This window comes from Corvus moneduloides, chromosome Z (assembly GCF_009650955.1).
Source record: "Corvus moneduloides isolate bCorMon1 chromosome Z, bCorMon1.pri, whole genome shotgun sequence".
In the NCBI taxonomy this organism is placed as follows: Eukaryota; Metazoa; Chordata; class Aves; order Passeriformes; family Corvidae; genus Corvus; species Corvus moneduloides.
In genome coordinates this window covers 75,525,279-75,750,592 of record NC_045511.1, presented here as the reverse complement: position 1 = coordinate 75,750,592, position 225,314 = coordinate 75,525,279, and the positions used below count along the sequence as shown (strand labels likewise).

The following is a 225,314-nucleotide window of genomic DNA, read 5'->3' as shown; positions in this document are numbered from 1 at the left end:
GCATGGCTAAGCAGTCCAAGGTAGTGTGTGCAGAATGCACTACAACACGATAGATGTAAAATCCTTGTTTTACCTATTTAGCTATAAACTGCTGTTTTACATAGTTTTAGGATTGTTGTGTTTATAGTAAACCAGAGCCAAAACCAAACCCTACCAGTCTGGAGACCACACTACTCGGGGAGAGCTTCCGTATGCAAATGGTGTGTTGTGATGTGACATTTTCCCAACTGTGCACTTCCTAATTTCCTTGTAATTTGCTGGGTGTGGAGAGCTCAGGAGGGCCAAAGCTTTTTTTTTTTATTTTTTTCTTCTGAAATATTCCTGAGGTACAGCGTTTCTCTTTGTTCTTAAAATCCCTGTTAGCAGCCAAGTCTTTCAAATAAATAGCAGAATTCTTATGTAAAGATGATTTTCACCAGTTGTGATCAGTGAAATGTTCCATCTAAGTTTGCCATTTTCAACGTTAGGTGTATATATATAAGCAGTTATTCTGCAGAATTATTAATTGCATTATGTACTTTGAACAGATATGCATTCATAGGTCAGTATTTTGACTGCATACATAATTTAAAAAATGAGCTGCATAGTTTGGGTGATGCCGTTATACCTACAGGCTGTGATGCTATAGCCGTTATTTAACCATCAGAACTAATTATTTATGTCATTCTGTACTCTTTCTTTTAAACATTGTTTTTTTGAAATTTGGTGAGTGAAACACCATGTTGTCACCCCTGAGTTTTGGGGGAAGATTTTTGCATTGTGGAGTGTTCTCTCTAAGCCATTTTTGCTAACAGTAAATGCATGTGGTAATGAAAAAACGTCACGTAATGTGCATTTCCTTGGAAGCTACAGCTCCTGATTTCTAATTTTAGCTTTGTTACTGTCTCTCTGGATTTTCTTAGGGAAGAATCGTTGGGTTTGAGACATGGCTCATATAAAAAGTGGCTGATAGGGCCCTGATTTTGCATGGAAGTTGGCAAAGGAGTCGCCATGGCTGAAAAAACAAGGCTGATCAGAGTCAAATTCTGTTCTTGCAGCACCTGGTATCAGCTTGGTCATCTCCAGTCCTGTTGCCAGGGCACTGCAGTAGATTGCAGTGCGTGCCTCTTTATCAAGGGAAATGCATCTGCTGCAGCTCTAAAATTACTGGACAAGACGTCCCAAAATGGGGGGGGTTCTCTCTCCTCTCTTCTTCTTTTGCCTGAAAAAATGCCTCAGATTTCCATCTCATCTCTGCCACACAAGAGCATTAATATCCCTGTTCCTCATGACACTGCTTAGATGTTTATGTACTTAAATGTATCAAAAGGTCATTAGACCATTTCATTTTTTTCTAAATATATTAATATGCATTTAGAATATATATATTTTTTAATATATCATCATTGAATTATGATGATTTTGATGATGAATGACCAAAATCATTGATACAAATAGCAAATTTTTATCAAATATCAAAACCAAAAAATTTTTAGAGTAAATTACAGTTGTTGTAGGAACTTTGTGGATTGGGAATTTTGGAACTAAACTAAATAAAGATCATGGAGAATAATCCTTTATCAGCCAGACTGAATGATCTCTGAAAGGTCTTTTTCATCTCTTTATCCTGTTCTTTTGTCCCAGGAAATGCAGCTCCAGCCCAAACCCCTTGATCAGCCGAGCAGTTCGTGCAGCACTCCACTCTCCAAAGGAGAAAAGGTGACATTACAGCTCTCAGAGTGACAGAATTAACACCATGTACATTTAATTCCATGAATCTTCCTCAGTGTTCTTCATCTCCCGACAAAGTAATTCTTCACAGTAATTCTAATGCTACTTCTTACACTTTGTTCTTTGATTACTCCTAATTTCTGACACTGAGTGATGTTGCTAGGACAAAAAGAGATAATATTGTTATTGCCAGTGCCTGGCAGTACCCATCTTGCAAAGTTTTATAAAAAACGGAATATTGTCAGGTGGGCCAAATCAGAAATAATGGTGTAGCCAAAGCAAAATGCTTCTGAGAATGTCTTGTGAGGCTGCTGGACAGCATGCTCAAACCATTTCACTTGTGCTATAGCACAAAGTTTCTTCGTTTTCTGTACTAATATGTAATAATAAAAATAAGATACAAACAGTCGAGGGCTCACAATACGAGTCGACAAAAATGATCTCCATTCACCAGCCCAGCAGTTACCACAGTCTTCAACAGGTCACTTAATTCCTCCTTTTCTGCCAGCAAAAGGAAAAATAACACTACTTGTGTGCTTCACAAACATCTTTCTGCTTTGTTTGTTTAGAAGATTTTGTAGTCAAAATTCTGTCCCATGATAGAATTTGTTAAGTGGACAGTTACTCTTCCAAAATTGTTAGCAAACCCTTTTTTCCAGTGATCACTGTAATGCCGCTGTTCTCTTGTGAAGCACACAAGTAGTGTTATTTTTCCTTTTGCTGGCAGAAAAGGAGGAATTAAGTGACCTGTTGAAGACTGCGGTAACTGCTGGGCCGGTGAATGGAGATCATTTTTGTCGACTCGTATTCTGAGCCCTCGACTGTTTGAGCTCTTGGGCCCTGTGACTGTGCTGAGAGAAAGTTCAAAAGGAAATAAACTGAGAGGTACACAAACAGCATTCATTTTTCATGAAGGTTTTTATTCCACTCCAGTGGCAAACGTTTCCAGCCAACACTGAAAGAAATACTGTCACCATGCAGAAGTTGTTGCCACCTTCTGTTTTTAGCAATTTTCCCTACCTTTTTCATTTTACATAAAAGTTTAGTAATTCTTTCAGGGTTTGGATTAATTTTTTTCATTTGTTCTGTATTCTCCTCCAGTTACTGTTATTCATGTTCCTTTCTTGTTTTCTTTAATTTTTTTGTCTCCTATTACCCCAATACATATCAAACTCAGCTGGAGACAGGCTGTCTAGGAAATACTGAGGCCATTCATATAAAAGTAACAACAGTTGAAGGTCTCAAAAGTGTTGCTCCTGAGCAGGGAAATTGAATCTGGGGGGTGTTGAGACTAACGAGGAGGACTGCTTGATGCAGAAAGATCTTTATTTTTAGTTAGCTCACAAGTTCATGGTCCAACCAGCATTAAAGTATCTGTGGGCAGTGGAGCAAAGGTCATTATTACATGAAATTAGAATAAGAGAATACACTTAGAACTATAGTAAATATCTATAATTCTAATAAATAAGCAAGTTACTGCTTTTCTCTCTTGCCTTATTAAACCAGCAAACCTACAATACCAGTGTCAAGTTTGCTAAAAAGTCAGAAGCAAGTTCAAAGTACAGTGTATGAAATATTTTTGTAGGTAGATCAGAACTAGGATTAATCTTATGCAGATAACATAAATAAAGCTTATTGCTAAGCTCCAGAGTAAATTACTCTTCTGGTACAGGTCTAAAGAATTCTTCTACCTAAGGAGACTGATCCAGTTGAAGAATGAGAGGGAAATTCCTCACAGGTGATCTTTTTTTTTTTTTTCTTGTAAAATAAAGTAGTTCAACAACAGAAACTATCCAGAAGCCAGGCAAGAAGTAACACAAGTTAAAAAGTATTTATTTATAGTTTTTTTATAGTATTTATGTACAGTTGGAATTAACACCTGTTCTTGATGTCACAACGCTGCAGGCACACAACACCCTGCACACAGAGATGTATAGGATCTATATGTTTGACCCCCAGGATTTCTGAGGATCACCACAGGCATCGTTCCAAAAGTTAGACTTAGTTTCATTTTTCTTTCTTCCTTATTTTTGCCCTTGCCTGTGACACCAAAGTGACAAGCCGTTGAGCTTAAGCTCATAGACCAAGTGAGGACCTTCCCAAGTAAGGTTGTTACCCATGGAGTGTTGCCACTCCCTGTTATTTTAGAAACAGCTAATTTCTCTTACTAAAGACCATGGAATCCTTCTCTGACTGCTCAGATCCCAGGAGGAAATGCCAGTTACATACCTAGCAGTGGAGCAGCACAACTGCAGTGTGCTTTTGGTGCACTGGAGACACACCAGAGCTGTGAAAATACCTCCTGATGGCATCTGGGTGAAAGTTGTGAGGGGGGATATCGTGGGTTTGGGGGCTCTGGGGAGGGATACAAGGGGGTTGTTGGGATTGGGGGGGCTACAGAGGAATTATCATGCGTTTGCAGGAGGTGTGGTGGTTACAGAGCATTTGGGGTAGCTGTAGGGGGTTTTCATGGGTTTGAGAGAGTTCTGTGGGGTTATGGAGTGTTTGGGGGAGCTATAGGGTGGTTTTCATGGGTTCCTGGGGGTCTGAGGAGGGTTGGAGGGGCAGAAGGAGATTGGGGGTGCTCTGAGGTGTTATAGATTTGGAGCACTGCAGGGGGTCTGGTAGGGGCTATAGAGGGATTATGGGGGTCTTTGGGGAGGTCTAGGGAGGCTATAGGGGGTAATGGGGTTTATTATGGCTTTGTGGTGGTCTGGGAGGCTCTGGGGGAGCTATCAGAGAGTTATGGGGGCTTGGGGGCTCTGGTAGGTTTATAGGGGTTTTTTTGGGGTTTTGGGAGTGCAGGGGAGTTGGGGGCTCTGGGGTGTTATACATTCGAAGGGGCTCTAGAGAGGTCTGGGGGTGCTATAGGGGTTTATGGGTTCTTGGGGGGCTCTAGAGGGACAAGAGTGTTAATGGGGAGGTATAATGGATTGGGGGGCCCTGGGGGAGTTTGGAGGGGTTCGGGGGAGGGGGGTTATCAAGGATTTGGGGGGCTTGGGAGGGATCTGTGGGGCTATAGGAGCTTATCATGAATTTGGGGGTGCTCTGGGGGTCTCAGGGGGCTATAGGGCAGTGGATTTGGGGAGATTGGGGGAGCTACAGGAGGGGTTATAACGGGCTGAGGTGGTCTTTGGGAGTTGGGGGGGGTTATGATGTGACTTTGGGCTTCTCTACCCTGAAAAGCATCCACTGGGCTATGTACGTGGACCTACAATAATGGAATTAAACTGCTCTGTGCTGTCAGAGGGCATGCCTGTAACACTAGTGCGAGTTTATGAATAGCAAATTGGAGCTGCTGTCAGAAATTTACAAGTTTACTTGGAAAAAAACTATTAAATATCTCTTAAGTACAAGTGCATAGCTTGGAGACGGTCTCTCTGTGAACAGTTCAAAGGCAGTTTTTAAAATGTGAGTTAAACGGGTGCAGAAACAAAGTAACCTCAAACAAGGGATTATGCAGTTCTCCTTCAGGCCTCACCTCCCAGAGGAATTCTTAACGTTCTACTACTCTCTAGCTTTCCTAATACAGCAGTTGTGGCAGTGGAAAATCCCTGTGTTTTATTGTCCTCACCAACATAAGATACCAGCATCTAGCTATACATTTTGAATATACCTCTTTCTCTCATTTGTTAATGATAAGAGATATCTTTACACCACAGAAAAGACCTGCTGCCTAAAATGAACAGGTTAGCATGTGCTAAAATACCACCTCTATGTTAGACTTCACCAAATGCTCTGTTAAATAACATAAGTATATTTATAACATGCATGCTTTCACTTATCATTATGTGGACAAGGCCAAGAACATTTTTTTCATTCTTTTGAATTATAGCGTCCGTGAATTTACCAGAACCTCCAAAAGTCATACCAGCAGTTAAATCAGAGGTATTATCAGATCCAGTTTTGTTTGGGTTTGGTGTTTTCTTCCCCATAACAGCTGTATGTTTATTCAGATAAAGTTCGAAACTTGCAGCATGCTGCATAATCAGTGCATCCATCAGGCAAGATGATCCTTTGAATGATGCTGGAATATTTTTCTGACCCTGCAACTGCTGACAAGTTCCACTGTAGAAATGTATGCAAAGAAAGGGTTTTTAGGTCCAACCCTCCAAACCGTGTCAGCAGAATTTCAACACCAGGTTATTGCAGTCTCAGTACTCTTGTCCCCCCAAAACACTTACTTTGGAATTCTTTACTGTTAGTCCACGATTCCTGGATGCACTGTCCTGCTTGATCAAATTTACCCCAGTGCAAGGGGTTCGCTGCAGTATTTACCTACAGCACAGTTATACCACCCGGGAAGATTTCAGGCAGGGCAGGGGTAGAGGTTATCAAAACCACTTCCAATCCCCAGCCCCAGACATCGTGCAGCACTTTCACCAGGTAAATAATACAGCACGAGTCAAAGGAAGTCAGGAAGAGTCTGAGAGTGATCTGTCTCCAAAATCTGAATGATTTATTTAATAACACTGTGAAATAGCACACTTTAGCTTCAGCAGCTCATCAGCGTTAGCTCCCCTAATCTGTGCACGGCACTGACAGCTCCTTAACATAACAATGGGATCCACGGGCCAAACTCACCGCCGGTGCACCTCTGCTGAACCCAGGGAGGCTATGTCAGAATTCATTCAGTCCAGCAATTACTCTGCATTATCCGGGTTAGTGCTGGGGCTGCAACACCTGAGGAATGACAAACCCGGGTGAGTCCTGTACAGGACTCAGACTAAATCATGTTTAAGAGGCAGATTTCTCTTCCTAGGAATTTTCATAGAAGCAGCTACATTCGAGAAACAAAGCCAAAATAAGACGTAAAATTAAACTGTGGTTCCCTGGTGTACAGTGTATACATTCATACGTGATTCGCAGAGGCCAGAGAGGTGGTTATTCTGCGTGTAACAATAGTGGAATGTGCCCCCGAGCACCAATTCAAAGGAGACCCACCCAGCAGCAGCGATCCCGAGCACTGTGTTTTCCCAGCCATGTTTCTTTTGTCTGCCGTCCCGACGGTTTACCCAAATCCAGGTCACTTTCTGCTTAATCCCCTTTGTCCCAACACTTGGTAACTTTTTCTGTCCCTTCACCTCTCACTGTTAGACAACATGGCTTTATGGATAGGCGTATTTCATTCAAATAAACAAAACATATCTGTGTATGTTTGCAACAACACCTACAAGTGCTGTCCTTCTCGCCTTTTTTTAGGAAAATATTTACATGCTGAGGTGGCTAAAAGCAGTGGACAGCACCTCGGGAGACGACAGCTCACTGTGGGCTTCCAGAAGCTAAGGAACAGCTGCTCCTATCCTGTTTTATCATCTGCAGAATTACTGGAGGTTAATGGTAAAGGTGGTGTCACCCGTTTTCAGCTGGCATCTTCTTCCATCTCTGCTCTCTCTCTTGCCTTTGGCAGGTCACTGGCTCCTTGCTGCTATTTTCACTACCTGCAGAATGAGGATGAGGAGAATAATGGAAGAGGTGTTTTGAAGATCAGTTCAATAGTACTTAAGGACCTTTCAGACGCTCAAGTGAGAGCATGGGTGTATAGAAAATCAAAGTATAATTATTATGAAAATGTACAGTATTGTTCAGAGTAAAAGGGAAGGGAAGGCAGGATGATGAGATAATCAGACCACTGGAACTGAAGGATTTTGAGACATGATATTAAATAAGTAAAAAGAAGCATTTTTAATTGAACTTAGGGAGGGTATTCCTAGCAAGAAATGTTAATTTCCTTTTTTTTTTTCATGTTAGCCTTTGAGGTTGGACAAGCCTCTAAGACGATCAAGGACAACCTACAACCCAGTATCATATGTGCACCACTAAACTGTGTTCCCGGGTGCCACAATGTTGGTGTCTGAAAGAGATGTGGCAGTATGGTTGGGAATGGGAAGCTGTAAAATGGTATTTTAAGGGCCCAAGCCTGTAACCATATTCACCATATCAGTGAACACAACATTAACAAGTCCCAATTTAGGTCCCTACTGTTTTTTTATTACTGGTTATATTATCAGATAAAGGCTTACTGGAGACAATATTAGTTTGTTATAATTGTGAGTCTTCTCTTAAGAACTATGGCATTGAAAAGCACCTGAAGATTTACCAGGTTTGAATTTATTAGAGATTAAATGTCCAAATTAACCCCGCATTGCCCTCAATTCCCCTGGTTGCGACTAAGGAGCCAATGTTACTTCTGCAACCAGTATTCCTTTTTAGAGAACATGCAATGGTGTACCTCCACCTCAATCCAGAAAAGGCTAAAGAGGTGGCATTTATAAATCTCAAGTTGCCACAGATCACATCAACTGCAACTGTTCTGTACATGGTGTAAAGTCAGACATAAATGAGATATAACACTCAGCGTGTGGAACTCGCGTTTCCCTACATTTCACTTCTTGAACTTTGTCTTCTTGTTTGGATTCCACAGTATCATGAACATTCCAATAGCAGCCCTCTCGCTGGGGTTTCTATTTATAGCATTCTCTCTCTTCATTGGATGCCCCTCCACATTACTTCCAAAGAGGCAGTAATTAGGCTGTTAAAGCCGAATTCATATATCTTTAATAATTTAATTTAGATACAAAATATACCCAATATTCTTGCAAAAGACAATCATTTTTTTATAACTCTTTGGTATACCGTGAAAGAGGATGCATTTCAAAACGTTCTTCTTTCACATTTTCTCCTGTTTTTCTCTTATGTATTTGGGGGCTAACAGCCACCATCTCCACAAATTCCAGATTTCACACATGCACATATTTAGCCATAAGGCAATTCTGAACTTTCAAAATTAAGCATACAGCTATTCCCTGTAGGATACAAGATTTCTTTTGCATTCTAAATAATTTCTGTCTTCATAGCAGAACTACTTAGCTCTGCGTAGACTCAGACTTTGGCACTGAATTGGAGAGACAGGTTTGAAGGAGGGACTGTTAGATGGATAAGGACCTGGCTGGATGGCTGCATCCAGAAAGTTACAGGAAATCGCTCAGCATCCACGGGGGAACCAGAAACCAGTGGCATAATAAGTTAATATCAGCACCTACAAGGGAGCTGGAGAGGGACTTTGGACAAGGGCTGGAGGGGCAGGACAAGGGGAATGGGTCCCCATTGCCAGAGGGCAGGGCTGGATGGGAGATTGGGAAGGAATTGTTCCCTGGGAGGGTGGGCAGGCCCTGGCACAGGGTGCCCAGAGCAGCTGGGGCTGCCCCTGGATCCCTGGCAGTGCCCAAGGCCAGGCTGGACATTGGGGCTGGGAGCAGCCTGGGACAGTGGGAGGTGTCCCTGCCCATGGCAGGGGTGGCACTGGATGGGCTTTAAGATCCTTCCAACCCAAATCCAGTCTGTGATTGCATGATTCTACAACTTAAAAGGAAAAAATCGAAGCCAAGAAATATTCAGCAACCTTAATCCTGAGCATGCTGCCAGTGCAGCCCTTAGTGCAGCTCTCAGCATTGTGGCCGATGCTGTTGGAAACACCAGCAGTGGCACTACAGAGAAATATTTCTTCCTTCCCATGCCTTGTCTGGCATTAACTCAGGCACCAGTTAATAAACTTGGTGGTGTAGTTCTCTCTCAGCAACACCCTACACCGACTGTGTTCCTCACCAACCCCTGTCTGCCTGTCCTGGGGTGCTGCTGCTCACGAGAGGTTTGGTAAGCTTAGAAAGGAAAACTGCAAGTGAGATGGGGCTTGAATAACAGAGCTGAGTATTTCTTTCCTCTGACTATTTGAGTTATTTTTTCATTGTGGAAACTTTACTCCAAAATTACCTTTTCGGTGTGGGAATCAGACAGATAGCAATTTTGAGAATGTCTTGAGGGAGCAAGGTGATTTGAGTGATGAGACTCATAAGCCTTGTAATTACAGTAATTATGAGACCATACCTCTACAGGTAAGAACTCATAAGTAAAAACATTAGCATGGCCATTTAAGAAGCTCAGTAATTCATTCCAGGGCATGTGGTTACAGTGCAATGCTTAACATAAACTTCATTACTCTGCTGGCACTTGGCCTTTCCTCTGGAGCATGTATCCATTCTGCAAGTGTGGGTCCCTTTGTCCCATGCTATTTTAATGCAGTTTTTTTAAAGACAAATCTACACAATCAGCAGTTACAGCTGGTCAGACCTTACCCAGTGTTTTAGACACTGTTTGACCTGCAGCTTTATAAAGAAATAATGGAAACACTGGAGTGTTCTGGCTCAGACAGATTTCACTCTGAGAAATCCATGTTCAAAGGGAACCCCAGAAACAGGACTTTTCTGTCCTACATGTGCTTTATGCCAATTCTGACCTGCTGCCTAATGGGATGGATGAGCAAGAACAGCTTGGCAGTGTGAAGAAATGCCTCATTCTTTGCCATTCTATGCTCTTTTTGTTTGTTTGTTTATTCAGCACTTCAGTGCCAGGTAATATCTCCGTCAGTGTGAACAACGTCACAAACCCTCTCAATGAGAGAAGTTTGGTAGGGAAAAGAAAGTCTCTCCCTGAGCAGACATGCCGAGGCAGGGAGTACAAAAAACACAGGGTCATGAGATGGGATATTGTTAATATTCTTCAAAGTTTGTATCCATGAGCTATAGCATGAACTGCCAGCCACAAAGTGATGGTATCATATGGAAACTGCAGATGATCCTTTTGATCACAGCGTATACAATATTTCTTGAAGGTGTGTGCAGGACAAGTTTGTACAAATCAGAGCTTGTTTGGGTTTTTATTTATACTCATTTCCCTGAATTTTATTTCATTGGGGAATACCTGAATTAGCTCATCACTTACATTTTTGATGCTAACAGACATATTTTATCACCCAGTGTTTTTTCCATTTCAGTGTCACAATTTTGTTTGGACTTCGAGCCCTTCTAGTCACACAAAGTTACTACTCCATGCTAAAATCACTTTTAGTATCAATCAGTTTCAGTTACAGCTGAAATTCATTATTTATTTAAAACTTTATCGATGGGGAGTCAGTATAATATCTGCAATCCAATTAAAACATGTTTGAAAAGTTAAAACAAGCTGCAGTTTTCAATAAAATAAAAAAAAAATCACTATATCTGTCCTCCCACAATCCACCATACAAAGCAAAACCAGCCTCATAACCTTTGCATTATCTCTGTCTTTGTATTTGTGCTGATCTGGCAATAAAAGGGTGCAATAGCTACTTTCCAGATAAGGTAAGAATTTGGGTTTTGAGATAAACATGCTTTTAAGCATTTTCTCTCTTCTGTGGTTTTTTCTTGTTGTTGTTTTTTTTTTTTTTTAATGTGTAACAAAATGACTGCCCCAAAATTTTGCATTCCTTCTCACTCCCGGATATGTTTTCAACGACATTAGGAAAAAAAAAAAAATCCTGAAATGCACTGTTTTGAGAACAGGCTGAAAATTCTTTTTGGTTTTATTTTGACTGAACTTTTCTCTGGAATCTTCACTCTGATTTTGGTTCTCCTGTTAAGGAGAAGTACCCTTTAGAATTTTAGGGAAGATGTTAAGGAATTAAAATTATGTTTATTATTTCTTTGTTTCCATAAAATGGAAATTTTCCAGGATTTTAAATGACCTTCCCTCTAGATAAGGGGTCCTCTGAAGAGCACCATTCGTATTAGCAAAACTGTCAGTGCTTTATACATGCTGTACATAAAATAATGTGTTCAATACTGTTACACTTGCAAAGTCTAGTACTTAAAAGTCTCAGATCACAGAGTTTCACTTTAATTTGTTCATCTTATACATCAGCATTCTGGTGTGGTAATTAGTGATTCATCTGTATTGTGTTTGCCCACCTTTTTGAGGGCACAGATTAGATTAAACTCTTTTAATGAGCAGCCATGTATTTTTTTACGCTCTTTTACTCAGTCTCTAATATGTTGCTGCTGCTCTTATTTAAACCCTGGCTGGAAAATAGAATTCCTAAATTGCTTTTGAGGGTATCAAAGAAAGCTTCCCACTCAGCCAGAGGAACCTTCACTGTGGGGGTGTGGCAGAGCACCCTACACTGTTTTACAGGAGAGAACTGTGCTGCACTGAGGAAACAGGGAGATATCAAATTTGGTGTGCCTGGGACTCCAGCTCTCCTCGGGAATGCCAAGGACAGCCCGCTCCAGTTTTGTTTACAGCCGGGAGCACTCACAACTTCCACAAATTGGGTCGCAGAGACTCCAGTGGGGAGCCGGGAAAAGAGGAGGGCACAGACAGCGACCACCTGTGACAAAAGGCGTTCAGTGGCTTTCTGTGTGGCACACAGGAGCCCCGGGGTGGGGACAGAGTCCTGCCACAGCGAGCAGAGGCCGGAGGAGAGGGACAGAGCACGGCCGGGCTGTGAAGCCAGGGGGGCACGGCGGGCACCGCTCCCGGGCGAGGGGTTGGTACCCCCAGGGACAGGCTGGCCCCAAACACCCCCTCCGTGGCAGCAGAGATGGAGATCGGGTAAATCAGGACCTTCCTGGGAAGGAGCTGCAGCAGCTCCTCTGCCGTTCCACCCGCAGCGCTTTGGGATGAGCCCGGGCGAGCGTGGTGCCCGGACCTGGGCTCTCACAGGGATGGAGGGAGCATTTCCAGCGTCACTTTGGGGGTGGCTTTGTCCTCCCCAACCTCTGAACTGCTCACAGGCCATCCCCTCCTGATTCCTGTAAACCGAACAGTTTAGCTGCAGGATCCACCAGCATCAGGGACTTGCTTTTTATGCGGTGCTGGGACCAAATGAAATGGTCTTGTTGCTGCGGTGGAGCCTGGGTCCCTCAGAAGTCCCTGTCTTATTGCTGTCTCCTCCTCCACGTGCAAGAGAAAACTGCCTAACATATGAAGAGGATTTTTCCTTCTAGGAAAAGGACCAGAATGTGTAACTATTCCCTTAAAAAATAACCCCAAAAAATCTTAAAAGAACTGATTTACTCTTTTTTTCTTTTTCCTCCTCTTTGTTTCTTACTTCAGACAAAAGGAAAAGGTTGCCCAAACCTTTTCTTTCTCCAAATTCCTCTCACACCCTGTTTTAAAAAACAGCAGCACGAGCTCTGCTCCGGTTTCACTCCTTCCCCTTCAACTCCCAGAAACCAGCCAGTGCTCATTATACCCCGCTCAGTTAATTTCGTGAGAGGGAATACAACTGCACAGCCGAGTAACCTGCTGCTCTAACACTGGCTCCCATGCTCACATTATTCCCGTTTACAAAGGTACATTTTTAGAATATTTTCAAAAATTAATGCAAGACCGGTGATGTTACAGCCAGAAGTACTGGTATCAAGACTTAAAAGTGTAACACTCGCAGCAACCATTTCCCCCCAAAACAGGAAACAAAGGACGCGCAAAACAGTATGTGGACATTGGAAACTGTTGGACCATTTTTGTAAGAAACTCACAATATTAAACCTGTTTGTTAGCCAAGACCCCTATTCTTCTCTCCTCAAACTCATCTCTGTGACTGCAGATTTAATCTTTCTCATCAGCAGGCAAAAATCTCATAATTTTGGGGCACTTTCTATTAAAAAGGTTAACCTCACATAAGGACTGTCAGCTCCAGGACTGTGAGGTCACTACTGGCCTCCTCTGCTTTGCAGCTCAGGTCTGCACCATTAGTGGGATATAAATACAGACTCCAGTTTACCACCAAGTTCATCTGCTGGCCATATTCACATTTTGGAGAGCCACTGATATGTTAAATCCACATTTCACGTGCCTATGCATTCTTATGGCACCTAGTAAAGAACTAAGCCACGTGCTGAATGGGTGTTTGGCCTATTATTTAAGTAATTTCCTAATATTGTAAATTTTGCCACAAGAAGGAAATATTTAAGATTCTGTCCACAGGGGTAACTGAAATTCTGTGTCATGACTCATGACAAGAAGATTGGTAGCCAATGTACCAATAAATAAACTGCTGCCCAAATCCAGAACAATTCAAAAGAAAATAACCATAAATTATGGGAAAGGGGGGGCGGAAATTCAGCAATTGTTCCTTCTAGCCTTAGAAATTTCTCTAATAATTGGACAACACAATGTGACTTTTCACAGAAAAAGAAGTACACATTGAGTATTTATTGCAGTTTAATCCATTAGGCACTGTTTAGCTGCTTATCCAGACCTCATTAATCTAGTTTTTAGCACCTTCATTTTCAAACCTGAATCTATGTTTTAGCTAACCATAAAACCATCTCTGCACCATGCCTTCATTAGCACTTTGCTGCTAAGCATGTAAAAACATGACAGAGACATCACAGACCAGATTCCAACTTCAGGCAAGGTATTCTTGGGTTAAAACTGGCATCAGCACCAACGTGAAATTGCTCCTGCACAGAACATCACAGAGATGGTTATCAACTGCACTGGGGAAGAACAAAAACTTACCATGAAAACTTCAGAAAAACATGAATTCCTGGTCTGCATTGGCCATGAGACACTTTGCTTTCCCAACTGCTTACTCTTCTCCCCTTTTATTACTATTATTCTTTCTGTTTATTTGCACTACCATAATATTTTTAGAAAATTAATCCTGTACCCGTGAGACCTCTGGGACTTCATCACCAGCTTCAGTGGAAGCAGCTGAAGGGCCCTGCAAGGAAGCCTCATGCTTATGGACTTCGATTATTACAATTTTGCCCAGATACCACCCTCTTCATGAGTGGTAAATGCTGCATCTGGATTAAGAGTATGCACAAGATCCACTTAGAATGCAGTTAAAATAAAAGTAATCTTCGTGTAAGATATGGAACAGATTATAGTTCTGACTAGATTTAGGAAAACACTTCTGCTGCACCAGATTTGTCTTCAGTCTCAGTGCAACACCGCCTCTACACCTCCCTTGTAAATAACTTGCATGAAACAGCCCTGCAGGACATACATATAGATGTAATATTTGATATGATAGCCATATGTAATATGTTTTACATGCACTATATATTTATATACAATACGTATTACTTGGTGGTGCATCTGGAATCTTGTCCTCCAACATGGTTGCTGATGTCCCACCTGCATTCACAGCTGGCAAAGAAGCAAATGTTCAGCAAATCATCACAGGAATTCGAACTAACTTTCCCCAAAACAGAATTGTATTAACTATAAAGACAACAAAAAGTAAAAAAAAAACAAAAAACAAAACAAACAAAAAAAAAAAACCAACAAAAAAACCCCCCAAAAAACCACCCCACAACTTAGGCAGTATCACAATATTTTCCAGAAAATTTATAAGATTTTTCTTGAAAGGGCAGTGAGAGACCCCTGCTTTTCGTTCAGGCAACTCGACATTCCAGGACACGTCAGTGATCTTTCATTAGTATAGTCAGCATTTTTATTTTAAAGAAACCCAAAACACAAGTTATTCACCAGCTGCAATCAAATTAAGTTTAGAGGAACTCAAAATATGTCTGAACACCTCAAAATAAGGAGGTTTGTATGGATCTGAGGAGTTGCAGACAAGTACTCCCACTCTACCGAAAGGGAAGAATGTTCTCTGCTAGTTTAAGAAAAATATCCTTCAATCAGTCTATAACATATGTGCTCAAGATTTTTACTTCTCTTATGGTTAGTATAGAATATATAACTACTATTTCATTCACAAAGTTGGTCAGGATGAGTCTCCTGTTGACCACAGCCAGTGAGGCTGATCATGCCGCTCAGTCCCTGGACCACTGGCCACCCTGGCTACCCAGCCCTTAGAGCACTCCTCCTCCTCACGCCCTGTCCCCCATCGCACAGACACCCATGGGCATGTTCACTCCAGCATCCATCTCCTCAAGAGTTCCTGTTCCCTGCGCAGGGACGCTGGAGAGGACGGAGCCGCTGCCGCAGGCGCGCCAGGCAGCGGGAGATCGCCGCGCAGGGATGCGGGGCTCGGGCTGCGAGCGGGCAGCTCCCCTGCGTGCCTGCAGCCCGGCGCTCGGCGGACTCAGCGAGGGACGGGAGCCATCGCCCGTGGCTCCCAGCGCTGCGGCTCCGCTGCCTCTCCGTCCCTCTGCCGGGACCGCGGGGCGCGTCCGGCCGTAGCTGGAGGGTCCCGCCGTTCGCCAAGTGGCCAGGGCTGCGCGTGTGGAATGCGCGCGTTGAGCCCTGCAAAGAGTTAATCCTCCTTCCACAAAGCCTTCCGAGGGCTCGGAGGGCACAGAGCCAACAGAAAACCACTTAAACCACTACCCCCCCGAAACCTCCCAAACCCTGCAGATTGTGTGGGAGCAACTTCAGGTACGAGCGGGGAGCACGGAGCGCGGCTCTGGCCTGCCCAGCGCTGCAGGTGTGGGCACACCTGCCCGCTCCCCATGTGCCTCCCTGTTCCTGCCGTCCCCTGCCCTGCCCGGCTCCCAGGGGACAAGGACGGGCATTCTTGGCACCCCTCTTTGTTCCAAGGTTGGCCCCAGTGAAAGCCCACCCGCGACTCTGCCCTCACCCCGAGTGACACAGCCCGGGGACCACTCGTCCCTTTCCACACGCGTACTAAAACCAAAAAAAAAAAAAAAAAAACCAAGCGAGGGAACCAACCCCCCCACAGCAACTCATGGGCAAAGCGGCGCCGGCAGCCAGCCCCTCAGCGGGTACCGCACATCCCCAGCCCGGCACGGCCGGCGGGGACCCCGGGGAGCCCCGGGGCGGGCGGGGGGCAGCGGCGGCGGAGTGGCGGCGGCGGCAGCGCCTGTGTCAGCACAACTCGAGCGGGAGGAGAGCCGCGCCAGGCGCCGGGCGGCGGCGGGAGGCGGCGCGGGGACGGAACAGCAAATGCTATTCAGCCCCAGCAGTTTCAAGCCGCCCATGCTGGGGAATTGCTGGGGAATTGCCGGGGCTGCGGGCGCCCAGCGCCGGCTCCGCGCGGCAGCGCCGGTGCGGGACCGCGGGGGCGCGCGCGGCGGCGGTGCGGGAGCGCGGGGGCGCGCGCGGGCCCGCGGAAAGGAGGGGGTGAGGGGAAGGGGGGGGGGGGGACATGTCCCACCGAACCCCCAAAACTTCCCCCGTCCTTCCTTGCGTGCCTGTGTGTGAGCGGGTGCGTGTGCGCCCACGGCTGGGCTCTCCGAATCTGAAAATACTGTTTGGGTTTTTTTTTGTTTGTTTGTTTTTTGTTTTTTTTTTAAATAATAAGAATTAAAAATAAACAAGAGCAGAAACGAAGCGCGCCCCGTTCTGGGGCAGGGCTGACAGCCGGGGTCAAGAAACAGCTGCTGGAGTTAATGTTTCTTCCTCCCACTCCGGCTGATGGCGGTGCCCGGCCAAGGCGAAGTGGGAGCGGGAGCGATGCTCGGGCTCGGCCCAGGGGATGCAGGACGGGCCGGGGGCAGCGATGTCCCGACAGCGGGGCCCGTGTCCCCCTCGCCCCTCCCGCGGCCGGGCGGGCGCGGGGCCGACGCTGCGGCGGCTCCGGGGGTGGTTCCCGCTGTGTGTCCTGCCCGGGCTCAGAGCGGGATCTCCGCACAGCAGTGACCCGGCCCCAGCCCTGCCGCCGCCCCAGAGCCGCGGGCCCTGCCCAGCTCCTTCCCGGTGAGCTGGGTCCCGTCCCGGTGGGCCGGCAGAGGACGGGCGGCTGTGCTGGCCCTCCTCGAACAGACGGCACTCTTTGGATTCCAAAAAATGCTTCCCTGGGTACATGCTCAGAGGCTTGTTTCTGTCTTAAAGAATGCCTGATTCCCAGAATTCCCACTGACACAGCTGCTTGGCTCCTTCCCGGGATGGAAGGACCTCCCTGGGAGCGCCCGTTTTTAAGGGAGCTGGGCAGTATTTCATTTTGGGGAGGGGAGCAGTAACATGAGTCACTTTTGTTTTTCCCACTACAAACAAGACTGCCCCTCAACTCATGTTCGGTGCACATGGGATCATCCCTGCCACCAGCAGAGCCGCCTTTGTCAGGAACTGCAATATCCCAATATCCATTGCCACCTCAGGACTGTCATGACATGTTCCACCATGTCGTGACACGGGTCCATCGTGTGAGGGTGCTGCATGGACAGTTTGGTGCCTTTGGGATATTTCTGCCTTTGCCATTGCCACAGAGAATTGGTCTATTCATAAATAAAATAAATGCAGTATGAGCACTATTGACATCCTGCAAGTGTGGCTTGCGAGAGGCTCATTAAAAGCAGAGCTGTCCAGTAAGCCCTGCTGCCTCCTGGCAAGCTGGCCGATTTCATTCCTTGCTTAATTCCCTGTTCAGGATGGTTCACTATTCCAGTCCGTTGGTTTATATTGCTCAGCAGACTCTGCCCTGTTTCCTCCTTTTTCCAGGTTGGTCCACTTCGCTCCTTCAGCTGTATTCTTCACACGGCGCTCTGCCCAACTCCACTACTTCCTGCTAATTAATGCCTGATTTTTTGCTGTCTAAAAAAGATAGCACTTTGATTAGACACACACGCACACACATGAGCATTAACTCTTCTCTTTCTGAAGAGTAAGTGACTTGAAATCCAGATGCTGAAGGACCAACTCAGAATTCCCAAGGAGTGCAGTGAGACAGGGGTTTCGCATGTGGCACCCAGAGTTAATACCTCTCACACAGGGTCACCAAACAGATCACCCTAACTCAGACTTCCTATTTCAGATCCACCATTACCCTAACTCAGATTCCCTGTCAAATTCTGTAGTTCTGATGAAACACCTATATGCATATTTTGTTTAGGGTTTTTCTGAGCCAAACCCTTGCTACTGCAACCTATAAAAGACTGAATTATGTTTATCTTTTCCAGGTCTTTCTACAACCTCAGGAGAATTAACATGCTTGGTCTTGCTGTTCAGAGACTTGCTTCAAGTTGCCGCTCATGAGAATCAGCTCTTTGTCTTTTTCAGCCATCTTCTCCTTTTTTCACTCAAGTAGCTTCAAGCATTTGCCACTCCGTGTCCAAAGTTTTGCACATGCACAATTAACACAGAACTTGGAACAATTGTGTGGAGCTCAGATATGGAAGAGTTTGGTTCAGAAACTCTAAGAATCTCTCCAAAATTTCCAAAGGTCATGGAAGTCATGACAAGAAATCATCCACTTCTAAGCATAGGACCCTTTTCAGGTCTTTATCCTAAAGGGTGGGTTTTTTTCCCTGAGCCTCTGAAAGTTAATCCTAACTAAAAATCAATACTTTGAAGAGATTGTTTCCAAAAAATACATGATCTTGTTGATGCACTGGCAGGGCATTTTGGTCAGAGTGTCTGCATAAGGATCACTCTGCCCTGACTTGCCATGCCAATGCTGATTTCATGGTTTGTTGCAGAATAAAAAAATATTGACACCTTCTGCTCCCACTGTTTCATACAAAAGGAGAGGGGAACATCAGTATTTACAAACTCACCATCAATGAAAGAAAACATTTTATCAAACCACATGACTTCAGATCAGAGAACACATTGCCACGACAGATAACTGAGGTGAAGCAGTTTCCAAGCTACAAAAGAAATCAGAGTTTTTTTAAGAGCGGCAAGAACATTCAAAATCGGAGCAGATAAACTAAAGCAAACATGTACAGAAGGAGATATAAAACCTTAGGTTCCAAATCTTCCCTCCATCTCAGAACAAACAAGTCAGATACGGACAGATACTGGGCAGATCACTGCACATCTTTCCTGATGGCTCCTTGAACTTTTATTAGAAACATCTGATTCCAGCAACTGCCGAAACAGATTAAACACCAGAGAGAACAGGAGATCTGATCCCTGAATGATAACCTATGTTTGTTTTGTACTGAGGAGAATTTGCAAATTAATGAGTTGTTTCGAACTGTGGGGTCACTTTCTTCGGCTGGGGAATGCCCGCAGAGGAGACACACTCTTCCAGTTACATTTGTGGGTGCATTTGTTGTTGGTCATTTGTTGGTGACTAGGGTTTCTCAGGGTGGGAGATGGGATTTAACCCATGTACATCCACCAAAACATTCACTCATACAGCAGACCCCCATCTTACAGAACTGGCTCTCACTTTGCTGGCTGGGAGGAGTCATTCTGCTATTTTGGGACAGCAACAGCCTGGCTCTCTCTGGGACACCTTGCCAGGCCAGGTTGCCTGTGGATAAGGAGATGTGGACAACTGGCTCTGGGCTGAGCTGAGCTGTGAATTTGCTACAGTTTCTGGGTTTCCACCAACTCAGAACTGACACTGGTGTCTGTGTGTTGTGGTTTCACCCCAGCCAGCAGCCGAGCCCCTCATGAACAGTCATTCACTCCCCATCAGTGGGACTGGGGAGAGAACTGGGTGGGTAAAACATAGACAACTCGTGGGCTGAGATGAAGACAGTTCCATAGGGAAAGCAAGAGCCATGTACACAGGCAAAGCAAGACAAGGAAGTCGTTCCCTGCTTCCCGTTCAGCTCCTCCAGGAGAGCAGGGCCGTCACCTGCAGCAGCCACTCGGGAAGACAAACACCATCGCTCCCAGCATCCCCCTTCCCCCCTGCTGCCTCCCCTTCCCGCACTGAGCACGATGCCAAACGGTCTGGAGCATCCCTTCGGCCCCTTCTGGTCACCTGTCCTGGCTGTGCCCCCTCCAGCCTCCCCAGCGTGGCCACACGAGGGGCAGGAAAGGCCTTGGCTCTGGGTGAGCTCAGCGATGACAAAACAGCTCTGCTTTATCAGCCCCGTGTTCAGCACAGCCCCAAACACAAACCCCAAACACAGCCCCAAACACCGCCCGCAGCAGACACTGGGGAGGAAACTCAGTGAAACTGAGGTGAGGCCAGCGCACCGCGGGAGGTTTGTCTCCCACTGGCCTCATCCAGCGGCTGAAGCCTCGTCAGCCGCTCTTGGACTTCAATTCCTCCTCAGCGTGGGCTGATGGAGGCACAGGAGTCACGGCCGGCCAGCAGCGGCTCTGCTCCCGCACTCCCTTGGGGATGTCCCGGGAAGGGACGGGGACAAGGGGCAGAGGAGCTGCGCTGAGTGAAGGAGCAGGGAGCAGCTCTGCACCCGCCGAGGAACCCCCGCGCTGCTCAGCACCACCCCGAGCGCTCCTCCAGCGCCCGGAGCATCCCTGCTGGTCGGCAGCCCTTGTTCCGTGCCGCCCACTGCACCGCTGGCGCAGCTGTGCGGGGCCGTGGGCGGCCCAGGGTGGGGAGCAGCAGCTGGAGCGCTGCGAGAGCCGCTGTGCATCGAAGGTGCTGCCCAGGAGAGACCCTCCGGCTCCCAGGGCACCCCCGAGGCCCCCACCCGCCTGTGCTGAAGGCTGGGCGGCCGCAGGTAGATATCGGCTCAGTCGTGGCCGCTGCCGGGTATCGGTTTTCACCAAGAACGTGAAATAAGCTGGAAGTGCTGAAAAACAGCAGCGGCAGCAATTAGGCATGTGATTATCCCAGAGAGTTTGAAAACCGTGCTTCAGTGAAGCCTGAGCGGGGAGAAAGCAAATTCCTCCGCAGGAATATGATGTGCTTTTGCTTTTAGTAAGTGGTGGTAATTATCAGTGGCATTAAAATAGGTTATTTTGATATTTTTTTCACGTGATTTCATGACAGGAAGAGTTCTCCATTATAAACAACGTCTTCTGCTGCTCTTGAAAACGCCACCGCTCTCCAGCTAGTAATGTTCTGGAAAAGCTAAAAAAGAACAGAAAAGAGGAACCTGTCTTCCAAATCGTCAGAAAATTTCCTGAGGAAGTTCCAAACCCAATCTCTGTCATCTACTGAAAAAAAATTATATTAATTAATGGAAGTTTCACTTAATATTTGATCCAGAGAAAGTGCTTAAGGGGCTTTCAGAAGACAAAGATTCTCATGCAGCTGATGATTCAATGGAATCAAAATATGCTTTTTTTTCCCTTTCTTGACAAACATCTGGTAGAAAATGTGCTTTCACAAGATGCTGAAAGACTCTCCTAAATCCCGCCAAATTTTCCCTAATAGCTCCTCTAAGTATCTCCGGAGCTTCAGTAACCCAGGGAATTTTAATATTATTAAATAGCAGAAAATTTCACATTTTGCATAACTTCATCAGAACTGGGCTTTATTGTAAAAAGCATTTAGAAAACCACCTTTCAATTTAGCCCCCAGTTCAGTTTCTTCACTAGAGTTCTTGATGACTTCTGCTAACATCACATTATTTTATAGGAGCCTTTGTGATTATTTCCTTTTGCAAATCTCAGAAAAAAAAATTAAAGGAAAAAAGCGACATCCGTCTTCAAAAATGTAGAAAAAAAAGGCAATGCCAGAATTCATGATTTTTCACATGCCTGGCAATAGTTGTGGCAGGTCACAACAGTGGCACTGGGGAAGTTCAGCTCAAAAGGCTACAAGTGGAATATCTGGGGAAATTTATGATATTTATAAATATCAAAAATTATGATATTTATGGTTAGTGGAGGGACAAGCAGGAGGATGAAGCCACCTACTCAATATCTTACAATTTTGTGCAGCAAAAAGTGGGGGAATTAACAGGAACGGCTGAAAGTGTTGGTGCACGATCAAAACTGCGAGTTAATAAGCATAGCAGGCACTTGTTCAAGTGATTTACATGACTGGAATATTAATATGTGAGGGTATAACTTTCCCTGGAAGGGTGGGGAGGGCAGCAGAGAGTGTTTTGTTGAATATCAGGATGGTGCAGGAGTTGTCCCAAGGCCCCGGTGGGGAAGAAGATGGATGGGTTACAAGCCTGAGGGTGAAAGTAACAGGAAAAATCGAGGGCAGTGTCACAGCTTTTGTGCACTGCTGCAGTGAGTGATGCTTTTGTAAACTGATGGAATTGTGTGAAAACACTGGAACCCGGCGAAACGCAGAAATTTAAATGCTCCAGAGGTGAGGTGGGAAAACAGGAGAAAAATCAGCCTGAGGTTTGAAGCAAAACAAAACCAATGGGCATCCAAAAGTCATTGTTCAATAAATGCACAGAAATGGGAAGATTTTCTGGGGAACAGGTCTGAGATATCCAATAGATTTGACAGTTCCTTTAAAAAACTATATTAAAGGCAGAACCATAAACTCTGCCAAGGCAGAAGCATGCTAGAAATGAATGTAGCTAAATCAGGAGTGTTTCAATGGCTTAAAACACAAGAAGAGAGTACAGGAAGTTGGAAACTAGGTCAAAGTACCAAAAAAAAAAAAAAAAAAAAAAAAAAAAGGAAAAAAGAAGAAAAGGGTAGGCCAGGACAAAAAAGATATTAAATACAACTAGGCATTTTAAAGGCATTGTAGTAGGAAGAAGAAAATCGAGGGAGAAAGTTGTGGACCAATTAATAAAAATATTTTTAGGCTTCTAGAAGACAACAAAGAGATAAGCAGCAGCCAAGATAAATTTGTCTAGAGTAGATCATGTCCAAACAAACTAATTTTGTTCCGTGGCAGAGTCACAGGCATCAAGAGCAGGAGGAAGCCGTGGACATGGTACAACCTTGGCTTCAGTGGGTTTGTGTCACTGTGCCACAGAGCCCTTGTGTGCAAGGTAGTGAAACAGGAGATTACTAATCATCTTACTGAAAATGTGTTTGGAGAGCACAGGTGTCACATTATCGAAGTAGAAACAGATTATCCAACGGGATTTCACACTGAGGGTTCTTCTCTAGCCCAGTACTGTACAGCAGCTTTTAGCAATGGCTTAGTTGATAGAATACAAGAAGTTTCTCTCCTCTGAAGATAACAGCAAGCTGAGGTCACGTTCAAGGGCAGGGTGATAATTCAAAATTCTGTTGAAAGTTAGAAAAGATCTGAAAATCCGGTTGAAATTCCATTAGTAACCTCAAAATTACACCCCGAGGATGTACACAGGGTAAGGACAGACTTTGTGCTGGAGCTGTGGAAACCCAGAGTGAAACAAAACTCAGAAACATCAGAGTGCTGCAAGGAGAGGGGGACCCTGTTCAGGGATACTGAGGAGAAGACGTAGAGAAGCACAGCACAGGACTTGCAGTGCCAAAAAGTAGCTGTGAAACTGCTTTCACTGTGTCATTCTGCTTTGGGTTAAACTGATGTAATCACAAAGTGCTGTAGCAACTGGATAAACCCTCCCCAGACCTGCCACAGACCAGCAAGTGCTGCAAGGTAAAAGCTGAGGGGGTGTGCAGTCATTTTTTCCCACACACAGATCTTGAGGTTTTAATAAATTTACCCAAAAAACCACAGGAACTTTATGTAATGTGGTTTTATTAGCCTCAGATGAGTGCTGTGGATCTCTACATCTCATTGACTGTGGTACATGTATTAATGAACAAAAATGGATGAGCTTTAGGCCTCCCTCCCTTCACCCTCTCCCACCAGCAACTCAACTGGTGAGCTACAGAGACTTCACTGGGAGACAGAAACTTTCACATCAGCATCTGCCAGTGTGTGGCAGAGTATAAAACGTGTGGATAGGCTGGAGGGCTGGACGAGGGGCTGAAAAAAACACCCAGGTGCAGGGAACTCACACAAGGGCAAAAGAATGTTTGCTGTTGGGAAAACGTGGTTTTTAATATTTGGTATTTGCGGTACTTCACTGAGGTTCAGCATTAAACTGCGTTTAATCACTGGTGCCTACAAAGCAACATATGACTGAGATTATCTGTGCAGAGGCACTTCCCACCAATATTTAGTCTGCTGCCTTTCTGGAGCCAGGTAGCAGCTAAAGTTCATAATGCTGCAAGTTTTGTCTGTCAGGAGAGAACAGACGCACGCTGCCAGCTCCCACGTGATCCAGTTTGTTCACCAAGGGCATACACAAGATGCATGGGGGGAAAAGAAAAAATACTGTTTCCTCACTTGTTTTGAGTATGTGATGCTGTGCCTGGTGCTTCCTCGCTCACAGCTCCCCTGACTTTCCGCTCGTGGCATCGACAGGCAGGAAAACAGAAAACAGGGATTTCCAATGCCACCTCCACCACCCCTGGGCTACCAGAACATCCAGCGTGGCCCTGCTCCGCACCCCTGCTCTTCCCTTGCTAAAACCACCTGGCTGCTCAGCCACAGCCCGTGATTTTTACAGCTTCCTTATGCTTGCACCATGTGGAAGATGCCTCTCAAGCCTCAGCCGTGCTGCAATGGAGCAGGACACCATGTGCTGCCGCAGCGACGGGAAAAGCCAGGAATTCTGCGAGTGCAGGAGAGCTCTCTGCTCTGCTCGCCCTGGGCCGGGCCCAGAGCCCTCTGAAGTGTGAGGAAATGTCCCCTCCAAGCTCTGTGGGCTTTGGACCGGCACCAGGGCTGCTCCTGAGGCCTTCCCCTGGCAGCGCTCCCGTTGAAGCCGACGAGATTATTCCCCGGCACAATAGAGCTCACTGTCAGGAAGATTTTAATGACATTCAACCTGCGTTTTCCACGTCTTCTGATCACCCCATTATCCCTACTTATGGCTCGTTATCTCCTTTTTCCAGGGACCCAATCCTAACCCCCTTACCCAAGCCAGCCTTGCCTTGGCTTGGATGAAGGAAGCAGGATCTCAGAGTCGCCTTCAGTATTCAGAGGCTGCTGCTACGCCCCCCGTGATGTCATCATTCAGACAGAAAACACGTTTCTGTGTTTTTATTTCTGGCTCCAAAGACCACAGAGCCGAGCCTATGGCCATGCTGAAGGAAAATGAAAGGACCTGCCAGTACAATTCCAAGACATAAAGCAATATGAATTTTTAAGTAACATTTGATCTTCTAAAAACATTTTATCATCTTTCCGCCTGACGTACGTGCTCACAGCTATATAAAAACCTGCAGCAAAATTATTGGAAGTAGTTTTCTTTGATTAAGAACTCAAAATTTGTGGTTTAAAATAGCTTTATAATTTGCTATGGACAAGACAGATAGTGTGATACCTCTTTCTCCGCAATCTATTATGTATAATTTGGCCTTTCTGGATGGTTGGATTGGAACACATCCTTAATTCCCAGAAGTTAAATAATTTTTGATACATGCTAAAAAATTGTATTTCCTATAGAATTGTATTAAAGCTTGTGTTTTATTTAGAATCAAGACATCACATATCTCCCATGGTGTTGGAACAAGAGTCCTGCTTTTGTCTGTGATTTCACAGCACGGGGCACGGAGTGATAAGGATTTTGTGGCAGTACAGTAACACTGTATATTGAATGTATTTAATTTACAGTATTTATGGTAATAAAATAATAGCAAGTAAAAGGAAGAGTGTGTGGACACTACACAGTACATACAGAATAATCCAAAATACGTCCCCATCCCCGACACCACGTGCTTGCCCTCTCTGTTCAGCAGGAATGGCATGAATTCCTCCAGCATGAACACCTGGGCCCCCCTAGTGAGGACATGATTTTTCCAGTTAGGGCTGCCTCTGATGGCAAACCACCCTTTTCCCCTCTACATGCTAGATTTCACCATGCTTTCAGCACATCTCAATGATCAGTCATTGTAGGTTTACCTGTGCATTCCCCTTGCTATCCCTTACGCTCATTCCTCAGTACCTGCCCACAGATTACATACATTAAGATTAAGAATGTAAGGCATTATCGTGCTCCGTGTCCATCCCCTGGTTTGCCCTGCCCACGCTAATGCTGTGCTGGCTTGTGGCAAATGGAGCTCTGGCTCTCCAGTGACTTCAGAGCTACTCCTTTGATGAGAGAGACCAAACACACTCTGTGCAGTTACAGAATTGCTGCTCTGAAATTCAGTGTATTCGTGAGCCTAGGAGCCCATCCAGCCTGTTTCATAACAGCATTCCCTCCATGGGACCACACCTGGGGGTTGAGTGAAGCCCCCCAAAATACAGTGTGAACATCAGCCCTCCTTGTGCTGCTCTCGTGGGGTCATAGCTTCAGTTGTTTCAGAGACCAGCCCTGTATTGCCCCTTTGACTTCATCTTTTCCACCCCAGTCCCTGGTTATTTCACCTGCTCTTTCTTTGGCTGATGGTGCAGCTTTTCCAACAAAACAGACAAATAATCAGCATTTAAGGAGCAGTGCTTGTCCCAGAGTCCTGCACAGAACCAAGAAGGAGAATGGGGGTGAAACTGCCCCCTCAGGCTGGGATGTCCCGTGTGAGGAGGGCAGAGGTGGCTTGTTCAGCTGGGCTGTTGAGTCATCTCTACATTAATTAATGAATTAATTAATCATTAATTACAGCCACTGAAATCAGACTGTCACATTAACCATTGTGTGACTATATACTGTTTATTCCAACCACAGCCTCTTTTGTGACATGTACAAAAAAAATGTCTGGATGAATTCAGGTGTGTTTGACAAACTGCTGGTTTTGCAGCCACTGTGACACGAGCACTGTTTTTATCTGATATTGCATGGTTTCACAGGATAAACGCTGGGCTGCCAGCACCTCCTCTTGCCATTAGCCTTCTTTTCCTCATTAATAACTGACCTGGAGCAGTCAGAGCCACCCCTGAGTTCAAGCAAACAAACCAACCCCCTTCCCCAGGCTCTGAGGCTGAGCAGAGTAGGCAGAGACATGTCTGCTGGAAACTATTTACAACTCCACAAAGAGCAGCTTTTTACTGCGTTTCTTTGGTTTCACCCTCTCAGCCATTCCATCCCTAACACAACAACCTAATCCATGCATACCAAAAAACAGTGTTAATATCCTGGACCTGGAAAATTAGCCAAAAATCCATGGGAAGATAAGCATAATGGAACAAAGATGATTAACGTTTGCGTTTAGCATAACGGATCCCAGCACCAACATCTCCTGCACATTCTTCCCAATTCAGACCAGTTTTGTACCTCATCGTGGGTTGTATCTGATGAAAGAGCAAAGCTACAGCGAAGAAACAATGCACAAAGAATGCTTGTAATGTAATATGAAAATGGTGTTCAGAATTTTAATACACTGTAATTGACCGCAGTGATTTTTTTTTCCTGTGAAAAGATAATTTGGTATGAAAATCGTGCAGTACTTAAATAATGTAATTTTGATAATGACAGTAAAATACAATTTCTGTAAGGCAAGTGAATCAGAAACTTTTTCTCATTCAAATGAAGTCTGTAGTATGTCTGAATGCTGTCACTATTATACATTTTAAAAATAACTCTGCCATGAACTATTATCGAATATTATTATATTTCAAATACATAACAAAAGCTAGTGAAGTCACAATACAAACATGTTGAAATGCCATGTTGCATTTATGGGGGAAGTAATGAATCCTGCGGGAGCGAGTCAAACTTCTTCTTCCAGACAGTTTTATTACAGTTTTTTTTAAGAGCTGAACCTTAGCAACTCCTTCCCCATGTTCAGCTGAAAACTGAAGCTGGGGTAGGTTTTGACCTCCCAAAGATAAGCGTGAATTCCTGCGGATACCCGAGGTTCCCATTGCTCGTTGCGTTGTGCCGGGCGTCGCGGACAGAGAGCTTTGATCTGTTCAGGCTCTGGCCAGAGCGAAAATGCACTGCTGGTAAAAATGCACTTTATTGGTGGTGCTCCTCCTCAGACCTTCCCACTGCAGCTTGTGGAGGAAGCGGCTCTTCTGAGGCATCTCAGAGGAATTTGGACACGCGGAGTGGAACGCAAGAAGCCATTCCAGCAATTTCTGCAGGCACAGTTAGCTCGGTTAGGGCTTTAATATCTAACATTCCTGCTTTCCTTTCCCTTCGGGGCTGCCTCCTCCTCCCCCTGGCCGGAGACCCGCACGGTCCTTCCTGGCGGTGCGAGGTGTGGGGCTGCTGTCCCCGGGGCTGGCGAGGCAGGGAGGGAGGGCAGCAGGTGAGTGAGGCAGCTCCAGGTGAGGCAGCTCCAGGTGAGGCAGCTCCAGGTGAGGCTGCTCCTGCATCACCCGAGGTGATGTTGGGTGGGCGATGGCTTGGTCTTGCCCCCTTTGACCCGCGCCCACCTCCCGCCCCTGCGCAGCACACCCGGCCCTGCCCCAGGCTCCCCATCCTCTGCCCAAGGCTGCTGGAGACCCTGGGCATCCTCTGCTGTTTCCTCGAGTGTCTGCTGGAAGGGGAATACGTAAGAGTGTTCCCTTCTGCTGCTCTATTTCGCTCCCAACGGCATGTTTTATGTACTGTAAATTCTACTCCTCACCAAAAATACATCGTCCTGGAAGCAAACTGAGGCGAGCGCTGTCAGCGTGCCCGCCATGTCTTTGCAATTGTGTGAGGTGTGAAATTCGCTCGACTGCTCTCACTGCAAGATTTGAAGGGTGGGAGATAAAAAAGTGGTTTTACTTCTGCCAAGAGAGCAAGGAGAAGCAGAGATTATGTATCTCGTCTCTGGGACGAGGATGGAGGTAGTCGTGGTTCCAAAAGACATCCTCAGGAGGAAAAGGAAAGGAACTAGGACAAATATTTTCTTTCTTTCTTTTCCCATCCTATATGTGATGCGTGTAAAGAGAGGGTAATGGTTTCTTGCACCAGAAAGTAAAACAAATGGTTGATTGAGCTAAACTAGAGTTTGAAGGAAGGAAAAAACATGCAGAATGTCCCTGGTATAAACTTCTTAAAACAAACTTCTCTAACTCATCACAGAAACCAGAAACAGTGTTTTTTGTGGTGGACGAAACCACATTTTTAGGGTTTTTTGAAGCGGATTTAAGCTAATTTTGCTCTCTATTTGAAAATTATGATCTAGTCATAAAGGCAGGCATGAAATGTCACAGTAAGAGCTTTAGTCGTGACCGAAGCGCGGGATCCACAGCGAAACACCTGCCCTGGTGTCGGTGGTTTCTCTCCTCCCAGCCGTTTCCCCAGCACCAGGAGGTGTCCTGCCTCACACATCAGAGCCGGGCAACCCGGGGCAGCTTGGCACCAAAAGGTGCCTCTCCTGACAAGCTCTTGGCATGCCCTCCCATCCATCACTTCATCGTTTTCCACAAACCCTTATCACGTGGCAGATTGGTGACGAAAAACCTGACACTCCAGTCATGCATTTACCCAACAATTCTGGTTTCTGATGTGCCAAACAGGGGAGTTGAGGGTGAGTGAGGGGATGTTTAGGGCGTGGGGCTGCCGTAGCCAGCCTGCCTGAGTGGACACAGCACGTGTGGCTCTCCAGGTACACCCAGAGCAAACCAGCTCAGAGAACCTGGACACGGAATGTTTGTACACCTCTCTCTACTGAGGGCATCTCTAGGGGAGAAAGCAGCCAAAAAAGGGCTGGGGTTGAGAACCGAGAGTTTGGGCCAGGTACAAAGGGCAAGACTCATGCTTGGCTTTGCTGCCTTGCGTCCTTTTATTTGATAAAAGATCTCCTGTTTTTGTGGGGGAGCACATGCACTTTTACATACTGTTATTAATTCTGTACAGACCAGTATTTGGAAGGTCTGAAAAACCGAGACAGAGCTAGAAATGTGCTTCTAAAAACGCTCCCACAAGTGTTTACTAAGAAAGAAAGTCGAGTTTGACTTGGCTGTGTTTGTGCTCCTTTTGTTTACTTTGTGTGAATATTTCAGCTAATAGGTTTACTGTTAGGGTTGTTTACAGAAACTGCACAATTTAAGCAAATAATTCAAAAATTTCATGTATATTTCAGACTGTCAGACGCAAATGTTCCCGCTGGAACTCTAATTACAAGCCTTGCTGTTTTTTATGTATGTTTTATTATGCAATCGTGATGTCAGGATGGGTGTCTACGCACACGTGGGTTTATGTTTAGTTAGGAGCTACCAGCTCCTGGTTAAACAACAACTGCTCAGAGGGCACCACAAATCTCCCCCGTCACTCTCAGCAATTCCAGATATTAATCTTTCAGCAACCCACAAATGTACGGATCCCCAGATCTTTCCATTCTCTGGGTCGCTGCCCTTTGCATGAGCCACTCCCAAGGTCAGTATTCCAACTGCTGGGAAGTGTTGTAACATGGCTGGGCAGATCAAACGATGCAAGAAAATAGATACTGCACAGTTTTCAAAGAAAACACAGGAATTTGAACTCGGATCGTGACAGAGGAAAAACCTGTAACAATTTCATTGTTAGTCCTCTTAGTGCAATCCTTTATGTGCAAATTCTCTTGCAGCCTTGAAATCTTAGCTAGAATTTTGTCTTTCAGAACCACTCCCTTCACATTTCGGAAAAAAAATAATAATCCTGCTCGTGTTTCTATGACATGAACACAATTAATGTTGGTGGTATATGGAATTAACACTGCCTGTGAGCAAAGAGCCTCACAATTAAATCACAGATTTGCTGCTGTGCAGGTTGAAGACGTGAGCTTGGCTCAGCAGACAGTGGGTTTTTTCCATGGTCCATAGATTGTCATTCCATGACTTGTGTCAGCACTACTGCATTAGGCAACCTCACCACTTGCATCAGCTCACATTAATATTATTTTTAAGACAAAATGGTCCCTGCTGTGATGCTGCCACTCATCATCAGAAACAGTTGTGCTGCAGAATGTTCATATTAAAGTTAGTATATGATAACATTACCATTTGTTTTAATAATTTCCAATGGAAACAACTACTGTTTCAGTGAGTCATTTTATTTTCTTGCATTTCCTGGCAAGCCCTGAAGGACTGTTTAAGGAATAGAAAAACAAGTTGGCTGCAGCTCAGAGCAGAGGCTGCTTCCATGGTCTGTGCTAGGCGGAGAATTCCACTGAAACCAGTGGTCTGCACTGGGTGTACAGGATGGGCTGTCTTTCTCAGCTTCTGAACTGTGCCCTCTTACACTGAAACACTGATTAAACACATTTAATTAAAACTTCAAATTCAATCCAATGCTCTCAGACAATATATGCATTTCCAGATCATTCCACATTATGTAATATTTGAAATATTGAAGCTGACTTTAAAAAGGGAAGTACTGGGAAATGTAATCATGTTGGTGTATCTTGGGAAATACATCGGATTTTGTTAACAGTTTGAAGACAATTGTAAACTGAAGTATACAAAAGTAGTTCTAATTTCTACCCTATCAAGGATATGTCAACAACAACAACAAAATTTCAAACTTTTGTAAATATTTTTTGGCCCAGTTCAATGTATTTTTTATTGGCCACTGTGATTTAGGGCAGTAAACATTTTCACTGTTATCTCCTTCCAGAAGGAAGCAAAACAATCTGACTCAAAATTGATAGTTGTTGTTACTCCCTTCAGACCTTCACATAAGAATGTGAAACCTTTTTTCTTTCAGCTCTGCTTTGGCTCGTCTGGTCTGTATTTCCACCTAAAATGGACAAATTCTGCAGCCATTTAAACCCACCCAACCCTATCGACCTCGACCGTACTCTTACCCTGATTTACAGCCTCATTAGGATTTTAATGATGTAAATGGAAGCAAAGTTTGCTCCTAAATCTTCCCTTTTGAAGTGAACCGAGTGTTCACCTCTGTGTGCAGGATGTGAGAGTTCTGTGGCCTGGACGGGGAGCCCAGAGCTCAGACTGGGCAGCCCAGGGAGGGTTTGTGGTGCTGGGCTCCCTCCTCGCCCCAGATAAGCAGCCGCGCGTTCCAGTGCATCTTGTAAAACCTTTAACAGCCCCACACATGCATGTACAAGTGCAGCACTGTTTTTACAAGATAGACAACAATTCCTACTCACATATCTTTCTGATGAGGGAATCAAGTCATCAGTCTAAATATATTTGGGGTTACTGGAGTTGCAAGGCTACAGGAAGAGCAGGCCCTTTCCAGCTCTTGGTACCTGGCGAACAAAAACAGCTCCAGCCCGGAAAATCTCTAAATGGGTGGCAAATGAGAAAGGAGGGAGAGGCTTTATCTATCTATTTGTTTATTTATTTATAAGTCTTGACTTAAAGCCTCGTCCAGAGCTCACAAAGGAAAAATTCTCATTAACATCAGCAGCCCGAATCAGCTCCTGAAAGAGAAAACACCGCGTGTCACCTTCAGTATCCTCTACAATTTTAAACCAGAAAACCTTTGTGACTTCTAACACCCTGTATATTGAGCACTGCTACAAAGGATTTAATATTTATATTAAACAAATCTCACTCTGCTTAAATGTGTTTAAAGGTGCCGTAAGCAGCACGTTTTCTCACCCTTGATGCTGGTTGTGGCTTGGATATGTTTGTAACTCCTCACAGACCCCCATGTCACCCAAAATCATTCACCTCCCACCGTCAAAACTGCACCAGAAAAAAGTACATCTGCCCCAACTTGCCCCCAGAGGTTCATTTCCATATAGCAGTTTCTTTAAAAAAAATTAGAAAAGTAAGTGACAGGGGAATCAGAACAACCCTGGGCAGTTGGTTTGGCACATTGAGCTTGGAGCTCACTCTGCCGTCATCATTCCAATGCCAATAAAATGTCGAATGTCATGGTTTTAATATAAAATTAACAGAGAATGATACATCACTGTATCTATATAAAAGAATGACCTATAATAAGGCACTGTTGTTGGGGGGGGTGCCAGAGCAGGGACACAGATTCACAAGATCGTAAGTCCAAGATCAGGCTGTGCTCCATATGGACAGGGTTGAATAATCCTGCACAAGAGGAAGGAGTTAATGGCTTCTTGCTTCTATTAAAGTAGGGCTGCTTGGGTTTTGAGTTTATTTTAAAGCACATTGAAGCTTGATGACTTTTAGTCATAGGTGAAGTGCTGCAGAGTCAAGAAGGAGAAGGATTTTTAAAGATGTTACATAACTCCAGCGATATTTTTAAGCATATTAATTGGCAGGTGCTTCACACAAACATGGAGGTGACTTTCTGAAAATACAGATCTGCCCCTTGAGCACAGAAATTTTATCTGGTGGCTTCTGTCAACAACTGAATTCACCACCTGTAAAAATGAAGAAGAAGAAGGTGGCACTCATTTTTAGAAAGAAGTAATCGAGAGGCAGTTTTGCTCCCCAAGACAAAATGAAGCTGTGAATAGACTGGATCAGGAAGGGAACATGACCAAAACCAGGCGGTTTTCTAACACAGAGTTTACAAGTATCCAGCCAGCCCGTGTGTGGTGGCTAGCCCAATCACTGACAGCTGGAAAACGCCGTGGAAAGACGTGAAAAAAATCCAGCTGATTAACAACACTGCTGAGAGTAGCTGGTTTTTATTAATTTTCGCTCTTTTTATGGGCAGAACCACCCTCAACACCCAGCAGAGAAAAACACCCCCACCCTCGGGAGGAGCCGGGTGCTGCCCACCTCACCTTGAGGGTGACAGGCAGGGCTTTGCACTGTCCCTGTTTATGCCTTAAAACGCAGAAACATGCCTCGGCAGAGCTTTTTTTTATTTTTTTCCTCCTTATTTTTTCCTGGATATCCTGATTCTGCTGATGCAAAGCGCGAGTGAAATTACAGGTGCCCGTCTGCGGAGCAGGATGCTGATAAACAACTCGCCACTTCGCAGTGGCTGGTCACATCTGGAGCCTTTTGGGATGCAAAAAGTACTGGAGGATTATTGCAAAACTTAGAGGCACTTACGTTGCCATAACTTTTGTTTCTAACCTAAATTTGTGGATTTCCCCCCCCACCCCCCGTTAGAGGATTTTTTCGGGTTATGTTATACTTCTGCAGCCACCCAGCTCAGTCAGCAGCGAGGCAAAGAGTCAGACCTACAGCTCTTGTCAGGAAACTTTTCCAGTTTGACCTTAGACTGAGACAGGCTGGTATAAAACCATGGAACGGTGGATTCTGTCATTAATTCCAGCATATTTTGAAACTCCACAACCCACAGTCCCCAGCTCTGACTCAGTTAGCACACAGTGTTCAACACCACTGTGCCATCTCGAGAACACAGAAACCCACAAAAAAAAAAAAAAAAAAAAAAAAAAAAAAAAATCTGATTTTTTTCCACCTTTGCATTATCATAACACTTCCATAAGACAGAAAATCAGCAGACCCAGAGAGATTGGTGGATGGATCCACGATGCAGACTGTGAGCACTGTATGGATGGTGGCAGCCAGAGTTCCTCGCTCTGGCATTTTCTTCCTTGTATAGTTATTCCTGCATGGAATGGATGGGTATAGCAGCACCTAGTTTGATGCAGCCTTCTACCATTTCCAAAGCAGTTACCCTCTCCTGAAAACCCCTGCTGCAATTCCAGGGGCTGTAATGAATTAACACCTACCCATAGTCTTATTATTGACCGTTCCCATTCTGCCAGCGTGCGCAGGGAAGCACAAAAGGGCTCGGGGAAGGTTTCGCTCCTCGCGTTCCTCGCACGCACTTGGAACCCCCTGCAAAATTTCCATCGGGTCACTGTAGCAATAATTAATGCATGTATGCAGCTAATGTTCCCCGACTGCTTCTGATCCGCCGTGCCTGTTCCCTCTCCGTGCTCTCCCGTGGAGATCACACGGGCAGGATGGAACACACAGGCCAGTCAGAACTCCACGCCCTGGAAAATCTCTGAGCCCCTGCTCCTGAAGGAAATATTCCAACCAACTCAAAATAAAGGAAAAAAAACCCACCAAAACACCACAATCCTAAATGCTAATCTGCACATTTATTTTTTTTCCCCCCCACTAACGTTTAGTACACGTTGTGTTAGAAATATCTGAGATGGCTTTGATGTATTTTCTGTGATTATCCACAATTTCCTGTTATGTAAGGTATCTCTCAGGAGACTTCAGACTCAAGAATAGGTTGCACTGGGAATTATCACTAAGATCTGGCCCAGTCTGGTTTTCTAGCTCACTGAGCATTGCTGTTGTGCACAGCACTGTATTTTTCCTATACTGTTTAGTCTGTTTATATAAAATATCCACTCTGAAACTGAGAATGCTCCGAATTTATCCTCTTGTGGCACACATGATCTTTCATGAGAATTCAGTAAAATACAGGGGGTTTTGGTTGGGGTTTTCATGCTTGTTTGTTTTTTGGTTTTTTTCTTCAGAGAACATATTGCCAAGTTGGGTCTGGCTTTCTTCCCCCTCCCGTTTGAAGGTCAGTGATCATTTAGGACAGATTTCCATCACGCATTTCAGATGCTAAGGCAGTGTCTGTAGCAGGAGACACGCCATAATTTATCAGTAACTCTCAAGCTGTTCTCCAGCCTGCTCCTGGTGAGGTGCTGCAGGGAAGCTGGTTCCATTCACCTTCCCACTGGATGATGGTGAACATTTATTGCTGTGTGATTTCACTCTCCAGCCTTAGGCTCTCCTCCCGACCCATCAGGGATTATTTTCCTGAGCACTGACAGTTGTGGGAAGAGAAACCTGATCCTTCTTCCCCTTGGCCACGTGCTGGTGTCACCTTTGGGAGCAGTCTTGGGAAGAAGTTGGACACGTGCCTTGGAGCCACCTCCTCCTTCCAAGCATAACGTCAAGCACAAGATCACCCTTCTCCCACTCCCAGGTGTTTATTGGGGCACCTCCTCCTCAGCTCCACACCTGGCAGTGCCCTCGTCTTTGTGTTCTCCTCTTTCTGCCCTCTGACAGCAGCTGCATTCCAAGCCTGTTCTCCCAGCTTCGTCCTACCCTACTCCTCTAGCACAAAACAGCCTTGAACAAAGAGTGCATCTCTCTGTTTGCAAGTATAAGTGCTTTTACAAAGAATTAACAGCATATTCAGGGTTACATTCCCATTATTTTCCATACCTTTTTCCCTTTCTTGACATTTTCTATGCACAGAACATTGTGAGACAACTCCTTCACAGCTCCTTGGCTCAGTGCAGAAATACCTATGGCTTTCAGATTTTGCCAGTAAAATGTTTTAAGACATATTTAAGCTGTTAAATGTGTCAAATACATTAATTTTTTGTTAACCACGCTGGCTAATAACACACAGATTTCCTTTGTGATTTTTGCCCTACCTGTCTGGAGACAGCAGGGATTCACTTAATCCCTGCTTTTAGTGCTTTCCTTGTCTCCATCCCTGCACTCCAAAGGGAGCAGAGAAACTTCCACATTCAGTTAAAACTGACTAAAAAACCTGTACTTCTGGCTGAGACACGCAGAACAAAACCAAGACGTGGATGCCTCGCAGCACGCTCAGGGGAGCTGGGCGCCTGTGCTGCCGCGCTGCTGGCCACTGCCACACACCCTGACCCACCCTGCTCGTGATGTCACATCAGATTTTACCTCACCAAGGAGTTTTTGTTGACCCTGGCTCCTATGGCAGTGATCCAGAGCTCTTCCAGCAGAGCCCTGGCTAAACACGGCCCCAGCACGGTCCCTGCGGAGCGCGGCACCGTCGTGCGCCGTCAGCAGCCAGGGAGCAAGGACCACCAGGATTTACAGCTCTCCAGGTCTCCTGCTGATTCATGGGCAAAGCCAGAATTAAACTGTACCATATCAGAGCTATTCACAGCCCTCCCACCCCTGTCACAGGCTGCAGTATTTCCAGCCTCCTCTCGTGGTGACAGGCGCTGAACTTCACCTGCGCTGCTCGCTGACCACCCCTGAGCAGGAACCACCACCAGTGTCTCAACCACAACTTCACTGTTTGTAGGATTCTGCCATGGAAAAGCCAGTGAGGAGTATGACATGCAGATTTACAGGTGTGTTTGGGAAAAGAATACAAAAATTAAAGGCTGCTGTTCAACCGGGACACATCATGGATTGGTGTGGTGGTGCAGGAGCTGCATCCCAGCAGATGAATTTCCCTCTTACTACTCACTCAGGCAACTCTGGGATGCTGGTATGCTACACTTGAGCCTCAAGTCTTTCCTCACAGTGCCTGTGGTACCTCTGTGGATTGGCAAAGGGTTTAATTAACATGGTTTAAGGAGGGGGTGCAAGGGTTAACGAGCAGCTGACATTTCTCCTCCGCTTTGTGGTCTGCTGAGCGCACAGAACAACCTCATGCCAAATCCAGCATGTTTGGGAGCCCTTATCAGAAAGACATCTAAACTTGGGCATGGAAGACTTATGGCAAAATGGGGATCCCTCTGAAAAGACATGATTGCAGGGAGTTCACTGATGTTGAGACCATTTGTGATGGGGAAACAAACACCTCTGTGGCTTCCCAGCTCCACCCCAGGAGGGGAGCCTGGGGCACCTTGCCAGCAGCTGGAAGGGGACACTTTACAACACAGTATTTTACCTGGCACTTCAGTACCCAACCCCTTTTTCTGGGTACCACCAAGAGTGGAGCCCATCCCGTGTACACAACACTTTGAAGAATTAAAATGCTGTGCAATTGCTGGTGATGCTGGATTGCTCGGGCAGGATCAGGGCTGCGTTGTGCTAAGCCCTTCCAGACGGGTAGATAAAAGTCTCTGATCCATAAAGTAGACAAGGCATTAGTAGAAATAGAAGAGATGAAGCTGAAAAAACAGAAGAAAGCTGGGACGGCAGCTCACAAGTTTTTGCAGGCTGAGGGGCTGGCAGTCATCTCACATGGCACAGAGAAGGGGCCAAGGAGAGGTGGCTCTGCTTGGCCTCACAGAGCACTAACTCTTATTACAACCACAATCAAAGCTGGAGGAAATTGCATCCATTTTACTGTTGAAACATACAGAACGTACAAAGCTTCCCCAGCATCCATAAACAGTTAAATGTATCAGAAAACAGAGGACAAGAGCTTGCTGTTGTTCTTCAGCCTCAACTTGTATTGCTTCCAGTGGCCATTTCACCTCAATAAAGACAGAGGGATCCAGGCACAATGTTTTTAATTACAAGTGGCATTTCTAAGCCTTCTGTGGTCAGTGCCTAATCCAAAAAAGTGACATCACTTTGGGCTCCAGCGTTATGGGTGCTCCATGTAGAAGACAGGCTGCAAACTGGTTTCCATCCTGCTTTAATAATAGGTTCATGATCCAAAAAGGAACTTTAAACACTTTACTTCAATATTCAGATTTGAAGTTTTCTCTCTGTAAAGGGTTTTATAACCCAGCAATAAAAGAGTGCCTCTGAAAGTTGACTTGAAAGGTCTTAGGAAAGCTGGGGATTTTTAGTTTTGAAGCTTCCAGTACTTAACTGTTGAACAAGAGATAAACAAATTGGCAGCTTGCACGAGCAAATCTGCCCTGACCAGGTGAGATGAGTCAAAGAGAGTCAACTTTGCACAGTCAGAGCGTGCAGGATGCTCCCGGGCAGGAACACTTCCAGCTGTGCTTCCTGCACGATGGAGCAGTGGGGAGGGGAGCTCCTGGGACGGGGTTTGGTGGGGCACAGCACCTGTAGGGCAAAGGCCCCAGAACCAGAGGGAAAGGAGAGACAGCACACAAGACATGCAGAGAAGAGGACCAAGATGAACACTGAGGTCTGGTTTCTGTGTGGCAGATGGCCAGGAGAAATATTTCTCTACTGGGTGTATAAGGGCTCGTCTTCTGCCGAGGTGTAACCAAACCCCACTGAGGCTCCCGCGAGCTTTCAAGGAATTGGCAGAGACCAGGGGAATCCATGTGGAAAAAATCCCAGTTTTTATCCAAATGAGATGTAAATGTTCTGATGGATGAGCTATTCACCATTTCCTTTGAGAATATTGTTGGATGCTCACTGCTAGGAGTTCTCCCTTCATTTCAATGACTTATTTATATTATTGATTTCCACACAGTTTGCCTAGTTATGCCATTTTCTCTGCAGTCAGCTATTCTGTATGAGCCCCAAGGATCCATCTTTCGCTCAAGAAGCTCCTCCTGGAGTCAGCTGCAATACCCCTGAATAGACTGGTAAAAGCCATTTGTGTTTGTATTCTCATGGCCTCTGAATGCTGGGACCTTGCCAAACCCTCATGGTTGCCTTTTAACCAAGTTATTTTTACTGTATATATATATATATATATAAAAACACAAATCCTATCACATTGGCATCTGGACATTTTGCTTTGCTCCTCCTCTAAAATTACCTCTGTTTGTCAATACTTTTCCAGGATGATGCCTTCAGAACAAGATGTCAAACCACAGCAGAATATTTTATGTAATGCTTCAGTGTCACTTTTTCTGGGCATGGGGGAACAAAACAGTCTTAGCACAGTTTGGAATTTGAAAAAGGCTTTCTTCAGTGAGAGTCCTTAATGAATGCACTGCTCAGAGAAGGGAATTCTTAGGACTTGCTGGGAACTTGGGCACTAAACTCAAGATCCATAGAAGATTATTTCTATAGGAAGAAAACACCAACGAAGAGAGGAGTGGGGCAGAAACAAAAATGGAACCTGAAAGAGGTTTAAAAAGAGGGAACACAAAGTGTATTATGGAGTGAAGGTGGGAGTTACCTCAAAGATGAGGCAGGTGTGTGGCTGCAGGCAGGGGAGAACATGCCCACAGCCGGCCTTACCTGCTCCTCCCAAAATAGGTCTGGTCAGCCTGGATAGCAGCTGCTCCTTCCCTGCCATGTCCTGGGGAGTGAAGGGAAGGTCTCTGCCTGCAATCAAGTAATTCCTCAGTGCCTTGGAGAGCCATTGTGTCCCTACCCAGCCACGCAGGCAGCCCTTCTGTGGAGGAACAGGAGCGTAATTGCATAATCATTTCTATGGTGACAAGGAGGGAGAACATAACTTTGAGATGTTTAGAATAATAATGTGCCTAAGCAAGTGCATATTTTGAAACCCCCTGCTCATGCATGAAGAGGTCCTGGGCAACTTCTGGCAGTGAGGAGAGACAGTCTGCCATACAGCTCCTCACAGCAGCCTGGAAATTAATTTCCAGAAACGCAATTGACCACAGAGCAACTTTAGCAGTAGTCTTTGCTGAACCCTTTGTGGTAAACAACATTGTTAGCCGAGTACAGAGTGACCAGACTTCCAAATGAAGAGCCAGGTCTTCAGGCAAGTGTGGGAACACCGCAGTGCCTGTGGTGAGCTCCAGCCTCCTTCCTTCCAGGGTGCACTGACCCCTGAATTCCCACTCCAAGTGCAGCTCCTGGAAAAGCAGAACGGGCTGTACTCACTCACATTCACCTGCTTGCCTGAACTCTTTCTGAAGAATAAGCCCTAAAATATTTCCAAAAAGTCAATTTAAAAAGGTCTTCCAGTCCCTATCTGTCAACAGATAATGATTGTCCACAAGCAGTAAACAAATGTTTTTGGTGACTTGGGCTGGAATGTGAGACTTCCTTGGGAAATGCAGTTGATTGGATTCAAATTCAAATTGCGAGACAAGAACCAAGACCACATATGTGTGTATATATATATATATATACATATATGTATTTATATATAGACATGTATATATATCTCTGTGTGCTCCAGGAAAGATACATCAGGTTATTTTTAAAAGGAATAGGAATAGATAGGAAAGAAATAGAAACAAATAGGAAAGAAAGGGGTGAATCTTGCCTTCCCTGGGCTCCTACATGGCCCTGCATGAACTGACTTTCCTCACAAATCTTGAAAAAAAAGAGAATATAATCGCAGAACATTTTAATAGCTTCAGGAGATAGTGAATTGTGTGAAACATGTTGGCCATTGCTATGCCTTTTGCTTTGGCCTTAGCTTTGGTCATTTTAACTCCAGTCTTGACATGGCTGGCTTCCAATGAACACCAAAACAAGGAATGTAGCACATATCTTCGACTCCCGAGTGCTTCTTGTTGTGTAAGACATTCCTCATGTTTCAGATAGCTTGGACAATGTCACCAAGCTTGTCAGATTCCCCTTCTGTTTCTCATAAACTCACACAATACTGCAGAGTTAGGCTTCCATCCTCATGCAGAGAAATATCCAGACCCATCCAAAAGATTTGTTTACATTGACATCAGAGAGGATGGAAAACAAATTATGACATTTGTGTTTATGTTAGGAGCCAGATACTGCTGGAACCATGGAAATCAGGGACAACATTCAGACTGGATGCTAGTATCTCTAAATCTATTTTTAATTTTCAAGCAGACCTAATCTGGGGACCTTGAAACGGTTTTTTAGTTCCCTCCTGTTCTGACATCCGTCTGTCCACATACTTCCCAGATGAGGAAGGCTGTTGAAGATCTATAGATATATATGATGTAGGTTCACTGGCAGCGTTTAAAAGAAAGATTTTCTTCACTGTTTCCCTCATGTCCTTCAAAAAAATTTGAAGTTTGTTGTTTCCTTACTCCTTAGCAGCAATCCCTAGTCCTACACCGTTCCAAACCATCCTGGTTTCAAGAGGAAACTCACTCCTGAGCAGACAGACCTGCTGCAGCTGAATTTAGCACGTGCTGTTTCCCCAGACAGGACAAGCACCTATGGAGGTGAAAGGGGATTCATGAAATTCAGTGAAAGACAAGAAAAGTCCCACTGTAAAAAAAAAAAAAAAAAAAAAAAGTATTTCTTAAAATTAATTTTAACGATTCAGCATGTAGGGAGAAAGAGAAATAAAATATAAAGAGAATCTCCTCAGCACTGTGTATTTCTTTGCCAGATTAATTTGTCATTTCCATCAACATGCAAGTTACCTTTAACACCGGCAGCTTTTTTTAAAAAGGATGGTGTTTGTCAGGATTGAATGTGCTCAACCCCCAGTATCAAACCCAGAACAATTCTCATGAGCAGCCACTGATTGATGATGGAGAAGTGGAGTGCTTGGGAAGCCACATCACTGCCTGCTCCTGATTCCCCTCGAGGCAGCAAGAAATCAGGGCCAAACTCTTTAAGGAATGGTTAAAAAGGAAGACCAGGGAGCAAGCTGGCACCTGGAACATGAGCTGGCAGATGGAAATGAACTGGCTCCCTGATTCCTTGGTATTCCAGGAAACGCAGGCATCTTCTCCCAGTAAAACATTTTTATCCCCACAATCTTAAATAACATTTTTTCCATTCTAAGGTGGGACACTTTGAGCTTAGGAGAAATTTGAACACACTGAACACAGAATGCTTAAAATCCAAAGTATGACCCAGACTCTTGCCAAGAACATATAAAATAATGCAGCTCTTCAGAACCACAAATACACGTGTCAAGATGCTGGAAAAGACTGAATATTGGGGCGGACTAAAAAATGGTATTAGAAGGACCACCTGTGCAGGGAAATCAGGACAGTCTCTTTAAGAGAAGGTTCATGATCAGACAGAGATGCCAGTCTCAGGATTGCTACAAGGGTTTTGTGCTGGGCAAGGAGAGCAATAACAAGCTAAAGAACTTTTGGCATTTCAACTTTATTGAAAAAGGGTACAAAGAACCACCTCTGGATATTGTAAAACTCACAAATAAATTCTTTACAGCTGCACGAGGAAAGATAACAATGAGAGCCTGATATTTCATTCCTCGCACAGTAAAAAATCCCATTATAGCCAATGCAGTTAGGGGTGCACCAGCTGTATTCTGGGAATTCTATATAACTCCTGCCTCCTTCTGAACTGAAACCCCCGAGGCCAAGCAGGGAGATTAAAAAGCCCTTCTCTTCCATATACATGCCCTTCCACATCCCTGTTTGCTGGGCAGTGTCTGGGATTGAGTGAGCTGTCATAATGGGACACGATGCCCTCCCAGGCCACAGAGGAGGCTTCCCAGACCAGCCTCCCTGCCCTGAACTCCTGTCTGTTAGCAACAGCCACATAAAAAATGCACATCTTCCTCCCTCACCAAAATCCATACCTTAGGATGCACTGGTCAGTCATAGCTTGTGCTGCTGGAAGAATATTTTGGGTTTTGTGTTTTTTTAAGTGCAGGAGAAAATGAAGGGGGAAAATAAAACCAGAACATGAAAGGAAACTGAAGGAATTAAAACATCTCTGCTTCTCAAGGCCACTTTTAAATCACCAGGGGGAAAAGGGTACCACAGGTCAGGCAAGCATCATGAAACTGAGCTATAAATTTTGACCATAAAAGAAGGATATTTTAAACAACACAATTCGCCTTAGATTTCAGGCTCCTCCTTACTCAGATATCCTAAGAAAACACCATGCCAGGCAGCAAGAATGTGGAGAAGTCAACAGGAGAGAACAGATGGGAGAAGCCTCTGTTTGTTTCACAGCCCTAAGGCATCCTTGTTCCCTCGCTCAGGACTCAGCTCTGTAACCATCCCCGCTCCGGCCGCTCGGACCAGGGCTGGGCTCTCCTCACAGACCCACATCTCCTGGGACAGAGACACCACCTGGGCAGAAACCCAGTGGCTTCAGCCCCTAGAACAGCTCTGCCTGTGTAAACGGATCTCTCAGGGACAAAACAAGAGGTCAGAGGAGCTTGTTCTGTTCAGCTCCCTAAAAAACACCACCAGGCTTAGGCACGGGAAGGGCAGCTCAAAACCCAGCAGAGCAGTCATTAGCAGAGGATTTTGTTCAAGTATACCATTGTCCAGAAATGGAGAAGCAAGAAACATTTTGGAGCTGTCAGTTCAGTCCCATGACTTCTGTAGGTTCTCAACAGGCTCCCACAACCCTTTGGGTGCCAAGGAGCTCCTTCGTGCCAGAAATCCCAGAGAAGGTCAGACCCAGCAGTCTCTGGAGATGCTGATTTGGGGTTGTCCTCTCTTGTCCATCACACTGAATTCCCAGCACTTGGCTTCAAGGAAAAAGATTTTGAATAAATCCTTTAATGAAAAACAAAAATGACAACGTGCTTAATCTTGGTATTTAACTTCACTTTCTTGCTGAATTTGTCTGGAAGTGAAGCTAGGATGGACCTGAAGTGGATATACACCACAATACAGACTGGAGGTGCTGGTTACTTCTATTCAGTCACTTGTGACAAGTAATTCTCAACAAAATTCAGTATTTTCATTCTCTTAGAAGCCAGAAGTGATTACTTCCATTTTCTCATACCTCCCCCTGGCATGCTGATATCAGGGCACTTAAAAAAGTATTTCAGAAGGGAAGTCTGCATATTCGTGTGACATTCGTTTCTTAAACAAATAATTGCAGATACATCAATGATGTGGATTTTTTCTATCCTGAATGTTCACAAGTTGGTGTCATTTGACACCATTAAATGAAAAATCGAGAAATTGGGCTCCTCCTGGTTTGTAGTTCATCCTGTAGTTCCACAAAGGCAGTTTCAGGATAGGAACCTCAGAAAAGGAGACGATGAAGCAGAAGTGCAAAGAAGAGAGGAGAGAGAAAGGAGAAGAGTTTGTTCTTTCCATTAATATTAAACTGTCCATTTCCCAGCTGCAGGCTCATGAAAAGGAGACTTCTTGGTTATTACCCAGTAATTCAAACCTTACAAACCCACCTCAGAACACACAAAGACAAGGTAAAAAAGGATTTTTTTATTGCAGTTTCATGAAATCTGATCCCCAGCAGAGCTCGGAGAATTCACTAAGCTTTTGAACACATATGCAGACTGGTATCAATTTCTTTTTTTATTTCTTCCTTACCAGATGAACAATATATATGAACAATATCACGTGCGTGTGTGTGTGTGTGTTGAGGGAAACAAAACATACATAAGCATAAATTAATGAATAATGCTGTGATTTCCTTTTTTACTTTTAACACTGCCCTGGCCCAGCTGTTAAATAATCAGTCAGACCCGGTACAACTTTGATTTGACATGTGCCAGTGCTTTTTATCATCACCACCCCCTCCTTGGGCCACAGGTCCAAAACAGAGTGAAATTCTCTCAGTTTTCACTATATTCTTAGCTGAACACAAAAAACTCAGATGGTTCATAAAAAGCAGAAGAAGCTCGAATCTTGTTGTTGAAAACCAGTGGAGGCACACTCGGTTATCAGAGTCCACTGGCACATTTTGTACTTGCTGAAAAGCAGAGCAAGCCCACAGACAATTGTTTTATTTTCTGTGATTCCTGAGATGCAGAGAAGTTAGTTCCTTGGAATATTAAGCCCACAAAACAGGCTGGAAAGATCTCCATCCTCTATGGGTTACACACTTCGACAAAGGTAGAAAAGCTGCACAGAGGCTTGGATGTGCTGATAGAGCGTGGCTGATATGGTACAGCACTGGGATGGCACTTAATTCACTAGTATGTGCTCAGTAAATATGTGGAGAGAGAGAGAGAGAACCATTTTATTCATCTTCTGAGTTAGGTATGAACTTCTAATGCAAAGACCTACCCAGAGAATAGAACATCACACGTGTTTGTTTTATAAAACTGTGCAAAGGTTTGCCAAAGCTGTCACAGTGTGATAGCTTTGGCCATTTATTTTCCCAGACCTTCACTTTGAGTGCCACTGCTTGCTTTGGAATCTCTTTTTTATGAGCAGACTTTAATAAATGTAAAAATCTTGAGTGTTCTGAAGAGGTTATTTGCCCTAATCACGGTTAGCTCCAGGCTAAAGGGGAAGCCTTTCTGCTGTCATACTTGTGCAGCCTGAGTCCTGCCAGGCCCACAGCCCACTACAGGCAGCCTCGTCAGTGCAGCTTCACAAAATTGCATTTTGGCTAATCCTAAACCCAAAAGAAACAAATGTGTTAAATAAGCCTGTTGAAGTCGACAGCAGCCCGCATATGTCAAACCAACTCGGGAATTATCAGCAACTCCATACTGGGATCAACCTTTTCCTGCAACATATTGCTGAGGGTAGTGACCCTGAAAATAAAAGCAATTTTGATGCTGCTAATGTGATTTCTGGCTGGGTTGTTTTTGTTGGGGGTTTTTTTTTGTTTGTTTTTTGTTTTTTTTTTAGCACAGCACTAACTGCTAAAAGTGGCAGCTAAGGCGCTACAGCAGCAAAGTCCTTTGTCACAAATCCCTGCACCCACATCACGCAAAGATAGATCTGCCCGTGTGGAGCTTCATGTGGGATCTGGGTCCCATTTAGCCTCACATCCACGTGTCTCCCCAGTTTTCACGCTGCTCTTCTTCCGGTTACTGCCGCACACAGCACAAGGAGCCACGCTCCTGATGTGACACATCACTGAACCAGCAATGCTGACTTTCAGCTATCCTTCAAATGATTAATAACTAAGGCTATGTACTTTTTTTTCCTCACTTTTCTTCCTTACTTTTTTTCTTCCACAGACTGGGTTGTCTGGTAAAATATAATTTCCATCAGATGGCTTAAAACAACCAGCTAACCAGTGAACTCAGGGAGATGTCACATGCCAAGGGTGTTTATGTATATGTAGACATAATTTTAACCCAACCACCAAATTAATTTCACCAATGAATGTATCGATTCCCATTCTGGAAGTAAAAATGTGTGACTGGGGAGAAGAGGAAGACTGGTTTTGAACTTTTCTTCATGAGAGCCAGCACCAAAGGCACACACGTGAGCATCTATGTGAGAGAGAGGCTGTGACAGCCCCTCCAGTGGAAACTGCACCAGGGAGAGCTGAAACCACATGAAACATCAGAATATGAAGTCATGGAAGAAACCAGCACCCACAAACATGGGGGTTTTTTCCATTGTAAGGTTCAGGCTGTGTGGCACTGGGTGCCCTGTACAGATAATTTCCCCTATTCTGAGCTGCACGTGTGTGCAGTGTGTGAGCAGGCACAGCACAGCCAGTGAGAGCAACAAACCCATGGAAGGTTTGCTCTTAGCAAGTTCTGTTTCCAGGCTGATCATATTCGTGCTGTCTCTGGCCCCTTCATGGATGAACTGTGTAAGAAGAGGCTGCAAAATCATCCTGGCTCCTTCTGCAAGTCCTGGAGGGAATTGTGGCTCCTGCTGGAAGCAGAAAGTGCAAGGGGTTATTGGGTTATTGATAAGCCTTTCTTTGAGACCCAGAATCGTAGAGTATCTCAAGCTGGAAGGGACCCACAAGGATTATCCCTCCCTACCCCTGAGCTATAATTACGTTTTTTTCCTCCTGCGTGGAGAAGAGGGGCAAATAAAGATTTTGTTTTGACCTACGCATTCCTGCTGCCTCCATTCTCCAGTAACGATTTAGGGCTCATCCAATCACCTGAGCAACCCCGGCTCATCTGTACGGCACAAGAATGAAAGTCTGCAGAATGAGTCTCATAGTTAGACACTCCACAGGAAGATTAAACATTCTACAGAAGGACAAGGGATTCCTCAGAACAGGCTTCAAAGCTGCCTCGGTCACGTATCTGTTGAAAAAGACAAAACAAAAGCGTCTCTCTCCTATGATATCTTGCCCAAAAAATCTTCCCAGCTACACAGCAATAAGTATAGATAACTAGAATTAAAATAAGGGAGTACCATTTACTGACTTAATTTCCTGAATGGCCCTTTGTTAAGGACTGTGTGAAAGCTGCCACTTCGATTAATCAAAGAATTTTGAAGATCAACAGAATGGGCAGAAACACAAATTAATTGCACATATTACTGTATCAGTAAAATTATGATCCTGTAATGTGACATTGTCTAAGTCAGTCCTGCACAGCCACACAAGCAATGTTTCACTGCAGATATCCTTAACATTAATCCATAATGTAACTAGCTGCAGCAAGAGGGAGGGGAAAAAAAAAAAAACACCCAGTTTGGAGCTATCTTATATCTCAGACAGGGTGATATAACATAACATATGTTTTAAAATGATAAAGACTTCCAAGAATAAGACGCAGTTTCCAGAATAATATTCATACACGCCCAAACAAAAGCAAAATCCTGTAATAATTGAATAATTGCAGCCTTCTCTATCCAAGAAAAAGTTAAAGGGAAAAAAAAAAAAACCAGCCCAAACCAGCCCTTTTCAGTGGCTTAGCTGGTCAACACTTACACACAAAGCCCAGTGCTCTTCCCTAAAACCGAAGAATTAATCAGCATTATGTAAGAGATTTTTATAACACTCTAAAAATACATTGTGAATTCCTTTCCAGTGTCGGACTGAGAAGCTTTAAAGTACTGCCACCCCTCATCCCCTTTTGTAACAAAGGCTGGATCTTCATTTCTGATATTGGAAACTTGAATTTTGTCTCAGCGCTTGTGCCTCAAATCTCATTAATTACAGCGTTGGCCTCATGAGATACAACTGCTCCTGCTGAGAGCAGTGTTTGTGCTCGGAGTGACGGGAGCAAGGGCAGGGGTACGCGGGTATTGTACGTGCATCACCACTCCCGGGAAGAATTACTGACACACCGAACTTGGGAGGACTGTTTGGGTGGGTTTTTTGTGCGAATTTACCTGCTTACGAAGCAAACTTTTGTCCCCACGCGATGGGGTTTTGTTTGTGTGGTGCTGACAGATAATAATACCCCACGACAGCATTCCTCCCAAGGCAGAGGTAATATTACCCTGGCGAATCCGCAGCGTCCTGCGAGCGCCTTACTGCTCTCTGTGCCCCGTCTTCCACACGCAGCATAAATAAGGGTTAGCACCATTTCTGCATTTTCCACTGAAGGATCTCTAAGCAAAATTACCAAGTCATCACCTGAATGTTAATGGTGGCTTGGGAAGCAGACCTGTGAGGAGAATGAGTTTCAGCGTTTAGCGTTTACCGGGGCCATCCTGCTCGTGTCCCAGGGCCCGTCCCCGCCCTCCCGAGGCTCATCCTGCTCTGCCCCAAATCACAATTTGATGGGCGAACCCACAAGGCATTGGCTGTCCTTCAGCCCAAACGAAACCACAGGGATGCAGACAAATCACACGAAAAACGGGAACAAAGCATTTTCTGCTGCGAAAGTCCCATCGTGGGATGCATGTCCAAAGGGCATTACCGCGATCTCACCATCACATTTTTGGGAAACACCTCAACATTGTCCTTTTCAAGGAGAAAATTCTTCCCTCACAGGGCTGACACAACACGGACACCGCCGTTTTCTCGGAATATCCCCCCACCCTTCAAACCACAAACAAATCAACCAAAACTATTGAGGCAAACCAAAGGGGAGGTTCGGAGGGTTCTCTTGCCCGGGAAGGATTTCGCCACCGTTATCAGTTTCGTGTGAAAGCCCTGCTGATACCACGGCTGATGGGCGGCAGAGGGAAGCCTTGGAGAGGAGTTACTCATCGTGTCTGATGGGTGATAAGGGCCCTTCCCCAAGGGCAGGCGAACACCCAGACGAAAGTTGTGCTCTGGGTGATGCGTATCAAAGTGCCAGCTGCCTCTGGAGCTCCACCGAGGATGTCCACGCTCACTCCTTTCCTTTCCTCAGCAACCTTCTGTTTTTACATCCTACCCACAGCCCGAGTCCTTCTTTGTTCTCTGTCCTGATTCCTTCTCTGTCCGTCTGTCTGTCTCTGTGCCATGTCCTGCTGCCCGTGTTCGCTCCGGGCGCCTCCTCAGCTGCGGGGCACACCCCGAGTGAGCATCACTGCCCCAACGCGGGCAGAACGCCTCCCTCCCTTTGGCTCGCTCCTCAGGAACTCCCCAGGTTCTCTCCCTAGTCTGTACCCCCTTTAGCACCCAAATTCACCTTGAATTGTGCTTTTACTTCGCTTTCTCCTTTTCGCATCCTTCCTTTCCTCATTTCCTCTGTCGACTTCTCCTTCCCTTCCACTCACTCCTTCCTCCCTCTTTTTCGCCTTTCCCACTTTCTCCTCATACCATAACCCGTTTCCTCTGGTTTCCTGGGTGTAGCTCGGGAGCAGGAGCCTCGGTCCCAACCAGGGTGAATGATGTCAGCCTAATTTACTTCCTTCCCTAGATCCACTCCAACCACACTCTCACGCTGTTAATAAAAATAAAAAAAAACACATATAATGGGGTGAAAGCCCGAGACAACCAACTTTGGCACAAAATGTCTTTTGTCGCCGTGTGCTTTAAACTGATGAATTATTGTGGTGGGCTCCACACACATCCCACACAGCCCACGCCGGGCAGGGAACTGCCACAAGCACCTCGGATTCTCCAGCCTCTCTCACTCCTTCCTGTTGTCTCTGCTACTCCCTCGCTAATTTGTTCCAGCCGCTCATTAATACTCTCCTAATCCCTCCTCCCCAGTTTCACCTCACCAACCATTCCCTTCGCTCTGGCAGCTCAGGATCCAGAGGATGTTTTTTTCCCCTTGCAGCTCCAACAATGATAAACAGATGCTGGTGGTCTACGTCTGGCACAACTTCCCTGCTCGAATTTTGGTCGGGTTTTTCGTGGCCCTGGTTGTTCCTGACATTTCCCTGCCAACACAACGGGGAGATATATGTTGGGTGCATTTGCAACCTGGCTTGACCAAAAGAAAGGGCTCGGCATTAAACACTTAAAACATCAAAATACTAAAAGCCCCACTCGCACGGGGCACACATGGGCGTGGGTTTACAAGGTTAGTCGAAGTTTAGACATAAGCAGGCATTAATAGCTGCAAAATTTGGGACTGTGGTTGAGGAGGAAGAGCAAAAAAAATTCCAGAGCGTCGGGTACTTAAAAAAAGAGAAATCAAGTAATAAATGGCCCCAGTGGCTGCTCTGTCTCTCTCCCCTCTCTGCGGAGCACGCAATTATTGCCATGTAACTTTAAAACAAATCAAAGCATTTCCTTGAATTTTCTTCAGACCGTGGGTGTTTCTCTCTCTTTTTTTTTTTTTTTTTATTTTTTTTTTTTAATTTTCTTAAGCTCCTCTAAGACACGCTGCCTTGCTTCAGGAAACGTTTCCTCCCCAGCTCCAGCCGCCGAAGGCCGGTGCCGGCTCTCGCCCTCCTCCGTCGCTGGGGGGTCCCTTCCCCGGGGGGCACCCTCGGGGAGGGGGATGTGCGGGGCGGAGGGACCCTCGGGGGTGCGGGCAGGGGCGGGGGGCTCGGTGAGGCGGCGGGGCCGCCGCGGGGCTCCGGCGGTGCGCGGGGCGGAGGCCGCGGGCCGGGGCGGCCGCGAGTCCGGTCCGCAGTTTGCGTCTCTCCGGCGCGCTCCCCGCTCGGCGGCGCGGCGGCGGGGGGGGCGGCGCGCGCCGGGAACAGCCGGTTGTTTAAAATCCTTCTCGAACCGTTTCTAATTCCCCCTCGCGCGGGGAGCGGCGCGCGGGGGGGGGGGGCGGGGCCGGATGCGCGCCCCGTCCATCACCGCGCGGGGGGCGGGCCCGGCCAATGGCGCGCGCGTGTGGCGCCCGTCACCGTGGCGACGGGGCCGGTCCCGGGGAGGCGGTGATGGGTTGACAGGTGCGTGACAGTCGGGAGCTTCTCCGCAGGCATGTACGGCAAAGGCAAGAGCAACAGCAGCGTCCCGTCCGACAGCCAGGCCCGCGAGAAGTGAGTGCCCCCCCCCCCCCCCCCGCGCCCCCTCACAAACTTTGCGGCGCTCGGGGGCCCGGCCCGCGCTCGGGGGCGCGGGGGCAGCGCCCGCGCTCGGGGGGTCCCCGTGAGGGACGCGGTGCCCGCGCTCGGTGAGGGGGGGGGGGGGGGCACGGCGGTGCTGCCCCGGCCCCGCTCGGGACGCTGCCCCGCGGTACCCGAGCCCCGGGCCGGCCCCGCAAGGTGCCGGGACCCCTCCGCTAACAAAGAGCCTGGGCAAGGGGCCGGGGCCGCGTCCTGCCCGTCCCAACTCGCCGCCTCGCAACTTTTGCCCGGCCCCGCATTGTTCGCTCTCGGGGGGGCTCGGCGCCCGCCCCGCCGCACAAAGGGCTCCCCGCCACCCCCGCGCCCCCCGCCTGGGGCCGGCCGGGTTCCCGCTGCCTGCCCCAACTCCTGCTGGTTTTATTATTTTTGATTTCCCATTGCGCACAAACCGCCGCGCTCCTGGGTTCTGCTGCCCGCGGAGCGGAGCGGGGAGAGCCCGACGGGGAGGGCTGGGGGTGCCCCCAACCCGGGCACCGCCGGGGAATTAGGGAGGAAAACCCGGTTTTTGGGAACGGACGGCGTCTCCCCAAGTTGTCCTGTAGCGGCAGCGACTTGGCGTGACCGAGGCCGGTTCCGCACGGCGGGGGTGGAGGGGGAGGAAAAGCCCGTGCGAGGAGGAGGAAGAGGAGGAGGGGGACGAAGTGTATCGGAGGTGGGAAGGTCGGGGTAAGGCTGCCGAGGGGGTCCGGAGGCGGAGACCTCCGTCCAGAGCCCAGGTTCACACCTCTCTGTTCCAAAAATCGCATCGCTCCGGAGCTGGTTCAGCACCGGGATCCGCGCTCCGGGCACGGCCGAGGAGTTTCCCTTCAGGCAGCTTGTCTTGAACCTTCACCTAAAAGTTTTTGTTTGTTTGTTGGGTGTTTTTCTTTTTCGGGGGGGGGGGGGGGGGGGGTTGGATTTGGTGGTTTTATTTGGGTTTTTGCCTTTTCTTTTTTTTTTCTTTTTTTAATGCTGGGTTAGTTCTTTTTCGTGCGTTTTTATTTCTGGTTTTGTTTGGTGGTTTTTTTTAAGGGACTTCCTAATTCCAGAGGCTGGCATGCACGCTTCCTGCAGCAGTAGCAGGCCAGGCATCTCTGTTTCTAGAGGAGAGGGAGGTGGTAGGGGGAATTTAAGGCGTTTGACGATTTCACACCTAACTTTGCACGGGAAAGTGGAGGGAGACAGAGGCAGCCCTGACGGGAAGCGTTAATTGCTGAGATGGAGCGGGAGACACAACTTGGGCTCTGAAATCTGATCAACTAGTGGCACTCCTTAGTTCCAGTGGAGGGATAATTTTAAAAATAATTGCTTAACCGGCTAGTGGAAGCACTGTTTATTTGTCTTAGCAAAATTAGGGAATTAAACCATTTCCTTGTGCTACATGGTTGCTGGTGTTTGTCAATACACTTGGTAAATCACTGAAGGGCACAGTGGGATCTCGCAGTGGGACTGAAAACAAATCCATAGGGCTGCTGTGTGTCGGATCAGATGAAGATCATGTTGTTTTAATTCTGCTTTGCAAGAGCTACCCGGCATAAGCCACACACACAAGTGCTCTGGTCACGGGGCTGAAACTTTAAACAGTTCTCAGCCGTATTCTTTCATTGTAGGTGATTTTTCTTCGAGGTTCTTGGTGCTGTAAAGCACGAAATATTTCGTTTGGTCTGAAAATGCTTGATAATTTTCAGGGCAAGCTTGCCAAACTGACTTACTGCCAAGTAGCAACTGCCCTCCAAAGTAAAGTTATGAGGACCTGCTAGATGGTGCTGTTCGATTTAAATACACGTTGTCTCCCACTCAGAACTACAGCTGGGAATGTGGGCTCCTCACATGTAGATTATTTTATGCAAAACACCGAAATGGTTTGTTTTTACACGGTGGACCTGACGGGTCGGAAACTTCATGGTCGCATATACTTACAAATGAACTCAGCTGGGAGTTGGAAATATCCTCTTTCTCCCCCCTCCTCCTTCCTTCAGTGAAAAAAAAAAGAGAAAAAAAGCTTTTAGGCTTGCTTTATGATGTGGAATACCATTATGTATAGTCTACATTCCAGATTTTTTGGTATTACATCTGTTAAAGTTTCTTCTTTCTGATCAGATCGCATCCTTGCCATTTGCATATGCTTTCTTTCTGACTTTCAAAAAAACTATGATTGCATTTTTTTTTTCTCTTAGGGCTTTGTTTTACAGCCACACAATGCTTGTCCTGACGTAAAGCATGAGTTTTTGTTCCACTCAAAAAAAAGTGGCTGTCCAATTAAATATCTCTACAAAAATACAGCTCTGACTTCTGCATGAGATCATGTTAATTTGGAAACCACGGAGAAAAACACATATGTTTGACTGATACAATAAGTACTTATTTAATCAAGAAGAGTGGGATTATAATTATGTTTAATTTCAAAGTTTTTAGAACAGAATATTCAACTGAACGCTGGCATGTCTCTTCAAGATTTTAAGTGCCTAAAATTTGTAGCCAGTAGCCAATCTCCAAAACACACTTGTAATAATTGAGGAAATAAAATTTTTTTAAAAATTACGCTCTCTTACTTTTTAATGGCCTGATTATGTGGACCATGTCTCTTCCCCATGAGGATTTGTGTCAGTGAGAGGACCAGGGTGTGAAAAGCTTATTTATCAAGTGTGGAAAAGATGTGTGTTGTTCAGCTGCTGTTTGTGATATTTGTTGTGATACATTTTACAGAACAATCCAGTGCCAAGTGTGTTTTGTAGCACGGTGTCTTGCTGTGTGCTGCCTTCAGTATTTGTGTCCTTTGAGGTTATGTAATTACTATAAAAATGAACAAGTTTTGCCAGCCATTTATAATAGCCCTTGGCAAATCTTCAGTTCCAAGATGGCATTTGTTTTATGGTCCTCCTCTCTTTGTCCCTCCTGCTTGACCTCTGGGGTGAAGTGCCTGTGTTATTTAGCTCCACAACACGTGTGAAGTGTGGGTAGCTGAATTTGGGGGCGACAATACCGAATTTTGTGCCAGAGAGGTGCAGCACAGTACAGCTGGGTAAAACACCGAGAGTGAGGGCACAGGATACCTGTGAGCCCTGAGGAAGGTGGAGAGGAAAATCACGGGAGTCTTTGTGCCCCCTCTTCTCTCTGGAACAGCTGTGCCTTAATTTTGCACTGTGTCCATCCCAGTTGCTCAAGGATGGAAAAGTTGTGTTAAACAGTAGCTCTTCATCACAATGCTGTGCCGGCTCCACCTGAGAGCCGACTACATTGTCAAAGGAAAAAGGACTATAAAGTATCCACACATCCTCTACTGTTATCTCTTCACAGCAACTATGAGCAATCTTTTTTGATTTTTTTTTCCCCCCTTATTCCTTAAAATGGGAGTATTTCAGATTAGGAGCTTGGACCTGCCAACGTTTCACTGAATGGTGAAACTCTGTAAATTTTTAATCTTTGAGAAAAGAGGACCAGACCATTCAAGTTCCAGGTGCAAATGCAACTATCTGTTTATAGAGAAATAATATTTCTAGTTGAAAGTATATATGTAGAAAAACAGTATTAAACAATATACAAGGAAAACTAAATTCTGGTGGGAATATATGTTTTGAAATCAGTTTTCCTCATATTCCAGTGGTCTTCTAAACTAGTCCTCTTCCCAAGAAGCCCTTAACCTTCTTGGGGCTTGGCAGACTGCAATTTCATTTGTTATAAAAGGATGCCTTATCAAAATACTGTTTCTCATCAGGTCTGTTTTGGGCAGTTGGCTGTTTGTACGTACAGTTCCTTTGTATGAGTGGAGTTGTTTGGGGTTTCTTTTTTCATGTTTTTTTTGGTTTTTTCCCTTCAGATTTGAAAATACTGCATTGCACAAGTTTACATAGTTAAGTCACCTTTTTCCACTGCAATGTTTGTAAGCTACGTAAAAAGAGGATTCAGATAAAAGTTAACTGGCTTCAGTGACAAATTTGCTGCTCATCCCTGGGAAATGGCCACCTAGTTTTTTAAGTTCATGGTGGTAAAAGATACATTAATTTTTTTTTTTCCCTCTTTGAAGACAAATCTGGTAGTTTCGTCCTGCCTGTTTTAGGAAGTTTGGGTTTGACATTTATACACTGATTCCGTCTGTCAGGTCTAACTTGTAAAAGTTGCAGTTGTGCTCCTCAGGGAGTCTATGGATATCAGGCATTTTAGGAGAATATACCTTTTTAGCAAAGTGTGCAGAAGGGAAGGCTCCGGAATTAGTAGCTATTTATCACTAGTTATTGTTGGCCATGTGCTTCAGGTGCTCCCTTAATCTGCACAGGTGTCTTGGGAGCGCATGAAAATGTTTCAGGGAATGTATGTGCTGCCATTCAGATTAAACAGGTACACAGTAGAAATTCATTCTGCTTAAATTACAGGCATATGATACTGTCACAAGTATTAAAGCAGCCAAGATTTTACTAACTGACAAACTTCCACTGTTTGGGTGGAAAAGTTATAATGCAATAGTTAAGCCTTGTGCCAATTTATTTAACTTGTTTGTGTGTAAAACTTCAGTTGAAATGAGGCCCGTTTTGAAAATCAGGCAAAAAAAAAAAAAAAAGCGTTTTCCAATGTTTTAAAAGTTTTCACAACTTTTACCGTGGAAGACCGATGATACTTCTCTCCTTCGAAACGCTTGAAATCTGGTTGAAAAAGAAAAGGATGCGGGATTTGATTCCAGGGATATGTCTTTCTCCCATTTGCATGACAAAGCATCTGAATTTAGCCAGGATACAAGCCTTTTCAAAAAGATGCATTTGCATATGCTTAGGGCTTACTGACTGTAATCGCTGAATATTTCATCTTCGCTGGGAGGCAGCAGATCCTGGGATCAGAGGGGAGTAAAACTGGGGCTGGGTGGGAAGGAAAGTGTAGATGTGAGCAGCTGGAGCCTGCAGCTGTGAGTTGCCAGGACACAGAGATAACAGGGAGCATGGAGGACACGGAGTGGAAATGGCCAGTCTGGAGAGGGGAGATAGAGAATTGCTCCCTAGAGAACCGGCCCTGGGATCTGGGATCGGGGATCTGGCTGCAGCATCTGGACCAGGGACACAGACCTGGCAGGAGGGAGCAGAGCCAGCACAGCTAGGAGGCAGGTCAGGAAGCAGGAGGCTTTTGTTGAGTTAGGAGGAACATTCTGTCCCTCCAAGTGCTGGGAAATGACCATCCCCTTGCTGCCAGGAAGGACTCGAGAGAGCGGAGGTGTAAAATTTGTTGTCTTGCAAGGTAAAACCCTACCCACACGTATGAGATGCCAGCTGACCGACCGAGGGGTGTGTGGCAGTCCTGGAGCTGCATCTCAGGGAAGTCAGAACCCTGGGAGGGAAGGGTAGGATTTGCCAATCAGAAGCAGCTGGAACAGTGTGTCTCTGCAGTGTCTGAGTGCTGTACTTGCATTCCCAAAAATGTTCTCTTAACTTGGAAAATGCGGATATATACTGAGCGTATTTCTCACTTTGCCCTCATTTGCATGTTCACTGAATTTTTTTTCCCTCTGGAAAAAAAAGCTCTGGGGTTTTTATTGTGCAGAGAAGAGCATTGTTTTGGTAATGAGCAGCTATTTGATAATTTGCTATTTTGCTGTCTTGCGGTATGTGCCTTATGGCTGCCTTGCTGTTTCATAATACGGCTGTTCCTACAGGAAGATTGTGTTGTTTCTTTGGTGCCCAGCTCCACTGTGTCTGAGCTTCACCTCTAAAAATAGGCATCAAGCCACTCCTGACCGACAGCCAGTTTGGAAGTGGCACTAAGGTGCAGAAAAGCAAAAAGAAAAATGTTTATTGGTTATTGGGTGCCCAATTTGAGGTATGTAGCCCTGAATTTTTTGTTTTTAATTGGTGTATCACATAAACCAGAAATGGATATAGACAGCTTCCACTGTCTCTCTTGCCACAGGATGAGATGCCAAAGGAACTGTAGAAATGTAGTATTTTTTTGAAACCATCTCTCTTTTGGTTCTACTTTAAATTGGGGAACACACTCAGAAGTTATCCAGGCTGGAGAGCTGCACTTACCTGCAGCAGGACCTCTCCAGGCTGCTGTGCTTCGGGAGGGAGACTCACAATTGCATGGTTGTGTGGTTTGGGGTGACTGTGATTGAGTACAGCCGCTTCCTGGGAGGGTCACTGCCCTGCACAGGCTCGTGGGGTACTCTGCAGGCAATGAGCAATGGCTCAAAGCACCTCGTTTTTAAGGGTTTTCTGCTAAAGCTCCTTTGGGCACAACCAGATTACATTTTTTTCTCCACAAATGTTCAGGAGCTATGTCTACAGAGCCTTCCAGCTCCAGTGTTGCTTGGGGTTAGGACCACTTGTTTCCTCCTTTTTTTGGTGCACAAACATTCCAGGAAGGAGTGCTGGTCCAGGCTGAGTCACAGCTGAGGGGTTTTTTCTGCTCAGTTGAGCCACTGACCCGTAAGTCCAGGCTGTTCAGGCAATGGGCAAGGTGCTGTTTCAGGTCCTGATTGAAAATCATCCTCAGATAGTAATAAACGTGTAAAGTCAGAAATCTTAATGACCTCTGTCCATCCTTCTCTAGTCTTTGCTGTATTTCTCACTTCCAGGAAGGGAACAGGTGAGAACATAAAATGTCCCTTTCTAAGAAAATGAAATATGGCAGTAGTCAAGACCATAGAGTCCTAGCTTTTCACTTTCCATCAAATATAAAAATAAACGGAACATTTTTGTGGTGGATCATTTTTTTTCCCTTTCACACCTTCTGTGGTTCTTGCCTCTGGACTGGTTTTGGGTTTTCTCCATATTATTAGTAGCGTGTCCAGAGCAGAATGAAATAATTACCTCTCATTTGAAATAATATATTTATAAAACAATCCTGCTAATACTCCCTGGAACACTTGGCATGTTTATTGTTGTTGGGAGGGCTTGTTTGTTTGTTTGAGGGTTTTTGTTTTATTTTGTTTTTCAAGTAATCCATTTTTGCAGTCACACATGCCCTCCAGGTTCTTTTTGCAACACAGCTGCCTTGCCAATTATTCCCCATTTCATATTTGTGTAGTTGATTTCTTAGTCCTGAGCATGGTACTCCACATTTGCCTGTATTGAATTTTCTGTTATTAACTTTCCCTTTTCCTGTCCCCAGAAGGGCTTGTAATCTTTCCTGATTTGTCATGTACACTTCTGTATTTTCCTACATACCACTCATTAATGGATGTCTTTCACTGGAGTTGGCTTAGGGTAGCAAGAGCTTTCTTGAAACGTTCTCTCTTCTGTAGAAACACGCTGTTAGTGACTCTTCCATCATTTATTTCATGTGATTGTACCCTGATTTTTCATTTCATGAAGATGCTTGCTGATGCAGGTGTCATGTGATAGGCTAAGAGCCGAAACTTAATATTTTAACTTTTCCACATGTTCCTCCTTGCCCACTGCCCACTCTCCCAGGGAACCCAAACTGAGCTGACATTTCTTTTCCTTGACAGATAATGTTGGCCTCTTGCCTTTCTGTTCTGAAGGTGTTTCTATCCCCGAAGCCCTTCCTTTCCTCTCCCTTTGCCCCTCCATTCCCTGTGCCCAGAGCAACCTGAGCCTGTTGTGGAGGAGCCTTTGGCTCCTCCAAGCCCCAGCTGCACACAGCTTTGACATACACATCTTCTCTCTAGGAAAACCAGCCTTGCTGGTGATAAAAGAGCAAAAATTTAAATTAATATCATTTACGTTGCCCATTTTTTTTCTCTAGGCTTTCCAAAGTTCTCTCAATCTTTCTTTGGGCAAGAGTACAGGGGTCTTTTAGGCTTTATTTTTAAGCTGAAGCCACCTGTGAAAGAACACTGTGACACCACACTTTTTTTGCCTCACCTTGTTTCCTGTGCAAATATCAGTTGAAAATTACAATTTGAGAAAATCCAGGTTTCAGAAATTACATTTCTGATGGCAGATACAGTTTGTCAGCTTGTTTAACTCTTCTATGCATTGAATTCATGGGCTGCTTCATCCCATCCTTGCTAGGCTTTAAATCTGCCTTTGAGCTTGTGTCTTGTTGTTTTTTGGAGTTTGTATGGGTCTGGTTGAAGTACAGTCCTTGATGTTAACCCCAAACTCGTGATGGGATTGATCAGGCCTAAATTGCCAATGAATTCCTAACTTGCTACTCAGGCTTGACTGTTTCTTTTCTTCCTTTTTCCTATTCCTTAATAAAATATAGTCTTTGAAAGAAATTTCCATCATGAAGAAGAAATTTAAGAAGTTACTGATTACACCATGTCCTATGCTTTACATTAATTTCCATTTTGTTTCCAATGCCTCTGATTCTTAGGAGAGATTTCACCTTAAAACCAAACCCAACCCCTCTAATTTTCATAGAAAGAATCCAGTGTTTTGAAAATACAGAAGCAATAAGTAATCAGTACTAATGAGTTCCCAGTATATGTAAATTCCAGTGCATGTAATTTCGTTTTTATATTGCTATTGATAATGTCTTGTTACTAGCAGGTGCATTTTTATATTGATATAATGAATTTGGAGAGTTAATAAGAATGCTCCACTGCTGGAATGAAGCATTTTTACAGGTAATCAGAAGAAGGTAAAAGGCTCTCTATGTTTTCTGTGGTAAACACCTTAATGCTTATAAAAAAATGTTGGGTTTTAGTCTTGAAAACCTGTTTTATAGGTTAGAAAAAAATTCCAGCAACATCAGTGGCAACCTGAAGTAGCCTGTGTTCCTTTCCTTGGGAGGGGCTGTGCTTTCTGAGGAAGATACTGGAGTATGGAAGTGGAACTGTAATTCCTTACTAAAATGTTGTTCTGGATGGTGTTGGGACAGACTGGACCATGTGGCTGACAGGGGGTGTGATTGTGTCATAAACACGGGGGGATTTGTGAGGCTGCCACCTGACGCTCCTCAGAAGTTGTGCTTTATCAGATCCCTGTAACAGCAACAGCAGGATTTGAGAAACCAAAGCCCCACTTGATTTCTCCATGATAGATATGTATTTATGTTCTTCTCCCAGCTAACTCTCAAAGGATGGGTGCCAGCTTTGGATGGCTCCTGTTTGGGTCAGCCTTTGAGTTGAGGTGCTGATGGGGAGGTGCTGGTGCTTTTTGCATGGTTGGAGTGTGGGTGAGTTACTGAAATTCCATCAGGTCTATCAGGAATAATGAAGCTCCCTTGCCAAATCTGAAACTGCCCTGGAAATGAAGGTTATGACTCCTGTTGTGTGTCACTTGAACTGTTTGGCCCTTTTAATTGCTTATTGTTTAATATTCATTGAAATGTGAATTTGGAGAGGGTACGTGCACATGAAGGTGATGTTTAAAAAAACGTAAAGGCACATATCCCAGCCTAAGGCATTTGGTTTTCCTGTGTGTTTGTATGCACATTGTAAAAGAATACAAATGAAAGTTCTTTTTCTGGGTTGGAGTAGAAGTACATGATCAACAAATAAACACACAGAGCTTGCACACAGGACAGTTGGTTAACAAAAATACAAAGCTGGAAAAGATGAAGGAGAGCTTCTGATCAGGAGATGAAGAGCAGCGTTGGAAGTTTGGAAATGTGCCTCTGGTGATGGTAATGGGCTTGACAAACTGAGCTGAAAGGTAAAACATGCTGGTGTTCCTGACTTCTGATGCAGCTCCTCAAATCCAGTGTCACTTCTAATTGTGCTAAATGTACATCTAATTCTTTATGAAAGAAAGATGTTTACTTTTACGAGACTATTATGTGTAGACAACCATTATGTTGCATCCACAAACTTATATATACTTCAAAATATTTTTTAAAATAATATGAGGTATTATGATGCAGCAAAACCCAGATAAGCAAACAACTCCCAACCCCAAATAAAACTATCTTACGCTTCAAAGATGCAAGATTTAAGTAATTTGTCCAACTGTAGCTGGGGAACATAGAAAAAGTGAATGAAAAAAATATTTTGAATGGTTATTTAAAATAGATGATTAGAAACAAAAGCAGACTGGAGTCCTGGATGCAGATGTATTCCTATTAAATGCAGTAATTAAAAATAGTTGTTTATAAAATGTTACCTATATTCCTCAAACAGACCTGTAAGTCTGTAGTAAGTAATTCCAAACTAGAAAACAAAAAGAAAGATAGAAGTTGCCCAGTGCCAATCTCCAGTTCTGGGTGGGATTACTCATTTAGGGGAAAAAAAACCCAGAAGGTTTTCTTGTCATAAAACCATATTTTTCCTGTAAAACAATGTCAGTGGATTGAGCAGTTTTTCACTCATATCACTATCTGGTAAAGCTCTTACAAAATACTTCAGAAAGTCAAAAACGGACTCTGTGGTTTCAATACTTAGACTGTGAGCCAGATAAATGCATTTGAAAATGCAGGGTCATGGCTGCAGCAGCTTGTGGGAGTACCTGTTCCATATTTTAGAGAGCAGATCGTGCAGAAGGGGCTCCCTGATAGAGCAGCACAGGGATGATCAGCGGCAGCCACAGGGAAACACACAGAGCTTGTGGAAGTGTTTTGGTATTATTTTCTGTTTAATTTCTCTTTGCACAGTGTACACATTCAGTGGGCAAAGCATAATTAGAGGGGCTCTCTGGTGTAGTGTGTTTTTACAGAGAGCTTTGCCTTCTGCAAATGGTTGTGGGCTGGAGTGAGCACCGGCACTTAATGCTCAGCACAAACATTGGAAATCCTCAGTAATTCAGGGCACAAGTGAAAAACTAATTGAGGAAAGTGTAGGGAAACCTAACCCATGGCAGTGTCAGATGTGCCACGGGCTTCCTGACACCTTATTCTGAGGCATTCCGAGGGTGTTGTGAAAGGAACCAAGAAATGAGATTAAAGGGACCAACAGTGCAACTTGGCAAAGTAGTTGCTGTGTACTCTGCAGCCTCAAAATGGAAGTGTTTTCATGTTCTTCCTGCCTTTGTGATTCAGCTGTGGATTTCAGCTAAACTTCAGTCCAGTTCTGTGACAGGCAGTTTTTAGCAGGCCCACAACTCTCTTGGTGTTTCTCGTTTCCCAGTCCAGGAACATATCTGAAGGATTAAGGTAGCTGAAGAGAGGTGACCATCACATTCTCCCAGCACTCATTTTTCTCACTGTGTTGCCTTTGTTTGTGTGTGTTTATAGGTGGATGTATGAATGTGTATAATCATTATATATCAAGGGTTGATATCTTTGTCTTTAGACCAGGCAAACAGGCATCACTTGCATGTGTTGAATCACAGAAGCAGATTGGTGGAAAAAAAAAGACAAAATAAGCAACAGTTTTGATTCAAATATGGAATAAAATTAGAAGGGGCATTTTCAGAGTTAATAGAGTAATGGCACTCTTGGTCCACTTTTGAGCTGGTTCAGTGTCAGCCTTACACCCTTGTCATGTTGCTTGGTATGGAAACACAGAATTTACTGTGTCCTACCTGTTGGTTGTGTAGTGACTGTAGTTACCTCACCAAGGCTGATTTTATGTTCAACACCTGTATTTACTGGTCTTTAGGATCAATATTCAACACCTGTATTTACTTCTCTTTAAGACCAACAAAAGGAGTACCCAACAACCCAGCTTCTTAAAGCAAAGTTTTTGTTTAGAGCAGTGTGAATGAAAGCCTCTGAAAACAGCAAGAGCAGGCCATATGTGTAACTGTTTTCTGCCTGGGAATGCACTACTCCCCTAATGCTAATCTGGTAGAACAAGCTTTTGATTCCCCCAACAAGCTTCCATCCATGTTTCTCCCTGGACAGCACCCCCAGCAACTGACAAGTTTATCCAAAAAGAAATTAGTTTTTTCTTACCTTTTGACAGCCCGAATGACCTGAAGAAGCTTTTGTGCTCCAAAGGTTTATTCTTTCTCGTTTGCCCACTTTTTGGTTTGTGTGGGTTTTTTCCCTCCAGGTCTATTGATTCTGGCTAGGGAATGACAGAGCCTCACAGTGTGGTTCCAGGGCTTGGGGGAATGTTGAAAGCAGCATAAAAACCAGGATGAAGGGTTCTGTTCTGTTTTCTCACCTGGTGGTGGTGGGGGGGACCTCAGATGGAGGGAGAGCTGGTGCTCTTAAGGTAGCTTCAGATATTTTAGCTAAACGTGAACATTTGAAGAGGATAGGACAGGTGTACCACTGTTTGAAACAATACAGAAGCCATCTCAAGGATCAAAGTGTGTTTGAACCCTCTTTGTCCCACAGTCTTATGGCTGTAATGGTAACAGATAAAAATTCTGTGTGTTCTAAGCTAATACGTGATGTGCCTGGATACTCAGATGTGCTGCTGGGACGAACCTTTCTGTCTCTTCCCTCAACTCACTCTTCAGCACAGGAGGCTTCCCAGCACCCCTGTGTGTCTTCATCCAGCATGTAAAAGTGAAAAATTACTGCTACAAACTGTTAGAAAAAGATCTTTCGGGGGTGTGATACAATCCATGAGTTACGCTGCAACATTCCTCAGTGAAGATGTTGAGGTGTCCTTACATCGGAGTCAAGGTTTTTTTCCTTTACGTTCAAAGACTGAAATTCAGTAAACAACCATTTCCCAGCCCACTCCTACTGTTCTGTATTTGTATCCAAGAGTCCAAGAATATGTCTGCCTGAAGTGGCTGGGATCTGAGTATTTCCTAGTGGCAGAGTTGTTTTTTTTTACTTAATGTGACACAGTTTGTAAAACTAGGTAAATTTCATCAGTCTCCTGGGCATTCAAATGATGTTCAGATACAGACTTGCACCAGTACTCTCTTTCTTTCCTGAGTTTTTATTCCTACAAGAAATGGGGATGTTGGTGTGCAGAAGCATCCTACCCTGCTGTGGGATACTGCAGGGAAGAAGGCGCTGGAGATGACTCTGAAAGGTCCAAACCCTTTTGAGTGTCTCTGGTGTGTGACCCAAAGTGATGTACAAGCGTCAATTATGTGATTATGAAATGGTTAGACTTACGTGCTGTAGCCATATCATTCCTCTTTATGCAGTTCCTCCAGCTCCATCCACAATGAAGGAATGGGATGCTGTTGTAAATGATTTGCTGGTTTAGTAGTCCTAAGACACCATGTTTGCTCTGTTTCCTCTGTAGCTGAGACAAGCCCATACTGCTCGCCTCCTTTTTTCTTCTGAGTGTAGAAGGCTGTTAAATGTTGGCGGTTTGGGCTTGATTTTTGATACCCTGCCTGCCCAAAAATGGAAGTGATGTGCATGTGTCTGCTTGCAAACCAAAGCCAAGCTGGCTCTGCTAGTTCTGGGTTTTCTCACTGGACTGGGTCAAGGTAAGTTTGAGAAATACGTAAGAAATAAAGAATGCAGCCCATGTCTGGAAATATTGTTGGCTAAGAGGTGAATTTGAAACATCTTCAGCCTTGCAGTTCCTGCTGTAGGTGTTAGGAGCCTTCTGGAGGAGCATCCCACTAACCTCAGGGGAAGGCTCTAGAAGCAGCCATTTACTCGGAGTGGTCATTTACTGTGTCTGAAGCCCTTCAAGAGGCACAGGGGCTCCCTCAGGGCAGGGGTGTGTGTGTGACAGCTGCTGTGGTGACCCTTTTGGGAGCTGAGCTGGAGCTGGGAGTTGCTGCTCTCCCAGCAGGACTCCTCCATTGGGTTTGAGTCCCTGTCCCCCCTTCCATCCTTCCATGCACTGTGTGCTGCATGTTGAAAGGGGTGAGTCACCTCTTTTATTATGTTTTGAATACTTTCCTCCCAAATGTAGTTTATTTTCTGCAGGGAAAGGAAAGAATTTATGCTGTCCTGGTTCCTTATTTTTATCAGAGCTCTTGCTAACAACTTCCAGCTGAGGGAGTTCTTGATATTTTTAGCCTGAGATATTTAGCTATGTGAGCCTCTCTGCATGTTTTCCCCCTGATATATATTAACTGGAGGGGGGGGGGGATGGTTCTTGTAAGTTAATATATTCATGAGCATGCCTGCCAAATTGCCCACACTGACTCCCAGGAAACTGAACACTTCAGAACTGGGGGGAAGTTTGAGTCTTGGTCTGAAGTATTTGCATCAGCTTCATTACTCCATTCTCTGATTGATGCTGCCATAGCTGTGTTCTCAGTGAAGCTTCTTTTTTATTTTAAAAGGTGGTGTTTGAATAAAAAAATAGATGTAATTGATTTCTGCTTAAAAACACAGAGAAGTAAATAAACTAAAAAGCAGAGAATCATTAAATGGGATATTGCATTATGAAATACTGTTTATTTGGAAATACCTTCCTTCTCTTTTCTTTTTTCCAAGCAGCAGAATCCTCACTCTTATTACCAACTGTTTTATTTGGTGTCTGGCCTGTTATCTGATGGAATTCTTCAATATTCCAGATATTGTACTTGTTGGCACATCTTACAGCATTTTCAAGTTTCTGAATAACCCTACCCTGAAACCCACATGAACACTGCTTTGAAAGAAAGTATAAAAAAATCACTTACATTGACCTTTTGCCTTTAAGAACCACCTCAGCCTGTTTAACCATAATTTCAGAGATCCTACTGTCATCAGTTCTTTTCCCAGCAAAGTTCAGACTCAAGATGAAAAGCTGCCGATTTGCCTCAGTGGACCGTGGTGATTCCAGCAACTGCTCCAGCATTGTCCCTGTGGGGCTGGGGAGGTGGGGGTGAGAGGTGGTGGGAATCATGCTCACTTTAAAAGGAAAATTAAATGTACGTTTGCTGTTAAATACAAATGGACCATAGTGCCTTTTCTCTGCATCCCCTCCAAGGTGTTTGTTTATATGGGACAATACATCCCATGGCCCCTGCTCTGCAGAGTGAGGAGATGACTCTGCCTTCTCTGCAGAGGCTTTGTCTGAGTGTTCTGGTTCCAGTCTGCTCTGTAGCAGGAGTGGGAGCTGCTCGAAGGCTGCAGCAGCCACCAGGATGTAACCCATTAACTGGGACCAGCTGGGCACACGTCTGCACTGGCAAGGCTGCAGCAGCTCCTCACCACCCAGCGATTCCTTTACTGGAAGAGGGACCCTGAACCTTCCAGTAGCCATTGGCAAAGCTGAATGAAGCCTTAAAGTTGCCACCCAAAATAGTACTGTGGGTGTTGGAGTTATTTTTGGGGCTGTGTGCCCAAGGGTTTTTAAAATGTTTTTATATATTTAAAAAAAATTTAAATAGTGTTTGTTTAGTCCTTCCTGCCCTGCTCCTCCCTGAGAGTGGGCAGTCATGAGTCCCTCCTCAGACACAGCTTTCTGCTAGAGGATGCAGTTCAATATAGGTGCACCAGTTTTGTTTGTTTTAAAAGGCCAGGTTCATGTTGTACCCACAGCTCTCACCTCACTCCTTTTTGCACAGAGGGTTTCTGTGCACCTCTGAGTGCATCTATACATGACAAAAGGTGGTTTTGAGCGAGCTGCTGTTGTTTGGAGCTGTCAGTCTCCAGCTCCATGATGAGTGATGCTGCTGGGAAGCTGTGGGGCACCCTACCACCTCCAGAATGCTGTTTGGGCCATGTGAGGGCTTCTCAGTGGGACTGAAGGATTAACCAAATACTAATCTTAAGCTTCTTAACACTTAGCGAGAAGTCAAAATTTCATTACTTTTAATTGTTTCGTAGCAGGCTAATATAATTACACTGTTGGCATCTTGGTTGGAAATTTCTTTCTCTTTGCAAATCCAGTCCTAATAAAGTTTTAAAAAAATTTTTAAATCTATTTTGCTGCCTGAATTTCCTGTGCAACTTGTTTTAAACTGCCGTGCAAGTTGCAGGGATCCTAAATAAACTGAGCAGCTGACTCATTATTTTTGCCATTTGTACAAATATTTTTTCCAGTGGTCCTTCATGAACATGAAAAGTTCTCTAAAATCCTCGCAGTAAAGGGATTTTTTACAGAAAAGCTGCAGTGAGCGCTTTCAGCTCGGTCTATAAAAGTTTTGTAGCCTTGTTTCAAGCTTGTATTTTAAATCTCTTATTCTAATAATGACCAGGCCGGCTCTTACTTGCTGATGAGACCTGACAAGATCGTCATCCATGTGATTTCGTTTGTTGTTTTCATGGCAGCCCTGGGGAGGGAATGAAGCTGTGCCCTCCTCCAGAGCAACCTGGGCGCTGGAAAACAGCAGAGATTTTAACAGATAAATATGTATTTATGTAGAATGCACATGACACGCGGGCATCAGCAAAACCCTTCAGCCCAGGTGGGATAAATGGGAGACAATCACCCTCCCGGGGGCCAGGTGGAGCAAGATGCACTGGAATTTGGGGAACTCCGAGTGCTTTGTCAAACCGGTTGTTATCGATGTCTCCTGTTAATCTTCCATCTCCAGGTTGCTGGGATTGAAATTTAGTCCTGGTGTTGTAAAGTTTGTACCCGCCCATTGTTCACCTTGAGGGAAGTGTGAAAAGCGCCTCAGGGGGCTGATGTTCCCCCTCTCACCTGCAAAAGGTCACGGGATGCATGAGAAAGGGAAAAGCACCGGCCTCCTGAGCTGCTCTGAAAAGCTGTTTTTAGAATGAACACGCAAATACTTGGCACAGAAGCATCAGGGGAGCATATTCCTTGTTTAGGGTAGTGTGTACTGAATGCTCCAGCTTGAGATTGAAGTCACAAGCACTGATTAGGGGGTTCGAGGACGGGATTTTTTGTTTGGTTGGGGTTTGGGTTTAGTTTGGGGTGGGTTTTTTGGGTTTTGTGGGGGGTTTCTGTTAGGTTTTTTGGTGTCTTTAGGGTTTTTTGCTTGATTGATTTGGGTTGGTTTTTTGTTGGTTTTGTTTGGAGGGGATTGGTTTGGGGTTTTTTTTTGTTTGTTTGTTTGTTTGTTTGTTTTGATTGGTTTTGGGGTTTTTTTGGGGGGGTGTGTGTGTTAGCTTGATTTGAGGAGAGTGATACCACCTCAGGATCCCTCCATGCCATGGTCAAATCCACATTAGTTTTATACCCTATCCAGGCATTTGGTGCCTCATATACGAACAGTGCCAAGGTATGAAGTCTGTAACAGAGATTAGTAACTTTCTGAGTCCAAACATCGCATACTTCATCAACATTTGTTCTGGGAACAGCTGACACATCTTGAAATAAGAGCAGTATATTTTTTCTACTGTTTTAAATGAAATCCTTTTGTAGGCTTTTGAGTGAAAAAAAGCAGGAAAGCACATTCAGGTCTGAGGCAAACAATGAAAAATTGCAGCTTCTCGATAACCTTTACTCCTGCATTCCTTATAATTATTTCACTGATGTTGGCTAAGGATGAATATAGAAAGAAATCATTGTTACTCCTTGTATTTTCCTTCCAAAACCCTCAAAACTCTAGTATTTGGAAGGTCTAATGAAATCATCACTGTAGAAGTGTGATCAAACTCACAAACAAGCAGCAAATGTTGCCTTCATTAATTCCATGTGAGGTTTCAACAAACAGGCAAACAATGGCTCATTTTTATTAAAGTGAAGGGGTAAGATTGCTAAAACAGTGAAAGGTACTGAGAAACGTTTCCCTTGTTTCAGTGAGTGGCCCTCAGTGAAATGAAGAGGTGGAAGTGACTCTTTTGACTTAAGATTTTCAAGGGTGGCATTGAGAGTTGAAGACAGGAAGGGCAAGGCTGGGTTTCCTGGGGAATGTTTGTGGCCAGTGCTGGTGAGCAGCTTGTCCCTGATGTCCCGACAGGTCTGGAAGGGAGATGGAGCAGGGCCTGGCTTCTCTTCTGGGGTGGCAGAGCCCTGGAACAGCTGCCCAGGGAGGACCTGGAATCCCCCTTTCTGGAGACATCCCAAGCCCACCTGGACACGTTGCCATGTCCTGTGGAGGAGACTGTACCCCTCCTAAAAACCCAGAACACAAGAAAGGTGTGATAACCACCTGGAGTCTCTTGCTGTGCACCAGCCAGGTCTCTGCTGTCTGCACGTGGAAGGGAGGAGTGGTCTTTGTAAGGAGATGCTGCTTTTCCCTTCTTGGCCATAACAGATCTGGTTGGTAAAAGGTTTGGTTTTGGGTTTTTATGGATTGTTAGGAGGTCTGGTAAGCACTCTTAACTTTGCTCACCATCAGTCCCAGAGCTCCCATAAGGCTTAAATTTGTTCTGATAGTTGATGCCCATAATGAGTTACCTTTGGAAAACGTATTTTATTAAAAATTATCTCCCCATGGCTGTTTTACCTTCAGGGAGGATTTGGGAAATTGCAGAATTCCCAATAGAAATAACTTGTAAAGGGAGGTTGCATGGGGCTCAGATTTCTGTTACTTTCACAGTAGCAAGACTTGTGTAGCTCCAGATACTCCCTTTTCTCCTCATGCTGCTCCCTTTTTCCTGCAGTCCCACATATCTAGGGATGAAGAGAGACCACAGAGTCTGACAGACACTGCAGAGATTAACATTTCCAAGTGCATCTCCGTCTCTTTAAGTCTCAAGGTTGATGCAGTTCGAGGTTTACCCACCTCTTGTTATCCCTTTTCAAGGGCATTTCATTGTGGGTTTTTTGCCATTTCCTTTGGAGCACAAGAAACAGAGTGCCGGGGTTCAGGTTTCAGTCACAGTAAGGCTTGTGCTCTCCTGGAGAGGGGAGCAATGAGGAACCACAGAGTGGCCACCTCCTGAAAAGCAAGGGCATTATTTAGGTCAGAAGCACCAGGAAAGGAACACATTGTGAAATAATGAGCAGTTTTTAACTGTGCTGATCTTGCCATGGTTGTCTTGAGGTTCCCATTGGACTTTACAGATCTTTATCTCAGGTTTGCTTGTTCAGTTGTTATTCCCATGCATGCATTTTTTTTCCCCCACGTGAGATTGTTGCTTTATAGTCTGAGTACGCCTTCAAAGCTGCACATCTCCAGGGACTCGATCTTCAAAGGATTGGATACCTGCATGAGAGTCTTGGAAGGGTTGTGTTCATCACCCTGGAGGGTGCTTAAGATCTTTTTAGTGACTGAAAATCCCAATGGGTTTGGCTTGTTGACCAAGCAGTGGAAAGACTGCATCTACCTGTACAGGCATGATGGAAACAGCAGGAAACTCTCTGCTGTGTTGGCACGTCCATTTCCTTGCTAGAAGGAGACCAGAGGCTGCCTGTAGGGGATGTTGAAGCTCTTGCACCCCAGTGTTGTCACTACAGCTGTGTTCCTTCCTGCTGCTCTCACCCCCAGCACTGCTGCTCAAATTCCCACCTGGTACCTCCATCCATCCAGTTCTAGGCTATCTTGCCAGTGATGTTAAATGCCACATAATGTGTGTCATCCTGTGGTTATTCCTCTCTGTCTTTCCTAGTTTTTTCATCTACCTGAATGCTCTGTGTTAGCTCTGCTTACTTTTTCCTGACACATCTTAAAAAACAGTGATTAGTCTGTCTTCATTTATGAACTCAAAGCTTCTTTTCTCTTTATTCAAATAACAGAGTTATTCCCTTGTCATCTTTCCCATGGGCTTCATATAGGCAAGAACTTGTTGGGTTTGTTTTTCTGTTTGTGCATTCATGTTAAGTTAGGTGATACATAGAAGGCATAATTTAGATCTGAAGAGGACATTTTTATTGTTAAGGACAGGCATTTTTCACATGTACAAAGAGCAGCCTTGACTGTGATTTGTATTTCTCATTGACTTTAAACAGATGAGTAGTTTTGAGCTGCATGAGTTAATTTTACACTGTGAGTCTTTGTGTTTTTTGTATTTTATGTTTCCCTGGTGCAATGTCTCTTTCCTGAATGAATCCAGACTGCTGGGAACATGGAGTTAAACAGTCTCTGCTGTTTTATTCCTGAATTTTTTGCATGTGGTCTTCCTTGTGGTTGGTTCTCCTGAACATGCTCTCAGAGATGAGCAACACAGGCAACCACTGATATTTGGGGTTGATGTTCCACCAGTTTGCTCAGATCTTGTGCTGCTCAGAAAAGATGTGTCCCATAAGGAAAATTCCATAAGGAGAATTCTGAGTTTAATCAGAAAAATGCCACAAGTTTCAGCAGTGTTAGAAAGCTGTGGTTGATTACTCACTGAGCTGGAAAAAAATCCCAGAGAGGAGAGGTGCAAACAGCTGACTTGAAAACTTAGAGGGAAGTGTTGTTCCCTGTGTCTTGCCATTAAGGAACTTTTCTTGATTTTTTCTATGGTGTAAGTATTTGCTTTAAATTTAATGCAGTTCTCACACAAGAAGAATTAACATTTATAGAAAAAATCAAACCAGTGCAGTACCAGAAGGAGCCACAAAATGCCTTGTACATGCTAAAACTATTAACTGATTTTAATACTAAAAATATAAAGAACATCAGCTGGTCTGAAAGAGAAGACTGACCCTCAGTTAACATACAGCATTATTTCCAAAGCTGTTGAAAACTAGGGTGGCAAAATACACAGCTTTCCTAAAATTTTCACTCTCCCCATGGCAAGCACGGCACCCTAGGCAGCCTTGCCTGGGGTGATCTTGTTAAAAAAAGTATTGGTGAGACACACCAACCTACCCAGGGCGCAAAATTAAACTTCTCCAACAGATGCATGACAGAGGTATAAAAAAAATTCTTCTATTGCACCTAAACACGACTTTAGTTTTGTTAACAGTGCCATCATAACCAATTCACGTAAATTTCCGGGAAATCCCCTGCATAATACCGAATTCTGAGATAAATGACGGGCTGTGCTGTTTAGCTGTATTTTTATACCACAAAATGTGTATTGCTGTTAAGTTCTTTATAAGTGGGGTTTGCTTCTTAATGCAGCAGTTAAAATTCTGCAGACGCCTTCATTATGGGAGTAAAGGCCAGTCCAGTCATGCTTTATAGTAAGAGTACATTTATAAATTGTTTATAGAGGGCTAATAAATAATTAATGTCTGTTATTAAACAGGTTACAGGCATGAAGAGTGTGTATTATGTATGGCAATAAGCACACAGTAGAAGGTGTTAAAGACAGTGTTTTGTCTAACTGCTGCCCTAAAATCCATAACAAATGACCCTTTGTTAAAATATATATTAAACATTTGATTTACTCAATGCATATTTATATATAAATACTTTATAGTTAGTACTAAATATAATTCCAGGACTTGACTCCAGCCTTCCAGTAAAACCATGCTGAGGAGGGAATGCCTTTTTGAGGTGAAATTGAAATCCGGAGCTGTGAATGCCCGGTGCTGTGCTGACGAGCTGTCTTCTTGTAATATACTAATAAAAGGATATTTTAAAAAACTAATGTGTGTTTTCTAAATAGACAGAGGACCAAGTCAAGCATCAGTAATTTGGAAGATAAAGCAAGGTGTTTTAACATGAGTACAAGATTTAGAATCAAGTCTCATTTTGAGTTATGTTGAGAGTAAGAAATGGTATTCCTAATGAAAATTAATTTCTGTGTTTTAACAGGCAGTTACATTTTCTTTATTTTTGGTTTTAATGCAGTCATCTGCTGTTGCCAATGAAAATGTTGCATTTAATGCAGATTTCTATATATATGTACAATTTCTTGTGAGATCTGTTTCTAGTTTTACCTTTTCAAGAGGGAAACTTTTGCAGATACATTTCACGTAACACTGAATTAATATGACAGAGATATCGTGAAGCTTTTTTTTTAGTCCTAGGTCTTTGTGGTGTGCCTTCCTTGTCCTTTCTTCTTTGATGGTAGCTGGTTTTGTCCATTTCAGGTATAGTCTGATTTTCTCTGTTTCAATCTGTCTCCAGTAAATGTGAGACATGAGTGAAGGATATTCCCCACTTAGCTGAGAACTGAAATTTTCATGGGTTTTTTTACTCTGTTCAGCATCAAGTGAACAGTTAATGCAGAAACAGGAGAGTTCCTTAGTAAATCACAAGTGTTGACTTCCTTTTCACTTTAGTGCCATTCATTGCAAGTTTAATATCTTTTTCTTCACTCAGAGTTTTTGCAGTTGTTCAGAATCCTGCATCAACACTTCTTTTTGAAAAAGTGTATACTACAGTTTGATTCATAATTTTTCTTCATAAAAGCTTTATGTGACATAACGGAGTTTCATAATGATTTGAACATTATGCATTGCAAAACTGAAGTGGTCGTGCCTGTAAAAGTCTATATTCTGCCTTTCTGTGTATCAAAGGTGAAACAGGAGGCATAAATTGATTTATTGGTGTACGCTGGTAAAAAATATATAGTTGGTAGAAAGAGTGAAAGGATCTTAACAGGCTTTTGTTCATCAGCTGGTGCTGGAAGTGGCTTGGGCAAAATCTTTGGTGGAGTCTTAGAACATCTCCCTCCCCTCTCCCACCGCTGTCAGGACCAGCCCTTCCCTACACTGCAGCAGAGATAATGCTGAAAGGCTGCAGAAAAAGCAGCCATTAAAAGAAAGTCTCTTTCCCCTTCCTTCTGCAGGTAAGAGTCTTGTCGAAGATAAGGATCAGCAAAACAAATCCCTGTTCTCTGCTATTTGTAATTCCCATGTGCTAATTTCTTACACCAAAATCTGCTTTTGAGAGTTTCCAGAGTAATTCAAGATTAGTTTCTCTTTTACTCTAAGAAACAGGAAAAATGAAGAATGGAGGATAAAGAAATAAGTGAAGCATGCAATAGCAGTGCTCTTGTTGCAATGTGCTTGCCAGTGTCCCAGGCCAGGTTGGACAGGGCTTGGAGCAACCTGGGATAGTGGAAGGTGTCCCTGCCCATGGCAGGAGAGAGACAGGATGAGTTACAAGGTCTCTTCCAACCCAACCCATTCCATGAGTCTGGTATTCTATGTGTGTGTGCATGTAGTTTTGTGGCTCAGGATCAGAATCTCTTTAATACCACATAAATATCTCAAGTCAATTTCAGGTAGTGTGTGAACAGCATCCTAAATACAAATATTTGCTGGATCTTAATGTTCTATTAATATTTAACTGAGAAGTGAAAAACACATGAAAGTTGTGTAAGTTTTTCTTCATGAACTTTTCTCTGTTCTCAAGCAGTTCAATCAAAATTCTTTAAAATATCACTGAGAAGAAATGAAAAATTGTGCTCAAGCAGGAGTTTGCACATGAACAATAAGCAAACTGATGTTTATATTTAATAAAACATTTTTGAGTTCCTTTTGAAGGTTAACTTTTTTTTTTTCACTATTATTACAGAGGATTTTTACATGAAATGGTTTTCTCACTCATGAGGTATTGGAAGATATTTTCTGAAGCTCTCCTTATCTAAACTGCCTGAAGTTCTTGCATAGTGCTCACCATTATTTTTAATCTGTAAACCTTTGACTCCATTAAGATATCTTCACTATCTTTTTTCTTTTGGTCACAAGCTGACACTTTTACATACTTCTTTGCTACGGTTGGAGTGCCACTGATGGTGATCCCCAGGGGTCTTGGAATTGTTCTGCCACAGCTGTGTTCAGGTGTTGGCTCAGTCAGGTACATTAATAGGGCTGCAGTGCTGGGGCACATCAGCTCACCGAAGCATAAACTTCTGGAACCTTAAAATGTCTGGCTGTGCAGAACCCATCTGGATTTATTTTTCCTTAATTTATTTTTCCATTTTTTTCCCTCTCCTTTTTGTTTTCCTCCTGCCGCTGCCCCCCGGCTTTTTTTAAAAAAAAAACCAAAGCTGTATCTATCTATTTATATGTTTATTTTTACTTTTCAGTGCCAACTCCTGACATCCTAAAACCTGTCCATGCCCTGTCGAAGTCTCCTATTTGCCAGTTTACTGCCCTCCTGCAGAAGTTGCATCTTGACAACATGACATGGACTTATATCCTGTATTTCCTATCCTGCCTGCCTGTGAAGTTATCCATAAAGTTAACTTAGTAACTGAATCCAGTGTGGATTACAGTATTCTATTAATACCTACTTAAGAAAACAGAGAATTTTCTGTTTTCCCCTGTAAACCAATGTTAGGCAACCCTTTTTTAATTGAATATGTCCTGTACAGAAATGCATTTATAACTGTTAAGAGCAGAACTGCCAGTCTGAGTCAGGTCCTGCATGTGGTAGAACTGGAGTCTTTTGGATGCTTACGCCCTTTAAATTTTGATTTAGTAGTAAGTGCACAGCCAGAGATTGTGTGACAAGTGGTTTGCCTGTTTTGCCTGTTTCATACACGAGCAAATACAACACAGTGTCAGTTCTTCTACCAAACATCAGCGGTCAGTGCAGAATCAAGTACTTCCCATCCCTTTTCTCTTGCATCTGGTTTCTTCCTTTCAAACACTAGGCAGTGGTAGCAATTTGGAGAGTTAGCATTCAAATTTTCTAGACTGACAGTCAAACATTTCGTAGTATAGCTTCTCTACTGCAACGTTTTATTATTGCTGAGGTTTTTTTAAGTTTTGGGGTTTTTAATGTGTGGATTAACTCTTTGTGAGCCTGATTTTCAAATATCTTCCTCCTGTTGCTGTAATTCTTTGTTTGGAAAGTATTCTTACTATAAAAAAAACCTGGAGGATATGGAACCCACTATGGTTTTTTTATGACCCACATTTCAAAAGGAATGTATTTCTGGTAACTTCCAGTTCAGGGTCTAACTATCTGTAAAGTTGTAAAATACACTTGTGGGTAGTAGACCATGCCCCAGGCAGTCTGAGAGGACTGGAGGCTCAGCAAAGTCTTCATGTGTAAGCTGTAGCTGAGGCTGGGTGCTCCAGTTTATCTGGAGATGCTGCTGAGTGGAAGTGTTGAGTAATTGGGGGTCTTGGCTAATCCTCCTGGGCCACGGTCCAGTCTGGGGGAGCAGCAAGAGACTCCCTGCAGCTCCCTCTGTCAGGCAGGGGTGGGCATGTGGAGCAGGCAAGGGTGTAAATCCCTGGAGCAGGGTGGCCAGCTGTGTGGGAGCTCTGCCGGCAGCTGTGGGCCTGGTCAGAGCCAGCTGTGTGCAGTTGTCCTGTGGGTGCAAACTGCAGGGGTTCGAGGAGGAATCTGCACTTCAAGCCCTGCACCTCCAGTTCAGGTGTGCTGAGAACTTCCACTGGTGTGCTTGCACTCACACACAAACACCTTCTGTTGTCTGGGGTGGCTGTTGTTTTGGTTTTGTTCTGCAGGGAAATGCCTTGAGTTCCTCCACCTCAGTCCCCAGTGCAGAACTTGTCACCCTGCATGAGTGGCAGTCTCAAAGCCATGGGTGGTTGTTTGTTCCCAGGAACAGCATCACAGCTCCCCATTTTGGGAGGGAAACTTAATGGTTCAGGCAGAGGCTCAGTTGTCATCTACTGGACCCAAACACTTAAATTGGTGTTAATATTGTTACATGATTTTATTTTCTTCATTGTTATTGCAGTCTTTTCTTGGATCACTGAGGACTTTTTGGATGCAGCCAGAGTAACTCTTATTATTTCCTGTCTGTCTTCCCCTGATATTTGCCATCAGTTTTTTTAATATAGCCTGAAGCCCCTGGTGTTTGTCTTGCACTTCGTATCTCCAGGTTGTCTGTTTTTCTGAAGAAACTCTCTCCACCAGCTCCCTGAATTTCTTTGACTTCCGAGGTCTGATAGCTTCACTCTGATCCTTTCAGAACTTACTCTCTCCAGAAGAAAATTTTACTGCTTCATAATAAGTCATATAAATTACTTTCCACCATTACGTTTTAGGTAGAAACTCATGGAATTTCATCTTGTGTGTCACCATCCCATATGATTCCCATAAAATTCATGAGGTGACTCGTTACTGTCTCTTCAGGGTGTCGTACCAAGCTCTAAGTGCAAAGTTTGCATTTTACAGAGTCTGAACACTGTAAAAAGAGTGAGGAGGGGGAATGGCACAGTCTGTATTTAACATCTGCAGCTGGGTTTAGCCAGGATATGCTGTAAAAGACCAATAAAATATTTTGCCCAACATTATTGATGACACTTACAAGGGAGGCCAGCAGTCCAGCCCCAAATATCCTGGGATTCTTTGGACAGGATATTAAATGTACACTCTCTGAGAAAAGCTGGGAAAGCTACTAGCAAAATCATGGGTCCTTGTAGGAGCCAGATACTCAGAAACACTGATTTCTTTCTATGAATGAAAATCAAATTAGGTGCTACTTGCTTGGTGAGGCTGGTGGGCACTGCATGTCCAGTCAGTGCTGATCCAGCTTGTCCCTGGGGAGCTGCTGTGTGCATTCCTGCTCCCTCCTCCTCCTCAGCCTTCTCCAGGGATGCTGTAGACAGTTTTCTTCTACTCAAAGCAGGCAGCTGCATCAGGAACAGCTGTAATGTTTTAAGATGTCATATACCAATCAGTAATTCTGTGACTTTAGAGCTTTCAAATTTGCGTTTTGGTCAGTACTGTGTCTCTGCTTTGCTCTCTGGTGGTGTTTTTCTCCATGACAGCTCTGTGCTGCTGCCTCTGCTTACTGCCAGGTCAGGATGCATTGTATAAACTCATTAAACACAGCAAATTATTTACTGGGGACAGAATACCATGTAAAAACCCATTACTATCCCACTGAAAGCAGCAGGGGAGACCAAGGTTACTACCTTTACTACCAGGAAGAGGTGAAACATCAAGTATTTTTATAAAAGTCTCAGCTTGCACTTTAAAATGTACTTTGTCAGGTAACAATTTCTTAGCTGCCATTTGGAATATTTTATAATTATAGTGAGTTGTGTAGTTTATTTGGGTTAAGCCCAAGAAACTACTTAGAGAGTACCTTTAAAAATACATATATTTTCATAAAATATGTTATTTTTTTTCCTAACCATGGACTAGGAAGCCTGTGAAACCCTACTGGAAATCTTGAGGAATATATGTGCCAAACAGAGGTGCAAAAATGACAGTTTTTTATATTAAAATCTGGAGGTCATCAAGAAAACTTGCCTTTTGATGAAGTATTGGGAAATCGATGGATATTGTCCCATTCAAGATGGAGCCTACAGAAGAGTGTTTTGATTCTTCAGTAGTTTGGATCTGTAGTAATTTCTATGAGCAGAGATGAAAAATGAATATGAAATTTAACCAGAGTCAGATAAAAGCAAAGTGGGGAATGCTGCAATGTGACAGCACAAACCAAGGCATCCTTAGCAGATGAAAATACCTAAAACCTTGCAATTAAGTGCTTGTGGGGGAGACTGCAGGCACTACCACGGCATACATCTCTGATCTTTCCCAAAAGATCAGTGCATACCAGGTACCTATTCAGTGTTTAGTGACACATTGGTGCTCAACTTCGCACATGGTTGGAAATGGCTGTGCCAGTGCTTGAAGTCTGCAGGAGTTTAAGTAGCAAAAGCATGTGAAATTGGGACACACACAAAAAAAAAGTGAGCTGCAAGCATGTGGGTGAACTGAAAAACCCTGCTGTTGTTTATGGTACTGTCAGGGCAGTAACCAAGAGGAGGGTGGCCACACTTCAGAAGGTGAATTTTTGGGACGTCTTCCAAGGAGTTAAGTGGAAAAGAGGCCAGAGGTGGGTCTGCCTGCCCAGAGCTGTGCTGGGTGAAGGCTTTCCCTGTCTGTGAAACTGGGATGGACAAGGAGAAGGATCAGCTTATTTGGGAAGTACCACCAGCCTCATGCAAGGCCCCCATTCCTTGCAGCACTGGGTGCAATCCCTGTGTGTTTGGGTGAATGCAAGGAAAGTGTTTTCTGCTGTGTGAGAGAGGGAGAAATACCTGGGTATAAATCATGCTGAACACACTCACTTTTACACTGGCTGTGTTTGCAGGGCAGTGCAGGAGCTCTCAGGACACTTCAGTGCCTGGCAAACATCGAGGATCTCCCCCAGGACTGTTTCCTCGACCATTCAATACCTGGGTATTCCTAAGAGCACCTCTCAGATTGCTGTGATGGGATGCAGAGCACTCACAGTGACACAGATCAAGTCTTGAGCTGGAGAGGGAGCAGTAGAGTGGCCAGAGTGGAGCCTCTTGGCAAGGGCAGCCTGCTGGCTCAAGCTGAACAGCCCAAAATGTCAGTGGTGTGTGGGATGTGGCAGTGACCCTGGGATTGCTGCATGTTCTGGGGGGTGCAGGGAAATCCCTGCAGCCTCGAGGCCCATCATGGACCTGCCAAAGCACAGGGAAAAAGTTTCATGATCTTCTCAGGTAGTGCTTGAATTTGATCCAGAACCATGGGTTATCTGGTCTCTTGTCCAGCCCTCTCAGGGGTGGGTGGTTGACAGCAGGCTGAATCCCCTAAATCTCAGGTGAGATGTGTAGGAAAAGATTTATATCTATATATATACACACACACATCTATATGTCAAAAATATATTAAAAATAAATAGTTAGGGACAAATTATATTACCATATAAATATGTTAAAAACGAGGGGAGAGAAGGGGGGGAAAATAACTGTCAGTATGACCAAATAGGCCAGAAAGCATGGTTTGGCATGTTAAATAAACTTCCTCAGAAGGGTTGTTTACCAGTGTTTGTTGAAACTTGGTAAAACCAGCTCACCACCAGGAGCTTTGGAGCAGGTTTTAAAGTACTGGATTGATGGATTCAAGAAAAGTTGTTCAGAAAACCCCCACTAGTGCTAAGATTCAGTGCTACTTGCTCTTGTTTTAGAGAATGAGGTTTGTAATTTGGATGTGAGATGAGTGAGATTCCTAGGCTTTGAAATGAAATGTGGATTTGAACTGAAGTCTATAAACATTTTTGAAAACAACAAAAAAGCTACTTCTCTGTATAGTTCAGAGTAGTAATTTTAGAATACGTGAGGTTTTCTGAAACATGGGGAGTAACATTTAAGATCTCTTCTACGGAGTTGCTTTTAATTCTTGCTCAGCTGCTTCACTCAGACTTACAATTATGTATGGATATTGATTTTCTAGTTCTTTAATTACTGTTTTGAACCCACCAAAAGCTAAATGGATGGTGTGCCATATGCTGAACTCTCCATACAGGAAGAGTTTTCAAAAAATTACATCTTAACAATCTAAAAATGCTATAAATATGTCTTGGTGATGCTCAGATCTGGAACATTCCCATTATAGATACTTTATTTTTTTACATCCAGCGTCAGATGTTAGCTGCATAATGGCTCTTGGTGACGGAGGAAGTGGTGGGAACACTTCTCTGATGTGCAGTCTTAGTCTTTTGGTTTGGAATTGGGTGAGTTCACCATGTTTTTTGTCAATGGAAATGCTGCTGCAAGGCTTGAGTTGTAAGTTCTCATTAAGCTAATTGCATCTCCCCATCTCTAAAATGTAGCAATGTAATTTCCATGGCACAGTTAGAGGATTAGTGTTTATTTCCTGGTAGTATTCTGATAAATGGTTGACTTGAACCACTTAAATGGTTCCTTTCTTTGGAATTCAGTAGCTGCTTGTGGGATGTAAGAATGCCTTGTCCAATTAAAGCAGAAACTTCAGGCAAAGTGCACCAGGTTAGCAACATGAGTCAGACAGTAACCTTTTTTGTTTGTTAATGGAGTGAATGTATCATCAGGGTACAGATGAATGTGTGCTCTAATTGTCTTGGCAGGGAGGGGGGAGCTCTGGCCTGTGTCATGTCTTTAACAGAAATTACTGCAGCATTGTCATAAATTGATTGGAAATATTTTTTCCTCACATTACTCATGGGATGTCAACAACTATGCAAATGTGAAAATTCAACATATGTCTGCTTGCTGCTTCTGCACAGTTTCTCACACCAGTTTAATGAGTAAAAACTGTCTTTTTAAAATGTCACTTCAAACCCAAGTCTTTGGTGTCGAAGACCACCTCGCTATTACTTTCTTAGTCTTGTGCCAGCATCTGAAATAGTTTATTAATTTGTTCATTTTACACATTTGAACTGTAGCCTGGTTTTTGTCCTGTTCTGTTCCTAGCCTGTAGTTACAGTTTGTATATTCAGTATTCCTCCTTGTTACACAGTGTTGCAACTTTTTGGGCGTCTCTGCTGGTCTTTCCCCAGAGCATCAGTTTCCCATTAACCTTTGGCTGTGACACGGTGAAACATTAGCATCTCTCTTTTGATCTCTGCGGCGAATGCATTTATTTCCGAATTGTTACATTCTGTAAAGACTTCCTGACAGCACAATAACAAGGGCTGGGCCAGCGATACAGACCTAGTAAGACCTGATTGGGTTATTCTGTGTTGTGCTCCTGTCCCACGTCTGCCGGTGGGAGGTGGTCCCAGCTGTCCTGGCAAAGGAGGCAGCCAGTCCCCTTGCCAGCCTGGGGTTTACCACAGGTGGATCAACCTGGAAGCCTAAAGCCTGGCTGTTCTTTTACTGAAATCTGCCACGTTTACCCTCCACACACTCATTAAACACCACTTCATTGCACTGCTGGTAAGAGGTAACAGCTCTTGCACAGAGCTGGAGATGTTAACAGTTATCATCATGCTTAATTAGCACATTCTGTGTGTTTATGTCAAACGTTTTAGGGTTGTCTTTTTGTTGCAGTGTTGAAATATCTTGCGTTTTTGGGGCAGAGACAGTGGGGACAGGCAGGGATGTTGAGCTGTGCTGGAGCACTCGTGGGTACCCCAGGAGTCCTGACAGGAGTCACAAATCTCTCTGGACATTAAATCTCTCTTGTGCTGTCAGTGTGGGCATCACAGTGCCCTCTCTGCCAAAGCTTTCAGTCGAGGGCAGACCCATGGGGGTGGTGTAAATGCCTGCAGTAAACCCAGCGTTCGTGCTGCTTTGCTTTCCTTCGCGGGGCAGGAAGGATGCGATCGCACCAATCCTTTTATCCGGACTGCAGGGTTCATGTTTTGGTAAGAACAAAAAAGGGACTCTCATAAGACAAATGAGGTGCTTTAAAGCATTACTGGGTATTCAGGATGTATTGGCTGTGGCAGAAGAGCATTTCTTCTCTGTCTTTTACATCTGTTTTAGATTTTGTCTACAACATTTATTGCTTAAAATTTGGATGGTAGCTGGAAAGAATTAAGTCAACTCTTAGGAGATCCGCTCTCCCCACAGTACTTAGAGAGTTCAAACTAAAACTAATCACATGTTTGAATTATATATATTTAATTTGAGAAGAAAGTACATCTTTTCTTTTGAAGTTGGACGGAGAGTAAACTAATACATATATGTACTGCATGTACAAAGTACAAACAACTAGTGAAAACCATTTTTGGGCAATGCCTCTCTGAGGAGATTTTAAAATTTCACACTTCATAGATCACTGCCATAATTAGTGTTCTATCAGTGCCACGATGACAGTGGTCACACAGACCAAGGCATGGCGTTTCGAACAGTAACAGGAAGACAGATCCTCTCCCTCTTCTTTGTGAAGTTATCTGCAGGTTTTTGAAAATGAATAGTAAGAATGTTTCAAATAAGAATAGATGTGTATCACTAGATGCATTCAAATACATTTTACTTCTTAGAAACAGCACAGGTAGCAAATGTAAAAGACATCTATCTCCTTCTCCTTCTCCTCCTCCTCCTCCTCCTCCTTCTCCTTCTGGAAAGACTGGAGGCTCGCAGACAGACAGACAGGAGTCTCTGGGGAGTCACTAGAGCTGTGGCAGTCATTTGTAGCTCTGCTGCCATCAGAGCCCAGGTCTGGATGAATCTCAGGATCCGTTTTCCCTTCGCTGCAGAGCTGTGGTTGTTGAGCTGTGCGGTGCAGTGAGGCTGCCATCGCTTCTCCTGATGCAGCCTGAAGTTTCCGTGTTCTTTGGAAAAACCACAGGGCTGTTTTTCAAGTGTGCTAACAACTTGACACATTCCACATGTTAAAAAAAGTTGACCTGGAAAAACAATCAGTGATGCTGTATGAATACATTGTATTTACAGTAAGCACGCTCACTCAGAGCAGCACTGGGTCACTTGTTAGCTCACTGGGCGCTTGGCCAAATATTAAAAATGTTGACATTAAGTAATTTGGGGGCTTAATAATGTTTTAATTGATGACTATTTAAACACCTCTGGTCAGATTGACCTACATGGCTAGCTGAACAATTCTGGTAGAGGTAATAGATTTGGCACGCTCAGTACGTTGTGGAAGGCAGTGGGGCACATCTCAAACTTTTGATAAGCCTTTATTTCTGAAGACAAGGAGCAAACAAATGCACAATACTAAATATTGTCCTTTCTGTTTGTTTTCCAGATTAGCACTGTACGTATATGAGTATCTGCTCCATGTAGGAGCACAGAAATCAGCCCAGACATTTTTATCAGAGGTGAGTTTTCTTATATGACTTCCAAGGGCCTGCAAGTGAAATAAATATGATTTGGTCTAGAATAACAGCAGTGAGAACCTGGGGTATCAGTTCACCTCAATCAGTAGTTCCTCATCCTCTGGAACCCAGTTTACCATGTCATTTTACATGACTTTGTGTAACTGTTTTTGCTGTGGTTTGTTATCCCCATTCTACACTGGGGAAGATTAATCTATTTTCTCTAATAAGTGGGCATGTTGGAGAACACTTCAGTGGTACTCTTTTTTGATGACCTTTTAACTTACTATTGATATCTCCAATTGTGAATGATGGGCCCTTCTAAATGTATTTTACATCCCACTGTCATACACTCTTGGTTCTCCTTTTCTGAAGCACTGCTGATCTGGCTGTGCTCTCACCATGCTTTTAACCACTTCACTTCTTTTCATCTGTTGAATCAATGATGGCTACAACCACTTAGGTCCTGCGTTTTAAAACACTTTCAACTGCTAATGGAATTTTTACCTTTACACAGTGGCTTATTTTTTTTTAAGAGTCTTTTCAAAGACTTCATATGCATCTTTTGAAAGCTGAAATAAATTATGTCTCCTTGGCATTTTACTTTTGTCCTGGGATACAAATGTATGCTGAACATATTGAAGTCTTCTGGGTTTATTATTGTTTTTAGTCTTTCACAAGAATATATAAGATGATAATGATGATATTATTATCATCATAAATATGATATAATAATGATATAATGATGATATGATCATGATATAATAATAATAATAGCAATGTAGAAGTAGTAATAATAGGAATAGTGAGCAGAAGTTGGGAAAAAATAGGCAAGATACTGTCTTATGAAAATTTGCTGCTTTAGCTGATCCTCCTCCAAAAGCTAATAAAATTATTATGCTGGTGATGACATTTTGGAGATGGAAGAGGAACAAATGAAAACCCAGAGTGTTGTTTGTTATGTTTACACAAAACTGACAAAGCAGATTTAAGGGAAAAGGGTAGAATTGTAGTAGGATCAGTTTATGTTTATAGTAAAGCATGTTTTTGACAATTGTTATATCTCTGTGGTAAAGGAATGGAAAGATAAGAGATAAAATAATGTAGAGTATCATCTTAGCTTTCCCCAAACAGCTGTCATTTGTAAATAACGCATTGTACAAGGTAAATTCTGCTCACTTTATTTATATGATGTATTTGCAAAATGAGCAGTTGGCAGAAGCGTAGCTGGTACGACGTGTGGATTTCCAGAAAACATTAAATACAGTGTCTTGAAACTCATCTTTTAAAACTAATTCAGTCTTGAGTTACAGAGAAGTTCTCAGATGTGAACAATGAAACATAAGGATATATCAAATCTTCCAAATTAAGACTTACACTCATCAAGAGGTGGTCAGTAGGGTCAGGGACAATTAGCAGTGCATAGAGTGGGTATGAGGTACAAGCTGTGAGTTTATTTCCCTCTGTAATTAGCAGTGCAGAGGGGTAAATGTGCTGATAATTCTTGTGAATGGTTCTTTGGGCTGGAGGCTCTCTCAGTTTGGGTGGGTTTCATTTAAAAGTTAAACGGTTCAGAGCAACTCTCAAGCCCCAACACTCAGCTTTAAAGAAGAGCACACAGATTATCTGAGCTGTAGGGCAGGCAGTGATGTCTGAAGGTTAAGAGCCCTCTCTCACAAATCTGCCAGGGACTGTGGCTCAGAGGAATGGAACCAAATTAAAGGAAAATACAAGTCGGATATCCATGAATCCACTGTGAAACTCTGTAACTTAGGGATGGTTGTCCTGAGCATCCCTGTGTTTCTGTTGTGCTTTGTGTCTAGTTTGATTTTTGTACACTTCCCTTGAAGAGCTGATCCTTATCCCATGTATTCTCTGTCCTGGGAGTCAGATTCCAGCCTTGGAGGGCTAATTCCTGGCTGAACGAGGTTAGTGGGCATTTCCCAGTTAGTCCATCCCTGGCTATGAGCTTAACCTGTACAGTTGACAATGAAGCTTTTTTTTTTTTCTATAATGAATAATTCTTGATAAGTCTCATTTATCAGACAGACTGCATCTGCCATGTGAAGCACAAGTAAGGATACTCTGAAAAAACAAAACAAAAACACTTGAAAAGAGCCCCAAACTTCCACATTCCCTTCAGTCTCCTCCAAATCAGTTTCTCAAGATGGAATATGTCCCAGGACTCACAAAATACCTGAATTGGGTAATTTCTTCACCAGGCCCTGCTTTGAAGAAAACAAAACACTGCTTAGACATAATGTGGGTGTTCTACACAGACAAAATTTTTACTCTTAAGCAAATGATTTTTCTGCTTCAGGAATCCCTTTCTCATTCTAGTTGTACATTGCATCTCTTCATTATGTTATTTTGAACCTTTTCAGAGGTACTGTGTGTTCCTGATTATTAATGCAAGTCTTTCCAAGACATTCCCAGGGCACAGGAGGAGTAGCTGTGCCTCAGAGAAGTGTATTTGAAGAGTGTGTAATACCTTTGTAGTAGCTTTGGCATTCAAATGCTCATTACTTTTTTCTGCCAGCACTTAAGCAGGAATTTTGTAAAATATGGTTTTTTTGTATTAACAAATGTGAGGGATGTTGGTTCATTCTGCCAGCTTTACCAACTAAAGTGATAGTGGCTCAAGGTTATATTTTATAAACAATTTAAAACAGCACAATTATTTTTGAATTGTTGTGTTCATATAATATATCAAAATTGCATTAGGTTTCTTCATGTTTGAGATTTTCTGTGTGGATTTTCATGTAAGTGCAAACAACATTTTTAGGTGTATGTGGTACATATTCTTTTGCTACAGACAAAACTTGTATGTGTTTAAATTTCTTAAGAATTGTATGTGGAAATCAAGTTGGAGTTGAGAATCTTAAGTCTCGTTGAAAAATGCCAGCTTTAGGAGGGTCCCTGGCAGTATGAACACTATATCTACCTTTAATATTAAGCTTTTATGTACTTTTACATATATGCATATGGATCTATCTCTTTAAATTCCTTTCATATTAAGGCTGCTAAAGCATTTAATTAAAATAACCCTGTCCTTGTCTACCATTACTTCTGTCTCTAGAGAAGGTTTGTGCTTTTAACAACTCCTTTTTTAACAGAGTTGGACAGGAAATGATACTGTTTGTCATAACTGGAGGAGTTTGGAGCACACACAATGCCTTTGATCCACCAAGTTCTAACGTGGAACATTCTTCTGGACAGTGTTGTGTGGGCTTTATTATAGCCCAAACTATTTAATTTTGAAGTTAAGGATAAGCTAATGACTGGCATTGAAAAGGTGGTTGTGTTAGTATAGTTAAAGTACAACATTTTGGGGAGTTTTGCAGAGAGACAGACTCTGTTGCTGTGATTGGTGTTGTCTGATGGGTTCCCTGATCAACAACAAAAGTTTGAATTCGGGGGTTGAGAGTTCTTAAACTGCATTTCCTTTGAAAGCAGCATCAAACTAACCAAGTTTCCTTGGTGGGAAGGAAGTCCCAGCCAGTACAGGTATTGAGGAGAGCTTGCCAGCACAGGAAACCAAGCCAGAGTAGCTGTACATCTTCCCCAAGTGGTGGGAGACTGAGTTATGGCAGTGGTGCTGCCTTGCTTTTGCCTCATTACCTCTCACTGAAGCACTCCTTGAGGATTATAAAACGCTGCTGGCCGTGGCTGCGGGGGGAAGAGTGCCACCTGCTGAATCTACAGCATCAGTCCTGTGCAAATGGGAAAAGATTTCAGGGTTTAAGGGTACTTTATAATCACTTTTTTAATCATGCATTTTTGACCTTAAAATAATACACAATGTGTTCAGAATTAAAAGAAAACAAGGAATAAAATTCTAAAATATGCTTCCCTAGTGCAAGAAGAACTAATTTTAAGTATCAGCTATATTAGTAAGTGTAAAAAAGTAAGTAAATAGGGCATTCAAATTGATGCCCGTAAAGTGTTTCATAACCATGAAATCTTCTCTTCCTCATCTTTTCTCCATCTGAATTATGTAATGCTTTTTAGTCACAATGATCACGAGAATGTACACCTCTGTTTTTATCATTTTGTTTTAGATAAGATGGGAAAAAAACATCACACTGGGGGAGCCCCCAGGATTCTTGCATTCCTGGTGGTGGTAAGTACCGGTTTTCTTTTCCTCTGATTTTTTTAGAATATGTCTGGCCGTTTCCAGCTGCTGGAGGCAAGAAATTCAGGTAAACAGTGTAAAAAGAATGAGAGGGTGAGGATAAAGAGGCATTCTCTTGTTAAGGAATGAAATAAAAGAAAATTAGATACAGGAAAAGATACAGATCTTGGATACAGGAAAAAAAAAAGTGCATAGGGCATTCATAAGAAAGAAGATGGCCTGGATTTCCTTCTTCACCACCTTCCTGCACATTTTGCAGTTACGGGATCATTCTGCATATCATAAATGCATTTGGAAAGAAAACTCAGTAAATACAGAGACTCCGTAGATGTGAGCTTGCTTAGTCTGCAGTCCATAGCTGTGTGTGCAGAATTCCCCAGGGGAGAAGAGTGCTTGTAGGCACTGCTGTGTAGCCATGGTATTTATTCATTATTTTAATATATCTGACAAGCCTGTGTTTGAAGGAATGCAGAAGTGCAGACAATATGCCCAGCTGTCAGGAGCACAAGAATTCACAAGTTTTGAAACCGTCCCATTTGAACCAAAGTGATTTGCACAGCTGCATGGGAAGTGGGGTATCCTTCTTTGACCATTCTTGCACAGCTTTTGCTGTGTGATGGAAGCCTGGCAAGACTGTGTCCCTTTAATGTCTGCATTATCCTTAATTTTGACTGTCTGCAGCAGAGTGCTCAAACTGTCCATAAATCGCTATTATGGTGCTGGATTAAGTTACAAAGGATTAAGTCTAAACCAGTAAAAAACCACTATGAAACTCCAACAAATTTTATTATCAATTTTATTATTAAGTCATTCTAGCATACACACAGTTTAATTCCAGAAACCCTGTGGTAGAACTGATTGGTGTATAACTCTAGTTGAAGGAGTTTGTGGAGGAGGACCAATGGGGTTACGTACCGTAATACCCTTCCTTTCACTCTTTATGACCTAAGAACATGCCCATCCATTTTTCTGTGCTTGCCCAGGCACCAGATCCTCAGGGAACTTTGGTTTGAGCACAGGACTGGACATTTTTCTGCAAAGGCTGTGGCTACCCCATCCCTGGAGGTGTTCAAGGCCAGGTTGGACGGGGCTTGGAGTAACCTGGGATGGTGGAAGGTGGTGGGGACTGGATGGGCTCTAAAGTCCTTCCAACCCAAACTATTCTGTGATTCCATGAACCTTGACCATGGAAGGACTCCCAGTTTTCTCTCCAGTTTCTTTCCTTTCCATATTATTACAAATTCATTCCTTCCCATGCGTTGTGGAAGTCATTTGAGCAGTTGCCAGAGGGATAAGGTTAAGCACAGTAATACACGTTATATTCTTATATATTAGACTGTACTGCAGTGGTATTAAAGGAGTAGAGCACTGCTTGCCTCAGAGATCAGATGGCAGGACTTGGTTCCTCACAGATGATTTACAAAGCTAAATTCTTGCTTAGGGGTGAGTGTTCCCATCCTTTGGAGGAGAAGTGATGTTTCTGTATAGGAACATCCACATGGGGTGTGTGTACACCATAAAATCTGCATGAGCATCACAGTGACTCTCATCATCCCTGTAACCTCTTCCCTTGCAGTGTGTTTTGGGATCTCTACTGTGCGGCTCCAGAAAGACGAGAAACATGTGAACACTCAAGTGAAGCAAAAGCCTTTCATGACTATGTAAGTTTCGTGTGTCTTTACCATGGCTTCATTAATTGCATGTATAAATGTCATAGAGAAGTATTTCTGCACTGCAGTGGCTCAAAAACACAGGTTTGGTCATATGTAACTCTCAGTTTTCTGAGGTTACCTTAGAATTAGGAGTTCCTAATTCTTTAACTGCCAGCACAATATGGGTGACTCCTGGAAGCTCAGAGATCAACGTGCTGTCCCATGTGTTAATGCAGAAAAAAAGAGTGTCCTTCTGTCCCCCATGCCATTGACACATGAGGCTGGTCACAAAGGCACAGGACAGATGGATGTGACCTGTCCAAATATCTGTGCTCTGTCAGTGCTAAAGAAAGGCTCTTCTGTAGATGGAATTGATCCCTGGCTTCTGTCAGGACCCCCCTGGCTGAAACTGGGGTGGGTCATATATTTTTGTATCCTGAAGTAAGTATTTTTCATCCTAATAAACAACCAGACATCGTAGAGTAAGTTAAGTGCAACATCAGCTGGTCCAAGAGAACAGGAGGGATAAAGAGCAGAAGTTTCATGACAGTTTTGCTGCCTTTAGTTCAAAACACAACAGGGAGGGTCTTGAGTGAGAGTAATTCTCACAGTACAACTGTGAAACCTCTTTCTTTGAGTCTTTTCCAGGTCTGTCTCACAAGTAGTGTCTAGTTACTGCCAAAAAATATTTCTACGGATAAAATTGAAATTAGACTGCCCTGAGTGTCTTACAAACACAGATTGAGAACAACAGAAATGATTCAGCAAAAAGTGACCATTTTCCATTTTCTGTTGTCAAAATCTGGTAATGGCTTGGCATCCTACAACATGTGAGCTAATGGTGTTCTTGCCTTGTTTGCAGTAAACAGCACCTTAGACTGTAAATGTACCATCAGCACAGTCAGAGCTGTTCAGCATCTTTCACCAATGTCTCTTTAACACCCTGTAGTGGTGGTTAAATTGTGAAGGGTGACTGGTTAAGGAGCTTGGACAATGTTGCACAGTCATATCCAGGCTGTGCTGACCACTAAACATAATTAATAAAAGAAATAATTATCCAAGAGAGGAATAAAGTTTAAGGACATTTTGTACCCACATAGTTGTTAAGGTCAGCCAACTTAGTAAGGCACATTCCTCAAATTAAAAATGAAGTATCTCTTGCAAGTGTAATAGCTGTGGTCATTTTGGCCTAATCTGCTTTAAATATAAAGTTGTTGGAAGAATAGAACACTTAGCTATTAGTATTAGCTACTTAGTATTTTGAATCCTTGTTATTAGAGGAAGGTGTAATTCCCCACTGAAGGAGTAGCAATTTTACAAGAATAGTGTAAGACCGTGAGGAATGACATTAGAGATTTAAATGTGGGGAGATCCAAAGCACAACAGTTGACTTCAGTGGGGGACATTGTGTTCTCAAAATAAAGTGTGTGTAACAAAAGCCAAAAATCAAAAAAATGTAAATATTGTTGTGAAACAAAATTGTAAAACAAAACGATCAGCAAGAGGAAATTTTCAATGAAAAAGTATTTGGAGTCTAGTAGGAGTCCACAAACCTTTAAGCTCAGAAGAGTTTAACTGATCAATAAGTCTAAATTTAGAGGTATACTAAGAATCTGAGTAGGTGAATCAAAGTATTTAGAAACACCCCTTAGCATTTCTAATTTCTACAGGTCTTGGAATATTACATGGCCTTATTGCTCAGTTCTGTCTTCATTTGTGATGTGCATTGTCATAATTCAAGGAAAGTGAGAAAATGTGAGTTCTGTGTGTCCTACAGTTCTGTGATTGAACGTTTAAGTTACTGTATAAAGTTGTGTTTGATGAAGGAAAAATAAAATCATGGTATGATTCTATTTTCACATCAAGACAGGATGAATGCTTATTTTAGAAACAATTTGATTTACTTTAGAAATTAATTCACCTGGTGTTTGTAAAACCCATTCTCTCAATATTTTAAGGTGGCAGGATTTTTTTTTTTTTTTTTTTTTTGTTTTTGTCACAGTTGGGATAAACTCATTTAATCCCTCACAAGACTCACAATGCTCCTTGTCATCACATGAATTTTGCTTAGGACAGTCTTCATCATGGTTTTTGTGTCTGGTATTTTAAGGGAGCGTTGTAAGCTCATGTCAAAGAACAAGAAAGTGGTTATGGGATACAGCCAAGCAGATTTCACAGCAGAGGAAGATGAACATGAATTAAGTGAGATCCTGATCCATGTAGTGTCTTACCATTGACTGTGGAGGGGTCAAAATCCCACCATCAGTGGGGACCGTCAGAAGCTGCTGCTGGATTCTGGCTCCTGCCAAGGCTGAGGGGGCTGGTAAATCAAAACTCTGCTGCCACATTGCAGGTCAAGTAGTAGAACATTTGTAGCTGTGCTGTCATATCTGAAAACTGTTATTGTAAGTACAAAACAGCACAGAAGGCTTGTTTATTAATTCATACGAGCAATTCAGAATTTTTTATGAGGCATGTGTTCCACTTGACCTAAGAAAAACCATTCCTGCTGAAGGGGCGCATGGTCTAGCTGCTGCAGACATGGCAGCTGTAGCTGAGTGGGCTGTGTTTGGAGAGGAAATAATCTTGTCTTTGCTTTTGTGGAGAGAGAAAGGCTTAGGAATGCTTGATGGAGGAAGAAAGCACTTGCAGATGATTTAATGATTTGGAAATGTTGCTGCCTCACTCGACATAGCTGCGAGTCAGGCAGGAACACACAGGTTGACTCATAAAATGAATACACAGGAAGACTGAGTTTCTTTAAGTTTACTTATAAGTTTTACATTATCTTAACTGCAATTGTGAGGGTAATGCTGTTTGATTTCTCCCCCCCTCCCAGTATTTTGCTTGCAGCACTAATGCGGAAGGTATCTTTTCAGCTTTATACCGGCTAGCGCTTGTATTTCAATGCCTCAGAAAGCCTCGAGCAGCCTTGAGAGGTAGCAAGGGCGATCTAGCGCTTTAGTAGCTCTAAAATCGGTACCTGAATCAGCTGCAGAGCAAATACCATCAGCAGAAGCAAAGAGGGAGAAATATAGCTCCCTGCTCGCTCAATTCCCTGCAGTTAGAAGCCTTCAAATGAGACAGACGACCAGAGATGTTTACAGGAAAGTAGCTGAGCTGAGAGAGGGCCTTTGCCTCACCTCGACCATCTTTTATTCGGAGAAGGGGAAAGGGGAGGACTGGGGGCGGACCCGGGGTGAGCGGCCAATGAGACACTGCTGAAGAGTCTGAGTTACATTTGGCTTTGCCCGCGCTTGGAACAAAGGAGCTATGAGCACATGTCTTTGGGAGGGGGGAGGGGAAGCTCAGAACAGGCAGCAACACACTACAATGTTCATCTTACTAAAAACCCACTAAATAGAAAAGCAAAGACTTATTCTGGCTTTATAAAGACTTTCCATGCTCATCATGAGTTTAAGTATTTGCAGCTCCTCCATATTTAAAATGGATTGTGTGTTTATTTTCTGTCAAGATTTGCCACTGGATATGTTTTCTTCTGAGTGAACAAGGTTCTGAACTCATTATGTACATTTATATCATTTTTTTAGGCTTGAAAAGATGCATGTCATGAACATTCACGTGTTGGATCAGGGAGATAGGTCCTGGCCTGGAAGTTTTGAGATATATGATGTAGAATTGGAAATTGTTTCAGGTGACTGAGGAAAGAAAACTGTTGCTTGCTCATCCAGCCTGTTAATAATGCAGGCATTCCAGTAGGAGTAGCTTCATTTGAAGCAGAAAAATCCCTGTGATTCTTTTCCGGGTACCCGTTACTTTACTTTTCCTGCAGGAAAACTTCTCTGTGCTTTAAAGTCTTGTGAGAAATCATGTACATGGATGGTCTGAGGCAAAATTCAGTCTTCAGTGTAGAATGATTTGTGTTTCTCTTAACTAGAGATCTCTTCACCTCTCTAGTTAAGAGCTCATTCTTCCATGTTTTGAGATCTTCTACTGAGAGAAGCAAGTTCCAACATGCATCTCTTTCCACTTCTTTCCAAGGTGAAAACTGGGTCAAAAAGGGAAATAAAAACTGGATTTTTAGCAGCACCACTACTTCTGATGGCCACAAATGACCATCCTGCTCGTCCTCAGGCCTGGCCATTCATCCCCATCTCTGGGTCTGAAGGGGTGGTACCTGAAAAGTCCTTCCTTACAAGATGATTTCTATACATAGTGGTTAAGATATTTTTACTGTCCAGAAATTCCTGTGCTCCTTTTATTCTCATGTTCCTGGCACTGGAAGTTTTACTGTGTGGTGCTGGTGTAAAGAAGGGATTTATTATTTCTCACATGTAGCTGTATTAAAATATTGATTATTTCCCAGGTAACTTTTGGTTAGTTCTTCTCCCCAGCTTTTTGAAAGATCACTTCTGTTATGGGCAAAGGTCTCTGGTTTGTGTTTGTGTCTCCCAGAATTCCAGGTAATGTGCAGGGTAACAAACCAGAGACATTCCTCGCCCCAGAGACTGAGCAGCCTCATGAGTTGGTACCACATCCCCCCTGCCCTGTTGGCACAGTTCAGTGCTGAGCTCTGTGACACAGCTTAGGTCATGTGAGGGTTGTAGAGTGTACCAAAGACAATGCTGCCATCAGTTTTGTCCAGATTATTCCTTTTAAAGGTCATAACTCTGGAAATCAAATTTTCCTAGAGGTTAATGAGCAGCGTGTTTGGACATTTGAGATGGCTGATCAATCTCTGTGCATCTGTCTTCAGAAAAGTTTGGTCTCTGCATTTAGGAGGAGGAGAAATTACCATCTCCTTCTCTGAACCCATCTCCCTCCAGTAGAACTAAGAGACACTTGCACACCCTAAATGCCCCAAGCCCCCTTAATTAATCATTATCAGTACTCAGTATTTGAGGAGTTATGAATATTTTTATGTCCATTTTGGACTAAAGATTACCATGAAAAGCCTGTGAGACTGTTCTCGCACAAGGACTTTTTTGGTTTTGGTTTCATTAAACTGCTGTCCTCTTTCTCTGCCTTGTGTATCAGGGATGGAGGAACTTGTCTTCATTCTTGATTGCCTGACCCATCTCTTGCTACTGTGACCTTCTGCAGGCAGCCTAGCTAGAGCAGCTTTTGCTTCCAGGTTTATTGCTGGAAATGGAATTCTCGGTCTGGTTTCTGTGCAGAATGCATGTTCAACATTCCCTTCAGTCTCCTTCTCCAAATCAGTTCCTCAAGATTAAATATGTCCCAGGACCCACAAAAGACCTGAACTGGGTAATTTCCAGCTGTCAGTTTCTGTGGAGAATGCATGTTAAACAACTTCTGCTTAAAACAGAAATTAAGGAAAAAAAGCTCCCCATCATTCGCATCCTCCCATGGAAGGGCAAAAGATGACAAGGTGTCCTGCTTTGCTCCAGGGCTTTTGTACCAGAGGCAATGCTGCAGATCTGAGTTACCTGTTCATTCCTTACCCGAGTTCTTTGTGACCTGAGGGTCACAAAGTGCTGGAAGACCCTTTACATGTTTACTGGTCATCACTAAGTCAGTGATTTCACCTTCAAAATATGTTCTTCAGGCAATTGATTTGTTTACTCTGTAGATAGTTCCTGTGTCCAGGTAGAGAATAGGTTATTTCTTAAAAGTAGAAGAAATTTATTAAGTGGCTGTAGCATTCTTTTTGTAGTTAATCGGGAAGTGAAAAGCATTTCCTCTCATAGATTCATTGTTAAAATTGTATTCTTTCCTTTTGTAAATAGCATTCATATTTAATTTTGAATGAAGTGCCTTTCTTTACTGCTCTTTTCATTCTGTGGAGATCATGTCTCACACTGCTCAGATATGTCTGCAGTAAAATGTGTTCTTAGATATGGAAGCCAGAAGAAAACCAAGGAATTTGCATTTGCCTTGAAATTCCATATCTGAACACATTAAGTAAATCCATATGGCTAAAGATTGCACTACAATAAACAATTAACAAACCGTATTTTGTGCAGAACACTGGTGTAATATCACAAGGTGATACATCCTTGACTTTCTCATGTGTGCCGCCAAAAATGCCATGAATGTGAAAAACTGGATAAATGTTTAGGATTCTTGTCCTTGGTGTAGGAGCTGTTTTGTCTGCATGAACAGGCCAGTGCTCACTGGGAGGTTTGGAGAGGACAGGGTGGGTCACCACCCGAGGATCTTAACATAGAATTTACACAGGGGAGCTGAGCTTCTTCAGTCTCTCAGCTCTAATTTTATTGCTCAGTAGCTGTTCTTTAATGCAATTGTATGGAAATGATTAGTTAAAAGCATGCTCCAGCTCCCAAGTCTGCAAACAGCACTGTCTGGTCTCATGTATTTACAGGTGAAAATCAGAATATTGCACTGTATCTCCAGGAGTATGAAACTCTTTTTGGTTGCTCATCAGGAATTTCTTGAAGTTGAGAAGTTGGTACTTCCCTTGGATTGCAGAGACTCCTTTTGCAGAGAAATCAGGATTAATTTCCTGTTTCCTGCTAAGAAATCCCCCAGCTGAATTCTCGTTCTCACATTTTCATGAAGAGGGAAGCTGTGCTTGTTCTGCTCATACCATCCTCCTTCATCATTCCTTTCCATAAATTAGTAGAAAATATAATGCTTGGATTTGAACTGCTGTGTGTCACAAATGTTAATTGTAAGCTCTGATATAGAGATGTGTTGTTTCTTACAGCCAACATAATTTTTCTCTTTATAGAGGTAATTTCCCAGGTAATTCTGTGCTTTGCTTCTCTTTTAATGTGAGAACTCAGCCACTTGTTTCAGAGAGAACAATAAGCATTTCCTCCCCAAAATTTCAATGGCTCTTCTTTGAGTGAATATTTAATTTTCTTAGAGTTTAGAAGTAAAATGGTTAATTAGTTTGAGCTCAGTGGAAGCCTCAGACAGGATAAGGAACCACCATTTCCCCGAAGGTAATTTAGCTCCTCTTTCATGGTTCCTAGAGGGAGGCACTGGACACATTTCTTTATTTTGCCTCTTTTCTAACAACCATTTTAGCTTCACTTTCATTGAAAACAATGGGAGATAACAGCCATTTTAATGAGGGGAGGCTTTTGGGAACATTCTGTTCGAAAAATAGTATTTATTTAGAGTGGAGCACTAAAAGGATTTATATACACTGTATGCAGAACCGTGCCAAATTTATGAAATGGGATAAAATTTGGTTTTCTTTTGCTTGGAGGAAAGGAGGAGGATGTGAAGGCTCAGAAAGTTAAGGGAGAAGTGAGTGGTTGAAGAGATAATGTGGAATTCACAGGATGAGGCAGAGGCTGAAAGACAAAGGGGAGTGGCTGGAATGCTCAGGCTGCTTCACAGGCTTCTGGAGTAGCTTAGTTTTTTAAAAAACACTGGTAAAATCTGGTTGTAAAGGTTTGGGTTTGTTTTTTTTTTTAATGTTGATAGACAGACTGTTACCTTACTAGATACTTTAGTTCATGATAGGTGTCTCCATTGATTAATTTCTCTGAGTTCTGAAGCCAGGGGCTGGCTTTATAATTAAAATAAAGCTGAGGTGCTTCTGCTCTGAAGTTGTGACATGTGTCATCACCTGGAAGAAGGCTCCACAGGAAATTTCTGACCAGCTCAATGGAAGTCCCAGGGTACTGCAGTTTCTTTTCCTGTGTGGTTGTCCTGATGTACAACTGTTAACTTCAGACATTTCTCAGAGTAATGTTGTTAAATGTATCCTGTGTAAAATGTCTTGCAATTGAATGAACTCTGCTCATTCAAATTTTAATTTTTTCATTTGCTCTAATGGATTATTTATGCTACCATAGTGAAAGCTGTATTACAGTTTAAATTTTAAACTTTATCATTTGGAGTGAACTTAAAATCAAGGTTTCAATGGAGAGAGGATATTTTTTCTTTTACAAATGGAAGCACTTATACATATACACACTTCATGGGGTGTGTTTAATAATCTAATAATTCAGTATACAGAAGTGTAAACCTCCTGGATTTTAGACACTGCCTCAAAAGTTGTAGCAGCTTTGTTTATTTTGAATTTATTTCACCTTTAAGAGTGAGAAGATAAAGCCTACCATGAGTTCAAGCAGCATTGAAAAATGCCCTGTTTCTAAATGTTTGGTTTAGTAGCTGTATTTAAAAACATTTTATTTGTCACTGTTGACATGCAGATCGTCCTTACTCATGGCGTAGTGCACACAATATGTTCTTACTGCACTCCAGAACGTTACCAAAGGAGGTCAAGTTGTAGCTTAGTAACACTGGGAATGTTAAATGGACTAACTCTGAATTTAGAGCTGGAGATTTTCTGGCATTAATATTTAACACTGATTGTACATAATGCCTTACATCAACAGAGCGCTGCACAAACATTTGATCAATAGGGAGCAAGTGCTGGGTTAAGCCTTGCCAGGGCCTACTTCCTCCGTGTGCTCTTCCTCCCGATGGTTCATTTTCCATGCCAGGGTCCCTCCTGATGTTTATGATGCCCCTGGTTCAGGTGTTTGCACCGAGCAGTCCCACTTCAGCTGTGAGATGGCTCTGGGCTGAGGACGAGGGCATTTTGTGGCTCTGCAGAGCTGCGCCTCTGGCGTGTGGCCGTGCCTTTGTCTGCACCAGGTTAAGCACAGCTGCACTGATGGGAAGCATCTTCCTTTTTCTGTTTGCCTAGGCTGGAGGCACTTTGCCTAAATGCAATCTTCTTTAGCTTCATGAAAAGCAAAAGTGAAAGTGAGAGTCTTACTTCTGCACAATATGCCAAACACAGATTTTGTTATCAGCTCGACTGCTCTGTTAATACGTCTAAGTGACTCATTTCAGACTTGCTTAGCACATTTCTGGAAAATCCAAGGACTTACAACTTCCATCTGCTCTCTAATATGATGAAAGATGAATCCTGAAGATCATAAATTACAGGAGACATGCGGCTCTTAATAAGAACAGCTGAACAACAAATGCCTTATGAGAGGTGGTGAAAAGTGAAGTAATGAGGAGGAAAGGCTGGGAGGCCTCTGGAGAGAGCATGGATATCCATGGCTGACTAGAACTGTCACATCCAAACACCACGCTAAATATGAGATGCACATTGCGAAACACGAGTCACAGGGAGCAGATAATGGTCTTTTTTGAATTTTCTGCAGAATTAAGGCCTAGGTGTTACAGACCATTGTGTTTACATGGGTCCTCGGGCCTGCACAGGATGTGGTGCTTGGGAAGAAACGTGCAGATCTGCAGATTGGGATACATTTAGAGGGAAGCTTGGAAATCTTGTTTCTTATTTTGAGACCTCTGCATTCCAAACATGATAACCATTGACAACAGTAAACCTGGAGTGTATATAGATAGAGAAAATACAACATTTCATCTCAATTTTCTCCCCTCTAGAGAAAAATGGAGGTTGTGGCATAATGAAGGAGAATAAAAAATATTAAACTTGACTTAAGGTGAAAGTCTGCGCTGCACTTTGTCCTTGTGGGCTGTTTTATTGTGACCTCTCCTTAACTTAAGTGTACCTCTCCAAAGTGCTGTCACAGCAACATCCACAGACTGGATTTACGCCACTTAGGGAGGATACCTGTAACAAAATTCAGATGCAGCAGTCTGTAACCCATCAGAGGCTCATTTACCCAAGAAAGTAGTTCTGTGCATAATTTACACCAGAAGAGATACATGACCTGTCTGGTTTTCTGTGACATAGGAAGTGGAAGACAAAGTTCTTCATAAGGTATGTAATAAATATGTTCTGAGACATAAAGGATCTGGAAAACATTTTCCAGTTCTGCTTTCAGATCTGATTTCCATACTGCAAACCTAAATTTTAGTCTGAAATGTACTAAGTTCTTAAGTAGTAGATAATTAAGGGAATAATTTAACCCCTGAGGTGAGTTTTAATGTCTTTTCTGTTCCAAAAGAGTGGCAGAAAAATGCACAGATTGTGCATATGCATAGTTGAGTATGACACTTCACTTAATAAATCAGTTTTACATGAGTAGAATTTCAGTGAGATTTGTAAAAGCAGGCAGTGAATCCCCATGGAGCATGACCCCGTTGGCTTGATCCCAGCTCTGCACAGATGTTGGGATGTGCATGGACAGGTCCGACAGCAGGATCAGGGACTCTGGCCCTCGTCTGGCAAACAATTTCATGGTCGAGTAGCATTTTATGTGTGAATACTCTGATTAGAGTCACACGTTTGCAGTAGCAGGGTCACAGAAAACACTACAAATGCAGTGGGTCATTCCTGTTTACTGTTCAGTTTTAGAGTTATTTCTCTGTACTGAAACTATTTATTTAATCTGGGTTTATTTCTATGTATTTGAGGCAAAGAGACTCTTTCCCAGTTTCCTCTATTGTGAAGAAAATACCAATTTTTCTTATTTACAAGGACAAAGGTGTTAAAGAGTGGTTGCTGGACAACCCTTAGATATCCCTGCAGAAAGCTTTTACTCCATCCTATCATTTAATTTATAATATTTCATTTTATTTTCCCTGTATTTTCATAGTTTTGTGTTATTCTGTGTACACAAGGTGATTTGTGACTCCCCCTGCCAATTGCTTTTTTTTTCTTGCTCCATTTGCTTCCCTCCCATTGCTGTTTGGAGAACACATGTTGGATTTCCTCCTAATAGGAAAAAAATGTAGCTCCTTGACATCCTTGCTATCTTATCCTGATAATGTGCAGAATTTCTTCTTCCTGGAACAAGATGGGTATTGTTATTTATTGTTGCAGCATTATAGTTTGTGGAGGGTTTTGTTGAAGCTCCTGTTCCCTAAATCATGTTTCTTAAACTGTACAAGGAACTGAGCTTTCATTATTTAAAAAAAAAAAAAAAAAAAAAAAAATGTTTTTTAGCCTGATTATTTAGAAAACATGAATTGAGTGAATGGTGGAAAATAATTAGGTACCAAAAGAAAGAAATTTCCTCAGTAAAGCTGACATTGCTTCTATTCAGCTTCCTTAATTCCACATTACTACAAGAAAATGGTACTGAAGGCTAAGGTATCCAAGAGGGTGATTGCAGAAGAGGGTTTTTAATAGGTTTTTAATGGTCTACCCTGTTACCAGATGCCATTTCACCCCACAGGGGTAGTTCTAGAACATTTACCATTAATAAATCTACTTTGTTGACACTAAAACACACAAACACGTGTAACTTTCCATTTTTGTGCAATATGGGTAATAAGTTTATAAAGGGTAATCTGTAGTGTAAGATTCTTTTTAAAACCTATTTTTGGTTGCTTTAAGTTTTCTTAAATTTCAGCAGTTGTAGTTGAGTTGTCTGTCCAAGATATCCCTCCACGACATGTCTCTGTGATGCTGCTGTGGCATTCAGGCACCTCTTGAGCTACCTGAGGGTTTTATGGAGGTGGGTTTTTGTATTAAATACCTGTGTTTAGCTGTGTTGTGTCTAATTCCCATGTAGACACACAGATTTTGTTGTGCAGAACCTTCACATCCTTCCAGAGGAGTTTCTTTGACCCCACCTCAGTCTTTGCAGCATTTGTGAGTGACAATTTTTTGGCTGGTGTGTGTTTCTGGGTTAGAAAGCCCTCAATGAACAGTGTATTATTCACTTTTGAGCAGCCTGTGACTTTAAAACAAAAAAAAGAGAGAACAAATTATCATGTCAGTACGTTTATTTTCTGCTTTCTTCTTAATTTTCCCACTGCCCAGATGCAAAACAGTGATGATTTGTTCATAGTGTCAGCTGGAAATGGCCCAGTTAACACTATTAACATCCAGCGTAGGTTTGAAAGGTGGTAAAACCTCTGGGTTTGTTCTGTGCCTTAAAAATATGTTTAAAGAGAGCAAGAGCTGAAACAGGTAGTAATTTGTGTTCTGATGATTCTGACATCATGAATTAAATCTCAGCTATGTCTAAATTTTAGCTACCAGTTCATGTTAATAGAAGTACTGTGTTTGTTTTATTTTCTTCTTTTATTTTTTTAACATAAAAATGTGGAGTCTGCAGCAGCTGTTCCTGACATGAGATGAACTCCAGAGGTTCTCCAGCTGCCATAAATCAGACTGCCTGTTCAAGAGGCTCAGTTTAGGGTATTTATCTGTAGTAATAATCTCTTTTCTTAACAAAGAGGTTGGGGTTTTTTTGTACAGGCCTGATACTAGATTAGCCAAACTCTGTAAACCAGTCACATAAAATAGGTGGTATATCCTGGTTTTGTCAGGAACTTCTTAGTTTAGAAAAGTTACAGTAAAACTCAGTAATTCAAATTAGATTGGTCACAGTTTTCAGAATTCACCAAAGGTTGAGGTCAAAGGAAATACTGCAAGAATACACATGCATTTACATACTAGATTTATTGGTGACTAGAAGCCACCTTAGAAAATGCATTCCAGCCTGGAAAATGCTGCAGCTGTTGAGATATTGCCTGGTAGCAGAAACTGAATTATTGTTTGTGGTGGTGCAAGCAGTTCTGCACAACCATTGCCTAAACAGGAGAAGAATTCTGTAAGAATTGTCTTTTTTTGGTAGTAATTTCTGTGTTGCACTTTTGCTGGGTAGGCAAACTGTGGAGGTGTTGGAGCTGCAGAAGTAGAATTGTCCATTTGTGTCTTGTGGACAACACATTCCCTTGAACATTTTAACTCTTGTGCCATTGCTTGGTGCTTTACTTCACCCTGGGCTTTCTAATCCTTATTTAATTGTCTCTTAATTTTTTTTTGGAGGTCATGGTGGTGACATTTGGTTCCTCTGGTTGTCTTCAGGGAAACTTCAGATGCCCCAAAACACAAAATACTGTTGGAGTTGTTAATCCTAAAGTGTGATTTCCGTGGAAATAAAAAGGCTTAGCAAACCCTTACTGGTGCTGATTCAGAAATCACATTATATGGGGGTAGGAGTAGTGCTGAAATACTTGGTATTCTAGACTCCGTGTGAATTATTGTAATTCACAGTGCTGGTCATGAAAGAGACAGAAGTTCAGTAGAAAAAGAACAAACAGTGACAGGACGAAGTTTTTAAAGTGCCATTGCTAATTTGTCTTGTTTTCCAGGGACCAACCTATAGTAAATTAAACTTGGAAATTTTCAAATGTATTTATTTATAATATTTATTTATAAAGAGCTAAAAATATGAGAGGTTCTTACAAGTTCTTTACATGACACAGAAGATGTATCCTAGAGCCTCCTCAAGTTTTCCTCCTAAATTTATCTGAAATTCGAGTGCTTCTTGCATTTGAGGGTATTTCCTTAGTATGAAAGAGAAGAAGGTTTTGAGCCTACTGCTCTTGGTAGTGCTGTGGCTCATGAACTCTGATAAGCATTTGGCTGCTCCAATAAAAGGCATTTCCATATTGGTTAATTGCTTTTGCACAAATTGCCAGCATTGAGCTGTAATTCTGTTTTAAATAACGGGCACAGGTTATGGGAGTTGCTTTTGGTTGCCTCTTCCCCAATTCCCATGAACTACTGAAGCATCATGACTTCCTCTACAGATCAGGGAAAATCATTATTTAAACTACTATTTTAAAATTAATTATTATTTTAAAATTTATTATTTTGATTTATTTTAACTTAAATAATATTCACACAGATGAGGTGACCACTCTAAACACCCATGTCGGTGTTTGCCTGTGGTAAATAAGCCAAGGCACAGATTCTTCTTTTACCTGTGTTTTCCTTGCATAACTCACCATTCTAGACCTGTGCTTTATGTCCCTTTGTTTGAGAGCTCAGTCCTGACTTCTCTGAAGCTGCTTTAAGGTAAGTTAGTTGATGTTTTTATTTTATCCCATCATACAGTTTAGTGATGTAACAAACCACTTGTATCTTTATAAAAACTGTTAAGAAAGTCTCAAGTATTGCTTTTAAGCATGCTGAAATGTCAGACTTCAAACTGGCTATCAGCCTTGACAAAATACACACATTTTCTCCTCCTTTTCTCAACCCACTGTCACCATTGTAGTGGTGATCCTCCACTCTTCAGTGATTTTGCTTTTAAAATATATGTTTCTCCTTTTTTTTTTTTCCTTACCAGCATGAATTCCTGACAAGCCAAGGCCTCTGCTTTAATTTTTAATCCCAGCCTGACAGACATTCAGATTCACTCCCTGTAACTACACTAGAATCAAATATTATTGCAGATGTTTGATGAACCATAGAATTGGTTCAAGTCTCGTTTCCAGTTACTTGGTTTCTAAATGTTCTCTTTGGGGACCCAAGCAGTGCTGTCAATATTCTTTGTTCCAGTTGCTCAGCAGTTTGCAGCTTGATATTGTCAAGGGGTTTTTGTACTGAGGCAGCTGCTGAAGTCAAAACTTGTTATGGAATGGAAGAAATTTAGAAATGGGTCCCATATCCAGTGTCTGACTGTGGAAAAGGTTTTTATTTTAATTTCTGTGCTAGGTATTGACTGAAACCAACCAATATTGCTTGTATCTGCGGTCTTCTTGGTAGCTTTTTAATTGAGCAGCACCCCCCAAAATTAACCAGTTTATTATTATATCCAGGAAGTTAAATCTGCTGCCTAAAGTAGCTGACATTCTTTTCTGTATTTCAGTTTTTCCAGTGGGGTTTTCTTTCCCTTTTATTTCTGAAGATATGCAATCAGCCCATGCTGTGTCACTATAGTACTTTTATTTTTGTAGATGCAAAGTGAAATGCTGAACTGTGTTGAGTAATTCATGTGCTGTGGTACTTTTGTACTGTGTGCTGGAACCAAGCTTTCATTTGCTGATTAGTATAAAACCCCTTTTTTCTTATTAAGTTGCACTGTGTCTGTACGTGGCCCTCAAACACTGCTCCCAGCACGAAGTCTAATACATAAAAATTTGTAAATTCATTGCTCTCCAGAAAAATCTGATTTCCTGTACTATAGCAAAATTCTTGGGAATTTCAGGAGGATTGGGGAAAAAACAAGGACCTAAATTGCCAGTGCCTGATACGTAAGTCTGCTGCTTCATTGCCACTATATTGGAGATTAGGAGAGTGTGTTGCAAGGTTGTTCAGGACTTGGAGTATTTAGAAAAACCTGCAGTTTAAACTCCCAGAATAATTTATCAAGACCCAAGATAGTATTTTCCACAGGATAATGTATAGTTCCCCTCTCAAAAAATCAGTGTTGCTGCACCTGAGGTTGCATTTTCCAGGTGATTATTGAAAAAGTAATTTTTAGAGGTAGTTTTAGGGAACCTTTTCCTAATTTTTTTTTATTTATTATTTTTTTGCCCCCGATACAGATAGCATTGATTGCTGGATTGCACTGCAGTGAAACTGGAATTATGTCTGCAAGATATACAAACATAAATATAAACATATCTGATGAATGCAGGCATTACAATCCATATGTCTCACAGCAGAACTGTCCCTAATTCCAGTTTTCAATTGGTGAAATAATGTCAGGCCCACCTGTATCTTTCAGCAGCACTGGTGTTGAAAGCAATCCCTTGTTCCAGAATTTGGTTTATATTGCTACTCCTCACAGAGTCTGAAGGAGGAGGAGGAGGGTATTTAAGCCTGTAACTGTGTGGTGGATGGGAACAGGAACTGCTTGAATGTTAACCTGCTGAAATGTGAAACTGAAGATGGAAAATTCACTGTTGAGAGCTTGTGGTAGTGAGTGTGGGATCAAAACCATTTCTAGATCAAGGTGGCTCAGACATTCAGGAATAGCTTGTGAGCCTCCAGCTCTGCATGTTTATACCACTGAGAAACTGGGATTTCTCCAGATCAAAGGGGAGGTTTTCTGGAGATAATTGATATTTTAAGGTAATTAACATTGTGGTTATCTGCTAGCATACCCGTCATTTGCTTCCCCCCACCCTGCACTGTCTTGACAGCAAGACGTGAAATCCCCAGCCAGCCCAGCTCTGCAGGAGCAAACACTCCAGGTCCTCACCCTGTTTGCTCTGACTCCTGGGTTTGTTCTCCTCTAACCACATATTTGAACAGAGCTCTTGGGTAAACTGTGCTGTCCTCTCTCTTTTTCCCCCGCTACCAACTGCTGTCCCTGGCAGGCTCCCAGCATCCGCTTCCTCCCGCGCGGCTGCGGCAGCACTGGATCCCTGCGGAAATCCTGCGGCCAGCCCCGCTTCCTCTGGACACAGATCCAGCTCCTCTCTTTCCCCAGCTCTGCCATCCTTGCACTGAGCAGCTTCACATCTCCACATCCCCCAACAGCTCCTTTGGCTCTCCCCTGGTTCTGGATCTCTGCTGAGCTCCTGGCTGTCGCCCTCCCATCCTTCTCCCTGTATAATCTCACTGGTGTCTTACAAACAGTAAAATAAGAGCACAGTAACACACAGTGTGGCTTTTCCCCTCCTTTGGTTTGCCTTCTCCCCTCTCCCTGCTTAGTTCTGTTCCACTACAGGTTCAGGAAGGGGTTGTAGCTCTCCTGCTGCTTGTTCCACTTGTTCAGCTTCCTTCTCTTGCATTCTTTGCATAGTTCTTCACCTTCCTCTTATTAATTGCTATTCCCCCCTGATTTATAACTAAAGGTTTTTAATCTTTCTTTTCTCTAAGAACACACACACAAAATATTCTGATTTCCTTTTCCTGGAGCCACGTCACTGTCTGTCATCAGCTTTTCACCCCTCACAGTATGTGTTTGGGGTACCTCTCCTTCACAGACATGAGGGGCCCTCTCCAACACAGATTCTACCTGTTCTGTTCAAGTGAAAAATCTGATCCGTTCTTGACTGGATTCATTCAGCCCATCCTTCCTTCAGTGCCATTGATGGCTTGGCTGTGTGTTCACCTCCTGACTTGCCAGATGTTCCTGCAGTGTTTCCTACAGTGACTTTTCCTCATCTTTTAACCTCTCTCATCTTTTTTGCCCGTTTTTCCTCTGGGTATATTCACTCTTTGGTCAGTTCCAAACACAAACACAGCTACTGTCTTCACAACTATTCACATCCTCAAAAATTTATTTTCTCCAAATCAGCATCCTAGCCTTTCTCTTGCACCTTTCCTTTTGAAGGAAATAGGATAATTAAGGGTTGTGTTGTTTGACTGCCTTACCCTCAGGCTTTTAAACTTGCTGTCTCCTTTCCCTTTTTCTTACCATAGCCAGGAACGCTTTGAGATCTGCAGGTATTTCCCAGTCACTATATATATATATATATATATATATATTCATTCCAGTCTTCTCAGTTTTTCTGTAGAACTGAAATTACTGTGTCTCTGCTTGACCAATATATTGATTATGGAACTGTGCTTTTCTCTGGCCCTCAAAAATTTGGGATTGCTATACCACCCTCTATAGAAATCCTGCTTCTAACTTGGTACTCACTTTCCTTGCATTTTCCACTGCTGGTTGTTGATTCTGTGCTTCAGAGATCACACTCTACTGCTACCAGTTACTAATAAAAAGTTAATAACCTGCCATAATACTAATTTTGCCCTTCCTGCATAGATTTTCAAACCATCATTCCAGTCTTGTGCTTTTCCTTTCTGTTGAAGAGAAGCTATCTCAATATTCTCTGGCTTTACTTGTCACCGTTCTCCAGATTAATACTTAAACATGACTTTAGTGTCTTAATTGGGTTTTTTTGTTTGTTTTCAGTATTTTTTATACATTAAAAGTCAGGGAAGTGCACTGTTAATATGGTTTGTCTGGCTGCCTGTGTGGTGGTCAGTATTTTCTCTCTTTCCTTGATTTGTCCTGTTTTTCTGTGTCCTTCTGTTTGTAGTCCTGGACGTTCTGGCAGCTGAAATATTCAGGGTATTTATCTGACATTGTAATTATTTTTACCTTGTCTTGGGAAGACCAAATAGGGATTTCTTCAGAAATGGTCCTGCTTAGAGTCATTAAGAAGAATATATTCAGTTTGGTGCAATGTAGTCCTCATTTGCCAGAGCAAAAAGTAATTCTGGTCTTAACATGACATGAGGATGTCTTGACTTGCAGAGCTTGGACGATCTCTTTTCCCAGAATTTCCCATGTAAGGAGGATCTGTTCCACATCAGCCTCTGAGCTGTGCCCCTCTACCCTGGGGACAAGCCTTGTACAGACACCTCAACCTTCCCTCCCATCAATCTTTAGAAAAATGTTCATTTTGCTCTCTTTCCTTTGTACATATCAGTTACCAAATAAGTCAATAGCAAGACCAAGACCATTGCACATAATTATAAGTAATAAAAGCTCTGTTTATATTTAAAACAGAGGAGTACAGACCATTTGCAGTTTTTGCAAAAAAGGATGTATTTTTCTAGATATTCATAGTTCTGTTAGTTGCAAATATTCAGGCCTTGTAAGTGATAGTGTCATAGGTAGTAAACGAGGAGGAAAAAACCCCAGTTTCCTCAGAGGGAGATTTTTGCAGTTTATTGTTGCAACTCCTTAGAATCACAGAATCCTGGAATGATTTGGGTGGGAGGGACCCTAAAGCCCATCCAGTGCCACCCCTGCCATGGGCAGGGACACCTTCCACTGTCCCAGGCTGCTCCCAGCCTCATCCAGCCTGGCCTTGGGCACTGCCAGGGATGCAGGGGCAGCCACAGCTTAGGCTGGAGAGTGAATAAGACCTTATGACCAAAGATTGTACATGGAAATGTTTAAACCCGGAAGCTGAATTAAAATAGATCAGAGGAGTCAAAGGCATGCCCCATTATATCACTATGGTTTTTTTAAAAAAATCATTGAATTCCCAAATAGCAATGTAACTTGAGTTTGAAGAATTTTAGCTGCTCCTTAGTATGTTTTTTGTGTAAGGAACTTGCTTACCAATTCATTGCTGTGTGCTCAAATATGGTAATGGAATTGATTTGGAATTTTATGTTGATATCTGTTGATGATTTAGCAACTTTTCTTAATACTGTCAGGTAGTCTGATTTCTCAAGAAAGTCCTGTTAGTGTCATTAACAACACTGTAGAATACAAAGGATACTATTAAATGTATTAGGATTTTTTCCTCTGAAACTGGTTGCATTTGTGTCCAGCAGTCTTCTCTCAGTTCGTTCTTTGCAGCTTCAAGTGCCCTGGTTATGAATCCATTGCTCTGACTGTAGAGGGACAAACTGGTTTTCTCCCTTTTTTTTCCTCTGAGTCTCTGCCTAACACTTTTGTAGCAGCTCCATACAGAGGAAGTGAGGTGATTCCTTGTCTCCCAAGAGTGCAAACCTGTAACCAACCAACCTATAATGTCCCTCTCCAAGTGCAACTTCAGTGCATCCCAAACTTAGAAGAGGTTCCACAGAACTTTAACATTATTTGTTTAATTTCTGTCCTTTCCAGCAGGGATATTGGCAGGAAGAGTAATCCCCCTTGCTTAGAAAAGAGAAGTTGGAAATCCAATTTCTTCAAGTTTATAGTTGAAATTCCTCAAGCAGTTCAAAATATCAAAGAGAAATTAAAAAGAAAACCTTAAACATGAAGAAGCAAGAGTGTGTGCATCTCTTCCTCTCTCATCTGGAAGAGAAAAAGAGTTCTCAGAATTGGATCTGGATAGATCTGAGGAAGAAATTCAGGAAGGATTATTCCCCTCGGGGGCACATGTTTGTTTTTTAAAACAATGATTGAGTTATTTTAATACTCTGGATGTTCATCCTCATGTACAGCACAGGAAAAATAGAATAAACAAAGGAGAAAATATTTTCCACTCAGCATCATTAAAAAAAAGAGCCATTGCCCTCTCTATGCAGATTTGGAAGGTTTGTCTGAGTAAAATAGGGACACGGTAATAATAGAAAATCCAAACTTTTAAGTAATAATAATTGTAATGATAATGATAAAAAAGGTAGATAAGATTGTTTGAACATAGCTTTAACCTCCTCAGTTAGGCATGATACAGCCTGAAAGTAAACTTTCAGAGATTCAGCTCTGAAGATTAGACCTCAGGTAATACCTTATTGTCAGTGTGTTTTAGATGAGACATTTTTAGATTTTCCTATTCTGTGGGCATTGCTTTCTGTCTCTTTCCTATCCAAAGGAGAGACCCACCTGAGTAGCAACAAAAGTTTCCTGTTGCTACACTGGAGAGGGAAATAAACTTCTATTTATTCTAATATAATTCTAATTACTGTTCTGCCACAGAAGAAAAAGCAGTGGTAAAGCTACATTATACAGGAACTTACAAAGTCCTCTGGGAACCTATTTCTGGCATTGCCAATGACACAGAATTTTCCAGTTTCAAAGTCAATCTCTTCGGTGTGTGTGACTGATTTCTTCAATAATTCACCATCAGACTTTTAAGTATCAGAATCACTGTGTTTCATATATTGCAGAAATTATATTTGTCAGGCAGCATACAGAATAAAGAACAGGTATGATTGCACTTACAACATTTATTTAATCAAAGAATGTGGAAATAAGTTCAGACAGTAAACACAGACAGTGAATGTTGTTCCTGGTCTTTTCAAGTAGTCTAGGTATAAGAGTTTCACTAAGTTCTTGAAATGGCAAAACAGTAAATATTAAAAGCCATAAAAGAGAGCACTCAGAAGTTGTTGAGTGGTGTTCAGGTGTTGTGTATTTTGATGAACTCCTTTTCCATCAGCTGATTCAGAGGGAGAGGGAGGACTTCCAGTGGTTTCCTTTTATTCCTTCCCTTACAATGCAGAATGAAAGAATAACCTTGTAGTCATTTATACATCTTTATCTCCACATGGGAGTCAAGTGGGGAGGACTGAGGAAAATGCCCATCTTTGAGGCAGAATACTGTATGAAGACAATTTCTCTGCCTCAGGTTCTTATCTGTAAACTGGGCATAACTGTCCTTTTCTCAGATCTCCTGTCTCTGTTTAAAGCATAAATTATCTGTAGTAAGAATTACCTCCTTCTTTTTCTTTATGCAATGTCCCCCATGATCAATTATGATTTGCCTCAGTCTTTTTCTTTTATCAAAGTACAAATAGTAGGTGATAATAGGCATGGGGAGCTCATTGCCAAAAAAAAAAAAAAAAAAAAAAAAAAGCCTTAAGACAGTCTGAAATTGTTTTGCACCTGCAGGCAAAGGTTATACAAAGTATAGATGTTTTGGGGCATATTTTCAGATGTGGTATGTATTTGTGTCTGGAAGTGAGGAGTGGCCGTCAGTCTATAACTCAAGCAATGCTTATTTTATTCAAGTTTCACTTACTTCTTTACACAGCCACTGTCAGCTGGTAGATTTAAAGCCTCTCAGATTTTCATTCCCAAGTGAAAGAAGCTAAATAAACTGCATAATTCAGGCACGAACCAAGGAAAGGATACTGGAGTGCCAGCAGAGAAGGATGGAGAGTCTGTGCAATCTTGTCTAAATTGTTACAATAATGGAGGACTCCAGTTAGGATTGAAGTGGGCAGCTAGCACAAAACTTGAGGTGTGTTTTTTCAGCGCATTAAAGAACTTCTCCAGAACAGTTAGTTGGAGAGCCAACATTATTCTCAATTTAATATTAAATACCTAGCTGAAGTTAATTTCTGATGGAATGGCTGAGCCACCAATTTAATAATAATTGCAATATAATTAAATTCAACATCCTAGGGGGAGATAGAGAACCAAGAGGCAACACAGAGGAGACAAAGCTTCAGAGGAAGTAAAATCAGATAGTTAATCACAGAGACACTGAGGTTAAAAGTGAAAAGGATCTAGTGGAAGCATGGTCTGAGAAGAAACCAGCAGTTTCTTAGCAGTCACTGTTACACTGAACAGCAAGGACAGGTAAGATGGGATGCTCAACCAGTAAAGTGTAAATGCTCTTCAAAGAAAAACATGGGGAAGTCTGAAGTATTTACATGAGGTGAATAGTAAGGAATGTAAATTTCAGAGAGGAGTGTTCAAGGGAAAATGAGAAGGGAAAAGAGAACTGAAACAATGTTCTAAGTTCACTAGAAACAGCCTGGAAAATAAACAGTCTGTTCTTCAAAAAACAGTGAAGTGCTGCACTGTTAGAGCAGGTGTAACCGTAGGGGAGAGGGTCTGGACTATGGCAAGTTCATTAGGGAGGATATTTTGCCCTGACTGGTGCCACCACACAGGGTCACAGCTGTTCCAAGCATGCTGGGGGCGGTGGGAGCATCTCCATTCTCCCCAGGGCAAAAGAAGAAAAGAGGCAGAGAAAATGGGGCTCTGGGCACAGCAGATAATTTTTTCTCAAAGTGGGTAGGAACATAACTTTAAAAAAGGCCTTACCTGAAAAACTGCCTGCCAATAATAAGCCCACAACCTCTTTTGGTGAGTGAGTTCTATGTGTAATAATCCTGACTTCTTGAAAACAGCACTTAAGTGCCAAATAATTCTCAATTTTAACAATATAACTGTAACCTCTAGCTACGGGATCTTGTGATGCTTCACTAAGGCTGGTGAGCCCTTTATGATCAAAGATTTTCATGTATTTGAGTGCCTATATCCACAGATAGAATAATTTCAAGCAAAGTCTCTTAGGAAGTGGCTGTTGTGTATCATAAATATTCAGTTCAGAACTTGTGTGGTTCAGCATCTTACACACTTCTTAAAATTGTCCTTGAAAAATTCCAGTATTCCCAGAGCTGAGTGGAGTGTTTTTAATTGTTGGCATAATGCCAACTATGCCAACAAATTTTGCATTCCTACCACTGAAATGTGTAATCCTGCTTATATATAAACAATATATATTAATATAATTGCTATATAAATTAATATATGTGGAAAATAATTGTTTTAAAGTTTGACAAAACACACCACCTGTAAAAAACACTGCTTAACTGTTCACTTGATGTATAAATCCAGGGCTCAAACTAACCAGCCTTTCTGACACAAACCTCTTGTATTTAACATTCTCGTGTTGTATTTGTGCAATATTTTTTTTCACCTTCTTTTTGCAAAAAGTATTCCTGAAACTGGATTTTGAGGAAGTTCTCTCCTTAGTTATAAAAAAACCCCGTATCTCTCAGTTTCAAATTATTTATGATAGCACAGGATAATAAGCTTGTGTAAGGCTTGCATAATAAACAGGGTGGGAATCAGTATGGAAAATTTTATAAACTCATAATGAAAAATGTGTGTTAGGGCCTCATCTGGCTTCTGTGTGCAAAAATGGTCACTGCAACCGCCAGAGATTTTCTTGTTCCAACCCCTTGCCTATACTCCTATGATAAAGGTGCTTTTTGGGCCATACAGAACCAGCTTTGGTTTGGGATTGCTTTCCAGAAAGGATTCTGAACAATTATTTGAAATGGTAGATTTATTATGGGAAATAACTGCACAATGAGCTGGATTTATAATATTGGATGTTACTGGTTTTTTTTTTTTTTTTTTAAATGAAGAGTAATTGTGATGCTTGTGGGCTGGGTGTGTAATTGGATTTTGAATGGTGAGGAAGGACGTTAATGTTCTTGAAACTCTGCATGCAGTGCCTGTTGCTGGTGGTGGCTCAGCTCATTAAATTACTGCTGTTGGAGGGCTGGGGTGTGCTCAGGGTTGGAGTTGCTTGTGTACACACAATGGGAAGCTCTTCAGTGGAGAGCTGAACTCACAGAAGGCATGGAAAGGTTCTGAACCAGAGCACAACGAAGTAACCTTAGCATGAGATTCATATTTAATGTAGGAAAACAAGTTTTATAGCTTTACTGACACAGTTTCATTTAAACCCTTCACTGATGAGTTGCTTGTTCCAACAGTTGGTACCTCTTGAAACCTATCTTCTATAAAGATAAAATACAGTATTTTCAGTCATCCCATGATGCACTTACTCCTGTGTAGCAGCGCCCCGACTTTTCTTCACTATTCAAAGTAGTGTCTGATCATTTTGTTTTCATGTGAAAATGTCCTTATTTTAAGACATTTTTACATTTTAAAATACTCTTTTGTATTTGATACTCACAGCTGGCTTTCAGTGGAAAAAAAATGGTGAGATATCTAGTCAGTGAAAGGACTTTTTTTGTTTTTCTTTAAGGTAGTACTAGTGCACAAAACCCCTTGCATAAAGTAATATTTAATGGCAACTGCAGGTAGTGTCTTCAAGACTGAGTTTTTTCCAGAATAAAGGTGAGGTGATGTAGTGAGAGCGAAGAGAAAGTGGGTGAATATCTCTGAGTGGTGATGTTTGGATCATTTATGGGAAATTGTAATTCAGTACAAGCTCAAGTACATTAGTTCACAGCATTGTATAGCAGGAATTTTTGCTATAATTTTACCCACTGTACAGTAATTTTAGTGTTTGGGGTTTGGTTGGTTGGTTGGTTGGGGATTTCTTCCCAAGAACATAAGCAGGCATCATTTTGTGTTCTACGTTTCTAATTTTGAGAAACAAGTACCTATTTCATTAGAGTTTATTTTCTGTTGTTATGTAAAATAGAATCACAGAATTACACATGAAGTGGTTTGGGTTGGAAGGGGCTTTAAAGCCCATCCTGTTGCCACCCCTGCCATGGGCAGGGACACCTCCCACTGTCCCAGGCTGCTCCCAGCCCCAGTGTCCAGCCTGGCCTTGGGCACTGCCAGGGATCCAGGGGCAGCCCCAGCTGCTCTGGGCACCCTGTGCCAGGGCCTCAGCACCAGCACCTGGCCTTGTTAAACCTCCTGAGATTCCCACGGGCCACCTCTGGAGCTTTTCCAACTCCCTCTGGGTGGCCCCATCCCTCAGGGGTGTCACTGCACCCTCAGCCTGGTGTCACCTGAGGGGCACCACTGGTTACTGATGCCCATCAGGACTTTGACTTGTTTTCCACCACCCTCTGGATGTGCCCATCCAGCCATTTCCTAATCCACGTAAGTCAAATCCATCTCTCTCCAAAGTGGAGGGATGTTGTGGGGAACTCTGTCAAAGGCTTTGCAGAAGTCCAGGTAAATGCCATCTGCAGCCCTTCCCTTGTTCACTGATGGCATCACCCCATCAGAGAAGGCCACGGCGTTGGTTAGGCAGGACTAGCCTTTGGTGAGGCCGTGCTGCCTATCCCGAGTCACCTCCTGTCCTCCCCCTGCCTCAGCAGAGCTTCCAGGAGGGGCTGTCGCAGGATCTCCCCAGGCACAGTGGGAGGCTGACAGGGGAGAGTTCCCAGGGTCCTCCTTTCCACCCCTTTTAAAGAAGGGGGTAATGTTTCCCTTTTTCCAGTCACCTGGGACTTCACCCGGCTGCCAGGACTTTTCCAATATTCTGGAGAGTGGCTTGGCAACTCTGGCCTTCTGTCTGACAGACCTGTAGAAGCCTTTGCTGTTATTCTGTGTCCCTTGAGAGGTTTGGCTCCAACTGTGCCTTGTCCTTCCTCACCCCGTTCCTACACAACCCACCTTCACCTCCAGACTCTTCCCAGGTCACCTCTCTTTTTCCACTGCCTTTGCTTCTGTGCCTTTCCTTTGTTCAGCAAGTCCTTGCTCCTTAGTCTCTTGCCTTCCTTGCCAGGTGCTTGCTCCTGTGGATCACTGGCTCTTGAACTCTATGGAAGGCTTCCTTACAGATCCTTAAGATACTTCTATTTAACACAGAATCAATTCGTTACTGGCATCACATCAGCTGTAATAGTTTATTTTAGAAAACAACATCATAGATTTATATTGAAATTCAAGGATATTCTCTCGATTTTGGACCCTCACTGTTCTTAAGTGCCTTTTGCTGAAATGGAATTTTCCACTTCTCCAGGTTGGCATTAGAAAAAAAGCATTTTGTCCCAAGTACCTTCCCCTAACCTGCACCACAGGTGGGCGGGGTAAGGTGACCAGATGGCACCTCCTCACCTTGTGGATGAAATGAGATGTCAAGAAAATGTTTGTTTATTTCTGAACATGACTGCCTTTTCCTTATTTTTTTTCCCCTTTCCGCTTTTCTTCAAGTGTTTTGTTTTCATGGGTCCTTAAGCCAAACAGAAGTTTTCTGGGACCTTAAAAATGATAAACAATCCTACACACAGGCCTGCTGCAGTTACATCCAGTCATGAGTACAACATGTGGTCTCTAGAAGAGATAGTGTGATTAAAAGGGTTGAATGTGGGGCTGGGAGCTCTGGGGTTCCCTCCCTGCACCTCCTGTTGTCATTGTCTTGCCCTGGTAAAATTTTTCCCCAAACTTGTTTTCCTGTAAAATGGGGGAAGTGAATATTGCCATCTCCAAAAATTTTTTATGGTCTTAAATATTAAAGAATGTATATTATTAGCATTATATATAGAAATTGATGAAAACAATCTAATTTGAGTACTATCTTTGCTGTGGTCAAATTTTCCAAAACCACTTTACCTTAGTTTTCTCAGTCTCCTGTTTTTTCCCCTGTTCTGTGCTGCTGGAACCAGAGTTTTACATTAATATTTTGGGGCAGGTTTTCAGCCAGGCCAACACAGTGTAGCCTGATCAAAGTCAAAAGGAGTACAACAGTATTTACAGTTCTGTTTGCTGGGAATTTATCTGGAGTTATTTTGGTCACAAGAGCCTATGACCATGTAGCACAAGAATATTAGAAAATACTCGGTGTGGGAACACAGGCATGAGCATCTTTAGCATTTTTTTCAACTTTTAGGAGAGTGGCAGATATAAAAGAGACTTTCGTGACAAAAAAACCAGAAGCTGGAACAAACTTTTTATTAATATATATGGGTTTTGTTCTAATTGATGATTTTGTATTACAGTTTGGGTAAACCTGTTGTCACAAACCCACCCCTCTCATCCAAAACCACAAGGGGGGTTGCATTTGTTAATCTTTGGTTATTTCAATACAGATGTATAAAATTTCGTTTCGAAAGATGTCAGAATCGAAAGGAATATACTCCATATGAAAATGCTCCATCTTCAGTTGGCTCTGGCAGTTTTCTGAATGCCCATTGTGAAATTAGTTACGGTTAATAAATGGACATATAAGCCTGATTAACTCTCCACCACCCTTAATGATCAAACCTCTTGCCACTGTGTTTCTTTAATTCTGTTACAGCCTACATTAATTTCACTTAATGGTCACAGTTTTCCATGTCCCAGCTGGGATCTCACAGATCATTTCTGGACTGACATCAGTGTTTTCCAGTGGTTTACCAAAATTACTTCAAATTTTAGATTTATGTTTGCTTTCATGGTCTCAAAATCACTCTTTATTGTTATGTATTTATTCTGCCATAGGTTGATTAAATATATATTCTGTTAATTTGTAGATGTGCTATCCATTTCCCAGTTAACACTTGAAAAATTTTATCCCTTTGAGGGTCATCCTGTCCGTTTCCTCACCAGTGGTGTTCTGTTCCTTCACTACTGAGACCTCCAACTTCATGGAATTGCCAAATTTTCTTGGTAACACTCCTGCAGTGCTCATAAATGTAAAAATATCTTTCACCTTCCCTGTGTTTCCCAGTGTTCCATGAAGGGTTTGCACAGGTCACCATGGGATTGACCTCCTTCAGTCACAGACAGGCTTGGGTTGGAAGAGTTGTGAGTGTTTTTTGAGGTTTTATTTAGAAAATAACTAAAAAATGAGCAGAATAGAGAAAATACTCAGTGTTTTCCCAAGCTGAAAGGCATCGTGAATAAAAGCGAATATAATTCTGACAGAGGCAAAAGTTTTTCTTCCTTAAAATTGCTGACACTCTACTCTTTTAAAAGCCTCAGCCATAAAGCAGACTGGCTCCTTGTATCTCAGTAAATGACAGATATCAAAGCATGAGTTGTTTATTTTCTTAATAATAATAAATAATAAATAGTTTGGTTTGTATACTAGGAGAGTCTGAATAGTAAGGCCTTAATAATCTACATATTTACATCTGTTGGCAGAAAAAAAGATTATTACAGTGCATTTTATTTTTAATTAAGTTTTGCCTAATATTTACAAATGACAACAAAAGAAGGGTGCCACACATAATTAATTTAGTCCTACTAAAATGGTAACATTTGAAGGTTCTGACATGTGTCCATCTGTCCATGTGCTTATACTGTACTTTTATCTGGTTTATAATGTCCACCTACAAGTTCTTCACTCAAAATAGATTTTAGCACAAAATCAGGTGTTGAAATCTTGGCCAGGCTCACATCCAAAGTTCTCCTTACATCCGTAAGTTCAGAATTTACAAGGATTTTGTACTGAATTCTTACAGCCCTGTCCTTGGGTATCAGAGTCCTTAAATCCAGCAGCATAAGGTTTTAAAGCTCTTCTTTACGAGATATTTTCATGTCAGAGCCATTGAATCGGTTCTTTTCATTTAACAGTCTCGAAACAAAAAAAAAACCGAACCCAAGAGCCACAAAAACAACCCATAAACATGCCTCTGAAGAGGATAAAAAGAAAATTCCAGTTACTGCTGGCAGGCTGTGGGGGTGGAGTGACCAGTGAGGTCCTGGGTCAGATCAGCTGCACTGACAGTGGTTGTTGGGGGTCCCCTGCCAACACTGGCATGTAGAAGGAGAAAAGGGGTCATTGTGGTGCATAAAAGCTGCTTGGGAGCAGAACCACTGGAGATTCTGGTGTGCATTTCATTTTTCTGCATCATTTTTACTTACACAATTTCTGCATGCTTCAACATTTTTTTTCCCACCACATGAAATAGCCATTAATTTTATTTCTTTATGTTTTGTAAAACAAAATAAGAAGCTTTGGTTCAATAGTAAGCTACCCTAAGAAATCATATCTGTTAATTATTTAATTTGGAGCTGTGAATTTTATTACAATGTTTTTACCTAGTTCCTTTCTTCCCAGTGAAATGGGATTTTAAATTCCACTTGCTGTACCTTGGGTGGGCTTGGTGCAGTTGAAGCCTTCTGTTAGTTTCATGAGAAACCCGAAATATATGAACGGGTTTGTTACACTTTGCAGCCTGGAACTCTCCCTCCAGGTCTTTGATCATATTCTTGCCTTTCAAATGCAGCGTGTTCAGTGAGTCTAAAGATTCTCATATAACAACTCATTTCCTCCTCTAATTTAAAAAGAAAATTACAATGTAAATGAAATGCACAGAGAGCATGTTTTGTATATTTTCAAGTTGTATGAGCAGTGAAAATTAAATGGGCAAATTATTTGAGAATCAGTTCCACTGGGTGATTTGACCTAAACGAGGTTGGAGCAGAACATAGGAAATTCCAGGTAAAAATAAGGAAAACCTTTTTTACAGCAACTGTGACAAAACTCTGGCACAGATTGCCCAGAGAAGCTGTGGTGTCACTTTTTGGGATATTCAGAGCTTGTCTGGTCAAGTCCCTGGGAAGGCTGGAGTAGAGGAATTCCAGAAGTCTCCTCCAACCTAAATTACTTGGTGATCCTATAGTAATTCTTAAAAATTGAGATATTTGTTCTCAGTGCCTTTACAAAAAAAAAACAAAAAAACAAAAAACCCATGTTATATTAGTTTTATTTGGCTTATTTTCTTCTGTGGGACACATTGAAAGAATTACTTTTAGTTGACTGCATCTTCTCCTGTTGTCTCAGGCTGCCCCACACTGACCAAACTGATGATTCTGGGTAACTTGCCTGATCTTGAGGGATTTTACATGATTTTACACATGTAAGAAAAGCTCTGGGCAGTAGCAAGAGTTGAAAGTGGTAGCTCTTGAAGTGGACACATCTACAGTTTATCTTGGGCATTAAGAACAACTAGTACAGTAAAATTGTACCTCTGAAGAATTCACAGGCAATTACTGAAGTTTTCAGTGTAGTGTGTTACTAGGAATAAAGCACAATGTCATGTTGAATAGTGTTACACACAGATATAGAAGCAATTATATGTGAATTTTAAAACGAATGTACAAATTAAAATACAAATGTAAAGGTATGCATCATAAACCACAGCTGGATTGAATGAAAACCACACCATTCATACAGTAATGTTTTATGTCAGAATGACAAATCCTAATTGAGATTGCTGCAAATATTTGCATTAGTACTTCCTGCTTGTAATCTTCAGCTCTCTAAACCATTCTGCTTTAGTTGTGATGCTGCTCACCTGTGTTCTACACAGTTACCATTCTTAGGTTCAACTTTTTTTGAATGTGAAAGACGTAAAATAATGTCATGATTAAAAACCTCAACCATTTCATCAACTCAAGATAGCTATTTTTACGAATCTTAAATTTGGCAAAGGGTGACAAAGTACTAGGACACCTCGGCTGCATTAAAGATTCATGGTTTTAACAAAAAAATAGTCAGTGATGTTTCATCTGCTTAGGTAGCACATTTCAGGGAAAATACCAGTATGTGGTGGATCTGCAGGATTGTAACCATGAAATGTTCTCTTGTACTCCTGTAAAAGTACAGCTGCTTTATTGAGTTTGGGCAGTGGAATTTTTTTAGAGTCCTTGGAAGTGTGCATATTTGTGAGAATCTTACATTTAGGTACTGTTGGAGAGATCTTTCCTGCAAATCAAATCCATGAAAATTTAGAGGGAGCAGAAGCAACAGCATCCAAAAGCTGTTCATATGAGCAGGACTCAAACATTTCTGCCTCCCTGCTCCCTGCTCTGCTGCCTGGCTGCCGGAATCTCTCTGAGGTCACACCAAAAAAGGGTATTTGCTGAGCTTGATATGAAATCATCTTGGATATCAGAACATCAAGTCCTAAGTGGTTAAAAAGAATCACCAGGGACCAGCTTATTGACGTAATCTTGCAGTCCTTCCTGAGGGGAACTACTCCTACCATACTTACCCTGAAACAGAGTTATAAATCTTTTAAGTAATCATTTATTACGGAAATAAACCCAATTCCCTGAAAACAGGAGTTGTAAAGTGATTTGCTGTAACATTGTGTGCTGCCATCCTGTCACATGTTCTGTTATTTTGGGTGATGGTTTACATTATTTTCATTATATTTTGTCTCTAGATATGTCCTTTATTTAAAAATACAGAGGTTACAGATGAGATCAACTCAGGATTTTCTTAGGCCTCACCAAGGGCTGTAATTTTTCAAATAAATCTGTGATAGGTAGCACAGGTGTAATTAATTTTAACTTCAGAAGACACAGTCTCTAAGTACCATTTAAACACATCACACTGCTATTACTATGACAATAATGAGCTTTAATTTATTGTCACTTTAAATTTTGGCTGTCTTATGTAGCAGCACTAAAAGAAATCCTCCTGTGTTTAAAAATACTCAGCAACAGCTGTTGCTTTACCAGTATGGAAAAAAAACATCACAAAGATTCTGACAAGAAGAGGTTGAGATGCTGGATTTGGGGCTTAAATTTGTTCGTTTGGTAAAGGCACAAGGAGGTTTGGTTTGAATACTTGCATAAAATAATGAAATTTTACCTTAATGTTATAAATCGTACAAGGAGTACACTAGGCATGGTATGGTCTGGAAACACAATTAGCCTGGAACAAAAAAAAAAGTGCTGGTAAGAAAGTTGAAAATATAGATGGAATTAAATGCTGAAGGCAGAAAAATGAATACCAGCTGAGAAGTTTCAACCATTTAAATAAAAATAAAGATGGAGTCAGAGGAATCTCAGTGTATCTAATTGCCATCAACACTCCTTTGCTCCAGATAATTGGCTTCTTTTCTCACTGTAACTCTCTTTTATTCACTGCTTCTGCTGGATTTGTGGGGAATTGTAAGAGTTCTCCATTCCCTGTCATGTTGCAGTGCTCAGTGTGGAGCTGTCGAAGACAAGAGTATTGAGTATTGTTGAGCAAACAATGACACTGGTTTTGGTTTGGCAGCAATACAAAACCAATAGACTCTGAATTCCTCAATCACAGATTATTCCAAGGCCAGTAATGTTCACGTAGAACCTTGAACACCAGCAATTTGTAGGCTCTAATCCATGTAACGAGTCCCACGCACTGATTGTTTGTATGAGTCTTGTCTTGTTTGTATGAGTAAAAAAATGGATTTTCCATACGTGATTAATGGTTTCACGTGCCTCAGAGTGTGCATGCTGAAAAGAAAATTCAGAAAAGAAAATAAACTAGGTTATCTATCTTCTCCTTTTACGAAAGGCTACAGTGATTTATAACTCCAAAATCCCAAGTTGGAACTTTGTTCCACATAACTCCGAGAACTTCAGTGTGGGTTATTTACATTATGTTAGTAGCCATTAATTAGAAACCAATGAAAGATTGTGATGGGGGGTTAGAAAAATATGTATTTTGTTTAAATATGACCTGAAGAACATCCGCTTTGGATGATTAGCAACAACAAATACATGTTACTTGCAGTTACTTGCAAGATGTTTTGTTACTTGCAGTATCTCGAGTCTTAGGGTAGAAATTCCCATGAGTGAACTTTACAGACTTTAGAAAACTCAATAGAAATATCAAGTAAAATTTTCTCCAGTTTCAAATTGCTCCTTGACAGGCTTGTGAAATTACAAATAAATTGAAGTTTTATTTTGTTAAGTTTGAAGCACGACTTGGATAGAATCTGTGTTATTTGGGCATGATGTATATTACACTTTAGAATTTTTATTGGTCTCACAAAAGTCAGCTGTTGACAGTGAACTGTGTCAGGTTTTCATCTTTTAAGTTATTTAAAATGGGATTTCTGCTCATGTTCTCACTGAGCAACCAAAATGCTATTTACCCAAGAAGTTAAACCACACCCACAGAAATCTGCTATTGCATTTGGGGTTTTTTGAAAGTCCGTAGACAGGGGAGAAGATAGTGGAGCAGAAAACCACCATTATGGTTATTCACTTTGATAATTACAGTTAAAAAAAAATTGTACTGAGTGTCTGTGTCTCATGAGCCCCTTCCATAAACCGTGTTTTTTTCTAGCCTTAGAAGTGAAGTTGAGAAGAGGTGGCCTCCCAAAACCATGGGCAGCCTCATGGGCCATTCCAAGTGGTTTTGAGAGGAATACGCTTGAAGGAATTACAGGCTTGGATTGCTAGCCAGGTGTAGCAATTTAAAGTTTGAGATGGGGGTCGAAATTAATCCCCAGATTAGCAGCAGCTCCGTTACTGCCTTTGGGTTAGTGTTTCTGGGTAAATACGTGTCAGTGCAGCAAAACCACTGACTGCCTAAACTCTTCTGGGAAAGCAGAGTGAAATGTCCGTGCCCTAGGAGGGAACCTGGATTTTTTCCCTGGTTGTACTCCCTAGTAGCTTTATTTTTGTGACACAGAAAAGGTTCTGTGTGGCTGTGGGAACAGAGCTGCTGTGAACACCAGGTCGATTTCCTTCCCTGCGTCATTTTCAGTAGAGTCTCAAACTATTCTGAACAGCTCCAGACGCAGCACGGGTCACCAGAACAAATTGCATTTAAATATATCCTTATTATCTGCTGAATTTTTAAAAAAATCAATTTCTAGGCTTGTCTTCCCGTATATTTCACAATGACTAATAGGTATTTCTCCACCACCGTCAGAGACTTGCACAGCTCCCCAGTCCCATCAGCACTACTCCACCAGCAGCAAGAAGGTTCTGTTGTACCAAATCCTCTTGGATTTCAGCTGGTTTTGTGAGGCTTTTTACCCTGGGCATGCCACGCAGAGGTTGACCAAGTCCCAAGTGTACTTTTTGAGTGTCTTGGAGTCAATAAGCCAATGTGGTCACCAGAAGGAGTTGAAACTGGGACCTGAAAGTCTTCTTCTGCCTCCCTTCTTATTTTGGTTGGTTGGCAGTTTTTCGTAGCTCTACTCCTGCTTTGTGGAGGCTGAAAGTCCTGGTCCTTCAGAGGAATATTTCTTGAGGCTGTGTCTACTGGAGCTGGGAGCTGAGCAAGCAGATATCTTCCATTTCCCATTTTCACCAGGTTCTCTATAAACACATTGCGGCAGGAATGTTGTTGAGACAGTCTGTAACTAAAACCCCTAAAAGCTCCTATTTCATCTGCTCACTGGTCAGGCTGGCGTTCCTTTCCATCCAGCCTGGTTTCCTGATGATCCACGACTGACGTGGATCCAGGTCTACCACAGCTTTCCACAGTGCCTCCTAAAGTGCAAAGAAAAAGCTTTATTTTTGCTTTAAACTGCAGGATTTGAGCAAGATTTTTGCCATTTTGAATTAATCTTCAGTGGTGTTTGGACAAAACATAACTGGACACTCTTCAGGTTCTGTTCGGTTTTATGTAAAGACTTTGACCTTGGTGGAGCAAATAAATGAAATAAATATAATCACTGAGGTCCAGACATGAATCAGGGTAATGTGTACATTTGAAAGTCCTGGAAAAGTAGCCAAAGGCTGACATCAACACTCAGATTCTTCTCAATTTTTTGAGACTTTGTGATTTTCATGTCTTGATTTTCAGTTACTTGGTGGTTTTGGTCTTCTTGTGTTATTTGCCTTTCATTGTCATATTTGTCTAGAGATTTTATAATTTTGCATATTTGCAAAATCATCGTTTAAAAATACTTCTTAGCATTACTTAGTAGTTTGTTTTAAAAATTAGGCTGGCTTTACTTGTGCTGAATGGTGGCTGTGCTCAGTGTGATGTGACAAAGATTTTATCTCTGCTAATAAGTGAAATATGGTTACTGGTATAATTTGGATCTAGAAAAATGCAGTATACCTTTGGGATAGACTGGTTTCCATGACAACATTTTCTTTTGTATTTTTTAGGCTGGAAATGATGGGCAGAAGCTGTTTTATTCAGCAGTGGTTAGGTCAGTCTTCGGTTTTGGTTAATAAAACTGGCAGAATACCCAAAATTGCTTGTCTTGTAGCCTCCATGTAACCTGGCTGCAGCAGAGAAATAGATTGGAAGGGCCCAATCCTAAGGGGAATTGGCTAAATATTGGCAACTGTTTTACACTGATCATTGCTCAACATAGAAACAAATGGCTAATCTTCCTTTTTCCAGTTCTGTGCTCCTCTAATCAATCATTCCAATGCAACAGTCAAGATCAAGGCGCTTTGAGTGTTGTGGGTGCCCTAAAGCAGTGTGAGCCCGGGCTTTTAATTTCTAATATCCTAATGACCCAGACTTATTTTTAATCTTTGGCCTTCTAATTTATTTTAAATCTTTGCTAATCTACTGTAAATTGTGGTCATATCCTGTGCACACACACATATTGCAAAAACCTAAGGTCCCACAATGAATTCTCCCAAATCCTCGTGATTCCATTGATGTATTTCTCCCCATGGATGTGAAATTCCTATTGTTGTTAATGAGGTTCCCATATATCATACAATGATACTAAGTTTTTTCTTATATAGCTGTAAAATAAATTAAATATAATGATGCAAGTGACCTCATTTGATGAGAGGAGGATGCTAATTTTCTAAATCAGTTAAGAGCTGGAGAACTGATTTGCTGTATTTCAGGAGAAGACTTCCACCTGCTTTAGTTTTGTTACAAATCCATAATTTCTACAGCTGCAGAAGGTGCTCACCACCTATGATTCTGAAGACTCTCACTGTGCAAGATTTCTTGTGTAGAAACCAATTTTTTGGGGTGTATCCCTTTTTATTATCAAGGCTCTTCAGATGTTGTCAAGGGTTGTAAGATTTCAGTTTCTTTTTTTTTAATCTGATCATGGAGGGTGTGAATTGCAGACATGCTTTTAATATTGCTTCTTCAGATGAAAAAAAGGAGCACCTTTTAGATTTAATAGATTTTCATTGATTTTTGTACTTTTCCCATGTAGCCATTAGCACAGCACCTTAGCAGAATGTGATAATGTTTTAGCATCAGATGAGACTCTGACTTCAGTTATTTATCAGGGATTCATGTGCTCTCAAATAGTTCTGCTGCCTTTGAGAATCCAAATAGTAGGTGATAATTAAAAGCTTATTTTTCATAATAATCTAAAAATGATGTAATGTTTTATAATTTTGTTTTTGATTCTTGCTTTGTATAATTTCATACTTGTTCAGTTAAAGACTTAAACATGTCTTCAAACACTAAATTAGGTTTAATTATGAAGAAAAGGCACTATTGATAATTTAATAATCATGGACATATTTATACTTTTCTTTGTATTTTACATTTCCAGGGAGTTCCTTTTCTTTTTGCCTTCCTCTCTTTGGAATTGGAGAACTTACTATTTCATGTTATTTTCAAGCCTATATAAACTTCATACATTCACAATACTTTCCTGAAAAAACATTTTTATTTACCAGCTGGTTTCTTTCCTCTGTGTTTTGATCCTCAGAACACATCATACCATTGAATTGGAACTTGGCTCAGTAGGATTCTTCTTAAAAATGGATTGTTTAGTATTTAATTATATAAGTTTTGAGCCGTGGTAATCTTAGTATCTTTGATTTTGAAATGAGCGGAGTATCACTGAATTCCTTCAAAAAAGAAATACTGAAGTAAGTGAATATTTAGGAAGTAACACGAAAAATAATCTTTATCAAACAGAGAGCCTCACTTTGGTTTTGAGCTTGGATTCACAGACTTCTGAGCTGCATGACCACTCCTGGAATGTCTTTGTGAGGCCAACAAATATATCTATTTGATGTATTTTTGTTCCAAGTGTGCTGCAAAAACATCTCTTTTCAAACTCTGCTTGGATTGTGCCCATTACCTAAGGAAGCTCTTTAAGGACTGTTTATTTTAATAACATTGGCCACAATTTTACTCTTCTGCATCCAATGACAGCTATTCATGTAGAATTTACCTTTTTTTTCCTTTTTTTAAGGTATTACCACATATATAATTGGAAATACCTTTTGAAACTAGCAGGAGTCATGTACAGTGCTTAATTCCTTTTAAAGTGTGTTTATTGAAACTTGAATATTGAGCAAAATTAATACAAGCTCTTGCTAACTGAGGTGAGTTAATACACAATGCACAGACTGAAATACAGATAATTCTGTTTGGGCATCACAAAAAGCTGTTTTACTGTGGCAGCAGTAAAAATTGAATGTGGCTTCAGCTGCTTCTCCCAGAAGAAAGAGAAGTGTACCTTCTGGTTGTGGTGATCAACCAGAGCCAAGTGTGGGTAAAATCCTGCCTTGTCTTTCTATCTTTTCGTCATAATCCTTGACATTTACTCTTTAATCCCCTCAAATGGGGCTACTTCCAAATTTCTGGAACAAAAAAAAGAAATCTGGAGATGCCTCAGTGGGAGGTGTGGCATCTTTAATGCTGACCAAGACCCTCATGTGCTTGTTGATTTTGCAGAGAGCCCCACAGGGCCGGCAGTGCTCGCACCTGGGCACGGCCACGGGGGTCAGGTGTCCAGCTGGAGGGGCTCTCATGGGGCAAAGGCTTGTGCCACAGTCCTTTTATTCCTCCCACCAACACAGTCTTCAAGCAAATGTTTGAAACAAATGCATTCTTTAAAGGTTTTCTCGAGACCTTGTTGTGAGAGGGAGTCTCTGAAATGGGTATGAAACCACCCCAGGCAGGAGCTGCTGCTGCTGGGGGCCTGTGGGGGTCTGTCACAGGCTGATTAACATTTGTGAAAAATAAAGGAAAAGGCTGCACCAAAAGACAAAGTGAGAATTTCCCTTAAGTCAATGTCGAGTTGTTCTTCAGACCTTTCTAAAGTCATCCCTCAAAACTCTTAATTTCAGTCACTCACTGCAGTAAAAAGGATCGGATGTTCTCTGCTCTCAGTTTTGTCTGACCTCAGTACCTGCTTGTAAGTCATAAATAAAATAATTTTGGAGTAAGAAGTTCTTCCAACATAACTTAATTGTGAATGAAATTGGCTTTAATCTCATTAGGTGAGATTTAGCTGGGACAGATGTAAGCACTGTAGACGGCTGTAAGTGCACTCTCTTCCCTTAAATTCTGGGAAGGTTTTAACTATTCAACTTGATCCATCTCTTAAAAAGAGCTTTATCCTAGGGGTTTATTTCCCTCTTTGCTACCAGGCAGTAAAAAGAGTCCAGCTGTACTTATTTTATATTTACTCCACCTCTCTCCTCTGGTGTTAGCTAGCAATACTGTAATTACCGGGCTTTTGTTTTTCTCCCTGCTGAATAAAATGAATCACTTCTGTTCATGATACAGGTATTTTTTCTGTGGTATCTGTGATCCCTGGCATTTGTTTATAAGAGAAGCAAGTGATGTCCCACCCTTAATGTTTCCTTTCCTGCTGCTGAGGGAAGAGGAAGGAGTTGACAGTTTACACACAAGGTCTCCTCAGTCCCCAGAGAAGTTATATCCTGCTTGGTCTGGATTTCCCCACCCCCCCTCCAAGTACAGACTGCTGATTCCTGTTAAGATACTCCTCATTGTTATTACTACACCAAAGAAACTGTTATTTATTTAAATATATAAGGAATGTGCAAAGTTGTAGCTGTTAGGAACCATTAAATAACAAGGTGACTTTTCAGGGAAGCTTCTTTTGCTGTTTTTGAAAATATATATCAAGAAAGGCTTTGGCTTAGCTTTGATGATAGTTCCCCCCCCTCCCCCCTTTATTTGTTTAATTATTCAAATTTGGGATAGCCATTGCTATAAAGCTGAAAAAGTCATTAATATTAAGTACCAGTGCCTCGAAGTGTTGGATTTAGCTTCAAAACAACCCTGTGCAATGCCTGTATTAGCTGTAAATATTAGGATTTCTGTTTCAGTGGTATTATTTAAGTCTTAACTGCAGCAGTGAAGCCCAACTTGACTCAGTTTTTCAGAACTGAGATGTCTTACTTCTGGAAATTCAGTTCAGAAGGTTTTTGCTGTATCATGTGGCTCTGAAACAGTGATTTAGTGCTACATAGATGCTGTGCTTATGCCTTATAAAGCAGTCACACTGGTGCAGAACAGGTGGGTCTCCCCCTGAGGAGAAGAGTGAGGACAAAATGAACCTCATTTTAAATAAGGGTTAAAATATTTTCTGAGCTCTGATGAAATCATTGTTCAGTGTTTTCCCTCTTCTGAAGCAAAAATGGTGCACTCAGAAATGCCGAACTCCGAAACTGCCAGCTCTGGAGTTCAGAATATACAATGGGAATGAGAAATTGCTATCTTTAGGTTTGGTGTGGGAGGCATTCTTTGAATATTCGTATCTTAATTTCAAAGATGTTGAATAGCATCAAGATAAACAGATTTCTGTGCCCCGCACTTTGGGGATCTCCAGGTGAAAGGAAACTTGCTCTTCATATGTATATTTAATGACAGTGTCAGTATGATCAGCCAAAGATGAAAAACCTAACTGAATTACAAATGGATTTGAAGCAGTTCTGAATTTTTTTTTCTTTTTAGCCTACTGGAGCAATTTTCTGAACAAAAAGCACAACAGGGCGTGTGAAGTGAATGATAATATAAGGGTGCGAGAGTAATTATTGCTTCATTATTTGAAAGTCCTTTCTTTCCAAGGTGGGGAAAAAACCCTAGAATAAAGTTTTCTTGTTGCTTTGTCCTCACCTTTTAGAATACTCATAGTTTATCTGTATCTAAGCATGCAGAATTTGTGTTTTGGGCTGGGGCTGGCAGGCTGAGAGCATCACCTGCAGGCCAGATACAGGGCTGTGCCCAGGGGGAATGCCTGAGTTTGAAATTCCTGTGTACTTAAAAACCCTTTTTTATCTTGGGGTGATCTTTAGTTGTTTTATCTGAAAAAAAAACCCAAACAAATCAAACCCAAACAGAGAAATTGAATGTTTTAGTGCCTTCATTTCTTAATGTAGTGTTCACTGCCTTCTAAATGGAGGAAAAGGTGGGTGTTGAGTAGTAGGGTAACGATTTGGGGGGTTGTGTGAAGGTTAGATTTTGTTCTTGCTTAGCTGCAACTGATAAGAAAAACTGGCTAAACGTTCTGTGAGCTTACAGTTTGGCTTGGTATTGGGACAATGTGCTGGTATCAGGAGCCACAGATGCAGAGGGGCTGTGCCGGGAGAAGCTGGGAACTGTTGCATGTTTGGCAGGTGATTAGTACAGGCTTTGTGAGGAGTGTGAAAAAACATGCTCAAACAGATAAATTTGTGCACAAATTTAGAGTACATAATGTTTTGAATGTGGCAATCATTAAAAAAAATCACAATCCTTTATTTTTGGGGGGAATTTTGTTCATTTAGTGTTAATTCCTCGCAGAGTTATCCTTTTTTCTGTGGCATTAACATGAGCTGAAATTTAACCCTTCTGTAACATTTCATTTCGGGGAGGAAGAGACATGGAAGGTTTTGTGCACTTTTGTGTGTACTTTTTATTTTCCTGAGAGTCATATATTGTTTTTGTCCAAGAGTTGTCGTGTGCAGGGCTCCAGCTTAGGTCCCCGTGACAAAACCTGGCTGGTGGTGCTGGCCTCTGTCCAGCTCATCCTCCTGCTTCCTGGAGAATTCCTCTTCAATAATTTAAACTTATTTTGTTGTTCACAACACTGCGTAGGTATGTTCAGAATCATGGCCAAAGGCTGCTAGATTTGGCTGGAAATAATAGCTGTGCTTCTTAAATGGGTAAACAAATTGGAAAGTAATATTTTGGGTTCTTTTATTTTCTTTTTTTTCTCCCTTTTTTTTTTTGCCTTTTAGGTGTTGTATGCGAGTGTCGCTAACGCTGTGTTTGTCCGCAGTGAGGAGCAAAGGAATTTAATCCACAAGGTTTAAATCACACATTTCTGTTGCTCCTAAACGTGGTGTGGGCACTTGTGTGGTTTCTCTTTAAAAGCAGGATCCTGTCGTTAAATCCTGAGGCTCCACACACGCCGTGTCACCGTGGCTTCTTGTCACATCTCGGTTTCCTCGGAAGAGAAAAATCCAAGTGTCTCAGCTCCTGATGGAAAGCGGAAGATCCAGTGTGAGACACACTCTGAAATGTCTCAGTGTGATTATGAAATGGTTCTATTTTTAATGAAATGGTCCTGTATTTAAATTTTATGACTTTACAATACAACAACACGTGTATTGTAACACTAGGAAGAGGATGTGCAAAGTTAAAATTATGTCAGTTACGCTTTTTGTTTTGTTTTCTACACCTTTAGGTCTTGTCTGAAATTAAAACTCTCTGAATGGCATATAAAATAATTCTAAGCCATGGTTTAGATATGAAAGCTGTTACAAAATCCAGAAGCCAGAAAAGCTTTGGCAAGAAATCTCTGTTCTCATGAGTTTTATCCTTTTGGGTGAGGACTGTGCCAGTGGCAGAGACAGGGTACTAGGAGGGACACTTAACTCCCCATTCGTTTGTGCCAGTAAGAGTTAAACTCAAAACTGTGGTTTGTTTTTCCAGCATCTCATTAATTCTTAGCAACTAAAGTAAATCAAAAGAGATAAAAAAGACTGGTGGATCGAGGAACTGGGAGGAGCCTAAAGAAGGCCAGAAAACAAGATATTTATTGGACAGAAAAGGAAAGGAAGTGAGAACAGAATAAGCCAAAGCAAAAAAAGTGGATTTTCTGAGTGCTGTAGCTGTCACTGTTGGTTGTGCTGGGGTGGTCAGAAGAGCCAACTCATGCTGAATAACTCTAAACTCACTTATTTTGTGTGTCTTGTGCTCCTTTGCTGGGAAGGTTTGCTCCTGTGAAGATTGAAAACAGCTGCAAATCTTCACTCCTCTGTATTTTTTTTTAACTTCAGATGGTCCTCACTTACATTTTTGCAGAGTTTCCCCTTAAATTTCTTACTGTAACTTGATTTAAAAAAAATAAACAGTGTGAAGAATGAATTGAAGTAGCTACAGTCCAAAGTACCTAATACAGATGAGCTGCATGGAAAGCTTGATGATTTGGACACAAGTCTTTATATCAACACAAAAATTTTTATATTCTGATCACTAAAACAGTTGCTGCCTTTTTAAGATAGTGTTGAATGTTAATAACACAGCAGGGTCAGTCACTAAGCTTCCATGAATTCAGTGTTGGGTATTTTGTTTATTTTTCAGGCTCTGGATATTTCCCAGATTGGGAAATCCCTCAGCCTAAAGAACTCCCAAAACAAACTGAACAATAAAAGCCCAGATTTGGGGCTTTATGAAGCAGCCTCTTAAATTCAGAACAATAAAGCAAAATGAACAGAGTAAGCACATGGAAAACACTCCTTACAAGAGCTGTTTTATCTCCTGGCATGCTCTCCCAGAGGAAGTGATGAAATCGTGGCTGATTTTGGGTGGTTTGAGCGCAGAATGGACAAGGCACAGGCAGTGAGGTGGTGCCTCAGGGCAGCTGACCTGGTATTCCTGGTCCCTCCAGAGATGGAATTCAGCTTTAATCCCGGAGCTGTTCAGCCCCTGGTTGCTCACGTAGGGCCGTTCTTTATATTAATGTGCTTCTCCTTTATTCAGGAAGTGTCTAATGGTGTTGGGGGGAGGGGAAACTCATTAGCTTCCTTCCTGAGTAATATAATTTTTATTTCCTGTTGTAGCAGCAGCCTCAGCCAAAAGCAACAGCCTAAAAAGTGCATGGGGGAGGGTTGCCTGTGCGGAACATTCCCATCTCTGGAGTAAAATGCTGGTTACAAGGATTTTGAGACCCGTGAGCAGTTTTAAGATGCCCTTTGCAGTTGGATTTTGAACTTTCTGCCCTTTCTTCTTTAATTGTGGGGGTGGAGGTGACTCAGAACTGCACTAATGGGAGCACTTGCATTTACCTTCCCCATCCTCCCATCCTCCTGAGACCCCGAAAGGTCACCCCAAAAAGCCTCTTCCCAGCTCCAGGCGTTGGTGGGACCTGTTGGGTCAGAGCCTAGCCAGGTTTGGGGTTTTGGGGCTGCCCCAAGTCTCGCTGTAGGTACCACACATCTTTTTCTTCTTGTCCTAACTGTGGCACAGCTTAAATTGGAAAACATGGAGCAGCCTTTCCTTGCCTTCTGTAATTTTGTCTTGGCACTGTATTGCATGAAAAACTCTTTTATTTTATTTTAACACCTTGTTTCCTGCTTCAAAATAACCAATGCACTCAAAACTTGAGTGCTTGAGGAACACTACAGGAATGGGCACTGGTAGAGTTGAGGGCTGTTGAGGATGAGAAGGATTTAACAACTACACTGAGAAAAGTAATAAAATTCTGTTTGGAGTTTTTCTTACAGTGCTTTATCAAGTGTGCCTTTGTCATTGTCATACTGAAAATGCACACAGTGTCCTGGGCATAAAGAAGGATTTCAAAAATAATTGAAAAACCTGTACAAGTTCATTGCTGTGGCTGATAACAGTTTGTGATAGTGTTACCATAGACTGAGAAGTAAAAAATTCTGTCCAAGCTTCATATTGCTTATATTTAAACTGGGATATTTGTCACCTCTTCACACATTGTACTGTGTTTTAGGCTGGTTTTCCATCTGAAAATTACAAGTTATTTCATGCAGTCTGCTCTAGCTAGACTTTCACCAATCTGAAGCAGTTGTGGTAAATGTGAATTTCGCTGTGTGTACAATAGCACGAAGAGTGCTGCAAACATAAGTTCATACAGGAATAGCACCAAACTGGAGGTACTAAGGGAAAAAATAACCCCTTGATTGTCCTTCTTCTATACAAACTTTGCACCTTTCTCTTGGATTTTCAGGCTGGAGTGGTAACATTTTAATTAAGACAGCAGTTGAAATAGACCAGACATTTTAAAGAGGTACCAAGTTGAGCGCATAGGAAGTAAGAAGAGCCTCTGTTGTGTATGATCGTGATTAGTAAAATATCCATGCAGATGGTAATCACAAGGAATGATAAAAAAGGGTGCTTTCTGGAAAACAGATCCTGGAAAGTCCCTTCTATGGAGTGGTACTTGCAGGGAAAATAAAAAATGTTTTCCGTTCATTTCACGTGAAGCTGAAGGCACAAGGGACATCAAGCACACAGGTGAGCAGCTCTAAGGTAATTGCAGGAAACAAACTTCACCATCCCAGGAATCTGCAGTCCCTTTCATCAGACATGCTCTGTGCAGGCTATTAGGGTAGATGAAGCAGTTAAATGAAGTACTACAATTACCCACTGTTACCTGACACTTAAGTTTTGTCAGCTTTTGTAGTAAGCATGAATATCCCTCCCCTGGGACCCTCTGCCTGCAGAAAACTGCTTATTTTTGTGTGATGGGCTGCAGTCCCCAGAGACTGAAAAGCCTGGAGTTGTTTTGAGGGATTGGAAGGCTTAGAAGTGGAAGTGAAGAAGAGGAAATGGTGGGATGGGGGAGCTTTAGAGTTCTGTGCCTTGGCTGCTGCTTTAAGCAATCCCAATAAAAGCTGCGTTTTCCTCCTCCTGGAAAATGCCTCTGTCGTAGTTTAGGATGGGGGAGAATGCTTCAACTGACTTCAATTCTCATTTTCTCTTGTTTCCAGTCTGTACATTACATAGTTCTCATTCTGCTGTGTTTTAACCTGAGCTTACCCTTAATTCCAAAGACATTGAGGACCGGCGTGTGTTCAGGTGGCGCATGGATGACTGCTGCTCTCCTTTAGATAATTTTTTTTAAATAACAGAGCTGAACTGGATCTGTCTGTACTTTTCCTTCTGTAAGCCTCTCTGTGTTAGCTGAGGAGGAAGCCAGTTTTTTATATATAGTGAAATATGGATTATAGCAACCACTAAGTGCTCACATTAATCTCTGGTGTTTTAGGCCATCTTGGACGTGGTGCTGAGGTAAAGGTGACCCTGACAGGTCTGCACTCACAGACTCAGTCAGGGACCTTGGGAAAACAGGCTGCTTTTGTTTTGGATCAGTGTAATGTGACCTGATTTATTTATATAAACAAGAGGGTTTATACCTTCTGTACTTTGTAATGGTTCCTTCACCACAAAATGTGCATTTTTAGTGAAGATACATATACACATAATTCTCATTTAAAGCCAGCCTATTTCTATATGCAATCTGTGCATGTATAAAACTGTTTATGAAGGCAATTTTTCATACCGTATTCCTGGGTTTAGCTGATTTTCTTTTTTTTTTCTTTCTTTCTTTTTTTTTAATGAAGTGCAATGAAGAATTACATGGTGAAGCAGAAGTTTCAGCAATCATTCTTGCATCAGCTGAATTTTGAATCTTGTTCCTTGTATAACATAATATATTTAAAAATACACTGTCAGTGTTGCTGTTTTCCATGTGGGTGACCCAGTAGTCCATGGACCAGCCAGGTGGAATAGCTGTGCATGGATCAGCATCCCTTCTCAGCATCCCTTCAGTGTCTATATGGGCACCACCAAAAAACCCAAATAATAATAAAATAATCAGAAGAATAAGGTTTTAAGGGTGTGTGTAAGAGCTGTAGGAGGTAGTTAACCCTGAAAGATTCAAGCTTTCATTATCTCTGCTATGGATTTTCACACCACAGGGTGTAAAATAATTGGTTCCCTGAGGAGGAGCCACTTGAGACAGGTTCACCTGCTCTGCTGTGTGACTTGGGCACCAGCGAGTTTGGTCACATTTGGAGCCAGGGTTTTTCCTGGCAGGGCTGTTTCTGCTTGCCTCGATCCTCAGCCAGCCCTGGGGTGTGTGCTGGGCACTCACAGGCTTGGTTTCCGTGGATCAAATTCCCAAAGAAATGGAATTAAGGTTTTTTTTTCAGAAGGACATCCAAAAAGCAGGTCCTTGGAGGACTGAGCCCTGCTCTGCCTCTGCTGTCTGTGGAGGAGGGATGGATGGATGGATGGATGGATGGATGGATGGATGGATGGAAGGAAGGATGGAAGGAAGGAAATACAGAAATTCTTTGAATTCTGGTACCCCCTGGGGTGGGCTGTGAGGCTTCTGTTGCTCTTTGACTACTCCCTATAACTCCTTTATAGCAAATAATCACCAGCATGAAAATGTGTGGTCTCTCTAAGCACAGTGCCTAATTCTGGTTTAGCACTTAGAGGTGTTAACTCCCTGCTCAACAAGTTACATTTATCCAAAGATAGATATTCAGGCAACATGAGAAAAATGAGATACTTTAGAGGCTAGCTTTCCATGAGTTTTAAATTTATCCTATTTTTCTTCAAATGAACACATAATTGTTAGGGAATTAAGTATTTATTTATAAGCAGCTGCACATACAAGAAATACCACTGGTTTTAAAGCAGTGAAATTTAGTCTAGAGACCCTAAAGTATGTATTGTGTTATGTGTTATGTACCACTAATTCCACTGATAATGGAGATAATGTTCAAATAAAACCCCCAAATGGATGCTTCAGTAAGTTTTCTCTATGAAAATGTGCTGTCAGAATTGCAGTGTTGTGGAGTCCCATGTTTTCACATTTTAGGACAGAGTAATAACTTATGGAGCACAGACTTGGAAAGCAGAGATGTATCTGTGGTTGGTATCTTAGTGAATGATTATTAAAGGGGCATTTCATGACTTGAAGGTCCAGACAAGAACACCCGAATGAACAATTTTTCAGGCTCTGGAGAAGCAGGAAAGCATTTTCATAATAAAGTAAATTCTGCAGTTCAGGTCCCTCTGAAGTAAAATTTAGCTTTTTGTACATATGATTTTTCCAGTCAGCTACATATGGAAACAAAAATCCATTTTGAATTGTGAAGGAATTACTGGGGGGTGGGTTGGTGTATTTTCCTTTCTGAAGCTGTGCATATATTGCCAGCATTGGTGAATCACTCCCTGGTGACCTGAGGATAACCCCAAACCAGGCTACTTTGCATTTCATAGCCAAATTTTAGTCTTTCAGCTCACAGCATATTTTTTCATTTGTTTCACAACTTGGAAAGGACAGAGAGATACAGAAAAACTTTCATCTTAATAATCACTATATTCCTAAAATGGGAAAGCACTTGACTTGTGTGGAGTGCTGTGCCATGAGAACTGGGATACGATACTCTAGCAATCTTAAAATCTTTGAAAAATAAAATGGGTTTAACAATTAGATTAATTAAATGATTAAAAGACACTGTGCCAACCACTTAATTGCTAGGGGAAGTCAGGGTACGAGATAGTCTTGTCATACTAGTCCAATTAGCACAACCATGAATTATCTGTAGAGCGTGGAAAAAAATGGCAGAGTATGTTGGGGAAGAAGGAGGGAAGGATGAGCAGCGATCAGCCCCCTTTGTGCAGCGAGTCGTGTCTTGAGCACAGGGAATATCTGGAATTTAAAATTCCAGCTGGAGACACGGAACGTGTGGAGGTCGAACCGTTCCCTGTGTGAGGAAGGAGCAGCATCTTCCTGGGGCAGGCAGGGGGGCTAAACCCATCATCTGCAGTGGCCCTGGCTCGACAGAGGCAATCCTGGAGGGAACCAGGAGGAGAGCAGCGCCTGGAATGTGCGGAGGATTCCGTGGCTGCCGAGCGAGCGCCGATCGGAGCTGCACCGCTCGGAGCTGCCTCAGTCTCCAGGGAGTCTGGAGGAGGGGTGTAAGTGTCACTTCTGGAAAAGAAGTCATTTTGTTGAAATATCACTGCAACTCGGCTCCAGGCTTCAACAGCAGCGCTTTGTGTCCTCAAGTGCCTCTTGTTGTCGGCAGCGCGGTGGTTCCTGCTGGGGCTGGCAGCGCTGCTGCAGCTCGGGAGCGCAGGGTCCTGCCTCGCCCTGCCCACAGATGCACCTGCCTGGCTAACACAGGCCCTGGAATTCAGCTCACACGAGTGCCCTTGCCGTCACAGAGAATGGGCTGGAAGCATTATTTGAAGTATCGTTTGTGAATCTTCATCAATAACTGGGGAAAGCCGGGTATTCTGCTTTTCAGTACAGTACTGTTTTGGAAAGAAAACAACAAAACAGAAGAATGGGCAGAAATTCAAAAGAATTTCATGGGTTTATTTCCATATCTGAAACACAAAGTACTTTTGCAGCTTTTGTAAGTGAACAGTCCATTGATACCTATGGATAATACCGATTTTATTAACTTCCAGCAATAACGACGGTTTCTTTTAAACAACTTTTCTTTATAAACATAATTTTGAGAAAATCTTGTCTGGAAGTTATATTCTAAATAATCCAAGAAGCAGCAGCTTAGAGACAGGGTGGAAATGTTCTCTTTTAATGGGAATTTGAAGTTCTTTTATTCGCTGATAACAAAGCTTTCCTCAAAATTAATTTCTGTTCCAGCGCAGTGGCTAGTTTTCAGCACTGTAATACAATTTCTCTGTCTCAGCTAAGCAGGATGAAACCCCCAGACTGGGCACTGGGATACAAACTGTGATCCCACTTTAGATGTGGAGAAGTTTTGCTGAAGTGAGGTTGGTTTGGGGGTAGGATTATTTCTTGGGGAAGAAGGATGGGTGGAGTCCCAGAGGGCACCTTCATCATCATCATCATCATCACCATCAGCAGGTCTGCCCTTCCCTAGGTGACCATGTCTGCTGGTGCAACCCTTTTTGTGTTTCCAAGAAAAGGATTAAATGTGTTTTCTTTTTTCATCTGCCTTGATGCCATCATTATTTTTATTATTCTTTATTACCCATAAGATGGAATTAAGAGAAATAAAATGACAGAGTCCAGATAAAACCATAGGGAGCTGGGATTGGAGGAAAACTGAGAAGTTGCAAGGAATGACCTTCCACTGTTACACTTCTCAGACTTGTGCTGGCAAGTGAATGCCTTCCTCTTATACAACAGAAATCAAGCAGTTTAGATAAATATATATCCGTGGAGATACGCCAGGATTTAATTAGGTCTCATGATCCAGATCTTTCGAATTACCTGCCTCTTTCAGTGTGATGAATCCACCTTTCTTGGTCATGACCTTCCAGTCTGTGTTGAGTAAACCAAGGCTGCTCATTCTGGGGGCTTTGGCTTCTTTGTGTACAGCCAAGTGTTCAAAGGCTTTGCAAAAGGCACAGAGACTTAATTAAAGTGTTGGGAGTTTTTAGAATTTTACTTACGTTTTTGTTCAGAGTGATGAGTAGTTTTATGTTCTCTCTTGGAGAAAACTAGAAGGTTGCTAGTGGTTGATCAATATAATTCCTTTAATACTTCTATAATTTGTGATGGGTACAAATAGGGATGGTCTGTTACAGTAACCAGCTGATGTCTTAGAAACACTTGGTAAGTTACACGTTGAAGTGTTACAAAAGGAAATTTGATATTTTTTACCGTATTGGCTGAAGTGTGTCTGGCACTTCAAAGCTATCAATGACCAGAAATTAAACATGTGGTAAATATGACTGGAAATAGCAATCATCCATTGTTTGTCTTTCCAGAAAAAAAAAAAAAAAAAAAAAAAAAAGAATGAACAACTACATTTAAATTCCTTGCTTCCCGTAATTTCCTGAATTAATGTACTGGATATTTATCCTCTGACCCCAGAAAAGAAAAGAAAAGAGAAGGAGAGAAAAAAAAAAAGAAACAGAAATTGTTTAAGTTTTGACATTTTCTGCTTTTCCTTCTGACTGTGCTGCTCTCACCAGGATTTCAAATGTGGTTGTGTTTTCTCTGCATTGTCCTTCACATTCCACATTGACTGCTCAGTTTGTTTCATTAACCCAATACCAGTGTATACAAAAATATCCTGAGATGTTGATGGTTTGTCCTCTGGTTCTGGTTCAGCTGATCGTGTTGGTACCACCCATGGCAGAGTATCTTTGTCTGGAGACTGCATGTTGTGGTTGCTTGTACGAATATGTGAAAACATTATGTTCTTAAATGATAAGAGTAGATTTAGGGCTGATGTGGAGGAGGGTGGGGTGATGAGGGAATTGGGTACCCAACACTTTTATGTGTAGGGTCCAGCTCCTCCCCACCATCATCCAGTAGATTTCATCATTTGCCATCAGTGAGACTTCCTAAAAACAGAGCTCTCCGTTGAGTGGACAAATTTAGTAGCATGTGGTAAACTGCTTTCTTTGGATAAAAATAAGGAAGTCATACTGTAAACAAAATACGTGAAATTAAATGCCTTGGTGAAAGAAAGAGCCAGTGAGGATTTTTATAAAGTGAAGTCATTTCTTTGTAGCATTCTTTGGTTTCAAATAAAATTATTTGTAAGCTTTCCTCATTAGTCACTTCTTGGGACGGCCTCAAAAAATGAGCATTGCAGGTTTATCTCTGGATTTTTATACTTCAGATACTGTACTAATGGAATAGCTAAACGATTTTATTTTGCATTTTATTTACTTTGTGATTTCTTTATTATAAATCTGTTCTAAACCAAAGCTAGTTTTATTAGTTACTGTAATAATCTATTTTTGTATTGCCAATAATAGCTTGGATAGAGAAGGAATGACCATAACTTCCACTCAAGTACACAATTTTAATTAATAATTGTGAATTATTATCATTTCATTAGTATAAATGCATTCTTTTAGCTACAAAAGCAAATACAGATTCCATTTTTAAGGAGGTAAGGTATTGTACAAAGACTTTATACCATCTAAATTTTCCGATTTCATCTTTTTATGAAAAGCAGGGAAAGCAATTTGCAAATATTTAAAATGTCAAACTAATGGAAGTATAAATGATGAACAACTTGTAAGGCATGCAAAAGGAGGCCATGGTTTGCTATGGGAATGTGGAAAAAGAATGAATAATTCATCACGATAGAATAATAAGAATATTTCCATGCAGCAGTTGCAGGTTTGTTTATTGATCTACCTGGTAGAAGTTCTTAAAAGATTCATTATTTAGCACAGGCTAGAAAATGTAATATACCCAAAACACTGAAAATGCTTTATTTCTGGCTTTGGGACTTCATTGCCCATCAGGGAAGAAAATCCCAAGCAAACATGAAAACAGAAAAATCCCAAGCAAACATGAAAACGTAACACCCGAGTGCATTGCATAATGAAGGATAGAAATGGAGGTTTCTGTAAGGCCTGAGAGTGGCTGTAACTGCAGAATTCTTGCCATGATGGATGCAGATGTCAGTAACACTGACCTGCTGCTGTGGCCACGCAGACTCTGTGTCCCCCTTCCCTCGGACGCACAGAGCGGGGCACGGGGCGTTTGCACAGGTGTCTGTGACCTGGGGGGCCATCCAGCCTCAGTCACTGATCATCCACTAGAAATTAAACCCAGCACATCGAGTCCCTCCCTGCCAGCTCCTGGTGGTTCACCAGGGAGCAGGGCAGGGTTCCTCTGGTGTCAGTGCCAGGTGAGACTCAGAAATAGGGGGAACACCCCACCTCTATGAGACAATAATGAAAATGTTATTTTTCGGTATATTTCTTACAAAGCCTTCATAGGACAGTAAATGGCTAACAGTTATAACTTTAATCCTTTTCTCCCTCCGTTTTGGAATAGTCATTATTTCTCCCTCTCCCTCTCTTTTTAAGCTACATTTGCTGTTTTATTTTTTAAAAGTCTTTTTCAAAGTGGGAAGGAGCATGAACTGTCAGCAGCAGGCTGCTGTATCCCTGTGGGAGCTCTTCATCCTGAGGGGCTGTTCCCTCCCTTGTGACCCCAGGGACCTTGCAGGGGGCACATCCAATGGCCAGTGAGGGGGCTCAGCCCAGGGGATGGTCATGCAGGGAGGGATGGTGCTGTAATAAAGCCCATCAGTACTGGTGCCTCTTTAATGGGCTGCTCCTCCTTGGTCAGCCACTGCAGCTCAGCCTCCTTGGGGCTTTTGGAGATGCTCAGGCTTTTAACATCATCGATTTTCTCCATCAGTGGTGCTGCTGTTGTCATCCTTCATCCAGAAAACCTGTACCTGCAGAATTGCATCCAACGTGCTCCACTCAGACTGCCTGTCATGGGTTTATTGGACATGGATGCTTAAAGAGCTCATATTTCCTTAACATACCCAAACAGCAGCAAACCAGCAGCTTTTTTTTTCTGTTTTCCTTTGGAAATGGAGATGATACAAAAATAATTATTTGACATGACTGGCAGTGGCTGGCAGAGCACCACCTTTTTTGGCCACATCTTCCCAGGCTGCTCTGGCTGCTTTGTGGTGGCCTCTCCCTGCATGATTTGTGGTTATGATTCCAAAGTGTTTGCTGCATCCAGCTCACCTGGTTGGCTTTCTCTGTCAGCTGCAATTCAACAGTGTTCTAGCACTGATCCTTGCATAGATAATACCCTTTATTACAGGGGTTTTCAGTGAATCAAAGCCTTGCACTCATTTTGAAAGCCAGCACTTTTTGCAGACTTTGTATTTCAGTGATACATTCCAGACTTTTCCAAAGAACATTCAGCTTGGATGCTAAATACGTTACTGTGAGTTGTTCAGGACTTTAATTCTAAAACACAGCTTAAGCCATTGAAGGAATCTGTGGTGATTAACTGAATATTTCCTTTCTGCTTGGTTGAAAAAGGTCAGCCCTCGTTTGTGCCAGTTTTCAGATCTTTCCAGCATTATTCTTTCCTTTCTTAGGTATTGTGCCAAACACCTGGAAATGCAATTTCCAGATCTGCATCTTTAGGGTATCGAGTGTGAGTGCCCAATAAATAGAGTGATAATTTAATATCTGTGTGTTCTGCAGGGCAGGCATTGGCAGGTCATTAGTAACCTGCCAGTGGCTCTGGGAGCATTCTGTGTGCTCCAGTACTTTCACACAGGATTTTGAGCATTTATAGGTGATTCAGCCTCATGCCCCACAGAAACACATTGCAGGAAGGAAGAGTGCTAGAAATTAAAAGTAATTGAGGTTCCAACACATGGCAACAGAAGCAGTTTGGCTTCTCTTTTCTGTGACAATCTCCTGCATGTAAATTGCCAGGAGCAATATTCTTTACTCGCTTATTCCAGCCGAAGGATTTGCAAAGGTAACTAATTTCATCCTCTGATTCACTCCTTAGAAATCCCTTTTTTCTTTTCCCTTCCAAAAACGTAACCTGAATTCTTCTAATTTGTCATGGTAGTTATTTTTGGGGTTGGTAAAATCTTGAGCATTACCAGCAGAATCATGAGCATCTCTTCTTGTACTGTTTATAACAGAGCCCTGTTTTGAAGCTTGTTGTTGTTCTGGAAAAATATTGCAGGCTGCTGAAATTATCTTTAAAGTGCTTGGAAATTGCTGATAAAATGCAGAAATTACTTTCTTTATGCTCTGTGTGCATGTGTGAGACTGTTCCTATGTGTAAGACAAGAAGTGTGCAAGTTACATTCACATTGGTGCATGTAGAGACACTGAGATGCAACATTCTTAAAAATTTAGTCAGGATTTGTCTAATTGGCCTGTGCAGTCTCTGGCACCCTTCCCCTCAACATACATTTGTTATTTCAACAAATCATGGTACTTGTATAGACAAAAGGCCGAACAATTTTAATTTACCTTCAGATGAAAAAATAATGACGTATCCAGAGAATTACTTTCTGCACTTTGGTCAGGTTTGGGGTTTTTTGGGGGGGTTTAATGCATACCATGCAATGACAAAGGTTTATTTTCCCTTTGTTCTTTTCAGAGTGCTGCAGCAGCTCCCAGCCCAGTGCTAGGAAACATTCCCCCAGGAGATGGCATGCCAGTAGGTCCAGTACCACCGGGGTTTTTTCAGGTATTAAGAAAAAAAATTATAATTACAGGAATTTTAGGATAGAAAATCCTTTGTGATACTGTTTGCAAGTCTGTAGAAAAGGTCCTGTTCTGAACTATGTCTCACTGTGTGGTGCACTATTTGAGAGTTTATTTTTAAACAGAAGTGGACAGGTGGGAAGGAAAGGACTTGACTGACGAGTATTTAATTTATGAAATAGTACAGCACAGAACAAGAAATGGTGCCAGATTGTTAGCAGAGATTGAAAATGCTGGAGTATAATATTGAAGTAATTTCTTACGATAATATACATAACATTGCATGGAAATTTTGAAGTCAGAACGTTGTTCGTTGTGTTCAGCTCTGTGCCAAAGCCACAGGCCAGATTTCTGAGCTGCTGTGGGAATTCAGCCTGGGCAATGCAGAATGTCCCACTGAGCATTGCCCTGCACGTTGAAGATCTCAGCCCCAGTGCCTAAAAAAGTGAAGTCGGGGATTTAGACCATGTGCTGCTTCTGTTGAGCTTTGACCTAAGTGGAGCTGAACACCTGTTTAGCACTTTGGGCAGTAGCAGCACAGGATATGACGGTGGGAGAAATTACATTTTAGTGCAAGCCCAGCAGGGTATTTGTGACCCGAGGCTGGACTCTCCCAGGCTGGGCTTGCATCTCCTCCTCACCAAAACTCAGTTGTTTTCCTCCGCACTGGCAAACTGAGGCTTGATTTGTAATAGATGAATGAAAAAATACTTGTTAGTGAAGTGGAAAATATCTGCCTGCTGCCAGTCAAAAAATTCTCAGGAGCTGGCAGAACTCATTAATTAATTTATTTCTGCTTTTACTGCTTTGAACAGCTGGTTAGGTAGACTTTTTACACATAATTTTTTGTCTTAATTTTTATATTATATCCATATATCAATATTTCAGGTTTGTTTTTTTTTTTTTTTACTTCAGCCTCCCACTCCAGTTGTGATGTCAGAGGAATTAACTTTTTTTGTTATTGTCTGTGATGACAATTAGGAGGGGGAAGGGGCACAGATAGGACAAGTGTGTGAAGTACAGAGGAGAGAGTAACTATTTTAAAGGTTTTGCAGAAGGAGGACGTGGGAGTTTTGTTTTTAGAAGCGTGAAAAGACTTCTAGCCACTCCAGATCTTTGAAGATGTAAGAAAGACAAGCTGATAGAAAATTGGGTGTGGGTAAAATCTCATTGTATGCCAGTATCTGGCTTGAGTCTGACTTGAAGCCACAACATCGTCCTGCTCTTTTTGAGAGGCCTGGGAGTGAAAAGGAAGATTTTTCAAGTGGTTATTAATTCTTGCCATAGTTGTGTGCTTAAGAATACATGTAATTTTGTAAATCAGGTGCGGTAGTGGGTGCATTGATGTGGCTGGGAGCAATCCCAGCAAGGGGAGCTAAGCCAAAATCCAGTGGGTTCCGTCCCAGTGAGAGCTTGAGGTGTGTGAGGCTGTGAGTGCAGACAGCCCTGGTGCTGCAGTGGGTGTTGTCAGGCAGCACTTGGTGCCAGGCTCTGAAACCTTCATCAGAGCTGAGTCTCACCAAGGTCAATTCGCCCGAGGACAAGAAAATGTGTTGGCAGACAGAGCCTGTGTGTGTGGAACTTGAAAATGGAGGGGCATCATCTGCTGCTGTGAAACACAGGTGAAATCACAGGCAAGAAAGCGAAACTCGTGGTGAAAACCTCCTCCTTCCTCCATGGGTACTGCTGTTGTGGTAGACCTTTATGTGGACGGGCTGTTTCTCCCTCCTCTTCTGCAATTCCTCTGATCCCACAGTAAAACAGACCACAGAGAACAGGTTCATCTGTCTCAGTCTGAGAGCTGGCAATTCTCAGTCTTCTCCCTCAGCAGTTTGGAGCTGAGACCTGCCCCTCACTCCCAGATTATGACAGCAGACGGTTTGTTCTCCAGAGTCAGACAGCATGGGCAGAGCAGGAGAGAGGTGCTTGTGTCTATATTTAGTGCACTGAGACTTTGGTCTGCAAAAGCCTCGTAACATTTTAATTCCTTTAGCCCAGAATTTATCTGGAAGGTCACCCTGGAGTGATAAGGGTGCCTGTTGTTGCTTTCAGGAGTTGTTTGTGTTGGGCTAAGCTGAAGCTGCTGACAGCCAGTACCTACCAGCTCTGCTTGCAGAGCTCAGGGGTCATAGATGATTTAAAGTAATTTCTTCCCTCTTGGTTTTGCACTTTTTGTTTTGGGTGGGCGCTGAGCACTAACAGGGACATGAGCAAAGTGGGGTCATTGCTGCTGCAGTGGGTTCTTATCAGAGCAGGGCAATGTCACAGACCGGGGGGAAAATGTGCTGGGAGTGAAGAAGAAACACCAACAGGCTTCCCTTTTGGTTGGCACTGCTGACCTCTAACATGATTTTTGAGGCATTTATTTTTTATAAAAGAAAAGAAATATATTTTATTTTAATAAATAATGCAGTCTGCTAGTATAGCACATGGAGGTAAAGAAATACAGGAAAATTATTGCTTCTGAGACAGTGTGTGGTAAAACTCTTCTCTTTGTAAAATGAGGTTTTCTCATACAGGTAGACCACTAGCACTGATACTAATTAGCAACCTGTGGCATTTCATGCCTGGTCCACAGAGCTGGAGTTTCTGAAGCCAGTGGCTGAATTTGTCTTGTTTCTCTCTGTAGTTGTACTTCAATACTTCAGTTCAGGTGAGAGATGAGGGTCACTGCAGTGCTGACAGTCCAGACCTAAGGCACAGTGCAGGGAAGGTGGTGGAGTTGTACACAGCTATTGTTGTCAAATAAATGAGGTTTTGGGGTTTTGTTTGTTTGTGGTTTTTTGGTTTTTTTAAAGAGAATTTGTTTGCAGTGTCAAAAAGTGAAATTCGAAAAGTCTGTGTTTATGTGGAGTTAGGATGTGCCTCAGTTTCCTCCGCTGGTGTGTTTGTGTTTTAATGTAACTTTAAGTTCACAGGCACATACTTTTTGTCCTCATCTTCTCTCAGTCTGAGCAGCAGTGGGACTCTGGAAATAACTCTGTGTGATACAGAAACGGAACGTGCTCTTGGTTCACGACCAGCAACGCTTGAATGTGTGGGGCACGATAGTTCTGCCATACAAGACTCCTTAACTCCAAATAGTAGAACCCAAGCAGCTGCTTTGGGCAAAGAAGCAATGAAACCATATTAGATGGCATAGACGTGACAGGATTTTATACATATCTGCAATGCCCAACCAACCCCAGCCTGAGTCTGGAAATACATCATCCTTTTCCAGTTTTCCCATATAGAAAATCCTGGACATGGAGCTAAGGTGTGAGGAAGGCACTTAGCTACTGTGATAATAAAATAAAGTCATTTGGGACGTTTTCTGTGTCATTTGTAGACATTTTTAATCCATGTTAGTTTCTTCATATGGCCTGTCATGGGTATCAGCATGACCTGCCCTTTGTCTCTGGTTCTGGAGCCCTGTCTGACCCTGACACAGTAACTGAGCAACTGAAAGACTGAGTAAGGACATAATAAATAATTACCATTGTGTCTCATGTTAGTGGATATATATAATGTCAGCAGCCACAACTTAACACAAGGCTCTTAGAAACTCTTTTTAAAGTGAGTTTAATCTTCCACTTGTGGTCAAAGAGGTTCAGGTTGTAGAATTCAGAGACTTACAGGTTTCCACATCCAGTCTTGCAGGTGCAACTGCTGCTCTTCAGGTACTGAGGTCCATTTCCATCCCTCTCTTCAGTGATGTTTTAAGGCAGCTAAACAATTTGAGATGTTACGTTTGTATTTTTGCAGACCATTTATTTGATCCTTGTGGACAATGTTGGTGTTAGTAAGCAAATGAGCCTCAGAGCCCAGAGGGAAGTTTTGGAGCGTGTGTTTGTTGAGGTGCTTGAAGTTTTTAAACAGCATGTAAACTATTGATTTCACAGGATTTTATTTGCCTTTTAGTTAAATTTCCAGTTTTAGTTCTCCTAAATGCAGAGTTTAAAACAGAGCAGCTTAGAGGGGTTTGGAAGGGACCATAGAGCCCCTCTTGTTCCACCCCCAGCCATAGGCAGGGGCACCTTCCACTGGCTCTCCAAGTTACTGACACCCAGAGTCTGCCTTGGCTGCTGCCTTTTGCACTACAATTAGGAGAAGTGCTTAAATGTATGTTTAATTAAACCCCAGTTGTCCTCAGCTCCTCTATTCCATGGCTGACCAAAGGTTTGGCTGTGGGAGGAATGTGACTGGATTTAGAGGCACTCACCTGGGAGACCCTGCTGAGAGCTGTAGGGGAAGCAAGTTGTTTTATAATTGACAGTTCACTTGTTTAATTTGGTAATTTTGTTAAAAGTCAAATTCTAGCACTTGTCTGTACCTTTTCACACATAAGTGAAGCGCCCTTTCTTTTAAACACATTACTTTTTTCAGCACATTTGTTAAAATCTCTTCAAGTTCAACTTAACCACTAAACATTATTTCTGTGTTTTCTAAAGGGTTTTTCAAGTGGTTGGCTTCGTTCACCAACTTCAGATCACCAGATAAACTTGGAATGGCATGGGAGAGAAGTGTCGACACCATGTTTGAAATACAAATGTTACATATTCCTCTTATGTAAAGGGAGAAAAAAAAACCCCAGCCCTAACCCAGCTCTGCAAAGTACCGTGAGCCTGCCTTGCCATCTAGTGGCAGCTGCCTGTGCTTGTTTTAGCTCAATCCATATTATTCTAAAGAATTATTTTTAGCCTTGTTTGCCACAGTAGAGCTGCCCTAATGCTTCAGGAGAGCATCATTACAGTAAGCCACATGAGCAGAAAGGACTTTATTTTCCTACCTAGCATTACTATTTGGGATAAAAAAATATATATATATATTTCAAATATATATATATATTTCAAATAGTAGTGTTAGGCAGGACAATAAATATGTATGTATATATAAACATGTATGTATATATAAACATGTATGTATATATAAACATTTCGCTTTGTTATATATGAATATATAACAAATATATATCTACCATATGTAAATAAATATAAATCAAGGTTTAGCACTTAGTTAAGGGAGAATAAGCAAAGTCAGCAAATTGAAAATTAGTAACATACATCTCTTGCATTTTAAAGTAGAAATGGTGAACCACTTGCACATAAAAAGAAAATGGATTTGTAAGGTGCAGTGTAAGGCTGTAAAATATCTCTGTAATGTACTATTTTAGTTCATACTTAATATTGACCATATTTACGGTAAAGTCATGGCATGACACATTGTTAAACAGTAGAGTTTGTATTCCAGATCCAATAAATGCAGCATTTGGCTAAAGCAGTTGAAGAAAGGAAGATGAGGAGGGAGTACCCCTTTAAAGCCATTTTGGAGTGAATTGTCCACTGGGGGTTGTTGTTTTTGCAGGGAATGAGGATTCCCTGTTCCAGCTGTGGAATGGCACAGCTGGAGCCAGAGGATGTGCTGTGGCTCAGCCTGGTCTGTGCAGAACCAGCACCTGTATCTCTGCCAGTCTAAAAATGGTTTGTTTCTTTTTGAAGCCATTTGAGCTCTCTCAGCTCTCCCCTTAATGCTCACACACTGTCCTGGTTTCCCAGGAGTGTTTATCTCCCCCGTTCCAGCAGCCACACCTCGTTATCCATCCCAGGATCCATCACCCGCCTCCCAGTGCTGATCCTCCTCCTGTGTTCCCCATTTTTGCAGCATTAACTTTTCTGTCAAACGAAGATAGTTACAAACTGTAACAGAAGTGCAAAACTAGCTGGATTTGGCACATGTTCACACCCAGCCTCAATTCCAGTGCAGCAAATGGGGCAATTGCAGGTGAGAGAGTGAAAAGTTAAAGAGTTTGATACAGGGGAGTGCCAAAAGCTTCAAAACCATCCTGGACTATGAAAACATTGTGATGGAAGAATGAAACGTCACCAGAGCTGCACGAGCAGCTTGTCAGCAAAGATAGCAGCTTTGGTAGGGCTTGAGAAGCTTTGAAAATAAGATTTTAAAGGGGATCTTTTTCCCTCTGACTTTATGTAATTAATGTTGGTAGGAAGAATTTTATTGTATTTTTGGAATCTTCATTGTTTGTAAATGCATCCACTGCAGCAGAACAGTCTGGGAATATTCAATTTCATAAAATTATAGGTCTAATTCTTTGCAGAATTGCGATATGTGCATTTTTGTCCTCAGCAGTATCACACTGCATTTTAAAATATTCCATTTTTTAAAATTACTATGACTTGTTGCACCATGTGAGAGGGTATTATCATCTAGAAAGATCTATAAGTAGCTTGTGCTTTTCTCTCTTTTTAGTTCCTTTTCTCTAAATACCAGGAACAAAGTCAACTTTTAAAAGATAAAGTTATCCAGGATCTGTTGGCTTCAATAATTCCACCCTGCAGTTGTGGTGATGCTTTTACTGCTCGTAACTGTTGGAACAAATTAAAACTGCTCAGCTTGAGGAGTTAATCAGCTGTTCCAAAGAATCAGCCGTGTATCATAATCAGGTTTATCAAACAGAGGGAAGTGCTTTCTCAGGCTTCCGTCATCTGTCTGGATGATGTCTGAATTCTAGAAATGCAGGGGGTTTTATTTTGGGGGGTTTTTAAGGTAACACATCTCGGATGTTTTGGCTTGTCAGGTTTGAAAAATGCTGTTTTCCTTTCTATTTGCATTTAATAAAAACTAAAGTAAAAACTATTTACCTGGTTTAAAATCTGTGTGATACCTCTTTTAAAATTTGAATTTCTTTCAAAAATTCCTTCAAGTATGATGTGCAGAACTTAGCAACTTTCTCCCTCCAGTTATGAAATCTTGAGCTTCAGATAATGATGTTCCCTACAAAGTGAGATAGATGCAATAACAGTGCAACTCCTAAAGATCATCTAAAAGCAGACTTTCAACATCAGCAAATGTTTAGTTGGGGAAAAAAGGTTTTGTTTGGGGCTTTTCTGGTTGTTTTTGGTTGGTTGGTTGGTTTTTTTAAGCACGGCATTATTTCTTCATTTCTCTACACCAAACAAGGTGTTTGTTGCAGTAGTCTTCCAAATGGTGTTCCTTGACCAGGAATAAAACATCAAATTAATTTAAAAGCTGGTATTGCTGTAACTTAGAATTTTAGATGTGGAAGGAGCTCTTCAATTTAGGGGAAAAAAAATTTTTGCTCTTTGTTCTGAATTAAATCACACCTCTTACTGTTGCTATTTATAAGTTGTCAGTCTGCTCGTAGAAAACCATAAATACAGGAATTATTTTTTTAGGGATGTTCTTCTGAAGCACAGAGAAGAACTTGCTCGTGGAACTGGGTTTGATCATCAGGAAAGGCCAATGTGGAGAGAAATTCTCTCTCAGTGCTGAGAATAACATGTTTTTATATAAAATAATATAGAAAAAAAACTGGTTTGGTTTGCCGTGGTAGAGACTGCAAGATGTGCAGTGTAGAACCCAAATTTCATCACTGAAATACTTCAGCAAAATACCGTTTTGGGCTTAGTTCTGGTTAAAACTCAAATGTGCTAATGAGGAGTGTCCTGAACACTTGGGTGACTTTTTACTGCTGAGGGAGATGCCACAAAAATAAATCAGAGAGGAAACTAACAAATAAAAAGTAATGAAATGAAAAATTAATTGCAAGGTTACTCGGATAAATTCAATTCACACATATTTTATGGTTCCCTGTGGTCCTCTCAGGAGGGCAGCAAACCCCCTTTGGTTTGAGAACGGGAGATGTAGGTGTAAAACACCCCTGGAGCATTTCCTAAAACAGAAGAGTCTTAAAGAGATATATCAAAATATTATTTACCTAATAGGAAAGTGAAATAAAAATGCCCAGAAGTATTATTTTTTATCATTTGGTACTAATACTAACACTAATAATCATAATAGGAAGTGATGCCAAACCTTTTAGCCGAGAGTAGGGTTTGAAAACAAAAAAGGTGAAGATTAATTGTATTTTCAGACACAGAATGTGTAACTTGGCAACTGATTTTTAAACAGAGGAGAACAAAGATTTTTAGTTTGTTTCACTTGTTATAATTTAGAACTTTTAAGTGGACAGATGGAGAGATTGGGTCATTTTCAGAATTCCCAGAGGGAATGTGGCCTTTTCTCTGGTAGCTTGACCTGTTCTCCAGTACCTGCACCTGAAGTAGCAGCACAATTAATTTAAGATCACTTGTTGCAGTGTGTACAAATAAGGTCTGTGGTTCCATGTTCAGCTTCTAGGCATAAGTTGTGTTTATGTTTGTGCTGTTGGTGACTGAGTTATAAAACAAATTATTGCCATTTCGGTCCTTCTCCACACCAAGTGTGAAGCTGTGTCTGACCATGTGTTTTTTAATTAGTGGTCAATATATTTACAGTCAATTAAGTCTCAATAGGAATTGAAATATTCCGGGTTATTTCTCTGGCTGTGAGTTACTGTAAATTTTGCAAATTTATGTGAGACAAAATGTGATTGATAAATGTAAAGATATGAGGAAAAACAGGATAAAAATGTCAGTGCAAAAAGCCTGTATCTGGAAGGAAGTAAATTACACTCCCAGCTTTGAGAAGGGAAGTCAATTTAAAGAAACCATAGATTTATTGGAGGCTGTCATGCTTAGTAGAACACCACCTTCTGAATTCCTCATTTCACCACTATTATTAGAAGTGAAAACTAATCCACATCATGGTGTAGAGTCTCCTGAACAACTGAAAAAGAGTAAGAACTGTGTGACTGGCAGAGAAACATCCCAACCTCTGTGTCTCTATGACATCAGATTCCTGGTGCATACTTTTTGTAAAATCACGTTTTCTGGCACCAAAATGTGTGCAGTGAGGCCATTGTCCTTCAACATTGCTCTCTCAAAGACTTCCCCACTGAGAAACTTATTTTCCGTTGTGTTGAGAACCAAGAAAAACAGGATTTTACTGGACTTTGATGTTGCACAGCACACAGACCTCTCAGACTTGCATTAAACACACAGGTTATGAGATACCCTTTGCTCTCCCTGTACACAGCTGGATTATTCTTGAGCAGGGAGATAACAAAAAAGTGCTACAACTTCTGGCACCCTCGTTCAAGTTCCTGAACTTGTCCTGCTTTAAAGTACTTCTAACAATTCAACATGAAATGTTGCTGTAAGAGTAGGGACCTTATTAAATTTAACATTTCACATCTTGATTATATTTTTGTATTGTCACTATTATTCTAGTATTTTAATACTTTCCTTCTTTTAGGTTTTTGGGATTTTTTTTTGAACTTTCACTGTAAGTTGATAAATGCAAATATTCTGCAGTGGCTACACAAGAAGTTTTTCCTTTCTGGCTTCGTTTTCACCCAGTTTAGTAGAAGGTTCTTTTTGTTCTTATCTACAGGATAGCAACCTTCAGGATACTTTTTGTGATGCCAAATTAGTGACTTTCATACCTGTGTGTAGGAATATGTTGGTGTCAACATGCTGGTGGCATCTCCATCTCAGCCGTGGCTTAGAACTGTCTTGCTTGCCTGTTTCTTTGTTTTATTCATTTTTGGGGAGTTTTTTGGTTGCTTGGTTGCTTTTATCTGGGATTTGTTTTGAGTTGGGATTCCCCTCCTTTTATGTGGTGGCTTGTTTGGTTTTGTCTTGTTTTTTGTTTTTAATTCTGAGAGATTTTGGAGGCGGTTTGATTTTGTTTGTGTGGATTGGGGTTTTTTTATTAGGTTGGGTCTTTTGTGTGTCCTCTGGTTTGTTTTTTTGTTTTGTTTTGTTTGGGTGGTTGCTTGGTTTTTGCTGGGGTTTTTGTTTGTTTGTTTTACAGTGGGTTTTTTTCCTGCTTCTCCTAACACCTTATTGTCTCTGCCAGTTCTTGAACTCCATTGGAGAAGTTGATTTTAGCCCCTCTGTCTTCTTCCTATCTGACAGCTAAAGTTGCCTGCTGCATTATTGAATATTTTTCCAGCTTAACTGCAAGACAAATAAGAAAAAATTTCTCCCTGAAAATTCAGTGCGAGCATCCATTTAAGGTGCATTTAAAATGCTGAATTTTGAGTTGACACAAGGCTGAGGCAACAGGCAGAAATGTCCAAGTCTTCATCATGAAAACTCTATATTTTTACCTTCAGAAACAAGATCTGAGTGACCAGTTCAAGGTCTGTGGGCACTGGTTTTGATTTAGCACCAGTATTTTGAGCCCATTAAGTTTGGGAGTGTTTGTGCTACAAGAGAAGGGGAAGAAGTTCGCAAGAAGTCAGGGAGAGAGGGATGCCTGATGTAAGAAATGGAAGCCCACAGTGGTTCCTTCCTAAGCCATGGACATTTCAACAGCTCCTAACAAAAAAATGAGTAGAAAATGAAAGTAAAACTAGTTCAGAGACTAAATGTCAGGTGTTCCTGTAAGTGACAAGGCAAGTGGTGAATCAACACGTGGCACGAAGTTTCTGCTGCTTGAGTGTGTGTCTTTCAGAATCTGGTGCTCAATAATGTGTGTGAGGACTTTAAAACTGCTGTCACTGTAGAGAAAAACTGAGAGTATTTAACATATTTTCAGTAAAATGTTGGACAGAATTTCTTTGTTGTCTTGAGATATCTTGGTGGAACCTTTCTGTGGACAAACACAATATTGGTAGTGGAGATGGAGAAGGTCAGTCACTGACACAAAAAATGAGAATATTTAAGTTTTTAATGGTAAAATTTTTGTGGTAAACCAAACCATAGGAACTACTTGAAATCTGCTTGTCACTGATTGCAGTTCCACCTGAATTTAAGCGGAATACATAGATACGTGAATATTTACAATATATAAGCCTTGTAAGCTTGGAAGGAGGAGGTTTTTATTACTATTTTTTATTACTATTACACAGTATTAGTAGGGTGGTTCTGCTCTTGAGACATGGCTGAATTGAGAGACACTTCAGATTTCTGTGAGTTGCACAGCTGTAAATAAAGTTGAGTTTCGTTTGCTGGAGGAGACGAGTCAAACCCAGGGTCCTCACTGGAGTGGCTGCACTCAGTTGACCTTTGTGGAAATGGTTGAAATTCTAATTTCCTGGCACTCCTACTGTTTCACGAGGGCCTCAACACAAGCACAGCCCTTTCTCTTCCGTATCAGAGGTTCTCACCTTCAGACAGTGCACACAGGAGCCTCCCTCTTCTACAGCACATCATTTCAAGTATCTTTTTATTAATCTTTTCACAATTGTTACTGAACTTTCTTCTCCAGTTTGTAAACCCTCTGTACTTTAAATTGCTTTCCAGCACTACTTTGAGTATGTGTTTATGTAGGTTACATTATTTCAGCTTTCATCTGATTCCAGGATGTGAAAGGTTTCATTAATTTATTGATGTAAGATCATAGGAAAAATTCCAGTAGTAATCATTGGTAAAATAATTGCAGTTTCTCTGCAAGCTATTGCTACTCTAAATCAGTCTTTTTTGTCTTTGTGCTCAGTCAAAGCAAACTTTTATCTCTTCATTTTCTTCTGGAGCTGTAGGTACTCCTGCTTGCCAAAGCCATCCTCTTCATCTTCTGTTTAGTCAGATGTTTGTGCCTTTTTCCTGTAGATTTGCCACTCATCTTTTTGGATTTCTAGGTTATCGCCATGCTTCGGGGTGGGATCAGTAGAGAAGTTAAATGTTTTTGCTGTCAGTACCACTCATTTATCTGGGGGACTGGGCTTGTTTGTGGGCTGTGAGGCAGCTCAGGAGTAGCCAAGAGCCCCCAGAACCTCACACAGTGTGGATGGTGTGACAGATTTGTGTATAAATTTAGGTGTGAGAGAGGAGATCCAGAGTGTGAGCAGGGAGGGATGACAGGAGTGCGGTACTGAATTGACGTGGCGACTGAAGCCAGCAAAATTCAAAATATTTGCATCATGAACTGGGAATCTGTGACCCCACCAGTTAAATTTTGTGTTGCTTTTTACTGTATTATGAAAAAGTGAATGAGAAGTATTCATGAATTATTTTGCCCTTCCTTACCTCTAAACTCTCCCAAGAACACTTTTGTTTTCTATTCCAAAGTTCCCATCTTTTCCCTTTCTGCAGTGGAAAGTACAGATGTCTGATTATGGCTTATTCTTCACTATTAATGCGTTAAGTTGTTTATATTCTGCACTTACAGCTGCTGAAACAAAGTGTTAAATAATTTGTCCTGCTAGATGGATTGGCTGAGAAAGTCTGTTTATGTAATACTTCTAAACATTGTGGAACAATGTCCCGAGCTCTCCACGGGAGTGTTTAGGCTGGGTGGGTGTGAACATGGCAGTGACACAGGGTGGCTTTTACAAGATGAGTGGAATTAATCAGCAGTGTTTCTCTTTTTTCCCTGCAGCCTTTCATGTCCCCTCGGTACCCTGGAGGTCCAAGGCCACCTCTCAGAATACCCAACCAGGTAAGGCTTTACCCCTGCTGCTCTGCAGGGCCCAGGGTGGGGGTTCCCTCCCTGTGTTACTCAGTTCTGTGTAAACTCATGTGCCCATCTCTGTTGGACATACAGATTATATTTATTTCACAGTAAATATGGGGATTATTGGTGAGAAACAGATCTCAGTGAGTGCTCTGTGGCTCCTACAGACACTCTGAGGACTTTGTAAAGGCTTTGAATTCCCAATTTTGTCTCATCTCCATCGGAGGATGTGCAGTGCCAGTGAGACATGGATGAGTAATGAGCTGCTGGTCATCAGCAGGGACCTTTTTTGGCCCATCTGTGAGAAGAGGGTTCTGGTGTTTTTAAGTTCTCCATAGTGCAGATAGAGGAGGAGAAAGAGTCGTCAGCAGATGAAAAGCTAAAGACAAGCAGACAAAAAAACATCAGTGGAGCTCTGAGAGGAAAACTAGGTCAATTACAATATTGGGAAAGGTTGAAAGGATAAATGGAAGAGGTGGTTTGGTCCAGCTTTGGCTTCCAGGACTGCCTTTCTGTTGTCACACTATTCCCCAGGCTCATTTCTGGCTATTTTTTTATATCTGTGTAACACAGTTTCATATTTTGACACTGTATCACCAGAAGATATGAAATCTAAATTTCAGTGAGCTGGATGTATCAGGTGGCAAGACTTCTCCAGGTGTTGCTCTACCTGGTCATGTTTGGAATCACGTTAAGGTACCTGTACCAGGGCTACTTTCTCACCAGGGCAGGGGGTGACTTAAGTAACCTTGACTGGGTGATCATCTGTGCAGTGCCATTAGTTCTGCACTTCATATTTGATAACATTTTACTGCTGTCACTCAGTGCGTTCCTGGTTTTTGGACTTCCCAATACTACCTTAGCCAGAGGTGTCTGAGCCCCTGAGCCAAGTGTTTGGGTTTCACACCTTGTGTGCCTGAGCAGGTTGAATCCTGGCAGGTGGGTGCTGGATGTGGTGGTTGGAAGCACTGCCAGCCTGCAGCTTTGGTCTCAGGAGTGGTTTTTTCTGCGCACTGTGGTATTTTCAGTCCAGTGTGGAAGCTAATCACATAATCCCAGCAAATTGCAGCTCTTGCTTCATTCACATTGTGCCACGTTCAGGAATTGCTGCTTTAACAGCACCGTCAGTACTCAAGTTACAGCATGGATGGGCAGTGTGTGGAAGCAATAAACTGTCGTGCAGCTTTAAGGCCCAAATTTTGGGTGGTAGTTTGGTCCTGGCATAATGGAAGGTGTCCCTGCCCATGGCAGAGGGATGGAATGAGCTGAACTTTAAGGTTCCTTCCAACCCAAACCATTCTGAGATTCTGCTCACTCAGGATACATTTTCACTGAAAATGTGGTGGTGCTTTGAAATGCAAAGTAGCACGTTGTGGATCAGCTGCAAAGATCCATTCATAAAAACATTTTTCTACTTGACCCAGCTACAGGTAAAACCATGTTAAAATGAGCTTTAAACCTAATTCAGTAAGCTCAGAGGGCAGATTAATGTGGGGATTTAAAAGCACATTAACTCTTGACTCAGAGGAAACATCCAGGAATTAGGAATGAAATATGTGTGTTGTGTCTTTAACATGAATTTCAAGGCATTCTGTGGTTTTATGCTGTGTTTTCCCTGCCTCAGGCCCTTGGAGGTGTCCCGGGGAGTCAGCCCCTCCTGCCCAGCGGGATGGACCCCACACGGCAGCAGGGTGAGTGCGGGACCTCTCCACAGCGCTGTCCTCACAAACTGGCACCTTTCTTCCTGAGCTCCAAACCTTTCCGCAGATCCTTAAGCTTTTCTGTTAATTAGAAAGGGATGATTCATTAAAAGTAGCTGCAGAAGGTGCTTGTGTCTTGCATAATTAAATCAGTCGTGCATTGCGTACATAAATAATGTCTTTTATGTTTTATTCGCAGGTCATCCAAACATGGGTGGGCCGATGCAGAGGATGACTCCTCCAAGGGGAATGGTGCCATTAGGACCACAGGTATTTTCCACAGATGGGTTATTCTTAGTGACAGGCCTAGACTTAGTCTATATTCTCTGTCTTTGCATAGCTTGAAGATGCCCAGGACTTGTTTTCATAATCCCTTTCCAAAACAAACTTCCTGTTTTACAAAAAAATCAGTTCTGAGTTGCAGCTGTACAAAACTGAAATGAAAATCTGTCATTTTCATTAATATTTGAAATTAAAAGAGGAATCCTTTCATTTGCTTTTTTAGAAAAGTGTATGTTGTAATCAAAGAATGACATTGGCAAGGGAGACCAGGAGTGGGGTAGGTGTTTCCTCCTCCTCCTCCTCCTCCTCCTCCTCCTCATTGATTAAGCTGTTTAGGAGGAAAAGATTAATACCTCTAACTTCACCAAAAATCCCTCTCCAAATTCTGTGAAGTTTTTCTTTCATCCACTGTTGATTTAAATTTTGGTGAGTGCAGGAGAGATTTTAGTGTGAAGTGAGACATCCACATTGCCATTTGTCCCTGCTGTCCATCTCGAGCCTCTCTGTGGCTCTGTCCCAGCAGTGCTCCAAGGCAGGGCACAGACAGTCCTGATGGCACCCCTGGCACACAAATCCAGGAGGCTGCTCTGTGTTTTGTCAGCACTGCCAGCCAGCAGCGTGGGTGGTGGTGTTTCACACTGGTTCTGCCAGTGTTTTGTTTCACAGTGTGCTTGTTGTGCCCACACTGTGCATTTTTGCTTCCCCATTTTAGATAATCTCTCTGGTGGCTTCTTGTTTGAATAACAACTGAATTCTAAATGATGGAATAGCTTTGCCTTTCAAGTCTGTTCACAACTGTCTCTACAATTTTGGGTCTTCTTCCTAGAAACCAGTTGTGCAGTTCTTCAAAACAGCTGCTGTGTGTGACCAACAGAACATTATTAAATATATTAGCTACTTTTTTCTGTAGCCCTGAAATGTATTTACCCTTTTTGGGAGTAGAAAAGAAGCTCTGCTGTGCTGCCATATGACATTGAGCTGATCCTTCATGCAGCACCATTAGTCACACAGCAGGCAAATCTCATGCCGCTTTTTATGAGGATAATTTTTCCATTTTTGCTGTCATTTAAGATGCAGTGTTTTTGTAAGCTTCTTCTTTCTTGTGCTCAGCGTCCTAACCAACACAAAATTTAAGTCCACAAAACTTAAGTTCACAAATGACTCCATAATTGAATCACCATCTACCTGGGCCACCAGGCTCTGCAGAGAGCATCACTGCTCTGAAAGAACATCTGTATGGGTGGCCCTAATGGCAGTGCTGTTATTTGAGGGCAAAGGAGTACATTTGCTTAGGATTAGCAGTAATTACAGTCAGAAGTTAGATTGTCCGGTGAGACAGATTGTTCTACTTGTATTCCACTGAATAAAAATAGGTGTAATTTGGTTTTTTGTGTAAGTAGTGCAGTCAAACTTTGGTCATAATATCAGGAGATAAATTCAGATTTCATGGGCCTTGGGAAATTAATTTGTTAGCATTGCTATGACGTTAATTGCCATATTAAATGCTCTCCATGATTATCACATTTGATTATCACAGATCTGGGATACTGGAAGGTGTCCCTGCCCGGGGCTAGGGGGTGACACTGGATGGGCTTTAAAGCCGCATCCTGGGATTCTGTGATTTATTAGAATTGAATAATGGAAAGAGAAATATAACGGTACATTTGAAAAGTTATATTGTATGGTTTAATTTTATGCAAACACAATGAAATCTAATTAGAAATAATACAGTTTGATATCTCAGAATCTTAGTCAGGGTTTCTGACTTTGAATAGCCTTGGTTTAAAAGTTGAATTCATTATAAAAACTGACCCTTGCTGGCCATAAACTTGAGCTCAATACATGTAAATTGTATAATTCCTCCTGAAACCATTTTAACCATTCTTAGCCAGTTTCTGTTGTTTGTAGTTGTTTCTCCTCGGGGTTAATCATCTCATTTTTTTAAGTCACCAGTCAGGGAATCCTGAAAGCATGAATGGCATGGCCTGTCCTGACAGCAGTTGCACAGGGATGTCATTAACCTGCTGTCCTTTCTTTCCCCCTCCTCTTTGGTTTTGTTTTTTTGTTTTGTGGTAGTCTGACCCTTGGTTGTCGTTGCAGAACTATGGAGGTGCCATGAGACCCCCTCTGAACGCTTTAGGTGGCCCGGGGATGCCTGGGATGAACATGTAAGCACAACATAAATCCTACTGTACTTAGAAAATTACTGCATTGCAGAAGGAACACTTGGGATGGATAAGGCAGGGCGAACATGCTTTGATGACCAATAAATGCAGTTTTAAGCAGTGAACCCACAGTCTTACAGGAGCTTTGGCTGTCCTAACAAGTCTATACAAATACTCAGTTTCTTTCACAGATCAAACTTCAAATACTGGAAATATTTTGTCTATGTAATCACTGATATATCCTTGTATGCATTTTAAAAAACGACACTGTTTATATTTCTACTTACTAAATATCTTGTGAGGAATGGTTCTTCTCTGCAAAATAAATCAGTACTTAATTGAAGCAAAATAGCCTTTGTCTGGAACTATTTATAAGAAAAAGAAGGACACATTTGCTTTGAAAGTCTTCCTCAATTGCAGTTTTCATTTCCTTAACTACATTTATTTCCAGTCTAAACAGATAGATGAGCTTTACAGATATGAGAGTATTTTTGTCAGTGTTTCTGTGTATTTGTGGGTCTGGATCATCATCTGGTAAAACCGGATATAGTCTGAGTTGAGATCTATTTCAGGCATGGATTTAGCCATGGCAGGGTGTTGTGCCTTGTATCCCTGAAGACAACCCCCCTTTTAAGTGTGTAGAAATACTTCAGATGTAACATTAAGAAAAGAGTAAAGATTTCTATACGCTTTTCTCATTATATCATACCCGTTTTTATAGAAAATGCAAATAAGAAATGTTAATTTTCATTTCAAGTAAAAAGTTTCCACCCTGAAAAGTTCAAAGAGGTACAGAAATAGATAATGTGATTTAAAAAATCCACCATACCTCTAATATATTTGGATTTCCAGACATACACTGAATTCTTGAAGCACATAAATTAAAATCTGAAGTTGTGTGTTGCCCTATCATAGACATCGCATATGGGGTTTCAAGACAATTGTAGGAACCATCCTGAGGGTAGGCACTTACGTTTTTCAATTAAATTGATGTGGAAAAAATATTTGGGCATTTGCAATTCAGTGTGAGTCAAGTATCAGGACTGTAGAGGCTTTCCTCAGCTCAAGACGGAATTAAAAAGAAAAGGAAATCTACTTTCCAGAAGTAAAATTGAGGGACAGGTAAGATATTTTGAAACTATTTATTGACATAAATGAGAGTTTGCACAGGAAAAGTAAGAAAAGAGTTTCCTGGATGATAAAAAGATTTCCTGGCCTACCAGAAAGACAGAAGATGGATTGAAATACTAATATTGCTGCTTTTTATAAGCACATTTTATCAGAGGGGTTGCTCTGAGTTGGGATTCTTTTAATTGTGTTTTCTGGACATTAGAGTGTTTTCTTACTGTAAATTTACTGCTGTCACTGGAATGTTAGTGAGGCCTTGTTTCTGTCCAGGATCAGACTCAGGGCTGGCCTGGGGGCAGTGGCAGAGGATGGACCCAAATGTGCTCTCTGTGTTACCCCTCGCCCTTTATCTCAGTGCAGGAGGCAGCCGTGGGGTCATCTGGGGAAATCACGTTTCAGCTGTACATAAGGATGTCTTTCATACCTGAGTGTTTTCTTTACATGACCTTCTAGTGTTCTGTTCTTTTTTTCTTGGATTTTTGGCAGTGTTAAATACAAAAATGTGTGCTCCACAGAAACAGCTGCTGTTTGAAATCCAGCTTTTCCTCCTTGGAAGGTGTGAAAGGAAGCTGCTTTGGTTAAGGGCAGGAGTATCTGCCAAATAAAATGTTACCATTTTTCTGGTTGAGAAAGTGTTCTTTATGGCCAGAAATGGCAGCCTGAGGACTCATAAGGCAGCATTTCAGTCTGTATAATCCACAAATGCAGCACTGCTGGGTAGCTCCTTGCTTTGTCATCAATAACACCATCAGCCTTCTGTTGGACACAGCTGATGCACAGCCCATGTTCTTCCACAGAATAACTTCATTTTAGCTGTAGGTTTTTTAGTTGGAACTTGATGTAGCCATTTTTAGGAAGATTTCATGTCTCTGCCAGTTTTTGGAACAAAAAGGCAGATTTCAGGGAGCAGTGTTACATTTCACTGGTGATTTTTAACACCCCGTGTGACCTGCAGTGCTGTCTCAGGCACTAAGAATATCTCAGTCATGCCTCAGAATTACAAAAAAAAAAAAAAAAAAAAAGGTGTGATTTTGTCTTTTAATTTCAATTCACAAACTTGAGTCTAGATGTTTCATTTCCTGATGGAATATATTCATCTCTTGGGAAACTAAAATTTCAGACTTTCATTTTTTCAAGCCAGCTTTGACGTTAACAGGACAAACTCTAAAAAATTGGTGCAGGCCAGCTGAAATTGGTCATACTTGCAGATACTTCATTAATTATTTTGGAATCAGTACTTGTATGGTGTTTTATGGCCCTGTCGGTCCTTCCAATATAAAACATTTAGTGGAAGGCAAAAGACCTGCTTGGATTGAATTGGGGAAAAAAATTCAGTTTGTAGGTTTTTATGAGTGTTTTATAAGCACTTGGCTCCACAAAATCCATGCAGCTTTCCAGCAGATTCTGCTGCAGTGATTTCTAAGTCTATACTGAAAGCTGTCCAATAAATCTGAAAATTCCAACAGCTTTTTAGATGAAAGGTGAGTTGCCATGTCTCAGTGTAAATTTCCGAGTTTCCGTATTCCTGTGGCTTAAACCCAGTCATGTCTCTGAGCCAGTACATGTCACAGAAATGAGTGTGAGCATTTGGGGTGAAAACAGCCTTTAAGTGTTACAAATATTCCTGGTTTTTCTGAAAGAGAGGATCCAATAAACCAATGAAAGATAAAAAAAACAGGAGAAAAAACCCAGTTAATATTTCACCATGTGATCATCAGCAGAGGAGAAATTGCTGAATATCTGAGCTGAGGAGCATTTCCTTGCACAGTCTTTCATTGAATGAGGCAGAAAAGACCATACAAACATTCTTGATTTCCAGCATTCCAACAATAATGGCAGTGGAAATAAGTAAATTTTCTCTTGATTTGTTTTTGAGAGAGTTCCTTTATAGTTTCATCAACAACGTAATAAAAAAAAAATAAGATTCAATATTAAATCCCTCAGGCAATGTATGCACTTAATAGTTTTTATTTCTGCAAGACTTAGAAAACTTTCAGAAATCATTAGTAAAGGGTGATTCTTTCTCTCTGTTTAAGTCTCTCTCCCATGCCTGGTGAGCTGCAGTGGTTAATGTTGCTTTTCTACAGCTAATGAGGCCAAAATGCCATTTTAGATGTGCAAGTTTTGTCATCTCTGCCTCTCCATTGTCACGGCCTTCCAAAAGTGATTCAGTCTCGTTTATAAACAACCAGGAGCTCTTAGTGCTCCCAGAAATAATTATGGGTTTGAGACATTGTGATGGTAAACACAGAGATTTTACCTCTGCTGTGTCTGAGTTCCCTCTGAATTGTTAAGAGAGGAAGCCTCATCCCCAAACTATTTTTCTGGGCTTAGCTGAGAGTGAGGAACTTAAAATAACAGCAGAAGTTGTGAGAAAAACCCTCTGAGGGTTTTCTGGGTTTAATACATGAAATTTATTATCATGACTGGTGTTGTTATCATCATAATCATCATGATCATCTTCATCATCATATAGGGATCATAGCAACATATTTTGTATGGCTTGTTCTTTTATAAATTAGGTGTTCCCAAAACATTTATTAGCTAATTGCACAAGTTTTACTAATGAAACATGACTATATTGCACTATTCTAGATCCATGGTAAATGCATGCATCCTCAGTACTTCAGGCATGTGCTTAATTATGTGAGCAAGATTACTGGTTTTATGACTGAACACTTATTTATTTTATGACTTAAACTGAGTCATAAATAAATTAATCAACTCACCAGATTATTAGATAGCAGTGCAACAACAAGAATTCTGCTCTTCATTTTAACTTGGGGTAGTTATGGTTTGTAAACACATTTTAGTTTGAAAAAAGCCACTTTCTTCCTTCCTCTGGAAACAGGTTATTCAGATTTTTTCCTCAGAGAATGCTCAGAGGATGGGGATGTTCTGTGTCTCATCATTCATCTTCTGTTTCAGGGGTCCTGGGGGTGGCAGACCTTGGCCAAACCCAACCAATGCCAATTCAGTAAGTAAATATTACAAATATATTTGACATCTTCCTGTATTTAGGGAAGTACCTTCACAGCAGGCCCAGCAGTGCCGTAATATAAAGGCTGTTCTGGGGTCCTACATGAACAGCAGTGTCTGGTATTTCTCCAGAAGGCAGAAAAATCTCATTTTCTTTCAGGGATCATTGGTTTAAGCATGTCCATTTTTAGCACTTGCATTTGGACAAGGTGGGTCTGGCTTGCCCTGTTAAACAGTTTTTTCTGGTTTTCTCACTTTGGGCTTTTTAATTCTATTAGTGAAACTCTTCTTCAGTTTTCTTTTGCATGTACTTGACTAAAATGGGTATTTCTTAACTGATAGTCAAAGTCTTTTCAGTCCCTGAAATCAGTTGGCAAGTCCAACAATAGATTCATTTGTAACAATCATTTGGCTGACAAGTTGTCTGTAGAGAAATCTGTGTTTGTCAGTACAGTTGCTCCTCCCACAACAGCACTGGCCTGTGTTCCTTTGGACAGAACAATTGCAAAGGCTGTAACACAGAAGACAACCAGATTATTCACAGGATTTCTCCAGGACACTGCCCTTTAAAAAAAACATAAATAAAAAATGCAAATAAATACCAGTGTCTTCTAAGGTGAAAGATGTGGTAGCTTCTTTTCCTTTTATGGTCAAGATTTTAATCAAAATTTGGTATCTCTAAGAACACACAAATTCAGTTCATGCTTGGCTGACTCTGAACTCCTGCTGAGTGAAATGCAAGTATGTGCTGCCTAAGTTCATAAACCTTATCAACTACATTGCCTTAATAGTCTTATACCTTAGCATTTTAATACTTTAATTTATAGTTAATATTTTCAAATTGCTGAAGAGAGGTGTTTATTTTGACAACAGAGGCGTTTCCCCCCACGATCGTAGCTGCATCTCTAGTTTCTGTAATTAAATGAGCACTAACCCACAGCTGCCTGGAGCCCCTCCCAGCGCAGAGGGAATCACAGCTTTTCTGTTGATGTTACAGATACCTTATTCCTCGGCATCTCCTGGGAACTACGTGGTGAGTACCTGTGTGTGTGTGCCTGTGTGTTTGTGGGACACCACGTCTCGTTCAGGCAGAGGAACAGCAGCCCAGATGTGGAGGGGAGCCCCCGTGTGTCGGCTGGGAGCTGAACATCTGGCCTGCACCGAGGGTTTCCAGCCGGCCCTGGTACAGATGTGGCTGTTCGTTACCAGAGTCGTCATCAGCCTGCTCTAATTGCCCTCGGTGCTGCTTCACTTGAGAAAACATTCCTGTAGCTAACACAGTGTATTGTCTTCAATAATGAAGGACAAAAAACCCCTTGGCTTTCTCAGTAAAACCATGCTGTGTGGGAGTTTCTGAACTTCTACAGGAAAAAAGTGTTTACGTGTAGTGCTGGATTTTGTTTCTGTCACCAGAGATTAACTTTGTTGATTATTTTAGATTCTTTATGTTGTTGTTGCTGTTGTTCTCAGCTTATTTGTATGTCTGAAGAGCTCTTCTAAGGCAGATTGTTTAGTCTGGTTTTGCCACATGAACAGGACTGGTGTCGCAGGGTGACGAGGGAGGATTATATATTTAAAGCAATTTATTTTGTGCTTTATTTAGACAATTAGCAGTGGAAAAGGTTATGATTCTTTTAAGTGTCTATAACTGTAGCTGTGATTTCATCACAATTTAGTGGAAGCAGCCAAGATTTGCTGTCCCCAAGTCAGTTCTTTCAATGCAGAACTTCACAGAGCTCTCTCTGTTTGGAAGACATTTTGTGGTTTTGCCACATTCCATTTTTGCAGAATTTAACAACATTTGGGGAATATTTGACTTCATGGACAGCAAATGTTTGAGGATGAGGGATGGGCCAGAGAGCTCCTTAAAAAGGTTTATAGTGAAAAGATTTGTAATCTGGATTTATTAACTTTGAGAACTTAATACAATTAATCTATATATAATATTTTAATATATAGTAATATATAAGCTTATCTACAAATATGTAAGTGTATATAATATGTATAAATATACAAATGTATACTCTCTTTATACATAAATAAAATTATATTCTCAGAGTGAAAATAGTTGATACCAAGAGGCTTTCTAAGAGAAGAAAATACACAAACAAGGAGAGTAAAAGCAAATTTACAATGAGATGCAAAAGTTAATGAAGACAAGTAACTTTTCTCATGAATGACCAGTTAGTTGTTCCTGCATCTCTTTATGTAATGTTGAAAAATATACAGAGAGAGCCCTTAAAAAAATCAAGTTTGTGAGCTTAGTACACAGGTATATGAATACAAAGTGTATGGAGAGCATGTGATGCCTAGAGGGTCATGTAGGTATGGGTAAAATGTGGATATGTATTTATGGATAAAAAGTATGTGGATAGATATCCTGTAAGCAGACAGGAACAGCCAAACCCTTGTAATTGCTGCCACTGAAAAGATATCCCTGCCTGAAACAGAATATCTGCTATTTTAAATTATAACAAAAGAGATAAAGTACAGTAATAGTCATATGGCAATGGAAATAATAATTATTACTAGCAATCTATGTACGTTTTATTATGGAAAGTCAACATTTATTGTCTTTTATTGATGCAGGCATTTTTAGCACAGTGGAAGTTGCTAGTTTTTCATGTTACCTAAAGATATTAGGGGTTCTGGAAACATAGGAAGCAAGATGTTGTGTTTCTGTTCTTAGTAAATGCTTAGGGTGATTAGAATAAAATCCCTGGAGAGCCCTAAAACTCTTGTTTGACAATCGGAGCATTTTGTGTTTCTTGGACTTGATCAGATTTGTGACATGGAAATACCCAAAACGTAAAAAAATATATGTCCCTTGATGTTTGGGTTTTTTTGGTGTGTCTCTTTTAGCTTTAGTCTAACCTTTTATTTCATGCTAACTGACAATTTTTCCTTTCTCCAGGGTCCTCCAGGAGGTGGAGGGCCACCAGGAACACCCATCATGCCTAGTCCTGCAGGTACTGAAATACACTTGGAAACAACAAAATTACAAGGGATTTTAGGAAGTACACGAGTTATTTTTTTAATAAAGAATCAGATAACTCTAAATTATGGGGTCTGTATTTCCTACATCAGTTTCTTTTTCCCTACTTGCTGATGTCTCCAGCTCAGGGAATTTTCCTAACTGGCCATAAAAACTTAATGCACAAGTATAATGACTTCATTAACTAGAATTCCAGGGATTTAAATATTTAAATATTATATTTTTATAAAAATAAAAATTAAAAACAGAACCAAATAAAATAAAAACACTCAGAAAATGAACAAGTGAAAAGCAACTTAAGGTAAATATATGTTGAAGTTCTGTTTCCCAAAGCATGAAAACACTTAGAAATTGGCCCCTGTGAGTTTTGTGAAGGTATTTACTCACCTCTGAGACCAACAGCTCAAGGATTCCCACAGCCCAGCCATCCCATGTGTTTTTGACACGAGCCAGCAGAACATGGGGAAAGCCAGGGATGTGTGTGGACAAGGAACTTGTTGCCTGTCTCAGTGAATGTTGAAAACAACTTTATAGGCTGATTTTACTTTAGGCTAAAAGCTCTTGTGTTCTCCCTTTTCCTCAGACAGCATATTTGACTGTTCTAGTGTGATACACAGGGCTCTGCATATAGTGGAATTATTTGCTTAGATTAATGCTTAGAAAATCATTTTGGAAAGATTAATTGGTAGACAGAAACCTTGATATCTTCCTGTTGTATGTACAAGACCATTGGGTGTGGAATGGTCTTGTGGAGGGTCCGGGTACGAGTGCTGAGCTCTTTTCATTCTCTGTGCAGATACTGATTGTCCAGAGTTGCCAATATTTTTTTTTAAATCGTGCTATCCCCTTGGGGATGCATACAGACTTTTTTCAGGTCATTCTCCTTTCAGTTTCTGTCATTTTGGGGGGCTTTTTGCAAGCATTGCACCAGGCTGTACCATGAAGATGTATCAGCTAAAGACTCCCTCAAGAGTGAAGGATCTTTGCACAGCGTTCCACTGAAGAGCTGGATATATTCAAAATCATATGGACTTGACAGGGATGAGAGTACTGTAACTCCCAGTCTGTGCAAGGAAAAGCTTTTTATCATTTATTACAGATGGAAAACAAATTACAGGAAGCGTTGATAAGAAAAAAAGTCCTGTTCTATGGATAATATTGAAGATGAGTGAAGAAATTTAGAACTCCAGGAAACAGGGTTTATGGAATTAAATAGTTACAGATTCTTGGTGATTTATAAACCTTTCAACAGTCATGCATAAAACTAGAGCACAGAAGTAGTCACTTGGGGACCATGGCAATTATTTCTTTTCATAGCCCTGTTGTGTGGCAGCAATGGATAGAAAGGGAATAAAATCTTCTGTTATATTGCCGCTGTGTATGGGATTCAGGCACAGTAATAATATGAACAAAATGACAGGAAATGGATGAGGTGAGTAATTTTATTGAAAAGTGTATTTTAGCACTTAAAATAATTTCTTATTACAGATTCAACCAACTCTGGAGACAACATGTACACTTTAATGAATGCTGTGCCACCTGGGCCCAACAGACCTAATGTAAATATGAATCTACTTACATCCTTCTTTGAGTAGTCCAGCCTTTTGTTTATCCAAACACTGTGTTTCCATCAGCTATCATTATTGCTAAGCTTTCCATTTTTATGGGTGGCTCTTTATGGGCCTCTGGGAAAAAAGTGCTAGTAGAACTTAAATGTATATAGATATGCTAAATCATTATGCAGTAAACTGTAGATTGTTTGGCTATAATGGCAATGTCCTTTAAATGTGTGAAGAGCTAAATTTAAGGTTAATTACTGGAATTGGACAGAAACTGCTCAAGCTGTGAAGGTGATGTGGAGCTTTCCAACTCTGTATAGGTCAGGTGGGGTTTGAAAGCTGTTAATTAATCATGAATGGATTTAAGAGAGTTATGAAAGTTCCCTATAACTTCAATGGGGGTAGGGCTGAGTTGCCAGCAGCAGTCTGGGAAGTTATACAAAAAGCATTGAGGTAAATAATAGATTATTATTTTGTTGGCTTCCAGCCTACAGAGATGACAGTTTCCAAAAACCATGAAAGTGAGCAAAAACAATGCTGTTTTTCAGTCTTCAGATGAGAGACCTTCACTTAAAGGTCTGAATGGGACTTGAGAGTCTCTTCTCATTCAGAGCTGAGGATTTTTCATTACTTTTTTTTCCCTCTTCTCCTGAGGAATATTCTCTCTTTATTAGGTTGTGTGAAAAATAATTGTACAGTTTTTAATGCCTGCTCCTCTCGTAGTTTCCACTGGGGCCAGGCTCAGATGGACCCATGAGCGGACTGGGTGGAATGGACTCACATCATATGAATGGATCATTAGGTAATGCGAATAGTAAATATTGCCAATGTGGTGTATTTTCAGTGACAGTGCTATTTTCTGTGACTAATTTTTGGGAGTTCTGTGGAAGACAGTATGTAAAAATGTATGAAAAAAGTTGTAAGTACATCAGTGAGATGAAGGGAGTGACTTGAAGAGGCTGTGGCAATAAAAAAAAAAAATTGAAGCTCACTGAGTAGACTTGTTGTGAACAACGAAAATTCAGCATAGGCATCTCCTACTGAAAATTACTTTTTTTTTTAGGAAAGCATGTCCCTGAAATTTTAGATTAGTTTATATAAGGACACTTTTACAGCCTTTCTTTACCTATTACAATCCTAAAATGGGCAGTTGGTTTAACTAAGAATGATGCACATTGCATTCAAATCAATGAAAATCTCTGTGAGAGGCAGCCACGCCTTTTTCTGTTGCTTTCTACAGTGACAGAAATTATTTCTCCTTAGCTAAAATGAAAAATTAAATTGAAACAGTTATGGAAGGATTTTACATGTACATAGCATGTAATTTATCCTTTTGGGCCATGACAAAATAACTCTTGGTAACATCTATGTATCTGACGTTTTTAGAGAGAGAAATCATATTCCTTCTGAGCCCTAATTTGCCTGGTTGTATGAAATACTTATTTCAGTCCTCTCCCACAGCTCCATTTGTGATTGTTTTGCTGTGAGACTCTTCTAGTTTTGTACTCAGTACTCTTCCAGAATTTGTCTTTCCTGAACATATGTGTCTTTTGCTGCTAAAAGAATGCTTTTCTGTGTTCATCCATCCTAAAGTTGCATTTCCTTTATTCTTGGCTTTACCTGAGGTGAGACCTACAGCATGTGAAAAAAACCCTCGATTAGTTTTCAATAGTCTTGCTCTCACTATATTTAATTTCATTTGGTTTCTGTTACTCTGCACATCAGGATCATCTGGTTTCTTCTAAGAGCTACTCTGTACATGTAGTGCAGCAAAAGTTGACAAGAGCCCCAGACTGATGGAGTTGATTACTCTGTACCGCCTGTAAACTTTTACTGAGTTGGTTATGTTTTAAAATGTTAATGTTGCACTGTGTGTTTTCTATGAAAAAATTATTGGTTTAGCTTCAGCTCAAAACTAACTGAGCAATTGTCTGTTTTAATTTCAGGCTCAGGAGACATGGACAGTATTTCCAAAGTGAGTATCTAATCAAATATTTGGAATTTTTAGAGGGTTTCACTCTGAACTAATTTCCTTTGTCTCCATTATGAATCTTTTTTTAATGCAGATTCATGTTATCATATTCTATATAATTACCTCAAGTTCAGAATATGATAGATCATGTTGTAGTCTTTGATACTCTTAAAATAAATGAAACCAGTTCTAATAATCAATTCTAGTCAAATGTAAAGTTGGGGCAATCTCCTTAAGGTGTTGCAGGATTGGGTTTGTCACCTCTGTAAGGTAATGTTAATATCTTAATCCTCAGGATAAATTCCCAGAAACTAGATTAGGAAGCAGTTTCAGAAGAAGCACTGTTTTGATATCACAAACATTAAATAGCTGGAAATGGATGTGAGTTTAATCTGCAGGGATTTTGCATCTACAGAAATAATACTTGAATGCGTCACTTCAGTAAAAATAAAAGTGCTGTGGACGTGATCGTCATTAACTCAGGATTAATGAGCTGATGTGGTATTGGTAAAGAGGCATAAATAAAGAGGACCCTGTGTTCTTAAAACATTTTCAGACTCTGCACAAAGTAAAGCGATGCATGGAAAAGACCACATTGCCTTGGCTGTGCTGTGCTGGGCTGTGCAGTGGTGGGTTCAATGAAACCCTTCTGTGAGATAACCAGCATACATCATTTTTTTAATCAAAGTCTGTGTTTTTTCTTCAGTATTTTATTGCAAAGTGCAGCATTTTTAAGGGAAAAAGCCAAAACATTTCCATTCCCTTGGGATAATTTTTAAAGCCGGTATTGCACTTGTAGCTATTCAGCGCTGTGCTGGTGCAGGTATCAGTAGCTTTGAAAGCTTGGGTCCAAAACAATTTACCTGGAAGTCTTATATACATTAACCTGCATGAATAACTCATGGAAATCACATTTCATCTATGTGGTTTTTAAGTAACGAAAAGGAAAATGGTGTTAATTTTGCCTGTAACACAGTTGTCCATAGCAAATGGATCCAGTCAGTCTTGGCAGAATCGGTACAGCTCACGGAATTCCTAGCTTTTTAGAGAAGATTTTGATTAAATTAGCTGAATGGTAGAACATAAAGTTTTTTATGAAGTAGATTAAGATGAGGGCAGTAAATTAACTGAAATTATGGATATTAAATAAACATTAATAACCTGCATTTATTGCAATGCCCATGGAATTTGTGCAGGCATCAGGTGTACTCTTGCTTTAGAAAACCCCAGTTGGAGCTAGAGTGCTGGACCCCAAGTGGTCACAAAAGCAGCCTGAGGGAGTCTCTAAAACAGGATTTTTTTCAGGAATTTGGCCCTTTGGGGCTGGCATGCTGTAGCAACGGCAGAATGTCAAAGCTTAGTTCTACACAGAGCAAGATAAAATAGGGGAAATCCTCCAGGAATGAGCAACAGTGCAGAGCATAAATGAATGTGACAAGGTCTTTGTATTCCTGGATTTTACGGGCAGAGGGAGTGATGTGATTGTGTAGCCTGACCTCCTGTGTAACACAGGCAATGGACTCCCCTGAGTTAATGCCTGCTGAGGGTATAGCAGCAGTTCAGGGTTCAACCTTCTCCGAGCTGTGGGGCCCTGAATTTCTGGTGTACCTGATGGACTGATGTTAATCACCTCGTTAGGCTTTTAGTTGTCTTTGATGGGCATGTTGTCCAGTGGCCCTGGGGATCACAGTTTTGGAAGCAGCGAATTAGACTGAAGAAAGAAGAAGGGCTAAGGCAGGGCTTTTGACCCAACTCTCTGAGCTGCATTTCAGATGCTGGTAAAGAAGTTCTGCTTGCATGTCATGTACATAATTAGTTTGGTATTTATATTTATATTTATATTTATATTGCATTCTGTTTTTCTGGGTTAAAAAGAAAGGCAAGGAAAGAACTGTGATAGATGTAAGGATTTCATTTTGAGATCCATGGTTTCACTCCTCCCTTCCCCTTACTTCTGTTTTTCCATCGTGAGTGTAGTGGTTTGGTCCAAAATACTCATTACTGTTTATCTGCTGTGAGATAAGAATTAGGAGAAATGCAAAACAGGCACCAAACTTGAAAGAATATAAAGAAGTTTATTAACAGACCTAAAAGAAGAAAAAAAAAATTATACCACCTTCAGAACTCTCCTCCTCCCCCCACCTTCCTCCCTTCTCCCACTGACAATGTGAAAAGACAACCCTTAAGATGTTCAGTCTGTTTACCACTTCCATAATAACCTTGTTCAGTCCATTTAGAAAGAGAAGTCTCTTCTTGCTCATGCTATGAAAACATTATCACAACGAGACAGCCGCCCACTTCCAAATATTGTTCAGTCCATTTAGGAAGAGGAGTCTCTCTGCCTGCGTGTGAGTCCTTTCCCCCGACTTGCAGCTTTTCCCGCAACTGCTTTCGAGGGTCCACTCTTGAAGTTTTTTGGGGTACAATTTTAAGGTTGAGCCGTTCAGAAACAAAAACAGAGGCCCTTCTCCTTCCCTGGGAGCAAAGGGTCTTCATCATCTTCATCTTTAGGACTATCTCTGGGAGCATCTCTAGGGACTGAGGTTTTCTCCTTTCCCATTTGGAGCAAAGGTCCTCATCTGGTCCATCTCTCCCTGTCCAAACTTCTCATGAAATTACAGCTGCGTCAGCATCTGCCTATCTCAGCGCAGGTGCTTTTGCTTACGAGTTGAACACTCCACCCCCCATATCTTCATGGAATTACAACGGGATACTCTGATATATCATAGCTTCACAACAGAATTTCAGCTTTAAGCATCTCCTCTCTCTCTTCCCTCAGGTTTTCAGCTCTTCACAGCAATAAAAGGGTTACTCTCACCTCGGCCTTGCAGCTTTGCAGCTGGAATGTTGAATGTTTCTTATCGCAGTGGAGAGGGGGGAGAGCTGAGCTGCTCCAGCTGCCCACGGCAAGGCAGTGGGGGGGGTTCCACGGCTGGAACAGGTCCATCGACCCAGGATGGCCGTGGCCCGGCCCGGCCCGGCCCAAGCAGGGCCTGGCCGGGCCCGCTGGCCCCCACACGGGGCCCGCAGCCACCTGTCCCAGCGCCGGAAACGAGAGAGAGCTTGGAGGGGGAGTTTGCCTATTCTTAAATGTGGATCACAGAGGTGGTCACAACTTTAAGTGGCTTAGAGAATTGTCCATATTCAAACTGGCCAGCTGATAGGTTCTATCAGTTCCCAGAGGAAACTGTAAGCACCCCTTAGCAAGGACGTCCCTTCCGGGACTATGCTTGCTAACCTATGACAGTGAGTCTTTAAGTACGAGATGTAACAGTGATGGAAAGAGGATTGCCCATGGTTCAGTTACTGCAAACCAGCTTTGTAAGAGCACCTGACTAATTGTAGTGGGTACAATAACCATGTGTGAGCTATTGAGGCAGAATAATTTCTATGGCAATCACCTTGTTTCACCCATTCTCCTTTTGAAGTTGCAGAGGCAGTTGTGCACTGGCTGTAAGAAAAGGAGTAACAATTAATTTTTGGAAGGCTTTAGGTTGTTACTATTTCAGTACATTGTGACCACGATGAGCAAACCTCAGGCACAGGCCTGCGCAAAGCTCTGTGCAGACCAGATCTGCCTTTAAGTACATATTTTGTCTATCTTTAAGTACAAACTCGTACCTCACATATGTCAGGGCTCACAGACGTGGCTGCATTCAACCACATGATTTAATATGAGCTTCCTCATATCGCTGCTGCAGCCTTTTATAGCTTTTCTTGACTTCAGCAGAAGCAGATGCTGACTATAACCTGAAAATGAGGCACAGGTAAATAATCCTTGCTTCAGGAAAGAGAACATTACTTAACAGGCTAAAATTAGTGACTGAATCATGCAGAACCCTGCTGGGGCTGATTTTTCATCCTTGAGAAGCCCAGTGCACTGCACAGAGCACCTAAGTGCACCAAGTGATGTGTGGAGCATGCCCTGGGCACACCTGGTGAGGCTGGGAAATGAACTGAAACCTTCAGCACTGAATCTGTATTTTACAATCTTATTTAACAGAACTCTCCCAGTAATATGAGCATGAGCAACCAGCCTGGCACTCCCAGGGATGACAGTGAGATGGGTGGAAACTTCCTAAACCCCTTCCAGAGTGAGAGTGTAAGTATTTCATTACCTGCGTTGTTGGGTTGCAAAGGTGGACCTGTATCTCTGGCCTTTTGTTTCGAAAAAGAAAATTTACAAGTTTTGTAGTGTGCTTGTAGTGCAGTGCTGTGTCTTGCATGGTTTTTAATAGCTTCTGAAAGTACAGTATTCATTTGAATAAAAAATACTGTGCAAAAGAGAGGTGAAGCTGGAAAAGGTGGGAGGCATAGATTTACTGCAGAAACTTTTTCTGGGCTATGAGATCAATGAAAAAGCAGGGTTTACACTGAAGTATGTGATGAGAGCACCAGTAGATTCCATGTTGCAAAGATGCAGAGTGCTGTTGCACCTATAAAAGGCAGAGGTTCCCACTATAGTGTTCATTCTGGGGCAAATTGTGCTTTTTCTAAGAATGGATAATGGTCAAAGCAGCAAAATGTGGTGTAAACAGTTCACAGAGCAGGACTGTGATATTGTCATAGTTGTGTGCCTGAAGCTGGGTTTCTAAATCCACGTCTAGGTCCCTGAATAGGAGAGTAACCTCATTACCTATGCCAGTGGTGAACTGCAGCTCAATAAACAGCTTCTGTTGGATCACAGCATAGTTGAGTTCCATGGAAAATTTCATGGGAATCAGATTTTAGGGCTTTTGGGAGGTTTTCTTTTTTAGCTAGTGAAAAGGAAGAGATTCTCTCAGTTAGCTGTTGGTGGGCACACATTCAGGTTGTGTGGAGTGTTGAAGAAAACTGTCATACACAACCTAAAAAGAGCAATGTTTAATATCTGCCAAAATGGCAGTAAACTCAGAACCTTCATGAAATGTGGTCCCCGTTCCCAGCAGCCCTTGGCTCCCAATCTGGCACACTCTGCTGTGCTGAGGGCAGGCAGGGTCACTGAAACAGGGCTGTGGGAACAAGAGCAATCAGTGGTACTCCAGAGAAAATCTGTGTTCCCAGACATTTGCTGGGTTCTGGGTGTTTTTGTGCTGCCTGGAAGAGCCAGGGGCTTGGATTCCTAAGGGCTTTGTTGAGATGTGTGCCTGCAAGGCAGGAGTGACACATGCCTGTCTGCTCCCCGGGACTGCTGTCTCTCTAACATGGGTTGCTCTGTTGCCCTGGGGAACTGCTTTGCTTTCTGATCCATATTTTGCCACTTGGCTGCTCAGAATAGGCGTTATCATGGAGTCCTTTCTCCAGTAGATTTGCTCTTCAGTTCACCGGGAATTTTGGTTAGGGGTGGGTAACAATGCAGGGCTTAATAACAAGTTAAAAACCACCTTGAGACCGTGGTTTGACTTCTTTCCCAAAGTGATCCCCCAGATACCCTGGCTCAGATACAGGAAATTACTTGAGCAGGTGCTTTGCCTTAAGCCTTGGAGCTGGTAGTCAGACCTGTGTAGTTTATGTGAGGGGGAAGACCCATCTAAAATGTTTTTTCTATGTGCTTAGACACTTGGAAATGGCCAGCTTGGAACTCAAGACTTGGCAGGATATTTGTGGCACGTGTGGTTTTGCACAGGCAAATTTATATTTCCTTTTTCTTATCTTCCTGCATTTGAACATTTTCCTCTGCTTAGAGGATTTTAGGCCAAATTAGGTGTTTTATGCAGTCCACAGTTTTCAATTTAAGAACAAATTATGTTGATAGATGTGCATTTCTTCTAGGCGTTGTGGTGTCCCTTTAATGAAGCACTGCTAACCTGAGGGTAGCTGTAGCTTGGGTAAAGGCTGCAGTTCAGTTTGTGTCACTGCAATAGTGTGATGAGGTGATTGAATTTTTGGTTCACATAAAGGAGAATGACCACTGGTCCCTGATTCAGCTTGCCCCCCCTAAAATTGCTAACACAAAATAATACAGACCAAAAGCCTAATTTAATCACAGTCATACATATCTTTGCTTCTTTCTTCCCATAAAGTAATAAAAAAATTCTCCAAAATCTTCCTGTGGTTCAGCTACGCATGAGTGCAGCCAGTCTACCTGAGACTAGGCACCTGCCCAGGTAAATTGCCCAGTAGCCAGCATTGGCCAGGAAAGGGTGTGGAAAGCCTCAGTAAGGTATCGGCTCATCACAGCACCCAGGTAACACCAAAACAGCCCTTAGGAGTTGCCTTTGTCAGCAGTAGCCATATTTTTGCATGAGAGAAGCACAACAGAAGTTCTGAGGACACAAACTGAACTACAGCCCCAGCAGAGGCTCCAGCAGGAATTCAGCAGGGAGCTGAAGGAGCCCTGAACCCATTGCTGCGGTCCAGGCGTGGATGTAGCTACCTGGGGTGGGGGAGTAAATGTTTGTTAAAATGTGGATTCCTCTTTTCCAGTACTCCCCTAGCATGACAATGAGTGTGTGACCTGTTCACAAGTGTTGCCGTGAAGACCACAGTGAGTTGGCCCTCTCCCGAGAGCTACCGCAGAAGAAAATGATTCGTCCCAGTGTACAGTTTAACTAAAGGATCTCAGACACAATCAGACCCACCTGTTTTTTTTTTCCTACCATCTCCCCCGTTTTGTCAAAAAGTGGGTCCCAAACATGCTTGAGACAACTGTAAAGAGTGGCATGAGAGAAGTGCCCGAGGTGGAGCTGCAAGCGCCTGTCTGTGTGTGTACATGTGTGGGTCGGCGTGGGGTGTGTGTGTGTGACACAAAGCGCACACACACACACACAGACCCCAGGACATTGTAAAATAGTATCACATGACATCTTACGTAGCAATCAGAAGTAGGGACTTTTATTCCATTTCTTTTTTTTTTTTCACGTTTACATTTTAATTATTAAAATTTGCTTTCCCTCTCCCCTCCTGAACTGTTTTATGTTGCATATATCACTGCTTTATAAGTTATTTTTTAAGTTGAACTCAAAGGATAAATTCTTTTAATTTTGTTAGTGTCTGCCATTATGGATAAGAATAAAATTGCTTAGACGAGCTTTCATTAACTTTTGTTTGATACCAGCTACCCTGTGAATCATGAGTTGTACTGTCTCAAGAAATAGAAGAAAGCTCATCTTAATTTTTTGGAGAAATTTAATAACTTCCACCTAGTTTGGGGATTTTTTTTGATACTTTGCCTTTAAGAGAAAAAAAAAAGCACTGAAGGTTATTTTTCTTCTTTAACTGAAGCCTAATATCTGCAATACCTATTTTAAATGGAAGCCTGAATTTGATACAAGCTTCTCAGTTTATATAGAGTACTATAAGGTTACTGTAAGTGAGCTCCAATTGCTATAGAATCTAGCAATAAAGTGTCAGGGCTTCTCCTGCCCTTGGAATTGAGTTTTCTATTTAGCACGGTCTTCTGTAGGGGTGGTAGTTAGTGGAAATACAGTAGAGTCCTTATCACCAAACATTTCCTAACAACTTACAATTATGTTTCCCGTTTTCAGTGATTCTTAAACAAATATGAGCAAATATGATCCGTGTTCCTAATGATAACCAGTATATCCCAAGCCCATTTAGAAAATCAGGTCATCCTGCTGCTTGGGTGTGTGTTATCTACCATATCTGCCAGAATTAATTCCCCCAAAACTTTCCAGTCAGCAGCCTTTTTTTTTTTTTTTTTTTGGAGCCAAAATGCCACAGTAAACTTTTTATGACTACTAGCCTTGTGAGGGTGTTACCTTTTGCCATGCAGAGAAGAGGAACAAAGGTCTGGGCCCTTTTATAAGGAGGACAGACAGGTATGAAAGCTGGGGACAGAATGCAGAAAAAGGCCTAAAGGAAACGCTTCTGGAAGCATTCCCATTTCTCTTCAGGCAGAGCTCTGAAACCAAGATTATGGTACATTTACTTAGATTTTCAGCTCCCCCAAGAAAAATAAGTTTTCAGTTTGTAGTGATACAAAGGCTGATGATCAGCAGTGCAGGCACAAAGTGGCTCAGCAGAAATTCGTGCCACAGACAAACAGCAAATTCCTGTCCTTGGACTTAAATCTAGAAGAGCCACTTGCAGAGGAGGAGCAGTTCTGGGATGTCCACGTGAAAGGGGATTTTTTTTTGAGGAACTTGTGATAAAGGAACGTATGTGATGGGCTTGTGATGGCAGCTGAACGTAACGGGATGTGTAAGGAATACTGCAATCTCCTAACTCGTTATTTCCATATATTATATGTGTATAATATATGGAAATAAAAAGATTTAACGCTTTACTCTCCTGTTGGGCCTATTCAAAGATGAAAATCTCAGAGGATTAAAATTATGTTGAAGTATCAAAGATTTTGGTAGCATTACTTTTTATTAAGAACTACTTGATTAGATGTAAACATAACCTAGGTAGTCATTATATGGTTTTGTAGACTGTATTCCCATTGATTAAGAAGGTCACATTCATTTGCCTGTCTTTGGAAAACACTTTGTTGCTGTCTCCAAAGATGCTGGCAGACCCTGCTATTGGCTTGAGTCACAAACACAAAATCAGGTGTAATCTCCTCAGACCCTTTGCTGTTGTCACTAACACCGCTGGGGTGGCCCCAGTACACCCAGAGTCCAGGTGTCCTTGCAGCCTGTGTTTGCCACCTCTATTATCTGTGGTAGCCTTCCAGGGACCCGAGGACTTTTTCTGGCCCAGTTCCAGTCGAGATTATGTCACTGCTTATGGACTAAGGTAGATGGGAAGAGTGCATCAAGTGCCAAGGCCCATTCCCCAGGTCAGTGAGCTGTCAGGCACCTTGGAAGGATGGAAGTCTGGTCATTAAACCTGTGCAAGGAATTGCTGACACAGATTGGATGTCATTACCAAAAATGTTATCCTCATTTTTATACAAGACCATAACATCCTTTCAGCACGTAATTCAGTCACTGTGTCCTGCATTTCTCATTTCCATACCCACATAGCCTCACAGGCAGCAGGTGATGTCACTAATGCTTTGTCCAAGCCTTTACCCAGCCTCAGCCAGGCTTTGGAGAGGCCAGGTTCTGCAGCTGAACCATTAGAAAACAATCTTAAGTGCTAATCACTCAACTTCAAAATTACACCTTTGGATTATTTTTTTATTAATATGCACAGGGCATTTTGCTTGTTCATTTTTCTTTCTTTTGCTTACAAATCCTTGTAGGATTTTCATGGTATCAGGAGCATCAATATGGGAAGAAAGACTATTCCCAAGCGGTTTTTGCTCCCACTTACATTTCTTATGCTCCAGATACCAGGAGCAATGTAACTGCTGTTTGGTTCTGTCCTTATGCAACAGTATTGTTGATGATGTCAGAATTTGTCCAGCTCTGTGAGAAATTTTGTTTTAAGTGGTGCGGGATAGATCCTCTCACACTAGGTTTTTAGACAGATCTTGCTCTTTAGTATAGAAATAAATAGATGGTGATTCTGTAAATGGGTCTTTCAGGCAAGGTTGAAGTAAACCTTCTTAAAAGCAGAAGTGATTAAATCTTAGAGTAGTAGAAATGAAGAATAAGGGATTTCTTATGCCGTAAGAACTCTTGCAAATATTCTGGCTTTGTAGAAATCAGCTGAAACTGGATTCACTTGTGAACTTCACAGTGAAACCAGGGTCTTACCTGCTGCTTAAACCTATGGAAAGAGTGTTCAGATCCAGATTTATCTCCATGTCACCCAGATTTTATTGCCATGTCTAAGTCTTGTAGGCAAGAACAGGGTTTGGAGCAAGGAAGAAGCTGTCCAAATCACAGGTAAAGCATGTGGCCTGGCATGCATTAGCAAAACACCTGGATATTTGCATGTAGGGACTAAGTTATTTTCTTAATTACTGGAAAATGAGGAAAAACTGCAGTTGCACTCCCTCCCCGCCAAAAAATTCCATTTTTTATTTGGAAGGCCTCTGGTAGCAGAGCCCCAGCCACCCAACAGGTCACGTGTTCAGAGACAGTAACAACTGTCAGCCTGTTCCCCATAATGGAGGATTAAATGTTCCATGTCCCAGGACATCCAGCTGTTCCTGTCCTTTCCAACAGGAATACTCAATGAGAGATATATAGGCTAATCATTTATTTTAAATAATTCCAGTTGGGAAAAAGTGAATGGAAGCTTGCTTCTTTAAGGATGCATCAAAGGACAGCTTCTTCAACTACCTAAAACCAACTGAATTTTCCTCTGTTCTGTGGCTAACAAATGCAATACTGCATGTGCAATTGATTTGGAATGAGATTTAAGGAGGGACCAGCTGTTACAATATTTAGTGTCGATTACTTTATTCAAAAGGACTTTCCAGCTGATACCTGTTGCACAGATTTCTATTTCTGTATCAGTTAATTAAATGTTTTCCCCTGTTCCTAGTCAGCTCTGATCCATTGCTGTTCTTATGTTGTTCTTCTGGTGCCTAAGTATGAACTGGATTCTTCAGAAATTGACATTTGCATTTCAAGAACATAAAATATACCTTAATAATGTAAAAAGTAGAGGTAAATTTACTTCTTCTGTAATTCAATGTAAGTGGTGATATAACTGTGGGTCCTGTCCCAGACACACTTGGGTTTGCTCAGGCCTTAAGGATGGGAATGCTGACAAAGTGCATCTTTCAAATAAACCCCTAAAAGCTATTTCAACACTGACATCTCACACTGAGGAGGCAATTCATGATTCAGTGATCCAAAACAATTGTAAAAATTCAGAGATAAATTAGTTACATTTCAATTTTACTGTATGCAGTTCTCTCTACTTTTCAGATATTATTGGCACAATCCTATAAACTGCTGCTTGTGCCACTTCTGCTGAAACTTTGATGAAACCACTCACACAAGGTCATTTTTTGGATAGGATTCCACCTTAGTCTGGGTCAAATACATGCCTCACCTGTGGTGTGACATTATTTGGCAGATGTAAAAACTGAGTATATAGAGCAAAACACAGAGGGTCTGTTGAAATTACTGAAATGATATTTCAATCTGGAAAATGAGAAAAGATAATTTAAAATACTACTTTGCACTCCTGTATAGTGTCTACATATTGGAAACAAATTACAGTACCAAATCTAGAAAAAATAAATAGATCATCTACTCAGCACATGAAAATTCTGATTCTGCCAACAGCTTCACCTTGGTTTGAAATTGAGCCTGCACATAGTTAATTTTAAACAGGTCTAAGAACACAGGTAGTATCCTTCAGGAAAGTAAAAAAGTAGGACTGTAATAATCTAAACCCATGCTTGAACATGGAGAGTCTAGAGCTCAAATTAAGTCTTTCCTAAGCAGACATTATTTGACAGGTTTTACCAGTGCAGGAGCATGTTTATGTATCGATAGTACTGACATGCGGAACAGATTTGGCTTTCTTCTGTTTCTTACTTTATTAGAGCTTTGTTCACTATTACATGAACTATTTCTGTGACTTTGTTCTTCCATCTTGTTTTCAATTGTGCGGCCATAGTTCCCCTCAACACAGCCAACAGCTTTGCAGTTTTAGTCCAAACTTCTGTTTGGTCGCTGTTCTTTTTTAAGCTTAAAATGTGTAAGAAAACCTCTCATGTAATGGGAAAACTTGCCATAAAAATGTATAAAGGTTTTCTTGGGTACATGTTTTCAAATTGAATAAATGCAGTTTTCGGTTATAATTTGAAATGGTCACTTTCTAGCCACTATTTCAGTTTTGCATGAAAAAGAAATGGAGAGAGAAAATCATCTTGATTTTTTCTTTATTTGAATTCAGCATTGTAAATATTTGCTGAAAGACATGATTTTGGGGGAAGCCAGATCAAAAAGAGATTTGCTGCCTAGTTGCTATAAGTAATACAGCTGGACTTCATGTTGAAAGCTCCTTCCACATCCCCAAAAGTGTACTGCTTGACATCGTCTGATTTGTGTGACCTTGTACAAAGCCTGATTCACAAATAGGGGTTTAATTTGCCTGATGAGTGTTTTCAGTGTGTCTTGTGGATGATTCAGGGTTCTGTGGTCACAGAAGAGTGGTGGAGCAGGCTTGTTCCCAGGTCAGGTGGCTCAGGACTGGGTAATTATCCGCCAGAAACAAGGTGTTAGTTCGCTACCTCGCTGTTCTCTTGAGAACTTGCACAACTCTTCTTGCCGTTAGGTTCTGGGGATCCTTTTAAGATTTTACAATGCTGAGACAAGAGGCTGAATTTTGCTAAGAGAAAATTCTGGCAGTTTTTAGCATCAGTTGTAGGGAAACAGCACAAAACATGGGGATTTAGAAAGGTGATGTGTTTTCAATGCCCTGGGTGCACTAGGAAATAGACTGTACAACCTAGGAGTTTGGGCTGTTACAGAGATACTGAAATCATCAGTAATTGCTTTTGATGGGAAAATATATTGCTGTGGAACAACTGCTCTGATCCTTGAGGAGTCAAATTGTCAGCTGGATGAACTGGATATTTTAGGCTTTATTTCTGTTGTTTTAATCTTCATGTTTTACCCTCTCTCACTTGGACTTCCCCGTTAAATGTACTGGGCCAGATCTTTGCACAAAAATAAGAGCATTTTGCCCAACAAACTTGCAGGAAGTTGTTCACATCTATAACGAGAGCCCTGCCGTAGAGAGTTTATTTCATTAGAGTGAAATAGAGCATAATACTAGATAAGGAGTGGCACTGCAGCATCCCAAGAGTTCTCACTGCTCCAGATCAGGAAAGTTAGCATCCCACATGCTCGCAAATTAGATGAGATGGTTCCTAACAATGATAGAAAATAGCTTGAAAGAAAAGCTGATTCTTGTCGTGCAGACTGGAGGAAAGTAAAATCCTAAATACAGGATATATTTCATTGAAATTTACTGAAGCTCTCTGTAACAGAAGCAAGGAGCACATCCAGTGGTTTAGTGGGAAAGCAAAGTGGTGCTACCAAATTGTTGTCAATAAACATAAGATCCAAAAGCAGGTACAAGCTATTTTCATTTTCATTTTTCTAGTCTCTTTTATTTTTTCTGATTATGTTGTAGTTTTGATTTGATTTGCATTTACACTAATGGATAAGGAAGAGAACACAAGTTCCTAAAGTAGGGCTGGAATGAATTAGGGCTGGAATTAGAGACATGGAAGAGTGGTGTGAGTAAAGCTGGAGTTTTCCAGTAGTTAAAAATCAAGTGAATTTTTATACTACTACTTTTCCAGGACAAAAAACATCCATACAATAAACTTTGGCTCTGTCATGGCTGTTTGAGAAGTGTGAATACAATTGCTGTGTGTGCTTTGAGACCAGTTTCGAGGCTTTTGGTTTTTTGGTTTTTTTTTTTTTTTTTTTTGCAAGTATCCCCTTGGAGTACATCTATTTTGTGCATGTTTGGCTAAAACCACAAAAAACAAACCACATCTATTTAATGGATTGGTATACACACATCTGGTTCTGGTGGGAAGAGGAGGAAGATTTGATAGCTGGTGGGTTAGCATATTTATGTGAATTACTGACAGCATTGGTAAACTATTGTCAACTTTGTCCACATTGCACAAGATTCTGTGTGTTGTCTACTGCTGGTGTTATAACCTGGGTGATCCATGCATATCCTGTAAATTCCTGTAGGTTTTGTGTAAGAAATTTTGTCACCACTGCTTGCTACTGTAAATTCTTGTTTTGAAGCAACAGGTGGCATTTGACTGTACAGCCATGTGTATTATATACTGCAACAGTCCTTGTTCTGTCCTCTGAACTCGCTGTCCACATAGAGTTGAAGCTCTGTTAAGCACGCTTAGTGGTTTCAGAATTTATTTCAAACAGCAGATCTATAAGCCATTTACAGGAATATTCAATGTAATGTAAGAGATTTCAACCCAGTTCGTATCCTTGTCTGAGAGCTTGGGGTTGGATTGGAGCAGGCATCCCAGGTGCCTGTGCCTGCTCACCTGAGAGGTGTCACACCTGTGCAGGTGTCCCCCGGCAAAGGGGTGCCCCAGGCACAGCACCTGGGCAGGCTGCTGCTTTACAAAGATGTGTGACCTGGTGTCTCTTTTATTCCCCAAACACTGCACCAGTGCCAAGACAGAAGCCCATCTCTAAGGGCATACAGGAGGCTGCCTAGCGCTGCCTGGGGATTGTGTCCTCATCCCCACCCACTGCAGGCTTTACCTGAGGTGGTGTTTTAAGGAGATTTGAACTCTCTGTCTGTACCAAGAGAGAAAAATAACCTGAATTCTGGGACTCTGGATTCTTTTTTTACAGTATTTTATGATATACAACAAAGATCTGAAAATGTCTGTGTTCTTTGCTGGTTTCTGACATCAAAAGTTCAAGTCCTGTCTAGTCTGAAAGGCAATGATGGGAAAACTGAAGAAGCTTAGAAAGTTGAAGGGGATTCTTACTTCGATTGTTTTAAATTCTGTGTTTCTATTGATAGTTTAATCAAATGACTAGGCTAATCTTTAGAATCAAGGCAGTCTTAATGACTTCTCACCTTCACCCTTTCATGTAAGACTTTGAGAACTTGCAATAAGTGTTCCTCATGCTTACAGTCCAATTTGTACATAAATTCCCTGTATTTCTAAGATCAAAAAATATTTCTACAGTTACTTCTGCCCTTTACAGAGAATAACAGGGCAATCCCAGTCCCATAATCCCAAGTATTTGTAGGTGTATTTTAGACAAAGAATGACTTTCAACATCATAAATAAAACTAATGTTCAGTGTTCCAGTCTCTGGAAGTAAAGAAAACCTCAGTAATTTTGCAAACCAGCAAGAATGAAACTTGTCTATATAAATATTAATGTAGAAAGTGCATGCAAAACTTGATACTGCCTCTGACCTTAATCATTACTATTGATACTATTGGGGATCTCACAAATGTGTGTTTCAGAACGCTGTATTTCTTCTCAGTGTGTGCTTCATCCTCATTACCAACAGCTCCTGCAGAGAGCCAGTCCATGCCGTAGCCAAGGCATGGGGATGCAGAACTCCACAGCACCACGAATACATGGACATGTGTGCGTGTTGTGTTAGGATGAGTAACCACTGCAGCTGCAAACCCCTCCAGACCTTGTGTGTAACTCTCCAGGGCAGCCTCTGGGATGTTTTGGGAGGGCTGCAGTCCCTGTGGACGAGAGCCGCTCAGCAGCGCTCCCAGACCAAGTGGCTCCAGGTCTTGCTTTGGGGGATCATCATGAACTCAAGCCTCACTGTTTCATGTGTGACAAGCTCCTTGCCAGACTGTGAGCTGCAAAGGCACGGATGGTGTGGGTCACTGACCCAAAGCGTGTCCGGCTTGGAACCTCAGGCAGGGCTGTGACAGACTGGATTGTCATGGTGATACTGTGCCACCACATCAGACTTGTTTCCGCTCCATGCTGTGGCCTGATTCATCCTGCCCTAATTTCAGCTGCCTAAAAATTACCAGCCTGGGTCTTGTGTGTAAGGCAGAGGAGGGACACGAGCGGAGATGCCTCTGGAAGATTGCATTATGGCATCAGTTGCCCTCACCACTGTTGAACGGCTGGAATTAGGTGGGATGAATCCAAGTGTTTACAATTGGCTTCTCACACCTCTACACAAAAGTGTATTTATTCGAGCTTGGAAGGGGCAAGAATAATGCAGCTCCTTTGAACCTGAATCCAAGTGACTTACAGATGACTTTCTGAATTCAATCTCAAACATGAGACTTCTGCCCTGTAGTGCTATTTTCTGTATTTCTGCTTTGATTTTAATGAACAGCTATAGCTTGAGCTTGCAACTTGTTGGAACATTTCTAGAGGGGTTAGCCCTGCCTAGGAATCCTCACCTTTATTTGTTAAGTGGGCTTCCTCGTTACCTGCACTGATTTTCATTGCAAGCAACACATGAAGAAACCATTGCATAGATCAGTCAACACCAGCGACAGCATATGCAGCTTTTAAATTCAGCTGTGGGCTTGTAACTAAGGTATTAATGTTCATACTTTCCAGGTGTGGCTACAGATTCCTTTCCAGAGAGCTTTAAAGAATAAATCTAGGAGGTCCTGACTGAGGATTGTGAGAACACATGTAGTAATGGCAGTTGATGATAGGTTTTATAGGGGGAAACTTGCGATAAATGTGTTGGGATTTAATGTGCTGGTTTGGAGATGAGGGAACATCCCATATGTCAAATAGAGCAGATGTTGCAGGCAGCGTTACTGTGGGTTAGCAGAGCTGCTTCCAGCAGGGTCCTCCTCTATTTCCCCTTGATACCTTCCTCCATTACCTGCCAGTACGAAGTCCTGACAGCAGTTGTGCCAGTTCTTGCTGCGAGCTGAGGAAAGCTCAAGAGTAAAAACTCAAATGTTGTAGCTGCACCTTTCACCTTCATCAAGTGTCTGCATTCTTAGAGCTGGGCTGGGACAGCAGTCGCCTCCACAGTTGCCCTGTAACTTCATCACACAAAAGTGGGGGTCACTTTTTATGAGTTTAACAGAAGCAGTATTGATCCATTCACTTTATTTCCTAAGTTGTGAGTCATTTGCTGTTGGAAATTATACACATCTTGTGTAGCTATGAATGGAAAAATTGAGATTTGTTTCTTATGATGAGCTGGTACAACTCCTGCTCTGCTGTTCAATATTTTTGAGTGCTGAAGTTAACCAAAATGCTACCTTTATAGATTATCTCAGCCTCAACTCTGCATGAAAATGGGTGTGAATTTCCAGTTGCTGTTCCTGGTTTCTCTGTGAATTCTGAGCCAAAGGTAAAGCAGTGGGAAAAATTGTTGTGGCAGCCACTCACTGACAGCTTTTCAGATGCTTAAAGCCATTCTGTCTGTCATCTGACAGTGTTCCAGTGTTCTCACTGGGTCACCATGTTGTTGTCAGCTAGTGCAGGAAAGGTGGATGAGCTCACCACCCGGGAAGAGTAGAAATGTAGCAAGTAATGAGCTGTGTTCTCCAACAGTCCTTTATTTGTAGAGCTTCACTTTCAATTAGCATTTGTACCTTCAGTTGTTATTGTACCGTTCACTATCTTGAGGTGGTATGAGCAGAAATATATGAATATATATAATTTACCAGAAATATAGGCTTGTATTGTGCCTTTGTAATTCTCTTCAGCTTCAGTATATGTACGCTACAAGCAGACGAACTTCCTCCCTCTTTTGGGGTGTTCTTTACTACACCAGTAGCTGATGGCTTCATTAATGCTGGCTCTTTTAGTCTTCTGGGGCTAACATTTCTGTTTTTCTGAGTGAAAATGCCATAGTGCCCTCAGCAGACATAAGCACAATGACATAAACTGCAGTGCATGCTGTCTCTTAGCTTCTCTCTACACGTGCTTGCATGTTGGAAAATCTGAAGAGCTGCTGTATAAATTGCTACATTATTTACCCAATACAGGTGGTTTTCTGCATCCCTTTTTTGCTCAAAACTCCTATTAACTCAGAAGTTAGCGATGGCTCGAAGGGGGTTTTGGAAGCACAAAGGATGCAGGGAGCAACTCTTCCGTAGTTCACAGGCTGCTATAAATGTCTTTTCAGCAACGAAATGTAGCATTTTAGCAGTAATTTCCTAGTGAAAACACTGAGCGTGCTTATCACTTAAGATTTTAAGAAAAAAAGTGTCAGACTGTGTAATTGTATCTCATATAATTTTGACAGAACCAGTTTTATCTACGTGTTCATGCTATACCAACCAACACAGACCTGAAAGGTGACAGCCATGTTTTTGTTACACAAGAAGTCACAGTTTTCCAGAGGTTCTGTTTTGATTTTTTGTTTCTTTACCACATTTTCACTGCAGAGGTATTTTTCTATATATTTACCTGAGGCTTCCTTTCACCAACCAAAAGAATCTGTAGCCCTCTGCACTGTGAAAGGCAAAGCCCTGTGGAGAGACACGGGCTTCGCACTTGCCCAGCAAATTAGCAGAAATTTCACCCAAGCCATAAAAGCCTCTTACGTTAATCTCTGTTTATGTAATTAAAGCAATTAGGGATAGGAGCTTCAGGAATAATGAGGTCTCTCTATCCTGCATTTACTCTCTCTGTGCTTCATAGGGATTTAAGGGTTCTTTTTTCAAGGCTCAGCTGTGTCTCTTCAAACCAGTGCAGTCTAAGCATCGTGTGAGATGCAGTTTATGGAGATAGCATTGGAGCGTGAAAGATTTACTTCTGGTAGCAAGGAAAAACATGTGTCCCTGTGGACATGGACACTTGCAAACAAGTCTGATACCAAGAACTAAAACAAATACATTCAAGATGGTACCAGTACATCAGACTCTGTTCTACAGTGGGGTTTTTAGCTTTTGTCATTTGTATTTTATTTTGTGAAAAAAGGAGTTGGGGGGATCTCAGATCACATGGGGAATATTAGAAGTATATCACTCAACAATCATTTTATAAAGTCTAACTTCAAAATGCACTATGATTTATTACAAAAGTATATTTTCTTCTGTTTGCCGACATGGTGGTTCCATTTTGTGATAAGTTAAACTCAGCAGTTAATTTGTTGCACTGCCTGGCTGCATGAATTCATCCAGTGTACATACGTACCTGTGCAGCATTACTTTTGGGGTTTGTATTTGAATTTGCAGTATTGATTATTATTTTTGTATTTTACTTTGCCTCTGTTATTGGAATTGTAGTAAACATAATTTATACATATGATTTTACAACTGTTTTGCAACTGAAAAGTCTCCTTTAAATTGTAAAGTTTTATTGATGGATACTCATTAAAATGGTATAAGAATTATATTAACAATTGTTTTGTGTTTTGATGCTCTCTGTACATAAATATATGTCTATTTATCTGTTTAATGGTGCTTGTGTCTTGCAATTTTGGATACATTTTAGAATAAAGTTTCATTTTACAAGAAGTAGTTGTATTTTCACAAGCTGTGTCCCAAAATAACCCCACAACCAAACACCTTTTTTCCATAAATAACTAGGACTATGAAAGAAGCATACATAAAACATTTGTAACTTCAGGCAGTAATACGTTTGTTTCTAGAACAAAAAAGTATGCTGTCTACAGAAATGCACAGCTCTATACTGCAGTTGATTTACTGCAGTAGCTGACATCTGCATTTAAAGTGTTACCAAAACGATGCATTTTGGAACACTTCTTGCTAGCTCTAAGGGCTTTACTTTACAGAAGATTTATTCACATCTAAGACTGCGCTCGTCTTTCATTAACTGGAAAAGATGCACAAAGGTGCTTCCACAAAGGCTGCCTTAGGTCCAGCTACCTTGGTGGTGATGCCACAGGTGCTGCTGAAGCTGTGCCACAGAAAGTACTTTTCAAGTGGGAAACCATTGAAAAGCACAGATCTCCTCTCTGAACTGGGGCCAGCAGCTTAATTCCTCTTTTCCAGCAGTGAAAGGAGAACAGTACAACTTGGCAGGTATTACCTGAGCACCAAAAGCTGTAAAACACTCTATTAGTCCAATGGAGACTGTGTAAGAAACTACAGGAGTCAGCTTCAGTGGTTCCTTTGCAGTCCATTGTGCTCCTTTAGTTTCCATGTCCTTTAGCTGGAGAGCGGAAGAAATGCAGCTTGTGAAGGCAGAGAATTGTTTGGGAAAGCTCAATTTAGGGTGAGTTCCCTGGCCTCACTGCCCAGGTGTGCCTACACAGTGCCCAGAGCAGGGGAAGCCACGGGCACTGCTCATTTGGATCCCTGTTCACCAAAGGACACTCCCTGAATGAAATCCTTCCCTGAAGGCCAGGAGCTGTGCACAGCTCAGAGGTGTGATTTTGAAACACCAGCTTTCTTTCTCTTTCCCCTCACCCCAGGCACGTGTTCCCCCCCCACACACTGCAGATTTTTCATGTGAGCAGATTTTGATTTTTCTTTGCCCCCCTGTGATTCCAGCGGCTTTGCAGCTCCTCATCTCACAGCAAACAAGAGATCTGTAACAGGCCAGGCACCCAGTCACTGGAACTGTGCTAACAGAAGTGCAGAAAGCCACCCGTGGAAGAACAACAAATCAGCATTATCTTAGAGAATGCCTGAGCGTGACAAGGTAAACCTGAACACAAATTTATAAATTACTGGCATAGGCAGGCAAAACATAAGTGAAGGGGTTTTTTTAATAGGAAAATGTTCGGTTCTGTTTACAGGCTCTTTCTTACAGCATCTAGGACCCACAGTGTGAGAAACTGATAATCTGAGTTTTTGTCATCTGGAGTGAGCAGTTGAGGAAGGAGGAAACGCTGGGTGCAAATCTTTTACAGACCCTGTTCGGGTAGCAAGACCAAGGTGTCTCCTTGCCGCGACAGTCCATTTTTTCCCTTCACAGAAGCCAAAGAGGGAGAGAGATACCAGTAAATTTTAATTTTTTTTTTTTCTGAAGCAACAGAACAAAAATAAATGTAGGGAATAGCACAACATTCTGATTTTCAGAGCCAGGATCTTCTGAAATGTAACAAGTGAGGTAATACAGCCATGGTGTTGCTTGATAAAAAGAGTATGTGCATAGAAACAGAGATAGTGCTATAGCAGTTCAGTGATAGACCGTGTGGGAAGAGAATCCCTACTGCACTGAGAAACTCTGTCTTGGTTAAAATTCAAATTTTCCTGGCTGTTATAGGTTAAAGCTGGATCTTTAACAATGTTTAAATGAACAAGTGTTCACGATATAAACTCGTGGATGTATGTTTCTGAGAAATACGGGAAGCCCTCTCTGGAATAGTAACTACCAAGAGGCAAGGTTGTAAGGAAGGGCTACAGAAAAGTCTTGCTGCTGTATTGAAACCATGCAGCACCGTAGTCAAATACAAGCCTTGCAGTCTTACCTGAAAACCATTTACAGTTTATAACCTCTGCTACATTGCAGTAACACATCTGCCTCACCAGCAGCTGATAAGCCCAGGCACTGAGCACCCCCAAACTGGTTGAGCCTTCAGTAGCAATAACACTGTATCTATGGCAATGGTAAAACTTTGACCCTCCTGACAGTTCAGAAGTGATTGGTCTGCGCTTCCTCAGCAGTGCTTGTATTTTCACAGCATGCAAGAGCAGCAATATCCTTACCAGCTGTGTGAGAAGGAGGAGGTAAGAGAATGAGTTCTCCGTGAGCTGTCCAGCTGTTGGCTCCTGCAGGAATACGTGACCAGGGCCATCGCCACGCAGGTGGGAATCAAAACATCTGTGCTGGAAGTGCCAGCAGTTGCACTGCTTCTGGAGATGGGAACGTGTCTACTCTGGACACATCTGCCAGGCTGTCAAGTTGGTGACAACATGAGAGGGCAAGATTCCAGAAGAGAAATAAAAATATGAGCCAGAGTTGAGACATTTCAGTGACAGTGGACAAACCAAACCTAGCAGTGCCTAGGGCCAGGCTGTGAGGTGATCTTGGGAGTCCTGGGGCAGGAGTGGACGGAACATCTAGTCCATGGTGCCCTGTACACACCAGCACCCCCTTCATTGGAGCTGTTAATCTTGGAGAGGTGAGAGCTGGAGAGAGACTTTGTACCAGGGTATGCAGTGGCAGAACAAAGGGGGAATGGCTTCAAACTGAGATAGTAGGTGAAGATGGGATATTGGGAAGGAATTGTTCCCTGGGAGGGTGGGCAGGCCCTGGCACAGGGTGCCCAGAGCAGCTGGGGCTGCCCCTGGATCCCTGGCAGTGTCCAAGGCCAGGCTGGACATTGGGGCTTGGAGCAGCCTGGGACTGTGGGAGGTGTCCCTGCCCTTGGCAGGGGTGGCACTGGGTGGGCTTTAAGGTCCTTCCAACCCAAACCATTCCATGATTCCCCTCAGCACTGGCACCCCATCCTCTCATCCCCAGCATCTCCTTACTCTCATCCCTTTTCCCTCACCCCTGCTACTGCCATCCCCTCAGCCCCAGACACTCCTTTTCCCTCATCCCAGGCACCCTTCAGCACCTCATCCCCTTCCCCACATCCTCACATGCCCTTTCTCATAATTCCACGCCCTCCTTTCCCCTCAGCCCCACCCCCCTCCTTCCCTCATCCCGGGCACCCCTTTGCCCTCAGAGCCGGCTCCGTTTCCCCTCAGCCCGTCCCGCCTCCGCGGGAGGCCGGCGGGGCGGTTCGGCCGCATGGCGCCGGGCGGGCCGGTCCCGCCCCGTGGCTGAGGCGGCGGCGGCTGGCGCTGGCCGCGGTGCCGGGCGGAGCGGGGCAGGGTCCCTCATGGCTGTGTGCATGTGCCAGGCCGTGCTGCCGGCCCACGCCGGGCCCCGCGGCGAGCTGGGCGCGGGGCCGCTGCTGCGATGGATGGACGCCGCCGCCTGCCTCGCAGGTACCGCCAGGGGAGCCCGGCCCGCTGCTGGCCCGGCCCGGTGCTGGCCCGGCCCGGTGCCGGCCCGGGAGCGGGAGGGGACAGTCCCCGCTTTGGGGCAGCGGGAGGCTTGAGGGAAGGTTTCATCCCGTGGAGCGGGGAAAGGGCTTTGGAAGTTGCAGCGGGTGACAGGGTGGGGCAGGGTGGAAGGGCTCGCAGTGGTCATCCTGTCCCGCCTCGGGTAGCCCCTGAGCACAGGGCACAGGCTCGTATACAGACACTGCTGGGATAGCTTCGGGGAGCTCCACTCCACAGCCTCTCTGGGCAATCTGTTACAGTGCTCCCTGCAGAAGTTCTTCATCATAGAATCACAGAATATCCTGAGCTAGAAGGGACCCACAGGGATCACCCAGCCCAGCTCCTGGCCCTGCCCAGACCCCCCAACAGCCCCACCCTGGGCATCCCTGGCAGCGCTGTCCCAACGCTCCTGGAGCTCTGGCAGCCTCGGGGCCGGGACCATTCCCTGGGGAGCCTGGGCAGTGCCCAGCACCCTCTGGGGAAGAACCTTTCCCTGATCTCAGCCTGACCCTCCCTGACACAGCTCCATGTTGAGGTGGAATTTCCTGGGCATTATTTTCTGCTCCTTGCCTTGTGTTGCATTGCTGGGCACCACCAAACAGAGCCTCATCCATGCTCTGACACCCCGTTTGGACATTTATACACGTGGATGAGGTCCCCTCTCACCCATCTCTTCCCGAGGGTGAAGAAGTGACCCAGCTCAGCTTTACTCATGAAGAAGATGCCCCAGTCCCCCAGTCATTCTTGTAGCCTCTGCTGGACCCGCTCCAGGAGATCCACGTCTCTCTCGAGGTGCCCAGGGGATTTGGAGTCCATTTAGGAACAGACACCATGAGCTGTCAGATGGCACGGGAGAGCGGGGAAGGTGATGGGAATGTGAGGATGAGGAGAATTTTAAAAAGGAGCAGCAGAAGGGAAGAAGAGAGGTGGGAAAAGATAAGTAAGAAAGAAAAGTGCTAATTTAAGATTATTGGCACATGCGTGCTAAAAGGAAGGAAAGGTGCCAGTGCCTTGGCAGGGGATTGGACTAAATGGTCTCCAGAGGACCCTTCCAGCCCTAGCTATTCTGGGATTCTGTGGTTCTGTGAAACAACCACATATCCAGCCAGCGTGCAGAGCACTCCATGTCTGACGTATCTCGGCTTCGAAAGCTTCTAAAACCTCCTCGCTGACTTGTGGAAGTAACTTGTGAGTGCCTGCTGTGAGCACAGGCTGCAGGGGAAGCGCGGCGAGAGCCGCGGCCGCTGCCAGCGAGCTGCGTTCCCCGTGCGTGCCTGACCCGCCCGCGGCGAGCCTGCGGCTTTCGGGGCTCCTGCCCTTGGGGCTCCAGCCCGTTCGGGGCTCCAGCCCGTTCGGGGCTCCTGCCCTTGGGGCTCCTGCCCTTGGGGCTCCTGCCCGTTCGGGGCTCCTGCCCTTGGGGCTCCAGCCCGTTCGGGGCTCCTGCCCGTTCGGGGCTCCTGCTCTTGGGGCTCCTGCCCGTTCGGGGCTCCTGCCCTTGGGGCTCCAGCCCGTTGGGGCTCCTGCCCTTGGGGCTCCTGCCCTTGGGGCTCCTGCCCGTTCGGGGCTCCTGCCCTTGGGGCTCCTGCCCGTTCGGGGCTCCTGCCCTTGGGGCTCCAGCCCGTTCGGGGCTCCTGCCTTTGGGGCTCCAGCCCGTTCGGGGCTCCTGCCCTTTCGGGGCTCCTGCCCGTTCGAGGCTCCAGCCCGTTCGGGGCTCCTGCCCGTTCGGGGCTCCTGCCCTTGGGGCTCCTGCCCGTTCGGGGCTCCAGCCCGTTCGGGGCTCCTGCCCTTGGGGCTCCTGCCCGTTCGGGGCTCCTGCCCGTTCGGGGCTCCTGCCCTTGGGGCTCCTGCCCGTTCGGGGCTCCAGCCCGTTCGGGGCTCCTGCCCTTGGGGCTCCTGCCCATTCGGGGCTCCTGCCCGTTCGGGGCTCCTGCCCGTTCGGGGCTCCTGCCCATTCGGGGCTCCTGCCCGTTCGGGGCTCCAGCCCGTTCGGGGCTCCTGCCCATTCGGGGCTCCTGCCCGTTCGGGGCTCCTGCCCGTTCGGGGCTCCTGCCCTTGGGGCTCCTGCCCGTTCGGGGCTCCAGCCCGTTCGGGGCTCCTGCCCGTTCGGGGCTCCTGCCTTTGGGGCTCCTGCCCGTTCGGGGCTCCTGCCCATTCGGGGCTCCAGCCCGTTCGGGGCTCCTGCCCGTTCGGGGCTCCTGCCCTTGGGGCTCCTGCCCGTTCGGGACTCCTGCCCTTGGGGCTCCTGCCCGTTCGGGGCTCCAGCCCATTCGGGGCTCCTGCCCGTTCGGGGCTCCTGCCCTTGGGGCTCCAGCCCGTTCGGGGCTCCTGCCCGTTCGGGGCTCCTGCCCTTGGGGCTCGGGGTGGCTGTCCCCGGTGGCCGCGGGCTGTCCCGCTGCCCCTGCCGCCCGCAGCCTGCGCGGGGATCGCACAGACACGCGGGGACGCCTCGGCGGGGCAGCTTCCCTAAATGAGCACGCGTCTTTTTAGAGGTGTATGGAGGAGTGATTCGATTTCAGCCCTTCAGCGCTTTTTGAGGAGAGGCTGTGGTTTCCCCTCATATTTTCAAAGGGAGCTCCTCAGATACTGATATAAAATCTCTGATTTCTGAGCTCTCTTGTGATGCTCACTGAAAATACGGGGCTGCTTGGGAGTGAGAGCTCTTGCCTGTTCTGCAGTGCTGTTTCCCAGGCTTCCTGCCAGTCCACTCTAATGCTTCTGTCACTCAGGACTTTGGAGCAGAGGTTCCCTGTGTTTATACAGCTCCTGGTTCACTGGAGATTTATCTTCTGACTGGAAGCTCAAGGTGCTATGGTCAAATAAATCATATGTCATATTAACTTGCTATAAAAACTTAACTATCAGGTGATTAAATATTAATGATAAATAAGATTTTTACCTTTTCCAGGTTAGCTTTCATAATTAATACAAAAAGGGTGCATTCTTTTTCACAACCAAATGTATCCCAGGGAGATGAAGAACTGTTCATATTTAGGTAAAAATATTTCACAGCAGGTGAATTCTGGTTTTGAATTTTCTAAATCTTGTGGTTTTTTTTATTTCATTCCTGCATTTTTGGTGCAACACTAATGAGACTGAACCGTGCCATAAACCAAATCCCTCCTGATGGGAGAGAATTTTCTAAAAGTCCTTGCAAGGAGTTTCAGAGATAAACTGAGACTTTTCCTGGAGTTTCAATGCTTCCAGGTAGTTGTTTATTAAGTCTTATCAGAGGAACAGAGCCACTAGCGTGACCCAGGTACAGCATAGAGCACAGAAAGCAGGAGTGAAGTCTAATTGTCAAGATTTACACGGCCTTTAGTAACTATTTTAACCAATAGTTACTAAAAACGGACATTATTTTGACTTTCCTACCAATTATTCAGTAACACAGGCAGGAACTGCAGAATTCTCTATCCAATCATCCCAAACTACTTTGACTGCAGAACATGGAGCAGTAGAAGAAGGAGAAGAAGGTCTAGAGAACAACAACAATCCTCCATTTTGGTATTTTTTATCTATTTACTACAAAGAGAAGCCTAAAACCTCTGAATTTTCACCCTGTGACAGTCTTACATAGTAGTCTATCACCTAATTCACACCACTGTATTTTCTAGTTCTTGTCTGACCGTTGGTAATTTTTTCCAAGGTTGGCGTTTAAAACAGTGTTGTTCAGGGGGGTAAGAACCCTTAAAAACAGGCAGAGAAATCCTCTCGGCACTCTGGGTTCCTACATCTCCCCCTCCTGTTTGAACCAAAACCACTTCCTTGACAGCTTTGTCTGTGGCTTGTCTAGCACAGTGGAGTATACAAGGTACAAATACTAATAGAATTACAACAATAGTTAAAACATACAAACCTGCCTTCAAAATTTTTCTCCATAAAGGTGTAAGGTCAAACCAATTGAACAAATCGTTCAACAATGATCCGCTTTCTTCTCCATTCCATCCTCTAATTGCCGTATACTTTCATGTATGGATTTTGAATGATCTGACAAATTCATACAACACATACCTTCAAATTCTTCACATCCATGTCCATGCTCTAATACAAGATAACCAATTGCTGCTCTGTTTTGTAGAGTCGCTTGTCTCACACTCTGAACATCAGTTAACATATCACTCAGTGTGAGAGAGACAGCACGAGAGTTCTTACTTAGCCAACAGCCCAACTGATCCAATTGTCTCAAGGCTGCTCCTGCAGCAGCACCAGGTAAAAGGAGAGCTGCAGAAAACCTTTGTCCAAAATTCCAAGCTGCAAATTTGTCATTACAATCAGATTTATATTGCTCAACAACTTTTTTCTCCCTTCTCTTCTGTTCTTTTATCATTTTTGCATTAGGCGTTAGCAAAGAAAGCTTTCCAAAGCTGCATGGACCGCACTTGACATTTGAGGGGATTTCAGGCCAAATTCTGTCCCCACAAATGAGAAACATCCCTTGTGGCAATTGCAGTGGATCCTGGTTGAACGGTGTGCTCATCTTTACTGTTGAATTGCACCAAGATGTTGCATTTCTATATATTTCGTAATTTGGAGTGACATCTGTTACCTTGTCTTTATTTGTTTCAACCCTGGAGAACTGAATATTACACAAAACTCCATTTTTATTGAACCAAGAATTTCCAATTCCTGAGGTTCATAAGGAGCCTCCAGAAGGGATTTGGTCCAAACACCCCAACTTTCCACTGGATTTGAACCGAATTGTGAAAGTTTTAGATTGGCATGTTTGGAAGGTGGCCGTTTGTCTGCTGGTAGACCAACTAAACATGTTGAAAATGGCTTCTTTGGCCTTGAATGAGTTAGACAGATGGTATCTAGGCCTGATGCATTGGCCAAAGTCTCCCAGACATTTTCTTTTGGTTGTTTTACTGGGAAAGCTGCATTGCTTAACGCAATCAGTGAAATGATAAGGCACAAGTGTAACACCTGATTGAGCTTCATTCTCAACAGCTTTATCCCACATAGGAATCTCTGATCTGTAACACAACTTCTAACACACTCTTACATACAGAATTTACACCATTAACTTTCCCACTTTTTGCATAAGACTCCGTCCACAGTTCTTGCACAGAAGGACAACTGATGTCTGTGGCATCGACAGCAGTGTTGGCACTGATTCACGTCTGCGTGCTCGCCTCCTTGTTCCCTGAGCCAGTTCCTGCTTGTTTCTGGACTTGATAAGGTTTCACGTTTTTTGCTGGAATCCACTTCGGTCCTGCACCTGTTGAGACACAAGCATACCCTTTTCCCCAAGTTATTAGTTGAAATGAACCCTTGATCTTTCCTGTCTGTAAATCTTTGATCAAGACTAAAGGATTTTCTCTCAATTTTGCCTGAGTACTATTTAAAAAATGCCTGACAATTGGTGGAGTAGGTTCTGCAAAGGAGCTATTCAAGAAGTTTAAAACATACAAAGCTTTGTTCAACCGCGTCTGACGCGTAGCCTCAGTCCTTAGCCTCTCCTTAAGGACACGTACTTAGCTGCTTTCCACTGTTGTGACCACACCAATAAGCCAGTAGGTTTTTATCCTGTATCTCAGAATCTTCAGCTGACATAAAACTTCCACACTGGATTGCCCTAGCTGATGTTCCTGACATACTGTTTGGAGGGAGAATGATGAGCTTTCTGTGAGCTTTGTAACACTTTGTGACTCTTTCTGTCCTTCAAAATGCTTGCTAAGGCTCTCTTACCAGAATGCTCATTTTAAGAAAAAGACCTTAGTTAGAGGTTTTCAAACTTGAGTAGGATAGTTGCTATCATCTAGTGTCATCTCCTGATGTTAGCCATAAACGTGAACACCCTTTACCACAAAATCATGATAAGACATGTTACCTTTAATCACATTTAGCGTCTCTTTTTTCCTCAGGGGCCCCCTGCAGAGTTGCATGATGGTGTTCACGGGAAGAAGTGGGATCTGCTGTGTGTGGTCTCTATCTGTCAGGCACGAGCCCACAGGGGTGTAGGTGCCTGCAGGGGCAGTGTGGTAACTGTGTGTCCCTGTGTCTCTTTTGAAGCTGAGAAGCATGCTGGGATGTCCTGCGTGACAGCGTCCATGGATGACGTTCAGTTTGAAGAGGCTGCCAGGTACAAACCAGCTGACGACAGTCAGATGTTTTCATTCTGCAGATTCTTATTTGGGAGAGATAAACCAGGGCATTATAAAATGGGAGATAGCAGACCCATGAACTCACCACAGTCACGGGGCTAAGTCTCAAAATTGCTCTCTTCTACCTGTGATAGCCTGACCCACCTAGAGAGCAGATCCATTTCACAGGGCAGAAATAAACTGTTGTTACTTTGACTTGGCAGTCAAATGCCTGCTGAGATACTGATGGCCCGGTGATTCCTGGCTCTAGTGAATGCTGCAGGGCACTGCTTATCTCTGTTAAATAAGGAATACACACCTATAAAATTTACTGTTATTAGTGTTTTTACTGTTGCCAGTTCTCTTTCTTAACATCTTCTTCTTTCAGCTCTTTTAGGAAAAACAGAAATGTTTTGCATTCACTGAGCACTGAATCAACTGAGTCTACAATATAATACAGGACTGAATTTGTTCCAACCATTTTTCATGGTTTTCAGAGGGATAGAAGACACTGTAAGAGGAAATAGGACCTTTATTCCTTAACCATGTCTTTACAGAAACTTAAAGCCATTACTTTGTGGGTTTTTTGTGGTTTCACACTGTGCAGTCTGGGAATTAATGAGTGCTTAGATGGGATAGACATGGTTGCACAGAGCAGTGCCCATGCAGTTATCGTGGCTGTGAATGCAGCAACACTGCCTGTCAGAGGTACAGCTGATGTCAGTTTGAAACTGTTCCTGGCATAAGTGTAAAATAAGCATCCACTCACACTCGTGATTGTTAGAGCAGTGTCCATTAGAGTAAGAACTAGAGTCACTAACAAAGAAGAGAACATGATCATACCGAATCTGGAACTCAAAAGAGAGTTTCTTGGTTTGTTTTACAGTATTGGAGTGCTTGTCCTGCCTGGAATTGCTCTGTGTTTTTAATTTTGTCCGTAGAAAAAAATCCTGTCTGTGAAAACTAATCAAAAGTCAGGGTAATATTTCCCTTTGAGGTGTAATAGTTCAGACTTAGTAGCTTCAGGGGACTTTGACATCATTTCCTGAGAGCAGAACTGAGCTTCTAGAATATAATGAAAATACTTTTCCTTCCAAATTTGTTTTCCCAGTTCTTCTTTCACTTGTAATACTAGTGTTCCATTTGTAACAAGAATTTAGGTATAAATCTTGTAACTGTGAAAGAGATTATTTAAGAAACTGCTTTTCGGTGTCAGGTTATCCCAAACATCCTGCTTGTAGGTCACTGTGCACTTCCTAAATTTTGCCAGATCTAGTTTATTATACAAACGTCTTGCATAAATTAAAAGAGCTCTTTGCTGCTCTCACTAGTAAATTAATAAGATGGTTTTTAAGGAAGTGACTTGGTGTAAGGTTTATTTACCTAAACCAGCTTACTAAATCTTCTGTAAGGATTAAGTCTTCTGTGCTTATTTCAGCTGAGATGTAAACAGAAATTGTCACAAATCTATATAGTTGAAAACTTGGTTTTATACCATGATAACCTCTTCCCTGTCTGTGTAAACGCAGCAGTTCAGTGGTACTGATTTTCAGTTGCATCTGATTTTAAATCACATTTATTTAAAATTTATTAGTGTTCCATGGGTGAATCATAGTCATTTCATTCGGGTAGGTTTCTGACAGCTTTAAGTGGAAGTGTGGTGTTGTGTGACTTCTGCCCCTGCCTATCTGTAGTCACTGTTCTGAGCACTCCTTTCTGGAAGGGAGCTGGTGGGTCCCTTAGCTGTGCAGTTGAGAACTACTGCCTTAACGGTTCTGCTTTTTCTTTGCAATGAATAATGCAAAAACTGTTTCTGGGCATCCTCTTCAGAAGCTACTGAGAGCTGTGTACCTGCAGATGGTCTCAGTTCTTTCCACTGACCATTTCCTCTGCCCCTTCCACCCAAAGGATTCCACCCGTGTTCTTGGGTATGAACAAGAAAAAGAAAATTGCTGTGTAGTTTGTTGTTCCTGTCAGGTCCTATGAAGGAGCAGGTTTCCTATTTCCTATTTCCCATTCTAGTTCTGCAGAGGAATAAGCAATTTAAGTAAGCCTTTACCTTTAAATGTCAAAACTTTATTCATTTAAATTAGGAAGAAATTCTTCTTACTATTTTTTTCTATTAAACTGGGGTAATAACTGTGTGAAATCCTTTGTTGTGAAGGTTTTGTCAGTACCCAAGTGCTCTGAGTTATATTTTACTTCAGTCTTGGCTGTAATTAGCTCCACTTGGCCTGCCCCAGGACTGCTCTTCAGCATTTGTAACTCAGTTTGAATTCCCTGGAGGCAGTGGCCTGACTCCCATCTGTTTTGGCTGTGCCTCTGGCTTACCCTGCACATTGTGTACTTTTACTTCCTGCTCAATGGGAAAACTTGAGGGCAAACTGCCTTCTTTCTACCCTCTCAGCACTGCTTAGAGTTAGGATTTGAGGGGTTTGGAAACAAGGTTTGCTCCTGTTATGAACATGGAACAGGTACTTTAGGAATTCCAGAAGGAAAGAAAGTATTTCCTCATTTAAATTGGATTTGATGATATAATGAAGAGAATTTAAAAGATAATAAATAATAAATTATATAATTTAAAAAATAATAATATAGTGAAATAATACTAGATGGTAAAGTAAAAATTCTGTATAGGTATATCATGTGGGTGAATGGGAAAGAGTAGTTTTCAGAGGGCTGATGTTAGCACAGAAGGGACAAGCAATCCTGTTCTTGGCCAAGACTTGGAACGTGAAGTCTTTCCCCGTCCTTTAGAGATGTCCAAGAGCACCTTTTGTCCTGGGGTTATCGCCTCATGTGCCTCTGTGCCAGGGGTGCATGTAGAGTGTATCTGACTGTTTCTGCAGCTAGATGTACTCAGTGATTTGGTGCAAGATGTGCTTTTGAGCAAAAGCCAAAATTTCTGGGTGCACCTGGGGGCCTGGAGCACACCTGACAGCGTACAGACACCAGCAGAGAGAAGGAATGTTGGCATTAAGGTTATGCTGTTCTCTGAGTGGCTGTAATTTTACTGACCAAATCTGATTGGTGAATAACAGTGTTAAATCAAAAACAGTGAGAAATTCACTTTTTTTCAGTGTATTTTCAGTGCAGTGTGGAAGACACAGACTGATTAATGAGATTTTCCTCACTACTGTTAGGAGTGCCCCGAGAGGCAGATTCAATCCCTTATAAAGCTGCATGTTTGCATTCTATGAGGTCTTATTCTTCTTAACAGGGTTGGACAAATTATTGCCATCAGAACAAAGGTGAACAGAGCATTCAAAACCAGCATGGAGGTAAGAGATCATTACTCTTAATTCTAAAGATACTGAAGGAATAGAGCAGAGGTGGGAGCAGTAGAGGAGCACAGCAGGGGTCCAGATGTATTTGTTCCAGATACTTGCAGATATCTGAACAGTAACACTGCCTCATGAAACTGCTTTCAGAGTGTTACATTTGTGTGTTTCCTGTAAAATAATCCATGTCAGAGTAGAAACTGGGCCCCAAAGAACTGAAGCCTTTGGCAGGTGTAGTGGGCAGGATGGGATAGGTGGTGTTGGTCCAGGCCAGGTCCACTGAATACGCGGAGTTCAAAGCATTTTTGTAACTTCTGATACAAAAATATGTATCTCAGGTGTACACATGTTCTTAGTCTTCATATTGTAATAAATCTGCAAAGCCTTGCCCAGTCACTTCAAATCAGAACTGAACCTTGGGGATGCTTTTTGTGCATTGTGCCTGTGTCCAATTCCCATTATTATTAATGGGAATGATGCATCACACAGGTAATGTATTCCAAAAGGTTCTAAAAATTAGAAAAGATCAGAAGTTTGGTGTATGTCAAGCCTATCCCACAGGATCAAATTCAGTATTTCACGTTCAAGTGTTTCGTTGTGTTTTGCACCACTAAACACACTTTTTTGCATGTACAGATCTTAGAATACTCAGATGGGGACTCCAAATGCCACACAAGTAAATGGAAGGAAATATCCATAAAACTACATCTGAGTGTCTTCCTGTTTTGTAATTTTACCCTACATGTGATGCTGAACATACATAAAAGTTGTTGTACTAAAAAACCTTTCAGAGTTCGGTTAACGTTGTGATGATCAGAGATGTATCGGTGATCAGAGCAATTTTTTAACCTTTTTCCACTAGGTGTAAGGGACTGGACATGATTAACTTGATAAAAACTGCACTGGTTTGTCTCAGGTCAGTTGACAACGATGTAAGCACCTTTTTTGTCTCCTTCCTCCACCACCATCTTCCTTGTAGGTTGGCATCAAGGTGACAGTGCAGGATGTTTTGACTAATGCCGAAAAGATTGTGAGTGTGGCATATGCAACATACGTGGCCAAACCAGATGGTGCTGGAAAGGTATTTCTCCTGTTTTCTCCTAAGCTTGGACTGATTGAGTTTCTTTGAAATAACCCAACTTTTCTGGTTGTGAAACATAGCAGAAGCACTGTTTATTCTGGTTGGTGATAGGAAAAATCATGAAGTCCAGACTTTATGAGGTAGAGTTTTGGGATTTTTTTCCAGGTCTCTGCTCTGAAATGGTTAGGTTGTTATTATTATTATTATTATTAATATAATTATTATTATTTCCATTATTATTATTGTTATTTCCATTTCCTTTTGCACATTTGTTCATAATAGAAGTGGGGCCTTTTTATGGGCTGCAGTATTGACAGAGGCAAGCGATGAAAGAGAGATCCTTGTGAGTCTCCTTGTGAATCTCTCTCCTCTTCAGAAGCTGATTGTAGGGTGGAGGCTTTTATCCTTCACTTCCCCTCTTGGGGAGGGTGTTCAGACATCGCTGTTCAGACAGAAGACATTATTTTTAAGCTAACTTCCAATCTAAATGGATTCGTTGCCATTTATGTTAATTAGTTTTCACGCCAGTGCTGTTTCTTCTCCCCAGTGTTTGGCTCTCTGGAGGTGTTCAGAAATCAGTCACGGTACTGTTGGCCTTCACATCGCTGTGCCAGAGAGGCACAGTCCTTTTAGCGTTTCCTTATGAGAAAGGCCAAATACTCCTCAGATTCTCTGAATAAATTCCTTTTGTATGTCAAATGGTACTTTCTGGATCACGGATCTGACTTTCCTGTCTCATGGAATGTGTTATGACAGCACATCTGCCTGTTAAACATCCACTGCAGATTGGCAGAGCCATCCCATGATATATCCTATGATATATTAATATATCCAATCACTCCTGCTTTCTCTTCTGTGAAGATGTGGCACACTTTGGAGAAGAAAGTGATTGGAACAGTTTCACCAAAACTAAAGCCTAACTTGTCTCTGAAAGGCTAATGGCTAAATTGCTACCCTGATAGCACTAAAATTCTATCAAGTAAGAATTGTTTATTATTAGTTTGATATCATACTCATAATATCAACCTGTTTACCTTTTGCCCAGATCTCCAAGGAGATTAACTCAGGATTAAATTGGTGAAGATTAACTAAGATTAGGCTTAAGACAGGAATGACCCAGAGGGAGTTTCAGAGTTCAGTTCAAATTCCATCACAAACTAAAGTCTCAGAGAAATTGAAGAATATTTTTTTCAAATCTGCTTTTCTGAAAACTGTTTCTGAAGTTGTACAGAGGGAATCCCAATACAGCCACCACCCTAATTTTTTTAGCTGAGCCATCTGGGAAAATCTAGGAAACTCTTGAAAAGGACTGGGAGGGGGGCAATGAATCTGCAAGAGGGTTTGAGGGAAGAGTCAAAAGCTGAGAAACGTTAGTGGCATCACTGCAAGATGCAAAATGTTTAATTCGTCTGTGGTGCACTGCTTTGTGCATTATTTTAATGTTCCTGAGGCTAGGCCTTCTAGACAAATCTCACATGTGATTGTGCAGTGACACCTGTGCTGTAGTTATCCAAAGGTAGTAATTTTCTTAAGCCAGTACAGGTTTGGATTCAGTTGGTCATTGAACTGACATACACAGGAATTTACACTGACACCACTGATCAGTGCAACTGGATTATTTTTGTAGTTCAAAAATTCAATCCTCAAACCTTCATATGAAGTTCCATCTTTTCCTGTCTTTTTTATTTTTTCTTTATTTTTTTCTTGAATGAGAACTGTCTTAAACACTGTGTGCTCTCATGGATGTTTGTATTTAAAAGCTAAAAGCGCTTTGTCACTGAGTTTTAATGAATGATTCCGAAAGGATGATGCAGAATCTATTGAACTTTAAACTCTGTGCTTGTTTGTATTAATAAACTTGTCATCTTGGATAGTTGATAGGAAAAAGTTGCAGAAAATACTGATGCTGTTTTAAGTTCAAAAGTGTACTTCATCATGATTGTGACATTCAGACCTGTTCTGGTTTTTTCCTTCTCATTTGCACAGGTTGAGTTAAAACCTGTACAGCTTGTGTCTACAGAAGACCACCTGGAGCACAGCCTGGCTATTGAGAGGAGAAGAATCCGTCTGGGCTATGTCCAGGTCTTTCAGAAGCTAGTGCAGGAGAGCAATAAGGAAGGTGATTTCTGTACTCAGCATAGAAGGTGGAACAAAGACTTGTGGGCAGCTGGAAGGAAGGAAAAAAGCAGACGAAACATCTCCTAGGGGTTGTGGTGTCAGGTGGAAAAGTCTGTGCCAGATTTGTGCTTAGAGGTGCCAGAGGTGTGTTAGGCAGTTATTTTGATACACTGGCATTTCTTCGTCTTTCAGAAATTCCAGATTTAAAAATGCAGGGTTGAAGGCCAAGCATGCATTAAATAGATGTGCAATGCAGATCTTCACGTAGGTTCTGTGTGTGAGGTTTCACAAGCCACACAGAACTCTGCATTACAGCAATAAAGTTCTGGGACAGTATTTGTGATGTAGACAGAAGGATGAAATTCACTCAGGCTTATGGCCATGTCTTTGCCAGAAAGCAAAGTAAGAGCTATGTTTTGCCCTGACATTATTCCCAACAAGCAGGAGAAGTTCCATTACATAGAGGTCAAAACAGGTAAAAAAAGTTAGAAAAACTGAGCAAAGAAACAGGTTTCTCTTTATTTATGGCAGTAATTTCTGTTCTTAAAGGAAGTTGTGCTCAAAAGTTGTTGTGTTCCCCCACAGAAGAAATTAGAGCAGTTAAGAAAATATGCTGGTATTTGGAAAATCTGAACGGTAGCTCCATGTATAAATAACAGACATTATGTGGTTTTACTGAGGAGAGATTAAACCTGTTATAAAAAAAATCTAGCCTTAACAATTCAGTACAACTTCATAGAACTGAAGAGTCTTGTTTGGTACAAGAAAACAAGCTATTTGTCTTCATGGTAACTGTCTCACAGGGTAGAGTTTAATAACCTGAGTGACAAATCAGAGGTCGATGGGTTCTGTCTCCTCTGCCTTTCCTGGAAACTTGTTTGAAGGGTATTATTGTAGCACTACTTCACCTCCTTAAGGAGACAGAACAAGCAAAGTGGGGGAGGAGAGGGTACATTGAGTGTGCAGCCTGCTAGGTAGCAAAATAGGTACAAATCATACCCTGAAAGTGAAGTTTGTGTGATGAGTGGATCTAAGGGAACAACTTAAGTAGGTCCAAAGTACGAGTTAGTCATACGTTTCCACACACTTGTATAATCACAAAGTGAGTTAATTATGGCATAAGTCAATAGTACCATTCAGGTCAAGCAGCTCCTAGCACAGATAGGCACTTTTAAAATTACTTGGTGTAATCTCATGCCTGAATCTGTTTCTGCAAAACACCAAAGAAAAGAAGAGAGATTAGAGTGAGGATGCATGGCTAAGCACTTGAAAGTGACATTAGAAATGCTCAGGTAACATAAAATGATGACTGGTTCAGATCCTCATTTCTCTCATCTGTTCAGTGTTGTCTCAGACAATCACAGGATTTGTAGCAAGTTATGAAATAATTGTGTCCTGCTCTAACCTTAATTAAACACATCTGTACAGGTGTCCATCACACACAGTGCAGAGTCTTTGACAGACGTTTGAGTCGCTGCTGAACTGCTCTGACAGCCCCTGTTGGAGCTGTGCTGGCAGCCGTGAACACACCCTGACAGAGTAAATGTTCAGCCTCTTGCTTCTCTTGCAAACCACAGGGCTCTTCTGTGCCTTTGTTTTTCTTCTTTTCACTGAGTCTGAAGCAAACTGCACGCTTCACTGGGTATGTTTTCTTCTGAAAGCATTCATTGATACACTGCTGCTGTGTTTCAGATACCTGTGAGGAGAAAGATGCACTTTCAACTGAACATACTCATGTGCAGAGCACTGAGCTTGTCCTGCCTCCTCATGCAAACCATCATGGAAACACTTTTGGTGGCCAGATCATGGCTTGGATGCAGACAGTGGCAAGCATCTCAGCAAGGTACTTTCCTACAGCATTTCTCTGCGTGTGGTTCTAAATGGATGTGCTTTTAATGTTAAAGGTTTCACAGGGATTTATTTTATGAAGAATACAGACCCAGGCCTTAGTGACTGTTCCTCCTCCTCACATTACAGGAGGCCTTTGAACTATTTATGTGGTACATCTCCCACAGCATGCCGTGCCACTGAGAGTCAGAAATTACTCTGTTACACATGTAGGCCCTAAGGCAAAAGGAGCTGTGTTATCTTCCTGGAAATCTTTGCAGGTAGATGACACTGGATACAGGAGCAGAAACCCGCCCTCCTTGTGCTTGGTACAGTGTTTTAAAAGCAAAGGTTTTAAACAAAGTTGTTTAATAAGGATAAAACCAATACTGACCCTGTATTAAGTGACATCCACAAATGAACAGCCTTCTGTAACTTAGTCTGCAGATCCTCATGATGCCATAAGAAAAAGAAGTCAGAGAAGAAGGATCTGCAGAAATAGGTTCTGTTTTGTTGGTGTGTACATAGAACGGATGTATAACCCTCAGCAAGTCACTTGACCTTTCAGTCCCACTGAGTTGCACATCCTATGGCTTGCAACAATTTTAGCACTTTAAAGAGCTCAGGCATCTTCAGGTAAAAAGAACAAAGTATATTTTGTGACACTGCTTGTCAGTGTGACCCAGACATATAATCATTTAATTCCTCTTCCCTGGAGTCAAACTGTATTTGTCTCCCTTCCTGTTCCTGGACACTGTACAAAGCTTCTTTGTAAGCACCACTCAAGTTTCAGTTTGAATTCTCCTTGCATACCAAGTGACCTAATTCACTGCAGGGATGTTAGATATGTTTTCCCTTTTTATCTTTAATAATTAAATGGCTTCTCTATTCATTATTCATATGGTTTTGATTTATAGCCAGTGGTTTTACTGATAACAACAGATTTTCTGTAGTGGTTGGATAAACAACTTGTTTCTATGACATCAGAGTGCACTGACCTTACCCCAGCGTGCAATTCCAATGGCTTGAAGGGACTGTTGCAGATTTTTGCCATAATATGACTCAGAATATTTACCTGTTTTCATCTGATAAATTTTACCTAGAGCGAGTCACATTTAGATTTTAAAAAGGAAGGAAGCATCAGCAAATGGAGTATCAAACAAAATTTTCTTTGAACTAATTAATGTCAAACATGATTACTCCTGTTGAAAATTTCAGGAATAATAGCTGGTGTCAGAGGCTGTTTGAAAACAGAGATGTTAGTTTTTGCTTGAGAAATAACTACTCTCACTATGAACCTTTTGTGAGGCCACTCAGAGTTAGACCTGACCTTTGAGGGTGCCAGGTAAGAGTTTCTATGGCCACAGACTGTGATGGAGGAATGGAACTGGAGGGATAACCCAGGAAAAATAAATTTGTAAGGGCATTTTAAAGGTTACTCACTCTCCTTCTGGCTTCTCACCTCCCCACCATCTTTTTTTTTCGGCTGGCCAATACATGTAAATCTTGCAGATAGCAATAAAACTATTAATTTTCTTTTTTATCGTTTCTTTCTTCTTTGCCTCTGTTTTGTGAGTTCTTTTACTCAGAGTTCGAATTAAAATAGAAGAGCCCGGGAGTTTATCTTCGGACTTAGATGTTTATTACTTTCTTATCTATAGTACAGCTGCACGGGATGGGCCTCTTGGTTAACAAGGTGAAAGTGGCTCCAAGTTCTAACTTCCAAGGTCTTTTAAGGTCCAAATTACCCAATTATGGAATGCCAACTAATTTTTTTTTACTTATAATGCAGTAACTAACTATTCATGATCTGCAGTGCGGGTTTTTTGACCCAATACCAGAACACCCAGATTTGTGAAGAAGAAGGAGAAAAGAAGAAGAACAAATCCACACCCAAAATCCTCCATATTGTTACATATATCCCGTAAACCTAATTTTTCTACATCTCTACATATTCCACCCAGTGATATAACTTCTAACTACACAGCAGCAGCCTCAGTGTTACCACACAATTTGGGAAGCCTTTCCCAAGGCTTCAGGTCAAATGCAGTGTGCTTCTGAGGATCACTGTCTGTCAGCACTGAAAGGCTGAAATTCTCAGAACTCAGGGTTCCAACATAAAACCATTTGAATATTAGTAATATTAGCTTGAACTTGATATATACTTTCTTATTCCTTATGTTTGCAATAAAAGCATTCAGGGTGTACTCTTCCAGGAAAAAATGAATATTTAAGCCCATTTCTGGTTTGTTCCTCTCCTCATCATTATTGTGTTTGCATCTGTTCCGGTTTGGCCAAATTTAGAAATGTATATATACTCTGAGAGAAGGCACAACCACCCCTCCCCCCACCAGGTTCGGGAAAAAAAAATAAATTTTCCTCGAAGGAAAGTGAAGAAGATAAAACTATTTATTTAACAAGCACACGGGAAAGGAAAATAATGTTAAATGGTAAAATCTTTTGCTGTAGAGGAAAAACCTGGGAAAGTGTTCGAGTCCTCCCTTTGGTCTCCTCGGAGCTGGGGCTTGGCCCAGGGCCAGGCCCTCTGTGCCCGGTGGAAAGTCCTCCCGATGTGCTCTGATGTTACAGCAATCAGGCAGTCCAGTAGAAAAGGGAGAAAATCCGAAATTCCAGAGAAGGAAAAGTTCAGCTCTCAGCCTCTCTCCAGAGAACAAGGAACTGGAACAAAACTGGCCAAAAGCTGACTGGAAAAAAAACTGCCAGCCGGGTGCTTCCTCGCTCCCCCCCTGCCCCAGCTGGAAAAAAAAACCTGCTATCTTTATGTGACCTTGAACAAGTTTCAAACTGCTTTGAGAAAGTTTTGCTCAGTTTTTTCTTCCCCCTCTCAGGCTCAGTTCAGAGGCATAGAAAGGCCAATAATTAATTTCTGGGCATAGGCAGCGATATGGGATACACATCATAAGGTCACCCCAAGACATTCCACCCCTTATCCCATATTGTTGGCTCAATGCCCAAACTAAGATATTCTAATTCTCCACACACATTAATACATATGTAAATATATATATATAGCTATGTACAAACAGTGACAGTGACAATCAGCAAGCAGGGGTATACTGGCATTTCACACTACAGGTGGTTTTCACATAACAATCAGATCTCCCTGTGGTACACAACGTGTTGTGCCATCTTTCTGCATTACCCACCATGTGCAACCAGGTCCCTGAGCAAAGACAACCCCACGGATGGGTTTGTCTGTACTCGAGGCAGAATTAATCCAAACAGTCTTTCCTAACAGACCTCTGACATGCACTACTGGGACCTTATCTCCATCTGTTGTATGCAGGGATTCAGATTGGGCTGGACCAGCTCTATTGGTAGAACCTCGGGTGTTAACTAACCAGGTGGCCTTTGCTAGATTCTGTTCCCAATTTTTGAAAGTTCCCCCACCCAGTGCCTTCAAAGTGGTTTTCAACAATCCATTGCACCGTTCCACTTTGCCTGCAGCTGGTGCATGGTAAGGGATGTGGTACACCCACTCTATGCCATGTTCTCTAGCCCAGGTATTAATAAGGCTATTCTTAAAATGAGTCCCATTGTCAGACTCGATTCTCTCAGGGGTGCCATGCCTCCAAAGGACTTGCTTTTCAAGGCCCAGGATGGTGTTCCGGGCAGTAGCGTGAGGCACAGGGTAGGTCTCCAGCCATCCAGTGGTGGCTTCTACCATTGTGAGCACATAGCGCTTGCCTTGGCGGGTTTGAGGCAGTGTGATGTAATCAATCTGCCAGGCCTCTCCATACTTGTATTTGGACCATCGCCCACCATACCACAGAGGCTTCACCCGCTTGGCCTGCTTGATCGCAGCGCATGTCTCACAGTCATGGATAACCTGGGAGATACTGTCCATGGTTAGATCCACCCCTCGGTCTCGTGCCCACTTATAGGTGGCATCTCTGCCCTGATGACCTGAGGCATCATGGGCCCATCGAGCTAGGAACAACTCTCCCTTGTGTTTCCAGTCCAAGTCTACCTGTGACACTTCTATCTTTGCAGCCTGATCTACCTGCTTGTTGTTTTGGTGCTCCTCATTAGCCCTACTCTTGGGGACGTGAGCATCTACATGGCGGACTCTCACAACCAGCTTTCTTACTCGGGCAGCGATGTTTTTCCACTCTGCAGCAGCCCAGATTGGTTTTCCCCTACGCTGCCAATTAGCTTTTTCCCACTTTTCTAACCATCCCCACAGAGCATTGGCTACCATCCATGAATCAGTGTAGAGGTAGAGCTTTGGCCACTTCTCCCTTTCAGCAATGTCCAGGGCTAGTTGAACAGCTTTGAGTTCAGCGAGTTGGCTTGATCCCCCTTCTCCTTCAGTAGCTTCTGCAACCCGTCGTGTGGGGCTCCATACGGCTGCTTTCCACTTTCGTTTCATCCCTACGATGCGACAAGAACCATCGGTGAAAAGAGCGTAGCGTGTGTCTTCTGATGGCAGTTGGTTGTACGGTGGAGCTTCTTCAGCGCGTGTCACTTGTTCTTCATCAGCAAGACCAAAGTTTTCACCTTCAGGCCAGTTGGTAATTATTTCCAAAATCCCAGGGCGATTCAGTTTTCCGATTCGGGCGCGCTGTGTGATGAGAGCAATCCATTTGCTCCATGTGGCATTGGTGGCATGGTGGGTAGAGGGAACCTCTGCTTTGAACATCCACCCCAGCACCGGTAGTCGTGGTGCCAGGAGGAGTTGTGCCTCAGTGCCAATTACCTCTGAGACGGCTTGGATTCCTTCATAGGCTGCCAAGATCTCCTTTTCTGTTGGGGTGTAGTTGGCCTCAGACCCTCTGTAGCTTCGGCTCCAGAATCCCAGTGGTCGACCTCGAGTCTCACCAGGCACCTTCTGCCAGAGGCTCCAGGACAGGCCATGGCTTCCGGCTGCAGAATAGAGCACGTTCTTCACTTCTGGTCCTGTCCTGACTGGGCCAAGGGCTACCGCATGAGCGATTTCCTGCTTGATTTGGGCAAAAGCTTGTTGCTGTTCAGGGCCCCAATGGAAATCGTTCTTCTTGCGGGTAACCAGGTAAAGAGGACTCACAATCTGGCTGTACTCGGGAATGTGCATCCTCCAGAAACCTATAGCGCCTAGGAAAGCTTGTGTTTCCTTCTTGTTGGTTGGTGGAGACATTACTGTGATCTTATTGATGACCTCAGTGGGAATCTGACGCCGTCCATCTTGCCATTTCACTCCCAGGAACTGGATCTCTCGGGCAGGTCCCTTGACTTTGCTCTTCTTAATGGCGAAACCAGCTTCCAGGAGAATCCGGATAACTTCCTCTCCTTTCTCAAACACTTCTGTTGCAGTGTTCCCCCACACAATGATGTCATCAATGTACTGCAAATGTTCTGGGGCCTCACCCTTTTCTAGTGCAGTCTGGATCAGTCCATGACAGATGGTGGGACTGTGCTTCCACCCCTGAGGCAGTCGGTTCCAGGTGTACTGCACGCCCCTCCAGGTGAAGGCAAACTGAGGCCTGCACTCTGCTGCCAGAGGAATGGAGAAAAATGCATTGGCAATGTCAATAGTGGCGTACCACTTCGCTGCTTTGGACTCCAGCTCATACTGGAGCTCCAACATGTCCGGCACAGCAGCGCTCAGCGGTGGAGTCACTTCATTCAGGGCACGATAGTCCACAGTCAATCTCCATTCTCCTTCCGATTTGCGCACAGGCCAGATGGGGCTGTTGAAGGGTGAGTGGGTCTTGCTGACCACCCCTTGGGTCTCCAGCTCACGGATCATCTTGTGGATGGGAATCACAGCATCTCGAGTTGTCCGGTACTGTCGGCGATGCACTGTCGAGGTAGCAATTGGTACTCTTTGTTCTTCCACCTTCAGAAGGCCGACTGCAGACGGGTTCTCTGATAGCCCAGGCAAAGTGTTCAATTGCTTAATGCCCTCTGCCTCCACAGCAGCTATTCCAAAAGCCCACCTGAGTCCCTTTGGGTCTCTAAAATACCCGTTCCGGAGAAAGTCTATGCCCAAAATGCATGGGGCCTCTGGGCCAGTCACAATGAGATGTCTCTTCCACTCATTTCCAGTCAGGCTCACCTCAGCTTCCACCAAGGTCAAATTTTGTGATCCACCTGTTACACCAGAGATAGAAACAGATTCTACCCCCACATGCTGCGATGGAATTATTGTACACTGCGCACCAGTGTCAACCAAGGCATCATATTTTTGTGGTTCTGATGTACCAGGCCAACGAATCCACACAGTCCAAAAAACACGGTTTTCCCTGACCTCTACCTGGCTAGAGGCAGGGCCCCTCTATGCCTGGTTATCCTTCTTTCCCTGGGCCTGTATCTTAGAGGTTCCTTCATGGGAATTGGACATGCCGTCGTCTTTTCCATCATTTCCGGCAATTTGGCTACAGGCAACTGGAGCTACTTCCTTTTTGGTAGATCCTCCTTTCTGAGACTTGCGCTCCTTCAATTCACTCACTCGTGCTGCCAGAGCAGAAGTGGGTTGTCCACCCCACTTCCTCATGTTTTCCCCACTGTCACACAGGAAATTCCACAGCTCACTTCGTGGGATGTACCTTCTCTCTGGGGAACGTCCGCGGAGAAGGCACTCTTTAATCTCCTGGAGATTCTTTTCTATCTTATCTTCCATTTTCTGCATACGTGTTTCCACAGCTGCAATTCTTGCATGTGTTGGGCCATGCACAGAGTCTGCATATGCTCGGAGCTTCACTGCCATATCTTTCACAGTCTCATTTGCACCGTAGTCTGGTTTCATTATTGCTAAAGCAGAAGCGTATTCTGGTGGCCCAAGCTGTATGAGTTTTCGCCACATGTATGGAATAACTCTGGCCCGGTCTGGACTCCTCAATCCTGGGTCATGTGTGAAGACAACCTCCACCACCCCTAGTTCTCTCAGGCGTTGGATCCCTTGTTCTATGGTCTTCCACGGGGTTTGCTGCATGTAGAGATCATCTCCACACATATATCTTTCCATCACGCCTGTCAAAACTCGTCTCCAGAGACTGGTAGAGTTAGCCTCCCTTTTCATCTCTTGGTCGATCACTGGATCTTGTGACAGGGATCCCAAATGCCTCGCTTCAGCACCGTCCAGCATCACATCATCACCTGCCGCATCCCAAATACGGACCATCCAACTTATTATGGATTCATCGGACCGTCGGGTGTAATCCTTTCTTAGGCTGTGAAGGTCCTTTATGGACATGGACTCAGTAATGGTTTCTGTGCCTGAGTCCGCTGGTGGTTTTGAGGTTCCTTCCCCTGCATCTTTTGAGGTTCCTTCCCCTGCATCATCATCATCTTTCACTGGGCGATCAGTTTTGGTTGTGTGCTTTTTCCTCGTGACAGGAGCCACTGTCAGTGGCTTAGACTCTCCATCTGTTTTGGGCTGGCTGTCTGGTTTATCTGCAGCCTGAGTGACTGGGGTGTCTGCAGGCTTTGCTGATTGATCTTCCTGCCTCTCTACCTTTACTTGCTGCTGCAGTGTGCGATAGGCATATGCCAAAGCCCAACATATTGCAAGGAGCTTGTTCTCATTAGAATTGTCATTGTATCTCTCTTTCAGATATTTTCCCACCTCAGCTGGTTTCTGAATTTGTTCAGATGGGAAATCCCAAACTATCGGGTCAGAGAATTTCTTTAGGGTTTGGCCGATGTCCTCCCATTCCCCACACCACTCAGGATTTTCCACCTCTGGGTCAGGTGTCTCAGCAGTCACCCTGGAAATCTGAGCTCTTATTCTAGAGAAGCTGTGAATCATATAGAGGAAGATTACCAGATTAAATACCAGGAGGGTGGTCTCTTTAACATCCAGGGGATACTGAACATTCTCAAAAGATAACCTATCAAATTTAAAGGGAAGGGAAACCCCATCTCCTCCTCCTCTAACAATCTGGGTGCAATTACTAATAAATTCCCAAAACAGGCTACTGAAGCTAGGACTGGGGTTAGGACGGAGAAACCACTTATCATACACACGTCGAACAGCTGCCTGTACCTCTATCAACTTCTTATAAATCATTATCACTGAGCACAGCAAAATAGAAATCCTGATTCGTCTCCCTTCTCTGTAAAATTTACATATCAAGGACAAGATTGGAGCAAGTTGTGGATAGGCAAACAACCCTAGGGACCAAAAAAGCACCAGTACCTCAATGAAGCCTAAGGACCAGAAAGACATGAGTACATCGAGCCAGAGAGACATTATGAACTCAACCAGCATGGTGACTACTTTACTCCAACACAGAATAAGTAAATTCAACCCAAAATGTAATTAGCACAAGTTTTTCACTTTCCTTCAAGCCCCACGTTGGGCGCCACTAAATTTGTTCCGGTTTGGCCAAATTTAGAAATGTATATATACTCTGAGAGAAGGCACAACCACCCCTCCCCCCACCAGGTTCGGGAAAAAAAAATAAATTTTCCTCGAAGGAAAGTGAAGAAGATAAAACTATTTATTTAACAAGCACACGGGAAAGGAAAATAATGTTAAATGGTAAAATCTTTTGCTGTAGAGGAAAAACCTGGGAAAGTGTTCGAGTCCTCCCTTTGGTCTCCTCGGAGCTGGGGCTTGGCCCAGGGCCAGGCCCTCTGTGCCCGGTGGAAAGTCCTCCCGATGTGCTCTGATGTTACAGCAATCAGGCAGTCCAGTAGAAAAGGGAGAAAATCCGAAATTCCAGAGAAGGAAAAGTTCAGCTCTCAGCCTCTCTCCAGAGAACAAGGAACTGGAACAAAACTGGCCAAAAGCTGACTGGAAAAAAAACTGCCAGCCGGGTGCTTCCTCGCTCCCCCCCTGCCCCAGCTGGAAAAAAAAACCTGCTATCTTTATGTGACCTTGAACAAGTTTCAAACTGCTTTGAGAAAGTTTTGCTCAGTTTTTTCTTCCCCCTCTCAGGCTCAGTTCAGAGGCATAGAAAGGCCAATAATTAATTTCTGGGCATAGGCAGCGATATGGGATACACATCATAAGGTCACCCCAAGACAGCATCTTTAGATTGAACATTGTAAACTAAATCAACGCTTAGCATTTTAAATCAGAAGAGCAAATTATTTTAATTTAATTACAAAGTAATTCAAATGTATTAGACTATTAAAGAGATGTACCAGTCAGTTAATTAGCTGCAGATAATTGTGTGCATTTAACAATACTGGTACATTAGTTGTGCAGTTGAGTTAAAAGCTAGGAGTGCTACAGAACTGTGTTTTCACATTTATAAACTTCACCATGGAACAGTCTATCCTCAGATGTGCACATGGGGTCCTTACTGAGAGCAGTGTGTTGCTTCAGAGGCTAAAAATAAATGGCATGTGCTGTATATTGTCCCCTCTTCCTGTGAAGCACAGACATCCTAGCAGAAAGTGAAGGGCTTTGTCTACATGTACAACTGATGAAGAAACCTGATTTTTGCCTGCTCCAGAGAGCTTGCAGACAAGATCCTATTAACACAGACTGCATCTGGCAGCCATGTGAGGGTTTTTGTATTCTCATTTCCTATCACACAAGCAGAAAGCATCTAAAAACAAGCAAAAAGTACAAATATTTAGACTAGGTAAACTGACGTGGCATTGTTTGGACACTGTCCCTGGTGCTTGGCCTTTCTGCTCAGGTTTCTTTTAATTGTTTAAGGGCTTTAAGGTCTGGCATTTTTACTCTGCTCAGGAACCTGCTCCCTGTGCAGTCCGACAGAAATTAATGGAACTGTGAGGTAGGTGGGTACTCTGTAGGTAAGGGATTCATGGTCTGGCTCTAAGAGAGGGTAGTCTCAAGCAGTGAGATTAATTGGTGTTTGTAAAATGTGTTGGAAAGCAAACAGCATGACATAAGAAGCTCGAGTTACATGCTCTTGGAGCTGAACATGCTAACATGGAGTACATCAGTGTAATTTAGTGACCTTTCAGGTCCTGCAAACCTTGTTTCTGCAGTCACCCCCCGCAGCTGTGCTTTTTAGCACAACTGTGTGTTTTGCTCTCTCTCTCTGTTTCAGCCGCCTCTGTCGTTCCCATCCCATCCTGAAGTCAGTCAACATGTTCAAGTTCTGGGGGTCATCCTTTGTGGGTGACCGCCTCGTCTTCAATGCCATTGTCAACAACACTTTTCACAACAGGTAAAGCTCCTCATCTCTTGTCTGCCTTGGCAGCTCCAGCACCAGCCAACAGTGTGTGTTTCAGGTTTCATCAGCAGGATTTTCATTAGGGAATGAATTACTTTTCATGTGTAACTTGGAGGGATGTATCTATATCTGTAACTGCCTGTCTGTGCTTTTTTTTTGTTTCACTTTTATCACTGGAAGATTTTAAAACAATTTTTCTCTGACTTTCAGTTTAAAGATCGTTTGTCACCAAATCCCATTCCTGCAAGCACGGACAATAAATATTGCTCTTAAATTCAGGGATTTTGAAGGACTGAGTTGCTCCAAGAGATCCGATTCTTCAGAAGATGCCAGCTTGTTGCCAGGATTTTCCCATCTTGGCATTTGTTGACAGATCTGGGTTCTGTGTATTGCTTAATTTTGTTAATGCTATTTAGCTACTGCCATCTTTTATTTTATTTCAGAAGTGTGTCTGTCCAGATTGAGTAATTGATTTGCTATGCTACAGAAGGTATTTGAGTCAGGCTTCCTGCACGCCTGGAGGTACTGCAGTCCTTTTTAGCATGTCTCAGGGCTGCTGCTGCGTCACTTGCAGCAGTTTAGTAATTAATTCAAACTTTCCTTTCAGCTTGGAGGTTGGTGTCCGTGTCGAGGCTTACAACTGTGAGGAGTGGATCAAGGCTCAGCCACGGCACATTAACAGTGCATTCCTCATTTTTACTGCTGTGAATGACAAAGGGGAGCTGCTCACCTTCCCCAGGGTCAAGCCTACAACACAGGTGAGCTCTCAGGAGCCGGATGGTCACCACAGCCTTCTGGGGCAAGCAAGGACCAGGCGGGGCACTGAAATGCATCTTGCAGGAAAGAAAAGCCCCAAATGAAATGTTTGCCCTCAAGTGAGAGGTTTGTTATTGTTAGCTTTACTATTCCAAAACTGAGAGGCTCAGTAGAGGGTCCTCATGACTAGAGATTCTGTGGTTGATGGGCAGAGAAGAATCTGATGTGTTTGGAGATTTTTCCACTTGTCTTTGTTTTGTGCCATTTCCACTGACTGTAGATGAAATTTTTAAGTATTCAGTGAACAGTTATTTTTATAAACCCTTAACAAAGATGAGAAATAGAGTGAATAAAGAAGTCTGTGGGAATCAAATCCCATGACGTGGGTGGGCTTTTCAGTTCCTTTGACATGGAGATCTCAGTTTGTGTTTCCCTCAAAGTGGTTCATGAAGCACTTGGAGCAGTGTGAATGCTATTGTTGAATTATTTGCTGTGATGACACCTGTCACTAATCTTCCTGTTCCACTTACAAGAATTTTAGAGAGCCAGTGTAGGCAGAAATTAAATGATTTTTTAACATCAGGGACCTTATTTTTTATAGGATGGCAACTAGACAAATAAATCAAGGTTTCTTATGTACAGTAAGTTGCACTATTGCTCATTGCAGGCTGTCCCAAGAGGAAAAACGGACTTTAAAAAATAACATCTCCATTGTGCTTTGAACACCAGATGATGATAAATTGGGTTAATAGTTTATTTGGTGGGTGGCACATTTAGAAAGAGTGGAATGTGTGTGGTGCACTGCCCAGCTGCCACTGGTTTAGGACCAAAAAGCACTAAGAGGATGCTAGAATGATACAACTCTTCTATCACATTGGTTATTTTTCAAATTTCAGGGAATAGTGCTGAGGCAAAAAGTAAACCACCAGTTTACTTGGGTTAGTCTGTGGAAAGCTCAATACACAAAGTACTGCTCTTTATTTGCCTGTATTATTTCTCTGGCATTTGCCCATCTGTAATTAATATTTTTTAGTTGTCCTTTTTCAGACTTTGTTCAAAAATAATGAGATGTTTTATTCTCTGGTTCACTTTTCATACAGGATGCTGTAAGGAGGTACCACGGAGCAATTGCCCGGAGGAGGATTCGACTCACCAGGTATAGCTGGGTCACTGGCAGGTCTTAATTTGAAAACTTAATTTTATAATCCTCCAAATAAAGTAAGTGAACTCTCTTTGACATATATATGGCTGTTACATGGCTTAAATGTCCAAATAATTTTTTTTTCATTGCCATGGAAATTATTAGAGGCTCCTTGTCTCAAAATTACTTTCCTCTGTAGGTTATATTGTTTCACCATCTTTCTCAGAAAGAAAAAGCAGTTATTCAAACCAAAAATTGATAAAAGTACCTGTATTTAGAAGACACTTAAGCCTATACAAAGTGATTTTTCCTAGCATATACAGAAGTGAGTGTAAAGAACCAATTCATGCTACTATGTCTCTTTTTAATTATGTTTTAGAAAATGCATGCTGTCAGCTAAAGGAGACAAGCCTTCTGATGCCTGGGAGACAGGCAACCAGGTAATCTGTAGGTGCATAGAAAGCTGTGTTTGTGCACCCTTTGGGGTGGGTGAAACAGCTGTTCAGGCTGTGGCAGTACAGGTGGACCCTCTGCACTGAAGTGTTGTGGTGGTCATGGGGAATGGATGCATGTGTAACACAATGAAATTTCTCTTCTAAAAAGGAGAGCAGATGATTGACTGCTGATGTAAGAGTAAGTTCAATACAAAGGATAAAAAAAAGCCCTTAAAATAGACGCATACAAGTGGTCCCTTAAGGTCTCCTGCAGATTTATCCCTCAGTGTCCCCAGCTGTTACAGAAGCTGAATTCTCCTGTAGAGGAAGTAGTTTGGGGTTTTGTTTCTTGTCTTTCTCCAGCCACTGAATAGCTAAGAAATTGCTGTGAGGAAACCATTTAGCAAGTGCTAAAACTGGGGGGAGAGATAGCAACAGAGATATGAACATTGGAATAGCATAAACTTTGTTTCTATGGAGAGAGAGGTGAAATCAGGTGTTCATTCCCAGATACCCTGCACCAGGTGACTGGTATCTCTGCTTTGGACATGCTGGGCCATTGACTGTGCTTGTGTCTTGCCAGTGAATGGTGTTGAACCTGAATTTTGGTGGATTTATAGACAACCTAAATGTTGTTTCAGTGTCCAGGTTTTGTGGCTAAAGCAGTATTTTTTTTTCTGCAGAACAATGAATGAAAATATGCACACAATGATAAAAATGGCTTGCTTAAGATTTATTTCCTGTGAAATCAAAGCCTGTCAGAAAGGACTCTAAGGCTGTATTCTCTTCATACAGTGGTTAAATGAGAACTGCATCCACTGTAGCCAAGCATAAATAATGGGTGTATTTGCACTTTCTTTGCTGTGAGCCTGCTGTGTAAAGCAATTGCCAAGATGGACCCAGCTTGGTAGCAAAGAAGAGGTTAATTTTCGTGTAATTACTGCAGAGGAAGATGGACAAAACCATTAATTCAGTGGTCTGAGAGGTTATCTGTATTGTCTCCCTGGTGGTCAAAGTTGTTCTGCACGGCTTTATAACTGGAGAAGCAGAAAATAGTGTTTTCTTGTCCTTTAATTAATATTGTTTTGCCAACAGCCATGTGCGTGCATAAGGAAGCCACTGAAGAGTTTTAATTCAGAAACTACTGAAGTGTGTTTTCACTCACAAGGAAAATAAACATTTATTTGCAGTTGAAGCGTAATGATAGAAAGAAGAACACCTCATTTCTGCAATGTTTAGTGAAATGTACCTTTACCCCTCCATTTTCAGACATGTGTCTTGTGTTTCAGGCATATTTGAGTTACAGCAACATAGCTGCACTGACACACCTGGCAAGAAAATCGGGATGGGACATAACCAGGACCCTGGATAATGTAAGTGCAGAAAAAAAATCACAGAAGTCTGAAAGGAAAGCACCCCTCTGTTCTTGAATTGGCGTTAAAAATCCAAAATCAGTAAGGAAACGTGTGTAAACCAGTTCTAGCAGAGGAAGATTCTGCCAGGAAAAGCAGAAGAAAGTTAAGGGCAAACCTGGTGTTACCCCAGTGCAGTGTGTGTTTTCCAGACAATGGAGAGACAGCAAGCATCTGCCAAGGCTGGGGCTCTGAAATGTGGGTAGTGACTCTCAGTTTACTTCAAGATCATGTTGTTCCAGAGGTGTTTTGGGACAAGAAAAGACTTTTGCAGTATTTTAGTCTGACCTCCTGTGCGTCACAGGCTATGAAACACTGCTTAGTGACTCTTGCATGTAGACAATAAGACACCTGAGTAAGAGCAGATACAATAATAAGGAATTCCAGTGATGGCAAATCTGCCAGTTCCATGTGTAGGTCGTTCCAGTGGTTAAAGACTTTCAGTAAACACTGCTGTGCCAAATAGACAATGGACAACACTGGTGCTGGGAAAAGCAAGCTTGAACCAGCTCATGGAGACAGGCAGAGGGAACTGGGTCGTTCATCCTGGGGAAAAGAAGGCTTTGGGGAGAGCTTGAAGCACCTCCCAGTGCCTAAAGGGGGCTTACAAGAAGTCTGGAGAAGGACACCAAAAGGGGGAATGACCTTAAGCTTCAGAGGATTTGTTCACTTATCCCTGGAACTGGAATGACCCCGAGCTGACTGACTATTTTTGAAGGTAAAAAATGGCACTGTGATGTCTTTGACACAAAACCACAAGACTTGTAAGACTGTGGAGATAATTCAGCCTTGCTAATGTTCACATAGCAGAGAGGTGTTTTGACAGCTGCACCTCCTGCTTTGTTTTGTGATTTCTCAAGTCTAGAAGACTCCTAGAACAATGTGATTTCTGTTCTGTGCCTTAGAGGAATATTGATGCAGACCTCCTGTAGGTGGTTTTTAAAGCTCTTAAGCCTTTAGTTTTACACCAAACTTTCCTTCAGCAAGGTGCTTGCTGGATTATGTTGTGATTTATTTCCTCTTCCAGGACAGGAAAATCCAGAAAAATACAGAATCTGTGTTGTTGCACAAATGCAGCATAACCAAAAGATCGTTCATTTTTGATACAGCAAAAAACCCCAACAAAACCTCAGCAGTGATGATGAACCTTATGAATTTTGTATTACTTGGAAATGAAAATCTGTTAAACTTTCCAGGATTTGAGAAGCAATAAAGCATGTGTATTTGTGTATTTGGGAATAAAACCTTCTAATTGTAAGCATTCTGTTGTACCCATCTTCTGCCATTATATGGGGTTTGTGGGAGGTGCCAAACCCTCTTTTGTGTGCACATTGTTATGTACAGGTTATTCCTTTTGAATTCTCTGTGTTGGGATTTAGGCCTATAGAAATAGACCCAAGATAATCAAGACAAGGATAGCACAGGTGTAGGACAAGAGATGCAAAACTACGTTTCTAAGTAGTTATTCAATACGTCATTACTTCTGGGTGCTCTGCTTCACAGAAGAGAAAAAGGGAGAAAAAGAAGGATATTTTGGAAAGGGAAGTTACTCCAGAGGCAGTGGGCCTAGGCCAAGGTGTGGCTGATTTGCCTGGACAAAGGCATCTGGAATTTCACAGGAACTCCTGAGAAAATCTGCTCGAGTCCTAAATGTGTAGGATTACGCATCTAAGTGTTTATAGTAATCATTCCTTGTTTTTAATTCATGCTGGCTTTTTTTTTCAGGTGAAAATCTGGACCCACGAGGAGGGTGCTGTGCTGTCCTTCAAGGTGGAGATGCAGGTGAAGGTTCCGTCGCACGTCGCCTTCTCCCTCTTGTCCGACTTCAGGCTCCGCCAGCGCTGGGACAGACACTTCCTGTGAGAACCTGCCTCTCCCAGGGGCTCTGAACCCCCTGAGCACCCCTCTTTTCTGTCACACACACTCCTGATGTGCTGGAACTTTGCTGCATCGTTAGGAAGAAAGCGTTGTAAGAATTTGACATCAAGGGTTCATTAGTCAAAGTATGGATTTTGGTTTTTTAGTGTAGAAATAAAATTCGGTTTGTGCTTAGTCTGGTTCGAAAATACAGAGTGCTCTGTCAAAAGAGAGGGATGGGACAGAGGTCATCTTTTCTGAAATGAGCACAGTTCCATCCTAGACATGTGTGTGTTAAGAGTAACAAAAACCCAAAATGAGTAAAAAAAGAGAAAGTTAAAAGTAAGAACCGAGGTGGATATATTGTGCGTGCTAACTTTAAAAATTAAGGAAAACCTGGATTCCTTCATGTTTGTGCTGTTTGGGACACTGATCCTCAGTTTCACTGTCCAGTCAAAGTGAGAAATCAAGAAATGGGGTTCTTCAAAATGCGTATTTTCAGAAAAATAACATGTTTGGAAGTCTGTCTGATTGGAAATGGGTTTTGGAATGGCTCTAAAAGGTGTTTGAGGTTTTCTATTTACCTTTTATGGTGTACAATAGTCATTAGAGACAGTTGAATTGAAATTACACTAATTTGATTTGGTGAAGCATTTCCAGTTAGTTATTCCATCCTGAAAGATTTTTACCAGAGGGTGGAAGTGGAATCTTAGGGATATTTGAAAATCTGCAATCGCTACTGAATTTACAGCTTGTAACAAATGAAACCTAAAGAAATACTGTTGATGAGGTGTTGCAGAAAACCCCAGTTTTTCTCTCTGTCTGCCTTGCTGCTGGGACATGCAATTGAAAGGTTCGGTGTTAGGATGGAGCCGTTTGCACTGCATTTGTGAAGGAGATGCTGCTGCACGCACCAGCGCCTGACCTGTGTGTGAAATGTACTTACAGGACATGCGAGGTCCTGCAGGCTGTGAGCGAAGAGGAGAAAATCTATCGCCTTACAGCTCCCCCCACGACGGGCCACAAACCCAGAGACTTTGTGATCCTCGTGTCCCAAAGGCAGCCCTGCAGGCCGCAGTGAGTATGGCTCTGACTGTAACTGAGCTCTTTGGGGCCACATTCTGGAGTCCTGTGACCGGGATCTGTCCCTGGCTGACAAAGGTGGCCCTGTGCTTTTTAAGGAGTGAGATTCCTATGTTGATGCCTGAGTTTGTACAACCAGATTAGGTTTGCAATGTGAAGGTGCAATGAAATAAATCCAGATCAGCATGAATTTTTAGCATAGTCAAGTATTGATTCTTTGATAGTGACTTTTGGGAGTGGTCTACCAGGAGGGCAAATTGGCCAAAATTTGAAATGGGCAAATTGGGGAAAAAAATCATGTCCCAGAGAGCTTGTCAGTGGGCTGAAGCACCTAGATGGGAGTTTGTCTTCTTGTTTGTTTGAAGTGACTTTGTACTCCCATTCAATGTAATTACAGAGTTTTTAGTCAAGGAGATGCTTGAAACCTCACACATTTATTGTGTCTGTAAATTCTGCCAAGTCCCTTGCTCAGTTTAACATACACTGCTTTTTAAAATTTTATTATTTTGTATTAGATTTCCTTTTGTTCTTACATAGTGAAACATGGGCAAATGGGACCATTTGATGTATCTTACCCTTCTTTATTCTGTTTCTTTTCTCACATTCAGTAATTCTTCAAGTTAACAGTAAGTAAAAGGCAGTATTCTGTACTGGGCTTGCTTTCCACCCATGAGGGTTCTGAATGAGTTTGGATACCTTTACTGTGGCCACACTATGAAGCCCCTGAGTAAGGGTTGTTCCCTGATTCTGTAAACATGGGCTGAGGAGAGCAGGGTAAATTAAAAAGAACAGGAGGTGGGGGATTGTTCTCTGGCTGCCACAGAGGTCTCCTGGACTGGAGTCTGTGGTGAAGCGTCGAGGAGACTCAGCTGGGCCCAGGCTTTCAATCAGATCATTGAACACACAGGAGCTTCTCTGCCCTCCTGTGAAAATGACATGTAGTTACTTCCATGCATGTTTTTAACAAGAGGAAGGTGATGCTTGCCCTTGCCCTGCAGGGAGCCCTACATGGTGGCTGTGAGGTCGGTGACCCTCAGGGCGGTGCCCCCGAGCCCGGAGTTCTGCAGGAGTGAAATCCTCTGTGCTGGGTTTCAGATCCACAGCAACGGCAGCAGCTCCTGCACTGTGAGTAGCCCTGCAGGGCCCAGCTGTGCCCCTGCCCTGTGCCCCCTGCCCTGTGCCCCCTGCCCTGAGGCTGTCACCTCACCTGACCTGACAGTCTGCAAAGGGAACAGCAAAATACCTCCAAAAAGAGAGTTCGGTCTGCGTGTGTGGAGTCTGTCTTGCCCAGCTTTGGCCAATCTGACTGTTAGAAATGAGGTCTAACTAAGCACTGCAGGCTGCCTTGCCCCTCCAGAGTCATTCATTGAGTCCTAAAATACACCTCTAGAGGGTGTGCCATAAACTGGTCTTTGGTGGTGTCTCTCTCTTTTCAGTAAGGCCAAATAATTACTTCAAAGTACATTCCTCACCTGAATTTTCATATGCCAGGAATCACACAAACTGAATCCCATCTCTAGACCCATGCCAGACTTATTTACCATGGAAAGGCTAAAACCTCTCCATTTAAAAAAAACACATTAATGAAAACTTTCAGCAGCTCTCCATGGCTGCAATTCCTTTTTTTCAGGCAGCAGCTTTGTTCACAAAGCACACATATTTAACATGTTGTACGCAGTGTTTCTTGCTGCACTGCTCTGTACATTTACCTGCAGATGCTGGAGGATCTGAGAGCAGGGAGGACACCCAGATCACTGGAGTGCTGTAAAAAAGGCATGCTTTTTGCAAATTATTACCTTCAGTTTCAGAAGCACTGTGTGCTTCTATTCACATCCATAAGAACTGTGATACTCATCCAGGCTCTGCAAAAAAATGGCTAGCTTGCAATCCATAGGCTTTTTTGTCTCATTTACTTTTGTTCAAACAGGTGTGTTACTTCAATCAAGTGACATCAGGAGTTATGCCTTACTTAGCTGCAAATCTTACTGGCTCATCAAAATCCATTGAAGACACTGCTTTGGAATGTATAAAGTTCTTAGAGCTGAAAGACAGCAAGTGCAGAAGTTAAAAACAGATTTCTGAAGGGGCATCTGAAGATTATCAAGCAGTTCTGGTTTAAATTCCTGCAAGGGTGTTGAGCATGCTTCTGTAGGTTACTTACTTCGGATCACGTAGCCAGTACTGGGCTTCAGCCTGGGAATACGTGGTACAAGCATTTTCTATCAAACCAAGCTTAGGCCTTAGGCTCTAAATTCAACTTTTAATTTAAAAAAGATTAAGGGGCAGATTCTGCTTTTGATTGCATTAATGAATTTTATATAAATGGAGGCAGAACTCGGCTCAGTAGAGCTGTAGCTCATGAGACTACTTCACTATTTTAATGTTACATTGAACAGAGGGGCATCCAGGCAGTTTTAAATCTGTAAATACCACCCATTGTAATCTGTAGAAACCAGTGCTACCAAGTAGCTTTGCCAGTGCTCTGACCTGGCAGTGCAGGTCCTTGTACACCCATTATTTATAAACTGGTAACAGCCCATGTAAATTAGTGTTTGCTAATGTCTGTACTTCAGTACTTGTCAGTTTCTCTGTGACTCCCAATAAATTATTGTTTCTGAGGTGACAAACTCACCACAGATTTCATTACAGTGTTTGGGTGTGCAGAAAGCTGCCCTGCAGTGGTGGTGGGTTCTGCAGGAGAGCCGTGAGCTCCAGGCTCTGTGCCAGGCTGCAGCAAACACACAACAGCAACCCCTGCATCCGCTCCCCGCAGATGAAAAGGGGGGGATGGCTCCAGAGGCTGGACTGTGGCTGTGTCTGTTTTGTTTGCTGCTCCTGTTTAAGTTCCAAGAGGCCTGGTCAGAGGAACGACGGTGCTCATCAGCATTTGGATCCTGGCGAGGACCTGCGGGTGAGGGATCAGAGCACGTGAGGTGCAGCACTGCCACTTGATGTCACTGCAGTGTCACCACTGCCAGGGTGAGAGCTCTCAGGGCTGGCAGAGTTCCCAGTGAGCACACCTTCAGATGGAGCTGCAGCCACTCCAGAGCCTGCTGCAGGGATTTACAGGTTGAGAACACGCCGGCAGGGTTTGCATCGGGGAAGCGCAGCAGGGGAGGCACCAAGGGGAGCCCTGTCAGCCCCGGGGGT

General features: G+C 42.4%; 2 protein-coding genes across 5 annotated transcripts; both read left to right on the top strand.

The window, feature by feature from the left end:
* The first annotated feature begins 51,033 nt into the window (after positions 1 to 51,033).
* On the top strand, positions 51,034 to 187,485 carry SSBP2 (single stranded DNA binding protein 2). Of its 4 annotated transcripts, none has more exons than XM_032096549.1 (17): positions 51,035 to 51,207; positions 83,034 to 83,106; positions 87,165 to 87,226; positions 88,815 to 88,899; positions 141,620 to 141,709; positions 153,952 to 154,011; positions 155,651 to 155,717; positions 155,926 to 155,996; positions 158,085 to 158,176; positions 162,230 to 162,278; positions 163,278 to 163,313; positions 165,195 to 165,249; positions 166,764 to 166,834; positions 167,558 to 167,636; positions 168,781 to 168,809; positions 172,810 to 172,908; positions 175,212 to 187,485. In XM_032096549.1, the coding sequence occupies exons 1-17, from the start codon at positions 51,149 to 51,151 to the stop codon at positions 175,239 to 175,241; spliced, it is 1,107 nt and encodes a 368-aa protein (XP_031952440.1). In that variant the 5' UTR covers positions 51,035 to 51,148; the 3' UTR covers positions 175,242 to 187,485. The 4 variants fall into 4 exon arrangements, with proteins under 4 accessions (XP_031952443.1, XP_031952440.1, XP_031952442.1 ...); XM_032096551.1 differs by having other exon boundaries at positions 51,037 to 51,207; positions 158,109 to 158,176; XM_032096552.1 differs by lacking the exon at positions 141,620 to 141,709 and having other exon boundaries at positions 51,034 to 51,207.
* A 3,306-nt stretch (positions 187,486 to 190,791) lies between these two features.
* On the top strand, positions 190,792 to 224,795 carry ACOT12 (acyl-CoA thioesterase 12). Its single transcript, XM_032096584.1, has 15 exons — positions 190,792 to 190,934; positions 197,004 to 197,073; positions 200,295 to 200,355; positions 201,335 to 201,436; positions 203,423 to 203,555; positions 205,247 to 205,397; positions 215,356 to 215,475; positions 216,089 to 216,239; positions 217,338 to 217,393; positions 217,758 to 217,818; positions 219,102 to 219,185; positions 220,950 to 221,083; positions 222,030 to 222,158; positions 223,163 to 223,289; positions 224,092 to 224,795. Exons 1-15 carry the CDS (start codon positions 190,826 to 190,828, stop codon positions 224,230 to 224,232), a joined length of 1,629 nt encoding a protein of 542 aa, XP_031952475.1. The 5' UTR covers positions 190,792 to 190,825; the 3' UTR covers positions 224,233 to 224,795.
* The last annotated feature ends 519 nt before the right edge of the window (positions 224,796 to 225,314 follow it).

Bases quoted from the DNA above. Each gene is read 5' to 3' on its own strand.
- SSBP2 (XM_032096549.1), top strand. From the start codon at position 51,149: ATGTACGGCAAAGGCAAGAGCAACAGCAGCGTCCCGTCCGACAGCCAG. The intron at 83,107-87,164 runs GTGAGTTTTCTT...ATTTTGTTTTAG, and splicing joins CCCAGACATTTTTATCAGAG to ATAAGATGGGAAAAAAACAT. The intron at 162,279-163,277 runs GTAAGTAAATAT...TTGATGTTACAG, and splicing joins ACCCAACCAATGCCAATTCA to ATACCTTATTCCTCGGCATC.
- ACOT12 (XM_032096584.1), top strand. From the start codon at position 190,826: ATGGCTGTGTGCATGTGCCAGGCCGTGCTGCCGGCCCACGCCGGGCCC. The intron at 205,398-215,355 runs GTACTTTCCTAC...TCTCTGTTTCAG, and splicing joins GTGGCAAGCATCTCAGCAAG to CCGCCTCTGTCGTTCCCATC. The intron at 217,394-217,757 runs GTATAGCTGGGT...ATTATGTTTTAG, and splicing joins AGGAGGATTCGACTCACCAG to AAAATGCATGCTGTCAGCTA.